The sequence below is a fragment of the Rhinoderma darwinii genome, chromosome 1, assembly GCF_050947455.1.
Source record: "Rhinoderma darwinii isolate aRhiDar2 chromosome 1, aRhiDar2.hap1, whole genome shotgun sequence".
Taxonomy (NCBI): domain Eukaryota; kingdom Metazoa; phylum Chordata; class Amphibia; order Anura; family Rhinodermatidae; genus Rhinoderma; species Rhinoderma darwinii.
The window spans coordinates 151,013,023-151,301,380 of record NC_134687.1 but is presented as its reverse complement, the minus strand read 5'-3'; the positions used below and the strand labels follow the sequence as shown (position 1 = coordinate 151,301,380).

General features: G+C 43.5%; 1 protein-coding gene across 1 annotated transcript; it reads left to right on the top strand.

The window, feature by feature from the left end:
• Positions 1-145,641: 145,641 nt before the first annotated feature.
• LOC142737634 (uncharacterized) lies at positions 145,642-279,828 on the top strand. Its single transcript, XM_075849710.1, has 10 exons — positions 145,642-145,957; positions 183,618-184,024; positions 220,934-221,004; positions 252,606-252,668; positions 253,009-253,151; positions 260,286-260,382; positions 277,537-277,689; positions 278,256-278,428; positions 278,777-278,942; positions 279,578-279,828. The coding sequence occupies exons 1-10, from the start codon at positions 145,806-145,808 to the stop codon at positions 279,770-279,772; spliced, it is 1,620 nt and encodes a 539-aa protein (XP_075705825.1). The 5' UTR covers positions 145,642-145,805; the 3' UTR covers positions 279,773-279,828.
• The last annotated feature ends 8,530 nt before the right edge of the window (positions 279,829-288,358 follow it).

Genomic DNA, 288,358 nt, shown 5'->3' with positions numbered 1-288,358 from the left:
TATACACATAGAATCATTCGGTCAACAGCTATTTTTCCTGATTCCACTATTAACATGCACGCCTAGCTCATTTATGTCTACCCTGCTAATAGTGGCTTATCTCCCATGGGAATAAAAGATTGGTATATTGAAATCCAGCATGCCTAATTCTTCTTACTGACGATATCTGCTGTCAGGGGCTGGTCGGGAGACTCAATACATTTTAGATCATCTGCCAGTAATACCAAGATCAATTGGTTCAGACAATATATATGGCCAGCTTAAAGTGGTTGTCAAGAATCAGAAAAAAAAGAACCGCTTTTTTCCAGAAACGTCTGTCCGTTAGCTGTGTTTGGCATTGCAGTTCATGCGCAAAAGTGGCGCTATTTTTTTATTTTTTTTAAAAAAAGCAGATGCTTTGATTGTCAGTAAAATTTTTCTCCCTGCTTCTTATGATGCCTATAACTAGAAAAGCAGAACGGCATGAAAATGTTGAATAAAATGTTTGCAAAGTTCTCCTTTCTTCATATAGTTGTGCAAATGAGTTACAGTTTCCGCATTATTTTAATGCATCACTCTTGAGTTCATCTTATTTTTCTGTGCTAGTTATTTCCTTTTTCAGTGCTTCAGTCAAGAAATATATTAGCGTTTAAGATTCACTGAAACCAATTTAAAGTATAGTAACAACTTTCATGGTGCGTGACATTTTAATTGACATCCAATATGCTTTGGACTACGGAAAGCAAAAACTGTCTCTATTTTTGAAGAAGCTGGAATAAGCGGTTCAATCTCATGAAAAGTAATTTCTTTCCCAATGATGTTATACTAAACATAATGATCACATTTGTTACTTTAATTTGCCACGTAGATTAGGACTGCATAATATCCTCCATTTACGTGCATTAATAACATACCCACACACAACAATCTTTGTCTTACAGAATGACATATGGTTGGAACAGTTTAGATCTTAAAAAACCAACATATAAAACTGAATTTTAAAAAGTAGTTTTATACGGCTGAACTCCAAGGCATGCACAAGCGGAAAAGTCATTTTTTAACTTCTAGAACTGAAAGTCGAGTAAAGTAAGAGCTTTCAGAATGCACATGATAGATGTTGGTTTTAAAGGGGATATTGAACTACAGCAAAGAATTTTGTCATCATTTCTAAAAATAAAATAAATGGGAGCTTTTTTTTCTGCATGGATTAGACATTCTATGTTGAACAGTTTGCAATATACAAACATAAGTTTTATTTCTTTTAACAATGGTTAGTCATGGTTTAAAAAATATATTTATATAAGATCAATGAAAAATGGGGGTCAAAAGTTTATAGTCACCAGTCCATGAAAACTAAAAAAATTTGGGTTCTCACTTTTTTCTATTTAGATGAAGTCCGTTAATCCCTGGGAATAATAGTTTTCAGAAATCTCTTTACATGCTGGCATAATATTCATAATTTGCCCAAAAAGTTTAATTTTATGTTTTTTTATAAATAATTAATATTTTGAACATATCTCGCATATCTTGCATTATGGTATAACATTCACCATTTTAACTACAGATGTAGCAAACTTTAACTTGACACTTAATGTGTTAAATGCTCAGATAGCACATTTTACTACTCCCGGACAACTCCTTTAACCCCTTAATGACCAGCCTATTTTAAACCTTAATGACCAAGGTATTTTTTAAGTTTTTCCATCGTCGCATTCCAAGAGCTATAACTTTTTTATTTTTGCGTCGACATAGCTGTATAATGTCTTGTTTTTTGCGGGACAAGTTGTATTTTTTAATAGCACCATTTTGAGGTACATATTATTTATTGATTAACTTTTATTTGACTTTTTTTGGGGGGGAATAGAAAAAAAACAGAAATTTTGCCACTCTTTTTCACGTCTTAAATCTACGCCGTTTACCGTGTGGTATAAATAACGCTTGTTTTTCAAAATTATTTGTTTTTGTGTCTCCATATTTGAAGAGCCATAACTTTTTTATTGTTCTGTCGATGCAGTTGTATGAGGGCTTATTTTTTTGCTGGAAGACTTGTAGTTTTTATTGGTACCATTTTGGAGTAGATGCGACGTTTTGATCACTTTTTATCACATTTTTTTAAAGTCAGGACTCACAGAAAACAGCAATTTTCCCAGAGTTTTTTATTTATTTTTTTACGGCGTCCACCGAGCGGGTTAAATAATGTAATAGCTTTATAGTCAGGGTCGTTATGGACGCGGCAATACCAAATATGCGTAACTTTTTTACTTTATTTTGTTTTTTTAATAGTAAAAACTGTGCTGGTCTGGAACAATGAGAAGTGTATGACGCTGATTGGTCACTGATTGGTCAGCGTCATACACTTCTCTTTACAACGCCCACTTGGTCAAAAGTAAAAACACGCCCAGTTGGTCATTAAGAAACGAATTAGCATAAATCTAAAATTGCTCATAACTTGCTAAAAAATTATCGTTTTTCAAAATAAAAACCACTGCTGTTACATACATTACAGTGCCGATCAGATTATGTAGGAGATAGGGCACTTATATTCTGGTGACAGAGCCTCTTTAATTATCCAAAGATAAATTAGCATTGCTTATGCCTGCTCAGAGATGGAATATGGAATAAGATGCACAGGTTGGTTTTGTAGGTAGGACAGTGCTAACTAAATGTATCATTATCATTTACGGGTTCTGTAATGGAAATACTGATAAAATGCAGTAACGCTGCCCCATGTATATACGTTTGACACTGAATTATCTGAGCAGGAAGAATCACTAAGACAGCTCTGTGCAATGTACATACCAGATAGATGAAAGCCAGACCTGCAAATGAAATGTGAACTGAAACTATGGCCAAGTGTGAGGCTACCTATGAGTTTCCAGATAGGAAAGGAGAATGGAAAATGTTTGATATTCTTAAGCAGAAATCAGATGTGATTAATTAAACACATTGCTTCTAAGAGGTAGGATGAAAGGGCTGGACTCGATTCTCTCTCCCACACAAAAATTAAAGGCTTTAGCTTTCCAGTAGCTATTCAAAAATACTGTTACATTACAGGTTTGCAGTATGTTCCTTAATAAATAAATGACATGGAGACCAAACACAAGAGTAATAAACTATGCATTTAATTGTAAAAGCTAAAGCTTAAAAACAGATGGAGGTTCGTATTCCATACCACACCCATTGCAATGGCTTCAATAGCCATTGTTATTGACCTTGATTGTCTTGAAATTCTACGATGATAGCGACATTAACAGTCAAGTTAACATATTCCCAATGACTAATTTTTCAAACATAAAATAGGAAACTCAAAGGCAATCTAGTATTTTGATCTAGAAGCTCATTCTAATGGCATGAGGGACCAAAAATAAATGTACGGTAGGTCAATGACAGTAGTTATGGATAGTGCCCAGAATTGACCAGTGATAACTGAGGTTCGCCCGTCATAACCAAGGGATAGGCTGGAAGCAAACCAAGAGATGTAACGAAATGTTATATTTATAAGACAAACCAAAGCAAATTCGAATCAGAACATTTAACATACCAAAGCTGTTAAAGGAGTTTTAGGCCTCGTGCACACTTCCGACGCGGTTTTCACGGCCGTTTTTGACGGATCCGTGTGTCCGTATTATCGGCAGTGTGCACTCCCGTGTGCAAAACGTGTTTCCGTTTCCGTGCGCCGAGCATGGTACTGTCCAGGGTGCTGAAAGAGTTAATGGGCTGCACTGATCGGCGGTAACTCCTTCAGCCCCCTTGACAGTACCATGCTCGGCGCTCGGAAAATACAATTTAAATGTAATAAAAAAAAATTCATACTTACTTTCCTGCTGTCCGGCCTCCAGCGATGATGTTTCATCCATGTCGCTGCTGCAGCCAATCACAGGCTGTAGTGGCGGTCACGCATGTCAGGATGACGTCAGAAGGCCGGCCTCCAGGGATGACACTTCATCCCACGTGACCGCCTCTGCAGCCAATCACAGGCTGCAGTGGCCTCTGCAGCCAATCACAGGCTGCCGCGTCATTCTGGAAGGTCGGACTGGAGGAAGAAGAGGGTCTCGTCACCAAGACAACGACCGGGTAAGTATGAACTGATTTTTCTTTTATTTTTAATCAGCAGCCTCTTTTCTCTATCAGTGATTGATAGAGACAAGTGGCTTCTGATTAGTGTAATATTTCTGTTATGTTTTACTGCCTGCCCGGCGGGTTGCTAGGCAACGGCTCCGTCACACACAGACGGCACACGGATGCCTTCCGCGTGCCTTCAGTTTTTTTGACGGCCCCATTGACTTGCATGGGCCCCACGGTCACGGAATCCCGGACCAAAGTAGGACATGCTCTACTTTGGATCGGAACGGAGCAACGGACCGTCAAAAAAACTGAATTGTGCATGGCCCCATTGAAATGAATGGGTCAGGGTGCTAGCCGTCAGAAAAACGGCTAGAACCCTGAAGGAAAAAACTGAAGTGGGCATGGGGCCTTACGAGCGCTGCTTCCCCTTCATTTCTACTTGCTCACTGTGAATCTTCGACACGCATTTACCGGTGATTCACAGTAATGCAGCCTTCTTCTCCCATTGAAGTAGGCCATCCATTTATACTGGCTGGAAAACCTCTTTAATTATTTCACTCTGGTTCCTCAAATACAAGTTTCCAATGTGATCTATACACTATAATTCCTTAAAACAATGGTAATAATAAAATAGCTGCATGTTACTGAGCTGTACAGGAGAAGTTACAAAAATGATGACCCCTCTCTGATATCATTCAGTGCTCTGCAGTTATTACCGGAAGCTGCAGCTCACAAGCTTTCTGATTTGGTCCTCCCTGCTTGCACTCTCCACATGTGTAATGGCAGAAAGGAGGTGAAGGGAAAGTGAGCCCTAATCTACCCACCGCCCTGTCCCTGCCTACTTGCAACGACCCGCCCTAGGCGACGCGGTACAACTGGGCGGCGGTCCCTACGCTGTCTAAGTGCACGGGAGAACAAACAGGGAACACGCAAGGGAAGGGGCAGTAGCCCACGGAACGCCGCGAGGAAACGGAGCGGTGAACGAATAGTCAGGACCAGGATGAAGTGGAGTATACCAACGTGAGCACGGAGAAGGAAGCAAGCCAGGGGCAAAGCGAAGCAGGTTAAGCGGAACTGCAGCAAGGCAGAAGCACGGCAGAAGCAGGCTGGAGCAAGCAGCAGTGGGGCCAGGAATCCAGAAGAATTACAAGCACTGAAGAAGAGAACACGGCAGGTAATAAAGGACAGGGGGCGGAGCTAACTCCGACTGACCAGGCCGCGATAGGCTCTCCCACTCCTGAGCCTGCCACCCTGGTTGGTGGGAGACGGTGTCAGTCTAACAGGTCTGGCCTCAGGTGTGGATTGATTAATCCCAGGAGTATACCTAGACGTAGTACCTGGCAGATCCCTAACAACATGAAGCTATGTTCACTCCTGCTCTGCGCTATGTTTTCCAATATTTTAAGACCGAACCCGTGGCTCCGAACAAAGAGTCCACACCAGCGTCTGTTCACACCGGCGTCATGTTTTCAGTTTTTACAGGAAACATAACAGATATTATGATCCGTCATGATCAGTTACAATCTGTTTTGACAGATCAGTTATGTTTTTGTTTTTTTTACTCCCATTGACTTATAATGACTCCATCCGGTTTCCGTCAGTAAGGCTATGTTCACATCTGATTTCTGTTATTCTGCTCCGTCAGAGGAGCAGAACAAGGGAACACCTGAAGTGACGGTTCCGTTGCACCACGGTCACCACCGGTGATTTACGGAGCCAATTGACTTTAATGTTTTTCGTCAGTCTTCCGTTGGGGTGTCCGTAGTTTTACCAGAATCAATAGCAGAGAAAGGGGCGTTATTTGGGCAACTATTACCATACAGATCAGTAACATGCAGCCATTTTGTTATATCCTGTGGTGTTAAGTACCTATAGCGTACACACAATAGCGGATCCCCACAGGTCTGTTTAAGGCAGCCGCCCGAGGCCCGTGGCTTCCCATGGCCTCCAAACAACAAAACCACATCGCAGTTTTGACACTTATCATGGCAAAAAAGGCATCAAAACTGCTTTGTGTATGGGACAGAAAGCCCCTTACGTAGGACTAAATTGTATCTGCGTCCTCTGGACACATAAAACAGTTAACAACGCTGGCAAGGTTTTTCCTGCCAATTAGAGCTTTTTTTGACAGATATTGCAATTACGTCATTGCGCAGCGTGCGTCGCTCCGCTGTATGAGGCCCGGTCAGAATAGACCAGGTCTACATTGCTGAAGAAATGGACGGCATGAGAACGTGGATAGGTTAGTGTGGCGCTATCTACAGGGGGGATGTGTGGCACTATCTACAGGGGGGATGTGTGGCACTATCTAAAGGGGGATGTGTGGCGCTATCTACAGGGGGGATGTGTGGGGCTATCTACAGGGGGCACTGTGGTGGTACTAGCTACAGGAGGCTCTGAGGAGGCACTATCTACAGGGGGGCTCTGAGGGGCACTATTTTTAGCGGGCATTGTGAATGGTGCTATCTACTGAAGGCACTGTGTGTGTGTGGCGCTTTGCTTTACAGTGTTTAACACAATTGTATTTAGGGGCACAGTGTATGGTATTATATTCAGGTGCACAGTGTATGCTACTATTATAGTCAGGGGCACAGTGTATGGTACTATTATATTCAGGGGCACAGTGTATGGTACTATTATATTCAGGGGCCCAGTGTATGGTGCTATTATATTTTAAGTCTTTGCACCATGATAATTTTTTCTTCGTTTATAGGTGCAGAAACGTTCCAAAAGTGAGGAGCTGAAGAAATCTGTGTGGCAAATTCTGCAAAAGTTGGTCGTGGCTAGGAGAAATCGTCATGCCGTGGCTGGGAGAAATCGTCATGAGGTCTGGACAGGATGGAGAAGAAAAGAGAAAACGAACTACTAGAGTCTGAGAAGACACCACCTGGATTTATAGAAAATCTGTCACCTCTTCTGACATGTCTATTATAGGAAATCCTTGTATTCCACAAAAAGTCTTTGTGTAGTCCAGGACTAATAGATAAATGGTTGTTACCATTCCCCTTGTCAGGTGGATGTGTCCCTATAGAGTGTGATGCTGCCAGCGATGGTTGGAGATTGTCAGTATGTAGGGACACAGCCCTTTGAAAGGGGAATCGTAACACCTATTTTTCAATGCTAGCACAGCAATGCTAGCACACGGCGCGGCAGGGCGGCGGTGGTGGTGAAGGGAGGCCTAAGTTTAGGGAACAGCCCAGGGCCTATGGTATATAGTTAATTGCCACTGCATACAGAGCACCTTTCAAACTCGCATTTTAGTGACAACAGTAAAATAATTAACAGCCCTGATATCTGAAATAACACTATTAGTAGGTCCATTTGATGAGCTATGAAAATTTGCCTGGAGTTTCACTTCAAGGCCAATAAAAATTAAAGAAATCGTTTTAAAAGTAGATATCCTATAACTTTGTGTATACAGCTAAAATATAGCCATGATTACAGTCAGATTAAAGGGAGTAACACATGACTGCAGGATCAAACTATATACAAGGACTGTAGTTTCTAACCAAGGAGATACAGACGCACTATACAGATGCAAAGAAACAATCAAAGATTATTGCAAAAGTGACGTCGATTTGAAATAATTTTTTATAATGTGGGATTCCACTAACTCCATACATATTCCATTCTTGTCAATTTTTCTTCAAATCTATAGCCCAAGCACTGCAAAGCTGGTTATAATGGACTCTTTTAATACATTGCAATGGAAAACGTTAGCAGGAATACAATAAAGTTTATCATTTCAAGGCAGTTGCTGACCTTTAGAAATTCATGGATCTAATAAAGTTTTAAACTATCTAAAATGTATCAAATTTAAATGTGTGCAAAGTAATATTACATCACTTTGTAGGGTAACAAAGACTACAGGCCGAAAATGACTACATATTAATGTCTTGGAATAGCTAGAGGTTTGGTCATTGCTAGACATAAAACGTGTCTGATTCTCCATGAGTGCATAATTATATCATCTGTCAACAGCATGCCTGTGGAAAGAAGGTCATTTCTCATATTGTGTATTCATGCTCTGTGGATATTCATTGATTTAATCACCATATACAACTGCGGAATATTCCCGTCACGTTTACCTCATGAGAATGTTAGGGCTCCCCAGCAATGAATGTGACCACAACTCTGCTCTTTCTCATTTTAAAACCTAGCAGAAGAAAACCAAAAAGAAACCACTGTCGAATGTTAAAGTACATATATATTTCTCTTCACACTGTCATCATTGGTTCCATTTCATGATGGACATAATAGATCAATTTTTTAAAGCATCCTCACGAATTCCAATGGTTTCCAATAACTTAAAATGGGTCCATCAGGTTTCTGAGTTTTTTTACTAGTTGGAATAGTGCAGCAGACTCTGATATTCTACCTGTTAAAAAGAAATGGAATCCTAAAGGAATAGAGCCTAACGCCAGTATGAACATAGCCTAAATATGAAATACAAAAGGCAAACATTAGCACTTATTTACTAATTTATTACAGTGAGATCAAGTCTCCTATAAAACACCATGCTGAACATCTGTATAATTATTTGGTTATTATTATTTATTTTTAAAGTGCCACTAACTTCCAGGATGGCTATACATGTGAAATACAGAGGGGTTCAAATACATCAAATAGATAAAAGATATAATAAACACGAAGGGACTGACTGGTACAGAAGGAGAGAGGGCCCCTGCCCGTTGCATTCTCTTCACTAGACGTACAGTGGTAGTTTAATAATATACAGTTAAATTGATGATGCGCGTGGTAGGTAGAGATATGTTTAGTTTATGTTGTCTAAAACCTTGAAAGTATTAGTAAATTTGCCCCAATATTTTATCCTGAACTCCTCATAGGAGAATTTAAAGTACTAGGAAGCCTCACTTAAGTGTGCCCCTGGGGTCTATGCACATCTGATGCTTGCACCAAATTCTGGCCCTTCCAGTAACATGACACCAAAAAGTTGAGATTTATCATGCAGGATGACCTTTTTACTGGATGTTTCAATTGATCTTTACAGGATTGATACACAAAGTATATTGAAAAATGTTATATCTTTTCCTTAAAGGGTAACTAAACGTTCCACAAAATTCTGACATGTCATAGGGACATGTCAGAAGTTTTTATTGGTGGGGGTCCACCAATCGTTAAAATGAAGCGGCAGAAGCACTCGTGTGAGCGCTGAGGCGCTTCATTTCTCTTCAGCTTTTTCCGGAAAGCCGATGTAGCGGAGTACGGGCTCATAGACTTTCTATTGAGTCCATATACCGTTACGTCAATTTCTAGAAAAAGCTGAAGAGAAAAAAAGCGGCTCAGAGCATACACGAGCTCACACGAGGGCTTCTGCTGCTTCATTTTAGCGATTGGTGGGAGTCTCAGTGCTCGGATCCCCACCAATAAAACTTTTGACATGTCACTATAACAAGTCAAAAGTTTGTTGAACATTTAGTTACCCTTTAAACATATAAACTTTGTCTGCTGAACCCATAATACGTTTTTAAAGTAAAGTTAAATGCTGATACCTTATTATAATAGTGATTTAAACATATACATTATTACTCTCCTAGTGGAGCTGTTTGCAAAACATAAGGATAGAAGTTCAAGCATGCAATGCCAGCCCTCCTTATTTCATTTTTGAGGCCAGTCATACCAGTATTTATTTTTGCTCTAGTGGAACCATTTTTATGGATACAATATTTTCTGTGACAAGACACTGGTTTGTGTAAGATTTTTGTATGTACAGGGAGCAGCATTATTAGTCCACACTGTCACCAGAATTACAAGAATCCTTGGCAGCTCTCTCTCTCCTTCCATGTTCTCCTCCGATGAGACCAAAACAACCTGGTTAGATCATAAGGGTTTCTTTAGATGTGGCTCTAACCCAGGTAAAATATGTTCCTATGTGAATCCCCAAAAAGTTTTTGGGGATTCTGACGGCACCAATATGTTTCCAATAGAAAACTACATTAACTGTAACAGTAAGTCAGTGATCTACGTCATCGAGTGCGTTGAGTGTAATCTGAAATATATAGGATGTACAAGTCGTAAGTTCAAAACCAGAATATTGGAACATCTAGGCTATATCAGAATCCCAAATATCATCAATACTTCAAATGCTGCAAAAAATGTCATAAACTATCATAATAGATCAACTACCACATTCAAATGTTATGCCATAGAAAAGATTCATACCCGTAAAACGGGGAGGCAACCTTAACCGCTTCCCGACATTTGTCATAAGTATACGACATGGAAAGCCAGTGCTTCCCACAAAATGTCGTATACTTACGCCAAATGCTTGGCACCGGGTCAGAAGTCGGTGTCATCATCCCCGGATGTCAGCTATATCTGACAGCTGACATCCTGCTGTAATGGAGGTGACCGAAGTTAGCTTCGATCCCCGCCATTAACCCCTTAAATGCAGCCGCCAAAACCGATCGCTACATTTAAGGTATTTGCAGCTCATCGACACCCCAGCAATGAAATCGCCGGGGTGTCGGTGGCTGCAATGGCAACCAGAGGCCTCATATTGGCCTCCCAGTGTGTCTAGCACGGAAAACGTCAAGCCCCCGCCCAGAGGCGGGGCCTGAAATGCTTCCGTAGCCGCCGGCAAGATGGCGCCGGCTCAGGAGATGAGCCGGAGTCATCAGCGGTGGATATCAGCTGTATGTTACAGCTGACATCCACCTGTAACGGCAGGAACTGGAGCAAGCTCCGATCCCTGCCATTAACCCCTCAGATGCAGCGATTGGATGCGATCGCTGCATCTTTGTGGTTACTAGCAGATCGGCAGCTGTGCCCTGCAATCGCACGACTGCCGACTGCTATTATGACACCAGGAGACCTAACAATAGCATCCTGTTTGCCATTACGGAAACCGATTAGGCTCCGCTCGGAGGCGAAGCCTAATTGGCTTGCTGTCAGTGAATGACTGACAGATCTAAAACATTGCACTACGTAGGTAGTGCAATGTATTAGAAAAAAAATCTGACAGTTTGATCTTCAAGTCCCCTAGTGGGACTAAAGTAAAGTGTGAAAAAAAAGTTGTAAAAAATATAATAAAAGTTTTAAGTAATAAAATAACACAATCGCCCTTTTTCCCTTATCAAGGCCTTTATTATTGAAAAAAATAAATAAACCATACATATTTGGTATCGCCGCGACCGTAACGGCCTAAACTATAAAAATGTTATGTTATTTATTCCACGCGGTGAACGGCGTAAAAAAAAATGTAAAAAATAATGCCAGAATTTCTGTTTTTTGGTCACTTTGCCCTACACAAATTGAAATAAAAACTGATCAAAAAGTCGCATGTATCCAAAAATGGTGACTATAAAAACTATATCTCGTCTCACAAAAAACAAGCTCCCATACAGCTCCGTTGATGAAAAAATTAAAAAGTTATGGTTCTCATAACATGGCGACAGAAAATTGTGACCCAATTCTGTGTAAATCACCAAATTAGGCCTCAATTTTGCATGGTATTCTCTCACTCCAGAGCCCTGTCAAATGTCCAGGCAAAAGATTAGGGCCCCATGTAGGGTGATTCTAAAACCGGGAAACACAGCATAATAATTAGAGAACTGTCCTGTTATGGTGGCACAAGCTGGGCACCACACATTGGCATATTTATTGAAAAACCCCATTTTTACTTTGCAATATAGAGTGCACACTAATTTATGCAAAACACCTGCGGGGTTAACATGCTCACTACACCCCTAGGTGAATACCTTGAGGGGTGCAGTTTCCAAAATAAGGGTCACTTTTGGGCGGTTTCCACTGTTATGGTCCCACAGGGGTTTTGCAAATGCTACATAGCGACCAGAAACCAATCCAGCAAAATCTGTAGTCCGAAAGCCAAATGGCACTCCTTCCATTCTGAGTCCTGCCGTGTGCCCAAATATTTGTTTATAACCACATATGGGGTATTGCCATACTCGGGAGAAATTGCTTAACAAATGTTGGGGTTGTTTTTCTGCTTTATTTTTTGAGAAAATTAAAAATTTTGCACTAAAGCTACGTCTTATTGGAAAAAATAATTATTATTACTATTTTTATTTTCACTGCCCAAATCAAATAAAATCTATGAAACAGCTGTGGGGTCAAAATGCTCACTACACCCCTATATTAATTCCTCAAGGGGTGTAGTATCACAAATGGAGTCCCTTTTGGGTAGTCTCCACTGTACTGGTACCATAGGGGCTTTGCAAAAGCGACATGGTGTCAAGAAACCAATCCAGCAAAATCTGTGCTCCAAAAGCCAAATGCCGCTCCTTCTCTTCTGAGCCCTGCCGTGTGCCCAAACAGCAGTTTATGACCACATATGTGGTATTGCTGTACTCGGTAAAAAGTTGCTTTACATATGTTGGGGTTCATTTTGAGCTAAAGCTACATCTTATTGAAGAAAAAGGATTGTTTTTATTTTCACTGCCCAATCCTAATAAATTTATGAAACACATGTGGGGTCAAAATGATCACTACACCCGTAGATTAATTCTTCAAAGGGTATAGTTTCTTCAAAGGGTATAGTGGGGTCACTTTTTGGGCGTTTTCATTGTTTTGTCCCCTCACGGGCTCTGCAAATGTGACATGGCCTCAACAAACCATTCCTGCTAAATTTGAGCTCCAAAAGCCAAATGGCGCTCTTTCCCTTCTCAGCCCTGTCGTGTGTCCAAACAGCCGTTTATTACCACATGTGAGGTACTATTTTACTCTGGAGAAATTGCTTTACAAATTTTGAGGTGCTTTTTCTCCTTTAGTCCTTGTTGAAATTAGAAAAAATTAGCTAAACCTACATTTTCTTTGAAAGAATGTAGATTTTCATTTTCACGGCCTACTTCCAATAATTTCTGCAAAAAACCTGCGGCGCCAAAATGCTCACTATACCCCTAGATAATTTACTCAAGGGGTGCCGTTTCCAAAATGGGGCCACTTGTGGGGGGTTTCCACTGTTTTGGTCGCTCAGGGGATTGCAAATTCGACATGGCCTCCGAAAACCATTCCTGCTAAATTTGAGCTCCAAAAGCCAAATGGCGCTCTTTCCCTTCTAAGCCTTGCCGTGTGTCCAAACAGCTGTTTATGACCACATGTGGGGTATTGTTTTACTCAGGAGAAATTGCTCTTCAAATGTTGTGGTGCTTTTTCTCCTTTAGTTCTTTTGGAAATTAAAAAAAATTAGCTAAACCTACATTTTATTTGAAAGAATGTAGATTTTCATTTTCATGGCCTACTTCCAAAAATTTCTGCAAAAAAACTGTCTGGTCAAAATGCTTACTATACCCCTAAATAAATTCCTCGAGGGGTCTAGTTTCCAAATGGGGTCACTTTTGGGGGGTTTCCACTGTTTTGGTACCACAAGAGCTCTTCAAAGCTGACATGGTGCCTAAAATATATTCTAATAGAAAGGAGTGTCCAAAATCCACTAGGTGCTCCTTTACTTCTGAGGCCTGTGTTTCAGTCCACAAGCACACTATAGCCACATGTGGGATATTTCCTAAAACTGCAGAACCTGGCCAATAAATATTGAGTTGCGTTTCTCTGGTAAAACTTTGTGTTACAAAAAAAAATGGATTAAAAATGAATTTCTGCAACAACAAAAAATGAAATTTGTAAATTTCCCCTCTACTTTGTTTTAATTCATGTGAAACATCTAAAGGGTTAAGAAACTTTCTAAATGCTGCTTTGAATACTTTGAGGGGTGGAGTTTTTAAAATTGGGTGACTTTTTGGAGGTTTCTAATATATAAGGCCCTAAAAGCCACTTCACAACTGAACTGGCCCCTGTAAAAATAGCCTTTTGAAATTTTCTTGAGAAATTGATGCTAAAGTTCTAAGCCTCGTAACGTCCTAGAAAAATAAAAGGATGTTCAAAAAACGATGCCAATCTAAAGTAGACATGTTGGGGATGTTAATTAGCGACTATTATGTGTGGTATAACTGCCTGTCTTACAAGAAGATACATTTAAATTTTGAAAAATGCTAATGTTTGCAATTTTTTGCTAAATTTTGGTGTTTTTCACATTTACATACTGAATGTATAGAGCAAATTTTGCCAGTAACATAAAGTCCAATTTGTCAAGAGAAAACAATCTCAGAATCGCTTGGATAGGTGGAAGCATTCCGAAGTTATTACCACATAAAATGAAACATAACAGATAAAAACAAGGGGACATATATACAAAAACACCGAAAAAGGCCATACTTACAAATGGACACAGCCAGGTCAGAAACGCTGATGAAGGAGAGTGAGCAGGTGCTTTAAATAATAATAGCCACTCCCACTAGTCTTGAGTGGAGTGGTGTGTGGTGCATGGGATGTGTAGTAAGAAATAATAAATGAATAGTGTATGTGCAAGTGTAATAATGTAAGTGAAATATAGGGGGCAGTAATGAGTAAAGTGCCTCAATAAAAATAAATGAATAATGGGGTGCAAGTGTGTGAAACATGGAGGGATAGTGTGTAAGTCATGAGGCGCAACGTGTATAGCCAGGTAGAAGCCTATTTGTGACGCCTTGATAATTCATAGAGCGGGCTACCCTGCTTGCTAAGCCAAACAACAACACACCATGCTCTCCCAGCATCAAAAACCCGGCTGTGTCCAAAAGAAGCGAGTATAAGTAATAATGAAAAATACCTGGGGTATTAGTGATCATTTTGGCCAAAAGGACGCAAGCTCACAATCCACGACAAGGATCCCCAGACTTGCGAGTCCCTAACTCCCTAACTGGAACGAAAAGCTCCTGATGCACAGACAAAACAGATAAAAACAAGGGGACATATATACAAAAACACAGAAAAAGGCCATACTTACAAATGGACACAGCCAGGTCAGAAATGCTGATGAAGGAGAGTGAGCAGGTGCTTTAAATAATAATAGCCACTCCCACTAGTCTTATAAAATGAAACATGTCAGATTTGAAAAATGAGGCTCTGTCAGGAAGGTCAGAAGTGGCTAAAGAGGGAAGGGGTTAAACATAAAATATTAGGGAGAGAAGCCTTTTGGATATACAGACTCAAAACTAGAGTTCCTAAGGGTCTTAACCTCAAAAAAGAGTTAATGTTCCACTATTAGATATGAATCAGTACTTTTCATACAGCAGTCTCTCTTGCCAATAAGAAAATTTCAATTTTCTAACATTTCCTAAACTCAAAATTAGTCACTGTACTAACTTATGTATCAAAAGCACTTTTTTGTTATGGAGGTAATCTTTATGACCACTGAGCATAAAACACTGTTTTAAATATAAAAAGTAAATTGACTATTGTAATAACATGTTCAATGCTACTCATATTATACACTAAAAAATGCTCCAATGATCCATGCTATCTATCTAAATTTTAGTGCCTTTGACTGTCTATGTACTTTCCAACCAGTATTGAATTTACTTTTTATTATTACTGTATTACCATCTATATATGTTTAGATGTATGTCTTTAGCCCTTTTTCTTCTTTTTCCTATATTGTTGTAGCGTGAGTCATTAGTGGTTCTCGGGGTTTACATCCGGTCAAATTCACCAATATAATCATGATATATCGCTAGAATTTTAAACTATCAGTAAAATAACATTACCATGCACCTTACAAGATACTACAAAGGATTCAATTACTTGAACATCTTGATATATAACTTGATACATCCCGTGCATGGGTGTCATATTTTGAAATCCATATGCGTTCCAAATTATTCTTTCTCTGGATCGCAATCCAGTTCACATGCGAGAGACCAGATATAAACCCCAGCTGTATGTTACCTGGTTTAAACAAGCCATGAATAAGGATCCTGCAGTCGTCAGAAACACGTAGGCACCGCCTATACCCACAACCACCTTTGTACATGGAATATATTCTTTCCTTTTTAAATACATTTCTGGAATAAAATTGGAACGGAGCTTCCTTTTAAACACTTTCCTTGTCTTGGCGCTGGATCTATCTTTTGCATCCTTTTCTGTTACAATAATCCATGTTAGGCCCCTTGCACATCACCTTTTTGCCATACGCTTATTGTGTATGTCGGGAAAGGTCATGAAGTACATGATAAACATGTCCATAGGGCTTCATTAGCCTGACGGAGGCCAAAAGAGTGTCCTTTAGGCTGATATTTGTTTGTCTACATTTCTATAAAAAATTAAATAGCTTAGTAGACTACGCTATTCCATCCTGAGTGATCCCGCCAGAAAACTGTCCATATCTAGACAATTATGTCACTGGCATAGACAATTATCTCCCAGAGCAGGTAAAACTTTGGCTAGGTGATTCAAAGGACTGTATCTCCCCTCCAAGATATATAAAATCGTAACAAAAAGAGAAACTCCTCATAATCAATTGTAAACACATGAGAAAAACGGAGTCATAAACTATTTGATGTAAATATGAAAAATATCATATCTTTATTTATACAAAACATACTAGATAAAATCACATAATAAAGAGGATCCCATAAATAATCTGATATACGAAGGCTAGACTATCAATGTCAGAGTTAGATGCAAAACGATGGTGTAGTCCATGTCAGAAAATGGAAAGCACAATGGGTATAGGATAAGATTAGCAATATATTATCATTAATATCCACATGAGGAGAGTGGCTTAGGTATCAAAACAGCACAATTAAGATACTATAATTTAATGTCCAATAAGACAAAAGTATATAAACAATAAGTGACATAGAGGAAATAACGCACCATCTCTTAAAAGAGGTAGATAGAATGCGTCCTACTGATGTAGCTTACACATATATGCTGAGGTATGATGTGAGCCCAGGTATAGCGCCTGACGCGCGTTTCACATTTAATTGCTTTCTCAAGGGGTACTGAAAGTTATGTTCAAATGCGTGTCTTTTAAGGAACGCTAAGGATGTCATGTGGTGACAATTTGGCCAATAACCATCCTGGTCAACGGCGCATGCGCGAGATCAATCAGGATACCGCAAGACGGTTTTTAAAGAGGATTCCAATTCATTTTTAGACACTAATGGCAGAGATGTTAGAGACTTTATTAGCCAGCTTAAAGAACTATTAAATAAGAGAACCAAGATTTAGTGGAACAAGGCGTTCCTGGAAAAGTATCTCTCAAAGGGGTTAATACCCAGAGGTGTGAGGATACAGGTCTTCTCGTCCTTTATTATGGATGAGGATAATTTTAAAACAAAGTGGGAAGAACTTTCTACTAACTGTTCCAGAGGCTTTATGACTTGTTAATCCAGTCCAACTTAACCACTCTTACTGTGCTTGAAAAAGAGATTGAGGAGGTTCAAGCCAGGGTTAAAAGAGATATCTCTGGTGAAGCTTTAGAAAAACTAAATGTTTAACTGGATAAGGGTTTCTTGAAATGGGAATGTGATATATGTACTGTCAAATCAAAACAATTTCAGAGAGATAACAATGACCTACAACAAAATCGAATATACAGATGGCGAAAAACTAGAACACGCTCTGTATCCCGCTCAATATCAGGATCTGTATCTACTCAAACCTCGAATGAGGAACAACTAAGAGTTAGAAGGCAAGAGGAAGCCACTGGAAACAACTACGAACCAATATTCCCGCGTAGGAATAGGGAGAGACAGGTGGCAAAACGCAAAATTACACCACCATATCAACAAGGAAAAAAATCCAAGAGCTCTCTGGAGGTAATTAACTTATCCTCACATACTCTCTCAGATATACAACTTGAAATTTTGAATAAGGGTTTAACTTTTTCCCCAAGTAACCAGTTTGACTTCTTCACAGCAATAAAAGACTTACATCTATTTGCCCGCAAACTAATCCTACAAAAATTGCACTACAAGGGAGGAAGTGATGTGGGACTCAATAGTGAGGAAGAAAGAGAAACGCTACAGGCTCTGGAGCAACTTTTACAGGAACAAGCCTCTGCAGACCAAGGTGGGTTTCCAACATCGGTATTACCCAGATCCACGAAATTCCCCCCCTTGTCTGTCTGCCCACAAGTAGATATATTCACTAAAATGGAGGTTAATGACTTCAAAAAAAATTGCAAAAACTACACAAAATGACAATCTGATGGCAGCCCAACGTGGTGCCCTAAGAGAGTTAGAATCTAATGATATGTGGTCTTTAAGGCTGCAGACAAGAGCGGGAATGTCGTGGTCTGGCCAAAAATTAAATATGAAAGGGAAGCTTTTCGCCAATTGAGAGATAGAGAAACCTACAATAAACTAACATATAATCCCATTGGTACTTTTCAATGGAACTATATGAGATCTTAAATGTAGCCCATGATCAGGGAATAATTCCTAAAAATGTCCTTGAGGGCCTGATAGTTAATTACCCAAAAATTCCCACAATATATTTTCTCACTAAAGTACACAAAAATTTACTAGACCCTCTGGGTTGCGCTATTGTATCAGGAATAGGTGGGTTATGCGATCCAATTTGTAGATTCATCAATCACTATTTGAAACCACTTGTTGAATGCCTTCCTTCTTTTGTAAAGGATACAACTGACGTGTTAACTAGAGTAGACGGGGTTAGTCTTGACCCTGATGTGATCCTAGTTACAGTAGATGTAGAATCTCTCTACACCTGTATCCGTTATTAGGATGGGATTGATGCGGTTCAATTCTTCCTGGGGACGAGCAACTGGGACAGCCAAATCTGTGACCTCATATTATAACTATTGCAATACGTCCTAACTCACAATTTTTTTGTGTTTAGAGACATATTTTACCTTCAAAAACATACTTGATAAAATAAAAAAGATGGGACCACCGGCGCTGCTATGGTGAAGGAGTAATGCAAGGATTCAGACGGACATCACAGCAAAAGTTTTAATGACAAGGGCTACGCGTTTCAGCACCGGACTGGTGCCTTCATCAGGCCAATACAGAATGTGCGGTTCAGGCACATTTATATACACATAGAAAGAAAGAAAAAACCGCCAAAAAGACAGGTCAAAGGTCAGACACATTGTAGACATAACATATATCTTGTCTAAAGTAGATACATAAATACATACTAACTATATAAATGATATTTGGGAAACATATATGACAATATGATTGGCATAAATACATTAAAAAGAAAGTGACAGGAGTAAAACGTAATACGGCCGATGATGCCGTTTTTGCACAGATAAAAAACTCATCTTATGATCAATGGCCGCAATATAATAGCGTGACGCTAGATGATGGGTTCTACATGTCAGTATGCAATTACAAACAAACATAATTGAGTTGATATAACAACTGAAACGCTAGATGAGCGTCCCTGGTTGCTAAGTGACCTGAAAAGTACGGTAGCCAGAGGCGACCAAAACGGCCAGGCGCTGGAGCGCATGGTGGAACGCACATAGCTAAAAGACGGCGTTTAGTCGATCAAGGAGAGAGGCGAGCAATGGACAGTGAACACCAATCAATCGATCAAGATAAGTATTTGAAAATAAAAATACAATGTTGGATAAATTATGTTAGACAGTTGAATATGTTTAGGTAACAGAAAACATGTTAAGAAATGGTTTCTTTAAAAGGAAAATATATCTATATAATTGCGATCATAATAATCCCATAGTCATCAGACAATAATCATGGTGTTTTTGAAACAGGGGTTAGAACACATGAAGATAGTGCAGAAAAAGGGGGGCGACGACCCGAAAACCGAGACAATGGGACATAAATACGACAAAAAGTGAGTAAAACCAATATATTAATATATTAAAAATACGGGCTTACATTAAACCTGAATAAAATGTTGTAAAAATGTTGTGTACAAATGTCTTGACAATATAAAACAATAAATATTAGATATGTTGCTATGTCTCCACCACTCACTTTGCCTGATCAAATGGTTATAGATACTTCCACGCCAGTTAGGACCAAGTTGAAACCGAAATCCTCGTTCTATCCGTTACACCATTTTCCAATTTGGTAAGCACTGAGTTCAAAAATATGAAACCACCTACCTCTAATAGGGACAACCTGTCCTTTCCTCAACGCAGAGCTTTAAAAGCTCTACAAAAGAGGCAGGATATTTTAATACGGTCAGCAGACAAAGGGGGGGGGGGTATTGTTATACAACACAGACCTGAATACTATAAAAAAAGCTCTTATGTTACTTTCGGATGAGCTATTTTATGAGAAACTGAAGTTCAATCCCATTTCCAAATTCGAAACGGAGTATAAATCTCTGATAGAGACCGCATTTAATGATAATCTCTTATGTAAAAAAGAAATGGCATTTCTGACCATTCCCTTCCCAACCATTCCTTTTATGTATCATCTTCCGAAGATACATAAAGCTTTGACCAACCCGCCCGGCCGACCAATCATTTCGGGCATAGGATCATTGACCAGCATTGTGGATATTCACCTTCAACCCTCCGTTTCAAAATTACCTTCATTCCTGAAAGATTCTACTCAACTCATTAGAGATCTATTTGAACTACACACTGCTAATGACATGTCAGACATCAGTTTCCTTACCGCCGATGTGTCCTCCTTGTACACAAATATCCCACATGCACAAGGCCTAGAAGCTATCTCTAGTTTTCTTATAAATGATCCTCGTTTTTCCAATTCACAACTCAATTTTATTATGGACTGTGTTGAGTTCATTTTAACCCACAATGTTTTTAGTTTTGATGGCAATTTCTATAGACAAATCAAAGGCTGTGCAATGGGGTCGCGGTTTGCCCCCTCCTATGCCAATTTGTACATGGGGTCCTTTGAAGAATCCCTCATATTGAATGAACACATTTTCAAAGATAAAATTGTTCTTTACAGACGCTATATCGACGATCTGTTTTTTATTTGGAAGGGAGATTCATCTACTGAAAATGCTTTTATAGACTATCTGAATGACAATGTTTTCGGCCTGTCTTTTACCCATACGTTTTCAGATAATATCATTGATTTTTTAGATTTAACAATTGAAAAAAAGGATGGCCGTTTTTCGACTAGAACACACTTAAAAACGGTAGATGTGAACAGTTATCTTGATTTTAAAAGTGCGCACTACTCTCCATGGCTAAAAAATGTTCCCTTTGGCCAATACCGCAGGATTAGAAAAAACTGTTCCGATGAATTGAATTTCAATAAAGAATGTAAGATCCTCAACAAAAGATTCCTGGAAAAAGGTTTTCCAAGGAGTCTAATAAAGGGTGCAGAGCTGAAAGCCAGGGCCTTGACCCAGAAAGAATGTATCCAAATGAAATCACCCACTAGCAATGAGAGTTCCAACCATGTTGTACAAAATATTAATTTTATATCATACAATAAAGGTAGCAAATTGATCACGTCTATCCTAAGGAAATATTGGCATATTCTGATCAACGATCCATTTCTGAAACCTTTAATTCCTGAAAATCCTACAATTACATACAGACGGGCTAAAACAATTAAAAACTTAATAGCCCCTAGCAAAATGTGTAGTACTAAAAGGGTAAACCAAGACACACCAACAGATATGAAAGGTTCTTTTTGTTGTGGTCGCAATAGATGCCTTTGTTGTAATAACATTACCAACAAATGTACAGAATATGTTTCCACACTAACTGGTGAAAGTTTTCCGATCAAAAACCACCTCAACTGTGGGAGTACATATGTAGTATATGTGCTCCAATGCACATGTAATCTGCAATATGTGGGTCGTACCACACAGACTTTGAGGAACCGTATCAACAAGCATAGGTTCAATGTAAGCAAAGGCTTTTTGAAACAAAGTGTATCACGACATTGCACATTCAAACACAATTGCAATTTTGCGAACATCAAAGTCACCCCTATAGAGCAAATACCTGTTGACATGTCTGATAGATTCACCAGGCTTAAACAGAGAGAAAACTTTTGGATATAGAAACTGGGAACTTTACATCCCAATGGGTTGAATGATCTCACAGAATCCTCTTTATAATAAATAGTAATCCCTTTTTTAATCTCCCTCCCTATGCCATCATAGGGCTACCAATATTATCAATGTTTTTTCTGAACGTTGCCAGTTCAGCAACAGCACATGTAATCTTTTTGAAATTTGTCCACTTTTGGTATACAGTGGAGGAAATAAGTATTTGATCCCTTGCTGATTTTGTAAGTTTGCCCACTGTCAAAGTCATGAACAGTCTAGAATTGTTAGGCTAGGTTAATTTTACCAGTGAGAGATAGATTATATAAAATAAAAAAAAGAAAATCACATTGTCAAAATTATATATATTTATTTGCATTGTGCACAGAGAAATAAGTATTTGATCCCCTGCCAACCATTAAGAGTTCAGCCTCCTCCAGACCAGTTACACGCTCCAAATCAACTTGGTGAATGCATTAAAGACAGCTGTCTTACATGGTCACCTGTATAAAAGACTCCTGTCCACAGACTCAATTAATCAGTCTGACTCTAACCTCTACAACATGGGCAAGACCAAAGGGCTTTCTAAGGATGTCAGGGACAAGATCATAGACCTGCACAAGGCTGGAATGGGCTACAAAACTATAAGTAAGACGCTGGGTGAGAAGGAGACAACTGTTGGTGCAATAGTAAGAAAATGAAAGACCTACAAAATGACTGTCAATCGACATCGATCTGGGGCTCCATGCAAAATCTCACCTCGTGGGGTATCCTTGATCCTGAGGAAGGGGAGAGCTCAGCCGAAAACTACACGGGGGGAATTTGTTAATGATCTCAAGGCAGCTGGGACCACAGTCACCAAGAAAACCATTGGTAACATATTACGCCGTAATGGATTAAAATCCTGCAGTGCCCGCAAGGTCCCCCTGCTCAAGAAGGCACATGTACAGGCCCGTCTAAAGTTTGCAAATGAACATCTGGATGATTCTGAGAGTGATTTGGAGAAGGTGCTGTGCTCAGATGAGACTAAAATTGAGCTCTTTGGCATTAACTCAACTCGCCGTTTTTGGAGGAAGAGAAATGCTGCCTATGACCCAAAGAACACCGTCCCCACTGTCAAGCATGGAGGTGGAAACATTATCTTTTGGGGGTGTTTCTCTGCTAAGGGCACAGGACTACTTCACCGCATCAATGGGAGAATGGATGGAGCCATGTACCGTCAAATCCTGAGTAACAACCTCCTCTCCACCAGGACATTAAAAATGGCTCGTGGCTTGGCTTCCAGCACGACAATTACCCGAAACATACAGCCAAGGCAACAAAGGAGTGGCTCAAACAGAAGCACATTAAGGTCATGGAGTGGCCTAGCCAGTCTCCAGACCTTATTCCCATCGAAAACTTATGGAGGGAGCTGAAGATCCGAGTTGCCAAGCGACAGCCTCGAAATCTTAATGATTTACAGATGATCTGCAAAGAGGAGTGGGCCAAAATTCCACCTAACATGTGTGCAAACCTCATCATCAACTACTAAAAATGTCTGACTGCTGTGCTTGCCAACAAGGGTTTTGCCACCAAGTATTAAGTCTTGTTTGCCAAAGGGATCAAATACTTATTTCTCTGTGCACAATGCAAATAAATATATATAATTTTGACAATGTTATTTTTTTTTATTTTTTTTATATATCTATCTCTCACTGGTAAAATTAACCTAGCCTAAAAATTCTAGACTGTTCATGTCTTTGACAGTGGGCAAACTTACAAAATCAGCAAGGGATCAAATACTTATTTCCTCCACTGTATATCTAATATTTATTGTTTTATATTGTCAAGACATTTGTACACAACATTTTTACAAAATTGTATTCAGGTTTAATGTAAGCCCGTATTTTTAATATATTAATATATTGGTTTTACTCACTTTTTGTCGTACTTTATGTCCCATTGTCTCGGTTTTCGGGTCGTTGCCCCCTTTTTCTGTACTATCTTCATGTGTTCTAACCCCTGTTTCAAAAACACCATGATTATTTTCTGATGACTATGGGATTATTATGATCGCAATTATATAGATATATTTTCCTTTTAAAGAAACCATTTCTTAACATGTTTTCTGTTACCTAAACATATTCAACTGTCTAACATAATTTATCCAACATTGCATTTTTATTTTCAAATACTTATCTTGATCGATTGATTGGTGTTCACTGTCCATTGCTCGCCTCTCTCCTTGATCGGCTAAACGCCGTCTTTTAGCTATGTGCGTTCCACCATGCGCTCCAGCGCCTGGCCACCGTACTTTTCAGGTCACTTAGCAACCAGGGACGCTCATCTAGCGTTTCAGTTGTTATATCAACTCAATTATGTTTGTTTGTAATTGCATACTGACATGTAGAACCCATCATCTAGCGTCACGCTATTATATTGCGGCCATTGATCATAAGATGACTTTTTTATCTGTGCAAAAACGGCATCATCGGCCGTATTACGTTTTACTCCTGTCACTTTCTTTTTAATGTATTTATGCCAATCATATTGTCATATATGTTTCCCAAATATCATTTATATAGTTAGTATGTATTTATGTATCTACTTTAGACAAGATATATGTTATGTCTACAATGTGTCTGACTTTTGACCTGTCTTTTTGGCGGTTTTTTCTTTCTTTCTATGTGTATATAAATGTGCCTGAACCGCATATTCTGTATTGGCCTGATGAAGGCACCAGTCCGGTGCTGAAATGCGTTGCCCTTGTCATTAAAACTTTTGCTGTAATGACCGTCTGAATCCTTGCATTACTCCTTCACCATAGCAGCGCCGGTGGTCCCATCTTTTTAATTTTATCAAGTGTCTATTTGGACAACAAACTCCGTTTGCTGTGTTATGGACCTGGCAGCAGCCCTAATGCGCTTTTGACACTAACCAGTGTCCACTGATGAAGGTGAGCATATTCCAAACAAGTGTGCTCCCTTGTCTCACCCTACTATTATTTTGCACTATGTGGCGCCGTGTCTCTTTTTCTATCCCGTTTTAGTCTTCAAAAACATGGCACTGCAATGGCGCGGCGTGTGCGGCATCGTATGCAAACCTGTTTCTTGGCTATTGGGAGAGCGTTGTTTTTCATTGTGATGGCGTCCATGCCGTGAACCATGTGCAGTGTTGGTTGAGGTCTATTGACGATCTCCTGATTATTTGGAAGGGGACCGAAATTGAACTGATAAAATTCATGCAGCAGCTCAATACTAATGACTTTAACATCAGATTAACACACAACTATGATAAACAGAGAATAGACTTTCTAGATGTTACCATCGAGGTAGATGAGGTAAGACAATTACAAACGGATGTCTTCCGGAAAAAAACATCTGTAAATTCGTTGATGCATGCTACATCAGCACATATTCAATCTATGATTAGAGCTGTCCCAGTTGGTCAATTCATTAAGATGAGGTGAATCTGCTCATCCGATGTAAAATTTGAGAGTCAGTCAAGTGACTTAAAAACAAGATTGAGAGAGAGAGAGGCTATAGCCATATAAATATTAAACATGGCTATAGACGTGCAAAGGCTACAGAGTGCAAATCATTACTACATCCAACTAAATGCAAGGAGAATGGAAATAACACAATCAGATTTATTTCCAGGTTCAACAATCAGTGGCAGACGATGAGGACTGTACTAACAAGACATTGGCCCATTCTACAAACGGAACCGACCTTGGTGACAACTTTATCCCAAACTCCTTTAATGACAGCCAGAAGAAGTAGGAATTTAAAGGATATGCTTTTGAAAAGCCATTATTTGGCTAAACAACAGAACCCCTTTAAGTCAAGTGGCCCAATGTGGGGAAGCTACCCCTGTGGGGATTGTGTGGCATGTGCCAACATAGTCCGCACAATCTCGTTTGAATCAGTGGGAGGTGGGAGACGTTTTCAAATTATACATTATATATCTTGTAGCACCACATGTGTCATATATTATGCCACCTGTGGTTGCGGCAAGATATATGTTGGCTTAACTTCACGCCAACTACGTGTCCGGACTCGTGAGCATGTGTGAGACATCATTGCTGCAAAAGAATTCAAAGACCTGATCCTTCTCAAAACTATAACAAAACATTTTAAACTACGCCACGGATATGACCCGAGAACGTTCAAAGTTCGAGGGATCAATAAAATAAATTGTGGTATTAGAGGAGGTGATGTGAGGAATTTGTTTGCCCGAAGAGAGTGTAGATGGATAATAACTTTGGGTACAATAATACCTTTTGGTCTCAATGAGAAGTTAAGTTTTGTCGCCTATTTGTAGTCCTTCTCTGTAATTTTTTACTTTTTTCACTAATTTCTGTTTTTATGTTCCGTTTTATTCCAGATTCCAAAAGCACTGTCTGAATGAAAATGTGCTAGTAAGTCAAGAAATAAATTCTTTGGCCAAAAACTTTATGAACATGTTATATCTCGGGGTAATTTGCCCTTGAGAATTACTACGCTGATGAGTAATATGGTGAATTGCTTGATGTAACCAATTATATATAAACCTGTCCTATTTTGTATTTTGTTTATCATCTTGTATACCTTATTTTATTTAAACGTAATCACTATTGTGAGTTCCTTGTTGTCCTGAATTCATTGATATATAAATAATTAATCACTGTATTACACATATTATGTAAATGACTATGATATGGCATAACACTTATTTTATATTATTTTTCTTTTAAATTATATATTTTTTCACAGCTTATTTGCATTGTATATTACTCACTTTAATTTCTTTGTCCCATTCTAAAACCTATGCTACACTGTCCATTGCATAAATTTATTATCCTCACTTTGTGTTATGATAACTCTATGTATGCAATTTGATATAACATTATTTACATCCACACGGGTATTATGGCAGGTTTTCATTGACAGCGTGAAAAGTCGCCTTTAGGGAGGATTTACACGAATATGTTACACGTCCATGCAACGCGCGTGATTTTCACGCGCGTCGCACGGACCTTTGTTAGCCTATGGGGCCGTGCAGACAGTTCGGGATTTTCATGCAGCGTGTGTCCGCTGCGTGAAACGCACGACATGTCCTATATTTCTGCGCTGTTCGCGCATCACGCACCCATTGAAGTCAATGGGTGCGTGAAAATCACGCGCACCACACGGAAGCAATTCCGTGGGACGCGCGTGATTCGCGCAACAGCAGTAAGAAGTATGATTGAAAACAGAAAAGCACCACGTGCTTTTCTGTTTACAAACATACAAACAGAGTGTCATAATGATGGCGGCTGCGCGAAAATCACGCAGCCACGCATCATATGGTGATGACACACGGAGCTGTTAATTGCCTTTTGCGCGCCAAAACGCCGCATTTTTTGCGCGCGCAAAACACACACGCTCGTGTAAATCCCCCCTTAAACTTTATATAGCTTTTGCTATATTTAAACACTACACTTTACTCCAAATTCTTTACTAATAATTACCTGGGGTGCACTTTGTGCGTAGGTCCGGTGTACGGTGCTGCCGCCCTGGTTTTCCATTACGGGTGCTGTGCGGTTGCTCCGTCTCCTTGGTGACGCGTCCCGGAGTTGGCGCATGCGCAGTTAGTGCCCGGACGGCTCAGGGCGACAGTCTCGCTGTATCCCGCTTGATCTCGCGCATGCACCATTGACCAGGATGGTTATTGGCCAAATTGTCATCACATGACATCCTTAGCGTTCATTAAAAGACACGCACTAAAACATAACTTTCAGTACCCCTTGAGAAAGCGATTAAACGCAAAACGCACGTCGGGCGCTATACCTGGGCTCAGGTCATACCTCAGCATATATGGGTAAGCTACATTGTACCCATTGTGCTTTCCATTTGCTGACATGGAATACACCATTGTTTTGCATTTAACTCTGACATTGATAGTCTAGCCTTCGTATAGCAGTTTATTTATAGGATCCTCTTTATTATGTGATTTTATCTAGTATATTTTGTATAAATAAAGATTTGATATTTTTCATATTTACATCAAATAGTTTATGACTCTGTTTTTCTCATGTGTTTACAATTATGTCACTGGAACTTCCTGCACAGGACTGCAGGAAGTGCTGTTAACCTTAGGAAGTGCTCTGCCAGGGGAGTTCAGCCCTGGAAAAGCCCCTGACATCACTGTCCATGTATGGACAGTGACGTCCGTCAGTAGCTTCCCTAGGGCCAATGTCCATGGGCAGAGGAAGCATCAGATAGGGGGCCTCCGGCCCTGGGGAGACTTCTGACAACACTGTCCATATATGGACAGTGATGTCAGGAGCATCCCCAGCGCTTTTGTTTTGAGGGGGTTGGAGTTGTTGGTACAACGTACCCCTTTGTATGCCAATACAGTGGGATATGTTGCTGCCTTTCATCTGAGGTATTAGTAAGTATTAGTAGGGTATTAATAGGGAGTTCTCCCGAAGTATACCTCCGATGGAAGGCAATTAATGTGATGTGAAGGGGGTCTTAATGTAATATAAATAATTTGAATTAACAGTTCTATTATGAATAAAATAAGCAGCTTTGCATTTGTGTTTTAATACATTTGAGTCTACTTTACTGTTAGAGGAGTCATGTTAAAGAGGATCTGTCACTAGTTTAGTAATGTCCAATCTCGTAGCTACTCTAATAGGCGCTGTCACACTGATAGTGCTGGTGAAAATTGTGTCCCAAAAATTGTATTATTTTAAAAGTTATGAGTTTTTTTTCTAATTATGCAAATCAGGCTATACTAGACAAGTGGGTGTGAACACCAGTGATACTCCTGAGGTGGAGCTACCTCACAGCCTCTTGCAATGTCCTATCAGCATGAAGCTGCTTCACACAGTGTGAGAGACTGAGGTTGGACAGAAGGGGGATCACTCCAAACAGCCATATCTCCGGCTGTGGACCATATAGAACAGTGGTTCTGGTGGCATAGGAAAGATGAGATTCTAATCTTTCATATGGCACCAGGATCGTAGTGTGAAACAACCAGAGGTATCACCAGTTGAAAATACAGTCGGGAATGGAAGCTGTATATACTATATGATCACACTGTGTTGCTGGGCTGGGAAGAGGAGAACTGCATGATGCTGATTGGACAGCGTCATACAGAAAACATTACATCGCCCAGAGTGAAAAGAAAATATTACTTCCCGTTTGGCAAGTATAGCCAAATTAGTATATTTAGAAAAATGCTCGTAACTTTGCAAATAATAAATGTTTTTGAAAAAAATTACTCTGAAGTTATCAGCATCATAGCGCCTTTTAGATTAGTTAGGAGATATGGAATAAACTAGTGACAGATCCTCTTTAAACCCTTGTTATGCAAAAAAAAAGTAATTATTAATAATGCAAATTGACTGAAAAGGAATACTGGAGGAAAATATGGAAATGGAAATCAATAGCAGTATATTCATAAATTGGTATTGTTTTGTGCAACACCGAAATAAATATAACTCTTTAATTTGACAAAAAAAAATAATCTAAAGCTTGATAATGGTAAATTAATCTCCATCATCCCAGGAAAGATTTCCAGTGAATTACATACATTCCTGCTGCCTCAGTGCATCTTATCCCTAAATCCAGCAGCAGCTGTTTTACTGTATGAATTGTGTTGGGATTTCATGTGCAATGTCTGAATCACATTTATGTAACCTTTTTCTGACCTAGACTGGAAAAGGCTCGCTCAGCCAAAGAACTGTTTCTGCTAGTTATCTCAATATCCCTAATAAAGAGCCTGGCCGGCGTGTTTATGTGTATTCAAAAATATGGGCGCCAGGATTTTCTAAAGCGAAAAGTATGTTGATGAGGATAACATGGACACACACGCACCCATATATATTTATATATAGCTAAAGTAAAATCAATGGGATTAAAGGGACCTGATAGCTGCTGGTCTGTCAGCACTAGCCTTTCCCTCCACAATATTCTGTTCCGTGTTTTTAAAGAAGGACACCAAAAAACAATTCCAATAATGGATCCACTGGTCTTTCAACTGGATGTTTTTGTTGGCAAATTGCATCAGTTGACATCAGTTAATCTGAGGTTATCAATTGATGTTCCTTCTTTTTTTACAATTACCACCAAAGACAACAGAGTAAGGCTTCATTCACATCTGCGTCAGGGCTCTGTTCTGACATTCCGTCGGAGCTTCCCGTCAGAACGGAGCCCTGACTAAAGAAAATTGGAAACTATAGGTTTCCGTTTCCATCACCATTGATTTCAATAGTGACGGATCTGGTGCAAATGGTTTCCGTTTTTCTCAGTTGTAGTCGACTACGCTGTTCATTCCATCAAAACGACAGAACCCTTGCACAACTGAGACAAATTTGCCTTTGGTTTCCATTTGTTTCAGTTAGGGCTCCGTTCTGACGGGAAGCTCTGACGGAGCATTAGAATGGAGCCCTGACGTAGATGTGAACTGTCACAATGTGGTGTGTGAACCCACTGGGCCGTACAGAGTCAATAGTTCAGAGAGGCTACCTGAGGCAACGTAGACAGTAGCAAGGCAGACACGTCTGGGACCAGGTGTGGCGCAGCAGAACAGGCGTGGAACACAGCACAATACGGCAACAGCACGGCACTAGAACAGGATAGTACGGAAACAGGATACAGGAACAGGGTACACTGGGAAAATGAAAGACACTAGGAGACCATTAGCACGACAATCTTCGGGAAACAAACAACGCTCTGGCAAGGAACAAGAGGGCAGAGCCCCTTTTATAGCCCAGAGCATCTTGGGCTAGATTGCAGACTTCCTGCAATATGCAAGCACTGGCCCTTTAAGACCGTGCACACGCGGGCGCGCGCGCCCTCCAGAGACAGTCTCGGTATCCGGAAGTGAGTGCCGGCGCCTCACAGGAGAACGACGCTGCACACAAGTCAGATGTCCATGGCCTAGGCCGCCGAGGGGTAAGTCAGAACGACGGGACGTGGCCATAGACGTTACAGTATCCCCCCTCTTACGCCCCCTCTTCTTGGGACCAGAGCGGGAGAGAAACTTCCTCATGAGGACAGGAGCATTGATGTTCGCCTCTGGCTCCCAAGACCTCTCTTCTGGGCCGAACCCCCTCCAATCCACTAAATAAAATGTCCTTCCTCCCACCTTCTTGGTGGCCAGAATCTCCCTTACTTCAAAAGTCCCAGATGAGCCGTCAGGGACCACTCCGGAACTAGGAGTCCTGGATTAGCGGTTCAGGACCACGGGCTTCAGCAAAGATACATGGAAGGAGTTAGGAATCTTGAAGGTAGGAGGAAGCTTTAGATACCCGGTTGATCTGTAGCAGGATTTCGAAGGGTCCGAGGAACCTAGGGGCAAATTTGCACGACGGTACCCTCAGCCGGATATTCCTTGAAGACAACCAGACTTTAGTCCCTGGAAGAAACTGCGGAGGAGCCCGTCTTCTTGTATCTGCCTAACTCTTCATGCGGTCCACCGCCAGCAGGATAGAAGATCGGGTTTGTTGCCATATCTGTAGAAAGTCCCTGGAGGTCGAGTCAGCTGCAGGCACCTGGGACATAGTAGAGACAGGAAGAGGTATACGGGGATGTTGGCCGTAGACGATGAAGAACAGACTGGAAGTGGTAGACTCACTAGAGTGGTTCTTATAAGAGAACTCTGCCCACGGGAGCCGCTGCACACAGTCATCATGCCGCCTGGAAACAAAGAGACGCATATAGTTCTCCATGATCTGGTTAATCCTCTCAACTTGCCCATTGGACTGGGGATGATAGGCCGAAGAGAAGTCCAATAATACACCAAGGAGACAGCAGAGTGCTCTCCAAAACTTTGAGGTGAACTGGACCCCTTGGTCCGAGACAATATGTAGGGGCAAGCTATGTAGACGGAAGATGTGTTGAATGAAGAGGTCAGCCAATCGCGTAGCAGACGGCAAACCGGTCAAGGGAACGAAATGAGCCATCTTAGAAAATCGATCCATCAACACCCAGATCACATTGCAACCCGCAGAAGGAGGAAGGTCCGTGACAAAGTCCATTGCGACATGCTGCCAGGGAGCAATGGGCACAGGCAGTGGTTGGAGCAGGCCATCAGGTCTGGAGTGAGCAACTTTATTTGCTGCGCATACTGTGAATGAGGAGACAAAGTCCATAAAGTCTTTGGGTAGCGTGGGCCACCAGAACTGACGGGTGATTAGATCTTGGGTCTTACAGGCACCCACGTGCCCTGCCAGCTTAGAACTGTAACCCCAGCAAATAATTTTTCCTCTGTCTGCCAGACGCACAAAAGTCCTTCCCGGAGGAATGTCTCTAACTTGCAGGGGGTTCACAGAGAAAATGCAGGACGGATCAATAATATTCTGTGGGGACTCCACAGTGTCCTCAGTTTCAAAAGACCAGGACAAGGCGTCGGCCCTCACATTCTTGTCGGCAAGTCGGTAGTGGAGTTCGAATCGTAACCGAGCAAAGAACAACGACCACCTGGCTTGACGAGGATTCAACCGCTGGGCTGTCTGTAGGTAGGTCAAGTTCTTGTGATCCGTAAAGACCAGGATAGGATGAACTGCGCCCTCCAGTAGATGTCTCCACTCCTGCAGAGCCAGCTTGCTGGCCAGTAACTCCTGATCCCCAATCGAGTAGTTGCGCTCTGCGGAAGAAAATAGCTTGGAATAGTAGCCACATACCACAGCCTTGCCTTTCAAACCTCTTTGGAGCAATAGTGTACCAGCACCAACAGAGGAAGCGTCCACCTCTAACGAAAACTGTAGGGATACATCAGGGTGGTGCAGAATAGAGGCTGACGTGAAGGCTTTCTTTAAGAATTCAAATACGGCTTCTGCCTCCGGACACTTTGGCATTCATACCCTTTTTAGTGATGGTGGAGATAGGAGCAGTCAAAGATGAGAATTTGGGGATGAACAGCCGGTGGAAGTTGGCAAATCCCAGGAAGCGTTGCATGGCCCTTAAGCCTTAGGGGGCGTGGCCACACCAGAACAGACTTTACCTTCTGAGGGTCTATCTTGAGGCCCTGATCGGAGATGATATAGCCCAGGAAAGATAGAGACTTTTTCTCAAACATACACTTCTCTAGCTTGGCATAAAGACTATTCTCCCTTAGACGAAGCAACACCTGGCGGACATGACTTTGATGAGTTACTGGATCTGGGGAAAAAATGTAAATGTCATCGAGATACACCACATCACAAACATAAAGGAGATCACGAAAAATGTCATTGACAAATTTTTGAAACACTGCAGGGGCGTTACACAGGCCGAAGGGCATAACTAGATATTCGTAGTGCCCATCACGAGTATTAAAAGCAGTCTTCCACTCATCACCTCGACGAATCCAGATCAGATTGTAGGCCGACCGCAGGTCCAGTTTAGAAAAAAAAACTGCCCCCTGTATGCGGTCAAACAGTTCAGAAATCAAAGGCAGAGGGTACCTGTTCTTCACCGTGATCTGATTCAGGCCTCGGTAGCCAATGCAAGGTCGTAGCGATCCATCTTTCTTTTTGACAAAGAAGAACCCCGCTCCGGCCAGGAATGAGGATTTACAAATGAAGCCCCTCTCCAGATTCTCCTTAATCTAGGCCGACATAGACTGGGTATCTGGCAAGGAGAGAGGGTACACTCTACTGCGAGGAGGAGACGACTCAGTAACCAGGTCGATCGGACAATCATAGGCCCGGTGTGGCGGCAAGCTCCCAGCCTCCTTATTATTGAAGACATCGGAGAACATGGAGAAACAAGAAGGCAACCCTGCCAATGACTGAAGCGGAGAAGGCTCTAGTGACTGGATATGACCCACACAGCGGTCAAGACACTTCGGGCCACATTGAAGAACTTCTCTAGAGTTCTAATCTAGGACAGGGGTGTGCAGACGGAGCCAAGGCAAACCCAGCAGCATGGGATTGACGGCCTTGGAAAGGACAAACAGGGAGATGAGCTTAGCATGAAGAGCTCCCACTTGGAGTCTCAACGGCTTGGTCACAGACACAACTGGGTCAGGCAATGGCACTCCATCCACCGAGGCAACGATCAACTGCTGGACAGTAGGCAACTTAAGATGATCCACAAGGTCTTGGCAGATGAAGTTGGCTGCAGAGCCAGAGTCCAGGTAGGCAGAGATCGGATGGGACCGCTCGCAAGCAATGATGGTTAGGGTATGTGCACACACACTAATTACGTCCGTAATATACGGACGTATTTCGGCCCCAAGTTCCGGACCGAACTCAGTGCAGGGAGCCGGGCTCCTAGCATCATAGTTATGTACGATGCTAGGAGTCCCTGCCTCTCTGCAGGACAACTGACCCGTTCTGTAATCATGTTTTCAGTACGGGACAGTTGTCCTGCAGCGAGGCAGGGACTCCTAGCATCGTACATAACTATGATGCTAGGAGCCCGGCTCCCTGCACTGAGTTCGGTCCGGAACTTGCTGCCGAAATACGTCCGTATATTACGGACGTAATTAGTGTGTGTGCACATACCCTTACAGCAATGAATAGTTTGGAAGAGAGTTCCCGATTAAATACAGTACCGCCCAGGGTTGTCTCTCCAACCAAAGCTAGGCGCTGGTTTTTTTGGCTTCTGAGGACACAGACGCACGACATGGCCAGCGAGGCCGCAATATAAAGAGTCCAGAGGTGCGCCTTCGCTGTTTCTCCTGGACCGATAATTTTAGCCAGTCCACTTGCATCGGAACCTCGGGCAATGCAATAGAAGCAGGCAAGAGGTGTTGCTGGAAGTAAGGCGCCAGTCTAAGAAACCGTCTCTCCTGACGAACTTCATGAGATCTCTCCTTCAGCCTTATGTCCACCCGATTGGCAAGCAGAATCAAGTCATCCAAGGCAGGTGGCAGATCTCGAGCAGCCAGTTCGTCCTTGATCTCGGACGACAGACCATGCCAAAAGGATGCCACAAGGGCCTCATTGTTCCAGGATAGCTCTCCTGCCAGGGTCTGGAACTGTATGGTATATTCGCCCACGGAGGTGTCCTCTTGGCGAAGGTTGAAAAAAGCAGTGGCTGCCGATGAGACTCAACCTGGCTCCTCGAAAACAGTCTGAAATAACCGCACGAACCCCTGGAAGTCTTGGGTCTCGGATCCTTGACGTTCCCAGATAGGGTTCGCCCACGCAAAGGGCCTTGCCGGCAAGTAGGGACATGATGAATGCGATCTTGGTTCTGTCCGACGGAAATGCTCGGGCGTGCAGAGTAAAATGAATAAAGCATTGGTTCAGAAACCCCCGACACATACACTGTGTTCCAAATTATTATGCACATTGGATTTAAGTGTCATAAGCATTTAATTATTAGTTTTTCAATTAAACTCATGGATGGTATTGTGTCTTAGGGCTCTTTGGATCATTGTAATCAATCTCAGACACCTGTGATAATTAGTTTGCCAGGTGTGCCCAATCAAAGGAAAACTACTTAAGAAGGACGTTCCACATTATTAAGCAGGCCAAAGGTTTCAAGCAATATGGGAAAGAAAGAGGATCTCTCTGCTGCCGAAAAGCGTGAAATAGTGCAATACCTTGGACAAGGTATGAAAACATTGGATATTTCAAGAAAACGTAAGCGTGATTATCATACTGTGAAAAGATTTGTGGCTGATTCAGAGCACAGACGGGTTCGTTCAGATAAAGGCATAATGAGGAAGGTTTCTGCCAGACAAATTAATAGGATTAGGAGAGCAGCTGCTAAAATGCCATTGCAATGCAGTATTTGAAGCCGCTGATGCCCCTGGAGTCCCACGAACCTCAAGGTGTAGGATCCTCCAGAGGTTTGCAAGTGTGCATAAAGCTATTATTCGGCCACCCCTAAACAATGCTCACAAGCAGAAACGGTTGCAGTGGGCTCAGAAATACATGAAGGCTAATTTTCAAACCGTGTTGTTTACTGATGAATGCCATGCATCCCTGGATGCTCCATATGGATGGAGTAGTGGATGGTTGGTGAAATGGCCACCATATCCCAACAAGGCTGCGACGTCAGCAAGGAGGTGGCGGAGTCATGTTTTGGGCTGGAATCATGGGGAGAGAGCTGGTAGGCCCCTTTAGGGTCCCTGATGGTGTGAAAATTACCTCTGCAAAGTATGTAGAGTTTATGGCTGACCACTTTCTTCCATGGTACAAAAAGAAGAACCGTGCCTTCCGTAGCAAAATTATCTTCATGCATGACAATGCACCATCTCAAGCTGTGTCATTGGTAGCTATGGGGATAAAAGGAGAGAAACTCATGGTGTGGCCCCCATGTTCCCCTGACCTCAAACCTATTGAGAATCTTTGGCGCATCCTCAAGCAAAATATCTATGAGGGTAGGAGGCAGTTCACATCAAAACAGAATCTCTGGGAGGCTATTCTGACATCCTGCAAAAATATTCAAGCAGACTCTGTCCAGATACTCACAAATTTAATGGATGCAAGAATTGTGAAGGTGATATCAAAGAAGGGGTCCTATGTTAACATGTAACTTGGCCTGCTAAGTTTTTTACTGTTTAGTTGTTACTGTGATTGTCGTTCTCAACAAAATAAACCTCCAACAAAAACCACACTTCATCTTTTAACTGCTGATGATTTGCTGACGATTCGCTGAAGATTTCTCATTTTAGGAGAGGATGTGGTTGCGAAGATTGATAAACTTTAACTAGATGCGGTAGATGTGTCCGATGCATGGAAACCCAACGATTTTTCGTTCCTCTATCAATCATTGCACGCTGTTAAACGTGGCGATTATCTCTTACATTCGAACAATTATTCGTACAATATTCATGCTGTCTAATAGGGCCTTAAAGATATGAGTATATGTGACCATGTGCAGAAATAAATAGAATAATCATAACTGTAGTGTGGGGTGCAAAGATCTCATAAATACCAGCTAACCAGCTACACAGGTTAACCAGGGACAAAAATAACAAAATGATAAGGGCACCGGTGGCCTGTGGGCACCAGATTTTGTGGCACATAATGCTATGTACGGAGCCCAGAAGCAGTTGGCTCTGTACATTGCATAGCGGCCGTGCTGCAGGTCTGCTCCTATTCACTTGAATAGGAGCAGAGCTGCAATACTGCAGCTCGGCCGCTATTCCGTGGCCGGAGCTAACTGTTTCCGGCTTGTACGTCCGGTGCACCCCCACAGATCATGTATCGGTGGATAGGTCATCAGTTGTCATTAGCTGGAAAACTACTCTAAATTAATAAATTACAAGTTATACGGAATCTTTTCCTACAAAAGGATATATTGATCTGCAGAGCTCCTCCTGCTCTATAACTTGATGCCTGCAGATTGGACTGCATGTTCAATGTAATAGGTTTGCTTTAAAGACTTATTTCACCACCGAACAAAAAGACAACCCTTGATCTACAACCCTTTTTTTTAAACTTATATGTATTCCATGCCCTAGATGTAGCACGCGTCCTGCCAGCTCAGACTAGGAATGGGAGCCATCTTCCATATGTTCTGTTTCAGGCCCCTATTTAAATTAATGTCTGTGACCACAATAAATAGGTCTATTAGGAGACTAGACTCTGTGGTCACTGAAACAGGAAATTATGTCATTTGATTGACAGAGGCAGACAGGAGGACATAATATGAAGCAGAAGGGGGCATTACACAGGAAAATGACTGCATCATATTACATGGCTCTTCTTGACCTGATGCTGCTCACAGATGGAGGTTTTTTACAATGTTTCTGTGTAGGCAATTCTCTAAGCTAAACTCAGCAGCAGCATAAATCTGCCCAAAACTTTCTCTCTCTGACCTGAATTTTTTAAGCCTTTATCTTTAGTTTTTTGCCGCTGTTCTTGACACAGAAACCGCGTCAGAACCGCACCAAAAAACGGACGAAAACGCCTTCCATTGACTTCAATGGGAGGCGGAAGCGTTTTTTTTTCCCGTGAGCAGAAAAAAACACTTGCGGGATAAAGAAGCGTCATGCCCTTTCTTCAGGCGTTTCCATCTCTGACCTCCCATTGACATCAATGGGAGGCAGAGAAAACGGTTTCCTGTAGGAATTTTGAGGCAGATTTTTCAGGCGTCAGAAAACTCAGTGTGAACAGGGCCTTAAAGTATAACTATTGTTTTACATAACTCAGTAGTACATGTTAATGTTATAAATCTTATTAGAAGATGGCATCTTCTTCACCTTGCAGCAGCTTGCGGTCCCCCTTTCTCTGCCTGTAAGCTTCATAGGTAGAAAAAGAAATCAACAGCGCGCACTCGAGTTCTTGAAACTATAATATTTCTACCCACGTCATATATTCTTGAAATGAGAAGCAATATGTAACGTGAGTGTAGCACAGTTATTAACTCAGCATCATACAGCATCTATGTTTCAATAACTTGTTGGGTAATTGCAATTACTAAAAATGTGAACGTTTTACATGCGTTGTCCTGATGGGATCTCATACAGTTCTTGCATTATATAACTACAGCTCCAGTATGGCGCCGTATTAAAGATATCTGACTTCAGCCCTAAACTGAACACTTTGACACTTAGGCTGGGTTCACACGACCTATTTTCAGACGTAATGGAGGCGTTTTACGCCTCGAATTACGTCTGAAAAAACGCCTCCAATACGTCGGAAAACATCTGCCCATTACTTTCAATGGGTCTTACGATGTATTGTGCCGACGACCTGTCATTTTACGCGTCGCTTTTCAAAAGACGGTGCGTAAAACAGCCTCGTCAAAGAAGTGCAGGACACTTCTTGGGACGTAATTGAAGCCGTTTTTCATTGACTTCAATGAAGAACAGCTCCAAATTACGTCCGTAAAAGACGCGGCGAAAAACGCGTGTACATGCAATTACGTCTGAAATTCAGGAGCTGTTTTCTCCTGAAAACAGCTCCGTAATTTCAGACGTAAATGCAGTTATCGTGTGCACATACCCTTACAATTTTACAGCTGAGACACATTAATAAATCTGCACAATATCCTTTTCATAGGCCTTCACACGTAGCGTAAATACTGTGGATTTTCTGCAACGGATTTATTGCGGAAAATCCACAGCATAATATAGCAGCAGCAAAGTGGATGAGATTTTAACAAATCTCATACACACGCTGCATAAATGATAAGCAGAAAAAAACGCTCTGAAATTGACCTGCAGTGAGTTTTTTTAGTCCGCAGCATGTCAATTCTTTTTGCGTAAACGCTGCTTATTTGTTGCGGGTTTTCCCCATTGAATTCAATGGGGAGGTAAAACCCGCAATAAAAAGCATGTTCTGTTTTTTTTTTGTGGTAGAAAAGCAGTGATTCCGCTGCAAAAAACGGTACTCAGATTTTTTTTTTTATACTTACCCTGAAGTCTGTGTTTCTTCGTTGTGCCTGGCCTTGTGTGTAGATATACTTAATGTGTTAAAGCAGCTCTAGGAAAAAGTTATTGCTTTCATGTGTCTTAACCCCTACGCGCACCATGGCGTAAATGCAAGTCCAGGTGAGCAGTAACTTTGCGCACCTGGGCATGCAGTTACGTCCGCGCTTTAGAAGTTAACCGCCGTGCGGCGCTACACCGCAGCGGCGGTTAAGGGTATGTGCACACACACTAATTACGTCCGTAATTGACGGACGTATTTCGGCCGCAAGTCCCGGACCGAACACAGTGCAAGGAGCCGGGCTCCTAGCATCATACTTATGTACGATGCTAGGAGTCCCTGCCTTGCTGCAGGACAACTGTCCCGTAGTATAATCATGTTTACAGTACGGGACAGTTGTCCTGCAGCGAGGCAAGGACTTCTAGCATCGTACATAAGTATGATGCTAGGAGCACGGCTCCTTGCACTGTGTTCGGTCCGGGACTTGCGGCCGAAATACGTCCGTCAATTACGGACGTAATTAGTGTGTGTGCACATACCCTAACTGTGCAGGGTGTCTGCCCTGCTCTCCGTGTTGCCGATCAGCGGACCATCGCCGCTGATTTCGACAATTAACCCCTTAGATGCGGTGGTCGATTGCAATCGCCGCATTTAAGAGGTTAAGAACAGATCGGCAGCCCCCACATGCATTTGTGGGGGCTGCCGATGGATGTCACGGCATCCATCGGCCAGACAATGGCCTCCGGGCTGCCACGTACGGATGCCTATGAGCACCAGCCGGAAGCTGTTCCTCATAGGCTTCCTGTCAGAGTGACTGTCATGTTGCAATGACAGTTAAAATACATTACACAACGTAGGTAGTGTAATGTATTCTAGCAGCGATCAGAGCTGCAAGTCTAAATGTCTCCTAGTGTTAAAAAAAGTTTAAAAAAAAGATAATAAAAAAAATTCTAAAAAGTGTAAAAATCTACTTTATAAGTTACATAAACAAAAAATGCTTTTTTTCCTATAAAAAGTATTTTATTATAGGAAAAAAATTAACACGTTAAAAAAAGTGCACATATTTGGTATCACCGCGTTCGTAACGACCCAAACTATAAAACTAACAATATTATTTTTCCCACATGGTAAACACCCCAAAAGAAATAAGTAAAAGAGTAATGCTAGAATCACTATTTTTGGTCCCAACCCTTCCAAAATCTAGAATAAAAAGTGATCAAAAAGTCGCATGTACCCCAAAATGGTACCAATAAAAACTACTACCCGTCCCGCAAAAAACAAGCCCTCCCACAGCTTTTTTTACTAAAAAATAAAAAGGTTATGGCTCTCAGAATTTGGTGACACAAAAAATATTTTTTTTATAAATAAGTGATTTTATTGCGCAAATGCTGCAAAACATAAAAAAAACTATATACATATGGTATCGCCGTAATCATATCGACCCGCAGAATAAAGTAAAATTGTCATTTATAGCACACGGTGAACGCAGTAAAAGAATAAAAAACTTTGAATTGATGGTTTTTGGTTACCTTGCTTACCAAAAAATGTAATAAGAAGTGATCAAAAAAATCGCATGTACCCCAAAATGGTACCAATGAAAACAACAGATTGTCCCGCAACAAATAAGCCCTCACACAGCTCCGGTGAAGAAAAAATAAAGAAGTTCTGTCTCACAGAATATGGTGATGCAAAATGTGCAGAGTGTCCAAAAGAGGATAAGATTGGGCAATATCTATCAGTGCGACACTGGCCACATATCTATGAATTATTATTTATTTACCCCATTATTATTACCTCTTTTTATGCCCTGATTAACTCCACACAGATTACATATGCCCCCCCCCCCACATTATAAACTGAAATACCAGTAAAACCCCAAACAGAACTACTACCAAGCTAAATCTGCGCTCCAAAAGCCAAATGGCGCTCCCTCCCTTCTGAGCCCTACAATGTGCCCAAACAACAGTTCACTTCCATGTATATGGCATCGCCATACTCTGGAGAACCCGGTAAATATCTTATGAGGTATTTGTCTTCAGTGGCAAAAACTGGGCATAGCATATAGTGCACTATATCAGTGGAAAATTGTAATATTCACTCTGCACCATCCGCTGCGCATTAACCCCTTCGTGCACCACAACTTAATAGCAGGTCGTGGTGTGGGGGGTGATGTATGGAGCGGGCTCACACGCTGTGCCCGCGCCTTACGGTGTGGGCGTCAGCTGTGTATTACAGCTGACACCCACGACTAACGGACAGGAACAGCGATCGCGCTGTTACAGGAGCCTGTAAAAATGACAATATACTGCAATACATTAATATTGCAGTGTATTGTACCAACGACCTACTGATTGCTGGTTCAAGTCCCCTAGGGGGACCAATAAAATGTGTAAAAAAGTAAATAGTTATTATTAGTGAAAAAAAATCAATAAATATTTAAAGTACAAAAAAAAACCTTTTCCAATTTTTTCCTCTAAAGTAATGTACATTTTTTTTAAAAAGACACAAAATTGGTATTTCTGTGTCTGGAAAAGTCAGAACTATTACAATATACCATTATTTAACTCGCACGGTGAACGCCATGAAAAATAAAGAATTTAAAACTGCAAAATCGCTGTTTTTTGGGTACCTTGGCTATACCAAAGAATGTAAAAAGTTCTCAAAAGTGCTGAAAAAGTTGTATGTGCCAAAAAATGGTACCAATAAAAACTAAAGCTCGTCCTGCAAGAAATAAGCCCTCACACCGCTCAATCGAGCAAAAAATGAAAAAAAGTTATGCCTCTCAGCAAATGGTTAGACAAAACAATTTTTTTTTAACAAATAGTTTTTACTTTGTAAAAATAGTAAAATATAAAAAAAAACTATATAAATTTGGTATCACTATAATAGTATTGAGTCGCAGAAAAAACTTTAAATTGTTGTTTTTACTGCATGGTGAAAGCAGTAAAAACAGAACCCAAAAGGATCACAGTTTTTTACAATTTCAGCCTGCAAGAATTTTATTTTCAGTTTCCTGGTACATTAAATGGTACTTTAACCCCTTCCCGACATTTGACGTATCCATATGTCATAGCCGGGTAGAGAAGGTATGGAACGGGCTCACGGAGTGAACCCGCTCCATACGATGCGGGTGTCGGCTGTATGTCACAGCCGACACTTCACAGTAACGAGCGGGATCGCACTCCAGCGCGATCCCGCTCTTTTAACCCGTTAACCCGTTAAATGCCACACTCAACAGCAACCGCGGCATTTAAATCGTTAGAAAGAGGGGGCGACCCCCTCTAGCAGCTCATCGCGCCCCCCGCAATGCAATCGCGGGGTGGCGATGGTTGCTATGGCTGCCTGGGGGCCTAATGAAGGCCCCCAGGTCCGCCATCTCCTATGGTAGGGCTTAATAGAAGCCTGTCAGAAAGACGATATACTGCAATACAGCTTTCAGCTGCATCGCTGTGTCTCCTAAGTGAACCAACGATGCAGCACTAGCAGCCAGGGGCATTACTAAGGTCTTAAAAAGTATGGGGCAATAGCCCCAATACCGCAGGCTGGTATTATTAGACTGGGAAAGTCCAAAAACAGTGGGCCTTCCCGTCCTGGTAATGCTAGCCTGCTACTATGTTGTTTCTGGCTGGTTATGAAAAATCATTTTTTCTAATTATTATTAATTCATGGATTACTATCTCAAACCATGTGTCACAGGTCTCCCATCGTATATACGTGACTCTGGAGATGTTTTACAAAGAATCGATGGGATAACTCTTGAACCAGACATGTTCTTGGTTTCATGTGATGTCGAATCGTTATACACATGTATTGGACATCAGCATGGATTAATAGCGACCAAGTTCTTTCTCCAAATGTGTGGATTGGATAGTGATTTGAGAGACTTTTTACAGAATTTAATGGAATTTGTTTTAAAGCATAATTTCTTTCTGTTCAAAGACAGGTATTTTCTAAAACAAAGACGTGTGGCCATGGGGGCAGCATGTGCCCCTTCCTACACAAACTTATTGCTTGGATTGTGGGAGCGGGAGTTCATTGAACATCACGAGTCATCAACTTCTGGATCGGTAATCGCATGGATGCGATTTATTGATGATGTACTACTATTCATTTGGCAAGGCACTAAAACAGCTTTAGAATCATTTATCAGACAATTGAATGAAAATGATTTGAACATCCGGCTAATTTATGTCATTAGCCAGACATCTTTGGACTTTTTGGATATCAAACTAGTGGTTGATAAAGATGGTGTTATTCACACTACTGTACATCGGAAAAAGACTCAGTTTTACACGCAACATCGTCCCATCCCCAACACGTCATAAGGGCTATTCCAACAGTCCAATTCATTCGAGCATGTAGGATTTGTGATGAGCCGGAAGAATTTGAAAGACAGGCGATTGATCTACAACAGAGAGTCTTGAAGCGAGGATATAAATCGCATGATATTAATACAGGCTACCAACGAGCCAGAAACCAACAAAGAAAAGATCTCTTGGTAACTAACGGACGACAAATTAAGCAACAGACCGAAGTACGGTTAATTACTAACTTCCACACAAGATGGCGTGATATGACACAAATTTTTCAGAAATATTGGCCAATTTTACAACAAGATCATGATCTTAAAAATATATTATCTATGAGACCTAATATTGTGGCTAAATGAAGCCGAACCCTTGGGGAAATGCTTGTCCATACTGTAGTCATTACATTTCACCAAAATCCAACTTTATTTTCCAATCCAAATTACCTAAATGGGGTTCAAATGCATGTGGTGATTGTACGGCATGTAGGTATATGGAAAAGACTAATGTCTTTCATAACTTTAAGAGGTATAAAGAATATCAAATTGTACATCACATAAACTGCAGAACATCTGCCGTCATTTACTATGCGACTTTCCCTTGTGGGATGATATTCGTTGGCATGACATCAAGGGATTTTCATGTGCGGATACTCGAGCACGTCAGTGACATTAAGAAACCGAGAAAACTATCACCGTCAAACAACAAGAAAATTCAAAAATCTAAACCAGTTGCCAAACAGTTTTTCAAACATCATTCGTGTCAGTGGAATCTTTTGAAATTTAGAGGGATTGACCAAGTACAGCTTGGGTCAAGAGGCGGTAACCTAATGCAGAAATTGGCAAAAGTAGAATGTAAATGGATCACGATATTGAAGACTGCATCACTGGATGGCCTGAATGAAAGCTTATCTTTCACCTGCTACTTGTAAGTATAGTATTTATAGATGACTTCCTGTGTATGAATGAGTATTTATTGTTATGCATTGTTTTTAAATTTTTCATTTTCTTATTGAATAATCGTTTGTTCCTTTATGCCAATTGTATTTAGTCCATGCGCCATATGTGTTTGTTTAGTATTTCATGAGCTCTTCCTCTGATTTCCTTTACCTCTTAGTGACCACCAATACGCCTTTTCACGGCGGCCACTAAGGGGCCTAAGGTTTGGCTGTCGCCTTTTTACGGCGGCCCAGTAAGAGGTGCTGGGCGGCTTATGAACTATATGCTCAAACTATATCGTGCCGCCTTGAAAGTTCAGGGCAGTGAGGCTGCTAGCTAAGGCTGTCTAACCGGAGGGCAGAGTGAGCGCTACCTATTATGATACTGAATCACGCTCGGCTGTGAGCGATGAGGCTGAGTGTGAGTGAGTGTGTATGAAGATTGTGTGATACAACTGGTTTGTAGCTTGTATCTAGATTACCATTGCCTAACTATACATTATTATCGGATAAAAGATTCGGAGCTATACACAGGTCGCGCGTTCAGCCGGCATACCTACTTCTTCTAGGGGTGGGGACCACCGATTTTGCATATTCACTGCCACACACTTTGTCCCCCTGCCCCCTCTTCCTTAGCAATAATTTGCATATTATTTACTGCCCAGGATCAAAGAATGGTAAGGTTGATGCCTTATCCTGTTTACATTCCACTGACCCAGTCTTTCAAGGTACAGATGTTCTAATCTTGCGAGAATAACTTCTTTGCTACCTTTCCAGATCTGATCATTCTTATGGGTGCTTTATCAGAGCCTCTTTGCTGTGCTATTCAGAGCCCTTGTCCAAAGAACATGCTGTCTGAATCCCTGCTTCAAATATGTATATACAGTTAGGTCCAGAATTATATGGACAGTGACACAAGTTTTGGCATTTTAGCTGTTTATCAAAACATATTGAATATACAGTTATTCTGTATAATCAACATGGGCTTAAAGTGCAGACTCTCAGCTTTAAATTAAGGGTTATTCACATCCTAATTTGAGGAAGGGTTTAGGAATTACAGCTCTTTAATATGTAGCTGCCTCTTTTTCAAGGGACCAAAGGTAATTGGACGATTATCTCAAAAGCTATTTAATGGGCTGCATGGGCAATTCCCTTGTTAAGCCATCATCAATTAAGCAGGTAAAAGATCTGGAGTTGATTCCATGTGTGGCATTTGCATTTGGAAGCTGTTGCTGTGAACCCACAATATGAGGCAAAGGAGCTCTCAATGCAAGAGAAACAGACCATCGTTAGGCTGAAAAAAATTACGACATCCATCAGAGGGTTAGCACAAATATTAGCAGTGGCCAAACAGTTTGGTACATTCTTGAAAAAAATAAACTTACTGGTGATCTCGTGAACTTCAAAAGGCCTAGACGTCCACGGAAGACAACAGTGGTGGATGATCACAGCATCCTTTCCATAGTGAAGAAAAAACACTTCACAACATCTACCCAAGTGAAGAACACTCTCCTGGAAGTAGGTAGTATCGAAGTCTACCATTGTCACGGTCTGTGGGTATGTGGACCCACTAGGCCGCACCGCCGTAGAGGGGAAGCAGCTGGCCAAACAACAGAGAACCCAAGCAATACAAAGTCCTGCACTAGGGTACCTGAATAGTCCAGACGGTGGCCGAGGCTTTAGCATGGGTGGAGGTGGGAGCAGCAAGTTTCACCAGATGTGGCAGATGACAGCAGGTTGCTGGCAGATAACACTGGACCTGGCAGATAACACAGGACGTGGCAGACTACACAGGACGTGGCAGATGACACTGGACGCGGCAGACGACAGCTGGTGCAATAGGACACGACTCCAACACTAACGGGCTTCAGGAACAAGAACACAGCACGGGATACAGGATACAGGTAAAAGGGAACGGGTAACAACAGGAACAGGATAACACTAAGGGACCATTTGCAAGACTGACATGGGAAAAGTAACAACACTCAGGCAATGAGCAAAGGGGCCCTTCTTATAGTCCAGGAAATCATGGGCCAGTTGGTCATTTAAGGCCGAGCACGAGCGAATGCGCGCACCCTACGGGACACAGTGGACCAGAGCTGAAGTGAGTGCTGTCGTCTCATGGGAAGGAGATGCGAGCCAGCGCTCACAGATCCATGGCTGCGGCCGCTGGGGGGGTGAGTAAACCCGACGGTCCGCGGTCATGGACGCTACAACCATAAAGAGAAGACTTCATGAGAGCAAATACAGAGGGTTCACCACAAGATGCAAACCATTAATCAGCCACAAAAATAGAAGGGTCAGATTAGACTTTGCCAAACAACATTTAAAGAAGCCAGCCCCGTTCTGGAACAGCATTCTTTGGACAGATGAAACTAAGATCAACCTGTACCAGAATGATGGGAGGAAGAAAGTATGGAGAAGGCTTGGAACGGCTCATGATCCAAAGCACACCACATCCTCTGTAAAACATGGTGGAGGCAGTGTGATGGCATGGGCATGCATGGCTGCCAAAGGCACTGGGTCACTAGTGTTTATTGATGATGTGACTGAAGACAGAAGCAGCCGGATGAATTCTGAAGTGTTCAGGGATATACTTTCTGCTTAGATTCAACCAAATGCAGCAAGATTGATTGGATGTCATTACAGATAAATAATGACCCAAAACATACTTCAAAAGCAACCCAGGAGTTTTTTAAGGCAAAGAAGTGGAATATTCTGCAATGGCCAAGTCATCACCAGATCTCAACCTGATCGAGCATGCATTTCACTTGCTGCAGACAAAACGTAAGGCAGAAAGACCCACAAACAAGCAACAACTGAAGACAGCTGCAGTAATGGCCTGGCAAAGCATCACAAAGGAGGAAACCCAGCGTTTAGTGATTTCCATGGGTTCCAGACTTCAGGCACTCATTGCCTGAAAAGGATTCTCTACAAAGTATTAAAAAAAACACATTTTCTTTATGGTAATGTTAACTTGTCCAATTACTTTTGAGCCCCTGAAATGAGGAGTCTGTGTAGAAAAATGTTTGCAATTCCTAAACGTTTCACAGGATATTTTTGTTCAACCCCTTGAATTAAACCTGAAAGTCTACACTTCAATTGCATCTCAGTTGTTTCATTTGAAATCCAATGTGGTGGCATGCAGAGCCCAAATCATGAAGATTGTGTCACTGTCCAATTAATTCTGGACCTAACTGTATATACTGTGTGTATATATATATATATATATATATATATATATATATATATATATATATATATTGAAGAAAATCCCACAGCACTCCGTGTTAGTGAAAAAAATTGTGGATTATTAAGCCAGCACAAGCTGCAACGTTTCCGTCCTGCTATAGGACCTTTATCAAGCATAGTGATACAAGCAATGTGTGAACCATATATAGTGAGTGTCTCATTAACATAATGAGTAAACATTAAGACAGTATATATAAAAAAAAACATACTGATATACATTCAAATCTGACACTTTTAAAAAGATTTCTAGTGATCAGTTGCCAGTGTTGACAACAGTGAATACAAAATTACAAAAAACATTATTAAAACATGCAAAATCTGTATGATTGTCATGAAATTGAAAATGCAACAATATGTGTGTGGGTGGAGAACATCCGACCACTCACCAATCCGGGCTAGTGTATGTAAATTTGTGAAAGTAGATGCAGGTCCGTTCCACCTGTTGAACCCACAAGCTCATTAGAGTCCTCTCCCTTCTACTGCGCATGCTCTCATAAAGAAGAATGAAGACTGTAGTTGCATAGCAACAATTGACACTTAAGCCAGTTAGTGAGTTCCATGCAGCAAGCAACACAGGAAGGAGAAATGACGTGTGCCAACTAGCATCTGAATCTGCCAGACTGCAATCCAGGACTGATATTTAAATTATGATGACCTAATATCTGAGACAATCATAGTACTGTACAGCTTAACAGTGCTACATTTATGATATTGGTAGTCCCCTTGGGGTAAGAAACGGAACTCACAGAAGTGTTTTGCCACTGGCAAATCGCGTCTCTTTTTGAGAATGGAGTGCCTATGGTTGTTAAAATGGATTTTAAAGTCGCAAGTGGTTTCACCCACATAAAGCAATAAACATATATCACCACCCAGTATCACAAGTAAGAAATTGTTTGATTTTATGTTGTTTGTGGGTAACAGGATGCTCAAAAAAGGGAAATTGCAAATTTTTCTAGGTCTGAGGAATGTTTATTCGTCTGTCGCACATGTTTTTCCACCTACGTTGTTAACCAATTTGTCCTGTAAATTCTGTGGATGTCTGTATGACATAAGAGGTTTGTTCTTGAATGGCCCAATATGTTTGTAGCTATTTTGTATGATGCCCCAATGTTTATTAACAATTTTCGACACCTCTCCACTTAAATCGTTATATGTGGTAACAAATGGGATACGTTCATGGTGTTTGGAAGATTTTGTTTCAGCGAAGGTACCAGCGTTGGAAGAAGATGCAATCTTGTCCCTACGCATACGTAGTAATTTCCTGGGATAACCTCTTTGTGAAAAATTAACCACCATCTGATCTAATATTTGATCTAATTTGACTCCATCATCGACAATACCTGTAGCTCTAAGCATTTGGCTGTGTGGAAGAGACCGTACCATTTTTTTAGGATGGCAACTGTCAAATATAAGCAACATGTTGCGATCACTCGTGTAGAGACTGGTTTGAAATGCATTGTCTGTAATGTCCACCAAAACATCCAAAAATTGAATAGTGGTGTTAGAATATGTAATAGTGAACTGAGTATCTGGGTCTATGTGATTCAAAAAAGAATGAAAATCATGTAACAATTCTGCTGTATCCGTACAGATGAGAAGATGTCATCTACGTATCCACAAGCTCATTAGTGTCCTCTCCCTTCTACTGCGCATGCTCTCACAAAGAAGAATGAAGACTTCCACGCAGCAAGCAACACAGTCTGCCAGATTCAGATGCTAGTTGGCACACGTCATTTCTCCTTCCTGTGTTGCTTGCTGCGTGGAACTCACTAACTGGCTTGAATGTCAATTGTTGCTATGCAACTACAGTCTTCATTCTTCTTTATGAGAGCATGCGCAGTAGAAGGGAGAGGACACTAATGAGCTTGTGGATTCAACAGGTGGAACGAACCTGCATCTACTTTCACGAATTTACATACACTAGCCCAGATTGGTGAGTGGTCAGATGTTTTCCACCCACACACATATTGTTGCATTTTCAATTTCATGATAATCATACAGATTTTGCATATTTTAATAATGTTTTTTGTAATTTTGTATTCACTGTTGTCAACACTGGCAATTGATCACTAGAAATCTTTTTAAAAGTGTCGGATTTGAATGTATATCAGTATGTTTTTTTTATATATACTGTCTTAATGTTTACTCATTATGTTAATGAGATACTCACTATATATGGTTCACACATTGTTTGTATCACTATGCTTGATAAAGGTCCTATAGCAGGACGGAAACGTTGCAGCTTGTGCTGGCTTAATAAACCACAATTTTTTTCACTAACACGGAGTGCTGTGGGACTTTCTTCAATATTGATTTATATCCCCTGGATCGGGATTACCTGAGACGATCTTGGAATTGCTTTGTGTGTCCTGCTGCTTTTCCATTGTGTACATCAGTGGGACACAGAGCCGCTAGTACAGACTCTGCTCTGGGACTCTGGAATTCCCTAACATCGCTGTCCACATATGGACAGCGATGTCTGGGGCTTCCCCAGAGCCGGCGTCCCGTGCAGAGCGCTAGTTTAGGCTCTGCTCCGGGACTCTGTGGAATTCCCTGACAGACATTGCTGTCCATATATGGACAGTGTGTCAGGGTCTTCCCCTGAGCGGGGTCCCGGGTAGAGAGCTAGTTTTGGCTCTGCTCCGGGACTCTGTGGCATTCCCTGACATCGCTGTCCATATATGGACAGTGTGTCAGCATCTACCCCTGAGTGGAGTCCCGGGCAGAGCGCTAGTATCGGCTCTGCTCCAGGACTCTGTGGAATTCCCTGACATCGCTGTCCATATATGGACAGTGTGTCAGGGTCTTCCCCAGAGCGAAGTCCCGGGCAGAGCGCTAGTATAAGCTCTTTTCCGGGACTCTGTGGAATTCCCTGACATCGCTGTCCATATATGGACAGTGTGTCAGGATCTTCCCCTGAGCAGAGTCCCGGGCACAGCGCTAGTATAGGCTCTGCTCTGGGACTCTGTGGAATTCCCTGACATCGCTGTCCATATATGGACAGTGTGTCAGGGTCTTCCCCAAAAGCGGAGTTCCGGGCAGAACGCTAGTATAGGCTCTGCTCCGGGACTCTGTGGAATACTCTGACATGGGTGTCCATGTATGGACAGCGATGTCTGGGGCTTCCCCAGAGCTGGAGTGCCGAGCAGAGCGCTAGTATAGGCTCTGCTCTGGGACTCTGGGGAAGCCTCTGACATCGTTGTCCATACATCGACAGTGATGTCAGAAGCTTCCCCAGAGCAGGAGTCCCAGTGATATCAGGAGCACAGCGGGAGTCCCAGGCAGAGCCTACTAGTGCTCTGCCCGGGACTCCAGCTCTGGGGTTGCCCGTGACATCCATGTCCATATATGGACAGTGATGTCAGGAGCAGAGCTGAAATCCCTGGTAGAGTGCTAGAAGCGGCTCTGCTCCGGGACTCCAGCTCTGGGCAAGCCCCTGACATCACTGTCCATATATGGACACTGATGTTAATGGCTTCCCCAGAGTTCCGGCGCAGATCCTATACAAGTGCTCTTCTCCGGGATTCCGGCTTTGGGGTTGCCCCTGATATCACATTCCGGTCCAGAGGGATCCCATTATGTCACTGTGTATGGACAGTGACATCAGGTGCTCCAACAGTAGAGGAATCCCCAGCCAACGCGTCGGCAACGCTCCGGCTGGGGATTCCACTCCTAGAGAGAGCCCCAATGGAGCTATCTACTTGGGGTGTGTGTGGAATTATCTGCAGAGGGCACTTTGGCAGCATCTACAGAGGGCAATGTGGCAGCATCTGTGGAGGCTACTGTGGCAGCATCTGTGGAGGGCACTGTGGCAGCATCTACCGAGGGCACTGTGGCAGCACCTACAGAGGGCACTGTGGCAGCATCTACGGAGGGAACTGTGGCAGCCTCTATGGAGGGCACTGTGGCAGCCTCTACGGAGGGCACTGTGGCAGCATCTACAGAGGGCACTGTGGCAGCATCTACAGAGGGCACTGTGGCATTATCTGCAGAGCGCACTGTGGCATTATCTACAGAGGGCACTGTGGCATTATCTACAGAGGGCATTGTGACAGCATCTACAGAGGACTCTGTGGCAGCATCTACAGAGGGCACTGTGGCAGCATCTACAGAGGGCACTGTGGCAGCATCCACAGAGGGCACTGTGGCACTATCTAAAAAGGGGCTGCCCAATCTTGACAAGTGTGTCTGACAAACACTGCTAACTGAGCCGCCGGACTGCATTTAGCGACACTTAAACTGGGAAACTAGATTGTTGAAATAAGCACGTGGAGAAATATCTCAAATTTTAAACCTAGCGCTATTATTATAGTAATGTAGTATTGTTATAGTAATTTAGTATTATTATAGTAATGTAGCATTGTTATAGTAATGTAGTATTATTATAGTAATGTAGTATTGTTATAGTAATGTAGTATTATTATAATAATGTAGTATTGTTATAGTAATGTAGTATTATTATTATAGCAATAAGTAATATAGTGTTATAGTAGATCAAATAACTAATTGATTAACAATAATTTAGTATTTTATAAAATGTTAAAGTAATGCTGCCCATCAACTTCCCATTTTTCTATATGTGGCCCACTTACCCGGCTGAGTTTGAGACCCCTGGTGTATATATATATATATATATATATATATATATATATATATATAGTCCAAGAGTCATAAAGATGAGGGTGCAAGCCCACCAGGGACACGACCAAAGTCACCCAAAATATGTATTTCCAAAAATCAGGCAGCACTCCAGAGATATAGCAAAAAAGTACAAAAGGTGCTTTATTCCATCAATCAAAATTGCAATATATACATATATACACTACCATTCAAAAGTTTGGGGTCACCCAGACAATTTAGAATTTTTCATGAAAACTCACACTTATATTTATCAAATAAAGTTGCAAAATGACTAGAAAATATAGTCAAGACATTGACAAGGTTAGAAATAATGATTTTTATTTCAAATAATAATTTTCTCCTTCAAACTTTGCTTTCGTCAAAGAATGCTCCATTTGCAGCAATTACAGCATTGCAGACCTTTGGCATTCTAGCTGTTAATTTGCTGAGGTAATCGGGAGAAATTTCACCCCATGCTTCCAGAAGGCCCTCCCACAAGTTCGATTGGCTTGATGGGCACTTCTTGCGTACCATACGGTCAAGCTGCTCCCACAACAGCTCTATGGGGCTGAGATCTGGTGACTGCGCTGGCCACTCCATTACAGATAGAATACCAGCTGCCTGCTTCTTCCCTAAATAGTTCTTGCATAATTTGGAGGTGTGCTTTGGGTCATTGTCCTGTTGTAGGATAAAATTGGCTCCAATCAAGCGCTGTCCACAGGGTATGGCATGGCGTTGCAAAATGGAGTGATAGCCTTCCTTATTCAAAATCCCTTTTACCTTGTACAAATCTCCCACTTTACCAGCACCAAAGCAACCCCAGACCATCACATTACCTCCACCATGCTTGACAGATGGCGTCAGGCACTATTCCAGCATCTTTTCAGTTGTTCTGCGTCTCACAAATGTTCTTCTGTGTGATCCAAACACCTCAAACTTCGATTCATCTGTCCATAACACTTTTTTCCAATCTTCCTCTGTCCAATGTCTGTGTGCTTTTGCCCATATTAATCTTTTCCTTTTATTAGCCAGTCTCAGATATGGCTTTTTCTTTGCCACTCTGCCCTGAAGGCCAGCATCCCGGAGTCGCCTCTTCACTGTAGACGTTGACACTGGCGTTTTGCGGGTACTATTTAATGAAGCTGCCAGTTGAGGACCTGTGAGGCGTCTATTTCTCAAACTAGTGACTCTAATGTACTTGTCTTGTTGCTCAGTTGTGCAGCGGGGCCTCCCACTTCTCTTTCTACTCTGGTTAGAGCCTGTGTGTGCTGTCCTCTGAAGGGAGTAGTACACACCGTTGTAGGATATCTTCAGTTTCTTGGCAACTTCTCGCATGGAGTAGCCTTCATTTCTAAGAACAAGAATAGACTGTCGAGTTTCACATGAAAGCTCTCTTTTTCTAGCCATTTTGAGAGTTTAATCGAACCCACAAATGTAATTCTCCAGATTCTCAACTAGCTCAAAGGAAGGTCAGTTTTATAGCTCCTCTAAACAGCAAAACTGTTTACAGTGGTGCTAACATAATTGCACAAGGATTTTCAAGTGTTTTCTAATCATCCATCCATTAGCCTTCTAACACAGTTAGCAAACACAATGTACCATTAGAACACTGGAGTGATGGTTGCTGGAAATGGGCCTCTATACACCTATGTAGATATTGCATTAAAAACCAGACGTTTGCAGCTAGAATAATCATTTAGCACATTAACAATGTATAGAGTGTATTTCTGATTAATTTAATGTTATCTTCATTGAAAAAAACGGTGTTTTTCTTGCAAAAATAAGGAAATTTGTAAGTGACCCTAAACTTTTGAACGGTAGTGTATGTTTGTGTCGCTCACCCTTTTTCCAATCCTAGGTATAAAGCATGTGTTAATGGCGATTCCACCTTCACCTCCTGATATAACTTTTCAAAGTTTATATTCCTTTCCAAAATACATCCATTACATCAATTGTTTTAAAAGTCAATGATTTCAAAATTCATATAAAGCAATGTGATGCCCAGGTAATCTTCCCTCAGCATTCTTCCAAGCCCTCAGACAATGTTTTAGTGGTCCCTTAAGGAAGGGGGAGAACCTCCGAAATGTGGCGGCGTTCCCTTGTCTGAGGGCGTAGAAGAACACAGAGGGCAGATTGCCCCAGTAAAACAATTGATATATTGGATGTGTCTTGGAAAAGAAAAGAAATTGTGAAAAGTTACTTCTATCTCTCTTCGTTTGGGTCTGTATCCCTGCTGCCAGCTAGACTGGGTCTGGCATCCAGGTATGCTCTTATATTGTAAAGGCATGGAGCATAACAAAGATTTTGTGGGTTTTTTTAAAAAATATGCTCTGTTATTAGAATTAAATGCAACCCTTCGGTTTTAGCTGAAAATTTAAAGTTTGCTGGGGAATGCAGTTTACTTATCTGGTTCCCCTTCATTTAGCTTTTTATGCTGGCGATCCGTGGGCCCCCTCTTCTGTCATCCAAGATGGCCACAGCGCTTCTCAGACCTCCCTATGCACACTGTGCTTCGGTAGTTTGAAACACACTTCCCTGCTATCCGATCGGCTAGCGCTGCTCACATGAGCTCACATGACAAAAAGATGGGCCGAAAATTGGCAGATCAGTGGAACGACAAGCTAAACTGAGGGCACCAGGTAAGTACACTTTGCATTGCCCAGCAAACTTAAAAAACATTTCTAAATCCGGAGGGTCGCTTTGAATAACAGGGAAAAATAAGTGGTGAAAATTAAAATTTATATGTGAAGAGAACTAAAATATAATTATTATTGTTCATATTAATGAATGCTTCAACTATGTGGGCTCCTGGAATAACTTCCTAATTAGTGTGCATATCCAAAGCATAAAATAAATGATTTATTATGGCATTAACCAACAAAGTGAAAACACCAGTAGACTATAGTATACTCTACAGGTTTAATAAGAGAAAAGTAAAAAATAAATTAGTTTAGGGGTCTGGTTACAGTTTTGCCCCATTTAACTTGGTGCAATTTTTATTGTATTCCAAACTCCCATCTGACTTACTTAAAATATACCAAGACGGCTTGACTAGTGGTCATTAAATCACCTATTAGATTGCTGGACAAGTGCCTGGAGCACACTCGAGGCCGAGTTATAGTAATTACACTAAAACTCCCATTTCTCACTTAATACTCAGCCTGTCTGACCCATAAAAGTCTACTGTTCCAGTCTTCCCAACATCTCAGTTACCACAGTGGGCCAATTTCTACATGTCAGCAAGTCTATCACGGGTTTGTGCAGAAAAGGGGAGAAAAAAGGAACCAATTCAGCGTACTGCTGTTAGCAGAAATTAAATTAACAAAAGGACTGTTCTAAGTTAAAGTTAGTGGTGGGTGAGGGGTTTCTAGTCAAGCACAATAACAATTCAGATCAGCACATTTCCATTTGAACCATAGCATGGCAAGGAAAGAAAACTTATAGCACGCAGAGGAGAAGGGTAATCAGATTATATACACTACAAACTCAGTATGTGAACTGTGCAGTCCTTGTTAAATCCTTTTGATAGCGTGGAAAGTTTTTGAAAAAATAATACAAGAGCGCAAGCCGTATTAGGAATGGGAGCGTCTGACGGAACAATTGCTTGGCTAATTTCCTGCCAGGTAATATGGCACTACAGCCATAAGCCTCCTGTCAGAGCTAAAGAGTAATACTGAGACAGTCCTGATGTGTAAAGACTATGCAGCATATGTACAGACACCATAAATTAAGCATTGCATTCAAGTCATTCCAAACATTTTTTCTGTTTGCTAGTCCTACACTTTTTTGTATTTGGCTTTGATAGTGTTTTTTATTATTATCACTCTGCAAACATTTTCACACAAGTATGTGATTATTTTTACAGCAACAGCTTTAAAGTCGTTTAAATCTTCATTTATTATACTTTTTTATCTTTAAACCAGCAAACCAACCCAAGCATAACAGCAGATCAATCACAAGAGAAGCAATATCTGCTTGCATGATTACTCTACTTACTGCAGCTCTGCTTTTACCACTTGAGCATAGCACCGAAGGTTACATTTACTATAAGATCGTCTGCAGTGTACAGTGAAAAGAGATCTTAACCCGTTAGTGACTGCCAATACGCCTTTTCCCGGCGGCCGATAGCAGGCTTTATTCTGATGCATACGCCTTTTCACGGCGGCTACTAACAGGCTTTATTCTGATGCATACGCCTTTTCCCGGCGGCCGATAACAGGCTTTATTCTGATGCATACGCCTTTTCACGGCGGCTACTAACAGGCTTTATTCTGATGCATACGCCTTTTCCCGGCGGCCGATAACAGGCTTTATTCTGATGCATACGCCTTTTCACGGCGCTGCATCAGAATAAATCTGCGCCGCCGAGAGCAGTTAAAACTTCCAGCTCTCAGCTACCTCCGGTAGCTAAAAACTTAGAGCAATGCTCTAAGGCATGGCCTAGCAGATGCCTGTCCATTTTACACTGACAGGCAATATACACTGCAATACAGAAGTATTGCAACATATTATAAAAGCGATCGCATAGTGAAGTCCCCTAGTGGGACTAGTAAAAATGTTTTAAAAGTTAAATTAATAAATGTTGTCGATAATTGCCCTGTGTAAACGCTCATTTATCTGCTGATCGTATCGATTTAAGAAAGTTAAATATTATCGTTGTCGGTAGCATATTTCCCTGCCGCACTGCCGACATCATAGTAACGTATACAGACGAGCGATCGTAGTAATGACCGCTCGTCCCCATGCAAAGCTTTTCAGCTCTTCTAAGAAAGACAGTTAGCTGAAGACGGGCTCATAGACTTCTATAAACCTGTCTTCAACTAATCCCGCTTCTCCGAGAAAAACTAACGAGAGAAGGGAGAGAGGCAGTGTTTTTTAACTCAAAGAACTCAAAAACACTGGCTCCAAAATCTGGTTTTAAGCTCCACAACTGAAAGACGTGACAATATGGACAAAACTTGGCTTGCACACTAGGAACAATAACGTTACTCCCTTAAACTATTTTTTTCTAAAATGATACACCTTGGTGGTATTTAAAGTGGTAATAGATAGATTACTCTTGCAGCCACCTTCATGCAACTCTGCCTCAAACAATGATTTTCATAAAAATTTTCATAAAAATAAAGAATTACTCATATGGTCATAAATCCTACAAAAATGGCTGTAACTAAAATCTGTATTTCACCTGCATGTTTGAAAAAATTAGCAAAAAAAAAAAAAATTCATTACCATTCATTGCATGTCTTAACTGGTTGCCGACACAGGACCAGTATGCTCGTCCTGAGCAGCGAGCACTTCGCGCATTAGGACGAGCATACTCGTCCTGTGTGACAGCCGTCCCTGCGCGCGTCTGTGCGCGCGATCGAGAGCGGGGCAACGGCTGTAATACATAGCCACGGCCCCGCTCTGACAGCGGAGAGGAGAGAAACATCTTCTCTCCGCTGTTAACCCTTTGAACGCCGTGATGACAGCTGATCGCGGCGTTCAAAGAGGGGGGACTGCACATTGATCGCGTCACAGAATATAACTGTGACGCGATCAAAGCCAACAACTCATATGGCCAGACAGCCCAGGGTCCAGTGAAGGACCCCAGGGCTGTCTGAACATATTTCCTGTTGTTAGGGCATACTGAGGTATGCCCTAACAACTGCCTGTGTACGATCAGTAACAGGCTAATGTACTGGCATATAGATCTATGCCAGTACATTACAGTTACAAAATAAAAATCAAAAATATAAATCCCTTTATGGGATTAAAAAAAAATGTTAAATGAATGTAAAAAAAAAATAATGGTAAATAAATAAATAAAAAGTAAATAAAATACACAGAAACACACATTTTTTATAATAAATCAACTTTTTAAAATATAAGTCCCAAAACACGAAATAATATAGACATATTTGGTATCGCCACGACCGTAACAACCTGTACAACAAATGTATAACATTATTTATGATGATCGGTGTATGGTGTAAAAAAAAAAATATTAAAACTGCTGCACAACTGCTTTTTTTCTGCATTTTAATCTAATTAAAAATTTATAGAAATTAAACGATAATGTATTTGTACCAAAAAATGGTACGCACATAAAGTACAACTCGTCCCGCAAAAAACAAAGTCTCATACAACTACGTCGTACAAAAACTAAAAGCGTTATGAGCGTCGGGATGCAAAGAGGGAAATTTACAAAAAATTGCTCTGTCCTCAAGGCTAAAATTGGCCGTGTCCTTAAGGGGTTAAAGGGAATGTCACCAGGTTTATGCTGCCCTATCTGAGCGGCAACATAAAGAATTGCCAGAGACCCTGATTCAAACGCTGTATCACTCATTTGTCAGCGTTCAGTAGGTTTTGTTAAAATCCCTCTTTTTCCAGCAGCTCGTATTCATGAGCTGCGGTTAGACCCGCCCACCAGTCGCTGATTGACAGCTTTCTCCCCAAACTGTGCTTGGGGAGAAAACTGCCAATCAGCGGTGGGTAGGCGGGGCTAGCCACAGTGCATTAATACGAGCTGCTGTAAAAAAAAAGTGATTTTAACAAAAACTACTGAACGCTGACAAATGAGTGATACAGCGTTTGAATCGGGGTCTCTGGCAATACTTTATACTGCCCTGGATTTAGATTAATTTGTGTCATAAGATGCTGGCATTTACTGGTTAATACAAATTTTGCCAAATTTAACAGGATATGCTAGGCATGTTAGACATGTCATGGCTGCTGTACATATACTCCAATATATGATCTAGATTTAGCTGTCATTATTAGGTGTTTTATCTAATGGCTATTGTTGGTATTGCCTGGTATTGACAATGGTAGTTAGTTGTCTAATGCTGAAAATAAATCACTAGTGGCAGAGACACAAGAAATTGAATACCTCCGTAACACTAAATTTATATTTATTCAACCTCAATGGAGAAGCAAAAAAGAGATACGGAATCTGTTTGATTGCAATGGGTAACCCCTTTTTTCTTTCCATCAGTTTTTATACAGAACATCTCTCTTTTTTTTTGTGTTTTACTTTAAACCATCTACTTTCAAACATAGAGCAACTGCAAGAGTTACGTCTCAAACTGTATATTTTAGGAGCACTGTTCCTTTAAAATTGCATCACTTAAGAAAGGGCTTTAATTTGAACTATTTATTGTATCTCCATTTTACACAAGAAACCCTTTACTTGCTGTGGGGGTCAGCAAATCTGCACATGATCATATTTGTGGCTTAATCTTTTGAAAATGCCTTCCAGTCTATTCTGCAAAATTTTCAAGCACATTTCCTTGCTGGTTCTGAATACACTTTGTTAGGCCAATTTATTCATGTAATACTTTTCACTTGAAATGAAAACAGCCCGGGGCAGGAGTAAATAGTAAAAATATCTAGACGCTTACAATAAGAACAGTGGAGCTATAGTGACCTCTAGTGGCTGTGTGTAAATAGAACTATTGACTTGAAATGGTGATATATTATTATTATTATTATTATTATTATTATTATTATTATATAGTATATAATTATTAGTATATGATTTTAGTAACCAATTGAAACAATTTATTTTACCAATATATATTAAAGGAAGCTGTTATTTATGCTGAAATAATGTATGCAATTCCAACATACATTATAGCTGTGGATGTAGAATTGCTTTCATGATTTATATAGCCAAAATATATTTTCTCTTCTATCCGGACATGACCTATAGCAATGGTCGCCCATATTTTATCAGTTTACGAATGGAATTTCATAAATAGAGTGATGATAGAAAAAATGGAGGATGGGGGATGTATCTCTAGGTAATAACGTAGATTTATACACCACCAGTGGCATAACTATAAGGCATAGGGTGATGGCGGCTGAAAAAACAACAAAAAACCTTACACTTCATATGAGGACACGGATAGTATAAATAATACCTGACAACTAGCAGGACTCCAGTCCAGATTTTTCATCGGGTTCTTTCAAAAGCTTGGTCACAACTCCCTGAGAACACTATAATGATTGTTACTCATGTAGGAGACTGAAAAACATGAAATAGCTGAATATAATATTGAAAAAGAAACATTTTTCTAGGTAATTAGTTGTTTTAAGGGGAAGCTATTAACATCACCGATAAAGGTAAGGTCTTCTATAAACCAGGGTGCATAAACTTTTCCAGCTCAAGGGCACATTGTTAGATTGTACCATTCCCAAGGGTCGAAATATGGCATAAATGTTTCAGGTGGGCATACCCCCCCCCCCCTCCCACCCATTCATGCAGCGCCCATTTAGGCCTGTACTAGACATAACAAAGTAACAATTTTATCTGGATCTTTAGATAGTCATGCCTTTCTAAACTATCCGATAGTTGAGGGATCCACAAATCATCCTGGGCCGCAGGTTGTTTGCCCCTGCTCTAAGCTAATTGATTGCATTTATGCAAAATATTTATATCCACTGTCTTTAGGCCTTATTTACACTTGACAGTGTCTGGGTGTCGGCCGTTGAAAATGGCTGTCTTGTACCGTTTTTAACGGCCGTTTTGCATTCATTCTGTGTCCGTTCCGGGTCGTGTTTCCGTTTTTGACGCCTGATTGTCACCCATTTTGCATCCGTTTTTCTCTGTCCGTTTTAAAACCGGATGAATATCATTTGTAATTTTTTGGGGTCCCAACACACTAAAGACACCCACAGGGAGGTCACATGATCGCCCAGTCACCATTTTCTCTTGCTTTCATAGTATAGAGAGCTTGGTCTGATCCCTCTGCTTTAGCATTGGTTTCCAGCTTTTTCGCTGCTGTTTTTGACTTGCTACCATGTCTTCCCAACCATTGACCCGTGTACTGCAGCTTTGGCTGATTTCTCGGCATTTCGGACAGCAACCACAGATGTTGAACGAAGAACCGAGCAGGGTTCAGAAGGTGACATGGCTGCGAGAGAGGAGGGACAGGGTAGACATTAGGAGACAGGCCACTGTTTTAGGTAAGGGGGACTGAAGTCGGAGAAAGGGGATCGTTGTGGGGTCAGTATGTGCCCGGGGCTCTATGAGGGTATGGGACATATGCACAATAAGTGTTATAGATCACATAAATAACTAAAATAAGCAAGGATAAAATCTGTAAAAGAATAGTTTTTGTAGAACCTTTGTTTAATTATTGAAGCAATGTACTTACAGCAATCCAGTAATATTTATGCATATGTGCAATCCAGCTTAGGGCCTGTTCACATCAGCGTTCGTTTCCACTGATGGGTTCCGTTTGAGGTTTCCGTCGGGTTAACCCCTCAACGGAAAGTCAAACAGAAACCTCCGCTTTCCGCTGAGGGGTTAACCCGACGGAAACCTCAGACAGAACCCCTCAGCGGAAACGACCGCTGATTTTAACACACCCTTACTGGGAAGAGCAAGTGCAGGAAAATCAAATTCCCTGCAGCTTTTCTTTTCAGAGAGAAGACTGACTGTTGTTCTGAACATGCTTTTCCTTATTAGCTGAAGTGATATTACTTGTAACGGAAATCAGTAAAGTAATATATGTGTTGTTCCATGCTAATCCTATGTACACCTTTGAAAGGGATTATTATTATTATTTTTTTTAATAAAAAGGTAAATTTTACCGAAATCAATGTAGCGGAGTACGGGCTCAATAGAAAGACTATGAGCTCGTACTCTGATATATCGGCTTTCCGGAAAAAGCCAAATAGAAAAGAAGCGGCTAAGCGCTCACACGAGCACTTCTGCCGCTTCGTTTTTGGGGGTCTCTGTGCTCGGACCCCCACTAATCAAAACTTCTAACATGTCACTATGACATGTCAGAAGTTTGTTGAATGTTTAGTTACCCTTTAACCTATCCTCTTGCTTGATACTGTGAAATACTCCCTTCTCTACCCGATTCTCTTCTCACTAGGCACCCAATGTCTGACAGGACAACGTAATCTCTCCTCCAAGACCTCTTTCTCCTGGTGTACCTTAAGGGTCAGTTCACACGACAGATTTTGCGTGGTGGGTCCAGCCGCAAAATCCACCCCTGTATTATTCCTGCCGTCGACAGTAAGATTCCTCCTCCCATTGACTTCAATGGGAGGTTCGTGCAGAATCTGTCAGAAGATCGGGCAGGACGTTCCTTTTCCCGCTAGCTGATTTTTTTTTCAGCTAGCGGCAAAGAGAAGCGTCCGACTCCCATTAAAATGAATGGAAGGCAGAATTTTGCAGCAGAAATTGTGGCGAATTCCGCCGCAAAAATTCTGCAGTTTGAACAGGGCCTAAGACTGTGCTTTGTCCTCTTCTCAATCTACACATTTAACCTTTGTAAACTCAATATAATCTTTATGCAGATGACACCCAAGTCTATCTCTCTGCTTCCAATACATCCTACTGTCTCTTGTTCCAGACTATCTATCAGCCATCTCCTCCTTTATGTCTTCCTGCTTCCTGCAAATGAAACATGGAAAATACTGAAAATGTCATCTTTCTACATCACAATCTACTCGACATCTGAAATATTCTTATCTGTCAACAACAGCTCACTATCCCCCTGTCCAACTCAAAAACATTTCCCTTAGCCGTTTAGTCAACAGCCTTCTTTGTGGTCTACCAATGAACAGACCAACATTTCTCCAATCTATCCTAAACTCACATTTCATTCATCCACATCTCCTCTTGTTTCTCCTGTGTCGCCCCACATTGTTAATCACTCCACTGGTTGCCCATCACAGTGAGAATGTAATTCAAAATCCTAATAGACATTTAACCTGCAAACCAATGTCTAGTTTGGCTACATCCTACATTTCTTATAGAATTCACAGATATCCTACAAGCAAGCTCAACTCTGCCAATGACCACCTACTGTCTTCCACTCTAATCACCTGTTCATACTCTCACATACAAGACTTCTCTTGTGTCTTCCCTCTTTTCTAGAGTTTCCTAGCTTATTCCATCGGACACCCTCAAACCCTCCAAATGTCTTCAAGCATAGCGAAAACTTACCTTTTCTGACAACTATAAAACCTGACCTATAATTGTCCCTCAACTGGTATTTCAGTAAAGCCTGACATGTCCAGAGCTTCTTACTCCTTTCCCTGACCTGTTATACCTATTAGTATCAAAGTAACAAGGAATGTAAGGCTGAAAAAAGACACAAATTCATCCAGTTCAGCGTATTCTCTTCAAGGGGGAGGCAAATAATTCCCTATTCCTTATATATAGTAAGCTTGTAGGGGCAGGGCTCCTACTTTATGTCTCTTATGAACACTCACTTCAGTTGTCTGTATCACACTGTCTTTTGTAATTGTTACAATGCATTACCCCAATATTGTGCTTTATGTGCTACAGAAGTTGATGACGTTATATTAATAAATGATCATAATAAAATCTGTCTTTAGCAAACATTAATTTCATTGCTGTCTTTGACATATAAACATCAGCTTAGCTTAGGCTGTGTTCACATCTGCATCGGATGCTCTGCCGCAAATTCTATTGTTTTTTCCCAGAAAAATAGTGCAGCGTGCAGCGCTATTTTGTTTGGCAAAACAACGGACACCATGATGGAAACCCGACAGAACCTATTACAGTCAATAGATTCTGTCGGGTGCCGTTATCATGCGATGGATCTGGCGCTTACGATATTTTTGTTGTTCTGCTCCTATGACGGAGCGGAACAACAGAAACTCCAAACGCAGATGTGAACAGATTCTTACTTGTGGATTTGATTCCTTAGCGGCTCTTAAAGAGGTTCTGTCACCAGATTCTCAAATCCCTATCTCCTATTGCATGTGATCGGCGCTGCAATGTAGATAACAGTAACGTGTTTTTTTTTTTTAAAACGTTCATTTTTGGCCAAGTTATGAGCTATTTTATATATATCCAAATGAGCTTTGAAATGGACAACTGGGAGTGTTTTTTTTCGTATGTCCAACTGGGCTTGTATTGTGTTTTTAACTGGGCGTGTTTACTTGTTTTACTAACTGGGCGTTGTGAATAGAAGTGTATGATGCTGACGAATCAGTGACCAATCAGCATCATGCACTCCTCTCCATTCATTTACATAGCACATAGTGTTCTTACTAGAACGATGTGCAGCCACATACACAAGTGTCCTGATAATGAATACACATGACCTCCAGCCTGGACGTCATGTGTATTCAGAATCCTGACACTTCTGAATCTTTTCTGAGAAACCATGTGGTAAATGAATTATTTTTTTATACACCAAATTAGTCGGTTTTCGACTAATTTGGTGTATAAAAAATAATTCATTTACCACACGGTTTCTCATACAACAAGGACACACACAAGGTTCTTGCATATCACAGCAGCACAGCCTGGGCGGCTGTTTGTGCTCCTGGACTGGCACACAATATACCTAATGTTAGGATAAGTCTCTAGACCCATGTTCACACTTTGCTGCAGCGTAGCTGCATGGTGGTGACACTAGCTACCCTGCTTCATTATTGCACTGCCGCAGACTTGAGTATAAATTGCTGGTTTGGAAGCATAGTCACATGTGTTCTTTTTTGAACACTCTGTTATGGAATACAAACCATGACATACATGGCCTAGGTATGTGAGTTTGGGGGTCACTCACACATACCTTTTACACCATCGGATATTTTACTGTTTATTTTCATTTCATTTAATGCATATTAATAAAAGTTACATATTAATTTCAGATCACATACTTCTTCTTCTTCTTTCCCTTAATACATGATTCTTCACGTGTGGTTTCCTGGCCCAGCTACAGCTACTGACTTTTGATCCTACTCCATACTGACCCTGGCCTTCTGACTACTCTCCTGCTCTGCGTTTGGTACCTCGTGCACTCCTGGTTTGACTCGGCTCGTTCACCACTCTTGTTGCTCACGGTTGCCGTGGGCAACTCCCCATTCCCCTTGCTTTGTGTACCCTTGTCTGTTGTCTCGTGCACTTACTGAGTGTAGGGACCGCCGCCCAGTTGTACCCCGTCGCCTAGGGCGGGTCGTTGCAAGTAGGCAGGGACAGAGTGGCGGGTAGATTAGGGTTCACTTGTCCGTTTCCCTACCCCCGTCATTACAGGATGGCTAAATTGTTGAGCGTATGTTCCTTTAAAAACAAGCTGTGTGAAATAATTAAGCATATAGTCATCGCTTTGCAATCAGGTCTCCCCTTTACATGGCACCCAGATTTTAACCTCTCATAAGCCATAAAGAAGAGAGGTTAGCCTTATAATTTCGGGTAATCAGATTGCTGAAAGCACAGTGATGATTACATTACGCATTTCACAGATGGTAATAGTTTACCGTCACTCTCAGGTGAGTGTTGTAGCATGCAAATCGAATTTCTAACAGGCAATTTTTTTTACAAACCCAATCATTGTGGGGGTAGCACGACTGTGCCAACTTTTTAAGAATGATATTTGACCTAAATACTTGAAACTGAACTTTATGTCCCATTAGCAATTCATACCTGGGGACATGAGCATCTTAGGGTATTGTATGGAACTGAATGTGCAGCCTGTATGCAGCCCTGGATAAAGGGTTTGCCAATGGCCGATGTGTTCTGAGGCACTAATCAAGCCTGTCAACAGGCAAATTGTTATATCGTAAAAATCTGTATGTAAAAGAGCTTCACCGTGATTCAATCAGTAAATGGGACCAATTCCCCAATATCTGATTACTATTATTTGTTTCTTAAGCATGTTCCATGCATTCCAAGGAGATTTAATTATTCCTGAACTTTCACAACTAGACAGAATACATCTGCAATATTTTATGAGTTTTTTACAGAAATTCACTGCCGCATAGTCATACATTTGATTGTGGGACACAAAAGAAAGACGATATGTAGACAACAAAACTACCCCTGAGGGTGTTATTGAATATTTTGGAATTGCTCTGTGAATGCAACATTGTGACTTCACATACTCTTAGAAAGTTTTTGTTTTTTTATTATTTCTCCCAGTCATACTTCTCTCAGTAGTAAAGTACAATGTTGCCTGTTGGACTATATCATGAATACATGCAAAAAAACATAGCCAATATTTACCTTCACTGGCGGTGCCATAGTGACGCGTCCTTCTGTTCTCCGTGCAGCCCGGGCTCCTATTATGGCGCTAAAGCATATGTGACAACCACAGCCTATGATTGGCTGCAGCAATCCCATGGGATGGAACGTCATCCCAGGACGCCAGCAGCACGGAAAACAGACGGGGGAACAAGTATAGACTTTATTATTTAATTTAAACTTTAAAACTTTTTATATTAGATATACAATTTTTTGGGTGGGATCGCAGGTTTTCTGCCGCAAAAGTGACGTCTTTTACTAACCCATTAAACTCAATGGGGAAAACCGCAAGAAAAGTGTGACTGCAGGTCAATTTATGTATGTTTTATATTTTTTCCACAACGTGTTGAGATTTGTTTAAACTTCATCCACTTTGCTGCTACTGTATTATGCTGCAGATTTTCTGAAATGAAATCCGTTGCGGAAAATCCGCAACTAATCCGCCCAGTATGAACATACCCTTAAAGTTTAAAAGGGGAATATTTCTATTAGGTTGAATATGTTAGTAGAACGCGATAGATTCTAAATGATTGTCAACTCTGTCTTAACAACAGAGAACTCTCTTCAATGCCGTTTATTGGTCACCAGACAATAATAATTAAATACGAATAAAACCATCTGAGAGCATGTCTCTCAAACTAAAGGTAAAACAATCACCGGTATATTTACATTCTTTGTTTTTTGTTATCTGCATCTGGAACAGCGGGATGACAAGAAATATGGCTGCCATTACAGTTCTTACAGAGATTACCACTCAGTATTCCAGTCCTGTATGGAAAATCTGCCTCTATGTATAAAATTGTACATCCCCTTATCTTGTACTACTCCATAACTAGGCAGGTTTGCCATCCAGGGGTAATTTTGGTTGGCAACTGTCCAACAAAATGTAAACCATGACCTTAAGGCCTCGTGCACACTTACGTCACCGTTTTCACGGCCGCTTTTGACGGGTCCGTGAACCCGTTTTAGCGGCCGTGTGGTTTCCGTGTGCACTCCCGTGTGCACTCCGTGTTTCCATTTCCGTGCGCCGAGCACGGTACTGTCCAGGGTGACAGTACCATGCTCGGCGCGCGTAAAATACAATTTTAATGTAATCAAATTTTTTTTAAAAAAATACGTTCATACTTACATTCCTCCTGTATGGCCTCCATCGATGACGTTCAATCCATGTCGCTGCTGCAGCCAATCACAGGCTGCGCGGCCTCGGCAGCCAATCACAGGCTTCCGCTGCCGCTGCAGCCAATCACAGGCTGCCGCGTCACAAAAGAAGGTCGGACTGGAGGAAGAAGAGGGACTCGTCACCAAGACAACGACCGGGTACGTATGAAATGCTTTTAATTTGATTTTTAATCAGCAGCCTCTTTTCTCTATCAGTTATTGATAGAGACAAGTGGCTGCCGATTAGTGTAATATTTTTCTAATGTTTTTCTGCCCGCCCGGCGGTTGCTAGGCAACGGCTCCGTCACACACGGATGCCTTCCGTGTGCCTTCAGTTTTTTTGACGGCCCCATTGACTTGCATGGGCCTCACGGTCACGGAATCCTGGACCAAAGTAGGACATGCTCTACTTTGGATCGGAAAGGAGCAACGGACCGTCAAAAAAACTAAAGTGTGCATGGCCCCATTGAAATGAATGGGTTCAGGGTGCTATCAGTGACAAAAACGGATAGCACCCTGAAGGAAAAAACTGAAGTGTGCATGAGGCCTAAGGATCAGTATATAAACGATAATTAATATTTACTAACAAAAAAACTAAAAGTGAAAAAAAGGAGCCAAAATATAAAAAAGTATGAAATGTAAAAGTCTGAAATAGGAATACAAGAAGACTGATTGTTAGAACAGCACAATCATTATATAATAAAAAGTTATGCAACTTTTTTCACTATTCCTACACTCAGAGACTGAAAATTGAGTTCTGCCCATAAAGCTCATGCTCATAGCTCGGTCTGGGTAGGAGCTATAAGCCTGGAGACCAGGAGTAGGAAGAGATTTGCACTACTGCTCTCATCTACGTTTTCAGCCTCTTACAAAAAACAATTATATATCTTGGTTAGGAACAAAAACACAAAATATGCTAGAAAATCTGCATAATGTTTCATTATACATTGGTAAGTTTTAATTCTATAAAACTGGAAAACCCTTTTAACTTACTTTCCTGTACTTACTTTACTATATAGTCTATATTTGTATATTGCTACCTTTAAGTCTGTATACTTGTGCAGGTAAATTAAATGACTAACAGGCACAAAAAAGGTCAACCCCTGGCCTCTCTTATAGAAGCAAGCGTTTGTATGAGTAATGATCATTTTTATACACAAGTAAATGGGATACAGATGTTACCTAAAGTTTAAGCTGAATTGGAAAACTCATAAACAATCAAAACTGAGCAGCAAAGTTTGCATGCCTGGGAGCACAGTCTTTTTAACCTTTAGGTCAGTTACAGAAATGCAACCTAGTTAACTAATGGGTCGAGATTATTGCCATATGAAATTAATTAAAAAATGTTGGTGGTCAGGTCTCATTTAATAGCAGACTGGTTTAGGTGTTAAACATTGTCACGTTAATGGAGCACTAACAGTTCTTACAATTTAAAGCCTTCAAGTATGTTATCTTTGAAATATATGTGTATCCTTTAATCCTATCACGGAAAATGGTATTGAAAGTTATCATGGCAAAGTCAGTGGTTGGCACATATTATTTTCACAGCTGTTTTGTTGATTTTCAGACCATTCCTGAATTATAATCACTTTCAGTATTACTAGTGTTCCGAAGTAATTATTTGGCTGGGTTCACACGACCATGTTACGTCCGTAATGGACGGAACAAATTTCAGCCGGACCTCCCGGACCGAACACAGTGCAGGGAGCCGGGCTCCTAGCATCATAGTTATGTACGACGCTAGGAGTCCCTGCCTCGCTGCAGGACAACTGTCCCGTACTGTAATCATGTTTTCAGTACGGGACAGTAGTTCCACGGAGAGGCAGGGACTCCTAGCATCGTACATAACTATGATGCTAGGAGCCCGGCTCCCTGCACTGTGTTCGGTCCGGGACTTCCGGCCGAAATACGTTCCGTCCATTACGGACGTAATGTGCTCGTGTGAACCCAGCCTTTCCCACCCACATATTACATATTAATTTATAAGTCATCTCAATCCAATTTGCTAGAGAGACCTTTGCAAACATATGTACAGTCATGAGCCAGAAATGTATTCATAGGCAGGGCCGGCCTTAGGGGTGTGGGACCAGTGCCATTGCACAGGGCGCATCACTCCAGCAGGTGGCAGGGGGCGCTGCGCTGGCTTCCCTTCCCCTGCTTGTGTTTCAGAAGCGCTTGGGCCCGGCGACTCTGCAGCTGCCTTTCCACCCGAGCGCTTCTTCTCTCAGTGGCGTCCCTACCGCTGTAGCAGCCATAGTGGCTGCTAGCGGGAACACTGAGCATGAGGGCGCTAGTGCCACCCGCTGGGACAGGCCCCCCCCCCGTGCCCGGTGGCGCCACTAGCGGCCGACGCCACATTCAATAGTATCTGCGTCCTTAGGATGCAGATACTATTGAACACTATAGCAGAGCAGGAAGGTATCTCCCTGCTCTGCTATCTACTAGGCTACAGGCCTGCAGCCTATCAGGTGCAGGAACAGGATCCCTGCGCAGACCGGTGTGATGACTTCACTGGATCACACCGGCCTGTGCAAGGATCCCGTCATTTGCCTTGTGGAGCAGCTCCGTTCGTTGTGGGAACACGGGCCTAGGTGAGTACAATTTTTTTGTTTGGGGGCACTTTCTACAAGGGGGAGGGGGGCTGTATGACACTGTGTACAAGGGGGAGGTGGGGGATTATGGCACTCTATACAAGAGGGAGGTGGGTGGCTGTATGGCTCTGTCTACAAGGGGGAGGTGGGGGACTGTATGCCACTGTCTACTAGGAGGTGAGGGCTGAATGGCCATGTCTACAAGGGGGAGGAGGGGGCTGCATGGCACTGTCTACAAGAAGGAGGTAGGGGCTGAATGGCACTGTGTAAAAGAGGGGGTGGGGGGCTGTATGGCACTGTCTACAAGGGGGAGGTGGGGTGCTATATGGCACTGTCCACAAGGGGAGTTGCAGGGCTGTATGGCACTGTCTAAAAGGGGTAGGTGAAGGACTGTATGGCACTGTCTACATGGAGGTGCGGGCTTTATGCAGGGGTGGGATTAAAATTTTTAACAACAGGTTCCCTGTTTTTAGGACGAAGACATACGCGCCGCGGGGGGGGGGCGGTGTATCGCGCCATTGAAAATTAATCTAATAATAAAATAAAACAATTACGATATTCTAAATACCCCCTACATTAAAGTGGACTCTAAATAAACAAATTCCCTGTCCAGAATGCTTTAATGTGGATTGCCACACTATGTATATAATTACATAAGCGTACAGACCTACTCACACATTATGCTAAACTCACTCATTACTAATAGGCCTATATGGGCACATTCAATATCCTAAGTGTGCTCAGCCCATTTAGTTAGGCTGTGCACATGAGAAGGGTGGAGAACAGTGCGGTGTGTGCAGTAAGCTGCGACAACTCTCCCGGCTAATGCACAGATATGGTACCAGGAGCAAGCTCAGTACATATATACAGCACCAGAACAAAACTCAGTACATATATACAGCACCAGAACCACGCTCAGTATATATATACAGCACCAGAACAAAGCTCAGTACAAATATACAGCACCAGAACCAAGTTCAGTACATAAGTACAACACCAGAACCAAGCTCAGTATATAAATACAGCACCAGAACCAATCTCAGTACATAAATACAACACTAGAACCAAGCACAGTACATAAATACAACACCAAAACCAAGCTCATTACATATATACAACACCAGAACCAAGCTCAGTACATATATACAACACCAGAACAATGCTTAGTACATAAATACAACACCAGAACAAAGCTCAGTACATGTATACAACACCAGAATGAAGCTCAGTACATATATACAACACCAGAATCAAATTCAGTACATAAATGCAGCACCAGAACAAGGCTCAGTACATCTATACTGTGCCAAAAGTAACTTTTTTAATTGAATTATATATGTTTTGAGCTTGGTTGTTCTGATATATATGTACTGAGCTTTGTTCTGGCGCTGGATTTATGTACTGAGCTTGGTTCTGGTGGGTATAAATGTACTGAGCTTGGTTCTGATGCTGTATTTAAGTACTGAGCTTTGTTCTGGTGTTGTATTTATGTACTTAGCTTGGTTCTGGAATTGTATGTATGTACTGAGTTTGGTTCTGGTGTTGTATGAGTGTATGTGTTTGGTTATATTGCTGGATATATGTACTGAGTTTGGTTCTGGTGTTGTATATGTGTATGAGCTTGGTTCTGATGCTGTATATATGTACTGAGCTTGGCTCTGATGTTGTATATATGTACTAAGCTTTGTTCTAGTGCTGTATATATGGTCTGAGCTTTTCTTTGGTGCTCTATATATGTATTGAGCTTGGTTGTTATGATGAATATAACTCCAGAACCAAGCTCAGTACATTTGTATACAGCACCAGAACCACGCTCGGTACATATATACAGCATCAGTAGAAATACAGCTCAGTACAGAGATAATTTGCAAATTTAGTTTAACCCCTGTCATATAAGTTTGTACGGCATAAAACTACAGCTCCCAGTATAGCCAGAACGATGCTAAGGATATGCTGGGAGTTGCTGTTTCAAAAAAAAAGAACGATACACACATCATCTCGCAGCAGATCATACAGTGACTACAGTATAGAGCATGAAAAAACATGAGGAAAGAGGGGGGAGGAGGGAACCTCCAGCTCACCAGCTTAGCGTCCTGCCCTCAGAACTCGCCCGGATCTCCGCGACGGCACACGGCAAACAACATAGAAGAAAAAGAAGAAAGATCCAGCGACGTACGGTGAGTAAAAGGAAATCCTGGTGTCCACTTTATTGAGCAGTCAAAATGACATGTAGAACACGGGAGGGAGAACGGAATGTAGGTGGTCTTCCATAGGCGAGTAATAGAAGCCTACGCGTTTCGAATACAAACAGTATTCTTAATCATGGCTGATATCGGTGTGTGAATGCGAGCCCTTCACAGTAAATATACCGGGGTAATAGATGCAGGGGGGTACAAAAACGTAACTAACGCCCATGGCCCGGAGTAATACAGCTGGAAAATTTAACCCCTGTTAACCTGGAAATAACAGGAACAGATTGATACTTATGAAAAATAATGAACTAGTGGGCTGAGAGGCGGAGGTATTAGACTGTCACCGGCAACTGTGTAAGAAGGACCATAAGAACATGGAAACAGAATAATTTAATCTGTTTAGTTGGTACCTTACCAGAAGCCGGTGTAAAGGACTGAAGAGAGCTCGCAAGACATCACCGATAGGTTACATTAGAAAAGAAAAAAAGAAACATTTTATTAATAATCAAAAGATACAATGATAAGGTCACACAAGACATGTAACAAATGTAAATAAATAACTATGTTAAAAGAACTATTAGTGGTAACTGATGGCAGATATCAGATAATACCAAGCATAACGATTAAAAAGACAAAAGAGGGAATGTTGTCTAAGCTATAGAGTGACAAGATTCCCTCTTTTGTCTTTTTAATCGTTATGCTTGGTATTATCTGATATCTGCCATCAGTTACCACTAATAGTTCTTTTAACATAGTTATTTATTTACATTTGTTACATGTCTTGTGTGACCTTATCATTGTGTCTTTTGATTATTAATAAATTGTTTCTTTTTTTCTTTTCTAATGTAACCTATCGGTGATGTCTTGCGAGCTCTCTTCAGTCCTTTACACCGGCTTCTGGTAAGGTATCAACTAAACAGATTAAATTATTCTGTTTCCATGTTCTTATGGTCCTTCTTACACAGTTGCTGGTGACAGTCTAATACCTCCACCTCTCAGCCCACTAGTTTATTATTTTTCATAAGTATCAATCTGTTCCTGTTATTTCAGGGTTAACAGGGGTTAAATTTTCCAGCTGTATTACTCCGGGCCATGGGCGTTAGTTACGTTTTTGTACCGCCCTGCATCTAATACCACATTATATTTACTGAGAAGGGCTCGCATTCACACACCGATATTAGCCATGATTAAGAATATTGTTTGTATTCAAAGCACGTAGGCTTCTATTACTCGCCTTTGGAAGACCACCTACATTGCGTTCTCCCTCCCGTGTTCTACATGTCATTTTGACTGCTCAATAAAGTGGAAACCAGGATTTCCTTTTACTCACCGTACGTCGCTGAATCTTTCTTCTTTTTCTTCTATACAGTACTGAGCAGTCTCAGGGAGAATAAACATTTACATTTAGTGACTCACCAGTGATGACTTCTCAGATTTTAGTCATTCTCTTTACTTTTCCATCTTGTCCAGAACTCTATGATGCTTCCTGGCCATGACCCATTTCTGCGGAAATGGGTAAATTTGCTGCTCAGATGTTTTCGGAAGCTCACTTTTTCAACATTTCTGCACCTATAAACGAAGAGCAAATTCTTATGGTACCACACTCTATGCCCCCAAATATAATAGTATCATACACTGTGTCCCCGAATATAATAGCGCTACACACTATGCCCCTGAATATAATAGTAACATACACTGTGCCCCTGAATAAAATTGTGTAAAACACTGTAAAGTAATGCACCACTCATAGAGCCCTCTGTAGATAGTGCTCCCAGTAGAGCCCTCTGTAGATAGTGCTCCCAGTAGAGCCCTCTATAGATAGTTCTCCCCATAGAGCACTCTGTAGGTAGTAGCGTTCCCTGTAGATAGTGTCCCCTGTAGTGTTCCCTGCAGACAGGGCCCCCTGTAGTGTTCCCTGCAGACAGGGCCCCCTGTAGCGTTCCATGCAGACAGGGCCCCCTGTGGCATTCACTGTAGCGTTCCTTATATAGTGCCCCCTGTAGCATTCCCTGTATAGTGCCCCCTGTAGATAGGTCCCCCTGTGGCCCTCCCTGTGGATATAGCCCCCTGTGGCGTTCCCTGTAGATAGAGCCCCCTGTGGCATTCCCTGTAGATAGAGCCCCCTGTGGCGTTCCCTGTAGAAAGAGCCCCCTGTGGCGGTCCCTGTAGATAGAGCCCCCTGTGGCGTTCCCTGTATAGTGCCCCCTGTAGCGTTCCCTGTATAGTGCCCCCTGTAGCGTTCCCTGTATAGTGCCCCCTGTAGATAGGTCCCCCTGTGTTGCTCCCTGTGGCGTTCCCTGTAGATAGAGCCCCCTGTGGCAGTCCCTGTAGATAGAGCCCCCTGTGGCATTCCCTGTAGATAGAGCCCCCTGTGACATTCCCTGTAGATAGAGCCCTCTGTGGCGTTCCCTGTAGATAGAGCCCCCTGTGGTGGTCCCTGTAGATAGGGCCCCATGTAGCGTTCCCTGTAGATGGGGCTCTATCTACAGGGAACGCCACATGGGGCCCTATCTACAGGGACCACCACAGGGGCACAGGGGGCTCTATCTACAGGGAACGCCACAGGGGTCTCTATCTACAGGGAACGCCACAAGGGGCTCTATCTACAGGAAACACCACAGGGGGCCCTATCTATAGGGAACGCCACATGGGGTCCTATGTGGCATTACCCTGTAGATAGGGCCCCCTGTGGCGTTCCCTGTAGATCACGGCCCCCTGAGGCATTCCCTGTAGATAAGGGCCCCTATATAGTCCCCTGTAGTTAGTTCCCCACATAGTCTTCTGTAGTTCTCGTTCCCTGTATAGTCCCCTATGTAGTGCCCTATAGGGACATAGGAAAAAGAATGAAGAAAAAAATGAAGAAAAAGAATGAACAATATTCAATATTAGTAATGGGCGAAAATATAGAAAAAGATATAATGAGTTTTTATGTTTCGAAAACATGGAATGGACATATTTTCATTGTAGTTAATGAGAAAATAAAAACAAATTCCATAGCAAAAGATGTGTAAAAATGTTTCCTGTCCTTGATAGACCTGCAATGAACAGGATCTATGTGTAGTTTATAGTAGAATTAACACATATTCCATAGAAACAGATGCATAATTATTTTCCTGTGCTTGATAGACCTGGAATGAACAGGATCTACGTGTAGTTTATAGTGGAATGAACACATATTCCATAGCACAGGAAAATAATTACCCATCTGTCTCTATGGAATATGTGTTCATTCCACTATAAACTATACATAAATCCTGTTCATTCCAGGTCTATCAAGCACCTGAAAATAATTACACATCTGTTTCTATGGAATATGTGTTCATTCCACTATAAACTATACATAAATCCTGTTCATTCCAGGTCTATCAAGCACAGGAAAATAATTACACATCTGTTTCTATGGAATACGTGTTCATTCCCTTATAAACTACACATAGATCCTGTTCTTTCTAGGTCTATCAAGTACAGGAATTTCCAAAGGCGTCGGTTTATATGGAATTTGTAGTTAATGAGGAAATAAACAAAAAGAAAATCTGTTCATGCCATGTCTACCAAACATAAATTCATTATGCCCTTTTTTATATTTTCTTTCCATTAGTAATAATGTCCATTCTTTTTCTTCATTCTTTTTAATATGACCCTGCCCTATAGTGCCCACAGTAGAAGAGAAAAAAACCAAATTTTCTTACCTGTCCCGTTGCCGCGCCATCCTCGAGCGACGTCAGTCCTCCTCCATCGGAACGATGCAGCGGCGCGATGACGTCATCGTCATCGCGCCGACTGCATCATCACTAAAGCGCCGAATAGCGAGGCATTATGTACCTTGCCAGGGCAGCGCTAGTCAACTCAATTGTATCCGCGTCCTAAGGACGTGGATACAATTGAGTGCAGGGGACTGGAGCGGTTCCGGCTTCCTGCTTCAACCGGTTCTGTGAACCGGATGTCATTTTAACAACCAGTTCAGGAGAAAAGGGGCGAACCGGATGGATCAAACCCCTGGCTGTAAGGCGCTGTCTACTAGGGGGAGGTGGGGGCTGCATGGCACTGTCTACAAGAAGGAGGTGGGGGCTGTATGGCACTGTGTAAAAGAGGGAGGTTGGGGCTGTATGGCACTGACTACAAGGGGGAGGTGGGGGGCTGTATGGTATTGTCTACAAGAGGGAGGTGAGGGGCTGTATGCACTGTCTACAAGGACGTGGGTGCTATATGGTACTGTGTACAAGAGGGAGGTGTGGGGCTGTATGGCACTGTCTACAAGGGGGAGGTGGGGGCACTGTGTACAAGAGGGAGGTGGGGGCTGTATGGCAATGTCTACAAGGGGGAGGTGGGGGCTGTATGGCGCTGTCTACAAGGGGGAGGTTGGGGCTGTATGGTACTGTCTACAAGGGGGAGGTGTGGGTCTGTATGGCACTGTCTACAAGGAGGTGGGGGCTGTATAGCACTGTGTAGAAGAGGGAGGTGTAGGGCTGTATACAAGGGGTAGGTGGGGGCACTGTGTACAAGAGGGAAGAGGGGGATTATGGCACTGTCTACAATGAGGGGGCTGTATGGCACTATCTAAAAGGGGGAGGTAGGAGCTGTATGGCAATGTCTACAAAGAGGTGGGGGCTGTATGGCACTGTCTACAAGGGGGAGGTGTGGGTCTGTATGACACTGTCTACAAGGAGGTGGGGGCTGTATAGCACTGTGTACAAGAGGGAGGTGTAGCGCACTGTCTACAAGGGGGAGGTGGGGGCACTGCGTACAAGAGGGAGGAGGGGGATTATGGCACTGTCTACAATGAGGAAGTGGGAGATTATGGCACTGTCTACCAGGGGAGGTGAGGGACTATATGGCACTGTCTACAAGGGGGAGGTAGGGGCTTTTGGGGCCTTTTTATTAGATTATATTTTAGGCACCATGTCAAGTTTCAAGAGGTCTTATGAAGCCAAAAACAAAGAAAACACCCCAAAAAAATACCCCATTTTGGAAACTACACCCCACCAGGATATCATCTAGGGGTGTAGTGAGCATTTTGACCCCACAGGTGCTTCATACATTTTATTAGAACTTGGACGTGAAGATGAACAATTTAAATTTTTTCTAAAAAAGATGTCGTTTTATCTAAAAAAAAAAAAACACACAATTTCCACAAGGAATAAAGAAGAAAAAGCACCCCAACATTTGTAAATTTGTAAAGCAATTTCTTTAGAGTACTGAAATACCCCATATGTGGTCATAAACTGCTGTTTGGGCACACGGCAGGGCTCAGAAGGGAAGGAGCGCCATTTGGCTTTGGAGCGCAGATTTTGCTGAATTGTTTTTTCTGCACCATGTCGCAGTTGCAAAGCCCCTAAGGTACCAGTACAGTGGAAAATCTCCATTTTGGAAACTACACCTCTTGAGAAATTCATCTAGGGGTGTAGTGAGCATATTGACCCTACGGGTGTCTCATAATTTTTATTAGAATTGGGCAGTGAAAAAATAAAAAATGCCAATATTTGGTGCCCAGCTTGTGCCACCATGAAAAGACAGCTCTCTAATTATTATACTGTTTATCCCGGTTTTAGGAACACTTTACATGTGGCCCTAATCTTTTGCCTGGACAATTTTTTTTTTTACCTGCTGTTTTCCCCAGCGGACATTCTGGCCAGAAAACTGCACCACAATTTGGTCGGTTTTTTGTCCGGAATTCCCTGCGGGGACAGGGGGATACGCCGTGTACTTTTAAGCAGCATATCCGCCCTGTGTGAGCATAGCCTTAGGCTTTATTCAGACGAACGTGAAAAAGGTCCGTGCAACGCGCGTGATTTGCACGCGAGTTGCACGGACCTATATGTGTCTATGGGGCCGTGCAGACATGTCTGTGATTTTTGCTCAGCGTGAGTCCGCTGAAAAAAGTCACGACATGTCCGTTCTTTGGGCGTTTTGCACGCATCACGCACCCATTGAAGTCAATGGGTGCGTGAAAACCACGCATGCCGCACGGAAGCACTTCCGTGTGAACTGCGTGATTTGCGCAAGAGCTGTCAAAAGGATGAATGTAAACAGAAAAGCACCACGTGCTTTTCTATTTACAAACATCCAAACGGAGTGTCTTTGAGAAGAGCGAACCCAGACAACCGAACCGAACTTCACCGGGTTCGGCCGAACTCGTTTTGGCCGAACCCGGCAAAAAAATTTCCGGTACGCGACGTCCGGATATAGTCACTATCCAGGGTGCAAAAAGAGTTAAACTGTTTCAGCACCCTGGACAGTGACTTCCGATCCCAATATACATGAACGATTAAAAAAAAAAAAAAGTTCTGACTTACCGCTAACTACCGGCTTTTTCCTCCAGTCTGACCTCACGGGATGACAATTAAGTCCAAGTGACAGCTGCAGCCAATCACAGGCTAAGCACAGGCTGCAGCAGTCACATGGACTGCCGCGTCATCCAGGGAGGTGGGGCCAGATGTCAAGAGAGGCGCGTCACCAAGGACGCGTCACCAAGGACGCGTCACCAATGCAATGGCCGGGAAGTTCTCGGTAAGTACGAACCTCTTTTTTTTTTTTAACAGGTTGCTAGATATGGTGATCGGAATTCACTGTCGAGGGTGCTGAAAGAGTTACTGCCGATCAGTTAACTCTTTCAGCACCCTGGACAGTGACTGACGTCGGCTAGAATCATCTCTATGATGGCGGCTGCGAGAAAATCACGCAGCCGTGCATCATACACGGATGACACACGGAGCTGGCAAGTGATTTTTGCGCGTGCAAAACGCCGTGTTTTTGCGTGCGCAAAAACGCCACGTTCGTGTGAATCCAGCCTTAGTGTTTCAAACTGCCTACACTTTTATTAACTACTTGAATTTATTCCCTATTCCTTACAGATTTTAACCCCTTAGTGACCACCAATACACCATTTCTCGGCAGTCACTAACTGGCCTTAGGCTAGGCCGTCGCCTTTTCACGGCAGCCCAGTCTAAGCCCTGCGCCTGTGTCCCATGCAGGCTAGAGCCGGGGCTCAGCTGTCTGATGACAGCCGGGTTCCTGCTCCACCCGCGATCGAAGTTTACTTTGCGGCTGTTTACTATGATTGACTCCCTCTGTGACCCATCGGCGGAACGCAAATGCAATCGCGGGCCTCCGATGGGGAGTCATGGCAGCCAGGGTCTGATAAAGGCTCCCAGGTCTGCCTTGGGCATATGCCTATTAGGTCGCGCCAGAGGCACGTCCTAATAGATTGCCTGTCAGAGTTACACTGACAGGCAATAATGCTTTGGTACACTATGTATAACAAAGCATTATAGCAGCGATCTGAAGATCACATAGTAAAGTCCCCTAGTGGGACTAAAAAAATAAGTAAGTAATGTGAAACAAAAATTATTAATAAAAATGACAGTAAAAAAAAAAAAAAAGTGGTTCCACAAAAAGTGGTTTTATTTAGTAAAAGTGTAAAAAAAGAAATAAAAGCACACATATATGGTATCACCGCGACCGTAATGACTCAGTACAGGAAATATGTCATTTTAACCGCTTTGTGAACACCGTAAAAAAAAACTCCAAAAACAATGGTGAAATTGCTATCTTTTTCCATTGCCCCCCAAAAGTCATAATAAAAGTTAATCAATAAGACCCATGTACCCCTAAAAAGTACCAATCAAAACTAAGTCTCGTCCCGCAAAAAACAAGCCCCAAAATTACTACATTGACGGAAAAATAAAAAAATTACGGCTCTTGGAAAGCGACGATGCAAAAACAAATAATTTTAGTTCAAAAGAGTTTTTATTGTGCAAAAGTCGTAAAACATAAAAAACCTATACATATGTGATATAGTCATAATCATACCGACCCATAGAATAAAGGTAACATGTTATTTACGCCACACAGTGAACGGCGTGAATTTAAAACGAATAGATCTATGGTGGAATTTCAGGTTTTTGTTCTATTCTCCCTCAAAAAAAGTTAATAAAAGTTAATCAAAAAAATTATATGTACCCCAAAATGGTGCCATTAAAAATTACAACTAATCCTGCAAAAAACAAGTCCTCATACAGCTATGTTGATGTAAAAATAAAAAAAGTTATAGCTCTTTAAATGCGAATATAGAAAACGAAAAAAATAGCTTGGTCATTAGGGCCTAAAATAGGCTGGTCATCAAGGGGTTAAGCATAATTAGATTTCTACCTAATGTATCTTGTAAACAGTTTCATGTGTCTGTGTCACACTATATTTTGTACATATAACATTGTGCTACCCTAATATTGTTCTATGTAATTACGCTACAGAAGTTTAACCCCTTCAGGATGCAGCCTGTTTTGGCCTTGTGGATTTTCAAATCTCACATGTGTCGATTTATGTGGTAATAACTCTGGAATGCTTTTACCTATCCAAGCGATTCTGAGATTGTTTTCTCGTGAGATATTGTACTTTATGTTAGTGAAAAAATTTGGTCGATAAATGAAATATTTATTTGTGAAAAACTTCACATTTTAGCGAAAATTTTCAAAAATTTGCATTTTTCTAAATTTAAATGTATCTGCTTGTAAAACAGATAGTAATACCACACAAAATACTTACTAGTTTACATTTCCCATATGTCTACTTTATGTTTGCATCGTTTTTTTCACGTCCTTTTATTTTTCTAGGACGTTACAAGACTTAGAACTTTAGCAGCAATTTCTCATATTTTCAAGAAAGTTTCAAAAGTTTTTTCAGGGACCAGTTCAGTTCTGAAGTGGCTTTGAGGGCTTTATATATTATAAAGTCACCCATAAATCACCCCATTTTGAAAACAGCACCCCTCAAAGTATTCAAAACTGCATTCAGAAAATATTTTCACCCTTTAGGCGTTTTACAGGAATTAAAGCAAAGTAGAGGTGAAATTTACAAATAAATTTTTTTTTGTTGAAATTCATTTGTAATACATTTTTTGCTGTAACACAGAAGGTTTTACCAGAAAAACGCAACTCAATATTTATTTCCCAGATTCTGCAGTTTTTAGAAATATCCAACATGTGGCCCTAGTGTGGTAATGGACTGAAGCACCGGCCTCAGAAACAAAGGAGCACCTAGTGGATTTTGGGGCCTCCTTTTTTTAGTAATATATCTTAGGCACCATGTCAGGTTTGAAGAGGTCTTGTGGTACCTAAACAGTTGAAACCCCCCAAAAGTGACCCCATTTTGGAAACTACACCCTCAAGGCGTTTTTCTAGGGGTATAGTTAATTTTTACACCACAGTTTTTTTGCAGAATTTAGTGGAATTATTCTGTGAAGATGAAAATCACCTTTTTTTCTGCGAAAACATAGAATTTTTTCATTTTTACAAGGAATAAAGGAGAAAAAGCACCCCAAAATTCGTAAAGCAATTCTTCCCGATTACGGCAATACCCCATATATGGTCATAAACTGATGTTTGGACTCACAGCAGTGCTCAGAAGGGAAGGAGCGCCTTTTGGATTTTGGAGCGCAGATTTTGCTGGATTGTTTTTCAGTGCCATGTCGGGTTTGCAACGCCCTGGAGGGACAAAAACTGTGGAAAACCCCTAAAGTGACTCCATTTTGGAAACTACACCCATCAAGGATTTTTTCTAGGGGTATAGTTAGCATTTTAACCCCACAGGTTGAATTTTTTAATTTTCACAAGGGATAAAAGAGAAAAAGCTGCCGAACATTTGTAAAGCAATTTCTCCTGAGTACGGCAATACCCCACATGTCATTAATGTTTTTTTATTAGAAATTAATTAACCCTGCTTTTTCATTTTCGTTTTTCACTCCCCGCCTTCCAAGAGCCATAACTTTTTTATTTTTCCATCAAAAGAGCGGTGTGCGGGCTTATTGTTTGTGGGAAGAGTTGTAGTTTCTATTGACACCATTTAAAGTACCATCAAATCTACTGGAAAACTGAAAAAAAAAAATTTGCGGGCTGAAAGTTTTTGGGGTTTTGTTTTTACGTCTTTCACCGTGCGGTAAAAACGACAACTTTAGTTTTATTCTGCGTCTCAATACGATTACGGTGATACCAAATTGATATAGTTTTTTTTATCTTCTACTACTTTTACAAAGAAAAGACTATTTGTTAAACAAAAAAAAAATTTTTTGGTATCATCACATTCTGAGAGCCATAACTTTTTTCTTTTTTGGTCGATTGAGCGGTGTGAGAGCTTATTTTTGGCGGGACGAGCTGTAGCTTTTTGTTTTTGTACCATTTTATGGTACATACAACTTCTTGATCACTTTTTATTAAATTTTTTTTAGACCAAAAAACAGCGATTTTGGCGTTTTCAATTCTATATTTCTTACGGCGTTCACCGTGCGCAATAAATTTAATTTTACTTTATTCTGCGGGTCGGAACGATTACGGCGATACCATATGTATATCTTTTTTTATGTTTTGCAGCGTTTGCACAATAAAATTACGTTTCTATAAAATAATTTATTTTCTGTGTCACCATATTCTGAGAGCCGTAACTTTTTTATTTTTTAGTCAAAAAAGCTGTGGGAGGTCTTATTTTTTGCGGGACGGGTTGTAGTTTTTATTGGTACTATTTTGGGGTAAATGCGACTTTTTGATCACTTTTTATTCTATATCTTGTGAGGGGTGGTGACCAAAAAATAGCGATGCTGGCATAGTTTTTCGTTTATTTTGTTTGCAGCGTTCACCGTGCGGGAAAAATAACATTATAGTTTCATAGTTTCCATATGTGTACTTTTTTTTTTAATGTTTTCATTTTTTCCTATAATAAATGATTTATTATAGGAAAAAGAAACCTTTTATTTTTATACTTTTATAAAACATTCTTATGAACTTTTTTTTTACTTATTTTTTTCTTTTTACACTTTCTTTTTTTAACTTGCAGCTCTGATCGCTGCTAGAATACATTACACTACCTAGGTAGTGTAATGTATTCCAACTGTCAGTGTGACGTCACAGTCACTCTGACAGTAAGTATATGAGGCTGGTCCTCATAGGCTTCCATACATGGCAGACTCGGAGGCCGTTGCCTGGACTCCGGATGCCATTACAAGCATCAGCAGCCCCCACAAGGGCATGGGAGCTGCCGATGTGCTACAAACCCCATAAATGCAGAGATCGCAATCGATCGCCGCATTTAGGGTGTTAACCCCTTCCCGCCGCAGCCCTTTTTCAGATTTTCATTTTCGTTTTTCCCTCCCCACCTTCCAAAGGCCATAACGCCTTTATTCTTCCGTCTATATAGTACTATGAGGGCTTGATTTTTGCGGGACAAGTTGTAGTTTTTCGTAGCACCATTTATTTTGCAGTATAATGTACTAGGAAACGGGAAAAAAATTATTTGTGGGGTAGAAAATGAAAAAAACAGTGATTCCGCCATGGTTTTTTGCGCGCCATTTTTACGGAATTCACTGTACAATTAAAACAACATATTCATTTTATTCTATGGGTCAATACGATTACGCCGATACCAAATATGTGTAGGTTTTTCTATATTTTACTACTTTTACAAGTAAAAACCTAAGTGTAAAAAAGAAAATTTATTTTGTTTCGCCAAATTCCGAGAGCCGTAACGTCTTTATTTTTCCGTCGATTAAGTGGTATGAGGGCTTATTTTTTGCGGGATAAGCTGTAGTTTTTAATAATACCATTTTGGTGTAAATGTGACGGTTTGATCACTTTTTATTTCATTTTTTGTGGGAGATTAGGTGAACAAAAAATAGAGATTCTGGCGTTTACAATTTTGTTTTTTTTACAGCGTTCACCGTGCGGGTTAAATAATGATATATTGTGATAGTTCAGACTTTTACGGACGCGGCGATACCAATTATGTTTATTTATTTAATTTTTTACTATGCTCTAGGGGGAAAATGGGAAAAGGGGGGTTTTTTGAACTTTTAATATTTTTATTTTTTTTACACAAAAAAAACAACTTTATTTAACTAATTTTTACATTTTTTATTAGTCCCCCTAGGGGACTTCAACCAGCGATCGTTAGATCGCTTGCACGATATACTGCAATACTAATGTAATGCAGTATATCGTGATTCTGACAGTCTCCTATGAAGCCCTGCCGGAGGCAGAGCTTCTTAGGAGTACCAAGATGGCGGACCTGGGGGACTTCGTCAGACCCCCAGGCAGCCGTGTGAACCAACGGCTCCCCCCGATCTCGCCGCAGGGGGGCCGTTGAGACGTTACAGGGGGTCGCCCCCCTGTTTTTAGTAATTTAAATGCCGCGATCTCTATTGAACGCGGCATTTAACGGGTTAAACAAGCGGGATCGCGCTAAAGCGCGATCCTGCTCGTAACCCGGAAGTGTCGGCTGTAACACACAGCCGACAGATTCGCTCTATGGAGCGGACTCAGCCCGTGAGCCCGCTCCATATTCCCCCACCCGGCGTGCGCCGTATATATACGGCGGATGTCGGGAAGGGGTTAATTGCCTAAATCAGCAACGATGAGGGGACAGCTGACCTCCCGGTTCCCAATGCACGCCTTGTCGTCGACAGTGTGCATCGGGAACGACACAGTGACTTCCTGTCCCTCTGACTGGAAGCCAATCAGAACCAGCCGGAGGTTGGTCCTGATGGGCTTCTGTCCATGGCAGACACGGAGGCCATTGTTTGGCTTCCGTTTGCCTTGCTAACTACCGGCAAACCCCGCGATTTCAGACCGGGGTCTGCCAATATGCTAGAAACCTCTAAAATGCGGCGATCGCAACTGATCGCAACATTTAAGGGGTTTATTCACCGAAATCTGCAGCAAACGACCGCTGGCCGGTAAGAGTGGAGTGTCAGCTGTCGGCGACAGCTGCCCTCCCGGTTGCTGGTGCACACTGTCGCCGACAGTGTGCACCTGAAACAACTCAGTAACTATACGTCCTCGTGCGAGAAGTAACCTCCCACGACGACGTATAGTTACTGGGGTTAAGCGGCTAGACAAATAATAATAATAATATTTGCTCATGGGTCCCCTCATACAAAACTTGAGTAATTTGATTAATAAAGAATCGTATAACGAATATGCACATTATTCAAAACATTTGCAATTCAATATATATATGGAGTGTTAAAGAGTATCTGTCAACTCTCCTGACATGTCTGTTTTAGTGAATACTTGTACTTCCCATGAAATAACTATTCTGGAGCATCTTTTTTTAGATTGTGCCCTCCCTCAGTTATTACTCATAGAAAATTATGAATAAGGGTATGTTCACACGCAGTGACCAGAAATGTCTGAAAATATGGAGCTGTTTTCAGGCAAAAACAGCTCCTGATTTTCAGACGTTTTTGTAGCAACTCGTGTTTTTCGATGGAGTCATTGAAAAACGGCTCCAAAAACGTCCCAGGAAGTGACATGCACTAACTTTTTCGCTTGCCTATTTTGACAGCAAAGCATAAAATTAAGCCTCGTGGGAACAGAACACCGTAAACCCCATTCAAAGCAATGGGCAGATGTTTGTAGGCGTAATGGAGCCGTTTTTTCAGGCGTAATTCGAGGCGTAAAACGCCCGAATTACGTCTGAAAACACTGCGTGTGAACATACCCTAAATTGAAATCTGGGTGTTGCCAGTTGAGTTTGTGTCCCTACAGAGACCGACTACGTCCAATCAGTGCTGACAGAGTGAGTCTGTATAGGGACACACCTCTTTGAAAATGAATAGTAACACCCAGCTATGAATTTATTAATACATTTCCATTAGGAATAATAGAGGAATGGCATAATGCAGAATTATGAGAACAGATGCAGCAGAATTGTTATGCAGGGACTGGCTGGCAAATTTTAGCCTGGGGGGGGGGGGCAAGTAGATAGCACTGGCTCATGAATAGTGGCAAATCCTTAGATGCGATCGATAACATCTCGATCCTGCATTTTTCTTAAAAGCAGCATGCTTTGGGTTTGGCGTTTTTTCCATAGGCATCTCTATAAGACTTCATAAGGGCCAGAAAAAAAGCATGTACAAAATGCCACCAAAAATGCCACTCTAAGGGGAAGGCCACATGGAGTGGCACCACACGGCCACGAAGTGGCCAGCAACCGTGCCAACACTTTGCTCGGGGCGGCTGTCAAATTGTGCAGCCATTAATTAATAAACACTTTATGACTGCACAATTTTGCAAGTAAAGGGCCGTTTTACCCTAAGGCTGGATTCACACGACCATATTACGTCCGTAATGGACGGAACGTATTTCGGCCGCTAATCCCGGACCGAACACACTGCAGGGAGCCGGGCTATTAGCATCATAGTTATGTACGATGCTAGGAGTCCCTGCCTCGCTGCAGGACAACTGTCCTGTACTGAAAACATGATTACAGCACGGGACAGTTGTCCTGCAGCGAGGCAGGGACTCCTAGCATCGTACATAACTATGATGCTAGGAGCCCGGCTACCTGCACTGTGTTCGGTCCGGGATTAGTGGCCGAAATACGTTCCGTTCATTACGGACATAACATGGTCGTGTGAATCCAGCCTAAGACTAGAATCATATGCCGTTTTTTTTGCCGTTTTATATGTTGTTTTTGTGCCCAAGCCAGGAGTAGGTCCTAAAAGAAGGAAAAATATACACAGTAGAAAAGACTAATATGTCTCATCTGTTTTAGATCCACTCCTGTGTTTGAATAAAAAAAACTGCATGTTTGATACCAGCCCAAATGCCATAAAAAATATAATGTAATACTTTAACAATCGCCAGAATTTTAACATAAGGTTTAAAATGTCAGATAAAAATCTATGTAAAGGAGGCCTAAAGGCCCTTTTATCATGGGCCAATGATCGGGCAAACGAGCATTCATATGAACGCTTGTTCCAGTGGCGGACACAGACTGCAAAAGGCCCCTGTGCAGATAATGTGCCAGGGCCCCCCCGCCCCCCCCCCAATACCGACAAAGTTACCTAAACATATATATGCATATAAAAATAAACCTTACTAATAAAAATTATGAAGGAAGATTTATATTGTACATTTTATTACCAGTTTAGAACACAAGTAACACATTTTTTTCCGGGTTAAATTCTTATCTAAACTAAGTCCCTAAATGTGGGCAAAGAAAATGAAAAACCTATACTCACCTCCTCCGGCGCCTCCGTTCCCCCTCCGCAGCCCCTATCCCTTTCTGTGTTTACAAAGCTGCTGTGGTGACGCGCGGTCGATGGCACATGACCGCTGCAGCCAATCAATGCCCTCAACAGCGATTTGCTGTGGAACTACTGTCCTCAGCAGCACACCAATGAGGAGTTATTGGCAGCAGCGGTCACGTGCCATCGGCAGCGCGTCACCAGTGCAGCCTTGTACACTTGTAACACAGACCGAGACAGGAGGATGGGGGCTGCGGCGGGTGAACGGAGGCGAGGGAGGAGGTGAGTATAGTTTTTTTATTTTCTTTGCCCACATTTAGAGACTTAGGTTAAATTGAATCATTGAATATAACACAAAGCACTCATGCAACTGAGATGCAATAATTTAGATGATCTTATCATGCTTAGCTTACTGCACTGTTACCTATCAAGCAGGACTGAATCTCAAGATATCTACAGAGGGGGCTGTATGGCGCTATCAACAGAGGGGGCTGTATGGCGTTATCTACAGGGGGGACTGTATGGCGCTATCTACAGAGGGGTCTGTATGGCGCTATCTACAGGGGGGTCTGTATGGCGCTATCTACAGGGGGGACTGTATGGCGCTATCTACAGGGGGGACTGTATGGCGCTATCTACAGGGGGGACTGTATGGCGCTATCTACAGGGGGGACTGTATGGCGCTATCTACAGGGGGGACTGTATGGCGCTATCTACAGGGGGGACTGTATGGCGCTATCTACAGGGGGGACTGTATGGCGCTATCTACAGAGGGGGCTGTATGGCGTTATCTACAGGGGGGCTGTATGGCGTTATCTACAGGGGGCTGTATGGTGTTATCTACAGGGGGGACTTTATGGCGTTATCTACAGTGGGGTCTGTATGGCGTTATCTACAGGGGTTCTGTATGGCGTTCCCTACAGGGGGGGTCTGTAGGGAAAGTCATACAGCCCCCCCCTGTAGGGAACGCCATACAGACCCCCCTTTAGGGAACGCCATACAGACCCCCCTGTAGGGAACGCTATACAGCCCCCCCTGTAGGGAACGCTATACAGCCCCCCCTGTAGGGAACGCCTTACAGCCCCCCCCTGTAGGGAACGCTATACAGCCCCCCCCCTGTAGGGAACGCCATACACCCCCAATCACTCAAAAAAATGCGACCTACAGTGTGAAAAGACAAAAGACATGTATCCCCTATCCACAGGATAGGGGATACATGTGTGATCGCTGGCATTGATAGGGAGAGCGGGGGACCGAAAGTCCCCCGAAGTTCTCCATCACTCACCTCTGACTTCCGGTGTCTGCGCAGCTCAAGTGTGACCGGCGCTCCATTCATTTCTACGGAGCTGCCGACACAGACCCCGGAAGTCCGAGGTTTGTGATGGAGAACTTCAGGGGACTTTCGGTCCCCCGTTCTCCCTATCAATGCCAGCGATCACACACGTATCCCCTATCCTGTGGATAGGGGATACATGTCTTATGTTTAATGGCAGAGCGGGGAGATACTCCCTGCTCTGCCGTAGTGTTCCGTGGCATCGCGCTGTAGCAGCCATAGCGGCAGCTAGCGGAGATTCCGGCCAAGGTGGGGGCCCGTGCCGGCAGGTGACGCGGGCCCCCTCATGCCGCGGCCCCGTAGCAGCCGCTACGGCTGCTATAGCAGTAGTTACGCCCCTGTGTTAGGGGGAGTTCACACTGAGGTTTTTTTCGCGAAAAACGTCAGAAAGTGCCTCCCATTGAAATCCATGAAATTTTTCCTGCGAGCAGTAAAAACCGCATGCGGGAAAAAGAAGCGCAATGCCCTTTCTTCGGGCGTTTCTGTCTCTGACTTCCCATTGACAACAATGGCAGGCAGAAAATGCGTTTTTTGCTGCGTTTCCCTGCCCACGGCCCGATGGCCGAAAAACGCCACAAAAAAACGCAATGAAAAACGCGGGAAGTGTTCTACCGGCAGGTCAAAATATGCCTCAAAATTCCGGAAGGAATTATGAGGCAGATTTTTCTACATAAAAACTTCTCCCTTCTGACATGAACTTTTTAACTTCATCTACCTGTCCTCTGCAGTCTGCACGTCCTCCACTCGTCCTGTGTCTGTCCTCCGCTCATCCTATGAGTTCTCCGGCAGTCCTGACTGTACTGTCCAGCCGCCCGAAGTCTTACGTCGCACCGCCCCCTGTCCTCTCCCCTGCCTGAGCGCTCCTCCTACCACCAGCATCGCCGTCCTGTCCTATTCATCTGTGCCAGATTGGCAGTGCAGTGTAGCGGCTATCACCGGGCCCGGGCACCCGCCCCCTCCCTCCCGATTGGTAGTGCAGTGTGGCGGCTATCACCGGGCCCCCGCCCCCTCCCTCCCCTCATGCCTAGTGTTGTGATGCTACTAGGCATGAGGGGGCCCGTGCCGCCAGGCCTGGTACATAAAATGTAATGTGCCTGTCAGGGCGACACGGGCCCCCCCATGCCGCGGGCCCCGTAGCAGCTGCTACGGCTGCTACTGTGGTAGTTACGCCACTGAACGGGCCCCCTTCCCACGCGGGGCCCTTGTGCAGCTGCACCGGCTGCACATGCGGTATGTCCGCCCCTGGCTTGTTCCCGATAATTGCCCTGTGTAAACAGGGCAACGATCAGCCGATGAACGAGCAAATGCTCGATTATTGGGTGATTGTATAATTTATGCAGCAGGAAATATTATTGTTGTCGGCAGCACATCTCCCTGTGTAAACAGGGAGATGTGTTGCCGACATGATGGAAATGCCTGTAGTAACAATCGCTCGGCCCAATACATTACTGATCATAGCTCCTTGTGAAAGAAGTAAATGAGCTACGATCAACGAGCTGTATCATGGATACATAGAAGTTGTATCTTGTGCTCAAACCCGAATGCCACACACATCCCCCCTTGTAGATCGTTCCACACACAGCCCCCCCTTGTAGATCGTTCCACACACAGCCCCCCCTTGTAGATTGTGCCACACAGCCCCCTTCTAGATAGTGCCACACAGCTCCCCTTGTAGATAGTGCCACACAGCCCATTTGTAGATAGTGCCACACAGCCCCCTTGTAGATAGTGCCATGCAGCCCCCATGTAGATAGTGCCACTCAGCCCCCCATTATAGATAGTGCCACACAGAGCCTCCTTGTAGATAGTACCATGCAGCCCCCCTCGTAGATTGTGCCACACACAGCCCCCTTTGAGATAGTGCCACACAGCCCCCTTTAAGATACTGCCACACAACCCCCCTTGTAGATAGTGCTACGCAGCTGACCTTGTTTATAGCGCCACACAGTGCACCCATTGTAGATAGTACCACACACAGCCCCCCTTGTAGATAGTACCACACAGGCCCCCTAGAATATAGTGCCACACAGCCCCCCTTGTGGACAGTGCCACACAGCCCCCTTGTAGACAGTGCCACACAGCCACCCTGTATATAGTGCCACACAGCCCCCCTGTAGATAGTGCCACACAGCCCCACTTGCAAATAGTGCCACACAGCCAACCCCTTGTAGATAGTGTCACACAGCCCATCTCTTGTAGATCGTACCACACACACAGCCCCCCTTGTAGATAGTGCCACACAGACCCCCTAGTAGATAGTGCCAAACAGCCCCACTTGTACACAGTACCACACAGCCCCCCTTGTATATAGTGACACACAGACCCGCCTGTAGATAGTGCCACACAGCCACCCAGTAAATAGTGCCACACAGCCCACCCTTTGTAGATAGTGCCACACTACCCCCTTGCAGATGCCACATTCCCCCTGTAGATAGTGCCACACAGCCCCACCTTGTAGATAGTGCCACACAGCCCCCCTTGCAGACAGTTCCACATAACCCCCTTGTAGATTGTGCCACACATTCCCCTCTTGTAGATAGTGCCACACAGTCCCCTCTTGTAGATAGTGTCACACAGCCCCCCTTGTAGATACACAGCCCCCCCCCACCTCCTTGTAGATAGTGCCACACAGCCCAACAAAGAAATTCAAAGATTTTTTTACTGACCTAGCCTCTTTCCTGCGACGGACAGAGCTGTGGCCTGTAGCCTATAGTATTTAATCGTATCTGTGTCCAGATTGAATGTGGCACCCTCCCCGATGCTAGCGACGCCGAGCATGAAGGTCGCCAAAGTGGCAGTTGGCGGCCACAGCCCTAAACTTCTACTGGGGGACCGGCCCGGAGGACACATGCCCCCCGGCCGAGCTCACCCCTGTTGTTATGTCATGGGAAATATAAATGTTTACTAAAACAGACATGTCAAGAGTGCTTTTGTTTTTTTTTGTTTTTTAAATCGTTGGAAGAAAATAGATAAGTTATTGCAAGAGCACACAAAATAATGTTAAAAGAGGTAATAATAGATGTGTATTCATGTCTATTTGCTGTAAATATATATATTTAGGCAGTTCTATTTGTTCATTTATTTATTTTTTTACTTCTTGTGTTGTTGACTAATAATATGTATTTACTAAATTATAAAATGATTATTGTGATCGATTATCTTTAAATATAAAATAGGAATGATTTATAAAATGTCACTCTCTGATTCACTGACTGTAATTCATTACATACTAATAATTCTTTCCCTTTAAAACAATCAAACATCAAAGGGCATCAAATGCTGTAGGATATGGGGTCAGTGAAGAAGCACTTGCCTTAGTAGAAGAGAATGGAGTCCATTTGTAGCATCTGGGAAGTGATTCTCATCTTGTTGGTTTATTAAACTTTGACCTGAGCTTTGAATACTGGTTTAATTCATGTTTGTTTTCAATTCAGCTACTGGCATGCTGGTAATCTGAAAGGTAATCAGGAACCGGCTTTCATTCCTATTTCATCTGTGTATGTTCACATTATATAACAGTCTTGATTGAAGAACTTCTGAGTTTACAGAATTTGTTTTATATCAACGCAGCCGCAATCATAATCTTCCATAAAACAAATAGCGGAACTCATATTTTAAACATGGTCTTCAATGCATTATTTTTAAAGAAAATTAAAAACTCACTTTTAGTATGCTTAGCCTCATTTAAACAAAAAGTATAATATAATCTGAGAAGTTTGGATCAATTAACTCTGTACTCTCATAGGAGAAGCTTGAAGGTCCTGAACCCCAGTGCCAATGTTATTCCCAGATCTCCAAATTAGCAACCAATGATTTCACATGTCACTTGCCATATGTGATAAAATCATGTTGTATCCTATTCTATATACACAGCAAAACTATATTCACTTGAAAAAGGGGGTGGGTACCCGAAACATTGCACTTGCGTGCTATTATGTATATTCCAGTTTCAACAGCGTCTCCCTATGGATCTATACTAAAAAATACTTTATATCTGAAATAAATCAAAGGAAGAAGCGCCTCATGGTGCAGAATCCCAAAACAATACTGAACAGGAATGCAGGTGTAATAATTATCCTCACCTGGGAAAGTTGTGCAGTGACCAGGCACAACGCTGTTGAAAGGCATACAATGGATGAAGTTGCTGCTGCTTCCTAGCCAATGGGACCAGAAAAAGTTCCACTGCGTGAAAATGGATTAGTGCAAAAAATGTAAATATATATATATGAAATATATACATTAGAGGAAGTCAAGAAGCGCTACTACATCCGGAGGTGAAAATAAATTGAGTTAAGTATTTAAGGAGTATTTATTAAGGTAACGCGTTTTAACGCCGGACTGGCGCCTTCATCAGACCTAATACCTATTAGGTCTGATGAAGGCGCCAGTCCGGCGTTGAAACGCATTAACTTAATATATACTAAAAATGAAGTATGGACTATGATTGATATCCCTGAGGGACTATATTTTGATGCAATGATTATGAGTCTCCAACATGATTCCTTTTGTCTATGAGTATTATAATTTCCCTCGTAGCGTAAATACTGCGGACTTTCCACAAAGGATTTTGTTGCGGAAAATCCACAGCATAATACAGTAGCAGCAAAATGGAGGAAATCTCATCCACATGTTGCGTAAATGATGAGCGGAAAAAATGGTCATAAATCGCTGCTTTTTTGTTGCGGGTTTTTGAATTCAATGGGAGGTAAAACCTGCAACAAATAGCAGATGGTACAATTTTTGCTGCAGAAAAGCTGCGAAAAAAAAGAAATCTTATACTTACCCAGAATTCTGTGCGTCTTCGTCCAGGCTGGCTTCCTGGGATGACGTTTCATCCCATGTGACCGCTGCAATCAATCAAAGGCTGCAGCAGTCACATGTTATGAAACGTCATCCTAGGAGGCTGGATTGCAGGATGGCAGAGGGACGCGTCGCCATGGCTATGTATGTATGAAACTTTTTTTTTTTTGTGCAGTTTTCCGCAGCAGACATTTCAGCCAAAAACTGCACCACAATTTGGTGTGGTTTCTTGGCTGGAATTCCCTGCAGCACCAGGGGCGAATACGATGTGTACTTTTACGCAGCGTATCAGTCCAGTGTGAACATAGCCTAAGGGTGGAGAGACTCTGTGCTTTACGTTCGTTCTATCAGTGATATTGCTACGTGATCCGGTTGCTATTACTTATTTTACAGATGGCAACAGAGCAGAGTGTCAGCTATATTTTAGCCTCTGTGTCTGAACCATCCCTACACCATACATTTAGGGGGCTTAGTGATAACTACATAACGTCAGTGCCATAAATCCACAGTGCGTTTTCAATTCAAGGAGCAAAGTGTGATGTTTGAAGACTAGCTGTAGGTTATATTCATATACGATTTACCACGATTTGACCGCACTGTGTGAATATACCCTAACAGATTGAGCTTTACTTATGGCACTGATAAATTCTGAGATACGTTGAGGGCTCTAATCCTCCTAAAATCTCTTCTTGCTTGCAAGGTTCCGCAACAATAAACCTCTATGTACACAACTGTGTTGAAGTTCATTTAATCTGGGGTTCCACCGCACTTTAGTTAATTTATCATATTAGTAATCCTACATTTTCTTTAATTCAAGGGGTTGTCCACTACCAGACAACCGATGACCTATACAGGTCATCAGTATATCATCGGTGTGGGTCCGACACCCGGACCCCGCACCTATCAGCTCCTCCGGCTGCCTGGGGGCATTGAACGTCCATAATGGTAGCAGTTGGCTCCGGACACGGAAAAGCAGCCGAGCTGCAGTACTCCAGCCCTGCTCCTATTCAAGTGAATAGGAGCAGAGCTGCAGTTCTGCAGATTAGCCGCTATGCGATGTATGGAGCCAACTGCTTCCAGCTCCGTACATTGTATCCGTACGATGTCCGTACATTGCATAATGTGCAATGAGATCCGATGCCCGCAAGCAACCAGAGCAGCTGATCGGTGCGGAGTCCAGGGGTTGGAGCCGCACCTATGTTATACTGATGACCTATCCGATGGATAGGTCATCAGTTGTCCGGTAGTGGACAACCCCTTTAACATTAGTTAATATTAGTTATAATGCAAAAACTGTACTTGTATATAGTAGCCCGGAAAGCCAATAAAAATCAATGCCGCAATCTCTTGCAGTCCACTCTGCTCTGCTTTAAAAATGTTTTTCAGCCCAATTGTGCTACAGATTTAAAGAATACTAAGATAATCCTACTTCTAGTTGGGGGATTTCAGTATAAATTGTGGCAATTTTAAATGCCCCAGGAAAGGTGAACCCCTTTGTTCTATTTAACTTTATTTTTACATGCACATTTTGGGAGGTTGTCGAGTAACCTAATAGGTTAATTGGTTTGTTTGGCTTGTCTCCCAGTGAATTTTGATTGCAGTTCTATGACTGAGTGTGAGTGATATGTTCTGCGGATGCCAGCTCTTTTCTATAAAAACTATTTCATATGGGACATTTTAGATACATTTTGTAATATGTCCTTGACACCACGAAATAAAAAAATACAAAACAAAATGAGGTTATATTAAAGTCCTTAAAGAAGAGAATTATTACCACTTCTGAACTGATAGATCAATAATATTGTACATGTATAACCATGTTGATAGAAAATGTTACAGTAATTTTTCTCTTCAGGGAAAACAATACATTAGTATAAAAATGTATCATTGTTCTTTGCATCAATCAGATTCCGTCTTTTTACAATTTAATCCCAATTTTTCCACTAGCTCATACTGTGCATATACTCCAGTGTGTTGTCCTGGCATTCTAACTTGGAAAGAACAAGATCATTGGAATGATAATTGTAATTGTCTTAAAGTGTATTGTTAGAGATTTGAACAAAACTGTATATGTGTATATAACAGTATAAGTGGCTCATATTTGCAATAAAACTGTTACATTTGTTTGCTAATGATGTCTTGCCTACGTCGTACCTCTTAATGCAGCTATGTCTAAGGCTGCCAGCTACATTTATTTCTATTGGGACCCAAGAATTTTCAAGTTTGAACTACACTTCCCAACAATCCTTGCTTTTCAACTTGTTAAAGAAAAAATGTAAGCTGTTAATTAAGGAGAAGGCTCTAGTGTTTCTGACATATCGCTAATGGTCACTGATACTAGATCATGTTTTACACTCTACAGGAGTGGATGCTGGGCCGCGCCATCCATGAGGCGAAATTAGCTTCCCGCTTCAGGCGGCGGCCAGCTGCTTCTCTGAGGGCCGCCAGCCCCCTCCTGCACTATAATTGTACATGCGTGTATAGGACGCAGATACAATTAGGGTATGTTCACACAACCTATTTTCAGACGTAATTCAGGCATTTTACGCCTCGAATTACACCTGAAAAGACGGCTCCATTACGTCTGCAAACATCTGCCCATTGCTTGCAATGGGTTTTACGATGTTCTGTTCAGACGAGGTGTAATTTTAAGCGTCGCTGTCAAAAGACGGCGCGTAAAAATACGCCCATGTCAAAGAAATGCGGGACACTTCTTGGGACGTTTTTGGAGCCGTTTTTCATTGACTCCAATGAAAAACCGCTCCAATTACGTCCGTAAAAGACGCCACGAAAAACGCGAGTACTTGCATCACAATGACGTCATCGCACCACTAGCATCATCAGCCACAGCAGACCTGCTAAGAACAGAGCAGTTTTTTCTTTTCTCTTAAAGGGAATGTGTTGCCAGCAAAACATGTTTTTTTTTTTTTAGTTAAACAATTAGTGTGTAGGTGATTAAACATTGTTCTAATTTTTTTTATTTTTTTCACGAGTCAGGAAATATTATAAATTGGATTTAAATTTATAATATTTCCCAGCACTGGTCACTAGATGGAGCAATTCCCAAAATTGCAGCATTGCATGTGGTAAAGCAACCACATTGCTTTATGCTGCAAAATTGGGAAAAAATCCCTCGCTCTAGTGAGCTCTCAGAATCCCCCCCCCCCTCCTTTATCCTGGCTAGTGCCGGGAGAAACGAGGGGTTTGAACGGTCTAACCTCCTACACTGTGTGTCACCGTTTTTTGAGCTAACACACAGTGTAGAAGGTTTACATACAGTAGTAAACACACACTGAAACACGAACATACATAGAAATAACTTACCTGCTCCAGTCGCCGCCGCTCCCTCCGGTCCGTCCACTCCGTCTGCTGCCGCTGCTCCATGTGCACAAGTCCGGAAGCCGCGACCGGAAGTAGTAATCTTACTGTCCGGCCGCGACTTCCGGTCCACAGGAAAATGGCGCCGGACGGCGCGCATTTCAAATTGGACTGTGTGGGAGCGGCGCATGCGCCGTTCCCACACACACGGCGTACACCATAGTGGATGGAACGGGGCCCGTTCGCAGTCCCTATGGGACTGGAGCTGCCGTATTCCATGTCTGTATGTGTCGTTAATCGACACATACAGAAATGGAAAAAAAAATGGCAGCCCCCATAGGGAAGAAAAAGTGTAAAATAGAAAAAAGTAACACACAAACACACAAATAAATATAAACGTTTTTAATAAAACCCTAACATAAAACTGATATAAAAAATAAAAATTTGGTGACACTGTTCCTTTAAAAATGTGAGTACCATTATCCACAGGGAGGCTGTCTACAGTGGGGCAATATGTGGGCCACAGTCTACAGGGGGGGGCTATACAGTTAGGTCCAGAATTATTAACACAATCTTAATGATTTGGGCTCTGCATGCCACCACATTGGATTTGAAATGAAACAACTGAGATGCAATTAAAGTGTAGACTTTCAGGTTTAATTCAAGGGATAGAACAAAAATATCCTGTGAAACGTTTAGGAATTGCAACCATTTTTCTACCCAGTCTCCTCAAATTAACATTACCATAAAACAAATGTTTTTTTTTAATACTTTGTTGAGAATCCTTTGCAGGCAATGACTGCCCAAAGTCTGGAACCCATGAACATCACCAAGCGCTGGGTTTCCTCCTTTGTGATGCTTTGCCAGGCCTTTACTGCAGCTGTCTTCAGTAGTTGCTTGTTTGTGGGTCTTTCTGCCTTTAGTTTTGTCATAAGCAAGTGAAATGCATGCTCGATCGGTTTGAGATCTGGTGATTGATTTGGCCATTGTAGAATATTCCACTTATTTGCCTTAAAAAACTCCAGGGTTGATTTTGCAGTATGTTTTGAGTCATTGTCCATCTGTACTGTGAAGCGACGTCCAATCAACCTTGCTGCATTTGGTTGAATCTGAGCAGAAAGTATATTCCTGAACACTTCAGATTTCATCCGGCTGAATCTGTCTTCAGTCACATCATCAATAAACATTAGTGACCCAGTGCCTTTGGCAGCCATGCATGCCCATGCCATCACACTGCCTCCACCATGTTTTACAGAGGATGTGGTGTGCTTTGGATCATGAGCCGTTCCAAGCCTTCTCCATACTTTCTTCGTCCCATCATTCTGGTACAGGTTGATCTTAGTTTCATCTGTCCAAAGAATGTTGTTCCAGAACTGGGCTGGCTTCTTTAGATGCTGTTTGGCAAAGTCTAATCTGGCCTTTCTATTTTTGAGGCTGATTAATGGTTTGCACCTTGTGGTGAACCCTCTGTATTTGCTCTCATGAAGTCTTCTCTTTATGGTAGACTTAGATACTGATACACCTACTTCCAGGAGAGTGTTCTTCACTTGGGTAGATGTTGTGAAGGGGTTTTTTTTCACCATGAAAAGGATTTGGCGATCATCCACCACTGTGGTCTTCCAAGGACGTCCAGGTATTTTGAAGTTCCCGAGATCACCAGTGCGCTCTTTTTTTTCAAGAACATACCAAACTGTTGATTTTGCCACTGTTAATATTTGTGCTATCTCTCTGATTGATTTCTTAAATTTTTTCAGCCTAACGATGGTCTGTTTCACTTGCATTGAGAGCTCCTTTGACCTCATGTTGTGTGTTCACAGCAACAGCTTCCAAATACAAATGCCACACCTGAAATCAACTCCAGACCTTTTGTCTGCTTAATTGATGATGAATTGATCTGTAATTCCTAAACCTTTCTTCAAATTAGGATGTGAATACCCTCAAATTAAAGCTGAGAATCTGCAAGTCTATGTTGATTATATAACTGTATATTTTATATGTTTTGGTAAACTGCTAAAATGACAAAACTTGTGTCACTGTCCAAATAATTCTGGACCTAACTGTATGTGGGGCACTATCTACAGGGGGGCTTTATGTGGGGCACTATCTACAGGGGGACTAAATGTAGTGCACTATATACAGGAGGGGCTATATGTGGGGCACTATATACAGGGGGGCTATATGTGGGGAACTATCTACAGGGGGCGCTATATGTAGGGCACTATCTACAGGGTTGCTATATGTGGGGCACTATCTAATTGGGATTATATGTGGAGCTCTATCTACAGAGAGGGTTATATGTGGAGCTCTATCTACAGAGGGGGCTATATATGGGGCACTATTTACAGGGGGTTATATGTGGGGCACTAACTACAGGGGCTATATGTGCGCCACCATCTACAGGGGCTATTATCTACAGGGGAACCTATGGGGCCACTACAGGGGGATCTATGTAGGGCACTATCTACAAGGGTCTCTTTGGGGGGGCACTATCTACAGGGGGCACTGTGTGTGTGTGTGTGTGTGTGTGTGTGTGTGTGTGTGTGTGTGTGTGTGTGTGTGTGTGTGTGTGTGTGTGTGTGTGACACAGTGTATGGTGCTAATATAATCAGGGACACAGTGTATGGCGCTATTATAATTAGAGGTGCTGTGTGTACCGCTATTATGTTTAGGGGCATAGTGTGTGGCACTATGAGAATTTTATCTTTGTTTATAGGTGCAGAAATGTTTGAAAAGTGAGAAGACATTTGAGTGGCAAACTGCAGAAATGGGCTGTGTCCGGGAGAAGTCATCATAGAGGTCTGGACCGGATGGAGAAGAAAAGAGAAAAATAATAACTAGAATCTGAGAAGATGTCACCTGTGAGTCAATTAATGTAAATATTTATTCTGCCTCTAATTAGTATGCAGTATGATCTGCAGTGAGGTGATGGATGTGATGATATTTTTTTGTAAAATAGCAACTCCTAGCATATCCTTACCATTGTTCGGGCCATGCTGGGATCTGTAGTTTTACGCCGTACAAACCTATTAGGCAAGGGTTGCGCTAAATTGAGCTGCATTTGTGCTGTTGCAGTATTTATGTACTGAGCTTTGTTCTGGTGCTGTATTTATGTTATGAGCTTTGTTCTGGTGCTGTATATATGTACTGAGCTTGGTTTTGGTGTTGTATATTATTAGAGAGCTTGGTTCTAGTACTGTAAATATGTACTGAGCTTGGTTCTGGTGTTGTATTTATGTACTGAACTTTGTGCTGGTGTTGCATTTATGTACTGAGCTTTGTTCTGGTGCTGTATTTATGTTAGGAGCTTTGTTCTGGTGCTGTATATATGTACTGAGGATGGTTATGTGCTGTATTCAAGTACTGAGCAAGGTTCTGGTGCTGTATATATGTATGGGCTTTGTCCTGGTGCTGTATATATGTACTGAGCTTTGTTCTGGTGCTGTATATATGTACTGAGCTTGGATCTGGTCCTGTCGTTATGTATTAAACTTGGTTCTATTGCTGTATTTATGGACGGAGCTTTGTTCTGGTGCTGTATATATGTATGTATGGAGCTTCGTATCGGTGCTGTATTTATATACTGAGCTTGATTTTAGTACTGTGTATATGTACTGAGCATGGTTCTGTGCTGTATTTATGTACTGAGCAAGAGTCTGGTGCTGCATACATGTATGGGCTTTGTCCTGGTGCTGTATATATGTACTGTGCTTTGTTCTGGTGCTGTATATATGTACTGAGCTTTATTCTGGTGCTGTATATATGTATGTGCTTTGTTCTGGTGCTGTATATATGTACTGAGCTTTGTTCTGGTGCTGTATTTATGTATGAACTTCGTTCTGGTGCTGTATTTATGTATTGAGCTTGGTTCTGTTGCTGTATTTATGTACTGGGCTTGGTTCTGGTGTTGTATTTATGTACTGAGCTTGGTTCTGTTGCTGTATTTATGTATTGAGCTTTGTTCTGGTGCTGTTTATATGTACTGAGCTTTGTTCTGGTGCTGTATATATGTACTGATCTTGGTTCTGTTGCTGTGTATATGTACTGAGCTTGGTTCTGGTGTTGTGTTTTGGTACCGAGCTTGGTTCTGGTGCTGTATATCTACTGAGCTTGGTTCTAGTGTTGTATATATGTGCTGAGCTTGGTTCTGGTGTTGTATATATGTACTGAGCTTTGTTCTGATGCTGTATATATGTATTAAGCTTTGTTCTGTTGCTTTATATATGTATGAGCTTGGTTCTGGTGCTGTCGTTATGTATTGAACTTGGTTCTATTGCTGTATATATGTATTGAGCTTGGTTCTTGTGTTGTATTTATGTACTGAGCTTGGTTATGTTGCTGTATTTATGTACTGAGCTTTGACTAGTGCTGTATATATGTCATGAGCTTTGTTCTGGTGCTGTATATATGTCTTGATCTTGGTTCTGTTGCTGTATATATTTACTGAGCTTTGTTCTAGTGTTGAGTTTCTGTACTGAGCTTGTTCTGGTGCTGTATTTATGTACTGAGCTTTGTTCTGGTGCTGTATTTATGTACTGAGCTTTGTTCTGGTACTGTAATTATGTACTGAGCTTTGTTCTGGTACTGTATTTATGTACTGAGCTTGGTTCTGGTGTTGTATTTATGTACTGAGCTGGGTTCTGGTGTTGTATTTATGTACTGAGTTTGGTTCTGGTACTGTATTTATGTACTGATCTTGGTTCTGGTGCTGTATTTATGTACTGAGCTTTGTTCTGGTGCTGTATATATGTATCGGGCTTGGTTCTAGTGCTGTATATATGTATTGAACTTGGTTCTGGTACTGTATATGTCAGAGCTTGGTTCTGGAGCTGTAATTATACAGGATATATTATAATAACAAAATTGCAGGGCAGATGGAATTTTTTCAATTCATTGTATATTCAATGGGAACCAGTCAGTCAGTTTTAACCCCCTTTAACCGCCATCATGCGGTAATAGATGACCTGACAATATTTCCAACATTCCCTTGTATGTTTTTTTCAGATGCAGCTAAATTTATAAAATCAACTTTTAAAACGGCGCACACTTTATGCTAATTTCTCATTAAAGGGTCATGGGGCGGTGCCGCTATCCTTAAGAGTCACATAGTCCTGCCTCCAAACCCACCTTTCCATGCTTGATTGACATCCCCCTGGCTCTTATACATCACTACCAGTCTCCTCCAACTTCCTCAGATGTGCCATTGTCTTGTACTTCTTGGGTACGCACTGTGCAGTGAGGTGTACTCTGCCCGGCTTCATCGCTGCACCATGCATGCCAGGGGAGTAAAAGGCAACAACACATATGCAAGAGTTGGAAGAGACTGGTAGTGATGTAGAACAGCCAGGGGGTTGTCAATCAAGATCTGGGGGGCGCCATTTAAATTTTCACCTCAGGCAGCAGAAAAGCTAGAATCAGCCCTGAATCGATGCTATCAAGAATGTCCTTGCACAGTGGTGGAGAGAGAGAGAGAGAGGAAGAAAGTGAGAGAGGAGGGTGAGAGTGCACTAACTCTCAATCATTGCAAAAAAGATCTAGGACATGGAGGGAGAAGATTCTCTTTTGACTGGGTGACAGCATTAACAGCTCCATAAGAGATAATATTGCTGTCCATGGTAGCCTGTCACAGAAACTGAAGTAAGTAGAAGTCTAGAGTAGTGCTTCTCTAATGGTGAGGTGGTCTCACCAGTGAAGCACCCCCTAGATGTTGGCGCATTTGGGGTGTCAGTTTTCATAGGAGTGATCATAAGCTGGTCAGGCCTTTTTCTGACTGCATCAATCTCGTATTTAACAATATAATTGAATCCTGGTGCTTATTCTAATGTTATACTGGGTTTAAGAGACAAGGTAAATTGAAGAATACTTTTCATTTTGGCATGGATTTTGACCATGGCTATTGAGGCCCCAGTATAAAAGTTTGAGACGCCTTGGTCTAGATTTTAAAAATAGTTAACCTTACAAGAGAAAATAGTTTTTTTCTACTTGAAGTACAACTGTAACAGTAAGTAAAATATCAGACCAATGCAATGCTAACTGGATGTGAGAAAGCAGAGAGTTTAACATTATTTTAAGAGACATTAAAGGGGTAATGTGTGGACCGAAGAATATTAGCAGAATACTCACTGCAGTATGTGAGTGCACTCGCTCATATACATTCCGGTTCCCCGTCGCGCTGATTATGAGATTTTAATAACGCTGGTGGGCGATTGGAAGTGTAGTGGCAGAGTCTTCCTTCATGACGACACAACTCTTCGTCATGTGATTGACCCCGCTGTAATCTATTGTGAGACAGTGACAGGTAAAGTCATTGAGGGAAGGTACATTTCCCCTAGAATCCTGTCATATGTATCCTAGGCTCCAGGGAATGAGTAGTTCTTGCAATAGAAAGCTCTAGCTTTCCAATCTCGGCTTAAGGAAAAGCCGGAAAAAGGGCCTGGAGTTGGATTGGAGAAGAGCAGGGCGGGTTCCCCAATCCCTAGTCCATCTCTGTTTGTAGGACAAGGCTGCTGCTCAATTAGCTGCACCTGTAGCCTGTGTATAAAAAGGTGCAGACACAGTGTGTGTGTGAGTCTCACCCCTGACTCAGACTGGAGACTACTAAGGCTGGAGTAGCCTGTATTCTATGTGAGTAAAGACCTCTGTTACTTTGTGTCCAGTGCCTGGTAGGAAGGCACTCGGTATAGTTAGATAATATCTTGTTTAGTTAGTGCTCAGACGAGCAGGATTTATTTTGTATTTTGCCTTGTTGTACAAGAGGCTGTTTCTTTGACAAGAATAAAAACACAGGCAAAGCCCTGTTATGACTTTTAATGCACGGTGTCCCTGTCTCTGGCTACAAAGAAACCGCTGTACCAACCTCTCCTGATGCTAAACCCTCACATATGGTGGCCGATGCGGGCACGGTCTTAAAGAGACATACACTTATTTAAAAGGACTTTTGCTGCTCCAAGTGGAAAATCGTTGCTAGGGGCAACAACACAATTTTTTCTCCCCGAGAGTGCTAGGAAGTGTATGTCTTGGGTGAAGGCGGCAACAGGGCTAAAAGAGACTGTTAAAATGGATGAAATACTTAAACAGCTGATTCAGGCTAATATCAACCAGGGGAAGATAAGCACAGCTCTGCAAGAAGCCAGCGCGACTCAGCGAATGGTGCATGAGGAAGCCATGCGTGCACAGGCTGAAACCAATATTCTGCTGGGTGAAGCCCACAGACTGGCCTTAAAAGAACAGCAGCAAATTAATCGCTATTTGCAAGACCAAATTCAGGCCTCAGTGGAGAGGTCAGCGGGGCCTCATGGTTTGCGCCAAACCACTCGTGCAGCGGTACAGACATCTCTGCAGAAGATGATATCCACCGACGACGTTGAGGCCTATCTCATGGTGTTTGAGCGAGTGGCAGAACGAGAGAAGTTACCTTCAGATCAGTGGGCAGCAGTGGTGGCACCTTTCCTAACCGGAGAGCCGCAAAAGGCGTACTTTGATCTCAATGAGCAGGATGGCAAGGATTACTCCAAGCTGAAGGGTGAGATCCTTGCCCGTCTGGGTGTTAATATGAATGTGCGTGCTCGACGGGTGCACAACTGGACTTTCGTGGAACACCTACCTGCGCGATCACAAATGTATGATCTTGTCCATCTTGCAAGGAAATGGCTACAGCCAGAGGAATCAACCCCTGCGCAGATCGTGGAGAGAGTGGTGCTTGACAAATACATCCACTCCTTACCACCGAAGGTTCAGCGTTGGGTCGGTCAAGGAGATCCTACAGATGCGGAACAGCTGGTGAACCTGATTGAAAGGTACAGAGCTACTCAGGATCTACTCCAAGAAGTACCGCCTGGATGTTCTAACCCCAGGAACAGCAAATCGTGTGGAGCACCCGGTAAGACTGTTCCATTTACTAGAGGGGTGAGAAATGTCTTTAAGGGAGGTGGCTCAGAAGGGGAGCAGACGGAGGGAAGAAATCCCAGAGAGACACTGAAGGCCAGACCAGGGTCTCAAGTTGGGGACCGGGGCCGCATACAGTGCTGGCGGTGTTATGGACCTGGGCATATTGCTGCCAATTGTCCCCTGACTACTGAGCCAATGGAGTGTGATGCAGCAAGGCGAATATCCTTGTTTGCACGTCCTGTTTGTTCTGCTGAGACTGTTTACGAGACTGAGCAACAAATGTGTGTCGTAAAAGTGGAAGGGTGTACTGTGAGTGCCTTGCTGGATTCTGGGAGTCTGGTTACCCTGGTGCATGCCAGCCTGATAGACCCTGGAACATTCAGCGGACATAGTATAGGGGTCCTGTGCATACATGGGGACACTAAAGAATACCCCACCGCTTTGGTCACTCTAGAGACTTCCTATGGAACCGCTTGCCATGAAGTGGGTGTGGTCAAGTCCCTGATGCACAGTGTGATCCTGGGGAGAGACTTCCCAGTGTTCTGGGACTTGTGGAGGAAGAAAGATGTAACCTCCACTGTAAATGTTAATGATGGTATTAATGTGTGCGCTGTGATTAGCCCAGAACCCTTTAACGAAGATGCTGAGGTGCCAGCAGTAGGGGTGACCACTGAGCCTGATAAATTTCCTCTGGCTGTTTTTGCTGGTGAAACAGATGAGCAGGAGGAAATTTCTGAGATACCAGAGTTAAATGTATCACGTAACAATTTTGGGACCGCTCAACTTAGCGATTCCACATTGGTAAAAGCCAGGGAAAATACTAAGGTATTAAATGGAGTGCCTCAACATCCAGGGGCTGATAAGGTGTTTCCACACATGGCGGTTAACCAGGGTTTGCTGTATCGGATAGATAACGTACGTGGGGAGGTTGTTGAACAGCTGGTGATACCCCAACCGTATCGTAGAACGGTGTTGGACCTGGCTCATAAACACGTGCTGGGTGGACATCTAGGTTGCGAAAAGACCAAAAAGACCAGAGAGCGTATCTTACAACGATTCTTCTGGCCGGGGGTATATACGGAAGTTCAGAGGTATTGCGAGTCCTGACCGGAGTGTCAGATTACGGCTCCTATGCCACATTTTAGGAGTCCGCTGGTGCTTTTGCCTATCATTGGGATCCCTTTTGAAAGAATTGCCATGGATCTGGTCGGCCCTTTAGTCAAATCCTCTAGAGGACATCAATATATCCTAGTGGTGTTGGACTATGCCACACGCTACCCTGAGGCAGTCCCTTTGCGAAATTCCTCTTCAAAAGCCATTGCAAGAGAGTTGTTTTACATGTTTTCCCGTACTGGTTTACCTAAGGAAATCCTTACCGATCAGGGAACTCCCTTTATGTCCAAAATCACCAAGGAATTATGTAAACTGCTGAAAATTAAACACCTGCGTACCTCTATATATCACCCTCAAACTGATGGTCTTGTCGAAAGATTCAATAAGACATTAAAAGGCATGTTGAGGAGGGTGGTTAGTAAGGATGGGAAGGATTGGGACTGTCTTCTGCCCTATTTGATGTTCGCTGTACGTGAAGTTCCTCAATCATCCACAGGGTTTTCTCCTTTCGAACTTGTATACGGCAGACAACCCCGTGGTCTCCTGGATATAGTCAAGGAAACCTGGGAGCAAGAGTCCACACCTTATAGGAGTGTAATTGAGCATGTCACGTTGATGCAAGACCGAATCACTGCGGTCATGCCGATAGTTAAGGAACACTTGGAGCAAGCTCAGGATGCTCAGAGCAGGGTGTATAACCGAACTGCTAAAGTTAGAAATTTTAACTCTGGTGATCGAGTGTTGGTCTTAGTGCCAACCGTAGAAAGCAAATTTCTTGCTAGATGGCAAGGGCCATATGAGATAATTGAAAAGGTGGGGGATGTAAATTATAAAGTTTACCAACCAGGTAAAAGGAAGACAGTGCAGTTATACCATGTAAACTTAATTAAGCCATGGAAAGAAAGAGAGACCCTCGTGGCAGTAAGGACCCCCTATAGTCCTAACCCAGATGTGTATGTGTCAGAATCCCTCGCAAAGCCACAGAAACAGGAGACAAAAGAGTTTGTGCAGAGAAACACAGACGTGTTTTCAGAACTGCCAGGACAGACCAGTATAATAAAACATGACATTGTGACCGAGCCTCAGGCTCGGGTCCACTTGAAACCCTACAGAGTCCCTGAAGCTCGTAGACAAGCCATATCTGAGGAGGTCAAGAAAATGCTAGACCTTGGTATTATTGAAGAGTCAAAAAGTGAATGGTCAAGTCCCATTGTATTGATTCCGAAACCAGATGGGTCATTGCGTTTCTGTAACGACTTCCGCAAGTTAAATGAGATGTCAAAGTTTGACGCATACCCAATGCCAAGAGTTGACGAGTTAATAGAGAGACTGGGACTTTCAAGGTATTTTTCAACACTTGATTTAACCAAAGGCTATTGGCAAGTACCCCTCACGGAGGGCGCCAAAGAGAAAACTGCGTTTATCACCCCGGATGGTCTGTTTCAATATATTTGTTTACCATTTGGGCTACATGGGGCTCCAGCGACCTTTCAAAGGTTAATGGACATAGTCCTCAAACCCCATCGTCGGTATGCTTCGGCATATCTGGGCGACATTATAATCTTTAGTGATGACTGGGAAATCCACTTACCAAAAGTACAAGCAGTACTAAACTCCCTCAGAGCCGCGGGGTTAACAGCAAACCCAAAGAAATGTTCCTTAGGCTTGGAGGAAGCACGGTATCTGGGGTACATAATTGGGAGAGGGGTGATAAAGCCACAGGTCAACAAAGTTGAGGCTATCCAAAACTGGCCCCAGCCCTCAACCAAAAAGCAGGTCAGAGCTTTTCTAGGAATTGTAGGTTATTACCGCAGGTTCATTCCAAACTTTGCCAGCACAGCAGCGCCCCTGACAGATCTTACCAAGGGAAGTAAGTCTGTCATGGTCAAGTGGGACACAAAGGCTGAAAGCGCCTTTCAAGAGTTGAAACTGGCCCTGTGTAACCAACCAGTCTTAGTCACTCCTGACTTCAAAAAGGAGTTTGTTGTCCAAACTGATGCTTCTAACGTGGGGCTCGGAGCAGTTCTGTCACAAGAGGTGGGTGGTGAGGAACATCCTGTGACCGATTTGAGCAGAAAACTTACCCCGGCTGAGAAAAACTATAGCATAGTTGAACGGGAGTGCTTGGCAATTAAGTGGGCACTTAAGTCCCTGAGATATTATTTATTGGGTCGTCGGTTTAGGTTGGTTACAGACCACTCTCCTCTTACGTGGATGTGTCAAGCTAAAGAGAGAAATGCAAGAGTTACACGGTGGTTTCTTACTTTGCAGAACTTCAAATATACTGTGGAACACAGAGCAGGAAAACTGCAGGGCAATGCTGACGCTTTGTCTAGGACAACCTGCCTTGTAGCTAAATGTGTCCGATCCCACGGGCTCGATCAGAGGAAGAGGGTATGTGAGATAGTGACAGGTAAAGTCATTGAGGGAAGGTACATTTCCCCTAGAATCCTGTCATATGTATCCTAGGCTCCAGGGAATGAGTAGTTCTTGCAATAGAAAGCTCTAGCTTTCCAATCTCGGCTTAAGGAAAAGCCGGAAAAAGGGCCTGGAGTTGGATTGGAGAAGAGTAGGGCGGGTTCCCCAATCCCTAGTCCATCTCTGTTTCTAGGACAAGGCTGCTGCTCAATTAGCTGCACCTGTAGCCTGTGTATAAAAAGGTGCAGACACAGTGTGTGTGTGAGTCTCACCCCTGACTCAGACTGGAGACTACTAAGGCTGGAGTAGCCTGTATTCTATGTGAGTAAAGACCTCTGTTACTTTGTGTCCAGTGCCTGGTAGGAAGGCACTCGGTATAGTTAGATAATATCTTGTTTAGTTAGTGCTCAGACGAGCAGGATTTATTTTGTATTTTGCCTTGTTGTACAAGAGGCTGTTTCTTTGACAAGAATAAAAACACAGGTGTAACGTCTATGGCCACGGCCCGTCGATCGGTCGTTAACCTCGACGGCCGTGGCCATGGACAGCTTACCTGCCTGCAGCGTCGTCCCCCAGTCAGGCGCCGGCACTCTCTTCCGGATTCCGAGTGTCTCCGGCGGGTGCGCGCGCCGCGCGTGCACGGCCTTAAAGGGCCAGTGCGCGCGTTTTTGTAAAAACTGTAATCTGGCCCAGGATGCCCTGGGCTATAAAAAGGGCTCTGCCCTCTTGCCCTTTGCCAGAGCGTTGTTAGTTTTCCCGTTGTTCGTCTTGCTTATGGTCTCCCAGTGTCTTCCAGCCTCCCAGTGTACTTTGCTCCTGTATTCCGTATCCCGTATCCTGTTTCCGTGCTACTCGTGCTATTGCCGTGCTGTGCTACCTACCGTGCTGTGCTACCTACCGTGCTGTGCTACAGTCTACGCTACCCTGCTACGCCTCAACGAATGACTTCCCACCGCCTGGTTCTGGATGTGTCCGCCTCGCCACTGCCTACGATTGCCTCAGGTACTCTCGCTGAACCATTGAACAGTGTACTTTCCGGTTTGGCCAGCTGCCATCCCCGCTACGCGGTACGGCCCAGTGGGTCCACACCCCGCACCGTGACAGTACGCTCTGGCCATGGACCCCGCTGGCCAATTCAAGGGCTTGTCACCCTCCCAAGCCATGCAGGCGGATCTGCTGGATCTCCGAGCTAGGCAGGACCAGCTCCTCGTGGCCGAGGACTCTATGGCGAAGCAGCTAGGGACGCTAGTTACCTCCATTCCTGCTCTGCTTCTATGCAAGTTCCTCAAGCCGAACCTCCTGTTGCTCCTCCTGGCAGTTCCTGTACGGACCCTCAGTTCTCGCTGCCATTGCCCTCTCGGTTCGATGGAGACGCCAGTGCTTGTCGGGGGTTCCTGAACCAATGCCACATTCATTTTACCCTGCACTCTCGGGCATTTCCGTCAGATGGAGCCAAGATCGCATTTATCATCTCCCACCTGACCGGCAAGGCCCTGGCATGGGCTAACCCTATCTGGGAACGTCAGGGATCCGAGACCCGAGACTTCCAGGAGTTCGCACGAATATTCCGAACCGTTTTTGAGGAGCCAGGGCGAGTCTCATCAGCCACCACCGCCATCTTCAACCTTCGCCAAGAGGACAACTCCGTGGGCGAGTATACTATTCAGTTCAGGACTCTGGCAGGAGAGCTATCCTGGAACAATGAGGCATTTGTGGCATCCTATTGGCATGGCCTGTCGCCCGAGATCAAGGACGAACTGGCTGCTCGAGACCTGCCTCCCGCGTTGGACGACTTGATTCTGCTTGCCACACGGGTTGACATAAGGCTGAGGGAGAGATCCCATGAGGTTCGTCAGGAGCGCCGGCGCCCTAGACTGGCGCTCCCAACTTTCAGCAACCCCTCTTGCCTGCTTCTATCGCTTTGCCCGAGGTTCCGATGCAAGTTGACCGACTAAAATTATCGGTCCAGGAGAAACAGCGCAGGCGCACCTCTGGACTGTGCTTATATTGCGGCCTCGCTGGCCACGTCGTGCGTCTGTGCCCTCACAAGCCAAAAAACCCCAGCGCCTAGGCTTGGTTGGAGAGACAACCCTGGACGTCAACACATTGAAGCAAGAACTCTCCTCCAAACTATTTATCCCTGTAACCATCATTGCTGGCGAGAGGTCTCATCAGGTCTCCGCATATCTGGACTCCGGCTCTGCAGCCAACTTCATCTGCCAGGATCTTGTGGATCTCCTACAGTTGCCCACTATCCTGCTTGAAAGGCCGTTGATCGTTGCCTCGGTGGATGGACTGCCATTACCAGACCCAGTTGTGTCCATAACCAAGCCGTTGAAACTCCAAGTGGGAGCCCTTCATGCTGAGATCATCTCTCTGTTCGTCCTGTCCAAGGCCGTCAACCCCGTGCTGCTTGACATAAGGCTGAGGGAGAGATCCCATGAGGTTCGTCAGGAGCGCCGGCGCCCTAGACTGGCGCTCCCAACTTTCAGCAACCCCTCTTGCCTGCTTCTATCGCTTTGCCCGAGGTTTCGATGCAAGTTGACCGACTAAAATTATCGGTCCAGGAGAAACAGCGCAGGCGCACCTCTGGACTGTGCTTATATTGCGGCCTCGCTGGCCACGTCGTGCGTCTGTGCCCTCACAAGCCAAAAAACCCCAGCGCCTAGGCTTGGTTGGAGAGACAACCCTGGACGTCAACACATTGAAGCAAGAACTCTCCTCCAAACTATTTATCCCTGTAACCATCATTGCTGGCGAGAGGTCTCATCAGGTCTCCGCATATCTGGACTCCGGCTCTGCAGCCAACTTCATCTGCCAGGATCTTGTGGATCTCCTACAGTTGCCCACTATCCTGCTTGAAAGGCCGTTGATCGTTGCCTCGGTGGATGGACTGCCATTACCAGACCCAGTTGTGTCCATAACCAAGCCGTTGAAACTCCAAGTGGGAGCCCTTCATGCTGAGATCATCTCTCTGTTCGTCCTGTCCAAGGCCGTCAACCCCGTGCTGCTGGGGTTGCCTTGGCTTCGTCTGCACGCCCCCGTCCTGGATTGGAACTCTGGAGAGGTTCTCCAGTGGGGCCCGAAGTGTCTTGACCTCTGTCTGAGTCACATCCAGTCGCCACAGCCCGCTCCTCTTCAGTCGTTGGCAGGTTTGCCCCTCTGTTTCTCCATGTTCGGCGATGTCTTCAATAAAAAGGAGGCCGAGACCTTGCCGCCACACCGGGCATATGACTGCCCAATCGACCTGGTTCCGGAATCGTCTCCTCCTCGTGGTAGAGTGTATCCTCTCTCCTTGCCAGAGACCCAGTCCATGTCGGCTTACATCAAGGAGAACCTGGAGAGGGGTTTCATTCATAAATCTTCATCCCCAGCCGGAGCAGGGTTCTTCTTTGTTAAAAAAAAAGATGGATCATTACGACCTTGCATCGACTACCGAGGCCTAAACCAGATCACGGTGAAGAACAGGTATCCTCTGCCTTTAATTTCTGAACTGTTTGATCGCATACGGGGGGCAAAATTTTTTTCTAAACTGGACCTGCGGGGGGCCTATAATCTGATCCGGATTCGTCGAGGTGACGAGTGGAAGACTGCCTTTAATACTCGTGATGGGCATTACGAATACTTAGTCATGCCCTTCGGCCTGTGTAACGCTCCCGCAGTATTCCAAGAATTTGTCAATGACATTTTTCGTGATCTCCTGTATGTTTGTGTTGTGGTGTATCTCGATGACATTCAGATTTTTTCCCCAGACCCAGTAACTCATCAAAGTCATGTCCGCCAGGTGTTGCTCCGTCTAAGAGAGAATCGACTTTACGCCAAATTGGAGAAGTGTGTGTTTGAGAAGAAGTCTCTATCCTTCATGGGCTATATTATCTCAGATCAGGGTCTCAAGATGGATCCCCAGAAGGTAAAGGCCGTCCTGGAATGGCCACGCCCCCAAGGCTTAAGGGCCATCCAACGCTTTCTAGGATTCGCCAACTTCTACCGACTCTTCATCCCCAACTTCTCATCTTTGACAGCACCTATCTCCACCCTCACAAAGAAAGGTATGAATGCCAAGATGTGGACTCCGGAGGCTGAAGCCGCATTTAAATCCTTAAAGAAAGCCTTCACATCTGCCTCCATTCTGCACCATCCGGACGTATCCTTACAGTTTTCGTTAGAGGTGGACGCCTCCTCGGTGGGTGCTGGTGCACTGTTGTTCCAGAAAAGACCGAAAGGCAAGGCCGTGGTATGCGGCTACTATTCCAAGCTGTTTTCTCCCGCAGAGCGTAACTACTCGATTGGGGACCGGGAGTTACTGGCCATCAAACTGGCTCTGCAGGAGTGGAGACACCTACTGGAAGGCGCGGTTCACCCTATCCTGATCTTCACGGATCACAAGAATTTGACCTACCTACAGACGGCCCAGCGGTTGAATCCTCGTCAAGCCAGGTGGTCGTTGTTCTTTGCTCGGTTCCGGTTAGAACTCCACTACCGTCCCGCCGACAAGAATGTGAGGGCCGATGCCTTGTCTAGATCTTTCGAAACCGAGGACGCCATGGAATCTCCACAGAATATCATTGACCCATCCTGTATCTTCTCTGTGAATCCCCTGCAAGTCAGAGACATTCCTCCGGGTAGGACTTTTGTGCGTCTGGTTGACCGAGGAAGAATTCTTCGCTGGGGTCACAGCTCTAAGCTGGCAGGTCACGCGGGTGCTCGTAAGACCCAAGATTTAATCACCCGTCAGTTCTGGTGGCCCACGCTGCCCAAAGATGTCATGGACTTTGTCTCCTCTTGCACAGTCTGTGCAGCAAATAAAGTTGCTCAATCCAGACCTGCGGGCCTTCTCCAACCACTGCCTGTGCCCGTTGCCCCGTGGCAACATGTCGCTATGGACTTCGTCACGGGTCTTCCCCCTTCTGCGAGTTGCAGTGTGATCTGGGTGGTGGTGGATCGATTTTCCAAGATGGCTCACTTCATCCCGTTGACCGCTCTGCCGTCTGCTACGCGGTTGGCTGACCTCTTCATACAGCACATCTTCCGTCTGCACAGATTGCCCCTGCATATTGTCTCGGACAGAGGTGTCCAGTTTACCTCAAAGTTTTGGAGAGCACTCTGCGGGCTCCTTGGTGTGAAATTGGACTTCTCTTCGGCCTATCATCCCCAGTCCAAAGGGCAAGTTGAGAGAGTTAACCAGATTATGGAGAACTACCTACGTCACTTTGTGTCCAGGCGCCATGATGATTGGGTGCAGTTGCTCCCGTGGGCAGAGTTCTCCTATAACAACCACACCAGTGAGTCGACCACATCCAGTCCATTTTTCATCGTCTACGGCCAACATCCTCGTATACCTCTTCCTGTTTCTACAATGTCCCAGGTGCCTGCAGCCGACTCCACCTTCAGGGACTTTCTACAGATATGGCAACAGACCCGATCTTCTATCCTCTTGGCGGTGGACCGCATGAAGAGAAAGGCAGACACAAGAAGACGGGCGCCTCCGCAGTTCCTTCCAGGGACTAAAGTCTGCCCGTCCTCTAGGAATATCCGGCTGAAGGTGCCGTCATGCAAATTTGCCCCGAGGTTCCTTGGCCCCTTTGAAGTTCTGCTACAAATTGACCCGGTATCCTACAAGCTGCGGCTCCCCCCCACTCTCAGGATTCCTAACTCCTTTCACGTCTCCCTGCTAAAACCGGTGGTCCTGAACCGCTACTCCAGGACTCCTAGTCCCACAGTGGTTCCTGCCGGCCCATCTGGGACTTTCGAGGTAAAGGAGATTCTGGCTACCAAGAAGGTGGGAGGAAGGACATTTTATTTGGTGGACTGGAGGGGGTTCGGCCCAGAACAGAGGTCTTGGGAGCCAGAGGAGAACATCGATGCCCCTGTTCTTGTGAGGAAGTTTCTCTCTCGCTCTGGTGTACCTTGCTCTTGTATTCCGTATCCCGTATCCTGTTTCCGTGCTACTCGTGCTATTGCCGTGCTGTGCTACCTACCGTGCTGTGCTACAGTCTACGCTACACTGCTATGCCTCACCGAACGACTTCCCACCGCCTGGTTCTGGACGTGTCCGCCTCGCCACTGCCTACGATTGCCTCAGGTACTCTCGCTGAACCATTAAACTGTGTACTTTCCGGTTTGGCCAGCTGCCATCCCCGCTACACGGTACGGCCCAGTGGGTCCACACCCCGCACCGTGACAACAGGCAAAGCCCTGTTATGACTTTTAATGCACGGTGTCCCTGTCTCTGGCTACAAAGAAACCGCTGTACCAACCTCTCCTGTTACTGCTTGTACATAGAGTGCAGCGGGGCTGGTCAATGACAAAAAAGTATATTAGCGAGTGTACTCACATACTGCAGTGACTACACTGCTAATACTTTTGGATCCCCACAAAACCCCTATAAACTTATCTCTTCAATGCAATGGAGCATCATAATGATTTTCCTCTTGATTTTACAGATTAAAAGTATGTTTTAGTTATTATTAAGCAGAAGACAGCTTACCATGACATAAGGTATTAAAGGGGTTTTCCAGTTTTTATTTATTTGTAGAATAGGAAATCATACTGTTTTCTAATATACATGTATTAGAAATTCTGCTCACATACCTTTCTTATAGTGCATGAGGCCACTTAATGGACTAAGGCTCTATGCACCCGACCATGCTCGTAATCACGGTCCGTGATTACGGGCACGGCCGGCTGTGGACAGCCATCCGCATTTGCGGACCGTGCTCACATTATAAAGTATGGGAGCGCAGTCCGTAAACATGCCCTATTTTTTACAGAAGGTTTCTATGGCACGTACACCTTCCTGTAAATAAGCGGGAAGGTGTCCGTCGGCCATAGAAATGAATGGGTCCGTAATTACGGACAGTAATTATGGACTAAATCTACGGTCGTGTGCATGGGGCCTAAGTGAATAGGACTAATGGTGGAATAATGATAAACAACTACTTCACTGTGCCTGTATCTACTGTCTCTAGATGATTTTTAAATGACCGCCTGTCTCTAGGGGATGTTGTCATGTTAATAAAGTTAAATATTAAAAAATAATACACAGAGGAGACAGGGAGAGGAATGTAAGAGCTGCTCCTCACAGACACTGGCAGAGAGGATGGTGAGATGCATCCTATGGACGGGGATTGGATATTTTGTGCCATAAGACCCACCTTGTCCATGCTCTACACTTCTGGTACATTCCATAGTGATGCCAGTCTTTTCATAATAGAATCTGTATTAAAAAGTTTAGCAGTGTAATGGTAAGTGTTCCCATTCCGGATCTATGGGAACATTTATGACAGGTTAACAATCTCGATGAGTTAATGTGTGCGGAGCTTATACTATAGCTCCCCAAAAATACCACTCTGGAGAGCCTGGTATGTTACTGTATTACACAGATAGCCATTTATGAGCACTTTGCAAAGCTCACTGTTTACTTCCCCTAGCAGTGGGAGCTGCTGAGATCAGTTAGTTGTTGGTTGTTTATTTTAGTATAGTAAGGCTTTGTTCACATCTGCGCTAGGGCTCCGTTCCGACGTTCCGTCCGAGCTTTCCTTTGGAACGGAGCCCTGACAGACACAAACGGAAACCATAAGTTTCCGTTTCCATCACTATTGATTTCAATGGTGACGGATCCAGTCCCAATGGTTTCTGTTTGTCACCGTTGTGTAAGTGTTCCGTCATTTTGATGGAATCAATAGCGTAGTCGACTACGCTATTGATTCCGTCAAAACGACGGAACTCTAGCACTACTGAGCAACTGAGACAAACGGAAACCATTGGGACCGGATCTGTCATCATTGAAATCAATGGTGATGGAAACGGAAGCCTATGGTTTCCGTTTATGTCTGTCAGGGCTCTGTTCCGACGGAAAGCTCTGTTGGAACGGAGTCCTAGCGCAGATGTGAACGAAGCCTAATATAGTAACCAAGAGACTAAGTAGCATCAGAAATCCTTAGTTAGTTTTATCAGAGCCTCTTAATCTTGAATCAGGCAAGGTTGGAAATTGAAGAATAAGCAAGAATAACCAATAAGTAAACTCCCCTAACTAAAGTAGTCACTAAGCTTTCAACAAACTTTGCATAGAAGAGTTTGCAGCAATCTATGACCAGCAAACGGTGTTTGTTCTAGGGAAAAAGACAGCCACCTAGCAACAGCTAATTGATGCAGGCGGCAGCTTCCCCAGGCTGTCTTAGACGCGATTGCGGCAGACAATAGCATCTGCGGTCACGTAATCCCGGGGGAGTTCGGGCAAGATGCGCAGGAATTCTCGTCCAGAATTTTTCAAAGGAGCCAAGATGGGTGTCACGGTGCGGGGTGTGGACCCACTGGGCCGTGCCGCGTAGCGGGGTAGCAGCTGGCCAACAAGGTAAAAAACAATGTCTATAGTTCAGAACGGGTATCTGAGGCAATGTAGACAGTAGCGGAGGCACGACTTGACTTTCACAGCAGGTGGCACCGTGGGTGCAGCGGAAGACACAACTTGACTTTCTCAGTAGATACGATAGCACGAGATACAGGGTACAGGCAGCAGGAAAGGGTAACACTGGGAACTGGAAAACACTGGGAGACCATTTGCAAGACAAACTTAGGTATACAACAATGCTCAGACGAGGAACAAGTGGGCAGAGCCCCTTTTTAGAGTCCAGCAGCCATTTGGGCAAATTATTGATGGGTGACAGCTGGACGCGTACTGGCGCTTTAAGGCCGTGCACGCGCGGGCGCGTGTGCCCTGCGGGAAACAGTCTGAAGAGAGTGCTGGCGTCTCCCTGGAGGGAGCTGACGCCACGAAGACAGATGTCCATGGCCGGGGCCGTCACAGGGTAAGTCTGAACGACGGCCCCCGGCCATAGACGTTACAATGGCTAGTCCAAATCCCCGATAATCAAGAGGGAGTTAAATAAACATTATGAGTAATATTACTCGATGCTTTAATAACAATGAAAGGTTGAACAGCAGTTAAGATGAGGTCCAACAGACATCTGTCTAATCTGGAATGGTTAATAAGGAAGGAACTGAACGTGGAGTTGAAGTCAGTAGTACACAAGTAAGGATTCTGAGAGTATGAAGTTAACTTCAGTCTAGGAATGAAGCCTCAAGACCAGAATCTATTTCTTGGATTCGGCTTGCGGGTGGCTCCTTTGTCTCTAGTTTTTTTGACCTGGGAGACAGAGACATTAAGAAGTCTGCTACCACAGGACAACCTTGTTAGGGAGGGAGAATGGGAGGGTCGCTGTTGCTAGGTGGCTGTACTTTACCCTAGAACAAATACTATTTTCAGGTCACAGATTCCTCCAAACTCTTCTTTGTTATTCTGGGAGACAACCACCTCGCACCAGGTAATGGGTAGAGTATTACAAACCTGGTGGTAGCTCATAGAAATTCAAGACGTATTGTCTCGGAAGGATGCCAATAGAACTTGATAAAGGTTTTGCTAGAGGAACATGTAGCTGCTCTGAGTGTGAAAGCAAGGGGAATCCCTGTGGCTGCAGCCCTGGAGGAAGCTGCAGCTCTGATAGAATGGGTTTGAATAAATTGGTATCTTTGCCTGCGCTTTTCATCGCAAATAAGATCTCTGTGAGGGGCACACAGACGCTCCTGAAGGGTATTAACCAAACACAGAGAAGGTTCCTCTATTTCCTTTACTAGGTATAGTTCTACTGGCATCACATCCAAATGAGAGGTTTTAGTTCTGCCCTTAAGAACTAGATGGAAACCTCCTGGTATGACAATTTCTGTGAGATTTACAGCAAGGTGAGCGTAATCTCGCGAGATTACACTGTAAACTGTAATTTAAAACGATTACGCTTGCCTTGCTGTGAATCTCACAGAAACATTAGCGAAGTGTCAGGATTCTGAATAGACATCGCGTCCTGGTTGGAGGTAATGTATCGTCACTGTCAGGACACTGCAGTTAGTGTGTGTGTGTATGTGGCTGCACATACACCGCGTTCCAAATTATTATGCAAATGTTATTTTTCGCTGATTTTCTTAAATAGTCGATGCAAATGACAGTCAGTATAATCTTCAAGCCATCAACCGTTGGAGTATAATGCAAATTTTTAGATACATAAACACATAAACACAGAAAGCAAAAGAAACTTCTGGGCCCCCGCACAGCGGACATGCCCAATATAAATACAGAATTGTGTGTTACAATATCATGCCAGAAATACATGGCATTACAGTAAATCACAAACATATACAAAAATAACAATAAATCATATCATAGAAAACATATCATATATATAGGCAGTGCATGACATTCTGTGTCCTCTCGAAGGAAGCTATACACTATAATACGATAAATGCAGGTAAAAAGTAATTGGGATCTATGTTGGCGCTGCTGCGTGGTATAAACGAGATACAGATCCAGAAGACCAGTTTTCATATACTGTTTTATTGCTAATTTGCAACGCGTTTCAACGCCGAACTGGCGTTTTCGTCAGGCATAGGGCCCTATGCCTGACGAAAACGCCAGTTCGGCGTTGAAACGCGTTGCAAATTAGCAATAAAACAGTATATGAAAACTGGTCTTCTGGATCTGTATCTCGTTTATACCACGCAGCAGCGCCAACATAGATCCCAATTACTTTTTACCTGCATTTATCGTACCTAAGCGGTTACCTCGGTAACCGGCTCGGATCTGGCAGCAGCTATTCCGTGGACCCCTCTATTCAACTCTCCTAACCTCACGGTGAGCATATATATCTTTTTTATTCCTCACTCCCATCTTCTTTGATCCACACCAAGTGGCGCCGTGGCTTTTGCTCTCTTCCATACACTATAATAGGGAAGGCAAAAAGATCCATCAAAATCCTAAACATAACAGGGAGACCTAAAGGAAATAGTGAGACCAAACTACATCCAAAGGCCATAAAGTACCCAGAGAGAGAGACAAACAGTATAGTTGCAGAGCTCCTAGGTAGGGAGTGCTATAAGAGCTATAGATAATGCAGTGCTAGAATAAGATGTGAGATCAGAGTTACACCAGCGATCCCACACCCGGTGGAATTTATCAGTGCATCTTCTGTTAATGTAAACAATCCCCTCATAAGGTATCATAGAATTAATCAGGTCTATCCACATAAATTTAGTAGGAGATCGATGATTCATCCATCTAATAGCTATTGCCTTTCGAGCCATAAATAACGTCTCCCGAAGGCACGTGCGAATAGGAAGAGAACAAATCTCATCCTCCACTAACCCAAATAAGCAAACACCCGGATTCAGTCGAACTGGGACATCCAATACCCGGGATAGCAAATGAGTAACTTCGGTCAAAAAATCCTGAAGCACAGGACATTCCCATATAATATGATGAAAATCAGCAGGTTCATAGAGACACCTGTGACAACTGGGAGTAGATCGTCGACCAGTTTTATAAAGACAAACCGGGGTAAGATAGCTCTGGTGTATGATGTAAAGCTGTATAAGCTTGTTGTTAATAGCAGGAGATACGAATCTATGCGATTCTAAAAGACTCGATCTGGAGTCCTCATCTAGGGACGGAATCAAGGACTGCCACCTGTCCATTGCTGGGAAAGCTGCTTTATTTGCCTTCGCGTGGAGAAATCAACCCCCCAGGGCCCTGCGACCTAATAAGGACATCCCTGCCACTAAACTGAGTCTGCAGTGAATGACGTAATTGCAAATATTTATAGAAGGACCGTCGTGGAACTTGGTAAGTCTCTTCAACCTGGGCAAAGGAGAGCAAATAGATCACCCACAGGTGTGACCAAAATATATCATCCTGTGAGTGACTTAGCTGATCAAGTATCGTAATCTGGTCGTGCCAGGAGATCTTAAGTGCCGCTATCCAAACATTGCGAGCGACTTTATGTATTGGTAAGGATCGTCCTACCAAGCGAAATTAAAGGATCTAGTACAGGCCATAATTTATGTAAACTCAGATAACTTGCCAAACATTGCTCCAAACCCTCCGGTACGTCAGGTGAGACCCAGGAGGCCATATATTTGAGCTGACCAGCCAGATAATATGGATACAAGACAGAGAGAGCGAACCCCGCTAAATCCTTAGGTTGTTGCAATTTTGCCAATTGTAATTTAGATCTAGAAGATCCCCATATAAACTTAATAATTTGCGACTCCATATCTTTGAAGAATGACCTAGGAATACATACAAGGATATGCTGCAAAATATAGAGACACTTAGGCTGAACCACCATCTTGATAAGGTTGATACGACCTGCTACAGAAAGAGGCAGCCCTGAACAAATCCTAAATTTATCCCGAAACAAAGGAATCAGAGGAGCAACATTTGCCTGCACTATGTCAGCATCCAATCTGGTGATATGAATTCCCAAATATTTAAAGCTAGAATCTACTCTCAAGCCAGACACCAATGACCCCAGCATAACATTCCTGGGAGGAGAGAAGTACATCAGACTCGACTTGTCCCAATAATAGATAGGCCAGAAAATTTTCCAAACATATTAATTATTGTCATTGCCGTATCCAAGGACGTATCAGGAGAAGACATGAACAGCAACAGGTCATCAGCATATAAGGCCACTCGGTGCTCCGCAGAACCTAGGGATATACCTCTATAAACCACATCAGATCGAAGTAAAATAGCCAGAGGTTCCACAGCAATAGCAAATAATAAAGGGGAGATTGGACAACCCTGTCTGGTACCCCGTGCTAAATGAAAGTATGGAGAGAGCTGTCCATTTAAAAACACCGCCGCTCTGGGATGTAGATACAATAAGGAAATCCATTGACAAAACACAGGACCAAAGCCAAACCCACGCAGAATATGTAATAAATATGTCCACTCAATGGAGTCGAAAGCCTTGGCTGCATCCAAAGAGGCCAAAGCCCAGTCCTCACCCTGTCGCGATGCAATCTGGTAGACAATTTGGACTCTGCGTAAGTTGTCTGATGTACTTCTCCTTTGTATAAACCCAGCCTGATCAGGGTGAATGATAGAAGGCATAATACCATTAAGCCTATTAGCCAAGACCTTCGTCAATATTTTATAATCCGCGTTAAGCAATGCTATGGGCCTATAGGAAGAACAATCCAAGGGATCTTTATCCGGCTTAAGTATCACCACTACAGTGGCCTCATAAAATGAATTAGGCAGGGAACCCGCTGACAAAGACGCATGGTAGGTATGAAGGAGTTCTGGGAGCAACTGTTCTTGGTATCACAGATAAACCTCCAAAGGTATGCCATCAGACCCGATGCTTTCCCCTTAGACATATTCATCACTGCCTCAGCAATCTCTTCTATAGTAATCATACCATCAAGTAGAAGTCTCTGTTCAGTAGTTATGGAGGGGCAGGTGATAGACTCACAATATACCCTAAACTCTTCTGCTGTCTTTGTAAACCTAGAGACATATAAGTCTTTGTAAAAATCAGAGAATGCAGATAATATATCAGGTGTAGAGGTGAAAATAACCCCGGTAGGGCTTTTGATCTTTAAAATAGCTGGGGAGGAAGTGTTCTGATGGACTAAGTGTGCTAACAAACTGCTGGATTGGTTTCCCTGTTCAAAGTATTTCTGATTAGTAAAAAACATTCTTTGCTTACTTTTTTCAGTCAAATATAACAAATATTGCCTACCCGCCTGTAACCAACTAACCCTATTACAGTCCGAGGGATTCGAGATGTAAGTTGCTTCCAATACTTTGCAGGAGTTAGCTAAGTCCTGCTCCCGTTTAACCGATTCCCTTTTTATATAGGAAATGGAGGACTGCAGACAACCCCTCAGATAGGCCTTCAGGGCATCCCAGTAAGCTGAGTGATTTGAGCCATTCATGTTGCCCTGAGTATATATTTGAAGTTGGTCAGGGATGCGATCTTGCTGGGTAAATTGGGTCAACTAAAATGGATGTATTTTCCTGCACATTCGACCCCTACTCTGGCCAGTGTCCAATCGAGCCATTATAGGAGAATGATCAGAAAATACACGAGGTAAATGTTCTATAGATTGAAGCACTGAACACGTCTTAACATTACCGCAGATGTCAATACGGGATAGTGAATTCCTCCCCGGGGTATAACAAGTATATTCCAGGACATCAGGCCAAAGATACCTCCAAAGATCATACCAGCCAACCTCTTCCAAGAATGATAATAAGGGAAGGGGCCTAGATAAAGATTGAGAAGCAATCCATGCACTCGGTCTAAATCTATCCATTGTAGGGTTGGCTATAGTATTATAATCCCCCATGCAGATAACCTTAGCTTGAGGATACGCTGATGCAAAATTGGCCGCCTCATATAAGGTCGCTAGAGACTGTGCAGGAGGAATATATATACCCAGGAGAACAAAAGGCTGACACTCAATCCAGGCATGCACAAAAATATATCTACCATCCGGGTCTTTCTTCATAACCCCAGGCTCCCATCTCAGGGATTTATGAATAAGTAAGGAAACCCCCCTGGAATATGAGGAATACGTGACATGCGCTGACCATTGTAACCACGGCTTTCCCATAAATTTAATTGTATCTGGCATTAAATGTGTTTCTTGCAAACATATTACTTGTGGGCCCCGTGCCCGGATCTGAGAAAAAACTTGATTGCGTTTACGTGTCTCTCCCAAACCGCTGACATTCCAAGACAGAACACTTAGGGACATCATGCACCGCTAAATGAATGAACCTTAAATAAAAATAAAATGAAACAACAAAACGAAAATAAAGAAAAAGGGGAATTAAATTTCCCTTTCAAAGCTAGAAGATATGTCTAACTAGGGGAAATTGTATATCCTCACTGAAACACGGGGGGTAGTCTGCGTGAAACTGGAAACCTTACACAGACTATTTCCCCATCCACCAACCTCCAGTATCTCCAACCCGTATGAAACAGGTATAGAAACTCGTTATAAAAGAACCCGCCATAATAGAACTGTGACCACATCGGTCATGAGTGACTCAGTGCTCAAGGATCATCACACTGGATGAGGTACAAGTCGCGCCAGGACGGGCACACAAACCCGTCCAGGGACCACTCAGAGCCCCCAACCACAAGCAACGATAGAAACAGAAAGAAACAAAGCAGAAATAGTATACATACAATAGAGGCATGTCAGATATGCATACAATTACCAAAAATCAGCAACCGGAGCACCATCAGAAATAGCACTTTAATGAAGTCCCAAAGGCAAAACGCAGCTCCACAAAAGTCCCCATGTTACCATGACGACGTCACAGAAAACCAGATAGCAAATCCATGCTCACGGTCTGGGGTCCCGAATATTTCGGCTATTCAGCCAGTCCTCAGCCTCCCCTGGAGTGTTGAAAAAAATTGATTTGTCATGATGAACAACTCGGAGCCGTGCCGGGAAGACCATGGAATACTGGATCTGAAGATCTCTCATCCGCCTCTTAATTCCAACAAAAGTAGCCCTTGCTTTCTGAAGTGCAGCAAAGAAATCTGTGAAAATCGTGACCGTGGCTGTGTTATGAGTGATCTGGCCCTTCTGGCGCGCAGCTCTCAAAATGGCATCTCTATCCTTACTGCTGAGTAATCGAACCAACATGGGTCTTGGCATCGCACCTGGCAGGGGTGGTCTGGCAGGAACGCGATGGGCCCGTTCAACCGCATAAGCCGTGGATAGCGTAGCATCAGGTAACGTATCTTTGAGCCATTGCTCCATAAATGTCCCAGGATCCTTGCCCTCAGTATGTTCTGGTAAACCCAGGATACAAACATTATTTCGGCGCATCCTGTTCTCAAGATCATCTGATCTTTGTGCCCATGCATCTGCTACCCTTTCCAAGGCCCCTATTTGTCGCACCACTGGGGCAGAGTCATCCTCTATTTGAGAAATCCGAGTTTCGGTATCACGCACACGGTCTCTTAATTTCTGAAGGTCCTGATGCATCAATGCAAGATCCACCTTGACCTCATCAATTTTACAGGTAAGAGAAGTAGTAGACTCACGGATAGCAGTCAGAAGCTGTGCTGTGACTTGCTTCATCGAGGGTTCCGATTCCTCTGCTGCTGCTGCTGCACCTCTGCTATGCCTGCGATTGCCCCGAGTCCAGGGAGTGTTTGCGGGAAGTTTTACGGCAGGATTACTTTAGAAACACTGAAGCCGGGACAGAGCTCTCACAGCATGCGACTGCTCGTGGCGGGAGTTAGCCATGCTCCCCCTATAATGCGAATTTTATTGAACAAATATCCTAATGATAACAGATTTTTTTTTAAAGTAAAATACTCAAAATGCACTGTTTCAAATTATTCTGCACAACAGAGATCAAAACATTTTAAAGGTTGTAAAGAGAGCTAAAATGGTAATTTGTTGAATTTGCAGCATCAGGAGGTCATATTTACAGAAATCAAAAGCTCTTTCAATCAAAAAAAACTTAGCAGGCCAAGTTACATGTTAACATAGGACCCCTTCTTTGATATCACCTTCACAATTCTTGCATCCATTGAATTTGTGAGTATTTGGACAGTTTCTGCTTGAATATCTTTGCAGGATGTCAGAATAGCCTCCCAGAGCTTCCTTTTTGATTTGAACTGCCTCCCACCCTCATAGATATTTTGCTTGAGGATGCTCCAAAGGTTCTCAATAGGGTTGAGGTCAGGGGAACATGGGGGCCACACCATGAGTTTCTCTCCTTTTATGCCCATAGCAGCCAATGACACAGAGGTATTATTTGCAGCATGAGATGGTGCATTGTCATGCATGAAGATAATTTTGCTACGGAAGGCATGGTTCTCCTTTTTGTACAATGGAAGAAAGTGGTCAGTCATAAACTCTACGTACTTTGCAGAGGTCATTCTCACACCGTCAGGGACCCTAAAGGGGCCTACCTTCACTCTCCCCATGATTCCAGCCCAAAAAAATGACTCCGCCACCTCCTTGCTGACGTCGCAGCCTTGTTGGGACATGGTGGCTATTCACCAACCATCCACTACTCCATCCATCTGGACCATCCAGGGTTGCATGGCACTCATCAGTAAACACGGTTTGAAAATTAGTCTTCATGTATTTCTGCGCCCACTGCAACCGTTTCTGCTTGTGAGCATTGTTTAGGGTTGGCGAATAATAGCTTTATGCACACTTGCAAACCTCTGGAGGATCCTACACCTTGGGGTTTGCGGGACTCCAGAGGCACCAGCGGCTTCAAATACCTGTTTGCTGGTTTGCAATGGCATTTTAGCAGCTGCTCTCCTAATCCTATTAATTTGTCTGGCAGAAACCTTCCTCATTATGCCTTTATCTGAACAAACCCGTCTGTGCTATGAATCAGCCACAAATCTTTTCACAGTACGATGATCACGCTTAAGTTTTCTTGAAATATCCAATGTTTTCATACCTTGTCCAAGGTATTGCACTATTTCACGCTTTTCGGCAGCAGAGCGATCCTTTTCTTTCCCATATTGCTTGAAACCTGTGGCCTGCTTAATAATGTGGAACGTCCTTCTTAAGTAGTTTTCCTTTGATTGGGCACACCTGGCAAACTAATTATCACAGGTGTCTGAGATTGATTACAATGATCCAAAGAGCCCTAAGACACAATACCATCAATGAGTTTAATTGAAAAACTAATAATTAAATGTTTATGACACTTAAATCCAATGTGCATAATAATTTGGAACACTGTGTAGTGATATAGCTATATCGCTATGTGCTGTGTAAATGAATGGGGAGAAGTGTATGACGCTGATTGGTCACTGATTGGTCAGCGTCATACACTTCTCTCCACAATGCCCACTTTGTCCAAAAGTTAAACACGCCCAGTTGTCCATTAAGAAATCCATTAGCATAAAGCTTAAATAGGTCATAACTCAGGTCAAAAATGATTGTTTTTCTAAATAAAAAAACACTGCTGTAATCGACATTACAGCGCCGATCACATCATGTACAAGATAGGGCATTTATAATGTGGTGACAGAGCCTCTTTAAGTGTGCTACTCTGTGTTGGATGGGACCAGGTTGAGGAAAAGCTAGTTTCACAACTTTTGTACTTTCTAGCCAGACTTGTGGAGTGATCATTGAACAGTTGTGTCGCCACTAGTTTCCCTATAAGACTGGCAATTACACTTATTGTCAACTCTCTTTGGGACAATATCTACGAAAAATGGGCTACCACTTTTTTCTTCTGGAACTCTTATTGTAAAGGAGATTGTGTTTAACTGAAAGCTCAGAAATTTGAGAGTTTGAGTGGGCAGTAGAATTGATTTCCCTGTATTGATGGAAAATCCTGCTTCCCCTAGCAGAGACATTGTGGTATCTCTCTGAGAGAGAAGTGTGTCCATACTGGGATGGAAGAGGAGGAGGTCATCTAGATATATGAGGCACGTTAAGCCCGATGACCTTATATGAGAAACCAGTACTTTTATGAAGGAAAGGGTAACACAGGGAACTGGAAAACACTGGGAGACCATTTGCAAGACAAACTTAAGTATACAACTACGCTCAGATGAGGAACAAGTGGGCAGAGACCCTTTTTATAGTCCAGCAGCCATTTGGGCTAATTATTGAGGGTTGACAGCTGGACACGTACTGGCCCTTTAAGGCCGTGCACACGCACCCTACGGAAACCAGTGCCGCAGTGTGGAAGTGAGTGCCACCGACTCTCAGGAGGGAGATGCCGCTCGGCACTCACTCGTCCATGGCCGCGGCCGTCGGAGGGCAGATAAGAACGAGGGTCCGCGGCTGTGGACGTTACACCCACCACATATGTCCTCCATATTGTTGCTGCTCCTGAGGCGGCAGAGAGATTGGGAAGCAGGATGTTCTCTTCTCTATCTGTGACATGGTAGCAGTGAGGCTCTACCCATTGAGAGAAAACTGAGCAATAATGGGAATTAGAGATAAAGCCTGCAGAAGAGAAAACTGATTAAAAAAAATCCCATATACAAGTCCTATATAATAAAAAAATTACAAACTTTTGATTATACTTACCATAGTGACCACCCCACCCATTCTACCGCCACCTCTCTCTCTGGTCCTTTAATTGCTTCTGTGTGCGATGATGTTTCAACCATACTGACATGATTACCCCTTGTGGTTGCGGTCATGACATGTGTCGTTTATAGCAATGTTAGTATTGACCTCTAACTTACCAGTGGGAGACCTGGAAAGTGTAAAAAGTCGCTACAGAAAGAATATTTACAATTTATTTTTACATTTTTGGGATATTGAGAGCAAACCATTTTAAAGTGATAGTTACATATCTTTTGTTAGAATTTAATTTTTTTGGTCTCCATTGCAAAAGTGTGCCAAGAGGATCAGTACAAAAATGTACCCTTCGTCTGCCAAATAATCTCAAAAGTTCAATATTTTATGCATCTTTTTGGTTCCATCGACTTTGATTGAAGGGAATGTTAGCTTCATTCCATTCATTTGTTGATCTAGCAAGGCACCTTCTAAAATGCCCTCTTCTATATGCATTTATATCTCTATAATGTGATTACTAGACATATTATTATATGTCTCATAATAACTTAATCATTTTTATTTTCATTATTAAGTTTTATTATCAATTTTTTGACATATAAAAACATAAAAAAGATTGAAGCTAAATACAAAGTATAGCATTAAACGCCATCAAATGCTAGATACATATACAGTGTAAAACATATAGCATATATCTAATGATAGACACAAATCAAAAAGTGCATTCAACAGCATGAAACAGCGGATATATGGTGTAATAACAGTAATGTCTACAATTAGGCCATGCGATTAGCAAGGAAACCTCCAGTAAAAAATTGTTAAGCAAAGTACACAAAGAAAAAAAAGTGAGAAGAAAAAGCAAATAGAAAAAAAAAGTAGGAGGGAGGAGCGATGGGAAAGAAGAGGGGTCAGGAATGCAACGAAGGCCTAGTATAAAAACAGTCCAGCTTTACAACTGATCACCCAGTTATCAGTGGGAGATCATCTCCATCCTTGAACATAATCCATCTAGTCCAAGTATGGATGAACTTATCGGTATTATCAGTATCAGCCATGATATTTTTAATCTTTATCAAGTGGATAACTTTGATCACCCGTTCAGATAGTGATGGAGCAACAGTGGATTTCTAACGTCACGTAATAACAGTCCTAGCAGCCGCTAAGAAATGTCAGAGAAGTCTCTTTGTTAAAGCTAAGAGAGGATATGAAATAATAGAAGGGGATACCGGTAAGGTATAGCCCATAAGTGTATTATAGAGTTCAAACATTTTTGTCCAGAAAAAGCAAAGCAGAGGGCATTCCAACCATATATAAAGCATTTTTCCAGGGGCACTGCCACAACGCCAGCATTGATCTACCACTAAGGGAAAGATCCTATTAAGTTGTGCGGGGCACCGATACCAATGAGTACGAATTTTGGAATTCTTTACTTGCGCAAAACAGGATTCCGGTAATTTGTGAGTGAAAAAAAGGCTTTTTGCCAATCACAGACTCCAGGACCTGATAAAAGCAGGTGAAGAGGAAGAGGCGGAGGACTGCCAAAGGTCATGCATAGAGGAGAGCAATCGGAAGGTGAAGGACAGCAACAAAAAGGATTCCAGTAGAAGTGTAGAACGATTTCCTGTTGAGCATATGAAGGACCACAGTTGCAAATAGGACAACCAAGATGTCCTCCTCTCCGGGCAGAAGCTCCTGAGATCTACAAATGCCAATTTCTGCACTGAACGAGTGTGATCCTTTCTGGACCAGGTTAAGGATGTATTCGACATAACGAGATGGAAAGTTAGGATTATCGAAAAGAGGCCCTGTGATTTGCAAGTAAACCTCCAGTAGAAATTGGTAAGCAAAGTACAAAGAAGAAAAGAAAAGACAGAAGGAAGAGGGGGGGATAGGAAATATTGGTTGTTAGAATTATTCTATGCCATATTATGGAAATTTTCTGCATAAACTGTGGGAGGCCAAGTGTAAGCCCTTGATGTTTGGCAACCCATGGGAGATATACCAAAGCTAGAAAAGATAAATCTTTTACTAAGTGCTCCAGTCTGCTATTCTCATCTGGACAGAAGCCCTGTGATATCTTTTAAAGTCTGGCAAACCAGTGCCTCCCACAGTATTAGCTCTACATAGAACTGTCATCTGAATATGTCACCTAGAAGTGCGCCATCCAAACTTACTAATTGCTCTAGTCAAGCAACGAAAACAGGACAACGGAACGGTTATAGGGACCGTCTGGAAAATGTATAATAGTCGGGACAACACATTTATCTTGATGCCATTGATTCTGCCGAACAAGGACAAATGCCTCAAATTATAATCCTCTAAATTTCTTAACGTATGCTAAAGAATGGGTGTACAATTAAATTTATAAAGGTCAGACAGGTCGCTGAGAATCTTTATACTCAGATACAGTTAGGTCCAGAATTATTTGGACAGTGACACAAGTTTTGGCATTTTAGCTGTTTAACAAATCATATTGAATATACAGTTATATAATCAATATGGGCTTAAAGTGCAGACTCTCATCTTTAATTTGAGGGTATTCACATCCTAATTTGAGGAAGGGTTTAGGAATTACAGATCTTTAATATGTAGCTGCCTCTTTTTCAATGGACCAAAAGTAATTGGACAATTATCTCAAAAGCTATTTAATGGGCTGCATGGGTTATTCCCTCGTTAATCCAAAATCAATTAAGCAGGTAAAAGATCTGGAGTTGATTCCAGGTGTGGCATTTGCATTTGGAAGCTGTTGCTGTGAACCCACAACATGAGGTCAAAGGAGCTCTCAATGCAAGTGAAACAGACCATCGTTAGGCTGAAAAAAATGAAGAAATTCATCAGAGAGATAGCACAAATGTTAGGAGTGGCCAAATAAACAGTTTGGTACATTCTTGAAAAAAAAAAAGAGCGCACAGGTGATCTCGTGAACTCCAAACAGCCTGGATGTCCACGGAAGACAACAGTGGTGGATGATCACAGAATCCTTTCCACGGTGAAGAGAAACCGCTTCACAACGTCCATCCAAGCGAAGAACACTCTCCTGGAAGTAGGTGTATCAGTATCTAAATCTACCATAAAGAGAAGACTTCATGAGAGCAAATACAGAGGGTTCACCACAAGGTGCAAACCACTAATCAGCCTCAAAAATAGAAAGGCCAGATTAGACTTTGTCAAACACCATGTAAAGAAGCCAGCCCAGTTCTGGAACATTATTCTTTGGACAGATGAAACTAAGATCAACCTGTACCAGAATGATGGGAGGAAGAAAGTATGGAGAAGGCTTGGAATGGCTCATGATCCAAAGCACACCACATCCTCTGTAAAACATGGTGGAGGCAGTGTGATGGCATGGGCACGCATGGCTGCCAAAGGCACTGGGTCACTAGTGTTTATTGATGATGTGACTGAAGACAGATTCAGCTGGATGTATTCTGAAGTGTTCAGGGATATACTTTCTGCTCAGATTCAACATAATGCAGCAAGGTTGATTGGACGTCGCTTCACAGTACAGATGGACAATGACCCAAAACATACTGCGAAAGCAACCCTGGAGTTTTTTAAGGCAAAGAAGTGGAATATTCTGCAATGGCCGAGTCAATCACCAGATCTCAACCTGATCGAGCATGCATTTCACTTGCTTAAGACAGAAGTTAAGGCAGAAAGACCCACAAACAAGCAACAACTGAAGATAACTGCAGTAAAGGCCTGGCAAAGCATCACAAAGGAGGAAACCCAGTGTTTAGTGATGTCCATGGGTTCCAGACTTCAGGCAGTCATTGCATCCAAAGGATTCTCTACCAAGTATTAAAAAAAAAAACATTTTATTTATGGCAATGTTAATTTGTCCAATTACTTTTGAGCCCCTGAAATGAGGAAGCTGTGTAGAAAAATGATTGCAATTCCTAAGGGTATGTTCACACGAGGGCGTCCGTAACGGCTGAAATTACGGGGATGTTTCAGCCTGAAAACATCCCCGTAATTTAAGCCGTAACGGCATGTGCAGGCGCTTGAACGCCGCGTCCATTACGGACGTAATTGGCGCTGCTATTCATTGGAGTCAATGAGTAACGGCTCCAATTACGGCCAAAGAAGTGACAGGTCACTTCTTTGACGCGGGCGTCTATTTACGCGCCGTCATTAGACAGCGGCGCGTAAATTACGCCTCGTGTGAACAGACAAACGTCTGCCCATTGCTTTCAATGGGCAGATGTTTGTCAACGCTATTGAGGCGCTATTTTCGGACGTAATTCGGTGCAAAAACGCCCGAATTACGTCCGTAATTAGTGCGTGTGAACATACCCTAAACGTTTCACAGGATATTTTTGTTCAACCCCTTGAATTAAACCTGAAAGTCTACACTTCAATTGCTTCTCAGTTGTTTCATTCCAAATCCAATGTGGTGGCATGCAGAGCCCAAATCATGAAGATTGTGTCACTGTCCAAATAATTCTGGACCGAACTGTAGTTACTTAAGGGTCACATAAACAGGAGCGTTATCCGATCACAGCAAAGAATCAAACGAAGAGGAGGGCTGCCAAGTGAGGAGATGGTGACTAAATAAGAAAAGATCCAATCTGCTGTATATGTTGTAAAGCTGTAAATAATATGTATAATCTCTTACCCTGGGGTGTAATTACCTCCAAACATCTATCGGATGCATTGAATGTAAAGTCGAGGTGAGTGTCGCCATCTCAGACTTCGTAATGGAGCTCCTGCCCAACTGTCAAAATATAAATTGTCCCCAACAATAAGAAAGCCTTCAGCGAACTCTTAGAACTTCCTCAAAACAGACATACAGGGTCAAATCTGATCCTGATTAGGAAGGTAAAAATTAGCAAGCATGAAATGTTTGTCACGTATGGTAAGTTTAACAAAAAGGAATCGTCCCTCTATGCCAGATTGCACCGTATGTGGCATAATTTTTTTGAAGACTAAGGGCATGCCCACACGTGGCGGATTTCCTCCGCAACTGTCCGCATCAATGCCGCACAGAATCTGCGTTGCAGATTCTGCGGCGGATCTGCCCAAAATGTGCAGTAAATTGATGCGGACTAGCTGCTGCGGACTGCGGTAAAAGTGCTTCCCTTCTCCCTATCAGTGCAGGATAGAGAGAAGGGCCAGCACTTTCCCTAGTGAAAGTAAACGAATTTCATACTTACCGGCCGTTGTCTTGGTGACGCGTCCCTCTTTCTGCATCCAGCCCGACCTCCCTGGTTGACGCGGCAGTCCATGTGACCGCTGCAGCCTGTGATTGGCTGCAGCCGTCACTTAGACTGAAACGTCATCCTGGGAAGCCGGACTGGAGACAGAAGAAGGGAGTTCTCGGTAAGTATGAACTTCTATTTTTTTGACAGGTTGCTGTATATTGGGATCGGTAGTCACTGTCCAGGGTGCAGAAACAGTTACTGCCGATCGCTTAACTCTTTCAGCACCCTGGACAATGACTATTTACTGACGTCTCCTAGCAACGCTCCCGTAATTACGGGAGCCCCATTGACTTCCTCAGTCTGGCTGTAGACCTAGAAATACATAGGTCCAGCCAGAATGAAGAAATGTCATGTCAAAAAAGCAAGACGCATCCGCAGCACACATAACATGTGCATGGCAGCTGCGGACTTCATTGCGGAAATTAGAATCTCCATTGAAGTCAATGGAGAAATTCCGCCATGAGTCCGCAACCAGTCCGCCACAACTCCGCAACATCCATTGCATGCTGCGGACACCAAATTCCACACCGCAGCGGAATTTTCAGCCTCGTCTAAACGAACCCTACTAAATAGAAGTGGAAGTCAATGGAGAAACGGCTCCGCTGCGGATTAACGCTGCGGAGTGTCCGCAGCAGAATTCAAGAGCAATTCCGCCACGTGTTGCTTTGCGCTAATACTGACCCCTGGATTTAAATTGGGCGTTATAGCTATGATACCATAAAGCATGATATGGATTTGTGAGATTAGGGATATGATTAGTTCCGAAGTGGTTTAACTGGTGCGTTTTTAATGCCTTTTCAGCATGCATTTATTTATTTTGGTAGATAAACTCAGAATTCTATGAGAGTTCATTAAAAAAAACAAAAAAAAGCATGCTAAAAACGCACCATGTGAACCCAGCCTATGGGAGCAAATCCTTAATTGAGTTAAGTTGCAAAAGGGGTCAAAACAGTAAGGGGAAAAGACAAGGAGAGAAAAGAGAAAAAAAAGGAAGTAGAAAGAGAGAATCTAAAAGAAAGCAGAAGAAGGAATATAAATACAATAGATGTAAGGAAGAAAGCACCTACTTTACTAAATTACTAAATGAGTGGGGGAAAAACTAAAAGAAGCAAACAGAAACACAATGGAAACTATCCAGTAAACCCCTACGTAGGGAAGTGTCTTGAAAGGCTTGGTTAGACATTACGTCCGAGCTCCAGAGCCATATATAGAATGTCAGAAAAATTACACATGAAATGTGCAAGGAAACTACATAGTAGATTTAGAGCAAAGAACCACCTCATTACCAAGAGCTAATTTCCCCTATGGTGCTGGGGGCAACTGAACAGGACAGGAGCATAAACCAATAGAGACAGACAAACCCTACTTTACTTAAGGCCAGGGCTAAAGCAGTATCAGCTATGAGTGAGTGTATAACAAAAATAACTTAGGCAGTTATAACAACTTGGTCTTTTCCATATAAGTATAATAAAACCAATTAAGGCAAGGAACCGAATCAGAGGTCACACGTGGTCTCCGTGGTAATGCAATAAACATCGGTAAGTGAACAAAAGAGCAATTTCACATAAACAAAGAACATAAAACCAGTAAGGTATTCATACATAGGAAACCTAAATCTGAGGTGTCTATAGGTGCATTAAAGAGGACCACATGAGTGAACCAATTTGCAAAAGTTAGTATAACGTTAGAAATTCACATATTGGTACGTTCGTTTATTGAGACTGTATGTGCAATAATAGTGTGTGCGACGAGCTATAAAACCAAAGTTTGACTATGGTGAGAGAAAATGGTAGGGCACCACCACCGAAAAGTCATAAAGTTTTTGGTCCGTGAGAATGCAAGCTATAGCAAGAAAATATTAACAAATAAATTCAAATGATGTCTATGGAGAAAACAGTTGTGGGACTGTAAGGGCATGACCACACGTGGCGGATTTCCTCCGCAACTGTCCGCATCAATGCCGCACCTAATCCGGGTTGCGGATTACGGCTGCGGATCTGCCCAAAATGTGCAGAAAATTGATGCGGACTAGCTGCTGCGGACTGCGGGAAAAGTGCTTCCCTTCTCCCTATCAGTGCAGGATAGAGAGAAGGGACAGCACTTTCCCTAGTGAAAGTAAACAAATTTCCTACTTACCGGCCGTTGTCTTGGTGACGCGTCCCTCTTTCGGCATCCAGCCCGACCTCCCTGGATGACGCGCCAGTCCATGTGACCGCTGCAGCCTGTGCTTGGCCTGTGATTGGCTGCAGCCGTCACTTAGACTGAAACGTCATCCTGGGAGGCCGGACTGGAGACAGAAGCAGGGAGTTCTCGGTAAGTATGAACTTCTATTTTTTTATAGGTTGCTGTATATTGGGATCGGTAGTCACTGTCCCGGGTGCAGAAACAGTTACTGCCGATCGCTTAACTCTTTCAGCACCCTGGACAGTGACTATTTACAGACGTCTCCTAGCAACGCTCCCGTCATTACGGGAGCCCCATTGACTTCCTCAGTCTGGCTGTAGACCTAGAAATACATAGGTCCAGCCAGAATGAAGAAATGTCAAGTTAAAAAAGCAAGACGCATCCGCAGCACACATAACATGTGCATGACAGCTGCGGACTTCATTGCGGAAATTAGAATCTCCATTGAAGTCAATGGAGAAATTCCGCCATGAGTCCGCCACTGCTCCGCAACAGACAGAGCATGCTGCGGACACCAAATTCCGCTCCGCAGCCTATGCTCCGCAGCGGAATTTTACGCATCGTCTAAACGAACACTTCTAAATAGAAGTGGAAGTCAATGCAGAAACGGCTCCGCTGCGGATTAACGCTGCGGAGTGTCCGCAGCGGAATTCTAGTGAAATTCCGCCACGTGTGAACCCAGCCTAAAGGATCTGCCAGGCACTACGTCTGGGTATACTCCCAGGATTAATCAGTCGACACCTGAGGCCAGACCTCTGAGACTGACACCGGCTCCCACCAATCAGGGTGGCAGGCTCAGGAGTGGGAGAGCCTATCGCGGCCTGGTCAGTCAGAGTTAGCTCCGCCCCCTGTCCATTTATACCTGCCGTTTTCTCTTCCTCTTTGCTTGTTATTCTTCTTGGATTCCTGGCCCCACTGCTGCCTTGCTCCAGCCTGCTTCTGCCGTGCTTCTGCCTTGCTTCAGTTCCGTTTATCCTGCGTCGCTCTGCCCCTGGCTTGCTTCTGCTCCGTGCTCCCGTTTGTATACTCCTACATCCTGATCCTGACTGGCTCATTCACCGCTCCGTTTCCTCGCGGCGTTCCGTGGGCTACTGTATTCCCTTGCGTGTTCCCTGTTTGTACTCCCTTGCACTTAGACAGCGTAGGGACCGCCGCCAAGTTGTACCCCGTCGCCTAGGGCGGGTCGTTGCAAGTAGGCAGGGACAGGGCGGTGGGTAGATTAGGGCTCACTTGTTCCCTTCACCACCTTCCTGCCATTACATAATAACAAGCCCTTACCTAGTCTACCATTTCTTCTACGCTGAAGCTATCATGGACCCCCTTGAGACCCAGACCCAGCAGATGCAGGGCCTCTCCCTACAGGTCCAGGCCCTGGCTCAGAGGGTCAACCAGTCTGACGCTGCCTTTGTAGTACCCCTCACCTCACCTCTAGAACCCGACCTCAAATTACCTGACCGGTTCTCTGGGGACTTTATTTCCGCCTAAGACCTCACTCCTCAGGTTCTGAGAACCAGCGGGTGGGTATCATTATATCCCGACTCCAGGAAGGGCCCCAAGAGTGGGCCTTCTCCTTGGCTCCTGACGCCCCTGAACTTTCCTCTGTTGATCGGTTTTTCTCTGCCCTCGGTCTCATTTACGACGAGACTGACAGGACTGCCTTAGCCGAGAGTCAGCTGGTGACCTTACTTCAGGGTAGGAGACCTGTTGAGGAGTATTGTTCTGATTTTAGAAAGTGGTGCTAAGCTTCCTAAGGGGAGGATATTTAATCTTTCATGTCCTGAACGTAAAGCTATGAGGGAGTATATCCAAGAATGCCTGGCCAAGGGTTTCATTCGCCCCTCGACTTCTCCTGTAGGTGCTGGCTTCTTCTTCGTGGGGAAGAAGGATGGTGGTCTTAGGCCGTGCATTGATTATCGGAACTTGAATAAGGTCACAGTAAGGAACCAGTATCCCCTTCCTTTGATTCCGGATCTTTTTAATCAGGTTCAGGGGGCCCAATGGTTCTCTAAGTTCGATCTACGGGGGGCATATAACCTTATCCGCATCAAAGAGGGGGATGAGTGGAAAACTGCGTTCAACACACCCGAAGGTCATTTCGAATACCTAGTCATGCCCTTTGGGTTGTGTAATGCCCCTGCCGTCTTCCAGAATTTTATTAATGAAATTCTGAGAGATTACCTGGGTAATTTTCTTGTAGTGTACCTTGATGACATACTGGTGTTTTCCAAGGACTGGTCCTCCCACGTCGAGCATGTCAGGAAGGTCCTCCAGGTCCTTCGGGAAAATAATCTGTTTGCGAAGACCGAAAAATGTGTGTTTGGGGTACAGGAGATACAATTTTTAGGTCAAATCCTCACTCCTCATGAATTCCGCATGGACCCTGCCAAGGTTCAGGCTGTGGCGGAATGGGTCCAACCTGCCTCCCTGAAGGCGCTACAGTGTTTTTTGGGGTTCGCTAACTATTACAGGAGATTTATTGCCAACTTCTCGGTCGTCGCTAAGCCTCTTACGGACCTCACTCGCAAGGGTGCTGATGTCCTCCATTGGCCCCCTGAGGCCATCCAGGCTTTTGAGACCCTCACGAAGTGCTTTATCTCAGCCCCTGTGCTGGTTCAGCCCAACCAAAGGGAGCCATTTATTGTGGAGGTTGACGCGTCCGAGGTGGGAGTGGGTCCGTCTTGTCCCAGGGTACCAGCTCCCTCACCCATCTCCGCCCCTGTGCTTACTTCTCTAGGAAGTTTTCGTCCACAGAGTGTAACTATGATATTGGCAACCGCAAACTTTTAGCCATTAAATGGGCTTTTGAAGAGTGGCGTCACTTCTTGGAGGGGGCCAGACACCAGGTAACGGTCCTTACTGACCACAAGAATCTGGTTTTCCTAGAATCTGCCCGGAGGCTTAATCCTAGACAAGCTCGTTGGGCACTATTCTTTACCAGATTTAATTTCTTGGTTACCTATAGGGCTGGGTCCAAAAATATTAAGGCTGATGCACTGTCACGTAGTTTCATGGCCAATCCTCCTTCTGAGAAGGATCCTGCTTGTATTTTACCCCCTGGTATAATTGTTTCTGCCACTGATTCTGACTTAGCCTCTGACATCGCGGCTGATCAAGGTTCAGCTCCCGGGAACCTCCCTGGGGACAAACTGTTTGTCCCCCTGCAATACCGGCTAAGGGTACTCAGGGAAAACCATGACTCCGCTCTATCTGGTCATCCTGGCATCTTGGGTACCAAACTTCTCATTACCAGAAACTATTGGTGGCCTGGGCTGCCTAAACACGTTAGGGCTTACGTCGCCACTTGTGAGGTCTGTGCTAGGTCCAAGACCCCTAGGTCCCGACCTGCGGGCTTACTACGTTCCTTGCCCATTCCCCAGAGACCTTGGACCCATATCTCCATGGATTTTATCACCGATTTGCCTCCATCTCAGGGCAAGTCGGTGGTGTGGGTGGTAGTAGACCGCTTCAGCAAGATGTGCCACTTTGTGCCCCTTAAGAAACTACCTAACGCCAAGACGTTAGCTTCTTTGTTTGTTAAACACATTCTGCGTCTCCATGGGGCCCCAGTCAATATAGTTTCGGACAGAGGGGTACAATTTGTTTCCTTATTTTGGAGAGCTTTTTGTAAAAAGTTGGAGATTGATCTATCCTTCTCCTCCGCCTTCCATCCCGAAACTAATGGCCAAACGGAAAGGACTAACCAATCTCTGGAACAATATTTAAGGTGTTTCATTTCTGACTGTCAATTTGATTGGGTCTCATTCCTTCCCCTCGCCGAATTTTCCCTGAATAACCGGGTCAGTAACTCGTCAGGGGTCTCCCCGTTTTTCTGTAATTTCGGGTTTAATCCTAGGTTCTCCTCCGTTTCCCCTGGTTGTTCCAATAATCCCGAGGTAGAGGACGTTCATCGGGAACTGTGCACAGTCTGGGCCCAGGTTCAGAAGAACCTAGAGGCGTCCCAGAGCGTACAAAAGATTCAGGCTGATTGTAGACGTTCTGCTAACCCCCGGTTTGTCGTCGGGGATCTGGTGTGGTTGTCGTCGAGGAACTTGCGCCTTAAGGTCCCGTCCAGGAAGTTTGCTCCCCGATTTATTGGACCTTATAAGGTCATTGAAGTCCTCAACCCTGTATCCTTCCGTCTGGAGCTGCCCCCATCCTTTCGCATACACAACGTCTTCCATGCCTCCCTCCTGAAACGCTGCTCCCCATCCTGGACCCCCTCGAGGAAACCTTCTGTTCCCGTTCTCACCCCTGAGAGGGTGGAATTCGAGGTGGCCAAGATTGTGGACAGTAGGATAATCCAGGGCTCCCTCCAGTACCTGGTCCATTGGAGAGGATACGGGCCGGAGGAGAGGACTTGGGTGCCTGCTCGAGATGTTCACGCTGGGGTATTGATCAGGAGGTTCCACTAAACCGGGTCCTCTTAGTAAGGGTCCGGTGGCCCCTCATAAAAGGGGGAGTACTGTAAAGGATCTGCCAGGCACTACGTCTGGGTATACTCCCAGGATTAATCAGTCGACACCTGAGGCCAGACCTCTGAGACTGACACCGGCTCCCACCAATCAGGGTGGCAGGCTCAGGAGTGGGAGAGCCTATCGCGGCCTGGTCAGTCAGAGTTAGCTCCGCCCCCTGTCCATTTATACCTGCCGTTTTCTCTTCCTCTTTGCTTGTTATTCTTCTTGGATTCCTGGCCCCACTGCTGCCTTGCTCCAGCCTGCTTCTGCCGTGCTTCTGCCTTGCTTCAGTTCCGTTTATCCTGCGTCGCTCTGCCCCTGGCTTGCTTCTGCTCCGTGCTCCCGTTTGTATACTCCTACATCCTGATCCTGACTGGCTCATTCACCGCTCCGTTTCCTCGCGGCGTTCCGTGGGCTACTGTATTCCCTTGCGTGTTCCCTGTTTGTACTCCCTTGCACTTAGACAGCGTAGGGACCGCCGCCAAGTTGTACCCCGTCGCCTAGGGCGGGTCGTTGCAAGTAGGCAGGGACAGGGCGGTGGGTAGATTAGGGCTCACTTGTTCCCTTCACCTCCTTTCTGCCATTACAGGGACACATGGAGAATGCCGAGGAACATAATGAAACCTACATGGGAGAGACAGACGTAACCAGAATCCCTAATATAGGAGTGGACATGAAAACTCTTCATACTGTCTAAAGTTTAAGAAACTAAAATATAGCATAGGAGATTAAACCAAAATCGCTGTGTGTAAAAACCTATCATTGAAGGTGCACCCCAGAGGTAATGGATGCTTCAAACCCAAGCCGATGGTGCAGAGAGGTTGACGAATGCCAAACATACTGTAATTGCTTCTTTTTGTTATATTCAATTTATTACTCTAACTCACAAGTTCCCAATCATTTCTATGCCACACACCCTAGGAAATATTTAATTAATGTTCGTACCCCAAATTTAGCCCCTTAACAACATGCCACGTACATGTACATGGCAGCCGTTAAAGGGAAGTATGGAGCAGGTTCACGGGCTGAGCTCGCTCCATACTCATCGGGTAACGGCTGTGTAACACAGCCGACACCTCACTGCAACGGGTGGAATCAGAGATCACTTTGATTTCGCCCGTTTAACCCCTTAGATGCCGAGGTCAATCGCGCCCGCGGCACCTAAAGCATTAGAATGAGGGGGTGGCCCCCTGTGATGTACCATTGCTGCCCTCCCCGCGACACTATTGTGGGGTGCCAATGATTGTCATGGCAGCCTGGGGGCCTATGGAAGGCCCTCAGGTCTGCCATCTTTATGGCAGGGCTTAATAGGAGACTGCCAAAATCGCTATACACTGCAATACTTTAGTATTGGAGTAAACAGTGCAAGCGATCCAACGATCACTGGTTCAAGTCCCCTAGGGGGACTAGTAAAGAACAGTTAAATAAATTTAACGTACCAATATAAAAAAAAATATTAACATTTCAAAAACCCGCAATTTTCCAATTTTTCCCTAAAGTAATGTTAAAAAGATAATATCATAACTGGTATCGCCGTGTCTGTAAAAGTCAGAACTATTACAATATAATTGTTATTTAAACCGCACGGTAAACGCGGTTTAAAAAAAAAATGTTAATGCAAAGATTGCTGTTTTTTGGTCACCTTAGCTCCCCAAAAAATGGAATAAAAAGTGATCAAAAAGTCGTATGTACGCTATTTTTTTTGACAAATAGTTTTTTATTTATAAAAGTGGTAAAACATAAAAAAAACATGTACATTTTGTATCGCCATAATTGTATCAACCTTTAGAATAAAGTGATCATGTCGTTTCTACCGCACGATGAACACCGAATAAATGAAACCCCCGAAAAATGCAATTGCTGTTTTTTGCTTATTGCACCCAACAAACAATTTTTTTCAGTTTCCCAGTACATTATATGGTACATTAAATGGTGCTAAAAAAAAAAGTACAATGTGTCCTGCAAAAAACAAGCCCTCATATGGCTATGTTTATGAAAAAATAAAAACGTTATGGCTTTTGGAAGGCAGGGAGGAAAAAACTAAAATGAAAAAACGAAAATTGTCCCTTTCATTAAGAGGTTAACCACATACAATTCTGTGACTGAACAAATTTAACTGAAAAAAACAAGCTTTTAACTCATAAACTCATAAAATGCAATTAGAAATTGAGCAATTAGATTCTAACTTATTCCCAAAAAAATGTAAACAGTAAAATCAATCCCAGTTATGTACGTAAAATTCAATTATGTCTTTGCTCCTGCTTCTCATTCATGATTTTGTCAAAACTTAGAACTTTATTGCTGACTGCAATCTACAGGTCTGCCAGTGGATTCAGGCGATTTCTAGATTTTGCCTTGATTGACAAAAGAAAACTACATCCAGCTTCACACTATCATACTATCTATGCAACACTAAACACCTACTACATTTCACAAGGCACACCGGCAGCTGGTGACTCGTTACTCAAGGACACAAGCCACTGTTTGTCGCACCCCCTGAAATTCCATCTCCCACCCCCTGGGGGTTGCAGGCACCCCAGGTTGTGAACCCCTGCCTTAACTAGTCTCTTTTTCTACGGTAATAGTATACATATGTTGCGCACATTGTAGTACTCATTTGCTGCTGCTAGATGGCCCTCCCAGCCTTACATAAAGCTGACATTAATCTGTGCACCTTTACACACAATTGTGCCTGGTGTTTTATTTTTCAATACTGTAGATCAATAACCATAAACACATATTTTTTTATCTACATTATAAAAAGCACTGACAAAAAAAATCTGTTGAAAAATTTCATAATATAGAATTTTGTCACATTGACCAATATGCCAAAAAATGTGTCCTTTTGGCATTCATTACAATGGGGGTGGTATGCATCTGGGAGCACGATTCCTGACTCCACAGGACACGTTTCCACTGCTCCCGGCTCCAGTGGCAGCGTGCTTTACACCTCTACATCCGACGCCTGGCATTGTGCTTGGTGATGTAAGGCTGGCATGCAGCTGAAGCCCATGCCATGAAGCTCCTGATGCAAAGCTTTTTTGCAGATATTAATGCCAGAGGAGGTTTGGAGCTCCGCAGTTATTGAATCAGCAGAGCGTTGGCGACTTTTATGCACTATGCGTCTCAGCACTCAGCGACCCCGCTCTGTAACTTTACGTGGTCTGCACTTTGTGGCTGTGGTTCCTAAAGGCTTCCACTTTGCAATAATATCACTCACAGTTGATTGTGGAATATCTAGGAGGGAAGTAAATTCATGAACTGATTTAGTTCAGCGGTGGCATCCCATTACAGTACCACGCTGGAATTTAGTGAGCTCTTTAGGGTATGTTCACACGGCAAACCAAAAACAGACGTAAAATACGGAGCTGTTTTCAAGCCCCTGTATTTTAAGCAACTAGCGTTTTTTGCGGCCATTTTTGGTGCTGTTTTTCTATTGAGTCAATGAAAAACAGCCTCAAAAACGGCTCAAGAAGGGACATGCACTTCTTTTTACGAGGTGTTTTTTTACGCGGCCGTAAAAATCAGCCCATGGGAACGGAATGCTGTTTTTCCGCTTCCAGCCGGGAGGCTATGTCTATTCACAATCCCGACACTTCGGTAACGTTTGTGTGGGACTTACAGCAGAGCAAGCGTAAGCTCGTTGTAACCTGTCATTGACAGCGTGTTCTCGCGAGATTACATTTGCTGTGCTGTAAGTCCCACACAAACGTTACCGAAGTGTCGGGATTGTGAATAGACATCCCGTCCTGGCTGGAGGTGATGCCTATTCATTGTCAGGACACTTGAGTAACGTTAATGTGTGTGTATGTGGCTGCACATAGTGATCTAGTAAGATCACTGTGTGCTGTGTAAATGATTGGAGAGAAGTGTATGACGCTGATTGGTCACTGATTGGTCAGCGTCATACACTTCTCTCCACAAGCCCACTTGGTCAAAAGTAAAAACACGCCCAGTTGTCTATTAAGAAAGTCATTAGAATAAATCTAAATAGGTCATTACTTGGTGAAAATAGATTGTTTTTCTAAATAAAAACCACTGCTGTAATCTACATTACAGCGCCAATCAGATTATGTAGAAGATAGTGCATTTATAATGTGGTGACAGAGCCTCTTTAACCAGATTTTTGGGCTCTTCAATTCTGGTGGTTTTATAAAGATGTGGACATGTGGACATAGGCATTAAAGGGTTTGTTTGGGCAAGGGGAGGTTTTTCATACTGATGACCTATCCACAGGATAGGTCATCAGCAGGGGCGTAACTATGAAATACTGGGCCCCATAGCAAACTTTTGACTGGGGCCCCCCCTCCCCTGGGTGTCACACAACCTCCCCCCCCTTGTAGATAGTGCCTTTTTTACAGCCCCCTGTAGATAACGCTATACAGCCCCCTCTGTAGATAACGCCCTACAGCCCCCTCTGTAGATATCTACAAAGGGGGCTGTATGGCGTTATCTACAGGGGGGCTGTATGGCGCCATCTACAAAGGGGGCTGTATGGCGTTATCTACAGAGGGGGCTGTATGGCGTTATCTACAGAGGGGGCTGTATGGCGTTATCTACAGGGGGGCTGTATGGTGCTATCCACAGGGGGACTGTATGGCGCTATCCACAGGGGGGCTGTATGGCGCTATCTAAAGAGGGGGCTGTATGGCGCTATCTACAGGGGGGCTATGTGGCGCTATCCACAGGGGGACTGTATGGCGTTATCTACAGAGGGGGCTGTATGGCGCTATCTACAGGGGGGCTGTATGGCGTTATCTACAGGGGGCTGTATGGCGCTATCCACAGGGGTGCTGTATGGCGTTATCCACAGGGGTGCTGTATGGCGCTATCTACAGGGGGGCTGTATGGCGCTATCTACAGGGGAGCTGTATGGCGTTCTCTACAGAGGGGGCTGTATGGCGTTATCTACAGGGGGACTGTATGGCGTTATCTACAGGGAGGACTGTATGGCGTTATCTACAGGGGGTCTGTATGGCGTTATCTACAGGGGGTCTGTATGGCGTTCCCTACAGGGGGGGTCTGTAGGGAACGCCATACAGCCCCCCCCCCCTGTAGGGAAAGCCATACAGCCCCCCCCCCTGTAGGGAACGCCTTACAGCCCCCCCCCCCTGTAGGGAATGCCATACAGCCCCCCCCTGTAGGGAATGCCATACAACCCCCCCCCCTGTAGGGAACGCCATACAGCCCCCCCCTTGTAGGGAACGCCATACAGCGTCCCCAACCCCCCAAAAAAATGCGACCTACAGTGTGAAAAGACAAAAGACATGTATCCCCTATCCACAGGATAGGGGATACATGTGTGATCGCTGGCAGCGATAGGGAGAACGGGGGACCGAAAGTCCCCCGAAGTTCTCCATGACTAACCTCTGACTTCCGGCGTCTGCGCAGCTCAATAAAAATGAAAGAAGCGCTGGTCACGCATGCGCACAAGCGCGACCGGCGCTCCATTCATTTCTACGGAGCTGCCGACACAGACCCCGGAAGTCCGAGGTTTGTGATGGAGAACTTCAGGGGACTTTCAGTCCCCCGTTCTCCCTATCGCTGCCAGCGATCACACATGTATCCCGTATCCTGTGGATGGGGGATACACGTCTTTTGTTTAATGGCAGAGCGGGGAGATACCTCCCTGCTCTGCCGTAGTCTTCAGTGGGGTCCCGCTGTAGCAGCCATAGCGGCTGCTAGCAGAGCCACCAGCCATGGTGGGGGCCCGTGCCGGCGGGCGACACGGGCCCCCTCATGCCGCAGGCCCCGTAGCAGCCACTACAGCTGCTATAGCGGTAGTTACGCCACTGGTCATCAGTATATGATCGGTGGGGGTCCAACACCCGGACTGATCAGCTGTTCCGGCTTTCCCTGGCACCACAAGTTATGCAGTGGTCCGTGCCGGAAGAAAGAGGCTCCGACCACTGTACAGTCGGGATTCCACGGGTCGGATATGATGCGTAAAAATCATGCAGCGTATTCGACCTGGAACCTGCAGTACATTCCGTCCGAAAAACACCACGCTGCGATGTATCGGAGTACGGGCTCATAGACTTTCTATTGAGTCCGTACATCGCTAAATAGATTTCTGGAAAAAGCCGAACAGACACGAAGCGCTGAGCGCTCACACAAGCACTTCTGCTGCTTCGTTTTAGTGATTGGTGGGGGTCTCATTGCTCGGACACCCACCAATCAAAACTTCTGACATGTCAGTAGTTTGTTGAACGTTTAGTTACCCTTTGATTCAATTTTTTTTAAAAACCGTAGACAATAAGCATCCTGCAAAATATATATACCACGCGGTATGCAAACTTAGGTGTGTGAACAACGTATGCAACAGTATAGCATGCATTATGATCAGCGCATACGTTGAAAGATTGTCTGTGTATGTCCCAAACATAAATGTGAACAGAGCCATAGAAGCGGCTTATTAGAAATGTGGAAAAATAGTTAACTTCTATTGTTCCACATTTGTACTTATTTTGCAGGATGCTTATTGTCTACGAGTATACCGACGCATTCCAGCCAGACGTATGTCAAAAGGACACCCCGATATATATTATACCCTATAATTACGCTCGGTGTATACATTGGTACGTAACACACTTTTCTAAAGAGAGGAATGAAATGGCTGCCACTTGTACAGCATCCAACAGGGGATGTGACCCAGCTTTCCCAGGACCCCGAATGGTAAACTGTGTCATACCTGTTTCTCTCACTACTAAGGCAGTTATATGTCTAATGGAGAAACAGAGGAGGAGCAGTGAATGCCGTGACACATGAACCTGTAATTATAGGAGCAGGCCTCCCCATTGTGTCCTCCTCCGCTATTCCTATACTACATACAATACATGATATATTGTAGCTTGTGGGGCTGTTGAGCCGCTCGTTGTTGCTACGTGACCCGCTGCCCTTGGAGATAACGCTGGGACACTGTCCTGACAGGAAGCTGCACTGAGTTCCCCACAGCAAACTTCTCCACACAGCCGCCGCCAGGACCCCAGTGCTGCCGCCCGGACCCCAGCGCTGCCGCCGGAGCCGACGCTGACCGTTCCTTATATACCAAGTGCATGTATGTTCCTGCGGGAAGAGGACCTCACCGCCCAGCGGACACCGGCGACTTGCAGCAGCCCTGGACAACACTGACTGCTGAAAGTTGTGGTACACCAGGGAAAGAACACAGCATGGACAGGAGCCATATATTCAAGGCAGTCACAGAATGGTAAATGTCCGCAGTAATAGATTGTATAGCAGAGGTTTACAACTTGTGGCTCTCCTGCTGTCTACATGCTGGGAGTAGTAGTTGCCAAATAGCTGTTTGCAGGCAACTGAGGTATAACCACTAAATAGGCCAGATATTCCTGTTATTCTAAAAAGGTTATATATGGTGACTGCATAGAAAACCTTATTATGGTGAAGGGGGCAATTTACTAAGGAAAAAAACCATCTCATTGTGTATATATGGCAAGCTCATTTACCCTTCAGATCTGTCCCCAGATACAGAGGCTCCAGTGACCCCCCCCTGAGGCAGTAACCACCTGCTATGTGGGCTATCTCCAGGACACTTTTGGGTATATATTTGGGTATTACGGCCCCATTTTGTACTGAGCTGTAAGGGTATGTTCACACGCTTAACAAAAAACGTCTGAAAATACGGAGCTGTTTTCAAGGGAAAACAGCTCCTGATTTTCAGACGTTTTTTAGCAACTCGCGTTTATCGCTCTGTTTACGCTGCGTTTTTTACGGCCGTTTTTAGAGCTGTTTTCAATAGTTTATGAAAAACGGCTCCAAAAACGTCCCAAGAAGTGTCCTGCACTTCTTTTGACGAGCCGTCATTTTACGCGCCGTATTTTGACAGCGACGGGTAAAATTAAGACTCGTAGGAACAGAACACCGTAAGATCCATTGAAAAGCAATGGGCAGATGTTTGTAGGCGTACTAGGGCGTTTTTTCAGGTGTAATTCGAGGCGTAAAACGCCCGAATTACATCTGAAAATAGGCCATGGGAACATATCCTAATAGCGCTGCCGCTGAGGCCTCCACTGTACATCCGATGTCTCCAATTTTACATCGTTTTTTCTGTTGAATCAATTATTGATCCAAAAGTATGAAAACTGATGGCATGTAGAAATACTGCTTCCAGGAAAGAATATCTCCAGTATATACAGGACCCGACGGAGCTGTATGGCAGCACATGGAGGCTGTGCGGCTCCTTACTACAGTGTGCAGTGCCCTGCTGTGTGCATGATTCCTAAGATACTATACTGGGGTGACGCTGGGTTTTATCATGTCACTTTTCTTCCCAAAAGTCTAAGGCATTGGTATAATTGAGATTTTAATCCCTTAGCGCTCCATGATGTGAATTTACATCATGATTTGCCTTACCTAGAGGCTCTGTGATGTACATTTATGTCAGGAAGATCGGGGGGGGGACAGCAATTGTACTCCCGTAATCAGCAGAAGGAGCCTTGCTGTGATTGACAGATGGGCTCCCACAGAAATGGCTAGGATCAGAGAATCCTCTGATCCCGGCCGTTTAACCCTTTAGATGCCATGGACAGTAGCGATTTATTGATTTATATTCCTCTCATTCTGGGCTTATGAAATCCAATGGGCGGTCATTGTCAGTGATTTACAGTTATTTTTGCATGCACACTCAATATCGCTGAGGGGGACCGCCCTCTGGACTCCTATGCCCAGAATTAGTAGGGACTTAAATTAAAAAAGTGAAGTTGTAATCAAACTTTTCCCACAAATCTATAAATCAATCTGTTCAGCGTCTCCTACTCTATAACAATCTGCCTGCAGATCAGACAGCATGTTCAATGTGACAGGTTCCCTTTAAGACTCCTATTCATTCAGTGGGGCAATAAGCTGCATGGTTTTTACTGCTTAAGGCTATGTTCACACAGGGTATTTTGCCGAGTTTTTTGACGCGGAAACCACGTCGCAAAACTCAGCAAAAACGGCCCGAAAATGACTCCCATTGATTTCAATGGGAGGCATCGGCGTCTTTTTCCCGCGAGCAGTAAAACTGCCTCGCGGGAAAAAGAAGCGACATGCCCTATCTTCGGCCACTTCCGCCTCTGACTTCAATGGGAGGCAGAGAAAGCGTATTTCGCGCTGTTTTATGCCCGCGGCGCTCAATGGCCTCGGGCGAAAAACTCAGCGAAAAACTCAGCGAAAATCGGCGTGCAGGGAGAGGAATATCTGCCTCAAACTTCCAAACTGAATTTTGAGGCAGATATTCCTCCTGCAAAATACCCCGTGTGAACATAGCCTAAGGCCCCATGCACACAACCGTGCCCGTAATCGCGGCCCACAATTGAGGGCACGACCGTCTGCTGTCGGCCACCCACATTTTCGGGCCATGCTCCTATACAAAGTATGGGATCACGGCCCGTAAAACACGAAAAACGGACATGTCCGTAAAAACCCTGTGTGTTAGGCTGTGTTAACACGTCTAAGCGCCGCACGAGGACGCAACTGTACTTCCTGGCGAGAGGTTACTTCCCGCACCAGAACGTACAGTTACTAAACAGTTCCTGATGCACACCGTCAGTGACAGCGTGCGTCATGAACCGGGAGATCAGCTGTCCCGACAGCTGACACTCCCCTGTCACCATCAATGGACCAATAATAGCGGTCCAATGCCAGCGATCGATGTGATCGGTGGATCTGTACAGATCCACTGATCACGTTGTATGTACGTTTAAAACCGTTCCCAGTACACCTGTCACCAGCATTTCACCTATTGAACTTTACTTATCCCTCACTGGCCGCTGCTATGAAAAGTTCATTGCCGTTATCCCCTCTCCTAAACTCCTCCTCCGACTGTAAATAACGGTCTGCAAACATTTTGTGCCTTTTATCGTAATAATCCGGTGTCCCGTTGTGCGCACACACCAGAAGAGGACATCAATGCACAAGCGCGGGATATTGTGTGCTGGGGGAAGGCGAGGAGCTGTCAATCAAAAGTAAGGAGGCGGGAAAAACTAGGAAAGACTTGAGGAATGAACATATGACTCTTTTCAAACAAAGATCTGACTCTTTTATGCTCATTAGCATACGGAGTGGGAACACTAAAAAACTGAATACTAAAGCTACAGAGCCAACTAAGAAGGCAATTATAGGTTATATAGAAATGATTTTCCACCCACTTCCACCTGATATTGCTGGTTTAATAGGTGAAATGCTGGTGACAGGTTCCCTTTAAGTCCAGGAATGGTAACCACAATGTCACGCTCCTGGCCCATGACCCATGTGATCGGCAAAGGACCAATAGCAATGGTATATTTCCGGCTATTCCGACCCACCAATCACAGTGCGTTTTTCCCCAGGGCGGGTGAAAAATAACGGTCACAAGTTCTTATCTCTTAGGCTTTATTCAGACGAACGTAAAATACGCGCGTGCAACGCGCGTGATTTTCACGTGCGTTGCCCGTAGCTATATTAGTCAATGGGGCCGTGCAGACATGGCAGCGTTTTTTGCGCAGCGTTGCTCCGTTGCCAAAAACTCACGACATGTCCGTTGATTCAGCGTTTTCCACGCATCACACACCCATTGAAGTCAATGGGTGCGTGAAAACCACGCATGTCGCACAGAAGCACTTCCGTGCGAACTGCGTGTTTGCGCAACAGCTGTCAAAAGGATGAATGTAAACAGAAAAGCACCACGTGCTTTTCTGTTTCCGAACATCCAAACGGAGTGTCTTTGCGATTAGCGAACCCCGACAACCGAGGCTAACTTCACCGGGTTCGGCCAAACTCGTTTTGGCCGAACCCGGCAAAAAAATTTCCGGTCCGCGACGTCGGGAGACTTTCACTGTGCATGGTGCTGAAAGAGTTAAACTGTTTCAGCACCATGGACAGTGACTTGCGATCCCAAAATACATGAACCTGTAAAAAAAAAACGAAGTTCTAACTTACCGATTACTCCTGTCTCCTTCCTGCAGTCCGACCTCCCGGGATGACACTTCAGTTCAAGTGACAGCTCCAGCCAATCACAGGCCAAGCACAGGCTGCAGCCAATCACAGGCTGCAGCGGTCACTTGGACTGCCGCGTCATCCATGGAGGTGGGGCCCGATGTCAAGAGAGGCGCGTCACCAAGGACGCGTCACCAAGGTAACGGCCGGGAAGTTCTCGGTAAGTAGGAACTTTATCTTATACAGGTTTTTCGCTGTTGTGTTCGGCATTCACTGTCGAGGGTGCTGAAAGATTTAGCTCTTTCAGCACCTTGGACAGTGACGGGCGTCGACTAGCCTCATCTCTATGATGCCGGCTGCGCGAAAATCACGCAGCCGCGCATCAGACACGGATGACACACGCAGCTGTCAAATGGTTTTTGCGCGCGCAAAAACGCAACGCTCGTGTGAATCCAGCCTTAGTAGGTGAAGTGAAGTTGAAGTGATAATAGTCTGTGCCGTATTGTCTGCCCCTTAGTGAAAAAAAAGCACCCTTAACCCCTTCCAAGCGTCTTTTTTGCTCGCGGTAAAAAAACTTGTCCCCCTCCCATTTCAATGGGAGGCATTTTCGGGCGGTTTTTGACGAGTTTTGCCTTAAGCTATGTTTACACAGAGTTTTTTGCAGGCGGAATTTCTGCCTCAAAATTCCGTTTGGATGTTTGAGGCAGATTTTCCTCTCCCTGCACGCCGATTTTCGCTGCGTTTTTCGCCCGCGGCCATTGAGCCGTTTTTGATGAGTTTTTTGGCGCGATTTCCGCGTCAAAAAACTCGTCAAAGAATTAAAAACGCCTCAAAAGAAGCCTGAAAAGAATCTCCAAATGAAAAGAAGCTTCATTTTCAGCTTCAAAAACGCCTAAGGGTATGTGCACACACACTAATTACGTCCGTAATTGACGGACGTATTTCGGCCGCAAGTCCCGGACCGAACACAGTGCAAGGAGCCGGGCTCCTAGCATCATACTTATGTACGATGCTAGGAGTCCCTGCCTCGCTGCAGGACAACTGTCCCATACTGTAATCATGATTACACTACGGGACAGTTGTCCTGCAGCGAGGCAGGGACTCCTAGCATCGTACATAAGTATGATGCTAGGAGCCCGGCTCCTTGCACTGTGTTCGGTCCGGGACTTGCGGCCGAAATACGTCCGTCAATTACGAACGTAATTAGTGTGTGTGCACATACCCTTAAAAGTTTTTTGCATGCGGAAATTCTGCCTCAAAATTCAGTTTTGAAGTTTGAGGCAGAATTTCCTCTGACTGCACACCGATTTTCGCTGCGTTTTTCGCCCGCGGGCATAAAACTACGCGAAATGCACTTTCTCTGCCTCCCATTGATGTCAATGGGAGGTCAGAGGCATAATCACCCGAAGATAGGGCATGAAATCAATGGGAGGCATTTTCGGGTGGTTTTTGACGAGTTTTGCGGCGCGGTTTCAGCGTCAATAAACTCGTCAAAAAACTCAGAGTGAACCCAGCCTAAGTGTTCTAAAAATGAAAAAATTTTTTGTGTGTGTTAGTATTTAGTGTTTTATGTGAAAAAAATTTAAAAAACACAAAAAAACTCAATGTTAGGCCGGATTCACACGAGCGTGTGCGTTTTGCGCGCGCAAAAGGTCCGTGTGTCATCAGCCTATGGTGCGCAGCCGGCATCATTATGACACTCTGGTTTTCTGTTAAGGGTATGTGCACACGATAGCAGCCATTTACGTCTGAAAAGACAGACTGTTTTCAGGAGAAAACAGCTGCCTCGTTTCAGCCATAAATGCTCCTCCTCGCATTTTGCGAGGCTTCTCTGACAGCCGTAAATTTTGAGCTGTGCTTCATTGAGTTCAATCAAGAACGGCTCAAATTACGTCTGAAAGAAGTGTCCTGCATATAATGTATATAAGTGTCCTGCACTTCTTTTGACGAGGCTGTATTTTTACGCGTCCTCGTTTGACAGCTGTCAAACGACGACGCGTAAATGACAGGTTGTCTGCACAGTACGTCGGCAAACCCATTCAAATGAATGGGCAGATGTTTGCCGACGTATTGTAGCCCTATTTTCAGACGTAAAACGAGGCATAATACGCCTTGTTTACGTCTGAAAATAGGTCGTGTGAACCCAGCCTTACAAACAGAAAAGCACGTGGTGCTTTTCTGTTTTCATTCATAGTTTTGACTACTGTAGCGCGCATCATGCGCGGCACCCGGAAGTGCTTCCGTGTGGCGTGCGTGATTTTCACGCACCCATTGACTTCAATGGGTGCGGGGTGCGATAAAAACGCACAAATATAGGACATGTCGTGAGTTTTACGCAGCGGACATACACTGCGTGAAAATCACGGACTGTTTGAACGGCCCCATTGACTAACATAGGTCCGTGCGACGTGCGTGAAAATCACGCGCGTTGCACGGACCTATTATACGTTCGTCTGAATAAGCCCTTAGGCCCCATGCACACGACAGTATTTTTCATCAGTAATTACGGACAGTAATTACGGACCCATTCATTTCTATTGGTCACGGACGCCTTTCAGTATTTTTACTGATGGGTGTCCGTGCTGAAAAAATTATAGAACCTGTCCTATTCTTGTCAGTAATTACGGCACAGACTCTCCCATAGAAGCCTATGGAAGCTTCCATAAATACGGACGGCTACTGATGTGCATCCGTAAACCATCCGTATTTACGGAAGCATTGCTAGGCAACATATTGATGACATCATTTGTAACCTCCCTCTTTTTGTAAGGATCTGTATATACGGATGAAATATGGATGCCTGATCCGTATTTACGGTCAGTATTTCGGGATAGCTGAAAATACTGTCGTGGGCATGGGGCCTTCGCAAGCGTTAGTATTTTTAGTGTTTTATGTGAAGAAAAAAAAAGAGTCTTTGTTATACAACTGTTTGTTAGAGTTCACTGAGCTACATGTGTGTATATACACCACATATATGTGTATATATATATATATATATATATATATATATACACATACACACATTTATAAAATGCCAGCGAGATGTTACACCGCTGAAGAGGCGTATGCCGTGATCGCGTCTGATACAGACTCAGCGAGCGATTCTGGACCAGAGTTCATACTCTCATCCTCCTCCTCCAGTGACAGTGAAGAACCTCCTTGTAGTCGCAGGAGGGTTAGAGCCCAGGTTCTGCCTGATCCTGGAACTGCCAGCATTGATTGGTCACCCCCAACAAGTTACACCCCACAAATCCCAGAATTTACTGCTGTGGCAAGAATTCATGTGCAGACGGAAAGGCTGCCTGTAATTGGCTTTTTTAAATTGTTTTTTTACAGACAATTTGCTAAATCTTATGGTGGACCAAACCAACCTTTATACCCACCAATTTATTTTAGAACACCCCAACTGCTTTCATGCCCAGCCCAATCGGTGACATTCAACCAATTGTGCAGAAATGCAAAAATATTGGGGGTTTGTCCTCAACATGGGTCTCACTAAAAAGCCTGAAGTGAGATCCTACTGGTCCACGGCATTTTGTATCACTGCCCTCTGTACCAAAATACAATGACCAGACCCCGCTTTTAGTCCCTTCATAAATTTCTTAACTTTGGTGACAACTCCCAATGCCCCCCCTCCTCAAGGATGACCTCAATTTTGACAGACTTTTTAAAATTAGGCCCCTAATTAACATTTTATCACAACATTTTCCGGCAATTTACACCCGTCAGAAAGAAATCTCCATAGATGAATCCCTTGTGCACTTCAAAGGCAGGCTGAAGTTTTGCCAATATTTGCCCAATGAGCGCGCCAGATATGGCATCAAGATGTACAAGCTGTGTGAATCTGAGACCGGATACACACATGCTTTCCGAACTTATGAGGGGAAGGACAGGACAATACAGCCCCCAGACTGTCCACCCTGCAATATGACCAGTGAGAAGCTAGTGTGAGACCTCCTGCTCCCACTGTTTGATCAGGGGTACAACTTGTACTTTGACAACTGGTACACAAGTGTATACCTGTTTAAATGTGTTCTAGAGAGTGACGTGTGGGATGGTGCGAAAAAAATCAGAGGCACCTTCCCAAGTCCCTCATCAGCCAATCCCTGCAAATTGGCGAAAGCAGGACATTGCTGCAGGATGGGATATTGTGTCTCAAATTTAGAGCTGTATGCTGTCAACTATGCATGATGCCAGCTGCACCCCTGTCCCCACATATGGATTCACATCATCCACAATCGAGCCTGTGAGCATACAGGCATATAATAAATTCATGGGGTAGTTGACCTGAATGATCAGGTTTTAAAACCGTATAGTGCCATGTGAAAACGCAAAATCTGGTACAAGAAATTGGCAGTGTCCTGTGTCCAGATGGCACTATACAATTCATTTTACATTTTTCAGAAAGTTGGCCACCCGGCTACCTACTTGGAGTACCAAGCTAAAATTATTTAAATTATTTTGCTTTTAAACGAGGTGGGGGCAAACTCCTGCTGCTCCAAGTAATATTTGCCGAATAGTTCTTGGGCAGCACTTTCCAAGTGAAATGCCTGCCACAGCAAAAAAAAATGCAGGGCACAAAAAAAGGTTCAGTGTCTGCATAAAAATGGGTATCTGAAAGCATACCATATATCAGTGCGACACTTGTCCATCCAAACCCGGACTCTGCGTGAAAGACTGCTTCAACATCTACCTCACCTTGCTGGATTAAAAATGTGCTACTTTTAAACCACCTATACCCCCCCCCCCCCCCTCCCTTTATCAGTCTGGTCTTTTACCCATTTTTAAAATTGAACACTGAAATAATCCCTATAACAAAACTAAAAATTCTCATTATAGCGCTAGGTGAATACCTAGTACTATAACAAATGTGTATGATCTGCACAATTTTTTTAGGCCTATGCTTGTGCCCACAAATCATCCAAGTAAAAATAGGCCTATGTGTCCAGACAATATATTTAGACCACTTTGGGGGTATTTCTGGACTCAGAAGAAATAACCCAATAAATGTTGAGGTGCTTTCCTTCACTTACATGCTCTGTGTCTGAAAAATCTGTCCTATAAATGACGCATTTGTGAAAAATAGAACATTTTATTTTAATGCAAGATAAATTCAGTAAAAAAAGATGAGTTCATAGAAGTGGTTACACCCCTACATAAATTCATGAGGGGTGCAGTTTCCAAAATTGGGTCACTTATTGGGGCTTTCCACTGTACTGATACCTCAGGAGCTCTGCAAATGCTACATGGCATCGAAAACCATTGCAGCAAAATCTGTGCTCCAAAATCCAAATGGGGCTCCTTCCATTCTGAGCCCTGCTGTGGGTCCGAACAGAAGTTTATTACCACATATGTGATATTGCTGTAATTGGGAGAAATTGGTTTACAAATTTTGGGGTGCTTTTTCTCCTTTATTCCTTGTAAAAGGAATGCCAATAAATTTAGCAAAAAACTTGTGGCGTCAAAAATGCCCACTATACCATTAGATACATTTCTTGAGGGGAATAGTTCCCAAAATGGGGTCTTTTTTTGGGGGGGGGTTTCCACTGTTTTGGCACCACAAGAAGGCCCCAAAATCCACTGGGTGCTCCTTTTGCTTCTTAGGCCTGTGTTTCAGTCCATTAGGACACTAGGGCCACATGTGGGATATTTCTAAAAACTACAGAATCTAGGCAATAAGTATTGAGTTGCATTTCTTGGGTAAAACCTTCTGTGGTACATAAAAAAAGGTATTACAAATTTCAGCAAGGCAAAATTAAATTTGTCAGTTTCACCTCTACTTTGCTTTAAAAGCAATGTACACCTTTTAAGGGTATTTTTTTTTTTTTTTTTTTTACATAAATAGATTTGTCAGTGTGTTTAGTGTAACTTTGTAATTAGTCTTTATTAAAAAATCATTTTACTTTTAGAGATACAGCTTCTCTGTATTCTCTATACAGAACGGCTGTATCTTTCGCTTTACACTGAATCCGTCAGTCCCGCAGACCTGACAGGTTCAGTATCGGCAGATCCTGCATGTCTGTGTCACACAGGATCCACCTGTAAATGATCACATCTAAGTCTATAACTTAGATGTGATCTAATACAGGTGGATCCTGCGTGTCAGAGACACGTAGGACCCGCCAACACTGAACCCGTCAGGTCCGCGGGACTGACGGATTCAGTGTAAAACGAGCGATACAGAGAATACAGAACAGTTGTATCTCCAACAGTAAAACTATTTATAAATAAATTTTAATTTATTAATTTATTAATAAAGACTAATTACAAAGTTACACTAAACACACTGACTAATCTATTTATGTAAAAAACAATAATGCCATCAAAGGTGTACATAGCCTTTAATTCTTGTGAAACGCCTAAAGTGTTAAGAAACTTTTTAAATGCTGTTTTGAAAACTTTGAGGGATGCAATTTTTAAAATGGGGTGATTTTATTGGGGTTTCTAATATATAAGGCCCTCAAAGCCACTTCACAACTGAACTGGTCCATAAAAAAAATAGGTTTTGTATATTTTCTTGAAAATGTCAGAAATTGCTGCTAAACTTATAAGCCTTGTAACTTCCTAGAAAAAAAAAGGACATTCAAAAAATGATGCTAACATAAAGTAGACATATGGGATATGTGAAATAGTAACTATTTTGTGTGGTATAACTATCTGTTTTACAGGCAGAAACATAAAAATTTAGAAAAATGCTAATTTTTGCAAATATTCTCAAAATTTTGGTGTTTCACAAATAAATACAGAATTTATCGACCAATTTTTTTTCACTAACAAAGTACAATATGTCACGAGAAAAGAATCCCAGAATCACTTGGATAGGTAAAAGCATTCCCAAGTTATGCCCACATAAAGTGACACGTTAGATTTGAAAAAAACGGCTGTGTCCACAAGGCCAAAACAGGCTTCAGATTCTCCACAATTAAAAAAATATTTTTTAAACAAGCTCACAATGGTGTGCCCAAATATAGAGTCAGTGATTGGCTGCAGCAGTCACATGTCCTTGTGTTGGGACGTCAATGCTGCAGCAGGAAGTAGAGACTGGCAGGGGAGCTGGTTTAAAAGTAATTTTTATTCGTTGGACAATCCCTTTAATCAATATTTTTTCCCTCTTTTCTTCTGCCACACTGCAATTGTTGCGTGAGCATGCCTTAACCCCTATCTGCAAGAGTCAGTAACTATACGTCGTCGCGAGAAGTTACTTCACGCACGAGGACGTATAGTTACTGTCACGTTGGGTTCGTGGACCCACTGGGCCGTACTGCCTTTGTGGTATGGCAGCTGGCCAACAGGGCGCAGGTCAAAGTCTATCATTCGTATAGGGTACCTGTGGCAGCTCGGACAGTAGCAAAGCAGGCTCGGCTGGGACTAGGCAGCGGGTAGACGTCAAGCGTGGAGCACCAGGAAGCAGGACAGGCATAGATACAGCACAGCACGACTACAGCACAGCATGGCACTTGACCAGGATAGCACGGGATACAGGAACAGGGAACACTGGAACTGGAATACACTAGAAGACCATTTGCTTAGACAAACTAGGATATGACAAACAACGCGCAGGCAAGGATCAGAAGGGCAGAGGCCTTCTTATAGTCCAGGAAATCATGTGAGTTGATGATGATTATTGTTTTCATGTGCGCGCGCTGGCCCTTTAAGAGCGGGCACGAGCGCGCGCACACCCTACGGGACTCAGCAGCCCAGAGAGGAAGTGAGCGCTGGCGTCTCCTAGGTAGGAGATGGGGACCAGCGCTCACAGATCCATGGCTGCAGGCGTCAGGAGGTAAGTAAACCGGACGGCCCGCGGCCATGGACGCTACAGTTACTGAGTTGTTTCTGGTGCACACTGTTGGCGACACTCCACTCTTGCCGGCCAGCGGTCCTTTGTCGCTGATTTCGGCAATTAACCCCTTAAATGCATTTTAGGGGTTTCTAGCATATCGACAGACCCCGGTCTGAAATTGCAGGATTTGCCGATGGTTAGCATGGCAAACGTAGTCCAAACAATGGCCTCCGTGTCTGCCATGGACGGAAGCCCATCAAGACCAACCTCTGGCTGGTCCTAATAGGCTTCCTGTCAGAGTGACAGGAAGTCACTGTGTCGTTCCCGATTCACACTGTCGGCGACAAGTTGTGCATCGGGAATCTGGAGCTCAGCTGTCCCCGACAGCTGACACTCCAGTGTTGCCGATCAGTGGCTCATGGCCGCAGATTTCGGCAATTAACCCCTTAAATGCGGCGATCGATTGCGATCGCCGCATTTAGGGAGTTTGTAGCACATTGGCAGCCCCCATGCAATCGTGGGGGTTGCTTATGCTTGTGATGGCATCCGGAGGCCAGACAACGGCCTCCGGATCCTCCATATATGGAAGCTTATGAGGACCAACCTCTGGCTGGTCCTCGTAGACTTCCTGTCAGAGTGACTGTGACGTCACACTGACAGTTGGAATACATTACACTACTAGATAGTGTAATGTATTCTATCAGCGATCAGAGCTGCAGGTAAAAAAATAAAGTGTAAAAAGTTAATAAAAATGTTTTATAAAAGTGTTAAAATAAAAGGTTTTTTTTTCCTATAATAAGTGTTTTATTAAAGGAAAAAAATGAAACCGTTAAAAAAAAAGTACACATATTTGGTATCACCGCGTTCATAACAACCCAATCTATAAAACTATAATGTTATTTTTCCCGCACAAGGTAAAACTGAAAACAAAATAAATGAAAAAGGATGCCAGCATTGCTATTTTTTGGTCACCACCCCTCCCAAGATATAGAATAAAAAGTGATCAAAAAGTCGCATGTGCCCCAAAATAGTACCAATAAAAACGAACACCCGTCCCGCAAAAAACAAGACCTCCCACAGCTTTTTTAACTAAAAAATATAAAAGTTATGGCTCTCAGAATATGGTGACGCAGAAAATAAATTATTTTATAGAAAAGTAATTTTATTGTGCAAACGCTGCAAAGCATAAAAAAAAATATATACATATGGTATCGCCGTAATCGTATCGACCCACAGAATAAAGTAAAATGTAACGGTGAACGCCGTAAGAAATAAAGAATTTAAACCGACTGTTTTTTGGTCACCTTAGCTCTAAAAAATTTTTAGTCAAATGTGATCAAGAAGTTGTATGTACCATAAAATTGTACCATTAAAAGCTACAGCTCGTCCCGTCAAAAATAAGCCCCCAGACCGCTCAATCGACCAAAAAATAAAAAAGTTATAACTCTTAGAATGGGGTGATACAAAACTAACTTTTTTTTAACAAATAGTCTTTTCTTTGTAAAAGTAGTAAACTATAAAAAACCTATATAGATTTGGTATCACCGTATTCAACGTAGAATACAACTAAGTTGTCGTTTTTACCACATGGTGAAAGACGTAAAAACAAAACCCCAAAAACAAAGGAGGAATCACAGTTTTTCCAATTTCAGCCCACAAATAATTTTTGTTCCGTTTCCCAGTACATTATATAGTACTTTAAATGGTGTCAATAGAAACTACAACTCCTCCCTCAAAAAATAAGCCCTCACACGACTGTATTGACGGACAAATTAAAAAGTTATAGCTCTTGGAAGGCGGGGAGTGAAAAACGAAATTGAAAAAGAAAAAAAGGAATAGTCCTGAAAGGTTTAATTAATTTCTAATAAAAAAACATTTATGACCACATATGGGACATTGCCGTACACGGGAGAAATTGCTTTTCAAATGTTGGGGTGCTTTTTCAAATTTATCTCTTGTGAAAATTTTAAAAAATCAACATTTTAGTGGACAAAAATGTTGATATTAATTTTCACGGCCTAATTCCACTAAATTCTACAAAAAACCTGTGGGGCCAAAATGCTAACTATACCCCTAGAAAAAATCCTTGAGGGGTGTAGTTTCCACAATTGGGTCACTTTCGGGGGATTTCCACTGTTTTGGTCCCACCAGGGCGTTGCAAACCCGACATGGCACTGAAAACCAATCCAGCAAAACCTGCGCTCCAAAATCCAAAAGGCGCACCTTCCCTTCTGAGCCCTGCTGTGAGTCCAAACATCAATTTATGACCACATATGGGGTATTACCATAATCGGGAGAAATTGCTTTACAAATGTTGGTGTGCTTTTTCTCCTTTTATTCCTTGCAAAAATGAAAATATTCTATGTTTTAGCAGGAAAAAAAGGTGATTTTCATCTTCTCAGACTAATTCCACTAAATTCTGCAAAAAAAACTGTGGGGTCAAAATGCTAACTATACCCCTAGGGCCACATGTTGGATATTTCTAAAAACGGCAGAGTCTAGGCAATAAATATTGAGTTGCGTTTCTCTGGTAAAACCTTCTGTGTTACAGATTTTTTTTATTACAAATTAATTTCAGCAAAAAAAAATTCATTTGTAAATTTCACCTCTACATTGCCTTAATTCCTGTGAAACGCCTAAAGGGTTAAAATACTTTCTGAATGCTGTTTTGAATACCTTAAGGGGTGTAGTTTTAAAAATGGGGTGATTTATGGGGACTTTCTAATATATAAGGCCCTCAAAGCCACTTCAGAACTGAACTGGTCCTGAAAAAATTGCCTTTTGAAATTTTCTTTAAAATGTGAGAAATTGCTGCTAAAGTTCCAAGCCTCGTAACGTCCTAGAAAAATAAAACGACGTGAAAAAAAACTATGCAAACATAAAGTAGACATATGGGAAGTGTTAACTAGTTACTATTTTGAGTGGTATTACTATCTGTTTTACAAGTAGATACATTAAAATTTTGAAAAATGCTAATTTTTGCAAATTTTTCTCTAAAATTTGACGTTTTTCACAAATAAATATTGAATTTATCGACCAAATTTTTTCACTAACATAAAGTGCAGTATGTCACGAGAAAAGAAAGCTACACACATGTGTGGCCTCCACATTGAACGGCTTTAAGGGAGGCTGGATGTTAGAGGTCCCTAATATGGTTGAGGCCCCTAGGCACACGCAACATGTGCAATACAGAGTTGATATCTGGCACACGATCAGGATAAAAACAACTTTAATTTGTTCAGAAGTTGTTTTTATCTCGATCGTGTGCTGGACATCAACTCTATATTGTGCATTGTTACCTGCTACCAACGCGGAGTCTACGACCGAGCATGAAATACAGGCGTGGTGTCCAGGATTGAGTGCATGGTGAGCGGACCAAATTTTTCCTTTTTCATACGCAACATATGCCCTTTCTATATTTCGGCCCTGTTCACTTATGGCATTTATGTTGTGTTGTGTTTTTGTTGGCACGTTTTTATTCTGTTTTTCTAAAGATCGATATATTCTGCTGTCAATTTTACATTACGCGTGTGCACGGTCCATGATTACGGCACGGACGGGCAGCGGAGTGTCATGTGCGGGCCGTCCGCAACCATGGACCGAGCACACAAGATATGCATTCATATCAATGAGCCCGGACTGCAATTGTGGACCGTATAATGACATGTCCTATTTGTTTTGAGGTCCGGGCTCCGGTCAATACACGGACCGTGGAAACCACGGATAGGATATCATGTGTTCTATACCATCCGCAATTGAGGTTCTGCAATTGTGGATAGTATTCCGCCGCAAAACTATGGTCGTATGCATGACGCCTAAGTTGCTCTCCGCTCTGTATAAAAGAGGTGGTGTCCAGAGTGGAAGACTTCTCTCTATGATGGGAAAAGGTTTTCCAGCTGGGACAACTCCGTTAACATTTCTATAATTCATTATCTGGAGGATTGTCTAAGATTTCTATGTACAAACAGAGATATGTTTCCTTTATTATTTTTTATAATGGGACTCTTCATCAGATTAAGGGTAAGGACACACATAGTGACCGCCAGGCAGCCAAGGTGTGGACGCCATACGGCCGAACAATGGCAAATCTATGATTTTTTAAATGATTGTTATTGTCCACACGTTTATTGCAGGATAATCTGCAGTGAAAAATAGTGTCTGCCAAAACAAAGTACCTTTAATTGCAGCAAAAAGACGCTCTGTTGCAAGCTCGCAAAAATAGCTGCAAAAACAGCCATATGACTGCAATGTGTTAATAGACACTTAAAAACGTCTATCTTAAAAGGACTCTCCAGTTTGGAGCCACTTAAACTATTATATTAGATATTTGCAAGTCCAGCAGTTCCCCAATGTAATGTTAGTATTAGAATTTCCTTAGGATAGGCCATCAATATTTGATATGTAAGGGTCCAACCCTTGGGTCCCCCGCCGATCAGACCAATGAAGGGACTGCAGCGATCCCACTGCCACATCCCTTTCCATGTCCTTGTCCATACGGGCAGCTGTTCCTGTTATTGCAACTCATTCGCATTGTCAGATCAAATATTGATGTCCTATCATATTTAAGTCCCGGAAAACCCCTCTTAAAATAGCATGTGGCGCACATAGTGCATAGGAACTTTCTAGCTGTGACTTTGTGACTGCATTAATGACTCTTTAGCAGAAGAATCACCATAGTACATTAGTGGGTAAATAGTGTAATGACCAGTATGTACATATGTACAGCGTATCTCTAGGTGTTATTAAAGGGGACTAATGGATTTTAAAAGTAGTGACTGAGACCCATTTATACCATTACAATGACAGGAGAGGATTTTCAGCACATTTCCTGGAAAATAAGCATTCACTACAGGAGAAACCTCATACTTACATCTAATGACTCACAATATGTTCTCAACTGTGTTCAGAAATACCGAAACCATATCATTTATATTATAGTGTAATTTTCTTTGTTAGAATAAAATGTCATTAGGAAACATTGTTATAAAATCAGTTTTACATAGGATTATGTTTTCTCACTTCTCTACAGGTTCATAAAACATGGTCGTTGTGATATTGTAAAATGTCCTGATTTTATTCACATAGATAATACCTGCATACTGTACCATGTGTTTTGATGTCAGAATTCATAGATTGTACAGTAATGTAAATATTATCTATATAATAAGTCCTTAAAAAAATTGAACCATGGAACTGCACCTGGATCCCTAGCTTTGTGTTTCTTGCTCCCCAGATTTTCTCTTTGATCATGTAGGGAAAGCTTCCTGTCATTTAATGGATATATGCAGTCATTGACATGAAGCTCCTCTCTTTGCTGAAAAAGATGTAAAATGTAAAAAAGAGTTTCTGTAGAAACTGGGATGTTTATTTTTGCCAATGGTATATTGCCAAGCAGCTCCAGACCCACTATGAAAAAGATGAAAAGGGAGCTTCATGTCAACAACTACAACAACACACTGTACCTTATAATATATGACCCAGCTGCTGCAGAACCTCTATGAAAAAAGGAAGTTCAATAAATGGTTGCTTAACACAGAGGTTATCAGTGAAGGAGACCATATATTCGTTGTGGGCATATGGTATTAGGGCTGTCATGATACCAGAATTTGGATTTCGATACCGATACTTTGTGTAGTATTGTGATTCTCGATACCAAAACGATACTTTGCCAACAATAAAAATAAAAAGTCCTTCCATTTTCTGATGCGAGGCACGTGGTGTTTTGAATATTGAACTTTCCTTGTCCTCCCATTAACCCCTTCCCTCTTTAGCCACTTTTGACCTTCCTGACAGAGCCTCATTTTTCAAATCTGACATGTTTCACTTTATGTGGTAATAACGTTGAAATACTTTTACCTATCCAAGCGATTCTGAGATTGTTTTCTCGTGACACATTGGACTTTATGGTACTGGCAAAATTTGCTCGATATGTTTAGTATTTAATTGAGAAAAACCCCAAAATTTGGCGAAAAATTGCAAAAATTTGCATTTTTCTCAACTTAAATGTGTCTGCTTGTAAGACAGGCAGTTATAACACACAAAATTGTTGCTAACAACATCCCCCATATGTCTTTAGATTGGCATCATTTTTTGAACATCCTTTTATTTTTCTAGGACGTTACAAGGCTTTGAACTTTAGCAGCAATTTCTCACATTTTCAAGAAAATTTCAAAAGGCTATTTTTACAGGGGCCAGTTCAGTTGTAAAGTGACTTTGAGGGCCTTATATATTAGAAAACCCCAAAAAGTCACCCTATTTTAAAAATGTCACCCCTCAACTTATTCAAAACAGCATTTAGAAAATGTCTTAACCCTTTAGACTTTTCACAGGAATTAAAGCAAAGTAGAGGTGAAATTTTCAAATTTCATATTTTTTTTGAGAAATTAATTTTTAATCCAATTTTCTTTATAACACAAAGTTTTACCAGAGAAATGCAACTCAATATTTATTGCCCCGATTCTGCAGTTTTAGGAAATCTCCCACATGTGGCCGTAGCATGCTTCTGGACTGAAGCACCGGCCTCAGAAGCAAAGGAGCACCTAGTAGATTTTGGGGCCTTATTTTTATTACAATATATTTTAGGCACCATGTTAGGTTTGAAGGGCTCTTGCGGTGCCAAAACAGTGGAAATCCCCCAAAAGTGACGCCATTTTGGAAACTACACCCATTGAGGAAATTATCTAGGGGTATAGTGATCGTTTTGACACCACAGGTTTTTTGCAGAAATTATTGGAAGTAGGCCGTGAAAATTAAAATCGACATTTTTCAAAGGAAATGTAGGTTTAGCTAATTTTTTCTCATTTCCACAAGGACTGAAGAAGAGAAAGCACCGCAAAATTTGTAAAGCAATTTCTTTCGAATAAAACAATACCCCACATGTGGTAATAAACGGCTGTTTGGACACAGGGATGGAGCACCATTTGGCTTTTGGAGTTCACATTTAGCAGGAATGGTTTGTGGAGGCCATGTCACATTTACAAAGCCCCTGAGGGGACAAAACAGTGGAAAACCCCGACAAGTGACCCCATTTTGGAAACTACACCCATAGAGGAAATTATCTAGGGGTATAGTGATCGTTTTGACCCCACAGGTTTTTTGCAGAAATTATTGGAAGTAGGCCGTGAAAATTAAAATCGACTTTTTTTCAAAGAAAATGTAGGTTTAGCTAATTTTTTCTCATATCCACAAGGACTGAAGGAGAAAAAGCACCGCAAAATTTGTAAAGCAATTTCTCCCGAGTAAAACAATACCCCACATTTGGTAATAAACGGCTGTTTGGACACATGGCAGGGCTTAGAAGGGAAAGAGCTTTTGGAGATCACATTTAGCAGGAATGGTTTGCGGAGGCCTTGTCGCATTTGCAAAGCCTGAGGGGACAAAACATTGAAAACGCACAAAAAGTAGGAAACTACACCCCTTGAGGAATTCATCTAGGGGTGTAGTAAGCATTTTGACCCCATAGATGTTTCATAGAATTTATTAGAATTGGGCAGTAAAAATAAAAACAATCCTTTTTCTTCAATAAGACGTAGCTTTAGCGCCAAATTTTTTATTTTCTCAACAAATAAAGGAAAAAAAGAACCCAACATTTGTAAAGCAATTTCTCCCGAGTACGGCAATACCCCATATGTGGTCATAAACTGCTGCTTGGGCACACGGCAGGGCTCAGAAGGGAAGTGAAGTGGAGATTTTGCTGGATTGGTTTCTGGGCGCCTGTGGGACCAAAACAGTGGAAACCCCACAGAAGTGACCCCATTTTGGAAACTACACGCCTCAATGCATTTACCTAGTGGTGTAACCCTGCAGGTGTTTTGTAGAAATTAGTTGCGGAGTGAAAATGGGATTTTTTCCATAGATATGCCAATATGTGGTGCCCAGCTTGTGCCACCATAACAAGACAGCTCTCTAATTATTAAGTGGTGTTTCCCAGTTTTAGAAACACCCTACATGTGGCCCTAATCTTTTGCCTGGACATTCGACCAGGCTCAGGAGTGAAAGTGTACCATGTAAAATTGAGGCCTAATTTGGCGATTTACAAAGTATTGGTTCACAATTGCAGAGGCTCTGATGGGAAATAATAAAAACCCCTGAGAAGTGACCCCATTTGGAAACTACACCCCTCAAGGCATTTATTAAAGGGTGTAGTGAGCATTTTCATCCCACAGGTCTTTTCCATAAATGAATGCACTGCGGATGGTGCAAATAAAAAATTTATATTTTTCCCTAGATATGCCAGTTCAGTGGCAAATATGTCATGCCCAGCTTATGCCACTGGAGACACACAGCCCAAAAATTGTTAAAAGGGTTCTCCCGGGTATGACGATGCCGTATATGTGGAAGGAAACTGCTGTTTGGGCACGCTGTAGGGTTCAGAGCGGAGGGAGCGCCATTTGGCTTTTGGAGAGCGGATTTTGCTTGGTATTAGATTTGTTTGAGTATTGCTGGTGTTTCCATTTATAATGTGGGGGAACATGTAAGCTGGGCAGAGTACATCAGGGGCATAGTCAGGTGGTATAATAATGGGGTAAAAAAACAATAAAATGATCCATAGATGTGTGTTACGTAGTGAAGCAATCCTTTCGGGTAAAAGGCTGGTGTCACACTGATATGTGGCGTCCTTTCTTATGCCCCTTTTGGTCCACACTCCGCACCTTTGCAGTTTGGGGAATTTTGCTGGGAAAGTGTTGTCCTGGTATAATACGGGCACCGTCGCTTCCAGCGGATAGGTTTGGTCCCTCCCCTTCCTGGTTCCCTAATTTAAATCGCCTCTTGAAACAGAAGAAACGTTCCCCTCGGGCTGGCACAACTGCATATTTTTTATTTCCTTACTTATTGGAGCCATAACTAATTTTATTTTTTCATAGACGTAGTGGTATGAGGGCTGTTGTTTTGCGGGACGAGCTGTAGTTATTATTGGTACCATTTTGGGGTACATGCGACTTTTTGATCACCTTTTATCCTATTATTTGGGAGGCCAGGTAAACAAAAAAACGCAATTCTGGCATTGTTTTTTTAGATTTTTTTATACAGCGTTCACAATGCGTTATAAATTACATGTTAACTTTATTCTGCGGGTGAGTACGATTCCGGCGATACCTAATTTATAGCACTTTTTTAAGTTTTACAACTTTTTGCACAATAAAATTACTTTTGTAAAATGAATGTATTTTTTCTGTCGCCAAGTTGTGAGAACCATAACTTTTTGACTTTTTTGTCGACTGAGCTGTATGAGGGCTTGTTTTTTGCGAGATGAGCTATAGTTTTTATAGGTACCATTTTTGGATATGTGCGACTTTTTGATCACTTTTTATTCCAATATTTGTAGGGCAAAGTGACCAAAAAACAGAAAATCTGGTATAGTTTTTTAAGTTGTTTTTTTACGCTGCTCACCGAGTGCAATAAATAATATAATATTTTGATACCTCAGGTCGTTACGGTCGCGGCAATACCAAATACGTATGGTTTATTATTTTTTTTCAATAAAAAAGGACTCGATAAGTGAAAAAGGGCAATTGTGTTTTATTTTATTACTTGAAACTTTTATTGTTTTCAAACTTTTATTCTTTTCACTTTTTTTTTATACTTTTTTACACTTTTTTTCAAGTCTCACTAGGGGACTTGAAGGTCCAACTGTCTGATGTTTTTTTTTTCGAATACATTGCACTACCTACGGAGTGCAATGTATTAGATCTGTCAGTTATTCACTGACAGCAAGCCGATTAGGCTTCGCCTCCCGGCGGGGCCTAATCGGCTTCCGTAATGGCAGAGCAGGAGGCTAGCTATTGTGTCTCCTGTTGCCATAGCAGCAGTCGCCAGTCCTGATTGCCTGTCAGGGCTGGCGATCTAGCAACCGCTAAGATGCAGCGATCGCTTTCGATTGCTGCATCGAAGGGGTTAATTGCAGGGATCGGAGCTAGCTACGGTTCCTGCCATTACAGGTGGATGTCAGCTGTAACATACCGCTGACCTCCACCGCTGATGACGCCGGATCAGCTCCTGAGTCGGCGCCATCTTGCCGGCGGCTGCGGAAGCCGATCAAGCTCCGCCGCCGTGCGGGTCCTGATCGGCTTCCGTGCTATGCAGACCGGGAGGCCAGTGTTAGGCCTCCAGTTGCCATTGCAGCCACCGGAACCCCGGCAATTTCATTGCTGGGGTTCCGATGAGCTTCAAACACCTTAAGTGCATCAATCGCGTTTGAGCGCTGCACTTAAGGGGTTAATGGCGGGGATCGAAGCTAATTTCAGTCCCCGCCATTACAGCCGGATGTCAGCTGTAAGATACCGCTGAGATCCGGCGATGATGGCACCTTGGCATATGGATACGGCAATTTGCGGGAAGTCATGGCTTTCCATGGCGTACCCATACGGCAAATGTCGGGAAGGGGTTAATAGCAATTAACAACATCATGTACCTTATAGTCATAATGGGCAACATTGCGTTAATGTGTGAGGTACATAATGAGGTTCATTACTATTAATGTGAGGCACATGGAGGCTCGAAATTCATAACACCATGTGCCTCACATTATTAAGTAAACGAAAGCGTATACAGGTGTTGGTACGGTTGAAAAAAACATATGTCCATCAAGTTCAACCAAGGGATGGGAAAAAGGGAAGGGATGAAACAAAAATTCGACACATTCACATAGGGGCTGGTATTTTTAAAGCAGTTTCTTTTGTTTTTTTGCAGCATACACATCATAAATGATGTTTTAAATTTGTTGTGCCGGTTATTACAGTCCCAACGATACCAAATATGTGTAAATTATTATATGTATTGAGACTTTTTTTTTTTTAATCAAACAAGTTTTTATTGATAATACAACATCTGTTATACAGCCTGTACATTTCTTACAGTACTTTACAGAAATCAAATAAAAATAACATAACATCACTTAAGTAGTACAAAATTTCTTCAAGTGCTTTATGGCATGTATACAACATCTTTGTTTACACCGTCACCTATTTCTCCCCCCAACTGAACTACCCCCCTCCCTTGCAGTACCCCCTTTCTTTCCTAATTTTTCCCACCACTTCTCCTCCATGTCTCTTCCATAATAAACCGATATTCTACCAGACCTTAAACATGTATGTGTGTCATCCCCCCTCCAAATCTCATCTAGTGATCCGCATTTCCATAGGCGTGTACCCATTTACCCCATTGTTTCTCGTATTTCTTAATTGTCCCTCTTTTCAGATATATCCGATGTTCCAGTGATACCGTGTGGTTAACATATCCAACCAGTTCAGCTACCTCCGGGGGATCCGCCTGCAGCCAATATTTTGCGATTAGTTTCCTAGCATGATACAAAATCTTCTTAATAGACAGTAGCTCCACTCCATCCCCTCCTTCCTCCCCAATGCAGCCCAGTAAGAATATTTTAGGTTCTATTGGGAAATCTCTTCCATATACGTTAGACACCATACTTTTAACTTCCTTCCAATATCCTTCTAGCAGCGGGCAGCTCCAAAACATATGTTTTATGTCCGCCCCATCAAACATGCACCTGGGACATTCCTTAGTTGATCTAATGCGCATTTGCCATATCACCTTAGGCGTCCTATACACCCTGTGTAATAGAAAAAGTTGTGACCTCCTGTGCGTTACACTAATAGAGAGTTTTTTAGATGATCCCAATACCTCTTCCCAGTCTTCATCCCCTATAGGCCCTACATCCTCTTCCCATTTACGTCTGATCTCCACCAACGGGTCTCCCAGAAAACTAGAGAGTAGCGTATTATATAGCATCGAGATAATCCCTTTAGTGTCTTTTGCCCCTAGTACCTGCTCCATCCCTCCCATGGTGGAACAGCTCAAATCCACCAGTCTCTCTTGAGCCTGCGCCGCATGCCTTAATTGAAGATATTGGTAGAACAGCCGATGTGGGAATCCAAACTCCTCCTGTATTCGAGCAAAGGGCTTAAAAACACCTCCCTCATACAGCTGGTATACATATCTAATCCCTGCTTGTTCCCAGTCTTGAAATCCTTCCAGCATATTAAATTCCCACAGGTATGGATTGCCCCATAAAGGCATATAATTGGAACATCCCGTAACCCCCAATAATTTCTTACTTTCCCACCAAACTCTATGTATTAATAGTAAAGTCGGCTTCCCTCTTGCCTCCCTCCTTAATTTATGAGATTCCATGGCCTCTAATACATCCGTTCTCTGACCCAGATAATACACCAGTTTCCCACTAGAATCCCACTCCTCCCTATTCTTCCAGCCCTTAAAGTGTTGTAATTGAGCCGCTAGATAATATATCCATGCATTCGGGATAGCTAACCCTCCCTGTTCCACTGGTAGTTGTAGCTTTTCCAGTTTTATCCTGGGGATCCCCCTTTTCCACACCAAGTCCCTAAACAAGTTATGAATTCTCCTGAACCAGTATTTAGGCAACCACACTGGGGCATTGTGCACCACATAAAGAATCTGGGGCATCAGAATCATTTTTATGAGATTTGCTCGACCCAATGCTGACAGTGGTAGCCCGAGCCATATTTTGGTCTTATCCGTGAGTTTGCTCAACAATGGTATCACATTTAGTTCAATAAAGTCCTGCACCCTCGCCGATATCATGATTCCCAGGTACTTAAATTTCTGTACGCACGGTACCTCAATTCCTCCAATCACCAACGGCGTATCCACTGGCTGGAGTGGCAACAACACCGACTTATTCCAATTAATTTTTAATCCTGAGAATCTACCAAATCGCTCCAATACATTCATTATCACTGGCAGTGAGTAATTTATTTCCCCCAAGAACATCAAGATATCGTCCGCATATAATGCTATGCGTTCCTCCAGCTCCCCACAACGAAACCCTTCTATCCCTGGATGCTGTCTTACCACATTGGCTAGGGGTTCAATTGCCAACGCAAATAGTAGTGGCGAAAGTGGGCATCCCTGTCGCGTCCCCCTCTCCAGTCTGAAGGAATCTGACATCCTTCCATTTGCTCTTATCCTAGCTACCGGCTCCTTATATAATAATTGTACCCATTTTATAAATTTCTTTCCAAAGCCAATCCGTTCCAAGACAGCCCACAGATACCCCCACTCCACACTATCAAACGCCTTGGCGGCATCTAAAGACAGCACTGCTCTACACCGTGCATCCTGAGCATCTATCTGCAAATTCAGGAAAAGTCTACGTAGATTAACTGCTGTAGAGCGCGATGGCATGAATCCCGACTGATCCATCCCCACAATTTTAGTCACTACTCGCGACAGCCTATTAGCCAGTACTTTCGCTAAAATTTTTATGTCCGTGGTTAATAGAGATATTGGTCTATATGAGTCAGGTTGTTTCCGGTCTTTCCCTTCCTTGAGGATTACGACTATAACAGCTTCGTACATTGTCTGCGGTAAACGCCCCCTGATGAAACTATCCTGGAACACTTCCAATAACTCCGGCAGAACCGTCTCCCCGTATGTTTTATACAATTCAGTTGGTATACCATCTATCCCTGGAGCCTTTTCGTTTGCCATAGAACTTAACGCTTCCTGTATTTCCTCTAGCGTAATTGGCTCTTCCAATCCCTCTCTCTCCTCCTCCCCCAGGATAACCCATGTCATTTCTGCCAGATATTCTGACAGCAGATCCTCCGAGTAGTCCACCTTAGTACGATACAGTTCCATGTAGAATGATGTTAACACCTCTAATATATCCCCTGTTTCTCCAACCAGAGTCCCTTGCACTGTCTGTAACTGATGAATGAACGCACTTTCCCGCATCGGCCGTGCCATATTTGCTAACAGTCTGCCCGCCATTTCACCCTCCTCATAGTATTTTTGTTGTAAAAATAGTCTTTTATTAGCCGCTTGCTCCAGCTGATGTTCCCTAAGCAATTTCTGAGCAGCCTTCCATTGGGCTAGTGTTTCCACAGTGTTATTAGTAACGTGCCTCTCCTCTGTTACTGTGACCCTATCTGTTAAATGCTGACCCATTTGTCGCGACTTAGTTTTAATGAGCGAGATCTCCCGTATATACACTCCCCTTATATTCGCCTTCATAGCATCCCATAAAATATCCGTAGGGACCGTACCTTTATTAAACTCAAAGTATTCTCGCAGACTCATATTTATGATCTCCTCTCCCACCAATCGTATCCAGAACGGGTTCAGCCTCCAGTGCATTCTCAACCCCCCCATCTCTGAGCTTGTTCGGAGCTTAAGTAACATTGGGGAATGATCAGACAGTGCTCGTGGTAAGTATTCCACCCCTTCCACACATTCCATCCCCATTCCATTATTAAACATTAGGTCTATTCGTGATAATGATCCATATGTAGATGATACACACGAATATTGCGTAACAGAGGGCCATTTTGCCCGCCAAATATCTGTAAACCCAGCCTCCATCATGTACTGTCCGAATCTCGTCAGGCCAGTATCCCCCACCCCTCCCCCTTTTGGAAATTTATCCCACCCTTTGTTCATTATGTTGTTGAAATCTCCCATCAATATAGTCGGTATCATAGGCCACCCAGCCAGTTTCTCCAGCACCTCTCTCATCGGACCTACAGAGTACGGGGGAGGCACATATAACACCACAATTATACATTCCCAGTTAAACAATTTACAGTGCACCCCAACATATCTACCTGCCCTATCTTTAAAGGAATCTATACAGCTAAAAGGCACATCCCTATGGACCAGGAGGCTAACCCCCCTTGAGTATGTAGAATGAAAGGAATGGAAACTATGTCGAATCCAAACCCTATGCGCTTGTTGCACCGTGTCAGTAGTAAGATGAGTTTCCTGCAAACCCATCACTCCAGCAGACTGTCCTTTCAGGTATTCAAAGATAGCTCGCCTTTTCGTTACCTCCCCCATACCTCTCACATTCCAGGACAGAAGATTTACCCTACCCCCCATCTGAATCTTTTTTGCATTTTACCGTGGCTATTTCCATTACTCCCAATGACAATCAGAGCGTACTGCGTTTCAAACTCCCTTCCTCTCCCAAACATCCCACCACCCCCTCCCACTCAACTTTCCATAAACCTACCCTCCTCAGAGGGCCCGGGCTGGTGAAGAAAACTTCACCACTATGACCCCACAGCTTCCCTTTCACATTGTAGAAATCCATCTGTTTCCACAATTTAACCTCCAAAACCAAGAACCTCCCGCCACCTTCTCCTCAATAAACAAGTAGCATTTTTATGACTCCTATATTCAATTCTGCCTTTAAACTGACAGCATCTTTCCTCTCCTCCCGCCAACTATGAGATATAGATATCATCTTAACAAAAATCAACATATAAATGCAGAAAATAATGCCTTATATTCTTGCGCAAGTCATCTTCCTTCCACCATAGCAGAGTCCCGACTTCATCCATCCATTTGTTGATCACGCCGCCGCTTCCTCTGGATCATGTCGTAGGCGAGCCTCGTGACTATCCAGCCACCGTAACGCATCTTTCGGATTTTCAAAGAACTGTACGGATCCTAATGCCGCCACTCGGAGCTTAGCCGGATACAACATGGAGTACTGAACTCGAAGATTCCTCAGTCGTCTTTTAATGTCCAGGAATTGCATCCTTCGTTTCTGTATCTCCGCAGAGAAATCCGGATAGAACGACACTTTCACCCCGTTCACTCTTATATCTTGCCTTTCTCGGGCCTGCCGAAGAATCAGATCTCTGTCCTTATAATGAAGCAATTTCACTAGCACCGGTCTCGGAGGCCTCCCAGGTGGGCCCGGTCGTGTTGGCACTCTATGGGCTCTTTCCACCGCAAACAATGGGGTTAGCGATTCCTTGCCAAAAACCTCCAATAGCCATTTTTCAAAGAAAGCATCTGGATTGGACCCCTCAACTTTTTCAGGGATGCCCACCATCCTGACATTGTTTCGACGCAAGCGGTTCTCCAGGTCATCGGTTTTTGATAAAAGATACGTAACATCCACCGCCACAGCATTCACGTCTCTTCTCATAGGCAGTATACTGTCTTCTAATTCGCTGACTCGACCCTCCACCGCTGTCGTGCGTTCCGACACTTTTTGAAGATCATGCCGTATTATGGACAAATCTTCCTTAATTCCCCCCACCTGGCAGGTAAGTTTAGCTAGCGTGCTATTGCTCAGGCTTACCGCCGAAAAAACATCTGCCAGCGTTGGGCCCGGTTTGTCCAGGGTCTGTACGCCTCGATGCAATCCTCCTCCTGAGTCATCTGTAACAGTCTCCCCATTTTCTTCCTCCTCTGCCTCCATTTGCGCTCGCAGCGGTTCAAATCTGGATCCGGACCGGCCAGCCTGCTCCTTCCCTCCATCCGCCATCCTTTCTCTCTTATCGCCTTTCACAGGGGTTCTTCTGGCAAAGCGTTCCAGCCGCGATGCCACCGCCCCTCTCACCTCCCTGCTCACTGCATAGGAGCACATGTCAGCGCCATCTTGCGCCCCCAGCTCACCGTCCTCGGCCGTCTTGGATCTCCTGGACCGGGTGATCACAGCTTCCGATGCGTCCAGAACTATGTCTCCCTGATCCCCACAGCTTCCCCTCTCTCCTCAGGTATGTCTCCGGTAGAAGAAGTGAGTCTTAGGATGATTCTGCAGGATATCGGCAGCGGGAGCTCCGGTTTATGCCTCCACTCACATGCGCTGCTAAGCCACGCCCCCCATGTATTGAGACTTTTATTTCAAAGGGTAACTAAAATTTCAGAAAACTTACAAAAAGTTTTGACCGGTGGGGGTCTGAGCACTGAGACGCCCACCGGTCGTGTGCATAAGGTGTTAGAGCTCATTCACACGACCGTAATGGTGTGCACGGCCCCTGATGTGCGGCTCGGACGCCCGCAAATCGCACATGGCAGTGTGCATTCATTTCAATGAGCCTGGACCGCAAAATACGGACTGTGGAAACCAGGGTCGTATACATGGGCCCATAGAAATGAATGGGACCACAATTCACCCGCAGAGTTGCGGGTGAATTGCGGCCGAAAAAAAAAGTTTGTGTGCATGGGGCCTAAATGTTAAAGGGAATCTCCACCTATGTGTGTTTTAAATAAGCTGCTAGAATATTATAGAGATACCCAAAATTAAGCTGTTAATTCACTACAGAATAGGTAACAGATAGCTTATACTTCTCCTTCCTCCTGGATCCACTTCTGGCTTTGGATAAAAAAAATCTGCACCAAAGTCTGCAACAAATAGCGATGTGGGAACATAACCTTATAGTTTATTGTTGACTTTCTCCATTCACACCAGCCAATAATCATTCCGATTGATCGGAAAAAAGTGAAGTATGAGGGCGTGGCTTGGGCATGGCAGCGTGAGCCAGAAATTTCCAGGAGCTTCGGACATCCACAGCTAACCAAGGCAATAACCCATCACTTACCTGCCCAAGGAGGCAAATCCAAATCAGGCACACCCAGAGCATCCAGTGAACCATCTCTGGCCCGTTTCCTGCAACCTGTGCCATCTCAGCAGCGGAAGAAAGACGGCCGCTTGCCTGCAGCTGTAATGGCGTCCCCCACTGCTCCGGCCACGTGCGTCCTGACTGAGCTGTCGCATGACTTTCCAGCTGTTCTTCAGCCGGTATCACCCTCGTCTGCTGTGTCCTCCGTGGGGCAGTCAGATTTGGGTACACAGGCGGATCGTACCCTCACCGGGCTCTGGGAGATGGTGAGAGCTTTCCCCACGCGGGCCGACATGGTTGCGCACATGTCACATTTAGAGGAGAAGCAGGCCAAAGCACTACAGGAGGTCTCCCAGTCTGTACGCTCGCTGGATGAATGAGTCACCCAACTAGAGAGCCACAAACTTTTGTGTCATATCAGTGCCTCCAGAGGACTTGCACAAGGTGGTGTCCACCATCTTTAATAAACTGCTAGACCGTGCACCAGGGACACCCTTGGAATTGGACAGGGTGCACCGCTCTACGGGTCCTAAAATCAGAGATCTAGACCGTCCTAGAGATGTGATATGTAGGGTCCATTTCTAAAGGAAAAAGGAGGACATTTTGCGTAATGCTTGGGACCGCGGTCCGGTTCCTTACTACGGAGCTGACGTCCTGATTCTGCCTGATGTGTCTCGACTAACATTCTATATGAGACGTATTGTTAAACCTCTATTGGAAGCCACCAAACGGGCAGGAGCCTCATATCGTTGGGGTCACCCTTTTCATATAATTCTACAAAAGGCTGGTCATACCTTTGCCGTTAAAACTCAATTAGATCTTCCGGATGCCTTCCGATTCCTGGAATCCGAGGTGATCCCGGTCCCGGATTGGACCCTACCCCCCCTCCATTACCACCCAGAAGAGAAATGGGGGAGCGTCTGCAAAGGGCAGAGCTTCGTGAGGAAGGATCCATGCGCCCGGTCCGCAGTTCTCACAGTGGAAACGGTGTCTGACGGGACTGGCTGGCCTTTTTCCTACCAGCCACTTGGCTCCTTTCTTCAGAGTTGAAGGTGTCCATTATTAGATTCCTGGAGGTCTGTTTCATCTAATGCCACTGAACGGTTTCCTCTGGGCTGACTTTCCCTCTCGCCATTGTATTTTGAGAGGCGATGAGACTTTTGGACTAGCGGGAGTTGGGGGCCATGTTCTCTATGTTACTTCATATTGGAGGGGACATATGTTTTTGCCCCCTTAGGTTTTATTTCGGTCACTGTTTTCTGATTTTCAATGCGGTGTTGCCTAACATGATCTATGCATTCTGTTGTCCGTGTGCTCCGGACTTCTTATGTTGCTGTGCCTTTCTTCGACTCCACTTATAGACCTGTGGCTTTGCTCTTCCTGTTTTTGGGTTGTGCAAATCGCAGTTGTCCCTTGGAGTCTTTGGGCTCTTATTTTTCTCTCTACTCTTTCCACTTCTCTGTACCTTTCGCCTCTTATCCCCTTTCCTGATCCTCTCTCCCCCCCCCCCCATTCTCCACTCACTATCCTCAGGGTCGTAACACCTGCTGCATCATGTCTAATCTAACTATTGTCTCACTAAATCTACAGGGTCTGAATGTACCGGAAAAGAGATCTTCTCTGTTGTGTCTCCTCTGGAAAAAAAGGGCTCAGATAGCCTTCTTACAGGAGACACATTTCCCTTGTATCCATCCTTGTGGCGAACTCTGTACCTTGGAAGTGTTTGGGGTGTCGCACAGTTGACGCGGGACGATATTTGTTTATAAAAGGTAAGATCGAAGATTGCACCATGACCTTTGCTAACCTGTACCTCCCTAACTCTGGTCAACTGACACTATTGGAAGAGGCCCTTAATGTACTAGATGAATTTGCGGAGGGGACGTTGGTTCTGGGGGGACTTTAATATGCCCATGGACCCCAGGCTAGACACCACATCAGACCAGCCGGCCATCGCTAGATCTTTCACTCGTCGCCTGCACGTTCGCTCCACGCACATCAACTAATAGATCCCTGGCACATACTCCACCCAAATGATAGGGACTACACATTTTTCTCGCACCCGCACAATATGTACTCACGCATAGACTACTTTCTGCTCCAACATTCCCAGCTTACACTTCTTTCCTCTTCTTTCCTTCTTTCCTCTATAGATTGTATATCGTTTTTGGATCATGCCATGATCACTTTAACCTTGGCCCTTCCCTCCTTACACTCTACTCCGTGGCAGTGGCGTCTGAACGACTCTTTGCTGCAAGATCCAGCGGTCTTGGAGGAAGTGACGTCTGAGCTCCGCTTTTACTTTGACACCAACGCTACGGCAGACTCTGAGGGTATGTGCACACACACTAATTACGTCCGTAATTGACGGACGTATTTCGGCCGCAAGTCCCGGACCGAACACAGTGCAGGGAGCCGGGCTCCTAGCATCATAGTTATGTACGATGCTAGGAGTCCCTGACTCGCTGCAGGACCACTGTCACGTACTGAAAACATGATTGCAGTACGGGACAGTTGTCCTGCAGCGAGGCAGGGACTCCTAGCGTCGTACATAACTATGATGCTAGGAGCCCGGCTCCCTGCACTGTGTTCGGTCGGGTACTTGCCGTCGAAATACGTCCGTCAATTACGGACGTAATTAGTGTGTGTGCACATACCCTAATCCTCTTTCAGTCTGGGAAGCACAGAAATGCATTATGAGAGGAGTTCTCATACGGATTGGCTCCAGACTCAAAAAGGAACGCTCTGCAGTCTTTACAGAGCTAGTGGGGAAAATACACGCCTTGGAACTCGCACATAAACGGTTATTAGATCCGGGCTCGGGAGCAGAACTGATAAGATTACGGGATAAATTACGTACTCTGGCGCTCTCAGCTGCCAAAGCCTCCCTCACTAAATGCCATAGACACTATTATGAATTTGGCAACAAGCCGAGTCGCACGCTAGCACGTGCATTACGCCTGCAGAGGACGCGCACGTTCGTTACATTCAATACCACGCCGGGGGGCACGAAGGTACACTCGCCGGAACAAATTGCAGAATCCTTCTGTTCCTACTATTTAAAGTTGTACAACCTGCGGGACACTGCGGGCATTCCCCTCCCCAGTTCTAGACGCGACGCCATCAGGTCATACATTTAGTACTCGGGATTAGGCCAGATTCTGCAGGAGGCGGTGATGGCTCTAAACGCCCTGATTTCAGAAGATTAATTTCTTGAAGCCCTAAAAACATCCCCTACTGGTAAGGCCCCAGGCCCTGATGGTCTTACTTTGGCCTACTATAAAAAAAAAATGGCGGCCCTTAATTCTATTCCGGAAGGTGGATCGCTGCCTACAGACACATTAACAGCCCACATAACAGTAATCCCTAAGGAGGATAAAGACCCTTTCCTCTGCAGTAGTTACCTCCCCATTTCCCTTCTAAATTTAGATTTAAAACTTTTCTCAAAGATATTAGCTACGCGAATCACGCCATTCCTATCTGAAATAAAGCGTTCGACCGGATTGACTGGTCGTTTCTCCAAGAGACTTTATCTTATATAGGTCTGGGCCAGGGTATGCTCAGTTGGATTTTGAGTCTATACTCCTCCCCTTCGGCATCGGTGAAGGTCAACGGTCATAATTCCTCCTCCTTCCCCATTTCTAACAGAACCCACCAGGGTTGCCCGCTCCCTCCTCTGATTTTCACTCTGTGTTTGGAACCCTTCCTATGTCAGGTCCGTAATAACCCAGATGTTTCGGGTGTACAGGTTGGGGATACGACTCACAAAGTAGCGGCATATGCGGATGACTTACTCTTTTTCCTCTCACGTCCCCGCATCTCGGTGCCTAATCTGATGGCTGAATTTCGGTCGTTTGCATCGCTGTCCAATTTTAAAATAAACTTCCAAAAGTCAGACACTCTCAATGTATCCCTCCCGTCCCAATTAGTGGCAGCCATGGCGGATTTCTTCCCTTTCAAGTGGGCGCCTAGCTCCATTAAATACCTAGGCATACGTCTCGCGAATCGGCCCTCCCACCTTTACGCATGTAACGGGGCCCGTTCCATCCACTATGCTGTACGCCGTCTTTGTGGGAACGGCACATGCGCCGCTCCCACACAGTCCAAGTTGAACTGTGCCACGTCCGGTGCCATTTTCCTGTGGACCGGAAGTCGCGGCCGGACAGTAAGATTACTACTTCCGGTCGCGGCTTCCGGACTTGTGCACTTGGAGCGGCGGTAGCAGACGGAGCGGACGGACCGGAGGGAGCGGTGGCGGCAGGAGCAGGTAAGTTATTTCTATGTATGTTCGTGTTTTAGTGTGTGTTTACTACTGTATGTTAACCTACTACACTGTGTGTTAGCTCAAAAAATGGCGACACACAGTGTAGGAGGTTTGACCGTTCAATCCCCTCGTTTCTCCCGGCACTAGCCAGGATAAAGGAGGGGGGGGTTCTGAGAGCTCACTAGAGCGAGTGAGTTTTCTCAAATTTTGCAGCATAAAGCAATGTGGTTGCTTTACCACATGCAATGCTGCAATTTTGGGAATTGCTCCATCTAGCGACCAGCGCTGGGAAATATTATAAATTAGAATCTAATTTATAATATTTCCTGACTCGTGAAAAAAATAAAAAAATTAGAACAATGTCTAATCACCTATACACTAACTGTTTAACTAAAAAAAAAATATATTTTTTCTAGCGACACATTACCTTTACGTTTATTTGGTCGAACAAACCATCACGCATTGCAAGTAGGACTCTGATACGCCCGAGGTTTGATGGCGGTTTGGGTTGCCTGATATTCATCACTACTACCAGGCGGCACATTTAGCACGCATAGTAGATTGTGTATGTCCTTGAATTCCCAAAAGATCTTTTACCTTCCCCCATATTCTATGTATTTGATATGGCAAATCCAAACCATGTGTCAAGTTGGAACAATCCTTCTTATCCCTTCCTCTTTCTGCGGCCCCATGGTTGTTGGATTAGATCCCACCATCTGTGAGATCTCATTCCCTTATCGGTCCTACCCTTCGAGTTGTGACACTTGCATTAAACCATACCCGTATCTCCCCTTCCCCGTCACCATTATACCCCATATTGGACAATCCCTCTTTTCAGCCGAGTTGTGAACCTGGTCCGTTCCCTCACAAACGTCTAGCTAGGGAGACCCAGGCCCGTTATTATATTATTAATGACAGTTGAAAGACGTCATCTCAACTAACTGACAGTGCGGACCCGGGACACCTCCCGTTTTGGCAGGCTTCCCAATTACGTCACTTTCTTTTATCTCTCCCCCCCGCAACCGAATTTTCCTGTGAGCTAACAGCCTTTGAAACTATATGTACAACGTCGGGTCCTCTGCGCCACACCCTTTCGGTAACGTATAGTTTGTTAAATTCCCCATTGGCAGACTCGCATCCATCATATTTGGCTAAATGGGCGACAGATCTTGACATAACTATTACAGCGGATGTGCGTACTCGGTTGTATACCATGACTCATCAATCTTCCATATCGAGTAGAATTCAGAAAGCAGGATATAAGATTCGAGGTGGTACACGGTCCCTTCCAGACTTCACAAATTTTACCCTGTGGTGTCCCCATTGTGTTGGAGATGCGATGTGGGGATAGGTGATCTTTTACATACCTTTTGGGATTGTCGGCGATTAACAGCTTTTTGGGATAAGGTTTGGAATGCAGCTTCTAGGTTTACTGACTATACGTTGCCCAGATCCCCGGGCTTCTTCCTGCTTCATCTGTGTGACATCCCGATCTCCACATACAAGAAGTCAGTAGTGCGACATCTGATCAACACGGCCGTGCATGCATTCTGGCTATGTGGAAACAGGTCGAGCATCCCACGATGCGCCTTTGGTTTCAGAAGATCCAAGAAGTGAAACGCATGAAGGAGCTTACGGCCTCCTTGTGGCACATTCATGATAAGTTTATGCGTGTCTGGTCAACCTGGGTAAGCTTTGAGAATTCTTCGGAGTATATCGCTCTGCTGTCCTAAGAAAATGTAACTAAATGTACTTATTTTTCCTATGAGACGTCCGCTTATGGGGTGGATACTGAGGATAAGCCCCCTATACCCTTTTTCTTCCTCCCTTTTTCCTTCCCCTTTCTGGTTCTTTCTTTCTCATCTTATTCTTTCTATCCGTATGATCTTCCTTGGTGCTCACATATTACCAATGTATATCATTGAGTTGTGATATGTTTTATGTCTCTGAAAAGGAAATTTTTGAAGCAGCACTAGTCCCGAGTATGGTGCGGTGCACGCTGTCAAGCCAGGCAAACCCACTCCAGCACGATGTATATCCAAAGAAGTAGTAGGACAACAGCACACGTCTTCAAATCATCAAAGTGGTTTTATTGTCAAGACATCCACAAGACAATAAAACCACTTTGATGATTTGAAGACGTGTGCTGTTGTCCTACTACTTCTTTGGATGTTTTATGTCTCTGTCGCAAACTTGTGAGAAATAAATAAAAACAGATTTTAAAAAAAAAAGTGAAGTGTAATGATAATTGGCAAGTGTAAATAGGTCTTTAGACTTGTGTTTCCCGCAACAGAAGACACTAGGGGGCTTTATGGCAGTATCCATAGACTTATAAATAGCCATATATTAGAAAAACAAGTTAACCAAAGTTTGTTCATTAGGATTCAAAGAGGTATGGAGATTTTTCTATTCCTCTACAGTTGCCATTTTTCACAGCCATATCAGTTGTTACTTTTATTGTAGTGTCCTAACAGCTAATGATAAACTTCTACTTTGCTACCGTGTTTCCCCGAAAGTAAGACAGTGTCTTACTTTCTTTTTATCCCCAAAAGCCCCACTATGTCTTACTTTCGGGGTATGTCTTATATTGGAAAAAAATTGTCGAATTATTTTTATTTATTTTTTCACAAACTTTATTTAACTGTTTTACATTTTTTTTTTTAGTCCCACCAGGGGACTTCACTATGCGATGTGCCGATCGCATATATAATGCTTTGGTATACTTAGTATACCGAAGTATTATTGCCTGTCAGTGTAAAACTGACAGGCAACCTATTAGGTCATGCCTCCGGCATCGCCTAACAGGCAGATGCTGAAGGCAGACCTGGGGGTCTTTGTTAGACCCCCGGCTGTCATGGAAACCCGACGGCGACCCGCGATTTGTTTGCGGGGGCGCCGATCGGGTGACAGAGGGAGCTCCCCCCTCTGTCAAACACATTAAATGCCGCTGTCACTATTGACAGCGGCATTTAATGGGTTAAACTGCCGGAATCGGCGCGCGCTTCGATTCCGGCAGTTGCAGCAGGAGCCAGGCTGTGTATAACAGCCGTACTCCTGCCGCTGATCGCGTGGGTACAGTCTCAGTACCCGCGCCATCACAGGACGGCGCGGTGACGTATGGAGAGGGGGGCGGCGCGGAAGTGGGCAGGAGGCGGCAATACCCCCGTGTTTCCCCGAAAGTAAGACATATGTCTTACTTTCGGGGTACGGCTTATATTAGCCGACCCCCCTGAAACCCCCGATACGTCTTACAATCGGGGGTGTCTTACTATCGGGGAAAAACGGTACTAGCAGGATAAGCTGTAAAAGTGATAGTGTGTCAGCAGTTGCCAGTTCAAAAGTGACAACCAATGTGGTGGTGAATCCTATTTTAGCCTTTAAGGCTGGATTCACACGAGCATGTTCGGTCCGTAAAGGACGGAACGTATTTCGGCCGCAAGTTCCGGACCGAACTCACTGCAGGGAGCCGGTCTCCTGGCATCATAGTTATGTACGATGCTAGGAGTCCCTGCCTCGCTGCGGGACAACTGTCTCGTACTGTAATCATGTTTTCATGGCATATCCAATGCCTGATAGATGCAAGTCCTACCTCTGTGACACCGGTGCGCTCTCACCTCCTCAAAATGTCCACAAAATCGCAGTGCTTTGCCACAATTTCAATAAAATCACTGCAAAAATTGCAGTATGACCATGATGTGTCAATATACCCTAAGGGGATTAGCCTGTATCTGAACAAGACAATAGGCTGTATTTGTCCAGTGAGGACTTTGACCAGTCACACTCACTGTTGATCATCAGAAAATGGCATCAGAATGTAGAAGCTGTTAAATTATGTATTCTAAGGGATGAGAAAAGGCAGAACCCTTAATAAATATTAATGAGATAGCATTTTGATTAAGAAACACTGATAAAATTGTACTTATTAAAGTTACATCTTGCCTAATAACTTTTTTTTTTATATTCGTTGTTCTGTTGGAATATCTATGGGCATCTTAACAAATTTGATAAAGGTTGCTTATTATAGGTTAATACCCTGGAGATCATGACTTGAAAATACCTACGTCATTAGCACATCAGTAAGAATTCATAAAAGGCGGTCAATTTGGTCATACATGTGTCAAATTAACCATTGATTTTTCAGTATCCATATAATGGCTGTAAAGGGACATACATTTCACTCCAATATTTTGGAATAATCTCCTTTGTGAAAAATAGCTCCAATAATTTCAGATATCATTTGTATATTGCTGAACATGTATTTTCTTGCAGAAGACTGAGAAAAAAATCTATAGCAAGCAAGTCCCCAATCTTTTTGATGGGACATACATATCCGTAATTATTATGTGAATGGTCAGTTATCCTAGACCCAGAGGATGTTTTCGAACTGCACATTAATATATATATATATTGTTTACTTATTGATCAATTTGAGTAAATGTACTTGGCTTATCACTTTTTTGTGTAAAGTATAGCCTCACACGCTCCATGTTCTTAGCCTTTCTCTCTCAGATGTCATCTGAAGTCAAGTTTATGCATTTTACAATTTTTTTTACAGCGACCTAAAGAAGTGCCAGCAAATAGTTGACGAAGAAGGTCCTTCAGTTTTGGGAAATTATGATGAAAAAGGACACACGCCAGTTCACTGGGCAGCCCTTGCGGGATCTGTAGAGCTGATGGGTCTTCTTGTGGACTGTAAAGGACCCGTGAATCTTCCAAGTCAGTCTGAGACTGGGCAGCGGCCCATTCACTGGGCTGCAGTTAATGGTTACATCGCTGTGGTTAACCTACTTGTGAAGGCAGGAGTTTCTGTAGATGTAGAAGATCAGAAAGGGTGTACACCATTAATCACCGCAGCTCAGTATGGACACACAGCCCTTTGTTGTTATCTTATTGGGAAAGGTGCCAAAGTACATTTATGTGACTTGGAAGGTGACACCGCATTACACTGGGCAGCCTTCAAAGGTTAGTAGATCAAGCTATATTATATTACTTTATTTATTTATTTTTAAAATATTAATTTGAAGAAAATTATAATATTTACATTTACAAACATAAATACTTATTTTCTTTTTTTAAAATCAAGTAACTTTTTATTAGAACACAAAAGTTTTCACATGGTTTTTTCACAGTACATGCACACACCAGTCTAAAAAAGCACAAGCAGTACAAAAGAAATACATATTAACAGATAACAACCCCCCCCCCCCCACCCCGTCCCCTCCAACCTAGTACACATGGGAAAGAATCAACCACAATCCACAAGAATGGCATGGCATGTCGTCAAGTAATATATACCACCCAGCAGTCATAGGCGTAGTGACATCCACCATCATTATAATAAACCGTAACATATTCATACCTTCTCACTATATCCCTATATTTCTCCAACAATGTTCCTAAATATCCCCCTATCTCTTATTAGCTCCACAGACGCTAGACCCGAGTCATCCAGCCATAACGCCCACATCTCCTCAAATTTTTTTAAGGTACCCCTTTTAGAATATATAGGTTTTCCCATGGATACAAGACAATTCACTTTGGCAACATATTCTACCCTTGTAGGAGGAAGCTCCTGCAACCATTTCTGAGCAATTAATTTCCTTGCCATATATAGCAAACGAGCTACAGCAGTTTTAAATACCTCAGAACCCATTAGATCGTTCACATAACTTAACACACACACATACGGCGTCATTGTAACATTAGCAGAATATGCCCCATTAACTATCTCCACCACCTCCCTCCAGAATGTTTCCAGATTTGGGCATGACCACATCATATGTAAGAGATCCGCATTATAAACCTTGCACCGATTACACAAAGGATTATCCCTCAGTCCAATGTCGAATAAGAACTGAGGCGTTTTGTATAAGATACAAAGGTGACAACCTATGTGCCTCACTCATAGACAGTCTAAGGATGTACTCTGTTTAAATCGTTAGAAAGAGGGGGCGACCCCCTCTAACAGCTCATTGCGCCCCCCGCAACGCAATCGCGGGGGGCGATGGTTGCTGTGGCTGCCTGGGGGCCTAATGAAGACCCCCAGGTCCACCATCTTTGTACACCTATTAAGCCCTGCATCTGTCACGGCTTAATAGATGCCTGTCAGAATCACGATATACTGCAATACATTAGTATTGCAGTATATCGTGCAAGTGATCCAACGATCACTGGTTGAAGTCCCCTAGGGGTACTAATAAAAAAAGTAAAAATGAGTTAGATAAAGTTTTTTTTTTGTGTAAAAAAAAATGTAAATATTAAAAGTTCAAAAAAAAAACCTTTTCACATTTCCCCCCTAGAGCATAGTAAAAAATGTAATAAATAAACATAATGGGTATCGCCGCGTCCGTAAAAGTCTGAACTATTACAATATATCATTATTTAACCTGCACGGTGAACGGCGTAAAAAAAATTGTAAACGCCAGAATGTCTATTTTTTGTTCACCTAATCTACAAAAAATGAAATAAAAAGTGATCAAACCGTCGCATTTACACCAAAATTGTATTATTAAAAACGACAGCTTATCCCACAAAAAAATAAGCCCTCATACCACTTAATCGACTGAAAAAGAAAAAAGTTATGGCTCTCGGAATTTGGCGACACAAAATATTTTTTTTTTTTACATTTAGGTTTTTACTTGTAAAAGTAGTCAAATATAGAAAAGACTATATATATTTGGTATCGCCGTAATCGTATTGACCCACAGAATAAAGTTAACATGTTGTTTTAATTGCACAGTGAATTCCGTAAAAACAGCGCGCAAAAAACCATGGAGGAATCGCTGTTTTTTTCATTTTCTACCCCACAAATAATTTTTTGCCCATTTCCTAGTACATTATATGGCAAAATAAATGGTGCTACGAAAAGCTACAACTCGTCCCGCAACAATCAAGCCCTCATAGTACTATATAAACGGAAAAATAAAGATGTTATGGCTTTTGGAAGGTGGGGAGGAAAAAACGAAAAGGGAAGGGGTTAAAGAATCCCTCATTACATCACTGTGTTTATATATAGCGACACACAGCCCCCTGTAGATAGCACCACACTCCCCTATAGATAGTGCCATACAGACCCCCAGTAGATAGCGTCAAACAGACCCCCCCCTTGTATAAAGTGCCATACAGCCCCCCCTTGTATATAGTGCCACACAGCCCTCCCCTTGTATATTAAAGAGGCTCTGTCACCAGATTTTGCAACCCCTATCTTCTATTGCAGCAGATAGGCGCTGCAATGTAGATTACAGGAACGTTTTTATTTAAAAAAACGAGCATTTTTGGCCAAGTTATGACCATTTTCGTATTTATGCAAATGAGGCTTGCAAAAGTACAACTGGGCGTGTTGAAAAGTAAAAGTACAACTGGGCGTGTATTATGTGCATACATCGGGGCGTGTTTACTACTTTTACTAGCTGGGCGTTCTGATGAGAAGTATCATCCACTTCTCTACACAACGCCCAGCTTCTGGCAGTGCAGACACAGCCGTGTTCTCGAAAGATCACGCTGTGACGTCACTTCCCCAGGTCCTGCATCGTGTCAGACGAGCGAGGACACATCGGCACCAGAGGCTACAGATGATTCTGCAGCAGCATCGGCGTTTGCAGGTAAGTCGATGTAGCTACTTACCTGCAAATGCTGATGCTGCTGCAGAATCAACTGTAGCCTCTGGTGCCGACACGATGCAGGACCTGTGAGTGACGTCACAGATCTGCACTGCCAGAAGCTGGGCGTTCTGAAGAGAAGTGGATGATACTTCTCATCAGAACGCCCAGCTAGTAAAAGTAGTAAACACGCCCCGATGTACGCACATAATACACGCCCAGTTGTACTTTTACTTTTCAACACGCCCAGTTGTACTTTTGCAAGCCTCATTTGCATAAATACGAAAATGGTCATAACTTGGCCAAAAATGCTCGTTTTTTAAAAATAAAAACGTTCCTGTAATCTACATTGCAGCGCCTATCTGCTGCAATAGCAGATAGGGGTTGCAAAATCTGGTGACAGAGCCTCTTTAAGCCACCTCTGCACATCTGATTGGCCTGCAACAGCTTAGGAAACACTAATTAAATGTATGCTCCATGTAATAGTGGGGGGGGGGGTAAATTAAATGGATGCATCCAACAGATTCCATAATCACTTTCTCTGTTAGGTGACAGATGCCCCTTTAGTGCTCTATTTAGAGAGCAACTCTACATGGGCATATTGCTGCCTCCTGAATAGGTAGAGGTAGCCACTACAGAGTTCTCAAATCAAGCATATGCCTAATAAATGTCTAGCTTCCACGCAGAACAGAAGTTCCTATTTCTGGTCGAGCATATCTTACATGTATACAGGATCATGTTTAACTGCTTTTTATACAAGCCTCCTTTTATGTGCTTTTATATGTAGGTCTAAACGCCACCTGCAAAGCAAATAAAAAAACGTAAATATAATTAAAAGGATATGGACAAGTGCTAAAATGTCTGATACAAAAATATTTACTACAAAAGTTTAATTTACAATTGGTAATTCTTTAAGAAACATGGTATGACTTCCGGGTCCGGCGCTGGCGATGCAGGACGCGTGTGACTGAGCTCCCGCTCCCGACTAGCCTGCTTAACTGCAAAAGCCACTTCGGTGGCGACAACAACCGGCGGACAGACACCGGCCCTGCACACAGGAAAGTACCCGGGGGTGCCTGCATGGACCGATACCTCCTCAGGAGCGCACATAAGCCAGCCATGGAGGATCTAGACGCGGGAGTAGACAGGGGAGGTAAGATGGCGGCGCTTCCCGCCACTGCTCCCCCGCTGTATTCACAGGATGAGGAGCAGCTATGGCCCCAGTCCCAGTCACCGATTCCAAGCCCAGCAGAGCCCACAACCTATTCTAACCACGCACCTGTGGATTATATAGCATTGGCTCATGAAGTGGCTAAGCGCATAGCCCCCGACCTGCAGAAAGCGCTGGAAAAAACGGTGCAAGAGTCGCTCAACCACATGCATGCGGACCTGGCACAAGTAACCTCCAGGACTAACGAATTGGAGCAACGTGTATCGCTGCTGGAGGATGAGAATGAGCGCCTGCAGTCCAAGCTTAAAACGGTGTTATCCAGTACTATGCAGTTGGGGGAAAAGGTGGAGGACCTGGAAAACCGCTCCAGGAGGAGTAACCCACGAATAGTGGGCCTGAAGGAAGCGGTGGTCCCTTCTGAGTTGCAACGTATATGCGAGAGATCATTGCCGGCAGCATTGGGTCTTCCACATCCATGCCGGGTGGAGAGGGCACACAGGGTGGGACCAGACCCAAGAAATCTCCCACCAGCAGACAACAGCAGTAGTTTGCTTCGCCCCAGACAAGTTATCTTTAAGCTGTTGGATTATAATGACAAGGTGGCACTGATGAAGGCATATCGAAGTAGATCCCGACCCTTGGAGATAATGGGCACGAAAGTGCTACTTTTTGAGGACTAATCAACGGAGGTTGCGAAACGTAGGCGATCCTTCAGCAAGATCTGTACGAAACTGTTTCAAGCGAAAGTGCGCTTTAACCTACAGTACCCGGCTATCTTACGAGTGTTTTAGGCAAACGGGCGGATCAAGACTTTCGCCACAGCGAAGGATGCGGAGGAAGCGCTGGCAGAGCTGTGTGGAAGCCGCCCCCTGCACGAGGTGCGACGCACTCCAGACCACAGCCCACGCCACAAGCCAAGAGAAGTCGGATGGAGTCGCTTGGATATGGAGCGGACTTGGGCTGAAGCTTTATTGCCCACACCTGGCAGAGAACGCGGAGGAAGAGTCAGGAACAGAGGTGCGTCTCCGCAGCCGCAGAGACGACCGCGTGATCGCTCGGATTGAAGATTGAGGACTAAAGTTTTTTTAGACCCTCATACCTTATGCGAGGGTCCCGAGGACGCTGTAGAGCAATTGCAGTAGAGCAATTATCTTAAGCTGATAAGTTTACAGTTATTACAGATATTAGCAGAGAATGATAAGGCTTGATGGTTGCACACGTTAGTCTTTTATTACTACCATATTTTCATGCCAAACTGTATGCATTCTGATATACTGCCCTACTGTTATAATGCCGTTATAATATTACAATGATGCAATGACGTAGTTACACTGCTAGGGGTTTGAGTTCGAGCTGGTTTCAAGGTTATGCAGTCCATGCTCGTTAGTGGGTGGGGCTCTTCGTGCGAGAATTTTACGAGGCTGGTCTCTCTAATGAGATTGGATAAGACCGTTGCAGGTCAAATACGAGGGGAAGTCTCAGTAGGGGCTTCTGGATTGTTGCTCGGGGAAACCTTGAAGTGGAACAGTGATCAGGTCTAAATGCTACATGGTGAATGGAGCGGAAACTGGGGGGTTGACCCGTTGCTATCGGACCGGGTATCGGCTGCTAGAGATTGCTGGTCAAGGATGGGATGGTGGGCTGGTGTGGCTCGGTCGGTTGGAAATTTCTGCTACGCAGGTCTGGGAGGGGGTGGGAGGGAGGGACGTGTTGGTGCACAGCAGAAAAAAGTGAAGTCTCTGACGTCAATGTGTACTAGGAAGATGACTGCCCTTGTCACAGGCGTTTTTTCAATGTTTTCTGAACAAAGTCTGAAGGCTTTGAGTTGGATTTTAGCTTTGTTTCCTAGGCCGGGTTTTGGCCGAGTTTTAAATGTTCATGCATGGCACTTAGGGAAAGATGGATCTGACTCCCCGACTCGGTCACGACTTTTGGACACCTTAGCTCACCTTAGACATAGCCCAATAACATGAAAACAGTTTAATGGAACGTTAAGGGGCTTAGATCCCCACAGAAACGGACCACACTCTTACAACATATGAAGAGATTACATCCAGATGTAGCCTTGTTACAGGAAACCCACCTTACCGAATCTGAATTTAAATATCTACAAAAGTTTTGGGTGGGCCATGTTTTTGGCTCGGCCGCAAGAGACAGTAAGGCGGGAGTGATAATATTGGTGCACAAAAATGTTGCTTTTACGGTGGTGTCCCAGGACCGTGATGATGAGGGTCATTGGATACATCTAGTGATGGAGCATGCAGGGGAAACTATTAGCATCCATAATGTTTATGGGCCTAATGCGGCCAACGCAGAATTCTTTGGTAAATTGGAAACCCAACTCCAGCAGGATCGCACTAAGCTGTTGGTGCTAGGGAGAGACCTTAATACCGTAAGGTCCGCTAGGGAAGATAGAAGTGTAGGGTCCATTTTGCAGAGACAGAGGGATAGGATCCTGCCAGATTTTTTGAGACACACGGCCCTCACAGATGCTTGGAGGAGTTTGCACCCCGATGCGAGGTAGTACACACATTTTTCTCATGTACATCAGTCGTGGTCGCGCATCGATTACTTACTGGTGAACGACGCTTTCTCCCGCTGGCTACGTGACGTGGCGATATAAGATATGGTCATCTCTGACCACTCCCCAATCACAATTACTTTGGCAGACGCGGTAGCTAAGGGACTGGATTTTATTTGGCGGTTCCCCTCCTTTCTGGTGGCGGATGAGGGCTTTGTACAGAAGTTAAAGGGCTGGTGGACGGAATTTGACGGGGATAATGCATCACACCGTACGGACCCGTCGTTATACTGGCGTACAGCTAAAGCGGTAATTCGCGGGAAAATAATACAATTTATGGCCAATCTTAAACGTAAAACCACCGAAGGGTATAAGACGGCGAGCGACCGATTAAGGCGCGCATACACAGCGTTTTTACAATCTCCATCAGCGTCTCTGGGGGAGGCTAGGAGGGAAGCCAAGCGACAGTATGATCAATGGCTAGACAAAAGAGAAAGCATTTATCGGTCTCAATTTGATGCTGACCTTATGCGTTTCGGTAATAAAGCGGGCAAATTACTAGCACGATTGGCGAAGGGGAGGTATACACCGTCGCACATTTTAACCCTTAAAGACGCCAACGGACTTCCTACAGCGGATCCAAAAACCATAAAAACTATACTGAGTACATATTATCAGGCCCTGTACTCAGACACGCCCGTCGACACCCAAAAAGGAAAGGAATTTTTGGAGAAGGTAAAGCTGCCTGGACTCACGCAGGAGCAGAACGATCTGCTGAGCGCAGAAATCACGGTGGGAGAGATAGCGAGTACCATTAGGACCTTATCTAACGGGAAGGCCCCTGGGCCGGATGGGTTCACGGGAGAATTTTTTAAGTCCCTCAGAGAAGAAATCAGCCCCATCTTGATGGAGTATTATAACATTTTATTACAGACCGGTACGCTACCAATGGAGGCCAAAATAGCGCATATAAAGGTGCTTCCCAAAAAGGGGAAGGACCCTCTGGACCCGGGGTCCTATCGACCAATATCATTGATAGGCCAAGACCAGAAACTACTTACAAAAATCTTAGCTAATCGTTTGGCCGTGTATCTACCGACATTGGTGGGAATATCCCAAGTGGGCTTTGTAAAGGGCAGGGCAGCAGTGACTAATCTGCGTAAGGTGTTGACAGTACTAGAAACAGTCCGACACGATCCCCGGCCAGGTACCCGGCCGGCACTCTTAGCGCTAGACGCAGAGAAAGCTTTTGATAACATACAGTGGGAATGGCTGGGGATGGTGTTGGACAAGATGAATGTCCAGGGAGCCTTTCGGATCTTTCTGAAGGGGGTCTATACTAGACCCCAAGCGCGTGTCTACTCTTCAGGATTTCTGTCGGCTCCCTTCCAATTGTATAAAGGGACCCGGCAGGGATGTCCCTTGTCGCCACTTTTATTTAATCTAGCACTTGAACCATGGCTAGATTTCTGGAAGAGTCGGCAGTTTTCAGAGGTATCCAGGTGGGGTCTTTGGCTGTCAAGCTAGCCTTGTTCGCTGATGATGTTATTCTGTTTATGTCGAACCCTCAAGAACACTTATTGCTGGTCTTTCACTTTTTGCAGGACTTTGGGCAATGCTCGGGATACAAAGTCAATATAGCTAAAAGTGAACTGCTGGAGTTGGGCAAACCATTACCTGGGACCTTTTGGCAATCCTTGGGATGCGGGATATCCCCGGTGAAACAATGCATCACTTATCTGGGAATTAAGATAGGGAAGGCACCTGAAACCTTGTATGGCTTGAATTATCCACCACTGTTTAAAAAAATGCAGGCGGAACTCACCAGATGGTGTCAGTTACCGATATCCCTTCTGGGGAGGGGCCACCTAATTAAGATGGTCAGTTTCCCCAGATTGCTATATCCCTTTCAAACACTCCCGCTCTTACTGAAACATGGGGACGTCTCCAAGCTGAATTCGATATTTACAAAATTAATATGGGCGGGAAAGAGGCCTCGCATTGCACTCACTAAGCTCATGAGGGACAAGCATGAGCGGGGGCTGAAGTTTCCTAATATTAGGGGATACAATGTGGTGTGCCTCTTTCGACATGTAGTGGACTGGCTTCATGAAATGAACCATTATTCCAACTTAGATCTAGAGGGGGAGTATGCCTCACCCTGGAACCTAAAAGCCTTGCTGCATTGTCGGGTGGCCTCTCTTCCGTGCCGTCTCAAAACCTCCATTGTTCTGAGAGATACAGTGCTAGCCTGGAAAGTGGTTCGTAAAATTTTTGACTTGCCTCATCTTCTATCCAAGCACATGCCGTTGTGTGGACACCCGGAATTCTTACCGGGAGTAGACAGTAGAGACAGATTTGCCTCTTGGGGGGATACAGGTATTAGTAATGCAGGGGACCTTATGCATACAGAGGAAAGGAGATGGTTAACCGGGTCGAAAATCAGGGCTAAACTCAGTCCCTTAGAGGACAACGCTAATTTTCTACAAGTTCTCCAGGTGCGGTCATTCTGTACCTCTAGGCTCAGAGATTTAAATAGGGAAGCCACCATTCATACGCTAGATGAGGTCATTGGCCCAACGGCTCTTCGGCCGACTATCTTGAGGTTGTATAGAGCACTCGGGGAGTATTTTGTCCGCCCTCAACCACGGGCAATGTTCAAAGTCTGGGAACGGTGGACTCACGATCCGGCGATAGGAGAGACCATATTGGGGGGTTGGGAGACGGTACGGAAGGTGGTCATTAACGAGAGCTGGAGGGAAACCTATTTCAAACTAATGCATGCGGCTATATATGGCTTCAATATTCTGCCTGCACAGTCCTTCCCCGATCGCATTACGAGCTGTCCGAAATGCAACACCCCCCTGACGAATTTGTGGCACGGAGTATGGGGCTGTGCTCATACTGAACGGTACTGGGTAATGGTACGTAGCTATATTTTAGATCATTGGAAGGCAAACCTTCCAATGACGCCCCAAGCGCTGCTGTTCCATCAGGCGCGACCACCAGAGGAAGAGGTTGCTGGAGGAACGAGATCTCCTCTCCTCCTGGTGCACACAATTTTGTTGGTGGCTTTAAGATGCCTTTTATGTAAATGGCTGGAAGCTGATACACCGGACATCGACATGATCGTGTCCCGCTTGAAACAATTGTTAGCCCTTGAACGAGTGGAGGTAGAAAGAAGGAAAGAAACGGGAGCCAAAAAGTTGTTTGCTAAATGGCAGCTATTTATAGAAACGCAATGCACAGCGACTGACGTGGTGGAAATTGTTATGCCTTTTAGACACACAGTGTGGTATCATACGCAGCTTCTGGCTGGCACTTTAGGAGGCTTGCAACTCCAGTCTAGTAGCAGATAAGGGATAGATGGGGCTGTGCTATTCTTCAATTCTTCAATGATCTAAGTCGTGATCGGGAATAGGGGAAGTCATGTTAATTGCTTAACAGATGCAAGACGATATGCCATGCATGTATGTAATTATTCTGTTTCTGTTATACTCGCAGTTGCGAGCTGTTCATTGATGTCGCAAATTTTTTTGTGAAATGTTTGTAAAAAATTTGAAAAATGTTAATAAAAATTATGTTTTAAAAAAAAAAAGAAACATGGTACCTTTTTTTATAAATATGCTACAATATTGTTTAGAAGCCCAAGTTTTCATATAGTGTTAGAATAACAAAATAGAACGCACGACTGTGTCTTGTTTTTTTTTTACTTTTTTAATAACACAAGAACATATGGTAGCCATATGCTGATGTAGAATACAGACATACCTTAAAGTGATCCAGTCACTTTTGTACAGATCTTTGTATGCGTGCCAATAATTTCAACAATACCAATGTATGTGTGGCAACTTTACTGTATTTTATGTATAAAAGGGACCAACTTGTATAGCTGTCTGATAAAACGAAGTACGGAACAGAATTATACATCAGTAGTAGAACCATTTAAAATACTGAACATTGTCAGTCTACCGCAGACACATCATTTCACACTGTAAAATCTCACATGTGCTCATGAAATGTACCGTGATGTCAGAGAGAAGTTGCACTAAACATGTGCAAACACAACACAAAGAAAAATCTAGGAACATTTTCTCACTCGGTTAACAGGAAGTACTTTATTTCAACACACAGCACACAGACGAGGAACACGCTAGTCTGAATGAGCCCTTAGGCTGTGTTCAGACTCGCATTTTGATCTATACTACCGTTCAAAAGTTTAGGGTCACTTAGAAATGTCCTTATTTTGGCAAGAAAAGCACAGTTTTTTTCAATGAAGATAACATTAAATTAATCAGAAATACACTCTATACATTGTTAATGTGCTAAATGACTATTCTAGCTGCAAACGTCTGGTTTTTAATGCAATATCTACATAGGTGTATAGAGGCCCATTTCCAGCAACCATCACTCCAGTGTTCTAATGGTACATTGTGTTTGCTAACTGTGTTAGAAGGCTAATGGATGATTAGAAAACACTTGAAACCCCTTGTGCAATTATGTTAGCACCGCTGTAAACAGTTTTGCTGTTTAGAGGAGCTATAAAACTGACCTTCCTTTGAGCTAGTTGAGAATCTGGAGCATTACATTTGTGGGTTCGATTAAACTCTCAAAATGGCTAAAAAAAGAGAGCTTTCATGTGAAACTCGACAGTCTATTCTTGTTCTTAGAAATGAAGGCTATTCCATGCGAGAAATTGCCAAGAAACTGAAGATTTCCTACAATGGTGTGTACTACTCCCTTCTGAGGACAGCACACACAGGCTCTAACTAGAGTAGAAAGAGAAGTGGGAGGCCCCGCTGCACAACTGAGCAACAAGACAAGTACATTAGAGTCTCTAGTTTGAGAAATAGACGCCTCACAGGTCCTCAACTGGCAGCTTCATTAAATAGTACCCGCAAAACGCCAGTGTCAACGTCTACAGTGAAGAGACGACTCCGGGATGCTGGCCTTGAGGGCAGAGTGGCAAAGAAAAAGCCATATCTGAGACTATCTAATAAAAGTAAAAGATTAATATGGGCAAAAGCACACAAACATTGGACAGAGGAAGATTGGAAAAAAGTGTTATGGACAGACGAATCGAAGTTTGAGGTGTTTGGATCACACAGAAGAACATTTGTGAGACGCAGAACAACTGAAAAGATGCTGGAAGAGTGCCTGACGCCATCTGTCAAGCATGGTGGAGGTAATGTGATGGTCTGGGGTTGCTTTGGTGCTGGTAAAGTGGGAGATTTGTACAAGGTAAAAGGGATTTTGAATAAGGAAGGCTATCACTCCATTTTGCAACGCCATGCCATACCCTGTGGACAGCGCTTGATTGGAGCCAATTTCATCCTACAACAGGACAATGACCCAAAGCACACCTCCAAATTATGCAAGAACTATTTAGGGAAGAAGCAGGCAGCTGGTATTCTATCTGTAATGGAGTGGCGAGCGCAGTCACCAGATCTCAACCCCATAGAGCTGTTGTGGGAGCAGCTTGACTGTATGGTACGCAAGATGTGCCCATCAAGCCAATCCAACTTGTGGGAGGGCCTTTTGAAAGCATGGGGTGACATTTCTCCCGATTACCTCAGCAATTTAACAGCTAGAATGCCAAAGGTCTGCAATGCTGTAATTGCTGCAAATGGAGCATTCTTTGACGAAAGCAAAGTTTGAAGGAGAAAATTATTATTTGAAATAAAAATCATTATTTCTAACCTTGTCAATGTCTTGACTATATTTTCTAGTCATTTTGCAACTCATTTGATAAATATAAGTGTGAGTTTTCCTGGAAAACACAAAATTGTCTTGGTGACCCTAAACTTTTGAACGGTAGTGTACGTTCTTTCGTTCCGTTGTCTTTACAGAAAAACTTCGAATTTTTTTTCCATCAACTGTCAGCTTTAGGAACTAAACTCAGTTTCGTAGAATAGTCATGTGAGACTAGACACTTGCAGAACGAGCAGTATAGAATGATCTGTGTAATGTACGTTCACAATAGACTGGGTCCTGATCATGTGTATTGCACAGCTCAAAAGGCAATGATCTTCCGTATTACATATGTAAGGATAACATGATCGCAAGAAGGTTTTACAACATTTTAGTACATCTATTGGTGAGATTCACTAGATGACTGGCCGCTAGCAGCATTTTTAGTCATAGGGAAGGAATGTTGTTCTATACACCTCTTCATTCACTCCTTTCTTGAATCTGACCACAAGAGAAGTTATAATTGAAGCCTTTTTTTAATTATTGTTTATAGTGACTTCACTGCAAAGAGTTCCCAAATTAGAAAAGCTATGCAAGTTACTATTTTTCACACAAAGGATCATGATCCCAGTTCATAAAGTGATGATAAAAAGGTAACAATACAGAAAAATTATTCTAAAAGTAATGGGTGTCACACGTATGATATCTCTAGGTTGATGAAGTTAGCAGACTAATAGATTCATGATGTAAGAGTATAGAGTAACCCCTCTCCAAGAAAGTTCTACTATTCCTTTAAATGCAAAGTGTTGTGCATGTTTACCCTGTTTATTCCCTACATATCCAGATCCTGGAGATAAATTGTTTCTCTGTTATATAGAGTGCTTTGCAGGTTTTTTTCCTATCTCATTGCATTACAACCTAGAACTAAAATGGATTTTAACTTTTATTTTATATAATAGACCTGACATAATAGTCTAAATTGTTACAGTGGAATGAAAAAAAAAACCTTGTTTAAAAGAAGAAAAATTTTACCAAATACGGAAAAGTTTTGAGTGCATACTGTATGTATTCACATTCTTTGCTATAAAACATGTGAACAAGTTCTTGTCAAACCAATTAAGTTCAGGAGTCTCATAATTAGTTGAATAAGGTCCCCCTGTGTGCAATCAAGTTGTCACATGATCTGTCACATGTCAGTATAAACACACCTGTTCTGAAAGGCCCCTCAGTCTGCTACACCACTAAGCACATGAAGACCAAGGAGCTCTCCAAATAGGTCAAAAACAAAGTTGTGGAAAAGTACAGATCAGGGTTGGGTTATAAAAAAATATCCTAAACTTTGAACATCCCATGGAGCACCATTAAATTCATTATAACAAAATATAAAGGATTTGCCAGACACAGCCTCTGTGTCGACGCCCGTGGGCAATCAGTCTGCACCTGCTCCTATGTCTGTGAGACTGACTCCATCTTCCACCACTCAGGATGGCAGGCTTAGGAGTGGGAGAGCCTATCACAGCCTGGCCAGACGGAGCTAGCTCCCGCTCACTGTCTATCTATACCTGCCTTTCCTGTTCCTCCTTTGCCTGTGACTCTTCTATGCTTGTTTCCTGGCTTGCTGCTGCTGCTTGTACTACTCATCATCTGCTTGTTATTGACCTTGGCTTTCTGACCATTCTCCTGCTCAGCGTTTTGTACCTCGTTCTCTCCTGGTTTGACTCGGCTCGTTCACTACTCTTGTTGCTCACGGTGTCTCCGTGGGCAGCTGCCCCATTTCCCTCACTTCTGTGTACCCTTGTCTGTTTGTCTGTCTTGCACTTACTGAGCGTAGGGACCGTCGCCCAGTTGTACCCCGTCGCTTAGGACGGGTCGTTGCAAGTAGGCAGGGACTGAGTGGCGGGTAGATTAGGGCTCACCTGTCTGTCTCCCTACCCTGTCATTACATAATCACAGGCCCATATACCTAGTCTACCCTGGTCCCTGACACATCTATGGACCCCCTTGAGATCCTGGCTCAGCAGATGCAGGGCCTCTCCCTACAGGTCCAGGCCCTGGCTCAGAGGGACAACCTGCGTGATGCTTCCCTGGTAGTGCCCCCCACCTCACCTCTCGAACCCCACCTCAAGTTGCCTGACCGGTTCTCAGGGGACCGGAAGACTTTTTTTCTCCTTTCGGGAGAGTTGTAGGCTCTATTTTCGCTTAAAGCCCCACTCCTCAGGTTCTGAGAGCCAGCGGGTGGGTATAATTATGTCCCGGCTCCAGGACGGGCCCCAAAAATGGGCCTTCTCCTTGGCTCCTGACGCCCCTGAACTTTCCTCCGTTGATCTTTTCTTTTCTGCTCTCGGGCTCATTTATGACGAGACTGACAAGACTGCCTTTGCCGAGAGTCAGCTGGTGACCTTACGTCAGGGTAAGAGACCTGTAGAGGAGTATTGTTCTGACTTTAGGAAGTGGTGTGTAGCTTCTCGGTGGAATGACCCTGCCTTCAAGTGCCAGTTTAGATTGGGTCTGTCGAACGCCCTGAAAGACCTGCTATTTAGCTATCCCTCTGCTGACTCCCTAGATCAGGTTATGGCTTTAGCGGTACGACTTGACCGACGTTTCAGGGAACGACGACTTGAAAGTTTTTGTGCCTTCTCCTCTGACTCCCCCATGATGCCTCCCAAGGTTCCGTTGCTTCGTTCTTCCACGGAAGACTCGGATGTACCTATGCAACTCGGGGCCTCCGTGTCCCCCCAACAACGTAGTGAGTTCCGCAGGAAGAATGGTCTCTGCTTCTACTGTGGGGATGACAAGCATCAAGTGAACAACTGTCCTAGGCGTAAGAATAAGCAGCCGGAAGAACTTCCGCGCCTAAGTGATCATCGGGGAGGTCACTTGGGGGCACAGGTATTTCCCGTAAAGATGAAACCTAATAAAATCTTGCTTCCCTTTCAGGTCTGTTTTGGTGGTAGGTCTGCTACCGGCAGTGCCTTCGTGGATTCAGGGTCTTCTACTAATATTATGTCTGTGGAATTTGCTATGTCTCTAGCTATGCCATTGATTGATTTGCCTAAACCTGTCCCGGTAGTGGGTATCGACTCCACTCCTCTTGCTAATGGTTATTTTACACAGCATACCCCTGTTTTTGAACTCCTTGTTGGCTCCATGCATTTGGAGCAGTGCTCTGTACTGGTGATGCAGGGATTATCGTCCGATTTGGTTTTAGGCCTTCCCTGGTTGCAGGTGCATAATCCCATGTTTAACTGGAATACTGGGGATCTTACCAAATGGGGTAATGAATGCATGATGTCATGTTTTTCTGTTAATTCTATTTCTCTCCCTGAGGAGGTGAACACTCTACCTGAGTTTGTTCAGGACTTCGCTGATGTTTTCTCTAAAGAGGCCTCCGAAGTGTTACCTCCTCATAGAGAATACGATTGCGCAATCGATTTGGTACCAGGAGCTAAGCTCCCTAAGGGTAGGATATTCAATCTCTCTTGTCCCGAACGTGAAGCCATGAGAGAGTATATCCAGGAATGCCTGGCCAAGGGTTACATTCGCCCCTCTACTTCTCCGGTAGGTGCTGGCTTCTTCTTTGTAGGGAAGAAGGATGGTGGTCTTAGGCTGTGCATCGACTACCGGAACTTGAATAAGGTTACTGTAAGGAACCAGTACCCCCTTCCTTTAAATCCTGATCTTTTCAATCAGGTTCAGGGGGCCCAATGGTTCTCTAAGTTTGATCTACGGGGGGCTTATAACCTGATCCGCATCAAAGAGGGGGATGAGTGGAAGACTGCGTTTAACACGCCCGAAGGTCATTTCGAATACCTCGTCATGCCCTTTGGGTTGTGTAATGCTCCCGCGGTCTTCCAGAATTTCATAAATGAGATTTTAAGAGACTACCTGGGGGTATTTCTTGTAGTGTACCTTGATGACATACTTGTGTTTTCCAAGGACTGGTCCTCCCACATTGAGCATGTCAGGAAGGTGTTCCAGGTCCTTCGGGAAAACAAACTGTTTGCTAAGACCAAAAAATGTGTGTTTGGGGTGCAAGAGATACCATTTTTGGGTCAAATCCTCACTCCTCATGAATTCCGCATGGACCCCGCCAAGGTCCAGGCTGTGGCGGAATGGGTCCAACCTGCCTCCCTGAAGGCGTTACAGTGCTTCCTGGGATTCGCTAATTATTACAGGAGATTTATTGCTAACTTCTCGGTCATCACTAAGCCTCTTACGGATCTCACTCGCAAAGGTGCTGATCTCCTCCACTGACCTCCTGAGGCTGTCCAGGCTTTTGAGGTCCTTAAGAAGTGCTTTATCTCGGCCCCATTGCTTGTTCAGCCCAACCAAATGGAGCCATTCATCGTGGAGGTTGACGCCTCCGAAGGTGGGAGTGGGTGCTGTCTTGTCCCAGGGTACCAGGTCCCTCACCCATCTCCGTCCCTGTGCCTACGTCTCCAGGAAGTTTTCGCCCACTGGGAGTAACTATGATATTGGCAACCGCGAACTCTTAGCCATTAAATAGGCATTTGAAGAGTGGCGCCACTTCCTGGAGGGGGCTAGGCACCAGGTAACGGTCCTTACCGACCAGAAGAATCTGGTTTTCTTAGAGTCTGCCCGGAGGCTAAACCCGAGACAAGCTCGATGGGCGTTATTTTTTACCAGATTAAATTTTTTGGGCTGGGTCTAAAAATATTAAAGCTGACGCACTGTCGCGTAGCTTCATGGCCAGCCCTCCGTCGGAGGAAGATCCTGCTTGTATTTTGCCTCCAGGTATAATCATTTCCTCTATTGATTCTGATTTAGTCTCCAAAATTGCGGCTGATCAAGGTTCAGCTCCCGGAAACCTTCCTGAGAACAAGCTGTTTGTTCCCGTGCAATTCCGGCTAAGGGTACTTAGGGAAAATCATGACTCTGCACTATCTGGCCATCCAGGCATCCTGGGTACCAAGCACTTCATTGCCAGAAACTACTGGTGGCCTGGGTTGCTTAAAGACGTTAAGGCCTACGTCGCCGCTTGTGAGGTTTGTGCTAGCTCCAAGACTCCCAGGTCCCGACCAGCGGGCTTACTATGTTCTTTGCCCATTCCCCAGAGGCCTTGGACCCATATCTCCATGGATTTTATCACCGATTTGCCTCCATCTCAAGGCAAGTCGGTGGTGTGGATTGTAGTAGACCGCTTCAGTAAGATGTGCTACTTTGTGCCCCTCAAGAAACTACCCAATGCTAAGACGTTAGCTACCTTGTTTGTCAAACACATCCTGCGTCTCCATGGGGTTCCTGTCAATATTGTTTCTGACAGAGGGGTACAATTTGTTTCATTGTTTTGGAGAGCCTTCTGTAAAAAGTTGGAGATTAATCTGTCCTTCTCCTCAGCTTTCCATCCTGAAACTAATGGCCAAACGGAGAGGACTAATCAGTCTCTAGAACAATATTTAAGGTGTTTTATCTCTGACTGTCAACATGATTGGGTCTCATTCATTCCCCTCGCCGAATTTACCCTTAATAACCGGGTCAGTAACTCGTCAGGGGTCTCCCCCTTTTTCTGTAATTTTGGGTTTAATCCACGGTTCTCCTCCGTTTCACCTGGTAGTTCCAACAATTCCGAGGTAGATGTCGTTCATCAGGAACTGTGCACAGTCTGGGCCCAGGTTCAGAAGAACCTAGAGGCGTCCCAGAGCATACAAAAGACTCAGGCAGATAGAAGACGTTCTGCTAACCCCTTGTTTGTGGTCGGGGATCTGGTGTGGCTATCTTCTAAAAATTTGCGCCTTAAAGTCCCATCCAAGAAGTTTGCTCCCCGGTTTATAGGGCCGTACAAGGTCATTGAAGTCCTTAACCCTGTCTCCTTCCGACTGCCTCCCTCCTTAAACGCTGCTCCCCATCCTTGGCTCCCTCGAGGAAACCTCTGGTCGCTGTTCTCACCCCTGAGGGGGTAAAATTAAAGGTGGCCAAGATTGTGGACAGCAGGATAGTCCAAGGCTCCCTCCAGTACCTGGTCCATTGGAGGGGATACGGGCCTGAGGAGTGGACTTGGGTACCCGCCCAGAATGTTCACGCTGGGGTATTGCTTAGGAGGTTCCACCTTCGTTTCCCCAATAAACCAGGTCACCTAGAAAGGGTCCGGTGGCCCCTCATAAAAGGGGGGGTACTGTAAAGGATTTGCCCGTGGGCAATCAGTCTGCACCTGCTCCTATGTCTGTGAGACTGACTCCATCTTCCACCACTCAGGATGGCAGGCTTAGGAGTGGGAGAGCCTATCACAGCCTGGCCAGATGGAGCTAGCTCCCGCTCACTGTCTATTTATACCTGCCTTTCCTGTTCCTCCTTTGCCTGTGACTCTTCTATGCTTGTTTCCTGGCTTGCTGCTGCTGCTTGTACTACTCATCATCTGCTTGTTATTGACCTTGGCTTTCTGACCACTCTCCTGCTCAGCGTTTTGTACCTCGTTCTCTCCTGGTTTGACTCGGCTCGTTCACTACTCTTGTTGCTCACGGTGTCTCCGTGGGCAGCTGCCCCGTTTCCCTCGCTTCTGTGTACCCTTGTCTGTTTGTCTGTCTTGCACTTACTGAGCGTAGGGACCGTCGCCCAGTTGTACCCCGTCGCTTAGGACGGGTCGTTGCAAGTAGGCAGGGACTGAGTGGTGGGTAGATTAGGGCTCACCTGTCTGTCTCCCTACCCTGTCATTACACAAAATGAAAAGAATATGGCACAACTACAATCCTGACAAGAGAAGAGCGCCCACCAAAACTCACAGACCGGGTAAGAAGGGCATTAATCAGAGATTCAACTAAGACACCAACTATAACACTGAAGAAACTCCAAAGATCCACAGCTGAGATGGCAGTATCTGTCCATAGGACTACACGCCACATAGTGGGTCTTTATGGAAGAGTGGCCAGAAAAAAGCAATTGCTTAAAGAAAAACCTAAGAAAACACGCTTTGAAGTTACCATACAGCATATGGCTGACTCACCAAGAAGGTTCTCTGGTCTGTTGAGACTAAAATTTAAGATTTTGGCCATCATAGGAAACGCTTATGTGTGGTGCAAACCCAACACTTTCCATCATTCCAAGAACACCATTCCCACAGTGAAGCATGGTGGTGCAGCTGTGGAGATGCTTTTCATCGGCAGGGACTGGAAAACTGGTCAGGATTGAAGGAAAGATGATGGCAGTAAATACAGAGCAATTCTTGTCTGACAGAGATTTGAGACTGGGGCGGAGCTTTACCTTCAGTTTGAGGACCAATCGGTGTAGATATGCTACATGCCTCAGACTAGACCGGTCCTTAATTATGAAAAGGCAGCTGTTCCTGCCTATCATGATCAGTCCGGGGGCGACGGCCCTAGAGAGCAGTAAAGTAATGTTTATAATGGCGAGCATTAGATGAGAAGAGACCCTGAAGCTGTAGTGGATACATTGATGGCGGTTCAAGTTGCCAGGAAGCCTCCCCACAAGCAGTACAAGTGATCCAGCAAGTGGAGTTGGCAGAGATAGCGCTTGCTGTGCGACAGCTGGAGTTGCCGGGGAGCGTCTCCTCGATAGAGATTGCTTGCGGTTAGCGGATGAAAGGGCCTGGAGACAAGAAGATGTTACCCCTGTATCCGGAATAAGTTGAAAGCTATGTCCGCAAGTGAAATTGATGAGCCACCGTTGCCCACATTGCTGCCATTTGCATTATACAGTTTGTGTAACACTTAAAGAGACTGTGCCCTCCTCTTCTGGGGAAGTTGTAGCCATTTGTGGAGACCACCAGCCTGCAATTTGTATAAAATTTGGGCCTACTGTCATAATTGTGACTAAGAGCTCCCTGCCTTGTCGAGCTCAGCTTACAACTGCTTGATTTCTCCATAATTATAGTTTACATAGACATTGACAGCAGAATCATTAGGTCCATCTAGTTTGCTTATTCTGTTGATATGCAGTGCTTTTAAAAAGTATTTAAATGTCTTCTATGTTTGCATATTTGTCACACTTGAATGTTCAGATCATCAAGCTACTTTGAATATTAGACAATGATAATGATGTTTTCATTTATTGAAGAAAAAATGCTGTTTAGGCTTCGTACACATCTGACGTCCCGTCGGAGCTTCCTGTCAGAACAGAACCCTGACTGAGACAAACGGAAACCATAGGTTTCAATGGTGACGGATCCGATGCAAATGGTTTCCGTTTGTCTCAGTTGTGCAAGGGTTCCGTCGTTTTGACGGAATGAATACCGTAGTAGACTGCGCTCGAGCGCATCGACGACTCCTGGAAACCACAAATGTACTCAGACAAACATCTAAAAAACTGCAGGTTAAGCTCAACGTACACAATTCCACAATAAGAAAGACACTAGGCAAAAAGGGCATTCATGGGAGAGTTGCAAAACACAAACCGCTGCAGACCAAAAAGAACACAAAGACTCATCTCGCATTTGCCAAAAAACATCTAGATGACACCCAAGACTTTTGGGATAATATTCTGTGGACTGATGAGTCAAAGGATGAACTTTATGGAAGACATGGGTCTTGTTACATCAGACGTAAAGTTAACACCGCATTCCACCATAAGAACATCTTACCAACAGTCAAACATGGTGGTGGTAGTGTGATGGTCTGCAACTGGTTTTCTTCTGAAGGACCTGGACAACTTGGCAGAATTGATGGAACCATGAATTCTGCTCTCTATCAGAGAATACTGAAGGAGAATGTCCGCCCATCAGTTTGTGACCTAAAGCTCAAGCGCAGTTGGGTCAAACCTCAAGACAAAGATCTGAAGCACACAAGCAAGTCAGACTCTGAATGGCTCAAAAGAAACAAAATTAAGGTTTGGGAGTGGCCAAGTCAAAGTCCTGACTTGAATTCAATTGAGATGCTATGGCAAGACATTAAAAGGGCAGTTCATCCTCGAAAATCCTCCAACGTAGCCAATTTAAAGCAATTCTGGAGAGAAGAATAGGCCAAAAGTCCACCATAGCGATGTAAAAGACTCTTGACAAGTTATCCCAACCAGCTATTAGACTTACATAGTTACATAGTTACATAGTTACATAGTTTGTACGGTTGAAAAAAGACACATGTCCATCAAGTTCAACCAAGGGATGGGAAAGGGGAAGTAAAAAATTTCTACACATAGCAGTTAATATTTTTTTGTTCTAGGAAATTATCTAAGCATTTTTTAAAGCCATCTACTGTCCCTGCTGTGACCAGCTCCTGCGGTAGGCTATTCCATAGATTCACAGTTCTCACAGTAAAGAAGGCTTGTCGCCTCTGCAGGTTGAACCTTTTTTTCTCCAGACGGAGGGAGTGCCCCCTTGTTTTTTGAGGGGGTTTTACATGGAACAGGATTTCACCATATTTTTTGTATGCGCCATTCATATATTTATATAAGTTAATCATGTCCCCCCTTAGTCGTCTTTTCTCAAGGCTAAATAGGTTTAGTTCTTTTAATCTTTCCTCATAACTTAGATTCTCCATGCCCCTTATTAGCTTCGTTGCTCTTCTTTGTATTTTTTCCAACTCCAGGGCATCCTTTCTATGAACTGGAGCCCAGAACTGGACTGCATATTCTAGATGAGGCCTCACTAATGCTTTGTAAAGTGGTAATATTACCTCCCTGTCCCGCGAGTCCATGCCTCTTTTGATACACGACAATATTTTGCTGGCCTTTGAAGCAGCTGATTGACACTGCATGCTGAAATTTAGTTTATGATTTACAAGTACACCCAGATCCTTCTCAACAATTGACTCCCCCAGTGTAGCTCCCCCTAGGACATATGATGCATGCAGGTTGTTGGTACCCAGATGCATAACTTTACATTTATCTACATTAAACTTCATTTGCCAAGTGGACGCCCAAACACTTAGTTTGTTTAAATCTGCCTGCAATTCACAAACATCTTCCATAGTCTGAACTATATTACATAGCTTGGTGTCATCTGCAAAAATAGAAATAGTGCTATTAATCCCATCCTCCATATCATTAATAAATAATGACGGTTGATATAGGTTTTGAATAAATCTTTATCCTCAATAAATAGAATGATCATATAAATCATGTTGTCTATATCTTATATTAATATTAGTTGGATGATCTGAAACATTTAAATGTCACAAATGAACAAAAATTTAAGAAATCAGGTGAGAAAAAATACTTTTTCACAGCACTGCATAGAGTCTTTGGATCTTAATATTTGTGCAAGTTGATTGTATTGTAGGGCCCTGTTCACATCTGCGTTGGGAGCTTCTTTAGGGGCCTTCATTTCATTGTTGTTTTTGCCAGACAAAATAGCGCACCATGCTTTGCTATTTTATCCGGCAAAATTACAGAAACCAGACGAAAACCCATTAAAGTTAAAAGGGTTGTGTCGAGCGCTGTTTGCTTCTGTCATGTGACGGATCTGGCTATTCCGGTATTCTTGTTTTTCTGCTCCTGTGTTAGTTCCCGCATAGTGACGGATATAACCATCACTCTGATCGCGTGGGTACTGCCAGTGTACCCACGTGATCAGCGGCAGGAGCACAAACACAGCCTGGCTCCTGCCCCAACTTTCGGAATCGAAGCGCACTCCGATTCCAGCGATTTTAACCCATTAGATGCCACTGTCAATAGCGATAGTGGCATCTAATGTGTTTGGCAGAGAGAGGGAGCACCCTATGTCACCCCATAAGAACCCCAGCAAAGAAATCGCTGGGCGCCATCAGGTTTGCATTGCAGCCGGGGGCCTAACAAAGGCCAGAGGCATGGACTAATAGATTGCCTGTCAGTTTTACACTGACAGGCAATAATGCTTTGATATACTAAGTATACCAAAGCATTATATAAGCGATCAGCATGGTGAAGTCCCGTAGTGGGAAAAAAAAAAAGTAAAACGGTTAAATAAAGATTATGAAAAAAAAATTACAGTAAAAATATAATAAAATAAGTTTTATTTAGTAAAAGTGTAAAAAAAATAACACATATACATATATGGTATTGCCGCTATCGTAACAACTCAAACAATAAAGTTAACAGATTAATTAAACCGCCAAGTGAACAGCGTCCAAAAAAACGTAAAACAAACTATGGCAAAATTCCTTTTTTTCTCCCATTCCCATCATAAAAAATAAAATAAAAGTTAATCAATAAGTCCCATGCACCCCAAAATACTACCAATTAAAACTACACCTTGTCCCGCAAAAAACAAGCCCACACATGGCTACATCGACGGAAAAATAAAAAAGTTACGGCTCTTGGAATGCGGCAATGCAAAAACAAGTGCCGTATTTTTCGGACTATAGGACGCAGTTTTTAGCAATAAATCTTGCTAAAAAGTCCCTGCATCTTATAGTTTGCAGTCAAGGGACCCGGCATCGGGCTCACGCGCTGCTGGTGTCAGCTTCTGACACGCTGCTATAACAGCCAGGAACAGCAATTTCGCTGTTCCTACCAGGATAGGGGATACATGTGATTGATAAGGGGAACGGGGACCGAAAGTTACCAAGAGCGCTGCATGAGAAGCTGTGACTTCCGCTTTCTGTGTCCGGCAGCTTCACAGAGATCAATGGGATTCTTCTGTGCATGCGCGAGCGGCTCTCCATTGATGTCTATGGAGCTGCGGAACAGATAAGCCGGACACAGAACCCGGAAGTCCAGGCTTCTCATGTAGTGCTCTTGGTAACTTTCGCTCCCCAGTTCTCCTTATTGCTGGGGGTCCCAGCGGTCGGACCCCCAGCTATCTCACATGTAGACCCTATTCTGTGGATACATGTGTTTTATGGCAAACCCCTTTAACTAGTTAAATGCCGTGGTCAATAGCGACTGTGGCATTTATAGGGGTTTTTCTATGAAGGACATTTATGACAGTATCCTCAGGATATGTCATAAATGTCAGGTTGATGCGGGTCCCACTTCTGGGACCTGCACCTATCTCTAGAACGGGGCCCCTAAACCCCATTCTAGCTTTCTGTGCTCTCCAGGCCGCTTGATTACATGTGGAGTTACTGAAACTGCGTAACTCGCGGAGCTGCGCTGGTTCCATAACTCCCATAGAAGTGAAAAGTAGAACTGTACAGTAGTTACGGAAACAGTGTAGCTCGCATGCTACGCTTCTTCCGTAACTGCCATTCACTACTATGGGAGTTAGGGAAACAGCGTAGTAACGCTGTTTCAGTAACTCCCCATGTAACCAAGCGGCTGCTGGTTCAAGTCCCCTAGGGCAACTAATTAAATGTGTAAAAATAAAATGTTAGATACATTTTTAGGAGTGTAAAAAAAAAACATTTTTCCCCCAAGCACAATGTAAAAAGTAAAATAATTTCGTCCCGCAACAAAATAAGCCCTCAATTTGTATTGAGGAAAGGACAAGTAGGACAAGAGTTTTGGTTCCTTTGAAGAAATGTGAAAAATAAGAAAACTTTATTAGAGATTTTTAAAAATAAATAATTTTTAATATTTAAAAAAAAAAAAAAAAAAAATATATTCCAATGTTGGTCTATTATGTTGTGGTGTGGATGACCCCTGTCAAACACCAAGGGCAAAATAAGCCTAAGAGTTAATTATCTATCGTATATTCCTGTAATACACTATTATAATCAGACTTGCTTGTAGTATATTACTTTATAACAAGCTTAATTGTTGCTCTATTATGAGCTAGGTCTATTATATCAGAGTTAAGTAACCATAGGGCAGTGATTTTTCAGTATGCTGTATTCACATATTCTCAATGTATCAATGCTTTGTATTTGTATACTTTGAGTGTATCAATGTTGTGCTGTATTCACATGCACTGATTGTATCAATGTTGGCTGTGAGTAGGCGTCTTGTCGTTCTCACCATGTGAAGGATGACAGGCAAAACCGCAATAGATATATTGCTGGGAAATTTGAATTCACCGTTGGTTACACTTATTGTGATGTGCCAGTTGATCAGCCTAAGATTGAAATCATTGTCAGTCTATGGCGGCGATTTATAGACGACATTTTGATAGTTTGGAGTGATACTGAGTCTAACCTTCAGGAATTCATACGCCAACTTAATGACAATGATTTCAATCTTAGACTGACACTAGATTTTAGTTATAGCTCAATTTCATTCTTGGATATTAAAATATACAAGGATGAAGATGGAGAACTCAATACAGATCTATTTAGGAAAGAAACAGCCACCAACAGCCTACTGGATGCTGAGAGTGCACACTCTCATGGTACCATTAGGGGAATTCCAAGAGGAGAATTCCTACGTCTAAGACGAAATTGTTCAACTTTTGGAATTTTCAAACAGAGAGCTGCAGAATTAAAATCAAGATTGCAGATGAGAAACTACTCGAATAGGAGTATAAAAGAAGGCTACAATATAGCGCTGAGAACGAACAGAACTGATCTCCTAACCCCAAAAAAGAAAAAAGAAACTGTCTTTCCTCTTCAACCAAGATTCATCACGGATTACCATGAGGATTGGAATATAATGTTGGACATTTTAAATAAACACTGGCATGTTCTAAAAACAGACACTGATTTAAGAAAAATCTTAGGAGACAAAATTCCCTCAGGTTACCGTAAAGGTAAAAGCATCTCCAATTTGCTTGTCTCAAGTCATTTCTCCCGCACAAACAATAAACAAAAAACTGCCACACCAGGATTTTACCCATGCAAGCTATGCAAAGCATGCAGAATTCTCAAGAGTACTAAGTCCTTTTTGGATGGTTCGGGTAAAAGCTATATTATCAGGGAACATATCAAATGTACATCAGTAGGCGTGATTTATTGTTTGGAGTGCCCATGTGGTCTCAGATATGTGGGCAAAACTAAAAGAGAACTGAGAGTTAGAATTAGAGAACATATCAGCTCCATCCTAAACTATGAAAAAAATAAGCAAGACAGTCAGACACAGAACAAGCCATTCACCCCAACCCCAATTGCAAAACACTATAAAGAATATCACAATTTGGATTGGACAAACCTAAAAGGTTGGGCAATCTGTCAACTGAAATTGGGCATCAGAGGGGGCAATCTTGATGAAGCCCTTTTGAAAAGAGAAAGTCAGTGGATTTTTCAAATGAACTCTGTCAATCCACATGGTCTAAATGAAAATTTCAACTTTGGCTATTTTTTATAGATATCTTTATATTTTGCATCATGAAAGAAATCTGATATACCTTATATAACTGAAGTCTACAAACTAGACCAAAAATTATTTGATCTCTTTGGATATCCTATCAAATGAAATAAATTTTCATAAAATATTTTAAGAAATTGCCCTGTACATTTAAAGAGACTCGAATTTACCACCTAGAGCATTCTCTTCATTAATAAACTGTCCTTCAATATTAAGAATTTTGTCAAAACACCCCCTTGGATATTCCATTACAGGTTCATGGATAATTTACAAACACCTTTCTGCCCTATATCTTGTCAAAGAAAAATACAAAGAATATATGTGCATTTGTTTATGTATTTTCGTGCATTTGAGAAATATATACAAGAGACTATTTTTGCAAATTCGTGAAATAGGAACTCTAAAGTATATGTAATCTATACGAAAAACATAAAAATAGATATTGATTAGTTTAAACAATAATATAACAGGCATAATAATCATTTCTGACAAAAGATTTTTGATAAATGGTCTTTTTGAAAATACACAACACTGAGCATTTCTGACAGACATTTGGAATCAATCCACCTGTCAATTACACACTGTCACAATTCAAAATACTACTGGCCCTTTTAGCTGTCAATCAGCACTTACCGTATTTAAGGGCTCCAAAACCGGCGGGTCACACCCCAAGAGGAAGCCGGAATGCCGGCGAAACGCGCGTCGGGTGTCTAGCCATACGAATGTACGATACCAATGTATAAGGTCTAGCATCTATCAAAATCTGTAATACAATCCAATAGTCAATCTAACTTTGAGCCCAGCTATTTTCTCTTGCCTGTCCCAGTGGGAGATCGAGGATTTCTGGCGAACGCTGCCGAGTTAATTCACTGACAGCGTCCACATAGCTCTCACAGCGGCACATGAGACAGCTCACCCGGCAATCTCGCCGAACGCTGACAGATGAAATTACTGCTAGCGTCCACTGTATCATCATAACGGCACACAGAGATTGCTCAGTTCTAATACTTTAGACAATTCTGCCCTGCGTTCTCCGAATCCAGCGGTGCTTACGCTCTAGCCGCTGACATAGTAAATTCAAGGCATATTAACGCAGGGCACTATACTAAAACTGTTTATCCTAGAAGCAGGTGTTAGCGATGGTTAGCGATGCACATGACACTTGACTGGTGTCTAACCTACTATTAGCATCCAACTACAAGTGTACCTCATATAGTGCACTTCACCACTGGCAGAAAAATATAGCGCTGGTGATTGACCTATATCATCTCGATCTAGATTGCCAGGCTGATCAACTGGCACATCACAATAAGTGTAACCAACGGTGAATTCAAATTTCCCAGCAATATATCTATTGCGGTTTTGCCTGTCATCCTTCACATGGTGAGAACGACAAGACACCTACTCACAGCCAACATTGATACAATCAGTGCATGTGAATACAGCACAACATTGATACACTCAAAGTATACAAATACAAAGCATTGATACATTGAGAATATGTGAATACAGCATACTGAAAAATCACTGCCCTATGGTTACTTAACTCTGATATAATAGACCTAGCTCATAATAGAGCAACAATTAAGCTTGTTATAAAGTAATATACTACAAGCAAGTCTGATTATAATAGTGTATTACTGGAATATACGATAGATAATTAACTCTTAGGCTTATTTTGCCCTTGGTGTTTGACAGGGGTCATCCACACCACAACATAATAGACCAACATTGGAATATATTTATTTTTTTTTTTTTTTTAAATATTAAAAATTATTTATTTTTAAAAATCTCTAATAAAGTTTTCTTATTTTTCACATTTCTTCAAAGGAACCAAAACTCTTGTCCTACTTGTCCTTTCCTCAATACAAATTTATATAACACTGGTGGTATACACCATTTTGGTTCCAACACTCACTGGTATAACATAAAAAGTGAGAGTATTTGCAAAACCTTCTAATATTGACAATTCATTGTGTCCTGCTTGGACAAATTCAGCTTAATACTCTTACATCGAGTGTGTTGCTATTTATGGCTCAATTTAAAATCACAGACCAAATCAACTCAAGACTTTTAAAGCAGAGAGAAGAACTTTCTAATGTTTTTTCCTTAAACGCAATTTCTGATATACAGCGACCAGATAAAAATCTGGATGCTGAAGAACTTTTAAAAAAATTCAAGGACCTACAAATCAGAAAAATACAGTCCACGTGGACCAAGTCAACCCTATCACAATATTTGGAGCAAGGATTAATTTCAAGAGGTCTGCGTGTTTCCCTTTTTCCCTCATATGAACTGTCAAAATCTGGGTTGAGAGAAAAGTGGGAAGCAGCACTGACGGAATGCTCCAAAACTTTGATGGGGTTACTAATTGAGGATGAGTCCTATATCTTGGAGAAGGTAGAAAAAGAGCTAGAAACACTTACTCCAGAATTACAGACTCATGAAAGCACACGTGGTTTTGAAGAAGCTTTTAACAAAGCACTAGACCAGATCGATATTGTAGAGACAAAGGTTAAAAATAGAAAAAGGAGAAAATATCTGAGAGACCAATCAGACTACCTTAAGGGGGAAGTTTACCAATGGGGCAAAAAGAAATCTAACCGGCTAATTAGTAACAAAAATAAAACCAACAATTTCGACAATATAGAGACACGCAATTTCACGGACACTGACACTGAGGCAACAAAAGCCTCAGAATCAGAATCCGAATATCCAGCACAAAGTAGTAGGAATAGACCAAAGGGTTTACCCAAAAGACAATTAGAAATAGACAGAGAGACAAACCCTAACTCGGAAGTCCCTTTTTTACGGGACAGAGGGACATGGGGATTCAGGGGATCCCAGAGAGGGAAAAGAAAAATTCTAACACAACGCAGAATGTAACTTTAAATAAAACAGATGTACCTCTGGATTCACTACAGGTGATTAATTTATCTAAACACTCTCTGACTGGGGCTCAGGCTAGGGTTCTAAAAAGAGGTTTAAATTTTTGTCTTACAACCAAACTGAATAAATTCTCCATAATCAAAGACCTGCATCTCTTTGGACGCAAACTAACTTATAAAAAGATCTTTGCTAGAGATGAACACAATATTTCATTAGTAAACCAAACTATGATCATCCCCTCAATATTAGAACAAGAAATGGAGACCATCAAGAATCTGGAGGAACTACTATCTGAAAACCTCAATCTAGATGTGACTAACAATCCAACCTTTGGAAGTAAAACACATCTCAAACCCAAATCCACTATCATGCCACCAATGGACACCTGTCCAGCAATTAAGGTATTTTTGGACCTTGTGAGTAGAGACATATTATCACTACCTATCCACACAACATGCGATAACATCTCGCCGGAAGAGCAGAGAGCACTGAGAGAACTTAAACTGTGGGACGATGTGGTCTTTAAGCGGTCTGATAAAGGTGGTAATGTTGTCATTTGGCCAAAGGATAAATATATACATGAGGCCAAACGACAACTACTTGATAAAGACTGCTACAAACCACTATGGGGAGATCCAACATCACAATTTGTACAAGAATACAGAAATATGATTGAAGATGGTCATAGTTTGGGAGCTATATCCCTTAATGAAAAGAAATATTTATCGGTAAAAGATCCTAGGGTAGCTACCCTATATTTGCTTCCAAAGATACATAAAGACAAAAAAAAAAACCCCCAGGAAGACCTATTGTCTCTGGTGTGGGAAATTTAACTGAAAAATGTAGTATCTGGTTAGATAATGAACTTAGAGAAATTGTATATCAGTTGCCTTCCTACACCAGAGACACAATGCAGGTTTTGAAGGAAATAGAAGGGATAAATTTAAACCCAGATGAAATCCTAGTGACCTGTGATGTGGAAAGCCTTTACACGAGCATAGACCACTCCAGGGGATGTAGAGCGGTAGAATTTTTCCTTTCAAAAGACTCTAATTATAACCCTATACGGAAGAACTTTGTCCTTCGCGCCCTCAAATTTATTCTAACACGGAATTACTTTCTGTTTGACGGTCGTTTCTACCTGCAGGTACGTGGAACTGCAATGGGAGCGGCAGTTGCTCCAACCTTTGCGAACATCTATTTGGGTTGGTGGGAAGAAATGATTGTTTTTGATGATAAGATGAGTGAATTTACCAATCATGTCAGTCTATGGCGGCGATTTATAGACGACATTTTGATAGTTTGGAGTGATACTGAGTCTAACCTTCAGGAATTCATACGCCAACTTAATGACAATGATTTCAATCTTAGACTGACACTAGATTTTAGTTATAGCTCAATTTCATTCTTGGATATTAAAATATACAAGGATGAAGATGGAGAACTCAATACAGATCTATTTAGGAAAGAAACAGCCACCAACAGCCTACTGGATGCTGAGAGTGCACACTCTCATGGTACCATTAGGGGAATTCCAAGAGGAGAATTCCTACGTCTAAGACGAAATTGTTCAACTTTTGGAATTTTCAAACAGAGAGCTGCAGAATTAAAATCAAGATTGCAGATGAGAAACTACTCGAATAGGAGTATAAAAGAAGGCTACAATATAGCGCTGAGAACGAACAGAACTGATCTCCTAACCCCAAAAAAGAAAAAAGAAACTGTCTTTCCTCTTCAACCAAGATTCATCACGGATTACCATGAGGATTGGAATATAATGTTGGACATTTTAAATAAACACTGGCATGTTCTAAAAACAGACACTGATTTAAGAAAAATCTTAGGAGACAAAATTCCCTCAGGTTACCGTAAAGGTAAAAGCATCTCCAATTTGCTTGTCTCAAGTCATTTCTCCCGCACAAACAATAAACAAAAAACTGCCACACCAGGATTTTACCCATGCAAGCTATGCAAAGCATGCAGAATTCTCAAGAGTACTAAGTCCTTTTTGGATGGTTCGGGTAAAAGCTATATTATCAGGGAACATATCAAATGTACATCAGTAGGCGTGATTTATTGTTTGGAGTGCCCATGTGGTCTCAGATATGTGGGCAAAACTAAAAGAGAACTGAGAGTTAGAATTAGAGAACATATCAGCTCCATCCTAAACTATGAAAAAAATAAGCAAGATAGTCAGACACAGAACAAGCCATTCACCCCAACCCCAATTGCAAAACACTATAAAGAATATCACAATTTGGATTGGACAAACCTAAAAGGTTGGGCAATCTGTCAACTGAAATTGGGCATCAGAGGGGGCAATCTTGATGAAGCCCTTTTGAAAAGAGAAAGTCAGTGGATTTTTCAAATGAACTCTGTCAATCCACATGGTCTAAATGAAAATTTCAACTTTGGCTGTTTTTTATAGATATCTTTATATTTTGCATCATGAAAGAAATCTGATATACCTTATATAACTGAAGTCTACAAACTAGACCAAAAATTATTTGATCTCTTTGGATATCCTATCAAATGAAATAAATTTTCATAAAATATTTTAAGAAATTGCCCTGTACATTTAAAGAGACTCGAATTTACCACCTAGAGCATTCTCTTCATTAATAAACTGTCCTTCAATATTAAGAATTTTGTCAAAACACCCCCTTGGATATTCCATTACAGGTTCATGGATAATTTACAAACACCTTTCTGCCCTATATCTTGTCAAAGAAAAATACAAAGAATATATGTGCATTTGTTTATGTATTTTCGTGCATTTGAGAAATATATACAAGAGACTATTTTTGCAAATTCGTGAAATAGGAACTCTAAAGTATATGTAATCTATACGAAAAACATAAAAATAGATATTGATTAGTTTAAACAATAATATAACAGGCATAATAATCATTTCTGACAAAAGATTTTTGATAAATGGTCATTTTGAAAATACACAACACTGAGCATTTCTGACAGACATTTGGAATCAATCCACCTGTCAATTACACACTGTCACAATTCAAAATACTACTGGCCCTTTTAGCTGTCAATCAGCACTTACCGTATTTAAGGGCGCCAAAACCGGCGGGTCACACCCCAAGAGGAAGCCGGAATGCCGGCGAAACGCGCGTCGGGTGTCTAGCCATACGAATGTACGATACCAATGTATAAGGTCTAGCATCTATCAAAATCTGTAATACAATCCAATAGTCAATCTAACTTTGAGCCCAGCTATTTTCTCTTGCCTGTCCCAGTGGGAGATCGAGGATTTCTGGCGAACGCTGCCGAGTTAATTCACTGACAGCGTCCACATAGCTCTCACAGCGGCACATGAGACAGCTCACCCGGCAATCTCGCCGAACGCTGACAGATGAAATTACTGCTAGCGTCCACTGTATCATCATAACGGCACACAGAGATTGCTCAGTTCTAATACTTTAGACAATTCTGCCCTGCGTTCTCCGAATCCAGCGGTGCTTACGCTCTAGCCGCTGACATAGTAAATTCAAGGCATATTAACGCAGGGCACTATACTAAAACTGTTTATCCTAGAAGCAGGTGTTAGCGATGGTTAGCGATGCACATGACACTTGACTGGTGTCTAACCTACTATTAGCATCCAACTACAAGTGTACCTCATATAGTGCACTTCACCACTGGCAGAAAAATATAGCGCTGGTGATTGACCTATATCATCTCGATCTAGATTGCCAGGCTGATCAACTGGCACATCACAATAAGTGTAACCAACGGTGAATTCAAATTTCCCAGCAATATATCTATTGCGGTTTTGCCTGTCATCCTTCACATGGTGAGAACGACAAGACACCTACTCACAGCCAACATTGATACAATCAGTGCATGTGAATACAGCACAACATTGATACACTCAAAGTATACAAATACAAAGCATTGATACATTGAGAATATGTGAATACAGCATACTGAAAAATCACTGCCCTATGGTTACTTAACTCTGATATAATAGACCTAGCTCATAATAGAGCAACAATTAAGCTTGTTATAAAGTAATATACTACACGCAAGTCTGATTATAATAGTGTATTACAGGAATATACGATAGATAATTAACTCTTAGGCTTATTTTGCCCTTGGTGTTTGACAGGGGTCATCCACACCACAACATAATAGACCAACATTGGAATATATTTATTTATTTATTTTTTTTTTAAATATTAAAAATTATTTATTTTTAAAAATCTCTAATAAAGTTTTCTTATTTTTCACATTTCTTCAAAGGAACCAAAACCCTTGTCCTACTTGTCCTTTCCTCAATACAAATTTATATAACACTGGTGGTATACACCATTTTGGTTCCAACACTCACTGGTATAACATAAAAAGTGAGAGTATTTGCAAAACCTTCTAATATTGAAAATAAGCCCTCACACCGCTCAATCGATAAAAAAAAATATAAAAAAACGTTTTGGCTCTCAGAATGTGGTGAAACAGAATAAATTATTTTTTAACAAATAATTTTTTTCCTATTTTCTGTTGTCTAAATCCTGGGTGCGTCTTATGGTCAGGTGCGTCTTATAGTCCGAAAAATACGGTAATTTATTTATTTTTTTAAAAGGGTTTTTATTTTGCAAACATAGGAATACATAAAACCTTGACATATTTGGTATCCCCCTAATCGTGCCGACCCATAGAAAAAAGGTAACGTGTTATTTATTCCGCATAGTGAACGGCGTAAATTTATAATGTGAAAAACAATGCTGGAATAGCTGTTTATTTTCAATTCTTTCCTAAAATAAAGTTAATAAAAGTTAATCAATATATTATATGCACCCAAAAATGGTGCAATTGAAAAATACAACTCGTCCCGCAAAAAAACAAGCCCTTATACAGCTGTGTCGATGGAATAAAAGGTACGACTCTTAGAACGCGACTGTGATAAATCAAAAAATAATCCTTGGTCATTAACATGCTAAATGGCTTGGTCATTAAGGGGTTAAATGGTTCTGTCTGCTTTCCGTCAGGGTGTCCATGCGCTATTGTTTCTAGTAATCATGGCCGGATCTGCGGCAGAGGCCCCTAACGGAACCTCCAACGCAGATCTGATTTAGGTCTTAGTTATTTTTTTTCTGCTTTATTTTTACAGAGACCATATTTATTTTCCCCAGATTCCAGGAATGTGGAACTATTATTGCTTGCCTGGAGAATGTCACAAGTCCTTGGCATTAAATGATAACTGGCACTTAAAATAGCATCAGAAGTTTATGATTATTTCCACTGTACTGGCTGAAAACAATATTTAAAACAAATTGAAGGGCAAATACTGTATTTGTCCTTTGTCATAGCTGTGCTTGCTGTATTTTTGCTTTCCATTCATGTATGGGATAGTATACAGGTATAGTAGTAAAAGGATAGGGTTATGTGGTTTCTCTTTATTTCTAGAGGTTATTGCATTCCATAGAAACCAATCCCTGGAGAGCGGAAAAAAAAATCAAGCAGAGGACTTTCGCAAGTGTTCAATGCCTAGGGAAATGTGCCATGCATCATTAATTTAGCAATAAACCAAAGAGTATAGAATACTTACAGTATGTAGGCTAACAAGAAATGTAATTCATTATAGGCAGCCCTGACTGACTTATAATATGATTCTTCACTTTCTTTTCTTTTCCATAACAAACACATGGGCTGCAGGAGCAAAACACAGTACTCCAAACATCGGCATCATAGTTTGGAGTACTGCGTTTTGCTCCTAAAGCCCATTTGTTTTTTATGGAAAATAAAATAAAGTGATGAATCATTCAATTGGTGAGTGCCAAGTCTATTTTCCTTTCTTTCTTTTTAATACTACGTGACCTTCCAAATTTTCGTGTGGCTGACACTGAGCCATCATAAAATCCATCATAAAATCTTCCAGAAGTGTTTTTGACTAACAAGTGGATAACGCTACTTTTGCCGCATTAAAGTGTAGGGTGTATGTGCCGATTGAACTCTTTATGTGAATATATGACTTATAATATGGACTGCATCTCCCATGATGCCTAAATTTAAAGTGCCATTTGTGGCAACCTGCAGTCTGCCAATGAAATACAGGCTGTCAAAAAACAGGCCTCCCTGTTATTATTGAATGTTCTCACTCATAAGCAATTTCTTCAATAAAAACCTATTTGGACAATATTTGTTTATAGAATTCTGTGATATACGCAATAAAGTAGCTCCAAGTGAAACTTTAACTTACACCAGTCAGTGGATGTAATGGAAAATTTAGTTGAACAATAGGTAAAGTAAGGCCTCATTCACATCTGCGTTAGGGTCCTGTTCTGACGTTCCGTCGACGCTTTCTGTCAGAAAGGGGAACCTGAACAGACACAAATAGCGTAGTCGACTACGCTATTGCTTCTGGCAAAACGACGGGTGCACAACAGAGACAAACGGAAACCATGGGCACCGGATCCGTCACCATTGAAATCAACCTCTGGTTTCCATTTGTGTTTGTTCAGGGTCCCGTTCTGATGGAAAGCTCAGACGGAACATCAGAACGGAACCACAACGCAGATGTAAACGAGGCCTAATAGTACTTGCCCGAACTTGATTTAACATAAATTTTGTTAGATAGTTACACAAATTTACATATCTAATCTTTTTAATTTTTGCTGTTACATTTACATTCTTGATCCAAGGGGAGTCAGAAAAACTAAAGGATATCATTGCACTAGAGGAAACACAAGCTTCACACACTGTGTATCAGACTTAAGGGGAGTATGTCAAAAGAAATTGCTCTATAAAAGCAGCAGCACACTAAGATAGTGTAGCCTCACCTGAATATAATGCTGCTTTCCTTTTTCAGATGCGTGACTCCGTTGCAGAAATATAAGTTAATTTGTAATATGCAAATGAGCAGTTTGGAGCAATGAGGGCGTCACCGTTGCTCCAAACAGCTCTACGTTCTCTCCCCTTTCCGTCCATCCGTCCCTCCCTCCCTTCTATCTTTCCATGATTGACAGGACCACAGAGGTTTCACGAGTCGACAAGGCTCTACTGCGCATGATTAGTGCAATGTAATCGGCGCATGCATAGTAGAGCCGATTGACTTGTGTAACTTATATTTCTGCAATGGAGCCACGCATCTGAAAAAGGAATACAGCCTTATTTTCAGGTGAGGCTACACGTTCTTACTGTGCTGCTGCTTTTATAGGGCAATTTTTGGTGAAATACTCCCTTTAAAGGGGTTTCCCGGTTGTAACAAGTTATCACCTATCCACTGGAGGAGTTGACTGTAGCAGCGGTCGAGCATGCTCCCTGCCGCTACATTCAAAGTCTATGGCAGTGGCAGATCATGGAGTGGCAGGGCACATGCTTGACCGCCGCTCTATTTAACACCTTCTGGTAAGCGGTCTTGCTGCTGGTAGGGAACGGGGAAACAGGACCCCCTGTTCTGGCGATTGGTGGGGTTCCAGTAGGTAGACCCCCTCCGATCTAACAGATTTCACCTATCCAGTGGATAGGTAAAAACATGTTACAACCGGAATACCCCGTAAAGTAGGGCCTCGGCATTAAAATAATCCATATTTTTGTTGCTATATGGGTCATATAACCGATATATGTTTTCAGGCTTTGTAACATATTTAATATGAAATTAAGTTCCTGAGTTAAGAGCTCAGGGACCACGGTTGTAGGCAGAGGCAGGGTAATTCTCTCACATACATTCACATAGCAGTCAATGTTAGTGCAATATGTATCTAGAAATCTTACATCTTGCCCATATAAATTGCAAGTTTCTCTGTTCTGTATGTCTGTATCTTATTTGATGGACTTTTTGTTGGTTAACAGTGTGTTTATTATTGTACACAACACACCTAACGATAAAATATTGTATGTTATGTGCATGTATTGTATGTTCAACTTCATATTATATATATGGAGGTTGCTGTTAATTTAAATGACATGTTACATCTTTTCAGGTTACTGTGAATTGTCACACTTGCTAATATACTCAGGTTCCAACCCAAGGCATACAGACAATTTTGGTCAGGTAAGCCACAAAGTACTCTGTTAAAAGCAACTTGTTTCATCTGTATATAAAACTGTTACCTAGTACATTTATTTGGGACTGATGCTCAACCCTTTCCTGCATTATCACAAACAGTATATGTATGTGGGGGGAAGCAGTATAGTACCACATCCCCACTTACATGTGTGTTACAGTGGGCCCACGGGCACAGGAGATATGATTGACAGCCTCTCTGCTGCTACAAACGCACTTCGTTCCTGGCCACGGGTTGAGTGCACTGGGTGCTTTTGAGCAAGACCTGAGGGGCCTGTTGTTGTTGTTGTTGTTAGGCTTCAGTCTGCCAGTGTACAAACACTGACCCCGGAAAACGGAATGACAGGGTTTTGTCATACACTGATAGACGGTGGCCTAACAACAAAACCCTAGTTCTTGAATTGGACTGAGCTGCAGTACCAGGCTTAGCCACAATTATACATACGACGCTGTGCCTGGGTAATTAATGAAGGGGACATGGCACTCGCTGGAGTGGTTGCTGGTACAGCATGACAATTGCATTGCTTACTGTTCAATAACAATGTCCATAGAGCATGATAGTAGTACAACTCTCCTTATTTCTATGCGGATACAAAATTAGCACTACTAAAATCACTTGAATTTGGCATCATTAAATTCCAGTCACTCCAAGTCTATGGCAGATATCACTGCATAATCTGGGCATTTATAAATGTAATGGGGTATATGGACTAATATTACCTGGTGACCTCTAGTGGATCTGCTGTTTTAGGGTCCTCTCTGTGCTGTCTCAAAATGGCCACGGTGCTTCTCAGACTGAGTCTAAGACACTCTCTCTGTTCACTGATTGGACAGAACTGTGCACATGAGCAGCTCTAGCAAATCCGAGAACAGTGGGAGTGTCTCAGACTTGTAGTCTAAAAAGCACTGCAGCCATTTTGGTACAGCACAAAGGGGACCTTAAAACGGCAGATCCACGGCAGAGGGGCACAACTGGAGGGCACCAGGTCATATCACTCCATATACACCATTATATTTAAAATGTTGCCCTGGGACCGGAGGGTCTAAGTAGTTCCCCTGTTTAACGCCATATTCACCTTTTTATAGGCAAATCACTTTTTTAAAGTTTTTTCCCGTCACAGAAAGTGATGACATATCACTAGGGTATGCCATAACTTTCTAATCGTGGAGGCCCGACTGCCTGGACCGCCAACGATTATTAGAATGACGGGCCACAATGCTGGTTTTCACTTGAATGTAGCCGAGAGCACTGGGCATAGAATAACTGTGAAAGGGCTGTAAGGCTAAACCACCAATGTGGCCCCCTTCATTTTAAAGATCGGTGGGGGTCCCGCAGATGGACTTCCTCCGATCAGAACGTGATGGCATATCTTAGTGATACGCCATAACTTTCTGTGATTAGAAAATCACTTTAACAAAGGAACAGCAGAAGCCATACACTTCTATGATATACATCCTTAGCATAGCATTGATTTAGAATACAGCGTTCTTCTGATTAGAAAATGACTGACATAATTGTTTATATATAATTACTGTACATAGCTTGGTAAGAAAAGAAAAAAGTCATGGTTAACTGGACATACCCTAATTTGTTCCAACTAGAGTAATGACCACTGAGCATTATGTATGTATGTAAAGACCTACACATCAGCAATTTGTTAAACCGTTATATGAAGAATGTATTACCAGGGGAGTCTGCTGTGTCAGGAAATAAGAAACTAAAGTTCAGACTGGTTTCTAACCACAGGAATGTCAATTCTGTATTCTTTTTTTTTTCTTTCAAAATGTTTAAGAAAACAGAGTTGCACTAAATTTATTTTTATTAATTTCAAGCTCCAGTTTTGAGTCACTTTAGCTATTATAGCATTGCATTTTGAGCAATATCCTAATATAATATGATTATTGTAATTGCTCACTCTCAAGCTCCTCTAGTGAGAAATAAAATGTCATCAGCAGGATACAGATATTCGTTATGTGAGCCTGTATTCTATGAATGACAGCAATGCTTCTAGAGAAGAATACCTTGTCACATATGGAGTTCGTTGGAGCATTGCCCAAAAAAAATTCTTGAGGATTCGTACAGAATACATATGGAGAACAGGCACTACATGCAATATAGAGTGCAATATAGAGTGTCTACATAATGAGCTAGAAGAAGCGAAAATCAGGCAAATGCATATTATGGTTTTCATGAACAGTATGCCATATGCTTTTCATATTTTCACCTGAAATCGAGGGTTCCTTTAACCCCTTCCCTCTTTAGCCACTTTTGACCTTCCTGACAGAGCCTCATTTTTCAAATCTGACATGTGTCACTTTATGTGGTAATAACTCCGGAATGCTTTCATCTATCCAAGCGATTCTGAGATTGTTTTCTCGTGACACATTGGACTTTATGTTACTGGCAAAATTTGCTCGATATGTTCAGTATTTAATTGTGAAAAACACCAAAAATTAGCGAAAAATTGCAAAAATTAGCATTTTTCTCAATTTAAATGTATCTGCTTGTAAGACAGGCAGTTATACCACACAAAATTGTTGCTAATTAACATCCCCCATATGTCTACTTTAGATTGGCATTGTTTTTTGAACATCCTTTTATTTTTCTATGACATCACAAGACTTAGAACTTTAGCAGCAATTTCTCACATTTTCAAGAAAATTTCAAAAGGACATTTTTACAGGGGGCAGTTCAGTTGTGAAGTGGTTTTGAGGGCCTTATATATTAGAAACCTCAAAAAAGTCACCCCATTTTAAAAACTTCACCCCTCAAAGTATTCAAAACAGCATTTAGAAAATGTCTTAACCCTTTACACATTTCACAGGAATTAAAGCAAAGTAGAGGTGAAATTTACAAATTTCATATTTTTCTGCAGAAATACATTTTTAATACAATTTTTTTTATAACACAGAAGGTTTTACCAGAGAAATGCAACTCAATATTTGTTGCCCAGTTTCTGCAGTTTTAGGAAATATCCCACATGTGGCTCTAGCGTGCTACTGGACTGAAGCACCGGCCTCAGAAGCAAAGGAGCACCTAGTGGATTTTGGGGCCTTATTTTTGTTAAAATATATTTTAGGCACCATGTCAGGTTTGAAGGGCTCTTGCGGTGCCAAAACAGTCAAAATCCCCCAAAAGTGACCCCATCTGGGAAACTAGACACCTCAAGGAAATTATCTAGGGGTGTAGTGAGCATTTTGACCGCACAGGTTTTTTACAGAAATTATTGGAAGTAGGCCGTGAAAATTAAAATCAACATTTCTTCAAAGAAAATGTAGGTTTAGCGATTTTTTTTCTCATTTCCACAAGGACTAAAGGAGAAAAAGCACTGCAAAATTTGTAAAGCAATTTCTCCCGAGTAAAACAATACCTCACATGTGGTAATAAACGGTTGTTTGGAGACACGGTGTGGCTGAGAAGGGAAAGAGCGCTATTTGGCTTTTGGAGTTCACATTTAGCAGGAATGGTTTGCGGAGGACATGTCGCATTTACAAAGCCCCTGAGGTGACAAAACAGTGGAAACCCCAAACAAGTGACCCCATTTTGGAAACTATACCCCTTGAGGAAATTATCTAGGGGTATAGTGAGCATTTTGACCCCACAGGTTTTTTGCAGAAATTTTTGCAAGTAGGCTGTGAAAATGAAAATCTACATTTTTTCAAATAAAATGTAGGTTTAGCTAATTTTTTTTCATTTCCACAAGGACTAAAGGAGAAAAAGCACCATAAAATTTGTAAAGAAATTTCTCCCGAGTAAAACAATACCCCACATGTGGTAATAAACGGCTGTTTGGACACACGGCGAGGCTGAGAAGGGAAAGAGCGCCATTTGGCTTTTGGAACTCAAATTTAGCAGGAATGGTTTGCGGAGGCCATGTCACATTTACAAAGCCCCTGAGGGGATAAAACAGTGGAAACCCCCCACAAGTGACCCCATTTTGGAAACTACACCCATTGAGGAAATTATCTAGGAGTATAGTGAGCGATTTGACACCACAGTTTTTTTGCAGAAATTATTGGAAGTAGGCCCTGAAAATAATAATCTACATTTTTTCAAAGAAAATGTAGGTTTAGCTAATTTTTTCTCATTTCCAGAAGGACTGAAGGAGAAAAAGCACCACAAAATTTGTAAAGCAATTTCTCCCGAGTAAAACAATACCCCACATGTGGTAATAAACGGCTGTTTGGACACACGGCAGGGCTTAGAAGGGAAAGAGCACTATTTGACTTTTTGAGATCACATTTAGCAGGAATGATTTGCGGAGGCCAGGTCACATTTGCAAAGCCCCTGAGGGGACAAAACAATGAAAACGCCCAAAAAGGGACTCCATTTAGGAAACTACACCTCTTGAGGAATGCATCTAGGGGTGTAGTGAGCATTTTGACCCCACAGATGTTTCATAGAATTTATTAGAATTAGGCAGTGAAAATAAAAACAGTCCTTTTTCTTCAATAAGACGTAGCTTTAGCGCAAATTTTTTCATTTTCTCAACAAATAAAGGAAAAAAAGAACCCAACATTTGTAAAGCTATTTCTCCCGAGTACGGCAATACCCCATATGTGGTCATAAACTGCTGTTTGGGCAAACCGCAGGGCTCAGATGGGAAGGACCGCCATTTGGAGTGCAGATGTTGCTGGATTGGTTTCTGGGCACCTGTGGGCCCAAAACAGTGGAAACCCCCCAGAAGTGACCCCATTTTGGAAACTACACCCCTCAATGCATTTACCAAGGGGTGTAGTAAGCATTTTAACCCTGCAGGTGTTTTGTAGAAATTAGTGTTCACTCAATGTTGCAGAGTGAAAATGGGATTTTTTTCCATAGATATGCCAATATGTGGTGCCCGGCTTGTGCCACCATAACAAGACAGCTCTCTAATTATTATGCGGTGTTTCCCGGTTTTAGAAACACCCTACATGTGACCCTAATCTTTTGTCTGGACATATGACAGGGCTCAGAAGTGAAGAGTACCATGCGGAGTGGAGGCCTAATTTGGCGATTTACAAAATATTGGTTCACAACTGCAGAGGCTCAGATGTGAAATAATAAAAAGAAACCCCTGATAAGTGACCCCCACTATGGAACTGCACCCCTCAAGGCATTTATTAAGGGGTGTAGTGAGCATTTTCACCCCACAGGTCTTTTCCATAAATGAATGCGCTGCGGATGGTGCAAATTAAAAATTTATATTTTTCCCTAGATATGCCATTCAGTGGCAAATATGTCATGCCCAGCTTATGACGCTGGAGACACACACCCCAAAAATTGTTAAAAGGGTTCTCCCGGGTATGACGATGCCATATATGTTGAAGGAAACTGCTGTTTGGGGACGCTGTAGGGTTCAGGGCCGAGGGAGCACCATTTGGCTTTTGGAGAGCGGATTTTGCTTGGTACTATATTTGTTTGAGTATTGCTGGTGTTTTATAATGTGGGGGTACATGTAAGCGGGGCGGAGTATATAAGGGGCATAGTCAGGTGGTATAAAAAAATAAAAATAATCCATAGATGTGTGTTAAGCTGTGAAGCAATCCTTTCTGCACAGGCCGGTGTCACACTGATAAATGGTGTCATTTCTTATCCCCCTTTTGGTCCGCACCCCGCGCCTTTGTAGTTTGGGGAATTTTGCTGGGAAAGTGTTGTCCTGGTATAATACGGGCACCGTCGCTTCCAGCGGATATGTTTGGGCCCTCCCCTTCGTGGTTCCCTAATTTTAGGTCCTTGATAAATCGCCTCTTGAAACAGAAGAAATGTTCCCCTCGGGCACAACTGCATATTTTTTTATTTCCTGACTTATTGGAGCCATAACTAATTTTATTTTTCATAGACGTAGCGGTATGAGGGCTGGTTTGTTGCGGGACGAGCTGTAGTTATTATTGGTACCATTTTGGGGTACATGTGACTTTTTGATCACCTTTTATCCTATTTTTTGGGATGCCAGGTAAACAAAAAAACGCAATTCTGGCACAGCTTTTTTTGTTTTTTTTATACAGCGTTCACCATGCGTTATAAATTACATGTTAACTTTATTCTGCGGGTCAGTACGATTCCGGTGATACCTAATTTATAGCACTTTTTTATGTTTTACAACTTTTTGCACAATAAAATTACTTTTGTAAAAAGAATGTATTTTTTCTGTCGCCAAGTTGTGAGAACCATAACTTTTTAATTTTTTTGTCGACGGACGTGTATGAGGGCTTGTTTTTTGCGGGACGAGCAATAGTTTTTATAGGTACCATTTTTGGATACGTGCGACTTTTTGATCACTTTTTATTATAATATTTGTAGGGCAAAGTGACCAAAAAACAGAAACTCTGGTAACGTTTTTTACGGGTTTTTTTTACGCTGTTCACCGCGTGCAATAAATAATATAATATTTTGATACCTCCAGTCGTTACGGTCGTGGCGATACCAAATACATATGGTTTATTATTATTTTTCAATAATAAAGGACTTGATAAGAGTAAAAGGGGGATTGTGTTTTATTTGATTACTTGAAACTTTTATTGTTTTCAAACTTTTATTTTTTGCACTTTTTTTTACACTTTTTTATACTTTTTTTACACTTTTTCTCAAGTCCCACTAGGGGACTTGAAGGTCCAACGGTCAGATTTTTTTTTTTCTAATACATTGCACTACCTATGTAGTGCAATGTATTAGATCTGTCAGTCATTCACTGACAGCAAGCCGTTTAGGCTTCGCCTCCCGGCGGGGCCTAAATCGGCTTCCGTAATGGCAGAGCAGGAGACCATTGTGTCTCTTGTTGCCATAACAGCAGTCGCCAGTCCCGATTGCCTGTCAGGGCTGGCGATCTGCTAGTAACCGCTACGATGCAGCAATCGCTTTCGATTGCTGCATCGAAGGGGTTAATGGCAGGGATCGGAGCTAGCTCCGGTTCCTGCCGTTACAGGTGGATGTCAGCTGTACAGTACAGCTGACCTCCACCGCTGATGACGCCGGATCAGCTCCTGACCCGGCGCCATCTTGCCGGCAGCTACGGAAGCCGATCAGGCTCCGCCGCCGGGCGGATCCTGACCGGCTTCGGTGCTAGGCAGACCGGGAGGCCAGTATTAGGCCTCCGGTTGCCATTGCAGCCACCGGAACCCCGGCAATTTCATTGCTGGGGCTCCGATGAGCTGCAAACACCTTAAGTGCAGCGATCGCGTTTGAGCGCTGCACTTAAGGGGTTAATGGCGGGGATCGAAGCTAATTTCGGTCCCCGCCGTTACAGTCGGATGTCAGCTGTAAGATACAGCTGAGATCCGACGATGATGGCACCGACTCAGCTTCTGAGCCGGTGCCAAACGTTTGACGTACATGTACGGCATTTTGCGGGAAGTCAATGCTTTCCATGACGTACATGTACGTCAAATGTCGGGAAGGGGTTAATAGTATCTGACTTGATTAATAAATACAAAGTTATTTTTGGATTTACATATATTGAATGTATTTGTCTAGATCCCATTCACTACACTATAGCAGACTACGATGTTAATCCGCTAATTACGCAGTGTAAGGCTGGATTCACACGAGCACATTACGTCCGTAATGGACGGAAAGTATTTCGGCAAGTCCCGGACCGAATACACTGCAGGGGGCCGGGCTCCTAGCATCATAGTTATGTACAATGCTAGGAGTCCCTGCCTCGCTGCCAGACAACTGTCCCATACTGTAATCATGTTTTCAGTACAGGACAGTAGTTCCATGGAGACGCAGGGACTCCTAGCATCGTACATAACTATGATGCTAGGAGCTCGGCTCCCTGCAGTGTGTTCGGTCCGGGACTTGCGCTGCCGAAATACGTTCCGTCAATTACGGACATAATGTGCTCGTGTGAATCCAGCCTAAATGTAGTTCAGAAAATTGTACACCCACCCTAAAGATATATATTTATTTCTATGAAGGGGTAAGAGCGAATGAGCAATGTTCAGCCAATTATTGCTTATGTAAAATAAAAAAAATAGTAGAATTAGAGAATAAGGCTGGATTCAGACACACACAGCATTTTGCTGCGTTTTTCGTGGCTTTTTAATTGCCGTTTTTCACAGATTTTTCTTTAACCCCGAGCCTAGTTTGGGCCTTTAAGGCTCAGAGCCCATTTTTCAAATCTGACGTGTCAGTTTATGCAGTAATAACTCTGGAATGCTTATACCTATACAAGTGATTCTGAGATTGTTTTCTCATGACACATTGGACTTTATGTTAGTGGTAAAATTTGGTCCATATATTCAGTGTTTATTTGCGAAAAATAGCAAAATTGAGATAAAATTTGGGGAAAATAGCATTTTGCTGAATTTAAATGTATCTGTTTGTAAGACAGATATGGTAGTAATATCACACAAAATAGTTACTGTCACAGTGCGGGGTGTGGACCCATTGGGCCGTACCGCGTAGCGGGATAGCAGCTGGCCAAACAGGTATAATGCAATCTGTATAGTCCAGAAAGGGTACCTGAGGCAATGTAGACAGTAGCGGTGGATTCAGGCTAAGATGAAGCTCCGACAGCAGACAGACACCCGGCAGGGTGTTACACAATAGATGCAGCGGAGGGCACAACACGACTCCAACTCTTGAAGGCACAGAGGCACGGGATACAGGGTACAGGCAGCAGGAACGGGTAACACTGGGAACTGGAAAACACTAGGAGACCATTTGCAAGGACAAACTTAAGGTAACACAACAACGCTCAGGCAAGGATCGAGAGGGCAGAGCCCTTTTTATAGTCCAGAAGCATTCTGGGCTAATTGCAGTATTCTGAAACTGTGCGCGTACTGGCCCTTTAAGGCTGTGCACATGCGGGCGCGCACGCCCTGCGGGAGGCAATGTCTGGACCAGGAAGTGAGTGCCGGCGTCTCCCAGGAGGGAGATGCCATCAGGCACTCACTCGTCCATGGCCGCAGCCGTCAGAGGGTGAGTCAGGACGACGGTCCACGGTCATAGACGTTACAGTATCCCCCTCTTATGCCCCCTCTTCTTGGGGCCAGAGCGGGAGAGAAACTTCTTCCCGAGGGCAGGAGCATTGATGTTCTCCTCTGGCTCCCAAGACCTCTACTCTGGACCAAATCCTCTCCAATCCACCAAATAAAACGTTCTTCCTCCTACTCTTTTGGTGTCCCCCACCTTGAATGTCCCTGATGAAACGCTAGGAACCACTGCGGTACTAGGAGTCCTGGAGTAGCAGTTCAGGACCACAGGCTAGGAGGCAAGGAGACGTGGAAGGAGTTTGGGATCTTGAGGGTGTGAGGCAGCCGAAGCTTGTAAGAGACAGGATTTATCTGCAGCAGAACCTCGAAGGGTCCGAGGAACCTGGGAGCAAACTTGCAAGATGGCACCCTCAGCCGGATATTCCTGGAAGACAGCCAGACCTTGGTACCTGGAAGAAACTGGAGAGTCTCTCGTCTTCTAGTGTCTGCCTTTCTCTTCATGCGGTCGACCGCCAGCAGAATGGAAGATCGGGTCTGCTGCCATATCTGGAGAAAGTCCCTGAAACTAGAGTCAGCTGCAGGCACCTGGGACATAGTACAAACAGGAAGAGGTATTCGTGGATGTTGGCCGTAGACAATGAAGAATGGGCTGGAGGTGGTGGACTCACTAGTATGGTTGTTATAAGAGAACTCAGCCCAAGGTAGAAGCTTCACCCAGTCATCATGCTGCCTGGAGATAATGTGCCGTAGATAGTTCTCCATAATTTGATTAACCCTCTCGACTTGACCATTGGATTGGGGATGGTAGGCCGAGGAGAAGTCCAACTTTACACCGAGGAGACTGCAGAGTGCTCTCCAGAGCTTTGAGGTGAACTGAACCCCTCGATCTGAGACAATATGCAGAGGCAAGCCGTGCAGACGGAAGATGTGTAGGATGAAGAGACCGGCCAGTCAGGAAGCAGAAGACAGACCAGTCAGTGGAACAAAATGAGCCATTTTGGGGAATCGATCCACCACCACTCAGACTACACTGCATCCAGCAGAGAGAGGCAGATCTGTGACAAATTCCATAGCAATATGTTGCCAGGGGGCATCAGGCAGTGGCTGGAGCAGACCAGCTGGTCTGGAGTGGGCAACTTTATTTGCTGCGCACACCGTGCAGGAGGAGACAAAATCCATGAGGTCTTTGGGGAGCGTGGGCCACCAGAACTGATGGGCAATTAGGTCTCGGGTCTTACGGGCACCCGCGTGACCTGCCAGCTTGGAACTGTGTCCCCAGTGAAGGATTCTTCCTCTGTCTGCCAGACGTACAAAGGTCCTTCCCGGAGGAATGTCTCTAACTTGCAGAGGGTTGACAGAGATGATGCAGGAAGTGTCAATGATATTCTGTGGGGACTCCACAGTGTCCTCTGTTTCAAATGACATAGACAAGGCATCGGCCCTCACATTCTTGTCGGCAGGATGGTAGTGGAGCTCAAACTGGAACCCAGTGAAGAATAGCGACCACCTGGCCTGACGAGGGTTCAGCCGTTGGGTCGTCTGGAGATAGGTGAAGTTCTTGTGGTCGGTGAGGACCAGGATTGGATGAGCTGCGCCTTCTAGTAGGTGTCTCCACTCCTGCAGAGCCAGCTTGATGGCCAGTAACCCCCGGATCCCCAATCGAGTATTAGCGCTCTGTGGGAAAAAAATCTTAGAGTAGTAGCCACATACACAGTCTTGCCTTTGGAACATCTCTGGAACAGAAGTGCGCCAGCACCAACAGAGGAGGCGTCCACCTCCAACGAAAACTGTAGAGACACATCAGGATGATGAAGGTTGAGGCTGACGTGAACGCCTTCTTTAAGCTCTTGAACATGGCCTCGGCTGCTGGAGTCCACACCTTGGCGTTCATGCCCTTTTTGGTGAGGGTAGAGATGGTACCTGCCACTGAGGAGAAGTTGGGAATGAACTGCTGGTAGAAATTGGCGAATCCCAGGAAGCGCTGTATGGCTCTTAAGCCTTGAGGGCGTGGCCATTCTAAGACAGTCTTAACCTTTTCAGGATCCATTTTGAGGCCCTGATCGGAGATGATGTAGCCCAGGAAGGGTAGAGACTTTCTCTCGAACACGCACTTCTCCAGCTTGGCATACAGGTGATTCTCCCTTAATCTAAGCAAAACTTGGCGGACATGTCTCTGATGAGTTACTGGATCTGGGGAAAAAATCAAAATGTCATCGAGATACACCACAACACAGACATAGAGGAGATCACGGAAAATGTCATTGATGAACTCTTGAACGACCGCGGGAGGCCGAAGGGCATAACCAGGTATTCGTAGTGCCCATCACGTGTATTAAATGCAGTCTTCCACTCGTCACCCTGATGAATCCGGATTAGATTGTAGGCCACCCGCAGGTCTAGTTCGGGAAAAAAAATTCCCCCCCCCCCCCGTATGCGATCAAACAGTTCAGAGATTAAAGGCAATGGGTATCTGTTTTGTACCGTGATCTGGTTGAGACCCCGGTAGTCAATGCAGGGTCAGAGAGATCCGTCTTTCTTTTTCACAAAGAAAAACCCGGCCGTGGATGAGGATTTGTGTATGAAGCCCCTCTCTAGATTTTTCTTAATATAGGCAGACATTGACTGGGTTTCAGGTAAGTAGAGAGGGTATACTCTACCACGAAGAGGGGACGAATTAGGAACCAAGTCAATAGGACAATCATACGCTCGATGTGGTGGCAACATCTCTGCCTCCTTCTTATCGAAGACATGCGAGTTCTGAGAGTAGCAAGAGGGCAACCCTGCCAATGACTGATGCGGAGGAGACCTAAGCGGATGGATATGCCCCAGACAGCGGTTGAGGCACCAGGGGCCCCACTGGAGAACCTCTCCGGAGTTCCAATCCCAGGACTGGGGCGTGTAGACGGAGCCCAGCCAAACCCTGCAACACTGGGTTGACGGCCTTGGGTAGGACAAACAGGGAGATGAGCTCAGAATGAAGGGCTCCCACTTGAAGCTTCAGCGGTTTGGTTACAGACAATATTGGGTCGGGCAGCGGCAGTCCATCTACTGAGGCAACAATCAATGGCTTCTCCAGAAGGGTAGTTGGCAAGTGAAGAAGATCCACAAGGTATAAAATTGGCTGCAGAGCCAGAGACCAGATGGGACCTCTCGCCAGCGACAATAGTCACAGGGATGGACAGCTTGGAGGAGAGTTCTCTGTCAAATGCTGTGTCGCCCAGGGTTGTCTCTCCAACCAATCCTAGGAGTTGGAGTTTTTTGGCTTCTGGGGAAACAGATGCACGACATGGCCAGCGATGCCGCAATGTAGAAAGAGTCCAGAAGTGTGCCTGCGCTGTTTTTCCTGGACAGATAGTCTAAGCCGACCTACTTGCATCGGGACTGTCACAGCTTGTGGGAATGTGGACCCACTAGGATGCACCGCCGTAGCAGGGAGGCAGCTGGCCAAACAACAGGGAACCCCAGAAATACAAAGTCCCGCCCAAGGGTACCTGGATAGTCCAGACAGTGGCACGGATGGAGGTGGGTGCAGCAGGTAACCCCAGACGTGGCGGATGACCGCAGGTACCGCAGGTTGCGCCAGATGTGGCGAATCCCTCAGGTCGTGGCAGATGACACAGGACGTGGCGGATGACACAGGTGCAGTAGGCACGACTCCAACTAGTAGGCGAAGGAACCAGAACACAGCACGGGATACAGCAACGGATAACAGGGCACGAGTAACAACTGGAACGGGAAACACTAAGGGACCATTTGCAAGACAGACTTGGGGTATACTAACAACACTCAAGCAAGGATCAGACGGGCTGGGGCCTTCTTATAGTCCAGGAAATAATGTGTGTTGATGATGATGATTTCCTACGTGTGGGTGTGTGTGTGTGCGCGCGCTGGCCCTTTAAGAGCGGGCATGAGCATGCGCGCACACTCTACGGGACACAGTGGACCGGAGTGGAAGTGAGAGCTGGCGTCTCCTGGGAAGGAGACGGGGACCAGCGCTCACAGATCCATGGCTGCGGGCGTCAGGAGGTGAGTGGACCCGACGGCCCGCGGCCATGGACGCTACAATATCCCCCCTCTTACGCCCCCTCTTCTTGGGACTAGAGCGAGAGAGGAACTTCTTAACGAGAGCAGGGGCATCAAGGTTCTCCTTCGGCTCCCAGGACTTCTCCTCAGGACCAAACCCTCTCCAGTCCACCAAATAGAAAGTCCTTCCTCCTACCCTCTTGCAGTCCAGGTTCTCCCTCACCTTGAACACATCAGAAGAACTGCTGGGAGCAGTTGTGGTACAGGAAGTCTTGCTGTAGCGGTTCAGGACCACTGGTTTCAGGAACGACACATGAAAGGAGTTGGGGATTCTGAGGGTAGGAGGCAGCCGCAGTTTATAGGAGACAGGGTTAATCTGTTGCAGAATCTCACAAGGACCGAGGAACCTGGGAGCAAACTTGTATGAAGGCACCTTCAAACAAATGTTCCATGAGGACAGCCAGACCTTGGTACCTGGAAGATACTGCGGCTGCTCTCTTCTTCTTGTATCCGCTTTTCGCTTCATGCGATTGACAGCCAGCAAAAGAGGACCTGGTCTGTTGCCAGATTTGCAGGAAGTCCCCAAATGCAGAGTCAGCAGCGGGTACCTGAAAAGTAGTAGACACTGAAAGAGGGACTCTAGGAAGTTGACCGTATACAATGTAAAACGGAGTGGAAGGGGTGGACTCGCTTGTGTGGTTGTTGTACGAGAACTTGGCCCATGGAAGAAGCTGTACCCAGTTATCATGCTGAAAGGAGATGAAGTGACAGAGATAATTCTCCATGATCTGGTTGATCCTTTCAACTTGCCCATTGGACTGGGGGTGATAGGCCGAGGAAAAGTCCAATCTCACATCCAGGAGTTTACAGAGAGCCCTCCAAAACTTCGAGGTAAACTCAACTCCCCGATTGAGCACAACGTGAAGGCTCAAGCCATGCAAGCGGAAGATGTGCTGAATGAAGAGACTCGCCAGTCGGGGAGGAGAAGGTAGGCCGGTCAGCGGGATAAAATGTGCCATCTTTGAGAACCGGTCCACCACCACCCAGAAAGTGTTGCATCCTGCTGAGGGAGGAAGGTCAGTGACAAAGTCCATCACAATGTGCTGCCAGGGAGCATTGGGTACAGGCAGAAGTTGAAGGAGGCCGGCAGGCTTGGAGTGAGTAACCTTGTTAGAAGCACACACCGTGCAAGAAGAGACAAAGTCCACAACATCCTTGGGCAGCGTGGGTCACCAGAAAGGACGAGCAATCAGGTCTCGGGTTTTACAAACACCAGGGTGCCAAGCCATTTTAGAACTGTGTCCCCATCGGAGAATTCTTCTCCTGTCTGCTAATCGAACAAAAGTCCTCCCCGGAGGGATATCTCTAACCTGCAAAGGATTGGCAGTGATAATGCAGGACGGGTCTATGATAGTTTGAAGAGAATCCACCGTGTCATGCGTCTCAAATGACCTAGACAGGGCATCGGCCCTCACATTCTTGTCAGCGGGACGGTAGTGGAGCAGAAATTGGAAACGGGTGAAGAACAGCGACCACCTGGCTTGACGGGGATTTAGTCGTTGAGCGGACTGAAGGTAGATGAGGTTCTTGTGGTCGGTGTAGATCAGGATGGGGTGAGCTGCGCCCTCCAGCATATGTCTCCACTCCTCCAGAGCCAATTTGATGGCCAGTAGCTCCCGATCCCCAATAGTGTAATTGCGCTCTGCAGAAGAAAAAAGTCTTGAGTAGTAACCACATACTACTGCCTTTCCTTTGGAGCTCCTCTGGAACAGAAGTGCACCTACACCAACAGAAGAGGCATCCACCTCCAAAGAAAACTGTAGAGATACGTCAGGATGATGGAGGATCGAGGCTGAAGTGAAGGCTTTTTTGTGACTAATAAATGCGGACTCTGCTTCTGGGGTCCACACCTTGATATTCCCACCCTTCTTGGTAAGGGGGAAAATAGGAGATGTCAGTGATGAGACATTTGGGATAAACTGCCGGTAGATATTGGCGAATCCCAGGAAACGCTGTATGGACCTCAGACCTTGAGGACGTGGCCACTCCAGGACAGCTCTCACTTTCTCTGGATCCATCTTGAGACCTTGATCCGATATGATGTAGCCCAGGAAGGGCAGAGAACTCCTCTCAAAGACGCACTTCTCCAGCTTAGCGTATAAACGATTCTCCCTTAATCGTAGTAGAACTTGACGGACATGCCTCCGATGAGTCGTCTTATCTTGGGAGAAAATCAAAATATCATTGAGATAAACAACAACATAGATACAGAGGAGATCTCGGAAGATATCATTAACAAATTCCTGAAACACTGCAGGAGCGTTACACAGTCCGAAGGGCATCACTAGGTATTCGTAGTGCCTGTCACGGGTGTTAAATGCCGTCTTCCATTTGTCACCCCGGCGAATCCGGATTAGGTTTTAAGCCCCCCGCAGGTCTAGCTTTGAAAAAATTTGGGCTCCTCGTATGCGATCAAACAGCTCAAATATAAGTGGCAACAGGTATTTGTTCTTGACCGTGATCTGGTTGAGACCACGGTAGTCAATGCAGGGTCGAAGGGATCAGTCGTTCTTTTTAACGAAGAACCCAGCCCCGGCCGAGGAGGAAGTCTTTTGTATTAAACCCCTCTCCAAATTATCCTTGATATAGGCCGACATGGATAGAGACTCTGGCAAGGAGAGAGCATATACTCGGCCACGGGGGAGAGAGGCATTAGGAACCAGTTCAATGGGGCAGTCATAAGTCCGATGTGGAGGCAGCTTCTCAGCTGTCCTTTTGCTGAAAACATCTGCAAACTGAGCAAACTGGGGGGGGGGCAGTCCCACCAATGACTGAGGTAGAGGAGGCTGGACAGGATCGATCTGCAACAGACAACGACCAAGGCACTTGGAGCCCAATTGGAGAACCTCTCAGGAATTCCAGTCCAGGACTGGGGCATGTAGTCAAAGCCAGGGCCGGCCCAGCAGAACAGGATTGATGGCCTTGGGCAAAACAAGGAAAGAAATTAGTTCAGAATGAAGGACTCCAACCTGGAGCTTCAACGGCTTGGTCTTAGAAACGATGGGATCAGGCAGAAGAGGTCCATTCACTGAGCCAACAGATGTCTCCAGGGGAACTATGGGCAACTGAAGATAATCCACTAGCTCCTTTTGGATGAAGTTTGCAGCAGACCCAGAGTCAAGATAGGCAGAAACCCGATGCGTCCTGTCGCTGGATACTAGGGTCACAGGAATAGTCAGCTTGGAACAGAATGCTTTATTAGGTACTGTTCCACCTAGGGTTGTCTCTCCAACCACTCCTAGGCAATGGGGTCTCTCTGGCCACTGGGGACACAAACGCGCAATATGGCCTCCGAGGCCGCAATACAGACAAAGTCCAGCAGAGCGTCTGCGTAATTTCTCCTGGATAGACAATTTAACATGGTTCATCTGCATTGGATCCTCTGGTGGGACGACTGAGGATAGTAAGGATTGCTGGAAAGTAGAATCCAGCCTAGGAAGTTCTCTCTCCTGGAGAACCTCTTGGGAACGCTCCCGGATCCTCATGTCAACCCGGGTGGCAAGTAGGATAAGATCGTCCAGGGTAGATGGCAGATCGCGAGCGGCCAGCTTGTCCTTAATCCCTGAAGACAGTCCCTGCCAGAATGTGGCCAACAAAGCCTCGTTGTTCCAGGTTAACTCAGCAGCCAGGATACGGAACTGAATGGCATACTCGCCCACGGAGAGGTCTCCCTGGTGTAGGGTCAGCAGGGATGCAGCAGCTGAAGAAACTCTCCCAGGTCCCTCAAAGATCGAGCGGAAGGTCCGAAAGAAGCACTGCAATTAACGGGTCTTTAGTCCCTGATGTTCCCACAGAGGATTAGCCCAAGCCAGGGCTTTGCCAGTTAGGAGAGAGATGATGAAGGCGATCCTGACGTCATCCGAAGAGAAGGACCTGGCATGTAGTCTGAAGTGGATCTGGCACTGATTCAAAAATCCTGTGCAGGTCCTCGGGTCTCCGTCATAGCGTGGAGGTAGCAGCAAGAAGCACAGGGGATCGGTACTGGTACAGACAGGAAGTGTAGCAGGAGGAACAGCAAGAATTGGTGCGGTGACGACTGTGGTTGGAGCAAGCAGCCGATGGGCTATGGCGTTCACCGACAGGAGGAGTTGGTCTTGCCGTGACTGGAGGTCTTGCATCTCGGCCAGCATGGGTTTTGTCGTCAAGGTCTCAGGTTGACCAGTGGGGTCCATGGCCTGAGCGTACTGTCACAGTTTGTGGGTATGTGGACCCACTAGGCTGCACCGCCGTAGCAGGGAGGCAGCTGGCCAAATAACAGGAAACCCCAGAAATACAAAGTCCCGCACAAGGGTACCTGGATAGTCCAAACAGTGGCCGTAGCTCTGGCACGGATGGATGTGGGTGCAGCAGGTAACGCCAGACGTGGCGGATCACAGCAGGTGACGCAGGTTGCGCCAAACGTGGCAAATCCCTCAGGTCGTGGCAGATGACACAGGACGTGACGGATGACACAGATGCCGCAGGTTGCGCCAGACGTGGTGAATCCCTCTGGACGTGGCAGATGACACAGGACATGGCGGATGACACAGGTGCAGTAGACTCGACTCCAACTAGTAGGCACAGGAACAAGAACACAGCACGGGATACAGGAACGGGTAACAACTGGAACGGGAAACACTATTTGCAAGACAGACTTGGGGCAAGGATCAGATGGGCTGGGGCCTTCTTATAGTCCTGGAAATCGTGTGTGTTGATGATGAGGATTTCCTACATGTGCATGCGCTGGCCCTTTAAGAGCGGGCACGAGTGTGCGCCCACCCTACGGGACACAGTGGACCGGAGCAGAAGTGAGCGCTGGCGTCTCCTGGGAAGGAGATGGGGACCAGCACTCACAGATCCATGGCTGCGGGCGTCAGGAGGTGAGTGGACCCAACGGCCCGCGGCGATGGACGCTACAGGGACCTCGGGTGGAGAAACAGATGAGGACAAGAGAGGTTGCTGGAAGTTGGGAGTCAACCTAGGAAGCCTTCTTTCTTGACGAACCTCTTGGGATCTTTCTCTGAGCCTCATGTCCACCCGGGTGGAAAGTAAAATTAGGTCGTCCAAGGTAGGTGGTAGATCACGAGCAGCTAGTTAGTCTTTGATCTCGGATGACAGGCCATACCAGAAAGAAGCTACTAACACCTCGTTGTTCCAGGACAGCTGTCCTGCCAGGGTCAGGAACTGGATGGTGTACTCGCCCATGGAGGTGTCCTCCTGGCGAAGGTTCAGTATAGAAGTAGCTGCTGACGAAACTCATCCAGGCTACTCGAACACATTACGGAATAACCGCACAAACCCCTGGAAGTCTCGGGTCTAGGGGTCCCTGTCGTTCCCAGATTGGGTTCGCCCACGCCAGGGCCTTGCCGGCAAGTAGAGAAATAACGAAGGCAATCCTGGCGCCGTCTGAAGGAAATGCTCTGGCGTGCAGGGTGAAGTGGATATGACACTGGTTGAGAAATAGTGGTAGTGGCAGCGAGAACCGAGGGTCAGAGCCGGAGCTGCCAGGAGGTGTAGCAGGAGGATCAGTCGGAGAAGCTGGAACAGGAGCAGAGAAGGAAGCAGCTAGCGCCCCTAGCTGTAGTGACATGGAGTCTACTACCACAAGAGGTTGATCCTGTCGTGTTCGCAGGTCCTGCAGGTCCGCCTGCATGGCTTGGGAGGATTACAGGCCCTTGAATTGACAAGCGGTGTCCATGGCCTGAGTGTAATGTCACGGCACGGGGTGTGGAACGACTGGGCCATACCGCGTAGCAGGATAGCAGCTGGCCAAACAGGTATAATGCAATGTCTATAGTTCAGAAAGGGTACCTGAGGCAATATAGACAGTAGCGGTGGATTCGGGCTAAGATGAAGCTCCGACAGCAGACAGACACCCGGCAGGGTGCGACACAATAGATGCAGCGGAGGGCACAACACAACTCCAACTCTTGAAGGCACAGAGGCACGGGATACAGGGTACAGGCAGCAGGAATGGGTAACACTGGGAACTGGAAAACACTAGGAGACCATGTGCAAGGACAAACTTAAGGAAACACAATAACGCTCAGGCAAGGATCGAGAGGGCAGAGCCCCTTTTATAGTCCAGAAGCATTCTGGGCTAATTGCAGTATTCTGCAACTGTGCGCGTACTTGCCCTTTAAGGCCGTGCACGCGCGGGCGCCCTGCGGGAAACAGTGTCCGGACCAGGAAGTGAGTGCCGGCGTCTCGCAGGAGGGAGATGCCGCCAGGCACTCGCTCGTCCATGGCTGCGGCCGTTAGAGTGTGAGTCAGGACGACGGTCCGCGGCCATAGACGTTACAGTTACTAGTTCACATTTCCCTTATGTCTACTATATGTTGGCATCATTTTTTGAACATTCTTTTATTTTTCTAGGACGTTACTAGGCTTAGAACATAAGCAACAATTTCTCATATTGTGAAGAAAATTTCAAAAGCCTCTTCTTTTTTTCAGGGAACAGTTCAGTTCTGAAGTCACTTTGAGCACCTTCTATATTAGAAACCCCCATAAAACACCCCATTTTAAAAACTAGACCCCTCAAAGTATTCAAAACAGCATTTAGAAAGTTTCTTAAACCTTTAGGCGTTTAACAGGAATTTAAACCAAAGTAGAGGTAAAATTTACAAATTTCTTTTTTTTTTTGTCAGAAAATCCTTTTTATTACATTTTTTTCTGTAAAACAGAAGGTCTTACCAGAGAAACGCAACTCAATATTTATTGCCCAGATTCTGCAGTTTTTAGAAATATCCCACGTGTGGCCCTAGTGTGGTAGTGGACTGAAGCACAGGCCTCAGAATCAAAGGAGCACCAAGTGGAGTTTGAGGCCTCCATTTTATTAGCTACCATGTCCGGTTTGAAGAGGTCTTGTGCAAAAACAGTGGAAATCCCCCAAAAGTGACCCTATTTGGCAAACTACACCCCTCAAAGTATTTATTGATGGGTATAGTGAGCATTTGGACCCCACAGGTTTGTTTTTTTGCTGCATTTTGTGGAATTAGGCTGTGCAATTGAAAAACACATTTTTCCGATAAAAGGTACAAATTTTAAATTTTTACAGGGAATGAAGGAGAAAAAGCACCCGAACATGGATGGTGGTTTAACCCCTAAGAAGCCGCGATCGCTATTGAACGGGGTTAATCAGCGGGGACCACCGCGATCGGTCTCCGCTGAAGGAGCTGCGGCAACTGCTGTACGAGACAGCAGTTGTCACAGCTCCTGTTTGTGCCGGGAGGACGGCCGAAATGGCCGTTCCTCCCGTGACGTACTATTCCGTCATGGAGCGCGAACGATGCGCTCATCATGACGGAATAGTACGTCAAGAAGCCAGATGTTACTTTAAAGTCTATATTGAGTTATTGAAAAATGCTACCTTCAGAGAATTTGGGTTTTCACGTTTTTGTAGAGTTTTTGGGGTCAGTGGCGTTTATTTTTTTTCAAAACGCAACATGCTCTAGGATTGGCATTTTCTCTGGTGTTTTTCCCATAGGCTTCTCTATAGGATTACAATAACGGCAGAAGAAACGCATGTACAAAGTGACATTAAATAAAAGAATGACACCAAAAACGCCATGAAAAAGGCATTTTATATTTTATTCGTTTTTTTTATGCAGTTTAAAAGGCAAGTCAAAAACCCTGTGTGAGGGAGGCCTAAGGGTATGTCCACATGAGGCCTATACATTGCGGAAATTCCAACACCTTTTTTAAGAAAGAAAAATCTACATCCTGCTGAAAAACCCCACTGGAAAAACGTGCGGAAATTGACCTGTTGTGGAATTCAGACCGCAGCATGTCAATTTATGTTGCGTAAATGCTGTGGAGTTGCTGTGTATTTTCCCCATAGACTTTTTTGGGAACCTTAAAATCCGCAGTAAAATCCACGAGCAATGATTTGACGCAGATTTTACTACATTTTCATTGCATAACTGAATTTCCGCAGCTGCACATTTTTATAAAGTTTAAAAAAAATCTGCAGGAAAATCCGCAGTGAATTCTGCAACAGAAAAAGCAACCTCGCAACGCAATTTGGTGCAGATTTTTATTGCTCCAAGCACACAGTCGTGTTACGGGTCTATGCAGAAGACATATATGGCCAAAGACTGGATTGAATCTCCTCATATGAAGTTACGTAAACCTTAGGCTGGATTCACACGAGCACATTACGTCCGTAATGGACGGAACGTATTTCGGCCGCAAATCCCGGACCGAACACACTGCAGGGAGCCGGGCTCCTAGCATCATAGTTATGTACGGTGCTAGGAGTCCCTGCCTCGCTGCGGGACAACTGTCCCGTACTGTAATCATGTTTTCAGTACAGGATAGAAGCTCCACGGAGAGGCAGGGACTCCTAGCATCGTACATAACTATGATCCTAGGAGCCCGGCTCCCTGCAGTGTGTTCGGTCCGGGACTTGCGGCCGAAATACGTTCCGTCCATTACGGACCGAACATGCTCGTGTGAATCCAGCCTTACCCAAAACATTGCATTCTTGGTTCTCCTGCACAGAGATATAATATCTTCATGTGCAGGAGCCCTCAGCCTCTTAGCAGGTCCACCTGAAAACAACAGGATTCGCTAACAACAATCTAATGTCTGTCTTTACAAAGGAAGTACTTCTGCAGCTAATAAACAACCATCATATTAACTGCTTAATGACCAGGGTATTAGGGTGATTTTTGTGTGACGAACTAGGCATTATATCTGTACCATTTTCATACAAGTTTCATACAAGTATTTTTCACGTTAGGCTATTTTCACACAGAGTTTTGTGCAGGCGGAATTTCTGCCTCAAAATTCCGTTTGGAAGTTTGAGACAGATTTTCCTCTCCCTGCACGCCGATTTTCGCTGTATTTTTCGCAGCGAAATACGCTTTCTCTGTCTTTCATTGATGTCAATGGGAGGTCAGAGGCGTAAACGCCCGAAGATAGGGCATGTCCCTTCTTACTCGCCTCCGCCTCCCTTTGAAATCAATGGGAGGCATTTTCGGGCCTTTTTTGCAGAGTTTTGCGGCGCGGTTTCCGCGTCAAAAAACTTGTCACAAAACTCTGTGTGAACATAGCCTTAAAGTAGAATGTAGAAATGTGTTCCGCAGGATATTATCACATATAACGTGAGGTTTTGATATCCAGGGCTAGACTAGAGATATGAATACGGTTTACTGCATGTGTTTCTTTTTTTATTAGTATTTTTTGCTATATTTTTAAATATATGTTAACCTTAAAAAAGCCATAAAATGCCTTTGGGGGACATCATAATTTTTTTATTCAATATTTTAACTTTTTTGCAGAGCTACAATGAAAAATAGGTGAACACTGAATAATGTACTCTACCTTTATGGTTTATAATGAAAAACTTGGGGTTAAGATACAGTATTCTTATAAATACTAATTGTCCCCTTCCAGGCATGAACTGACCATCACTGTATATCCGAGCTGACTAATGTAAGGTGATAGTCGGAAGTGAAGTTGCAGACTAATGACATTTGCTTGTAACCTTTACTAAATAAAGAACAAATGGAACATCTTGTTGAACCCTTAGAACAGAATGTTGGCAGTGTGCCTGCTTCCGCTGGCAAGTAGTATGAGTTGTTCCATGCTGCAAGTTTCTCACTACTCAGCTTGCCTCGCAGAGGTGGGGAATGGATTTAAAAGGCCGAGTTCCCTACATATTTTTAGTACGAACTTTGGGATTGAATATATTTCTGCAGACTCTAACCTCTTCTTATAAAAAGGGTTATTTGCATATAGTTGACCCAGTACCATTGTATATGATTAGACAAGTTAGTGTTGGACAACAGAGTTAGGGCGGATTTACACGAACGTGTTATACGTCCGTGCAACGCGCGTGTTTTTCACGCGCGTCGCACGGACCTATGCTAGTCTATGGGGCAGTGCAGACAGTCAGTGATTTTTGCGCAGCGTGAGTCCGCTGCGTAAAACTCACGACAGGTCCTATATTTCTGCGTTTTTCGCGCATCACTCACCCATTGAAGTCAATAGGTGCGTGAAAATCACGCGCACCACACGGAAGCCCTTCCGTGGGACGCACGTGATTCGCGCAACAGCAGTCAAAAGTATGTTTGCAAACAGAAAAGCACCACGTGCTTTTCTGTTTACAAACATCCAAACAGTGTCATAATTATGGCGGCTGCACGAAAAGCACGCAGCCGCACATCCTATGTGATGACACACGGAGCTGTTAAGTGCCTTTTGCGCACGCAAAACGCTGCATTTTTTGCGTGCGCAAAACGCACACGCTCGTGTAAATCCACCCTTAGGCCCCATGCCCACTTCAGTGTTTTTCTTCAGGGTGCTAGCCATTTTTCTGACGGCTAGCACCCTGACCCATTCATTTCAATGGGGCCATGCACACTTCAGTTTTTTTGACGGTCCCGTTGCTCCGTTCCGATCCAAAGCAGAGCATGTCCTACTTTGGTCCGAGATTCCGTGACCGTGAGGCCCATGCAAGTCAATGGGGCCGTCAAAAAAACTGAAGGCAGACGGAAGGCATCCGTGTGACGGAGCCGGTGCCTAGCAACAGCCGGGCGGCAGAAATACATTACAGATATATTACACTAATCGGCAGCCACTTGTCTCTATCAATCACTGATAGAGAAAAGAGGCTGCTGATTAAAAATAAAATAAAAAGCAGTTCATACATACCCGGTCGTTGTCTTGGTGACGAGCCCCTCTTCTTCCTCCAGTCCGACGTTCCTGTATGACGCGGCAGCCTGTGATTGGCTGCAGAGGCCGCTGCAGCCCGTGATTTTCTGCAGAGGCGGTCACGTGGGATGAAGCGTCATCCCTGGAGGCCGACCTTCTGACATCATCCTGACGTGCGTGACCGCCACTACAGCCTGTGATTGGCTGCAGCGGTGACATGGATGAAACGTCATCCCTGGAGGCCGGACAGGAGGAATGTAAATATGAACTTATTGGTTTTGGTTTTTTTATATCATTAAAATTTTATTTTCCGAGCGCCGAGCATGGTACTGTCAAGGGTGCTGAAAGAGTTACTACCGATCAGTGCAGCCCATTAACTCTTTCAGCACCCTGGACAGTACCATGCTTGGCGCTCGGAAACGGAAACACGGAGTGCACACGGGAGTGGACACGGCTGCTAAAACGGGCACACGGATCCGTCAAAAACGGCCGTGAAAACGTTGTCGGAAGTGTGCACGAGGCCTTAAGGTATGTTCACGCGCAGTGTTTTCAGACGTAATTCGGGCGTTTTACGCCTCGAATTACGCCTGAAAAAAACGGCTCCATTATGCCTACAAACATCTGGCCATTGCTTTCAATGGGATTTACGGTGTTCTGTTCCCACGAGGTGTTATTTTACGCTTTGCTGTCAAAATACGGCGCGTAAAAAGACGCCCGCGAAAAAGAAGTGCATGTCACTTCTTGGGACGTTTTTGGAGCCGTTTTTCATTGATTCCATTGAAAAACAGCTCCAATAACGTCTGTAAAATACGCCGCGAAAAGCGCGAGTTGCTACAAAAACGTCTGAAAATCAGGAGCTGTTTTCGCCTGAAAACAGCTCCATATTTTCAGACGTTTTTGGTCACTGCGTGTGAACATACCCTTAAAGGCCTTTTTCAGATGAGCTTATTCGAAACGTCAGTATTACGGATCTTTAATACGGAAGTATTACAGATGATTTTGCATCAGTATATCATCAGTATTAAGGCCCTTTTACACCCGCCGACACTCGGCCGGTGCAGCAAGCGCCGATCAACGAGACATCGTTGATCGGCGCTCATTCGCTCCTGTCACATGGAGCTATGGATGGGGATGAGCGGTCGTTACTCCGATCGCTAATCCCCATACATTATTATCATGTTGGCAGCGCGTCTCCCTGTTTACACAGGGAGATGTGCTGCCCACAACAATAATATTTCACTTTTTTAAAACTATACGACCAGCAGATGATTGAGCGTTTGCTCGTTCATCTCCTGATCGTTGCCCTTTTTACACAGGGCAATTAACGGCAACGAGAGTTCTTTGAACGCTCGTTTGCACGATAATCGCCCAGTGTAGAACCCCCTTTACAGATCCATATTACTGACGTGATGTTTCCTAGGGAGATAAGTGAATGACATAAGACTTCCCCTTAGAAATACAGATGCAATACAGATGATATACAGATCAAATACGGATTCATCTGTATTTTAATCACTCTTTAATCACTCACACATTTTCTAAAATAGTAGCATATTTTATATTGTTATGTGAGTAGCCTCATTGATTAACATTAGCTCCGTATTATGGTCCAGGAAAAAATGGATGGAATACAGATGTAAAATACGCTCGTCTAATGGAGGCCAAATTCTGAACTCAAGTAGCTCTGTCAGTCACATAGGGCAATTGTAGTGTATGGGAATTCATGAACTCACATTCTCTCAGTGGTGTTAAAAACCACACAGTTATAGGGCCGGTTTCACACACAGCTTTTTGAATGTTCAAAAGCGATGCTACCAAATGACAATTTAAAGTCTATAGTGAAATATGAGAGCCTACGCTACATAGCACTTTGTTTTTTGCTATTTGCGTAGCATTTTTGGGGTCAGTGGTGTTTTTATCAAAACACAGCATGCTCTAGCTATTGCATTTTTCTGGTGTTTTTGCCACAGAATTCCAGAAAAACACATGTACAAAATGACATTAAATTAAAGACGCCACCAAAAAGGCATGTAAAAAAAACACCATAACAAACACTTTAAATTCGTTAAAAAGGGAGGGCATTCTGGTTTATTTTTTATTTTATTGGTTAGCAAGAGGCTTGAAAATCTGTATGGCATAATGAACACATGTACTGTAGTACTTCAGTGATATTGTAAAAACATATAGCAAAAGAATACATTCCTTTCTCCAGATGCACATACTGTAGCATTTCAAATCTCCATATAGGGACCTTAACTTGTTAAATGAACATCTTTGTATTGTTTTATGTCTTACTCCACTTAGAGCTTATGTTCTTCATCACACACAAAGGTCATTTAAGCTAGCATTAAAATATAGTTTTTTGCCAGAAACCGCACCATTTTTGTGCATGGGCTGTGCCTGGAGGCTTTATTGGGGACAAGCTGAAATACCAAACGAAGCACATGGACAAGAGTGGCGCTGTTTATGGCAAAATAAAGTAGGCAACTATATGCTTATCTGGTTGCATAAAGGTAAAGTACACATTCATTATTACGGAACATGTACTTCAACATATTTTTGGTGTTTTTGTTGTTCTGAAAAGGTTTCCAGATGTAAAACTGATATTTACACTAAACTTTTACTGTACCTCGGCCGTTGCCATTATTATGAATAAGTAGATAAGAGTAGCCGTACATTAGCTAAATCTCTACGTGAACAATGAGCCTGTAACTTCGTTCCTTCGATCTCCTGAAATACAGAGTACCACACTCAAGACCCTCGTGCCATAGAGGATACATTTGGATGTTTCTTTGCTAACTTATATAGCCTCCCTCCAGCTAGTCGCTCTGATACATCTTCCCCACACCTGGCCCGCCTTCAGCATTATGTACGAGATTCCGCTCTCCCATCCTTACACCGTGAAGCAGTGGAGTCTATTGATTCCCCAATCTCGTTCAAGGAGATCGGTGAAGCACTTAAGGACATGCAACTTAGCAAAGCCCCTGGCCCGGATGGTTTTACAGTCTCTTATTACAAGACGTATTTCCCTCAGCTTTCTGGTCCCTTGACCCAAGTGCTAAATCTCATCTCATCCGGTGCTAAGCTCCCCCATGATATGCATGCCCATTTCTCAGTGATTCATAAGGAAGGCAAAGACACATCTCAATGCTCTAGCTATAGGCCCATATCCCTCTTAAATGTTGATTTAAAATTATTTGCAAAGGCTCTGGCCCCTCCACACTTCTCTGGCCTTATTCATCCGGATCAGGTAGGCTTTGTACCCTCTAAGGAAGCATGCAATAACACTACCAAAGTGCTCAAAGCGGTCCACGGAGCTCAGTCCTCCCGTGTTCGAATGTGCCTACTATCCACTGAGGCAAAGAAGGCCTTTGACTGGGTGTTTTGGCCCCTAATCACAGCAGTCCTCCAACATATAGGCCTAGGCTCCAACATGTTATCCTGGATCACTTCCTTTTACTCACTCCCATCGGTGGCGGTCTGGGTCAACGACACACTCTCCTCCCCCTTCAATATTTTGAATGGAACAAGACAGGGCTGCCCCCTCTCACCCCTAATTTTCATGCTTAACCTGGAACCTTTACTGTGTAACATCCGTGCTAACCCAGATGTAAGTGGCCTTCGAATCGGTAGGACTGAGCTCAAGGTGGCAGCATATGCGGATGACCTTTTGTTTATGGTCATTCAACCTTTAATTACATTCCCTACTCTGCTATCGGTATTGAAAATATTTGGTGAGGTGTCAAATTTTAAAATTAATTTACCAAAATTGGAGGCCCTTAACATCTCCCTTTCTGTAGACCAGCAAGCTGCCTTAGCCTCCTCCTTCCAATTTCACTGGGCCGACTCGGCTTTGAAATACCTAGGTGTTTGGATTCGTCGTGAACTTTCTTCCACTTTCAAACGTAACCATATGACCCTCTTGTCTCGCATTAGAGAAGATCTGCATAGATGGTCTAAGGACCTTTACACATGGTTCGGTAGGTGTGCCATTTATAAGATGAATGTCCTTCACAGGTTTTTGTATATCCTGCAGATCCTACCCATACACGTTCCGGTCTCTTATTTTAATCTAGTTTCTAAAGACCTAATTAAATTTATCTGGGCTGGCAAACCTGCCCGCATTGCCCGTCATACACTTTCTTACCCTAAACTCAGTGGTGGGTTGGGTCTGCCGGACATTCGTAAATATTACGAGGCTTCACGTTTTCAGAGAGTAATTGACTGGTGTCGACACGGCCCTATAAATGCTGGGTTGCTTTGAAACAGGCCCTTTCCTCAACTCCACTAGACTCCCTTCCATGGCTGACTCTTCCCCAGTCCCATCAGCTTTTGTCACACCCAACTTTAGGGGCCACCATTTGAGTCACCATATTTTTTCTCATGCCCAGATTTCCCTGTCTCCGCTATTTCCCATCCTTGGCAATCCAGCCTTCCATCCAGGCCACTCGGATCCTCTCTTCTGTTCCTGGCACTCTAGAGGATCCTCCCGAGCATGCCACTTCCGCTCTAGAGAATGCTGGATGACCAACTCGGACCTTACTACCGTCCCAGATCACCCTACTTTAGACCCTTGGAGGTGCATGTAATTATCTCACTTCCTTGCCTCTCTTGCGCCTGAAGTTTACTCCTGAACCAAAACCCCATTCGAGACTCTTTGCTCCTCTTTGGGTCTGTGTCGACACTCTCTATCGTCTTGCTATTCACTCCTGGCCTCTCCTCCAGGAGATTATGACCCCCCATTTTTGGCTAAATGGGAAGCTGACTTGCAGACCTCCTTTTCCCCACAACAGAAAAGACACACACACTTCTCCTTACCCGCAAGTCCTGCATCTCTGGCAGATACCAGGAGGCTGGGTACAAGCTCCTGTCCCGCTGGTATTATGTACCAGAGAGGCTTCACTCGATTTAGCCCACGTCCTCCCCTATGTGCTGGTCTTGTGGTTCAGCAGTAGGAACTCTCTTACATATATTTTGATCTTGCTCAGTCCCTCAAGAATTCTGGTTGGGCGTCCATAGACTCTCTTGCCAGGTTACCGGTATATCCTTAGACAGATCCCCGTCTCTTTTTCTCTTACATATCAAATGTCTACCACAGGGTTATTACACTCGATCTATACTTCACCATCTGGTCAATGCTGGCCGAGCCGGTGTTCCTGTCCTATTAAAAAAACAAAACGCTGCCCCGACCATTGTGCAGTGGTTACATAGAGTGGACGTTATCATGGGGATGGAGGAGCTCCATCGTTGCGGAATACTGAAAAAACCTTCTTCACAGTCTGGTCCCCTTGGATACAGTTTCAGACCTCAGATACGTCCGCAGTCCCTGCTGACATCTGATGGTTTTCTGTAATTCTAAATGGTCTTCGGGGGAAAGAGTATATTTTCCCTTCTTACCCCCTCCGTAACCCCCCTTTTTTTGTTTCTCCCTCACCTTTCCAAATATCTTGTTTGTCCTAGCCTGGATCAGAATAATGATGTCTTTTTTTCACTGTATACATGTACCATGTCCTGTCTCTGATGTATTTAGTTCTCAATAAAGGTGCTCCTATCATGAATATGGCTATTTGATTATTCCCTTTGTTTTGTACCTTCTGTTGGATTATTGTCTCCGACCACTGTTGGGTCGGTCTGACACAGTTCTCTGTATTTTGAATATTTGTATTTTGCTAACATTCCAAAAAAAAACAGAATTTATAAAAAAAATTGAATGGTGAGAAATTAAAAACTGCAGAATTGTTCAACATAAAATAAATGTTTTTCATATATAATCAAAAAAACGCTTTAATGCAAATAATGCTAGACCCCTTTATTAACAATAAAAAACAGAATACTGTGATAGAAATGTTGCAATTCTAGTGATTACATACAGTATCCGTTTGTGAAGTAAATGACTGTTAACAATAAAATAAGATCTGTCTGTTGGTAATTACAGTCAGAAAGTGAAGCTGGTATGTTTTTGTACAGCTTTCAGCCAGGATGATTTTACAATGAGGTAGGGCTTGGCAATTATGACCTAAATCAAAATCACGATTAATTGAACATGTAACCTCGATTACGATTATTGAACGATTGCTTAGGCCACACCCCTTTTGCATACCATGCCCCCTATTTGCATGCTACGCCATTGAATTAATATTTATCCCCTGAGCATGCTGTATACTACTGTATCTAATATACCCCCTGACACTGCCCCCACACAGTATAATTCCCCATAACTGCCCTCCACACAGTATAATTCCCCATAACTGCCCTCCACACAGTATAATGCCCCCATAGCTGCCCCCACACAGTATAATGCCCCCTACAGCTGCCCTCCACACAGTATAATGCCCCCTATAGCTGCCCTCCACACAATATAATGCCCCCCATAACTGCCCTCCCCACAGTATAATGCCCCCATAGTTGCCTCTACATAGTATAATGCCCCATAACTGACTTCCACACAGTATAACAGCTGCACCCCACACAGTATAAAGTCCCCCATAGCTGCCCCCACACTGTTTAATGCCCCTACAGCTGCCCCGAATAGTGGCTGATAAAAATAATAGTATACATACTCACCTAACCCTGTTCCAATGAAGAGTGGAGGAGATCCCTCTGCTCCTATGGTTTGTGCGACTCGGCGCTGACAGGCACGACGAAGTTACTGCCTCGCCTCCGGCGATACATAGTGAATAGTACAGCAAGGACCTTAGGGTCCCCTGCCGAACCATTGGATTCAACTGTATCTGCATCCTGAAGATGCAGATTGTTATGTCAATGCAAGTGGAGCGATACCTTAAGGCTGCTGGAGCCTGCTGGGAAAGGGCATGCACGTAAACCCGCAACCTCTAATCTGTTACCACTCTGGTCGACCGAATCTAAGGCTACTCAAAGGTGTTTGCCAGAGCTGACCGCAACTTTGCTGCTTAGAACCCAGGTTGTCTTAACAGAGTGTAGTTTTGGAAAGGAGGTACAGTGCAGGAAAACCTGAGTTGGAAACCAGATAGCCAGTAGGTTAACTGAAAGTCCAGAATCGGAGTAGAGGTAATCCGACAAGCCATGTTCAAAACCAGTTGGGAGTGGATAATCAGAATCGGTAGGCAGAGGATTAACGAGAGACAAGCAGAGGTCAGTATACACGAGGTCCAGAAATCAGAAATGCAGGAGCAGTCAGGAGCTTGATCAGGAACCAGGAAACTGGAAGATTCACAAGCAAAGGCAGATGGGAAGAGACCGGTATAAATACAAGCCCACAGCAGATTGGCAGAAAGACAGAGGAGAGAGGCTGAAAGCAAAAGAAGAACCGCCCTGAAGCTAGACAGGTTGTCATAGCGACCTTAAGGGAACAAGTGTTTTTCTAACACAGATACAGTTTAAACTGGGAAAAAAATTGATAAATCCGAAATTCCCAAGATGACGTAGATTAATTGCGCTGAATTTAGATTTCGATTATTTTTCGATTAATTGACCAGCCCTACTCTGAGGCCTTTATTAACGGGAATGCATCATCAGAATTACATATTATTTAAATCAGTTTTTTATTATAAAACAGTTTTTAAATTTTTTTTATGCTTTCACATGAGCGTTTGGCCGACGGCTATTGAATGTGTATAACTAATTTTAGTCAGCTTTGCTGTGTAGGACATGGTCAGCAGAGAGAGGGGTATTCAATGACTGCTCTGTAACAATGGCTCTGTATGTTTCTCTCCTGTCACTCTCTGGTCTCTTGTGGAGACTGTAATAATATATGACATTTCTCTGTCAATTAACTGTGATTCATTGCAGCTTCCATAAAGTATACACACCCTGCTGTACTATCTATACAAATAATACAGAAAGGAAGTGTGTGTCTATAATATGGCCACTCCCAGGGAGGTTTTTAAAGATAAAAAAATAATATTAATTAAGCTAAAAATACAATACATGAGACATTCCCTTTAAGTGTACAATATTTTTCTCTGCAGACCCCACTACATTTAGCGGTAATAAGTGGAAACCTCCCTACTGTCCAGCTGTTATGTGAACAGGTAAGTAAAGTCCTATTTTCACACTTTGCATCTATATGCAAACTACAAAGTTGACATATATATATATATATATATATATATATATTATATTTTTTATATATATATATATATATATATATATATATATATATATATATATATATATAAAATATTTGAATACCCATGTATAATGTGTTTCCTTATCCTATAAACACATGAAAGAGTACAGGATGTCATGGTGGTTGGAGCACAAAATATGTTCATTGTGGTTGTCTATGTATGTTCCCATATTTTTTCAATCTTTTTAGTTATATCAGATCTTTCCATTTGTAATATCAGACAAATTTGTTTTAACCACTAGGACGGAGTTGAGCTGGAAAGTGAAGATAACAATAGGAACACCCCATTACGCCTGGCGAAGGGACGGAAATCAAAACAAATTGTTTCCTTTCTACAAAGTTCTATTATGCAGTCAAAAAATCTACATGCAAAGTTTAACTGGAGGTGATTGATGTTTTTTTACGCACTTGTTCTTGTCCTGCTGTTACTGCGGCATGTGACAGGGCACATGCAAACGTGGCTGACTGGTTGCGGATTTCTGCTGTGGACAGTACCTGTATTTTATTGATTTTTCTAGATTGTTGCAACCGTTGTGGGAAAAAAATCTGTGCGTAAAATAGCTTGCGGATTGGAATTTACATTCCGCAGCATGCTCATTCTGTTGCAGAGCTGTGGATTTCACTCTTTGCAATGCATAGGCTGAAATCTTCGGTAAATTATTTGCTAAATTCGAAAAAAAATATGCATGTAACATATGCAGATTTTGACTCACATCCGTTGCGAATTTGCTGCAAAATCCGCTGGCGGAAATTATCCGCCACTTCTGAACGTGCCCATTCGGCTTACCTTATACTATTTTGCATGCAATTCGATTAATTCTGACAACATGTAGATGCCTGGAAGTTTAAATGCACAAAACAATTAACAGTAAAATGATAAAAGTATTGTTCATTATTAATTGAAATTGGTTATATAGAAAAAGTATCGTTTGACAAATCGTTATATGACAATGGTCATCCTTCAACTTTTCCTGTTAGACTACATTACTAGTAGGTTTGAATTCACTTTCAAAATCAGTCCTACTATATACAATAGCTGTAATGATATAAATGTGTATTTGGTCATGGCGATTTGTGGGGTTGAACACAAATAACGGTGGTTTGTAAAAATAGGTGTGTGTGTGTGTGTGTGTGTGTGTGTGTGTGTGTGTGTGTGTGTGTGTGTGTGTGTGTGTGTGTGTGTGTGTGTGTGTGTGTGTATATCTAAAATACTTTATTCATTTTTTTATTTTTTTTATACAAATTTTCTCATAATATTAAAAAAGAAAAAAATCTATCACCCTTCCTTCCACCCATCTTCCCCTATTATTCCGCCCCCTACCTTGTTCTGGATCCTGTGTATGAATTCTGAATCTATACAGTACATTGTTCAAATCCACATGAAATTAAAAAAAAGCCAGTACTCCAATTTCACTTGTTATTATTGTGAAAACTTCTCCCCAAACTTTTTCACGGCCGTTTTTCAAGGATCCGTGTGTCCGTGATTGGAACAGTGTGCTTCCCATGTGTACTCCGTGTACACTTCCGTGTTTCAGTTTCCGAGAGGAAACTGAAATCCATTCACACTATGTACACGACATTGTAAGTGCCGCACATGCTATTCCCTGTCCAGCGGTACTCACTGTCCAGGGTGCTGAAAGAGTTACTGCCGATCAGTGCAGCCCTTTAACTCTTTCAGCACCCTGGACAGAGACTACCGCTGGACAGGGAATACCATGTGCAGCGCTCATAATATAGATTATTAATGGTTCATTTAAAAAAAAAACGCAACAATAAAAAATTACTTACTCAGAACTCCCTGCTTGCCTGCTTCATCCTCAAGTCCGGCCTCCTGAGATGACGTTTCAGACCATGTGACTGCTGAAGCCAATCACAGGCTGTAGCGGTCACATGGACTCCCGCGTCACCCAGGGAGGTCGGACTGGATGTCAGAAGAGAGACGCGTCACCAAGACAACGGCCGGGGTGCGTATGAACTTATTTTTCTTTCTATCGCTGCGTTCCATCACTGATCAGCAGCTATCAGTGCTGACAGAGAGAAGGGGCTGCCGTTTAGTGCAGTTCAATAACTGTCTCTATGTGTACCTCTGCCCGCCCGGCCATTGCTAGGCAACGGCCCTGTCACATACGGACGGCACACGGATGCCTTCCGTGTGCCTTCAGTTTTTTTGACGGACCCATTGACTTGTATGGGCCACACAGTCACGGAATCTCGCACAAAAGTAGGACATGCTCTACTTTTGTCGGAACGGAACAACGGGACCGTCAAAAAAATTGAAGTGTGCATGGCCCCATTGAAATGAATGGGTCAGGGTGCTAGCCATCAAAAAAACGGCTAGCACCCTGAAGGAAAAAACGGAAGTGGGCATGAAGCCATGGCTTGTAATTATAAGCTAAACAAACATTAAAGGACTAAGTCTGTTCACATCTGCGTTGGCAGCTCCATTAGGCGCCTCCGTCGCAGGTCCAGTCAAAAATGACTGATAGAAAGTTGAATCACTATTCCTTATACTTGAATAAGCTGTATAACATAAAACTTTAAACCCCCCCAACTAAGTTTTTCTTAACTCTTCAGACAATAACAATGAGGATATTCAATCCTGACAAAGATTTATTCTGCAATTTCTGTAGAATACACAATTAGTTCTAAGTGTATGTTCACACGCAAACTCAAAAATGTCTGAAAATACGGAGCTGTTTTCAAGGGAAAACCGCTCCTGATTCTCAGATGTTATTTAAACCACTCGCGTGTTTCGCGTCGTTTTTCGCTGAATTTTTTACAGACGTTTTTGGAGCTGTTTTCAATAGAGTCTATGAAAAACGGCTCCAGAAACATCCCAAGAAGTGACCTGCACTTCTTTTTCGCAGAAAATACTGAACAGCATGGCCAACATGCCGTTTTTGTGGCAGATTTAAATGCATTTTTTTGAGCCAAGGTCAAGAGTGGATCCAAAAATACAGAAATACTGATATGACTACTTTCTTTTGTATCCACTCCTGGGTTTGGTTCAAACGACTGCATTAAAAACTGCCACATAAGCAGCATGTGTGATTCCAGCCTTAGGGCATGTTCACACGTGGCGGAATTGATGTGGAATTCCGCAGCGGACAGTCTGCACTGGAAATCCGCAGCAGACAGTCTGTCCATTGGTTTCCACACCTTTTTAGTTATCTTCGTGCAGAAGTTGCTGACAACTCCGCTGCGGACCATAGTTGTTGATGCGTACTTGTGGCGGAATTTCTCCATTGACTTCAATGGAGTTGCAAAATTACGCAATGAAATCCGCAGATGTTATGTGTGTTGCGTTGCGGATTGCTTTTGCGAACAGGATATTTCATCATTCTGGCTGGACCTATGTGTTTCGAGGTCTATAGCCAGACTGAAATGGAATGTTTTAAGGGCATGCCCACACGTGGCGGATTTCCTCCGCAACTGTCCGCATCAATGCCGCACAGAATCTGCGTTGAAGATTCTGCGGCGGATCTGCCCAAAATGTGCAGTAAATTGATGCGGACTAGCTGCTGCGGACTGCGGTAAAAGTGCTTCCCTTCTCTCTATCAGTGCAGGATAGAGAGAAGGGACAGCACTTTTCCTAGTGAAAGTAAACGAATTTCATACTTACCGGCCGTTGTCTTGGTGACGCGTCCCTCTTTCGGCATCCAGCCCGACCTCCCTGGATGACGCGGCAGTCCATGTGACCGCTGCAGCCTGTGATTGGCTGCAGCCGTCACTTAGAATGAAACGTCATCCTGGGAAGCCGGACTGGAGACAGAAGCAGGGAGTTCTCGGTAAGTATGAACTTCTATTTTTTTTACAGGTTGCTGTATATTGGGATTGGTAGTCACTGTCCAGGGTGCTGAAACAGTTACTGCCGATCGCTTAACTCTTTCAGCACCCTGGACAGTGACTATTTACTGACGTCTCCTAGCAACGCTCCCGTAATTACGGGAGCCCCATTGACTTCCTCAGTCTGGCTGTAGACCTAGAAATACATAGGTCCAGCCAGAATGAAGAAATGTCATGTCAAAAAAGCAAGACGCATCCGCAGCACACATAACATGTGCATGACAGCTGCGGATTTCATTGCGGAATTTAGAATCTCCATTGAAGTCAATGGAGAACTTCCGCCATGAGTCTGCAACCAGTCCGCCACTGGTCCGCAATATCCATTGTATGCTGCGGACACCAAATTCCGCACCGCAGCCTATGCTCCGCAGCGGAATTTTCAGCCTCGTCTAAACGAAGCCTACTAAAAAGAAGTGGAAGGCAATGGAGAAACGGCTCCGCTGCGGATTAATGCTGCGGAGTGTCCGCAGCGGAATTCAAGAGCAATTCCGCCACGTGTGGCTTTGCCCTAAAAGAGAGCAGGATGTTCTCTTCACCTGAATCTGCAACGACTAATCCGCAGAAATTTACTTCACATTTTAGGCTGGGTTCACACGTGGCGGAATTTCACTTAAATTCCGCTGCGGACACTCCGCAGCGTTAATCCGCAGCGGAGCCGTTTGTCCATTGACTTACACTTTAATTTAGCAGTGTTCGTTTAGACGAGGCGTAAAATTCCGCTGCGGAGCATAGGCTGCGGAGCGGAATTTGGTGTCCGCAGCATGCTCTGTCTGTTGCGGAGCAGTGGCGGACTCATGGCGGAATTTCTCCATTGACTTCAATGGAGATTCTAATTTCCGCAATGAAGTCCGCAGCTGTCATGCACATGTTATGTGTGCTGCGGATCCGTCTTGCTTTTTTAACTTGACATTTCTTCATTCTGGCTGGACCTATGTATTTCTAGGTCTACAGCCAGACTGAGGAAGTCAATGGGGCTCCCGTAATGACGGGAGCGTTGCTAGGAGACGTCAGTAAATAGTCACTGTCCAGGGTGCTGAAAGAGTTAAGCGATCGGCAGTAACTGTTTCTGCACCCTGGACAGTGACTACCGATCACAATATACAGCAACCTGTAAAAAAATATAAGTTCATACTTACCGAGCACTCCCTGCTTCTGTCTCCAGTCCGGCTTCCCAGGATGACGTTTCAGTCTAAGTGACGGCTGCAGCCAATCACAGGCCAATAACAGGCTGCAGCGGTCACATGGACTGCCGCGTCATCCAGGGAGGTCGGGCTGGATGCCGAAAGAGGGACGCGTCACCAAGACAATGGCCGGTAAGTATGAAATTCGTTTACTTTCACTAGGGAAAGTGCTGTCCCTTCTCTCTATCCTGCACTGATAGGGAGAAGGGAAGCACTTTTCCCGCAGTCCGCAGCAGCTAGTCCGCATCAATTTACTGCACATTTTGTGCAGATCCGCAGCAGAATCTGCAACGCAGATTCTGTGCGGCATTGATGCGGACAGTTGCGGAGGAAATCCGCCACGTGTGGTTATGCCCTTAGGCAAAGGCTCAACGGAATCTGCAACGCAGATTATGTGCGGCATTAATGCGGACAGTGTCTGCAGAATTCTGCCACGTCTGAAAATGCCCTTAGGCCATGATCACACACAGTTTTGATACAGTTATTGTGGCAATTTTTGGCTCCGTTTTTTTAGCCAAATTCAGAAGTGGATCTAAAAGGAAGGAAAGAAATAAAGAAAAGACTGATTCATCGCCTGTGTCCACTTCTGTCTGTGTTTGGCTCAATAAACAGACAAAAACTGCATCAAAACTGTGTGTGTGATTCTGGCATCCGGCCTCCTTCACACTCCCACTGCTCTTTCTGCGGCTAAAAACGCATGTAAAAAATGCCATTTGTTTCAGGCGTTTTTTATGTTGTGTGTTTTAGCTTGGATTCACACATAGTATTTTGGTGGCGTTTTTGTGAGCATTTTGTGGGGCTTTTTTTGTGCGGCCTGATGTTACATTAAAGTCTACGGTAACATCAAATACACTACACAACTGCGTTTTGGTTTGTGGCGTTTTTGAGGCAATTTAGTGGTAAGTGGCTTTTTTTCCAAAAGCAGCACTCTGGGTATGTTGCTTTTTCAGGCGTTTTTCCTGTAGGCTTCTCTATAGGACCTCAAAAACTCCATAAAAAATAAATAATAAAAATAATACCAAAGGAAATACGCTACCAAAAATGCCACTAAAAATGCCATAAAAAATGGATGTTACACTTAAAAAAAAGCTAGCGTTTTTCGAGGCGTTTTTTGGTGCAGTTTGAATTAAGTTTTTTTATGTAGTGTCATTTTGTATATGCGTTTTTCCTGGAGATAAACCACCACAAAAAAGCGCCATACTTGGAGCATGCTACATTTCGATAAAATTGCCACTGACCCCAAAAATGCAGAAAAAAGCAAAACGCATGTACATGCATGTATGTAGACCTTTTCATATTTCACTATAGACTTTTAGGTTAAGGCCACATGGACCGGTATTGACCCAGCTGTGATGCAGCCAACAACAGCCTGGCAACTCTTCATCGCAGCTGTCAAATTTCCTGTTAATGGCCGTGCATTATTGCGGGTAGAACAGCCCTTTACCTGCAAAATCATGCCGCCATAAAGGGTGTAATAATTCATGGCTGCACGATTTTACAGGTAAAGGGCTGTTTTACCCTCAATAACGCGCGGCCATTAACAGGTTATTTGACAGCCGCTCCGAACATGGTGTCAGTGCGGTTTTTGGCCGGGTACAGGGTCGCTATATGTGGCCTTACCCTTAACACTAGAAGTGGAACATAAACAAAGAACTAGTAGAATGGAACGATTTCTATATCTTCCTCGTTTTTTACCCACTCTTGGTTTTGGTTTAAAAATACTGACCTAAAATACTGGCGTGTGAACATGGCCTAAAGCTGGCCATTGACCTAGTCGAACGGTTATGTCATTACTTATATAGTACTACAAGGAATCCGTTCCAAATGATGGAAATCTGCTGCATTGGGCAAAAAAAAAAAAACACTTGTCTTTCATGCTATAAATTGTAGCATTTGGTATATTGTTATCAGAGAAAAATAAATGTAGGGCAGTGGTAAAAACCTTTGTTTCATAAGAAAAAATAGTTCTTTATATTTCCTATTCCTGTCGTATTGTGGCTAGATATTTACTTCTATAGCAGTGTAAGGGTATGTGCACACACACTAATTCCGTCCGTAATTGACGGACGTATTTCGGCCGCAAGTACCGGACCGAACACAGTGCAGGGAGCCGGGCTCCTAGCATCATACTTATGTACGATGCTAGGAGTCCCTGCCTCGCTGCAGGACAACTGTCCCGTACTGTAATCATGTTTTCAGTACGGGACAGTTGTCCTGCAGCGAGGCAGGGACTCCCAGCATCGTACATAAGTATGATGATAGGAGCCCGGCTCCCTGCACTGTGTTCGGTCCGGTACTTGCGGCCGAAATACGTCCGTCAATTACGGACGTAATTAGTGTGTGTGCACATACCCTAACAGGATGGAGTGGGAAAGCCTGATTGTAACACGTGGTTATTTCTTCAGCTGTGTGCTTTTCTGCTACCTACCGTTTATGTCATATGACATTTAATTGGTTTGTTTTAATGAAGGTTATTTATCTTTTCTATGTAGTTCGTGGCTTATTGGTCGTCCAGGCAAATCAAAAGCACCTATATTATTCTTTTATGGCAATCTACTTATTTGGGGCTACCCAATGTACATCCTTAAGGTACTGTTATTTGTGCTGATTTAATAACCTACTGTTTCTACATTGTATTATAAAATACATGGACATTCACAGTAACAGGAAATCATAAACCAATCAAGATAGCAAGCCTTTTTATCTTGAAAACTGCACCCAAGTGCTATTCCTGTTTGTGTATATGTATCGTTCTATAATTTATGCAAAATACCTTCAGACTGTGCGTGTTTATCAAATATTCTCCGACACAAACCAGGCCTGCGTTCCACAGTTGTTTTTCTGAATAACACTGACTAAGGATTAAAGTGATGTGCACAAAAACCTGACTATTAGCAGTTTACATCTCATATTAGGCTCTGTTCACATCTGCACTAGAATTTTTATTATTCTGTTCCGTCAGACACCAATGGCGCTGTATGGAAGCCATTGACTTAAATGGGTTATGTCGTGGGTTACGTTGTGTTTCTGTAATTTTGCTGGACACAAAAGCGCTGTAGTGGGCCGCACTTAAGGGGGTGAGTTTCTGCTAGTTCAGAATTTTACACTATCCCCTGCCCTGCTACTTATTTTGAAAATTATGGATAACCACTTTCACCTTTAAATAACAAGATATACCCAAAAGGGGAGGTTTTTGCAGGACTAACTGGCCATCCACGTTCGAATCCTTTTACTTGACCACCACAGATAAATAAGATGTAAGCCCCATGGGGACCTGTCAACGTGTTAAATGTTCCCAAAGCCCTTTAGGCCGGGTTCCATGGGGTCGGATACGCTGCGTAAAAATCACGCATCGTGTCCGACCTGGCACCTGCAGTACATTCCGTTTGAAAAATCGCCTTTTCACGGCGGTCACTAAGGGGTAGGCTAGGCTGTCCCCATTTCAAGGCGGCCCAGTCTAAGTCCTGCACGGGTGTCCAGTGCAGGCTGGAGCAGGTTCTCAGCTGTCTGATGGGCTCCCACTCCAACGGCCGTGATCGAAGTTGACTTAGATCGTGGCCGTTTAACCCGTTAAATGCTGCGGTCAATAGCAACCGCGGCATTTAAATCATTTACAGAGGGAGGGAGCTCCCTCTCTCAGTCATCGGCGGCCCGCAAATGCATTTGTAGGCCTCCAATGGAGTGCCATGGCAGTCGGGGGCCTGATAAGGAAATAATGCTACGTATACTACATGTACCAAAGCATTATAGCAGCGATCCATAGATCGCATAGTAAAGTCCCCTAGTGGGACTAAAATAACAAGTACTAAATGTGAAATAAAAATTATTAATAAAAATTACAGTAAAAAAAACTATTTTTTTCCATAAAAAATGGCTTTATTTAGTAAAAGTGTAAAAAATAAATAAAAGTACACATATATGGTATCGCAGCGACCGTAATGACCCAAACAATAAAGTTAATATGTAATTTAAATTGCAAGGTGAACAACGTAAAATAAAATGCAAAAAACAATTGCGAAATTGCTATTTTTCCCATTGCCCCCCCAAAAAGTCATAATAAAAGTTAATCAATAAGTCCCATGTACCTCAAAACAGTACCAATCAAAACTACGTCTCGTCCCGCAAATAACAAGCCCACATATCACTACATTGACAGAAAAATTAAAAAATGACGGCTCTTGAAATGTAACGAATCAAAAACAAATAAATTTAGCTTAAAAGTTGTTTTTATTGTCAAACATAGTAAAACATAAAAAACCTATACATATGTGGTATCGTCGTAATCGTACCGATCCATAGAATAAAGGTAATGTGTTATTTACCCTGCACAGTGAAAGGAGTGAATTTAAAATGCTTAGAAGAATGGCAGAATTTCAGGTTTTTTTTCCTTTCCCCCCCAAAAAAAGTTATTAAAAGTTCATTAAAAAATTATATGTACCCCAAAATTGTGCCATTAAAAAGTACAACTAATCCCGCAAAAAAACAAGTCCTCACATTTTCTCTGAATGTTTTGATAAATGTTTGTATTAAAACCAAAACAAAAATTTGAATTGGAAAAAAAAAAAAAGTCCTCATACAGCTATGTAGATGGAAAAATAAAAAAGTTATAGCTCTTTAAATGCGACTATAGAAAAATGAAAAAAAAAATAGCTTGGTCATTAGGACCTAAAATAGGCTGGTCACTAAGGGGTTAAAGCTACTGACATGCCACTTTACATTTTGAACATTTTGGAAAATTAGTCCAATGTTGCAACATTATGGAATATTGGACTCATTTTAAATCCACTCGCTTTAGGCTTCCATCACACACAGATTTTTTCCTGGCGTTTTAAAATTAATTGAAAAACGCATATTAAAAGTCCAGTGTTTTACAAATGTAACCGCGTTCATTATGCTGTTTATAGTGGCTTTGTTGGTGACATTTTTATTAAGTGTCATTTTATTTATGCATTTATGAAAAAAAAGCTACTGACCACAGAAATGCCAAAACCATAATGCAGTGTATATATTGCATTTTATATTTGATTAGAGATTGTAATGGAACATCTGGCCGCACAAAAAGACCAAGTTTAAAACGCCACAAAAACAAAGGAAAACGCCGCAAAACACTGTGTGTGAATCCAGTCTAGATGTATACTTCCTGGCATGATTTCTCATTAGAAAAATATCAGTGTTGGAGGAAATAAATATAAGTATGGGTGAATATAGATGAACCATGATAACCTTATCATGGAGATTTCATTTGGTTTAGATGAAACATTGGAAAATATGAATCCATTGTCAGTAGACTATGCCAGGACATAGAATGGATTTAAAGAGAACCTGTCACCTCTCCTGACTTGTCAGTTTCAGTAAATAATTGTATTCCCTTGAAATAACAATTCTAGATAATTTTTTCTTAAACTCTATGTTCTAGCATTGTTCTGTTATTTCTCCTATAAATTTATGAATAAATTAATAACTGGGTGTTACCAGTTGGAGGGGGGGGTGTCCCTACACAGTTTGACATCGTCCAATTAATGCTGACATAATGAGACACGCCCCTTAGACAAGGGGAATGGTAATGCCCAGTTGTCAATTCATTCATAAATTTCTCTGAAGAATACAAGAGGAATAGCGCAATACAGAGCTCTAAGAAAATATTCTCCAGTATTGTTATTTCATAGGGAATACAAATATTTACTAAAATACACATGTCAGGAGAGGTGACAGGTCCTCAGTAACTGTACATGTGGGCACAAATTGTGAGCTTGTGGAAATCTGTATGTTTTGCAATGGCTATCTAGCTCTAATTAAACACTAGAGGAATAGCATAGGTGATTTTTTTTTTTTCATTTTATTAAGAAATAGAACTGAGTTCAAGCTTCAAACAGACATTTCACAGGAATTAAAGCAAAGTAGAGGTGAAATGTACAAATTTAAATTTATTTTTTTTGCAGAAATCATTTTTCATCCACTTTTTTTAAAGAAGGTTTTACAAGAGAAACGCAGCTCAATATTTATTGCCCAGACTCTGCAGTTTTTAGAAATATCTCACATGTGACCCTAGTGTGGTAATGTACTGAGGCACAGGCCTCAGAAGCAAAGGAGCACCAAGTGGATTTTTGGGCCTTCCTTTTTTATGAGAATATATTTTAGGCACCATGTCAGGTTTGAAGAGGTCTAGTGATGCCAAAACAGTGGAAACCCCCCACAAGTGACCCCATTTTGGAAGCTACACCCCTTGAGGAAATTATCTAGGGGTATAGTGTGCATTTTGACACCACAGGTTTTTTGCAGAAATTATTGGAAGTAGGCTGTGAAAATGAAAATCTAAATTTTTTTTCCCAATAAAACATAGGTTTAGCAAATTTGTTTTTCATTACCATAAGGACTAAAGGAGAAAAAGCACCACAATATTTGTAAAGCAATTTTTCCCGAGTAAAACAGTACCCCACATGTAGTCACAAACGGCTATTTGGACACACTGCAGGGCTCAGAAGGGAACGAGCGCCATTTGGCTTTTGGAGATCAAATTTAGCAGGAATAGTTTGTGGAGGCCATGTCGCATTTGCAAAGCCCCTGAGGGACCAAAACTGTGAAAATGCCCAAAAAGTGACTCCATTTAGGAAACTGCACCCCTTGAGGAATTCATCTAGGAATTCATCTGTAGTGAGCATTTTGACCCCACAGGTGTTTCATAGACTTTATTAGAATTGGGCAGTGAAAATAAAAAAAAAATCCCTTTTCTTCAATAAGACGTAGCTTTACATCAAAATTTTTCATTTTCCAACAAATAAAGGAAAAAAAACCCCAACATTTGTAAAGCAAGTTCTCCCGAGTACGGCAATACCCCATATGTGGTCATAAACTGCTGTTTGGGCACAAGGCGGGGCTCAGAAGGGAAGGAGCGCCATTTGGCTTTTGGAGTGCAGATTTTACTACATTGTTTTCTGGCCGCTATCTGATAATTGCAAAGCCCCTGTGGGACCAAAACAGTGGAAACTCTCCAGAGGCGACCCCATTTTGGAAACTACACTCCTCAAGGTATTCACCTAGGGGTGTAATGAGCATGTTGACTCCACACGTGTTTTGCAGAAATTAGTGTGCACTCGATGTTGCAGAGTGAAAATGGGATTTTTTTGCATAGATATGCCAATATGTGGTGCCCAGCTTGTGCCACCATAACAAGACAGCTCTCTAATTATTATGCTGTTTTTCCCAGTTTTAGAAACACCCTACATGTGGCTCTAATCTTTTGCCTGGACATTTGACCAGGCTCAGGAGTGAAAGAGTACCATGCGAAGTTGAGGCCTAATTTGGCGATTTACAAAGTATTGGTTTACAATTGCAATTTAACTGATGTAAAATAATAAAAGAAACTGCTGAGAAGTGACCCCATTTTGGAAATTACACACCTCAAGGCATTTATTAAGGGGTATAGTGAGCATTTTCACCCCACAGGTCTTTTCCATAAATGATTGCGCTGCGGATGGTGCAAAGTAAAATTGTAAATTTTTCCCTAGATATGCATATTCAGTGCCAAATATGTTGTGCCCTAGCTTGCGCCACTGGAGACACACACCCCAAAAATTGTTACAAGGGTTCTCCCGGGTATGGCAATGCCAAATATGTGGAAGTAAACTGCTGTTTGGGCACACTGTGGGACTCAGAAGGGAGGGAGCGCCATTTGGCTTTTAGAGTGTGAATTTGCTTGGTAGTAGTTTTGTTTGGAGTTTTACTGGTATTTAGTCAGGTGGTATAATAATGCATAGATGTGTGTTACGCTGTGAAGCAATCCTTTATACACAGGCCAGTGTCGCACTGATAAATTATGTCCTTTCTTATCCCCCTTTTGGTCCACATTCTGAACCTTTGCAGTTTGGGGAATTTTGCTGGGAAGTGTTGTCCTGGTATAATACGGGTGCCCTCGCTTCCAGCAGATATGTTTGGGCCCTACCCTTCCTGATTCCCTAATTTATGGGCCTTGAGACTGAAACAGAAGAAATGTTCCCCTTGGGCCGGCACAACTGCATATTTTTTATTTTCTGATTTATTGGAGCCTTAACTAATTTTTTTTTTTATAGACGTAGTGGCATGTGGGATGTTTTTTTGCGGGACGCGCTGTAGTTATTATTGGTACCATTTTGGAGTACATGCGTCTTTTTGATCACTTTCTATCCTATTTTTTGGGAGGCAAGGTGATCAAAATACAGAAATTCTGGCATAGTTTTTTAAGGTTTATTTTTTACGCCCTTCACCATGCGTTATAAATTACATGTTAACTTTATTCTGCGGGCCAGTACGATACCAAAATTATAGCATTTTTTATGTTTTACAACTTTTTGCACAATTTTTGTAAAAAGAATGTCTTTTTTCTGTCGCCATGTTGTGAGAACCATAATTTTTCACATTTTTCGTCAAAGGAGCTGTATGAGGGCTTGTTTTTTGCGAGACGAGCTATAGTTTTAATAGGTACCATTTTTGGATGCATGCAATTTGTTGATCACTCTTTATTCCAATTTTTGTAGGGCAACGTGACCCAAAAAAACAAAATTCTGGCATCGTTTTGTTTTTTTGCGCCGTTCACCGCGTGGAATAAATAACATAATATTTTTATCGTTTGGGCCGTTACAGATGTGGCGATACCAAATTTGTATGGTTTATTTTTTTTAATAATAATAAAGGACTTGATAAGGTAAAAAGTGCAATTGTGTTTTATTTTATTACTTGAAACTTTTATTATATTTTTTTAAACTTTTTTTTCACTTTTTTTTTTACACATTCCTTTAGTCCCACTAGGGGACTTGAAGGTCCAACTGTCAGATTATTTTTCTAAAACATTGCATTACCTACGTAGTGCAATGTATTAAACCTGTAGTGCAATGTATTCGCCTCCGGGCAGGGCCTAATCGGCTTCCGTAATGGCAGAGCAGGAGGCCATTGTTAGACCTCCTGTTGCCATAGCAGCAGTCGGCAGCCCTCTTATAGCATGCAGGGCTGCCGATCTGCTGCCAGCCTCTAAGATGATGATCGGTTTCGATCGCTACATCTAAGGGGTTAATGGCAGGAATCGGAGCTATCTCCGGTTCCTGTCATTACAGGTGGATGTCAGCTGTAACATACAGCTGACATCCACCGCTGATGACGCCAGCTTAGCTCCTGATCCGGCGCCTCCGGTCGTGGCCTGAAAGTCTTCCATATTAGGCATAGTGTTAGGCCTCTGGTTACCTTTGCAGCCACCGTCACCCCGGCAATTTTATAGCTGGGATGCCGATGAGCTGCAAACACCTTAAATGCAGCGATCGCTTTTGACCACAGTATTTAAGGGGTTAATGGCGGGGATCGGAGCAAACTTTGGTCTTCACCATTACCCCAGGGTGTCAGCTATAACATGCAGCCGACACCCGTGGATAGTGGCACCGACTCAGCTTCTGAGCCGGCGTCCACCATTTGTCATATGGATACGGCAAAATACGGGAAGCTTTCCATGACGTATCCATATGACAAATGTCGGGAAGGGGTTAAACGGCAGATTTACGGTGAAGAAAAACTGTACACCTCTCTGAACAGTTTCTGGGAGGCTGTGGTTGCTGTTGCTCAAAATGTAGATCGTCAACAAATTAAGAAGCTGACAGACTCCATGCATGGTAGGCTTAAGACTGTTATTGAGTAGAAGGGTGGCTATATTGGTCACTGATTTATTTATTTTTTGGAAATGTCAGAAATGTTTATTTGTAAATTATGAGTTGTTTTTTTATTATTCTCACTTTAACCCCTTTAGGACGCAGCCTGTTTTGGCCTTGTGGCACAGCCAATTTTTTCAAATCTGACATGTGTCACTTTATGTGGTAACAACTTGGGAATGCTTTTACCTATCCAAGCGATTCTGAGATTGTTTTCTCGTGACATATTGTACTTTATGATAGTGGAAAAATTTGGTCAATAAATTCAATATTTATTTGTGAAAAACACCAAAATTTAGAGAAAATTTGCAAAAATTAGCATTTTTCTAAATTTAAATGTATCTGCTTGTAAAACAGATAACACCAAAAAAGTGCCTCAATAGAATAATTTGGTCAAACACCAAAGTCATAGTTTAAACACATATGCAGAAAATCAGTGTTAAATGACCCAAACATTTTCAAAATAAAATAGTTTTTATTGAGACATGATAAAAATACAAAATACAGTTAATAGCATCAAAAATGGATTAATATATAAGTCCTCACAGTAAAGAAAATACTGAGTGGGCTACTGGCCATAACATCTATACCATACAGAAGCACATTGTAAATAAACAGCCATGGTGAGTCATATAACAAAAATAAACAACTGTGAAATAGACCATCAGAATCGATAGACAGAAGTGGCAAGGTGTAATGGCAGGAAGGAGGTGAAGGGAAAGTGAGCCCTAATCTACCCACCGCCCTGTCCCTGCCTACTTGCAACGACCCGCCCTAGGCGACAGGGGTACAACTGGGCGGCGGTCCCTACGCTGTCTAAGTGCACGGGAGAACAAACAGGGAACATGCAAGGGAAGGGGCAGTAGCCCACGGAACGCCGCGAGGAAACGGAGCGGTGAATGAATAGTCAGGACCAGGATGAAGTGGAGTATACCAACGTGAGCACGGAGAAGGAAGCAAGCCAGGGGCAAAGGGAAGCAGGTTAAGCGGAACTGCAGCAAGGCAGAAGCACGGCAGAAGCAGGCTGGAGCAAGCAGCAGTGGGGCCAGGAATCCAGAAGAATTACAAGCACTGAGGAAGAGAACACGGCAGGTAATAAAGGACAGGGGGCGGAGCTAACTCCGACTGACCAGGCCGCGATAGGCTCTCCCACTCCTGAGCCTGCCACCCTGGTTGGTGGGAGACGGTGTCAGTCTAACAGGTCTGGCCTCAGGTGTGGATTGATTAATCCCAGGAGTAAACCTAGACGTAGTACCTGGCAGATCCCTAACAGTACTCCCCCTTTTATGAGGGGCCACCGGACCCTTACTAAGAGGACCCGGTTTAGTAGGGAAGAGAAGGTGGAACCTCCTGATCAACACCCCAGCGTGAACATCACGGGCAGGTACCCAAGTCCTCTCCTCCGGCCCGTATCCTCTCCAATGGACCAGGTACTGGAGGGAGCCCTGGACCATCCTACTGTCCATAATCTTGGCCACCTCGAATTCCACCCCCTCAGGGGTGAGAACGGGAACAGGAAGTTTCCTCGAGGGGGACCAGGACGGGGAGCAGCGTTTGAGGAGGGAGGCATGGAAGACGTCATGTATGCGAAAGGATGGGGGCAGCTCCAGACGGAAGGATACAGGGTTGAGGACTTCAATGATCTTATAAGGTCCAATAAATCGGGGAGCAAACTTCCTGGACGGGACCTTAAGGCGCAAGTTCCTGGACGACAACCAGACCAAATCCCCGACGACAAACCGGGGGTTAGCAGAACGTCTACTATCAGCCTGAATCTTTTGTGCGCTCTGGGACGCCTCTAGGTTCTTCTGAACCTGGGCCCAGACTGTGCACAGTTCCCGATGAACATCCTCTACCTCAGGATTATTGGAACAACCAGGGGAAGCGGAGGAGAACCTTGGGTTAAACCCGAAATTACAGAAAAACGGGGAGACCCCTGACGAGTTACTGACCCGGTTATTCAGGGAAAATTCAGCAAGGGGAAGGAATGAGACCCAATCGAATTGACAGTCAGAGATGAAACACCTTAAATATTGTTCCAGGGATTGGTTAGTCCTTTCCGTTTGGCCATTAGTTTCGGGATGGAAGGCGGAGGAGAAGGACAGATCAATCTCCAACTTTTTACAAAAAGCTCTCCAAAATAAGGAAACAAATTGTACCCCTCTGTCAGAAACGATATTGACTGGGGCCCCATGGAGACGCAGGATGTGTTTCACAAAGAAAGAAGCTAACGTCTTGGCCTTAGGTAGCTTCTTAAGGGGCACAAAGTGGCACATCTTGCTGAAGCGGTCTACTACCACCCACACCACCGACTTGCCCTGAGATGGGGGCAAATCGGTGATAAAATCCATGGAGATATGGGTCCAAGGTCTCTGGGGAATGGGCAAGGAACGTAGTAGGCCCGCAGGTCGGGACCTAGGGGTTTTGGACCTAGCGCAAACCTCACAAGCGGCGACGTAAGCCCTAACGTCTTTAGGCAACCCAGGCCACCAATAGTTTCTGGTAATGAGGTGTTTGGTGCCCAAGATGCCAGGATGACCAGATAGAGCGGAGTCATGGTTTTCCCTGAGTACCCTTAGCTGGTATTGCAGGGGAACAAACAGTTTGTCCCCAGGGACGTTCCCGGGAGCTGAACCCTGATCAGCCGCAATATCAGAAGCTAAATCAGAATCCGTGGCAGAAACGATTATACCAGGGGGTAAAATACAAGCAGGATCCTTCTCGGAAGGAGGATTGGCCATGAAACTACGTGACAGAGCATCAGCCTTAATATTCTTGGACCCAGCCCTATAGGTAACCAAGAAATTAAATCTGGTAAAGAATAGTGCCCACCGAGCTTGCCTAGGATTAAGCCTCCGGGCCGATTCTAGGAAAACCAGATTCTTGTGATCCGTAAGGACAGTTACCTGGTGTCTGGCCCCCTCCAGGAAGTGCCGCCACTCTTCAAAAGCCCATTTAATGGCTAGAAGTTCGCGGTTGCCAATATCATAGTTACTCTCCGTGGGCGAAAACTTCCTAGAGAAGTAAGCACAGGGGCGGAGATGGGTGAGGGAGCTGGTACCCTGGGACAAGACGGCCCCCACTCCCACCTCGGATGCGCCAACCTCCACAATAAATGGCTCCTCTTGGTTGGGCTGAATCAGCACGGGGGCCGAGATAAAGCACTTCTTGAGGGTCTCAAAGGCCTGGACGGCCTCAGGGGGCCAATGGAGGACATCAGCACCCTTGCGAGTAAGGTCCGTAAGAGGCTTAGCGACGACCGAGAAGTTGGCAATAAATCTCCTGTAATAGTTGGCGAACCCTAAAAAACACTGTAACGCCTTAAGGGAGGCAGGTTGGACCCATTCCGCCACAGCCTGAACCTTGGCAGGGTCCATGCGGAATTCATGAGGAGTGAGGATTTGCCCTAAAAATGGTATCTCCTGTACCCCAAAGACACATTTTTCAGTCTTAGCAAACAGATTATTCTCCCGAAGGACCTGGAGCACCTTCCTGACATGCTCCACGTGGGAGGACCAGTCCTTGGAAAACACCAGTATGTCATCAAGGTACACAACAAGAAAATTACCCAGGTAATCTCTGAGGATTTCATTAATAAAATTCTGGAAGACAGCAGGGGCATTACACAACCCAAAGGGCATGACCAGGTATTCGAAATGACCCTCGGGTGTGTTGAACGCAGTTTTCCCACTCATCCCCCTCTTTGATGCGGATAAGGTTATATGCCCCCGGTAGATCGAACTTAGAAAACCATTGGGCTCCCTGAACCTGATTAAAAAGATCCGGAATCAAAGGAAGTGGGTACTGGTTCCTTACAGTGACCTTATTCAGGTTACGATAATCAATGCACGGCCTAAGACCACCATCCTTCTTCCCCACGAAGAAGAAGCCAGCACCTACAGGAGAAGTCGAGGGGCGAATGAAACCCTTGGCCAGGCATTCTTGGATATACTCCCTCATAGCTTCACGTTCAGGACATGAAAGATTAAATATCCTACCCTTAGGAAGCTTGGCACCAGGCACCAAATCGATGGCGCAATCGTAATCTCTATGGGGGGGCAACACCTCGGAGGCCTCCTTAGAATACACATCGGCGAAGTCCTGAACAAACTCAGGAAGTGTGTTTACCTCCTCCCGGGGAGAAATAGAGTTAACAGAAAGACATGACATAAGACATTCATTACCGCATTTGGTAAGCTCCCCAGTATTCCAATCAAACGTGGGATTATGCAACTGCAACCAGGGAAGACCTAATACCAGATCAGACGATAATCCCTGCATCACCAGTACAGAGCACTGCTCCAAATGCATGGAGCCAACCAGGAGTTCAAAAACAGGAGTATGCTGAGTAAAATAACCATTAGCAAGGGGGGTTGAGTCGATACCTACTACAGGGATAGGATAAGGTAAATCAATAAAAGGCATCTTTAGAGACATAGCAAATTCCACAGACATGATATTAGCAGATGAGCCAGAATCCACGAAAGCATTGCCCGTGGCAGACCGGCCAGCAAACGAGACCTGAAAGGGAAGCAAAATGTTATTGCGTTTCACATTAACGGGAAATACCTGTGCGCCCAAGTGACCTCCCCGATGATCACTTAGGCGCGGAAGTTTTCCGGCTTTTTATTCTTGCGCCTGGGACAGGTGTTCAGTAGATGCTTGTCGTCCCCACAGTAGAAGCAGAGACCATTCATTCTGCGAAACTCCCTACGTTGTCGAGGGGACATGGAGGCCCCGAGTTGCATAGGTACCTCCGAGTCCTCCGTGGAGGGGCGAGGGGACGGGACCTCGGGGGGGATCGCAGAAAAGTCAGAGGGGAGCACATTGAAACGTTCAAGCTGACGTTCCCTGAGACGTCGGTCAAGTCGTACTGCTAGGGCCATAACCTGGTCAAGGGAGTCAGAAGAGGGGTAGCTAACCAGCAGATCCTTCAGGGCGTCAGATAATCCTGACCTAAACTGGCACCTTAGGGCCGGATCGTTCCACAGAGAAGCTACGCACCACTTTCTAAAATCAGAACAGTATTCCTCAACCGGTCTCCTACCCTGACGTAAGGTCACCAGCTGACTCTCGGCTAAAGCAGTCCTGTCAGTCTCGTCGTAAATGAGTCCGAGGGCAGAGAAAAAACGATCAACATAGGAAAGTTCAGGGGCGTCAGGAGCCAAGGAGAAGGCCCACTCTTGGGGCCCTTCCTGGAGTCGGGATATGATGATACCCACCCGCTGGTTCTCGGAACCTGAGGAGTTGGGTTTTAGGCGGAAATACAGTCTGCAACTCTCCCGGAAGGAGAGAAACGTCTTACGGTCCCCTGAGAACCGGTCAGGTAACTTGAGGTCGGGTTCTAGAGGTGAGGTGAGGGGTACTACTAAGGCAGCGTCACCCTGGTTGACCCTCTGGGCCAGGGCCTGGACCTGTAGGGAGAGGCCCTGCATCTGCTGGGTCAGGGTCTCAAGGGGGTCCATGATAGCGTCAGCGTAGGAGAATGGTAGACTAGGTATGGGCTTGTAATTATGTAATGGCAGGAAGGAGGTGAAGGGAAAGTGAGCCCTAATCTACCCACCGCCCTGTCCCTGCCTACTTGCAACGACCCGCCCTAGGCGACGGGGTACAACTGGGCAGCGGTCCCTACGCTGTCTAAGTGCACGGGAGAACAAACAGGGAACACGCAAGGGAAGGGGCAGTAGCCCACGGAACGCCGCGAGGAAACGGAGCGGTGAATGAATAGTCAGGACCAGGATGAAGTGGAGTATACCAACGTGAGCACGGAGAAGGAAGCAAGCCAGGGGCAAAGCGAAGCAGGTTAAGCGGAACTGCAACAAGGCAGAAGCACGGCAGAAGCAGGCTGGAGCAAGCAGCAGTGGGGCCAGGAATCCAGAAGAATTACAAGCACTGAGGAAGAGAACACGGCAGGTAATAAAGGACAGGGGGCGGAGCTAACTCCGACTGACCAGGCCGCGATAGGCTCTCCCACTCCTGAGCCTGCCACCCTGGTTGGTGGGAGACGGTGTCAGTCTAACAGGTCTGGCCTCAGGTGTGGATTGATTAATCCCAGGAGTAAACCTAGACGTAGTACCTGGCAGATCCCTAACACAAGGTAGCCAAAAAATGATAGAATAGAAGTTGACAGACCATGCAGATATACAATGGGGTAAAGAGTAGCGATGTGCCAGGAGCCCACTTACACCCAATAGTAATACCACACAAAATAGTCAATAGTTGCCATTTCCCATATGTGTACTTTATATTTGCATCGTTTTTTGAACATCCTTTTACTTTTCTAGGACGTTACAAGGCTTAGCACTTTAACAGCAATTTCTCACGTTTTCAAGAAAATTTCAAAAGGCTATTTTTACAGGTACCAGTTTAGTTCTGAAGTGGTTTTGAGGGCCTTATATATTAGAATCCCCCAATAAATCACCCCATTTTAAATTTCTTTTTTTTCTTTTTTTTTTTTGCCTAAATTCATTTGTAATAAAAAAAATAGTGTAACAAAGAAGGTTTTACCAGAGAAATGCAACTCAATATTTATTGTCCAGGTCCTGCAGTTTTTAGGAATATACCACATGTGGCCCTAGTGCCCTAATGGACCGAAACACCGGCCTCAGAATCAAAGGAGCTCCTACAGGATTTTGAGGCCTGCTTATTTTTAGATTATATTTTAGGCACCATGTCGGGTTTGAAGAGGTCTTGTGGTACCAAAACAGTGGAAACTCCCCAAAAGTGACCCCATTTTGGAAACTAGGGGTATAGTTAGCACTTTGACACCACAGGTATTTTGCTATATTTATTGGAGTTAGTCTGTGAAAATGAAAATAGAAATTTGTAATATTTACAAGGAATAAAGAAGAAATGCACCACAACATTTGTAAAGCATCTTCTCCCGATTACGGAAATACTCCATATGTGGTAATTAACTGATGTTTGGACACACAACAGGGCTCAGAAGGGAGGGAGCGCCATTTGGAATTTGGAGCGCAGATTTTGCTGGATTGGTTTTTAGTGCCATGTCACGATTGCAACGCCCTGGAGGGAACAAAACAGTGGAAACACCCCAAAAGTGACCCCATTTGGGAAACTACACCCCTCAAAGAATTTTTCTAGGGGTATAGTAAGCATTTATACCACACAGGTTTTTTGCAGAATTTAGTAGAATTAGGCCGTGAAAATGAATATAAACATTTTTGTCCACTAAAATGTTGCATTTTTTCATTTTCACAAGGGATAAAGGAGAAAAAGTCGCCCTAAATTTGTAAAGCAATCTCTCCCGAGTATGATAATACCCGACATGTGGTAATAATTATTATTTTTTATAGAAATTAATTAACCTTTGCAGGACTGATCCTTTTTTGCTTTTCCAAACGCCATAACTTTTTTATTTTTCCATGCATTGAGCGGTGTGAGGGCTTATTTTTGGCGGGATGAGCTGTAGTTTTTATTGGTACCATTTTTTGGTACATACAACTTTTTGATCACTTTTTATTCCATTTTATTTAGAACTTTGGTGACCAAAAAACGGTGATTTTGGCGTTTTAAAGTCTTTATTTCTTACGGCGTTCATAATGCGCTATAAATGACAATTTGACTTTATTCTGCGGGTCAGTACGATTATGGCGATACCATATGTATATAGTTTTTTTATGTTTTGCAGCGTTTGCACAATAAAATCACTTCTTTATAAAATAATTTATTTTCTGTCACCATATTCTGAGAACCGTAACTTTTTTATTTTTTAGTCAAAAAAGCTGTGGGAGGTCTTGTTTTTTGCGGGACGGGTTGTAGTTTTTATTGGTACTATTTTCGGGTACATGCGACTTTTTGATCACTTTTTATTCTATATTTTGGTAGGTGCGGTGACCAAAAAATAGTGATTCTCGCATTGTTTTTAGTTTATTTTTTTTCTTTTGTGGCGTTCATCGTGCGGTAAAAATAATATTATAGTTTTATAGATTGGGTCGTTATGAACGCGGTGATACCAAATATGTGTACTGTTTTTTAACGTTTTAATTTTTTCCCCATAATAAGACACTTATTATAGGAAAAAAAATCTTTTATTTTTACACTTTTGTAAAACATTTTTATTAACTTTTTTTAACTTTTTTTTTTACTCTTTCTTTTTTTACCTGCAGCTTTGGTAGTGTAATGTATTCCAACTGTCAGTGTGACGTCACAGTCACTCTGACAGTTAGTCTACGAGGATCAGCCAGAGGCTGGACCTCATAGGCTTGCATACATGGCAGACCCGGAGGCCGTTGTCTGGCCCCCAGGTGCCATCACAAGCATTAGCAGCCCCCACAATTGCATGGGGGCTGCTGATGTGCTACAAAACCCCTACATGCCCTACAGCCGCTGATCGGCAACAGTGGAGTGTCAGCTGTCAGGGACAGCTGACCTCGCGGTTCCCGATGCACACTGTCACAGACACTGTCGCCGACAGTGTGCATCGCGAACGGCAGTGACGTCCTGTCACTCTGACAGGAAGTCTATCAGGAGGCTGGTCCTAATAGGCTTCCGTACATGGCAGACACGGAGGCCATTACTTGGCCTCCGATCGCCGTGCTAGCCGTCTGCAAACCTCATGATTTCATTGTGAGGTCTGCCGATGTGCTAGAAACCCCTAAAATGCAGTGATTGCAATCGATCACTGCAATTAAGGGGTTAATTGCCAAAATCAGCGGAAATTAGCCGCTGAACGGCATACAGTGGAGTGTCGCCGACAGTGTGCACCGGGAACTACGCAGTAACTGTACGTCCCCGTGCGCTAGGACACTGGCCACATGGACGTACAGTTGCGTCGTGGTGCGCCTAGGTGTTAACAGATGAAAATAAACAAGTGAGTTGTGAAAATTTTCCTTGTTCATTTAGTTACATAATAATTCTGCATACAGATATTCTCCTAAGAAAGCCAAAACCTCACTTTTACTTTCTTAAACATTCAGGTTTGAGGTTTATTAACATTTTGCATTGACCGACAGCACTGTAGTTGTTCAATAATAATATGAATCCTCAAAAATACAACGTGCCTAATAATTGTGCACACAGTGTATACATTGGATAGATGGTATATATGTATACATACCTTTGAAATGTTGAAGAGTCATCATTGACCACCTAGTTCCCGCTAAGTCAAATATTGCACACTGACAACAAAGCCTTGTATCTCAACTTCATGAAATCCCGTGAGTATAACTTGGCGGTAATGTGAGAGAACTGCAGAAGAACATTCACCTGTTAGGCTTTAAAGAAAGGATATTGTCACGATGCAGGGTGTGGACCCACTGGGCCGTACCGCGTAGCGGGATGGCAGCTGGCCAAACAGGTAAAGTACAGAGTCCATAGTTCAGAGAGGATACCTGAGGCAATGTAGACAGTAGCAAGGCAGGCACGGCTGGGACCAGGCGGCAGGTAAACGTCAGGCGTGGCGTAGCAGAACAGACATGGAACGCAGCACAACACGGCAACAGCTCAGCGCGGCACTAGATCATGATAGCACGGGAATAGGATACAGGAACAGGGAACACTAGGAAGCTGGAAGACACTAGGGGACCATTAGCACGACAAACTTTGGGTAACAAACAACGCTCTGGCAAGGACCAAGAGGGCTGAGCCCCTTTTATAGCCCAGAGCATGCTGGGCTAGATTGCAGACTTCCTGCAATTATGCGCGCACTGGCCCTTTAAGGCCGTGCGTGGGTGCGCACGCCCTTCGAAGACAGTCTTGATATCCGGAAGTGAGTGCCGGCGCCTCACAGGAGGAAGACGCTGCAAGCAACTCGGATGACCATAGCCACGGCCGTCGAGGGGTAAGTCAGAACGACGGGCCGTGGCCATAGACGTTACAGATATTAATTATTTTCTTATATATTTTTTATATTTTCCTATATTTCTTGACATTAAAATTTAATGTGTCCGGGTAGAAAAGGTGGATTAACCTAAACAGATGTACCCTGGCACAGTTGCAGTTTGTTTCCGGTGGATCCCTAATTGTGTAACATAGCTCATATGTTTTTTAGGTAGTTGATCTCCTTGAGAGTGGTGCTGACTTAACACTTGTTTCATTTTTCTCTCCCTGTCTACAGATTTTGCCCGTCTCTTACAATGCTCTCTGGGAATTACATATCACATTCTTGCTAAGCAATGTATTGATGTGGATCTTTTTTTTAAAAGCATCCTTGATGGATCCTGGCTTTCTTCCGAAGGACGCTGAAGAGTACCATTGTGCTGTCAGGCAGGTGCTGTATTATTGGTCTAGACCACTAGGTTACACAAATAAAGATAATAAACCTACATGATAATGGATGTAAAATATTGCATATACATAATTCATTTGTATTTTCGACTCAGTACACTCTTACAAACTTGGAGGTGTGCTCTTAAGGGGTTGTCCGAGAGTTTTCAAAATAAAAAGCATCAGCAAATGTTCTTTAAATATTAAAACAATCAGTACTCACCTCTGTACCTGCCGATCCAGCGCAGATTCTTCGGCGATACCCCACCAGTCTTTACAGGCTGCCAGTGATGACTAAGCTAAGATGCTAAGCGCTCAGCGGTGACACATGTATGTATGGCACGTGACCAGGCCAGTGATTGACTGCACCCACTGATGTCACTGCGGAAGTTATAACCAAAATCTAAATTTATCTGCATATAAATTTGAAAGTGAACAAGGATTTGTGTGTTTTATGAAGCACCAATGTGACATCCTGCGCCCACTGATTACAATAATATAAGTAGGTTTCATTTTAATTAACAATGTTGGAGATATTATACTAATACTATTTTTCATGTTTCCTTTTAGGCTATCAATTTTAATGACTGGAAAAATGGCAGAAACCCCCTGAGTAGACTTTGTCATACCTGTCATCTTGTGAAGCCTCTGCGTTCGAAGCATTGTTCCATTACAAACCGTTGCGTGTCTAATTTCGATCATTACTGTCCTTACGTCTACAATGATGTCGGTCAACGTAATAGGTTTGGATACTCGTTCGTTCATCCAGATTATAATTTGAGGATTGTAGTTCATAGTGAGAGCATGAAGCTCATTAATTGCTTACAATCCTATATTGATGTCTCAGCCACAATGATGCCGAAGCAGGAAGCACTTATCTTACTAAGCTAGACATCTAATGCATGTCCTTTAAGTTGTATGTAAGAACCCAGCACAGTGGGGGATCTTTGTCCTGTTTATAAGAAAAGGATCTATGACCTTGAAAAAAAAGATAAATCAGTATTTTAATAATTTATGAGTGTGTACATGTAAATTCCTGATGTTACTAGTAATGGTAATGTTTCTCATTAATCTGTATTCTCACTTCACAGAGGGTTCTTTGTCGGATTTCTATTGACCATGTGCATCAACTGCCTCCTTGGCATCTACCTGTGCTGGGACTGGTTTCAGGTCGAGGGTCAGAATCTGTTGATTGGACTCGGTTGTCTATTCCTTACCATCATTGGTTTTATTTCAGCTATGATGACTGGAATGTGTGTAAGTAGTTGTCTGTTTGTAGATACAATGGCTAGTAAGTAAAGTTAATAATTTAATTATAATAATTAAAACGAGGACTGTATAGGCAAGTTTAATAGGTGAGCTGATCTGGTGCAATAGTCCATATGGAGAAAAGGGTGTGCCTTATTTTCTTGAAGAAAAAGTCGGATTGTGTGGTAAGCTACATCCAGACGAGCGTGGGCAACCTCGGACGTGAAAAACAGACGTTTTTCACGTCCGAGGTGCACCCATGTGGGAGGCATTATCACGGATCCCTCATAGACTAGGGTCTATGGAGGGACGCGTGAAAACGCAGCAAAATATAACTTTTTTCACGCACCCTTCACACACTTGAAACAACAGCCGTGTGAATGGCCCCATTGAAATACATGTGTACATGAGGCGACCGTTGTTTTAACGGCCGTCACACGGGCGAGTTACACGTTTGTCTGAATGAGCCATGACTGAACTAATTCAGGAACCCTCAGGCATATGACCTACTAGAAAGCACTAGAAACTCTTATGTCAGTGGAGAGTACACGATGGCCTTGATGGAAACCGGTCTGTTCTCAGGAGAATTGGTTCAATGAATTACATCAAGTAGTGACTTATTAATATGCATTTAATCTTTACAGCTATACATGGCAGCCGTGAACATAACGACAAACGAGAGGATGAATGCAAAGAAGTACTTATATCTGATGGACCAGAGTGGAAAGTTTTACAACCCATTTGACAGAGGATTGTTTCTGAACCTCCTCGAGTTTGTCCATTTAATTACACCACTTTCTGAAGATAAAATTAGAAGAAAGGAAATCAATGACATTTAAACAAACTTCAGTTAAGATACTATAATGTTTACAGGATGTTATTTATATCACTATTTATACAGATATATTTCTATTGTGTTTTTAAAATAAATGTAATATACGCAATGGTGTTTAGTGTGCTGGTTATTGTCTTGTTGGTCACAAAGTAGTGATCATCTTCATTGTTAGGGAAAATACATCAATTTACATAGTTACATAGTTAGTACGGCTGAAAAAAAGACACATGTCCATCAAGTTCAACCAAGGGATGGGAAAAGGGAAGGTAAAAATTTCTACACATAGGAGCTAATATTTTTTTGTTCTAGGAAATTATCTAAGCCTTTTTTAAAGCCATCTACTGTCCCTGCTGTGACCAGCTCCTGCGGTAGACTATTCCATAGATTCACAGTTCTTACAGTAAAGAAGGCTTGTCGCCTCTGCAGGTTGAACCTTTTTTTTCTCCAGATGGAGGAAGTGCCCCCTTGTTTTTTGAGGGGGTTTTACATGGAACAGGATTTCACCATATTTTTTGCATGTGCCATTAATATATTTATATAAGTTAATCATGTCCCCCCTTAGTCGTCTTTTTTCAAGGCTAAATAGGTTTAGTTGTTTTAATATTTCCTCATAACTTAGATTCTCCATGCCACTTATTAGCTTCGTTGCTCTTCTTTGTATTTTTTCAAACTCCAGGGCATCCTTTCTATGAACTGGAGCCCAGAACTGAACTGCATATTCTAAATGAGGCCTTACTAATGCTTTGTAAAGTGGTAATATTACATCCCTGTCTAGTGAGTCCATGCCTCTTTTAATACACGACAATATCTTGCTGGCCTTTGAAGCAGCTGTTTGACATTGCATGCTGTTATTTAGTTTATGATTTACAAGTACACCCAGATCCTTCTCAACAAGTCAATCCCCCAGTGTAGCTCCCCCTAGGACATATGATGCATGCAGGTTGTTGGTACCCAGATGCATAACTTTACATTTATCTACATTAAACCTCATTTGCCAAGTGGACGCCCAAACACTCAGTTTGTTTAAATCCGCTTCCAATTCATGAACATCTTGGTGTCATCTGCAAAAATAGAAATAGTGCTATTAATCACATCCTCTATATCATTAATAAATAAGTTTAATAATAGTGGTCCCAACACTGAACCCTGGGGTACACCACTTATAACCGGGGACCATTCAGAGTAGGACTCATTGACCACAACTCTCTGGATACGGTCCTTGAGGCAATTCTCAATCCAATTACAAACTATACTTTCTAAACCTATAGTCCTTAATTTACCCATTAGACGTCTATGAGGGACAGTGTCAAATGCCTTTGCAAAGTCCAAAAACACTACATCCACAGCGGCCCCTCTGTCTAGGCTTCCGCTCACCTCTTCATAAAAACAGATCAGGTTAGTTTGACAACTTCTTTCCTTAGTAAAACCGTGCTGGCTGTCACATATAATACTATTTTTTGTCACATAATCCTGTATATAGTCCCTCAATAGCCCCTCAAACATTTTCCCCACGATGGATGTTAAGCTTACTGGTCTATAATTACCCAGGGAAGACCTAGAGCCCTTTTTGAAAATAGGCACCACATTTGCCTTGCGCCAGTCCCATGGCACTATACCAGTCACTAGAGAATCTCTGGATATTATGAAAAGGGGGACAGAAATAACTGAACTAAGCTCTTTAAGAATTCTAGGGTGTAACCCATCTGGTCCCAGGGCCTTGTGTACGTTTATTTTATTTAATTTAGCTTGGACCATATCTACATTCATATCTACATTCATCCAATTTAGTATATTAACTGATATATTAACAGCACTGGCACCGGCTACATCAGCTGCTCTTTCTTCTGTTGTATATACAGAGCTAAAGAACCCATTTAGTAACTCTGCCTTCTCTTGATCCCCTGTGAGCAACTCCCCATTACCACTATCTGCAAACGTCTGGTTTTTAATGCAATATCTACATAGGTGTATAGAGGCCCATTTCCAGCAACCATCACTCCAGTGTTCTAATGGTACATTGTGTTTTCTAATCATCCATTAGCCTTCTAACACAGTTAACAAACACTTGAAAACCCTTGTGCAATTATGTTAGCACCGCTGTAAACAGTTTTGCTGTTTAGAGGAGCTATAAAACTGACCTTCCTTTGAGCTAGTTGAGAATCTGGAGCATTACATTTGTGGGTTCGATTAAACTCTCAAAATGGCTAGAAAAAGAGAGCTTTCATGTGAAACTCGACAGTCTATTCTTGTGAGAAATTGCCAAGAAACTGAAGATTTCCTACAACAGTGTGTACTACTCCCTTCAGAGGACAGCACACACAGGCTCTAACCAGAGTAGAAAGAGAAGTGGGAGGCCCCGCTGCACAACTGAGCAACAAGACAAGTACATTAGAGTCTCTAGTTTGAGAAATAGACGCCTCACAGGTCCTCAACTGGCAGCTTCATTAAATAGTACCCACAAAACGCCAGTGTCAACGTCTACAGTGAAGAGGCGACTCCGGGATGCTGGCCTTCAGCGCAGAGTGGCAAAGAAAAAGCCATATCTGAGACTGGCTAATAAAAGGAAAAGATTAATATGGGCAAAAGCACACAGACATTGGACAGAGGAAGATTGGAAAAAAGTGTTATGGACAGACGAATCGAAGTTTCGATCACACAGAAGAACATTTGTGAGACGCAGAACAACTGAAAAGATGCTGGAAGAGTGCCTGACGCCATCTGTCAAGCATGGTGGAGGTAATGTGATTGTCTGGGGTTGCTTTGGTGCTGGTAAAGTGGGAGATTTGTACAAGGTAAAAGGGATTTTGAATAAGGAAGGCTATCACTCCATTTTGCAACTCCATGCCATACCCTGTGGATAGCGCTTGATTGGAGCCAATTTCATCCTACAACAGGACAATGACCCAAAGCACACCTCCAAATTATGCAAGAACTATTTAGGGAAGAAGCAGGCAGCTGGTATTCTAGCTGTAATGGAGTGGCCAGCGCAGTCACCAGATCTCAACCCCTTAGAGCTGTTGTGGGAGCAGCTTGACCGTATGGTACACAAGAAGTGCCCATCAAGCCAATCCAACTTGTGGGAGGGGCTTCTGGAAGCATGGGGTGAAATTTCTCCCGATTACCTCTGCAAATTAACAGCTAGAATGCCAAAGGTCTGCAATGCTGTAATTGCTGCAAATGGAGCATTCTTTGACGAAAGCAAAGTTTGAAGGAGAAAATTATTATTTCAAATAAAAATCATTATTTCTAACCTTGTCAATGTCTTGACTATATTTTTTAGTCATTTTGAAACTCATTTGATAAATATAAGTGTCAGTTTTCATGGAAAACACAAAATTGTCTGGGTGACCCCAAACTTTTGAACGGTAGTGTATATACTTGAAGAATTTTTGGGGATTTGTTTTACTATCCTTGGCCATCTGCCTTTCATTTTGTATTTTTGCAAATTTTTATTACATTTTTACAGATTTTATTATGCTCTTTATAATTTAAAAAGGTTGCAGATGTACCATCAGATTTGTATTTTTAAATGCCCTTTTTTTGTCATGTATTGCCCTTTTTACAGAAGGTGTAAGCCATGTTTAATTTTAGTCGTTTATACTTGTTACCTATAGGAATACATTTTGCACTATAATTACCCAAAGTAGATTTGAAAATCTCCCATTTATCATTTGTCCCATTATTTAACATTAGTTCTTCCCAGTCTATATCCTGAATTGCAGCCCTCATCCTGGGGAAATTGGCTTTCTTAAAATTAAGTGTTTTTTTCCTCCCAGCCTGTGTTTGTTTTTTACAGTATAGGTAAAATGTAACTATATTGTGATCACTGTTACCGAGGTTTTCACGAACATTGACATTCCCAACAAGATCTGCATTATTAGAAATGACCAGATCCAACAGAGCTTCAGCTCTAGTCGGGTCTTCCACAAACTGGCCCATAAAATTTTCCTGCAACAGGTTGAGGAAATGTCTCCCCTTTGCAGTTGAAGCCGAACCATGACACCAATTAATATCCCGGTAATTAAAATCTCCCATTATTACTACAGTACCCGCCTGTGCAGCCCGCTCCATCTGTTTATATAGCCGACCTTCCATCTCCTCAGTTATATTGGGGGGTCTATAAATTACAATTAAAAAATAAAATTCAGTGTTTACCTCCCTTTCTAGTTCCACCCACAAGGTTTCAACCTCCTCACAATCTTCACCCACTATTGTCTCTTTCACACTCGCCTTCATATCGCTTCTCACATACAGACATAGACCACCGCCTTTCCTATTTGTCCTGTCTTACCGAAAAAGCGTAAAACCCTCTAGATTTACAGCCCAGTCATGAGAAGAGTCCGGCCATGTTTCAGCAACACCAACTATATCTATATTTTCTTCCAGTATCAAGGCCTCCAGCTCCCCCATTTTGCTTGCTAGACTTCTGCCATTTGTGAACATACACTTTAACTTGCCTTTCAGTTATTATCAGAAATGTGATTATTTTGGGCATTTTTATTTTCACTGCTGTTTTGTAACAAAAGGATCTCCTTATCCAGTTGTCTAGTCCACTCCCCACAGTCTGTTTCTCCCCCCACCAATATAGTCTGACCCCTCTCTAACCTGACTACCCTTTATTTTCTACATTGACCTCCCTCCTCAGCCCTAGTTTAAATACTCCACAACCCCAGCTAGAACTCTCTTCCCCAGCACAGCGGACCCCCTTCCATTTAGGTGCAAATCATCTGCAGAATACAGTTTGTAACCCAATGAAAAGTCAGCCCAGTCCTCTAGGAACCCAAAGCCTTCTCCTCTACACCAAGACTTCAGCCATGCATTTAACTCCCTGAGCTCCCGCTGTCTTTCCTGTGATGCGCATGGCACAGGCAGTATTCCTGAGAATACAACCTTGGAGGTCCTTCCCTTCAGCTTGTAGCCTAGTTTTTTTAAATTATTCTTAAGGCTCCTCCACCTACCATTTATTCTGTCGTTGGTACCTACATGGACCACAACAGCTTGATCATCACCAGCCCCTCCCAGCAATTTGTCCACCCGTTCCACCACATGCCGAACCCTGGCACGAGGGAGACAGCAAACCATTCGGTTGAGGCGGTCCTGGCAACAAATTATTCTATTAGTCTTCCTGATTATAGAATCCCCTACAACTATCAATTGTCTTTCCTAACCTGCATTACCATCCCGCCGACTACTAGCTGGGCTGTTCTCCCGGATGTTAGGGAGATCAGTATCCACTAGGGCTGCCATTTCTGAGATAGACACCCTCGCATCATCACCCAACTTGGAAATTTTGCTTGAAATATCAGAAACAGGATTGGCCTTCCTTTTCTTGGACCCCTTTCTACTGCCCCTAACTACATTAACCCAGCTACTTGCCTGATCCTGCTGACCCATGTCTTCACCCTTCAATTCTACCCCACTAACTGCATGTTCCGTCAGCAGGATGCTCCGCTCAAGATTGTCTATCGCCCTCAGTGTTGCATTCTGCTCAGCCAGATCTCTAATGCGAGCTTCAAGGTGACCAACATGCTCACATCTGCCATAGAGGTATTCACCCTGGAACTCAGGCTCCAGTTGTGCATACATATGGCAAATTGTGCACTGAAAAAAACCTCCAATCTTGCTATCCATTATCCCAGTTACAAAAAAAAAAAACAGTGAACAGTTGTTAAAGAAAAAGAAAAGAAGAGTACTTACAGGGGCTGTAACTCCTCTTTTTAACTCCGGTTTTGTAACTTCACTTGATATACAAACCACTTGTTTAGCAAGCCCACCAGAGCAGGCTCTACAGAGTCCTGAGGGCTAATTTATACCACCTGGGACCAGTTAACCCCTCCCCCTAGTCAGCTGCTAAGCAGGAAAGAAGCTGCAAAGAAAAAAAGGGTTTACTTAAGTTTCACGTCACTTCAGTATTCCACAGTGATATTTTTAAAACAGTATATAGATCGTATTAGGATATGTAAGGCAAAGGCTCTTAATCAAATATTTTGTTGGACTGCAAAAACTTCAAAATTATAGGTATTGTCTCATGAAAACAACCACTTTTTAAACCCTTGACGACATCCAACGTGGCGTTATGTTGGATGTGAGCCATTACAATATGGCGTGAGCTTAGGACTTGAGCCGGCACCATTCGAGATGGGCGCTGACTGTTTCAGAAAGTTGAAACCCGACTGCAACAGTCAGGATCAGAGATAACTCAAGTCCTGGCCGTCCAACTCCTCAGATGCTGCAGTTAAAGAGGCTCTGTCACCACATTATAAGTGACCTATCTTCTACATAATGTGATCGGCGCTGTAATGTAGATTACAGCAGTGTTTTTTTATTTCGAAAAACAATCATTTTTGACGAAGTTATGACCTATTTTAGCTTTATGCTAATGACTTTCTTAATAGACAACGGGGCGTGTTTTACTTTTTGACCAAGTGGGCGTTGTAGAGAGAAGTGTATGATACTGACAAATCAGCGTCATACACTTCTCTCCATTAATTTACTCAGCACTTACTAGATCATGATGTGCAGTCACATACTCACACACTAACGTTACTGAAGTGTCCTGAGAGTTAATAGACATCACCTACAGCCGGGACGTGATGTCTATTCACAATCCTGACACTTCGGTAATGATTGTGTGGGATTTACAGCACAGCAAGCGTAATCTCGTGAGTTTACGCTGTAAATTACAGCCCAGCGTGATCTCGATGTGCTGTGCTGTGCTGTAAATCACACACAAACGTTACCGAAGTGTCGAGATTGTGAATAGACAACACGTCCTGGCTGGTAGTGATGTCTATTAACTCTCAGGACACTTGAGTAACGTTAATGTGTGTGTATGTGGCTGCACATAGTGATCTAGTATATCGCTAGTGCTGACTAAATGAATGGAGAGATGTGTATGACGCTGTTTGGTCACTGATTGGTCAGCGTCATGCACTTCTCTCCACAACGCCCACTTGGTCAAAAAGTAAAACACGCCCAGTTGTCTATTAAGAAAGTCATTAGCATAAAGCGAAAATAGGTCATAACTCCGTCAAAAATTATAGTTTTTCTAAATAAAAAAACACTGCTGTAATCTACATTACAGCGCCAATCACATTATGTAGAAGATAGGGAAATTATAATGTGGTGACAGAGCCTCTTTAAACTAAATAAAACACAACTATTGACGCTTACAGATCATGTAACTAATGTGTTTGTAAAACAATACTAAAATAAACCCAAAAGCCCAGGCAGTTTACAAAATTGTCAATAGGTGGCGATCTTAGACTTTTCAATTACAGAGATGTACAAATGTTTATTAAAGACAATGAATGGCTGCTAATGCATACTAAACATACAACTATATTTTTTACATTGTATTGCTCTATAACACTACAATGAATAGTAAAGGTATTTATTTGTTTTATTTGATATGCTGTAAAATTCAAATATTATCAGAGACATAGATAGGTGAACAGAAATTTCTCCAGGAATCAGTGGAGTCTTCTCATTGGTTTCTTTATGGCACGTTCAGATGTGACTTGGTTGCAGATTTCCACTGTGGACAGTTCCCAGCGGAAATCCGCAGCACACTTGTATTTTATTGACTTATGCAGATTTTTCTTTTCGTTTGCTTGCGGGGCGGAATTACTGGATAATAAATTTGGCATGCCTTTAAACACTTCTGCCTAACTTTATACCATCTCTTGGCTGACTTAATCTAGACAATTTTTTTGCACAAAATTCTGCTGCAATTTGGCGCATTTTAAGTCACGCTCTTTTTCCGCTGTGCCCCCTTGTTGGACAATTCACTGAATGTGACTAAAGAGTAAAATTAATCTTTAATAGGTATCTCACTAAAATCAGGGGTACAATTACCGGCGTGAAAAAAAACCACTGCTCAAATAATATTTTGGAAGAAAACGAATGATTCATCAGTTGATTTAATTGTGAATCCTATAGGACGAACACACATACAAATATGTAATGCATGGGGTTAACGTGTTTAACAATTGATGTTAGAGCCGATCACTTCCACAAAGCTATGAAGTGTCTAGGAACTACCCTAGGCGCCCCAAAACAGAAGCTGTAAGATCTAAGTACACTGTCACCTACACTCATTCCCCTTCTATTCTGACCCTACACCTTTCCATATACTGATTTCATCAGGGGTCTACTTTACATTAAGCTTACTAACATGCCAGCGATAGTTAAACATGTCGGTACATGGTTTGTATATACACAGAAGCGTGCTCGCATTTAATATCAGTGGCACATGTCCACTGGGACTGAGAGTTTACATAGATGACGCTCCACTCCTTTCGCTGAGGCCGAGCCCACCTGCCGACCAATCAGAGAGGCAAATGTCCATCGTGACGTACGGCCGCTCAGTGCAAGGCAGGCCAAGTGACCTGCCCAGCTAATCACCACCGCCAGCGACGTCAGCGCTAAGACTCCTGCAGGGTACGCCTCCTAACAGCGTTCAGCTACACATATCATTATGGGGAAGTGCCCCATCGTAAAAGGGGTGTGGGATGCAGTATAGCCCAAGTCTGCGTCCTGGCAACCTATGTCAGTGCATGATAAATATCATGCCAATCCTACACTGATA

Coding starts and splice junctions, on each gene's coding strand:
- LOC142737634 (XM_075849710.1), top strand. CDS start 145,806: ATGTATGTTCCTGCGGGAAGAGGACCTCACCGCCCAGCGGACACCGGC. Junction 184,025..220,933: donor ACACTGGGCAGCCTTCAAAG/GTTAGTAGATCA, acceptor ACATCTTTTCAG/GTTACTGTGAATTGTCACAC. Junction 278,943..279,577: donor CTATGATGACTGGAATGTGT/GTAAGTAGTTGT, acceptor TAATCTTTACAG/CTATACATGGCAGCCGTGAA.